The following is a 288,358-nucleotide window of genomic DNA, read 5'->3' as shown; positions in this document are numbered from 1 at the left end:
ATTATTTTTACTTTTTGAAGTAGGGTTTCACTCTAGCCCAGGCTGACCTGGAAGTCACTATGTAGTCTCAGGGTAGTCTTGAACTCACGGCAATCCTCCTACCTCTGCCTCCCGAGTGCCGGGATTAAAGGCATCTGCCACCACGCCTGGCCCTGAGTGTTATTTTTTAATAATAGACTTTTTAAATTTTTTATTTTGTTTTTATTTATTTATTTGAGAGAGAGAGAGAATGGGCATGCCAGGGCCTCTAGCTACTGCAAAGTAAGTCCAGACACATGTGCCACCTTGTGCATCTGGCTTCCATGGGAACTAAGGAATTGAACCTGGGTCCTTAGGCTTCGAAGGCAAGCACCTTAACCGCTAAGCCATCTCTCCAGCCCAAGACCTGAGTATTATTATGACCATTTCACAGGTAAGAAAACTGAAACTTGAATTGTAGATTGAATAATGATAGGAATATATTTATGGCCAATGGGCCTGAGACAATTCAACAAGTGGCAGTTAGAGCAACTGAATATCCACACACAAAAAATAATGAACTTGAGCCTGGTGTGGTGGTGCACACCTTGAATCTCAGCACCCAGGAGGCAGAGGTAGAAGGATCACCATGAGTTCAAGTTCAGCCTAGGCTACAGAGTGAGTTCTAGGTTAGCCTGGGATACAGTGGGATCCTGCCACAAAAAATAAAAGTGGGGTAGAGGGCTGGAGAAATGGCTTAGCGGTTAAGTGCTTGCCTGTGAAGCCTAAGGACCCTGGTTCGAGGCTCAATTCCCCAGGACCCACATTAGCCAGATGCACAAGGGGGCACATGCATCTGGAGTTTGTTTGCAGTGGTGGCTGGAGGCCCTGGCATGCCCATTCTCTCTCTCTCTCTGCCTCTTTCTCTGTCACTTTCAAATAAATAAATAAACATAAAAAACAAAAAAAAATTATTTTAAAAAGTGGGGGAGATAGCTCGGTGGTTAAAGACATTTGCTGGCAAGACCGGCTGGCCTAGATTCAATTCCCAGCACCCACATAGAGCCAGATACACAAAGTGGAGCATTGGAAGCTTGGGAGGTCATTTGTAGGGGCAAGAAGCACTAGCTCATCCACCTGCCCTCTCTCTCTCTGCTTTCAAACAAACCAAATAAATTTTTATTCTTTTTTTTTTTTTTTTTTTTTAACGGTAGGGTCTCGCTCTAGCCCGAGGTATGCTGGAATTCACTCTGTACCCTCAGGGTGGCCTCGAACTCATGGCAATCCTCATACCTTGGCCTTCCAAGGGCTGGAATTAAAGGCATGCACCACCACACCTGGCCTAAATAAAGAAAATTTTAAAGCTTTGGGGAACTAGAGAGATGGCTTGGTGGTTAAGACCTTTGTTTGCAAAGCCTGATGGCCTGGGTTCCATTCCCCAGTACCTATACAACGCCAGATACACAAAGTGGTACATGTGTCTGGTGTTCATTTGCAGTGGCAAGAGACCCTGGTGTGCCCATTCTCTCTCTCTCTCAAATAAAAAAAAAAAAAAAGCTGCCTCCAGCAGCTGCAAACTCCAGACACATGCACCACCTTCTGCATCTGGCTTACTTGGGTCCTGGGGAATTGAACCTGGGTCCTTTGACTTTGCAAGTGCCTTAATTACTAAGCCATCTCTCCAGGCCAAATAAATGTTTTGTTTTGTTTTTAAAGAGGGGAGCTGGAGAGATGGCTCAGTGGTTAAAGGCTTTCCTGCCAGCTAGCAACACCCCAAGGCAGTTTCCACAAGGTGTTCAGAATGTTAATGGATGAGAATGGCTTGCAGCCACATTTATTTCATATAAATCAACCTCTGGGAACTTTATTGCCTTGTTTACCTTGACTACCACCTGTTGTTTGGCAGAACCCGCACAGCCCAAGGGTTGGAAATGTTCCCCTGGCAGGATTACAGTCAGGTAGGAGTGGTTTGAGGAGGACAAAACAGCAACTTAAGTACCAGCAGCTTCCTAGCTCATTCACGCTGTCTTATCATTGGTCCTCCCTCCTGTCACTCTCCTAGCTCACGCACGCTGTCTTATCATTGGTCCTCCCTCCTGTCACTCTCCTAGCTCATGCACGCTGTCTTATCATTGGTCCTCCCTCCTGTCACTCTCCTAGCTCATGCACGCTGTCTTATCATTGATCCTCCCTCCTGTCACTCTCCTAGCTCACGCACGCTGTCTTATCATTGGTCCTCCCTCCTGTCACTCTCCTAGCTCACGCACGCTGTCTTATCATTGGTCCTCCCTCCTGTCACTCTCCTAGCTCATGCACGCTGTCTTATCATTGGTCCTCCCTCCTGTCACTCTCCTAGCTCATGCACGCTGTCTTATCATTGATCCTCCCTCCTGTCACTCTCCTAGCTCATGCACGCTGTCTTATCATTGGTCCTCCCTCCTGTCACTCTCCTAGCTCATGCACGCTGTCTTATCATTGGTCCTCCCTCCTGTCACTCTCCTAGGTCATTCACGCTGTCATCTCAGCGGGCCTCCCTCCTGTCACTTTCTCAACTCAACTGTGGTTGCCAAAGAGTTGGGAAACCCAAGGAGGGAGGTCAGTAACCCCCCACACACACTCGAGGTCTCCTGTGTGATTGTCCTCATCCAAGATGCTCTTTTCCTAACCACCACGCCCCCCGCCCCGCCCAGAGCTCTGACCCAATGCGCTACAACACCCCCCAGATCTGCTTCAACACAATACAGTAGAAAGCAAGTCACACATGTCACCTTCAATTCTCTAGTAGTCACATTTTTGTGGTGTTGTGAATCCAACCCAGGGCCTTACAGATGCTAGGCAAGGTGATCCACCACTAAGCCACATCCCTAGACCCGAGGAGTCACATTTTAAAAGGCAGAAATAGAGCTGAAGAAGATGGCTTAGCGGTTAAGGCATTTGCCTGCAAAGCCAAAGGACCCAGGTTCTATTCCCCAGGACCCATGTAAGCCAGATGCACAAGGAGGCGCATGTGTCTAGAGTTCATTTGCAGTGGCTGGAGGCCTGGGCATGCCCATTCTCTTTCTCTCTCTCTCTCTCTCTCTCTCTCTCTCTCTCTCTCTCTCTCTCTCTCTCTCTCTCCCTCCCTCCCGCCCTCCCTCCCTCCCTCTCTCTCTCTCTCTCTCTCTCTCTCCTTCTTTCTATCTATGTCTGTCCATCACTCTCAAATAAATACATAAAAATAAGCAATTGTTTTAAAAAGGTAGAAATAAGCAGGTTAAATCAATTTAGATAATCTATTTTACTCTGGCTGTGATGGCACATGCCTTTAATCCCAGCAATTGAGAGGAAGAGATAGAAGGAATGACAAGATTTGAAGAGAGCCCGGGACCTATAGAGTGAGTTCCAGGTCAGCCTGGGCTAGAGTAAGACCCTACCTCAAAAAAACTTTCATGGGTGGCACACTGGGGACTCGGTGGGAACCACAGCCTACAAGAATAAAGTTCTGACTGGGAAGAAAAAAAATAAAAAACTTTCATGGGAGCTGGGTGTGGTGGCTCACCCAGCACTCAGGAGGCAGAGGTAAGAAGATTGCTGTGAGTTCGAGGTCACCCTGAGACTACATACTGAATTCCAGGTCAGCCTAGGCTAGAATAAGACCCTACCTCAAAAAAAAAAAAAAAAAACTTTCATGGGACTTGAGAGATGGCTTACTGATTAAGGCACTTTCCAGCAAAGCCAAAGGACCCGGGTTCAATTCCCCAGTAGCCATATAAAACCAGATGCATGCATCTGGACCCATGTAAGCCAGATGCACAAGGTGGCTATGCATCTGGAGATTGTTTTCAGTGGCTGGAGACCCTGGCACACCTATTCTCTATTTCTCTCTCGCTCTCTTTTTCTCTGCCTCTTTTTTCTCTCAAATAAATAAATAAAATAAAAAACTTATGTATATATATTGTGCATATTTTATATGTAACCTGTATGATTGCTATTATGATTTTTTTTTTTTTGGTTTTTCAAGGTAGGGTATCATTCTAGCTCAGGCTAACCTGGAATTTACTACATAATCTCAGGGTGGCTTTGAACTCACAGCAATCTCCTACCTCTAAGTACTAGGATTAAAGGCATGCGCCACCGTGCCTGGCTTATGTTTTTTATTTAACCCAATATATCCAAAATACTAGCACTTTAACATGTAGTCAATACAAAAAAAAATGTATTGGAATGGAATGTCAAAGGGGAAAATGTAGGGGGGGAGAGAGGGTATTACCATGGGATTTTTTTTTTTATAATCATGGAAAATGTTAATAAAAATTAAATTTAAAAAATGTATTGCAGAGGTACTTGGTTCTTTTCCCCATGCTAAATCTTCAAACTCCAGTATGGATTTTGTTCCTGTGACACACCTCAGTTTAGACAGACCATGTGTCAAATACCCAAAGGCCATGAATGGCTAATAACTGCTATACTAAGACCATTTTTGGTTTTTTCTGGTGCTTCAAACAGAGGACCTAAACCAGTCTAGACCAGTATTCTTACCTGTGGTTCAGGCTCAGGCAGCCAGCTTCCTACTGGCCCCCTCCACTTACCTGCCTAACAGAAATTTCTCAAAACTACACCCTCAATCCCCTCGCTGAAACCACTCTCCCACAACCCACTTCGGATAAATCAATAGACACACACAGTCCACCCAGTTGCGGGAACTGACATTCACCGTCAGCTTCTGCTGATCCTTATCTCACATCCAAACCTTCATCAAATTCTACTGATTCCACCATAGATACACAGGTTGAATATCCCTTATCTGGAATGCTTAGGACTGGACGTGTTTCAGATTTTGGAGCTTTCTGTCTTTTTTTTTTTTACAACCTCACGGATGTATATAATGCATTTTTATTTTATTCACACGCCCCATTAGCCTCTCTCATCCCCTTCCCACTAAAATCCTTCCCAACTACTCCCCTTCCTACTTCCTTTTTATTTTTTATGTTATTTGTTTTGTTTTGTTTTATGATCCATTGAGTTAAATTAGGGTGCCTGGGGGCTGGAGAGATGCTCAGCGGTTAAGGCACTTCCCATAAAGCCTAATGACCCAGGTTCAATTTCCCAGTACCCGCATAAAGCCGGATGTACAAAGTGGCGCATGCATCTTGCAGTAGAAGAAGGGGTTATTGGGGGGTAGCAGGAGGTCCTGGAGTGCCCATTCTCTGTCTGTCTCTCTCTTTCTCTCTCTCTCTGCTTGCAAATGAATAAATTAAAATATTTTAAATTAAATAATTAAATAAACATTAACTATTAATTTAATTAATTTGCGAATATAATTTTAATTCAGTTAAACATTAATCATAAATAATAAAATGTTTAAAATTTTAAAATAAATAAAAATATTTTTCAAACGCTTGCGTAAGCATGGGTAGGAGGGTGTTGGCTGAAGTATAATCAACTTGTCCGTGGCTACACCACTGAAAACATGACTACCCCTCCCCCAGCAGCTACGAAGCACCAATAGCTACTCTGCCAGGACAGGGGTCTTGTGGGCCCCCCCCCATCCATGATAAAATGTCAACAATGCCCTACTTTTTATTTTTAATCTATTTATTTATTTGTGAGGGGCAGATAAAGAGAGAATGAGCACACCAGGGCCTTCAGCTGCTTCAAATGAGCTCCAGATGCATGCTCCACCCTGTGCATCTGGCTTATGTGGGTCCTGGGGAATTGAACCTGGGTCCTTAGGTTTCTCCAGACCAACACCCTGTTTTTTAAATATATTATTTTTATTTATTTATTTGGGAGAGAGGAAGAGAGAGAAACAGAGAAAGAGAGTGAGAGGATGGGCATGCCAGGACCTTTAGCCGCTGCAAACGAGCTCCAGATGCATGGGCCACCTTGTGCATCTGGCTTATGTGGGATCTGGAGGATCAAACCTGGCTCCTTAGGATCTACAGGCAAGCACCTTGACTGCCAAGCCATCTCTCCAGCCCAACACCCTATTTTTTTAAATTTATTTGAGAGCGACAGACAAAGAGAAAGAGGCAGATAGAGAGAAAGAGAGAATGGGCGCGCCAGGGCCTCCAGCCATTGCAAACGAACTCCAGATGCGCCCAACACCATATTTTTTAACATGAGTGCTGGGATTCAAATTCAGATCCTCATACCTGCGTGGCAAGTGCTTTACTGATTGAGTAACACCCCCAGTGTCTGGAACATTCTTTCTGCCACAGAGCCTGTTACTTCCCCTTCAGGTCTTAGGTTGAGCCATGTTCTCAGAAAACCCTCCCAGACAGTCCTGCTTTACCCTTTATCTCTCAGCATCGTCTTTGCCCATGCCACAGTCTTGACTTTGGATGACTACTTTCTTTATTTCAGTGTTTTATTTATTTATTGAGAGAAAAAGGCAGAGAGAGAGAGAGAAAGACAGAGAATGGGCACAGCACTGCAAACCAACTCCAGACACATGCGCCCCCTTGTGCATCTGGCTCACATGGGTCCTGGGGATCCAAACGTGGGTCCTTAGGCTTTGCAGGCAAGTGCCTTAACCACTAAGCCATCTCTCCAGCCCTTCTTTTTTTTTTTTTTTTTGGTCTTGTCCCATTGCCCTTATCACCACTTCTAGACTCTGTACTCCATAAACGGGGACAATGGTTGTGCACTCCAAAACCTGGCTTGTGATGGCTAACCAACAAACACTTGTTGAATGAATAACCAACTCTTCCTGGTCCCTCCCAGCCTTGCCCAGGTAAATGATCCACTGGGGTTGAAGGGACAGTAAGCTCCACCACTCCTTACAGGAGACCTGCCCTGTTCTAGTCTTCGTTGGCTTCTGGGATCTCCAGCTACAAGGTGCATGATGAACGAGAGCTGGGTAACTGACCTTAAGGAAAACAGCACGGAGCTCAGGAGATGGCTCCGAGGCTAAAGAAGCTGCCTACAAAGCCTGCCAGCCCGGGTTTCAATCCCCCAGTACCCACATAAAGTCAGATGCACAAGGTGGTGGGGGCATGCATCTGGAGTTTGCAGTGGCAAGATGCTCCAGTGCATCCATGCTCACTTAACGTTCTCTCTCTCTCCCTCTCTCTCTCAGATAAATTAATGTTTTTTTTTCGAGGTAGGGTCTCACTCTAGCTCAGGTTGAACTGGAATTCACTATGTAGTCTCAAGGTGGCCTCGAACTCATGGCGATCCTCCTACCTCTGCCTCCCTCCCGTGTACTGGGATTAAAGGTGTGTGCCACCACGCCTGGCTAAATAAAATTATTTTTGAAGGAAAGGCACAGGACCAGTGTAGAAAGTGCAAGAACTCTCATCCCCCAGGATAGCCTGAGGCTCCCCCATTTCCCTCCTTTTCTCCCTCAGGGTGACCAGGACCCTCTTCCCAATAAGGGTAGCAAGCTGGGCATCGCAGTGCACACCTTTAATCTTGGCACTCAGGAGGCAGAGGTAGGAGGATCACTGTGAGTCGTAGGCCAGCCTGCGACTACCTAGTGAATTCCAGATCAGCCTGGGCTAGAGCGAGACCCCTACCTCAATAAATAACTAAATAAATACGGGCACCAAGAGCCCACCCAAGCTGAGGGAGGATTTCTGATACCCTGAGACCCATATACCAACTTTCCCAGTACCCGGCATATACAAGCAGGCACTTCAACCAGCCCACTTACTAGCTCACAGAACAAGATGCTGCTTCCTGTTTCAAGATCCTTCCCTTCAGGAATTTTCTTTCACACAAGACTCAGGCCTTAGAAATCATGAGGCATGAGCTCCTCGGTGTCAATAGAAGGCCAGAGAGAAGCACGGACTGGCCCAGGGCCCCACAGCCAAGACCAGACTCCACGCTGGGGGGAGGGAACAGGCCATGGTCTCCCTTGGAACCCAGGAGTTCAGGCCCTCACTTCCTTTCCCTCCGTTCTCCCTACACCACCTAAGAAAAACCACAAAAAGCCCATCTATAACCTCGCCATGCCTGAGTCTTCACTTTTATGGTAACATTGAGGTCCAAGTCAGTTAAGTGAGTTGCACAAGCAATGTACATTGTAGGGCTGGAGAGATGGCTCAATGGTTATGGCACTTGCCTGCGAAGCCTAATGACCAGGGTTCAACTCCTAAGTACCCACCTAAAGCCAGATGCACAAAGTGGCACAGGCTTCTGGAATTTGTTTGCAGTGACTGAAGAGCCTAGTATGCCCATTCTCTGTTTCTCTGCCTCTCTGTTTGCAAATGAATTAAAAAAAAAAAAAAAAACTTTTTTTGTTGTTTTTTTGAGGTAGGGTCTCACTCTAGCTCAGAATGACCTGGAATTCACTATGGAGTCTCAGGGTGGCCTCAAACTAAAAATATTTTTTAAAGCTTATTTTATTATGGAAATTGTCAATAAAAAAAGTTTTTAAAAAACTTATTTTAGGACCGGATGTGGTGGTGCATGTCTTTAATCCCAGCACTCGGGAGGCTGAGGTAGGCGGATGGCTGTGAGTTCGAGACCACCCTGAGACTCCATAGTGAATTCCAGGTCAGCCTGGGCTAGAGTGAGACCCTACCTCAAGGAAAAAAAAAAAAAAAAAAAAAACTTATTTTAGGGCTGGAGAGATTGCTTAGCAGTTAAGGCGCTTGCCTGAGAACTCTAAGGACACAGGTTTGATTCCTTAGTGTCCACATAAGCCATGCGCGCAACCTCACACATGTGACTTGAGTTCATTGGCAGTGGCTGGAGGCCCTGGCTTATCCATTCTCTATCTATTATCTGCTTCTTTCTTTCTCTCTCTCTCTCTCGTAAACAAAATATTTATTTATTTATTTATTTATTTATTATTTATTTGAGAGCGACAGACACAGAGAGAAAGACAGATAGAGGGAGAGAGAGAGAATGGGCGCGCCAGGGCTTCCAGCCTCTGCAAACGAACTCCAGCCGCGTGCGCCCCCTTGTGCATCTGGCTAACGTGGGACCTGGGGAACCGAGCCTGGAACCGGGGTCCTTAGGCTTCACAGGCAAGCGCTTAACCGCTAAGCCATCTCTCCAGCCCTAAACAAAATATTTTTAAAAAATAATAATAAATATGCATTTCTCATCTGTCAGTCATGAAAACACAAAAAAAGGGTAAATTTTTTTGTTGTTGTTTTCGGTTTTTCGAGATAGGGTCTCACTCTAGTCCAGGCTGACCTGGAATTCACTATGTAGTCTCAGAGTGAGATTTATGGTGATCCTCCTACCTCTGCCTCCCGAGTGCTGGAATCAAAGGCATGCACCACCATGCCCAGCTAAAATTTACAAAAAAAAAAAAAAAAAAAGGTTATTTTAGGGCTGGAGAAATGGCTTAGTGGTTAAGGTGCTTGCCTGCAAAGCCAAATGACCTCAGTTCGATTCCCCAGTACCCACATAAGGTGGGGAATGCACGTGGAGTTCGTTGTCAGTGGCTGGAGACCTTGGCATGCCCATTCTTTCTCACTCTTCCATCTTCCTCTGCTTCGCTCTCTCTCTCAAATAAATAAATAAAAATAAATAAATATTTTTAAAACAACTTAGTTTTTAAAAGCATACGATTGAGCTGGGCATGGTGGTGCATACCTTTAATCCCAGGAGGCAGAGGTAGGAGGATCACCGTGAGTTCGAGGCCACCCTGAGACTACATGGTGAATTCCAGGTCAGCCTGAGTTAGAGTGAGACCTTACCTTAAAAAAATGAATAAATAAGAAAATAAATAAATAATTCAATAAAGCAGAAGCAATGTCAAGACCAAAGCGAGGGATTCTGTCTTCATTTTAGATCCAGGTCCCAATGGTCCTGAGCCTCCTAGAAAGGCCAGGACCTGGGCCACCACTATATTCACTCTGACGGTTCAAAGGCACACCTTCTCCAAGACCAGATTTCCACCTGCGGAGTGAAGGGTTGGGCTTGGAAGCATCGCTTGGATCAGAACTGTGGTCTCGTCCTTTCCGTTACAGCTCCGCAGATTCAACTGTCAGTTCAGCGCTGGGCGTGGCGGCACACGTGTTTAATCCCAGCACTCGGGAGGCAGAGGTAGGAGGATCACCGTGAGTTCGAGGCCACCCTAAGACTACATAGTCAATTCCAGGTCAGCCTGGGCTACAAGGAGACCCTACCTCAAAAAAAAAAAAAGAAAACTCAATTGTCAGTTCAGGATCTTGTCAGCGTCATCCTCTACTCTTGCCTGAGGGCCTGGAAGAACCTGGGGGAGGGGACAGAGTCTAGGCGTCACATATTCTTCCTGTCCACAGCCCCTGGACACTCTGCCCCCTCGCTTGTTTGCAAGGACAGCCACAACAGCATGCCTAAGGATAAGCTGAGCACCTAAGAAGAAACTCCACATCTGAGGGACCGCTCGAGAAGACAGGTGCCCAACGACGGAAGTGGTGACAGGGTGGCTGACCATGTGACAAGACTGGCTGCCAGGGCTGAGCGTGATGGTGCTTGCCTTTAATCCTAGCACTCGGGAGGCAGAGGGTAGGAGGATCGAGACTACATAGTGAATTCCAGGTCAGCTTTGGCTAGACACCCTATCTTGAAGAAAAAAAAAAAAAAGGCTGACGGGCTGGAAAGATGGCTCAGCAGTTAAGGTACTTGCCTGCAAAGCCTAAGGACCTAGGTTCGGTTCCCTAGTACCCACATAAGCCAGATGCACGAGGTGGTGCATGCGTCTGGAGTTCGTTTGCAGATGCTACAGGCCCTGGTGCATCCATACTCTCTCTCTCTTCCTCTCTCTCTCTCTCTCTTTCTCTCTCAAATCAAAAAATAAGTAAATACATTTTTGTCAAAAATGGCTGACAGGTTAACTGACAGGATGGGCTGAGTCGACTGAGGAGTGATGGACAGTCTGACTGGGTTATCTGGACTGACAGGGAGACTATAGGATTTTCTGGTTTCAGGTAGGCTCCTGGGAGTGTTGCAGTGACTGGCAGTTTCAGCTTTCCACCCACTTCAGACCAACTCACCAACAGGTCCTGGCTGGTGCCCGAGCCGCAGCTGGAAGGCACCACCTAGTGACCACATGGGGAAGGCCACCCACTTCAGACCAACTCACCACCAACAGGTCGTGGCTGGTGCCCGAGCCGCAGCTGGAAGGCACCACCTAGTGGCCACATCGGGAAGGAAGTCGCTGTTTGAGGGCAGGGCTGTGCGTGGATAAGGCGAAGGATGGCCTGTGGGCCCAGGCTGGAAGCCACAGGGTCGCTGCCCCATCTCCTTTGCTCAACCCACTCCTCTGCCTCCTCCACCTGTGCCTCCTCCTCCCCTAAGGGAGAGGGTGGGCCTCTGGGGAACCTGAGTCACACTACAGGCCTGTCTCTTTACCAGATAGGCTGAGAAGTTGTACTTTTCCTTAGAATCTCTAGCCAGCTGGGCATCTAGATGACTCCAAGGGCCTTCTGGGTTTGACAGGGTTCAAAACCTCATATCTGGGCTGGAGAAGAGGCTCAGCAGTTAAGGCTCTTGCCTGCAAAGCCTAGTGACCTGAATTTGATTCCCCAGATGCACAAAGCGGCGCATATATTCAGAGTTCATTAACAGTGGCTGGAGGCCCTGGTATGCCTATACTCACTCTCTCTCTCCTCCCTCTCTCTCCTTCTCTTTCTCTCTCTGGTGTGATGACACATGTCTTTAATCCCAGCACTCTGGAGACCGAGGTAGGAGGATTGCTGTGAGTTCAAGGCCAGCCTGAGACTAGATAGTGAATTCCAGGTCAGCTTGGGCTAGAGCAAGACCCTTCCTCAAAAAAAAAAAAAAAAAAAACCTACCTCTGGGGACTCCCAGGATTCTTTGAGGACCCCAAGGACTCTAAAAAATCCAGATTCTTAGCCCGGCGGGGTGATTCCAGCACTCAGGAGGCAGAGGTAGGAGGATTGCCATGAGTTGGAGGCCACCCTGAGACTGCATAGTGAATTCCAGGTCAGCCTGGGCTAGAGTGAGACCCTGCCTTGAAAAATCAAATAAATGGGTGTGCGCACTGGAAGGGGCGGGTGGGGAAGGATCTCGCAAGCGAGGTGCGCGCTCCACATTCAGCACCGCCCCCCCCACCTCCCCCCCCCCCGGCCTCCCCCGGCCCCAGCATGCCCAGCCGGGACCAAGGCGGTGCTCAACTTCAACATCCAAGGGAAGCCACGGCTGTCCAAGTTCTCCCAGCCTTACAGTGCAGATGCGCAGCAGCAAATCCTCAAGGAGACTTTCCATTTGGTATCTAAGAGATATGAAAATGTGATTTCCTAGAAGGAGAATTATTAATTGGAGGATCTGACAACAAACTGATTTATAGACATTATGCAGCCCTATATTTTGTCTTCTGTGTGGATTCCTCAGAGAGCACACTTGGCATTTTAGCTCTAACGAAAGTGTTTCTGGAAATGTTAGACAAATGTTTTGAAAATGTCTGTGAACTGGGTTTAATAGTCCATGTAGACAAGGTTGACAATATTCCTGCAGAAATAGTGATGGCAGGATGAATGAGATCCTTACACACAGGTTGATGTACAGAATAAGCTGGAGAAATCTGAGGCTGGCTTAGCAGGAGCGCCAGCCCGTGCTGTATCAGCTGTAAAGAATATGAATCTTGGGGCTGGAGAGATGGCTTAATGGTTAAGGCAATGCCTGTGAAGCCTAAGGACCCAGGTTCAATTCTCCAGATCCCACGTAAGCCAGTGGCACATGCATCTGCAGTTCGTTTGCAGTGGCTAGAGCCCTGGTATGCCCATTCTCCCTCTCTCCTCCTCTCTCTGTCTCTAATAAGTAAATAAAAATGAAAATAAAAGCTTTAAAAAAAAAAAAGAATATGAATCTTGGGCTGGAGAGATGGCTTAGCTGTTAAGTGCTTGCCTGTGAAGCCTAAGGACCATGGTTCAAGGCTCAATTCCCCAGGACCCATGTTAGCCAGATGCACAAGGGGGCACACACGTTTGGAGTTCGTTTGCAGTAGCTGGAGGCCCTGGTGTGCCTATTCTCTCTCTTTCTCTCTCTCTCTCCCTCTTTCCCTCTCTCAAATAAATAGATAAAAATAAAATATGTTCTGAAAAAACAAGTGTGTATTGCACAAAAACATTAAGTAAACTCCAAGGTAACTGGACTCTCAAGGAAAAAAAATCTAAAATAAAATATCTGGATTCCTAAGTCAACTTATGGTATTTGCATTGCTTCTATAACTGGGCCCAATTACTTCTCACCCTTCTCCCTATGCTCCTGGTCACCGGCAGTATACCTGCCAGCTCGCTTGCCCTCCTAACGGAAAATAGCGAATGCCAGCGAGCCCGCTGGGTGGCAGCAAATGCCTCAGAAAGTGGCGCCTTAAGTAACGGCACTACCCTCCCTAAGCCCAGACAGGCTGGGAAAGATGGAGCCATTTCACAGAGGTCCAGAGTGGCAGGAACTTCCTCACTTGTTTGTTTGTTTGCTCGTTTTGTTTCAATTTTTGTCTTTGTTTTTTCCAGATAGGGTCTCACCCTAGTCCAGGCTGACCTGGAATTCACTCTGTAGTCTCAGGGTGGCCTCGAACTCACAGCGATCTTCCTACCTCTGCCTCCTGAATGCTGGGACTCAAGGCATGCGTCACCACGCCCGGCTAACATCCTCACTTTTAAGGAGTGGATTGAACCTTGACTTCCTACTGGACGAGAAGAAGAGACAACACAGAGAGGAGAGGCAGACTCAGAGGGGCCATAGGATGTGAGTGTGTTCAAAGCATTCGTACCTGCCCTCCAGACCATGTAACTCGGGGCATCTGCTCACCTCTGAGGCTGCGTTTTCCTTAGTTGTAAAACTAGGGACAAAAATGTAAATAGCGACTGACCTCACAGGATGTTCTCAGTCTTAACTGAGACAGTACATGGAAATCTCTTACCGCAGGCCGGGTACGGGGGCACACGCCTTTGATCCCGGCACTCAGGAGGCTGAGGTAGGAGGATCGCCGTTGAGTTCGAGGCCAGCATGAGACTACAGAGTGAATTCCAGGTCAGCCTGGACTGGAGTGAGACCCTACCTCGAAGAAAAAAAGAAAGAAAGAAGGTGGGGGGAGGGAGGAAGGGAGGAAAGAAGGAAGGAAGAAAGGAAGGAAGGAAAGAAGGAAATCTTTCATGTAGTTATGAGTCGTAAACCACATTAATAAATTCCACAGGTCACCAAGACCATGACTGGCTGGTATCTGAGTGTGATGTCCCTTGCAAGGAATGGCAACTTGGCTAGGCTACAGGCTCAAATGCCTTCAGCGAAGGTATTATGCAGATGCAAATAGTGTCCGTTATCAGTTCTTTTTGGGGGGGGGGTTGGCTTTTTGGGGGGGGTTGGTTGTTTTTCAAGGTAGGGTCTCACTCTAGCCCAGGCTGACCTGGAATTCACTATGTAGTCTCAGGGTGGCCTCGAACTCACGGCGATCCTCCTACCTCTGCCTCCCGAGTGCTGGGATTAAAGGCGTGCGCCACCACGCCAGGCTTATCAGTTCATTTTTAAGTGAGACAGCACACCCCAGTTAGCCTTAAAACCAGAGATGAGCTTTCCCTGTATAGGGGGGTAAAAAAAAAAATATGCGTGCCAACAGCAGCTTAAGCCCTTTACAAGAGTTCCAGATGCCACTTACAGAGTCATACTCAGCCAGCCCACAAGCACTCAGACCAGCTCCTTGAAACAGCCCTGCATACACGGATTTCCTGCCAATACTGCTTCTCTCAGCGAACCCTAGTAATACACCGTAAGACATGTGTGCTCCAAGGGGTGTGTGCGCGCGTGTGTGTGTATGCACATGGGCATTCAGGTCTCAAAGCCTAAACTTTTCTTCCGTTTCCACATAGTAAGGGTGCATGTGTGTTTATATATTTTTTTTTCTTTTTACTTTTAATTTTATTTATTTGAGAGATAGAAAGAGACAGATAGAGAGAGAGAGAGAGAGAAAGAATGGGTGCACCAGGGCCTCCAGCCACTGTAAAGAACTCCAGATGCGTATGCTACCCTGTGCATCTGGCATACGTGGGTCCTGGGGAATTGAACCTGGATCCTTTGGATTCACAGGTAAATACCTTAACTGCTTGTGTCTATATGTTTTGTTTGTTTATATAGTTTGGTTTTTCAAGGTAGGGTCTTGCTCTAGCCCAGGCTGTCCAGGAATTCACTATGTAGTCTCAGAGTGGCCTTGAACTCACAGCGATCCTCCTACCTCAGCCTCCCAAGTGGTGGGATTAAAGGTGTGTGCCACCATGACCAGCATGTCTATATGTTTGTGGATCCAGGGGACATCAGGTATCATTCCTATCAGGCACCATCCACCTATTTTTTTTCACTTTTTAATTTTTACTTTAGAGAGAGCAAGAGACATACAGAGAGAATTGGTGCACCAGGGCCTCAGCCACTGAAATCACACACCAGATGCTTGCGCCTCCTAGTGGGCATAAGAGACCTTGCACTTACCTCACCTTTGTGCGTCTGGCTTACGTGGACTCTGGAGAGTCGAACCTGGGTCCTTAGGCTTCACAGGCTTGCCTTAACCTCTAAGCCATCTCTCCAGCCCTAATTTTTCACTTTTTAAATTTTTTATTTATTTGCTAACAAAGAGAAAGAATGCTAGCAAGGCATGCCAGGGTCTCTAGCCGCTGCAAACAAACTCCGGACGCATGCGCCACGTTTTGCATCTGGCTGTATGTGGGTACTGGGGAATCAAACCTGGGTCCTTTGGCTTTGCCAGCAAGCGCCTTAACCACTAATCCATCTCTCCAGCCCCTCAGGGCTTCATTTTTCATCATCCTTCTGCCCTTGCTGTATCTTCTGTGGGTGCTCCTCCCCCAAACAGCCTTGCTTCACCCGTTAGTGGCGTGCCTTCCTCCCCAAGCTGTTTACGATACCTTTTTTTAGACATGCCCCTGGAGCCAGATCCTTTCCCTTTTGAACACTCAACTCATACCATGTTTTGGGGTGACTGAGATTTCCCTCACCCCACCACACACCCACACGCACACACACGCATGCACACCTATGGGCCCTGTTAGAACAGGATTTGGCTGGTTTTGTTCATTGTGATATCCTAACTGTCCACACATGGAGAGAAATGAATCGATGCTTGTTTTGTTGGGTGGAGACAGAATAACGCCAGGCCTAATTACAAGTGGCGGGGGGGGGGGGGCGGGGGGCCGCATGCCCTGATTTGCTTGAGGAGATGGTGCCCCCGTTCGCTCTCAATTATCCCAAACTGGCAATATGCTATATAGTGTGCCAAGTATTGCAAAAAGAGAGGGGCTCGACCCAAAGATTCTGCTCTTTTCCAGACCCATGTTGATTCATTTTTCTTCTCCAAAAAGGCCAAGGTTTTCTCTTGTTCTGCGGATATTTCATCTTTAATATATTCTCCCTGCGTTTGTCCCAACCTCAGAAATACATGAGAATTCTGTTTGTTCATTTCACTGCAGGAAGTGTCCTCCTGGAAGGTTGCTATGGTGAGCTAGTGATGTCAGTACTCCGGAAGCAGTTGCCCAGGAGACGAGTAATGTCACTTCAGGGGATGATTACCATAGCAACCATTTTAGAGGGAGTGATGCATGGTGGGGAGTGGCAACAAAAATGAAGTGTGTGAAGGGCAGATGTAGACAGGATAAATAAAAAGCAGAAGGGGCTGGAGAGATGGCTTAGCTGTTAAGGTGCTGGTTTGCAAAGCCAAAGAACCCAGGTTCCATTCCCCAGGACTCATATAAGCCAGATGCCCAAGGGTGTGGAGTTTTTCTTTTTGGTTTTTTTTTTGTTGTTGTTGTTGTTGTTGTTGTTGTTGTTTTTTGCAGCAGCTGGAGGCCCTGGTGCACCCATTCATTCTCTCTCTCTCTCTCTCTCTCTCTCTCTCTCTCTCTCTCTCTCTCTCTCAAATAAATGCAAATAAAATATTTTTTTAAATATTTTATTTTATTTTATTTATTTATTTATTTATTTTTTATTTATTTGAGAGTGACAGACACAGAGAGAAAGACAGATAGAAGGAGAGAGAATGGGCGCGCCAGGGCTTCCAGCCACTGCAAACGAACTCCAGACGCGTGCGCCCCCTTGTGCATCTGGCTAACGTGGGACCTGGGGAACCAAGCCTCGAACCGGGGTCCTTAGGCTTCACAGACAAGCGCTTAACCGCTAAGCCATCTCTCCAGCCCATAAAATATTTTTTAATGAGATTGTTGATTTTGTTGGTTGGGAACTTTTCCAATTCTGAGAATGTATTTTCAGCTGCTCTGGGATAGCCCCCATCCGGTTCTTGTTGGTCCCCCCCCCACCATACTTTCCCTCCTCTCCTTCTGCTCTTTTAAAATATTTTTATTTGCCAGGCGTGGTGGCACACACCTTTAATTCCAGCACTCGGGAGGCAGAGGTAGGAGGATTGCCGTGAGTTCAAGGCCACCCTGAGACTCCATAGTAAATTCCAGGTCAGCCTGGGCTAGAGTGAGACCCTACCTCAAAAATAAAACAAAGTAAAACATATATTTTTATTTATTTATTTGACAGTGAAAGAGGGGGAGAAAGAATAGGTGTGCCAGGGGCTCCAGCCACTGCAAATGAACTCCAGACACGTGCACACCCTTGTGCATCTGGCTGACGTGGGTCCTGGGGACTTGAACCTGGGTCCTTTGGCTTTGCAGGCAAATGCCTTACCCACCCTGACTTCATTTTTACAGAGGCTGCTCTTGAAAGCCTAGGACTTGCTCCCAATCACACCGCCAGTTTATACGTGATGTTAGGGCCAATCTTCAGTCTTCTATGTGGTTCATCAGGAACTTGTAGTGAGTGAGGGGTGGATGGAAAAGATCCCTTTTGGCCACTTTTTTTAAAATTCTGACCTTAGGCCAATCATCACAAATTCAACAAATTGTGAGTTGTGTGCCAGGGGTGAAAAACCCGAGTGACATTTTCGTTCTCTTTTAATATTTTAAAATTTCATACATGTACATTGTAATCACCCCCATTCTCCTTATCACCCTTCCACTCCCACTGCACCCCTCCCCAATTAGTCCCCCTCCTACTTTCATGTCTTTACTTATTTTTATTTTTTGGTTTTTGAGGTAGGGTCTCTCTCTAGCCCAGGCTGACCTGAAATTCACTATACGTTATCAGGCTGGCCTGGAACTCAAGAGCCATCCTCCTGCCTCTGCCTCCCGAGTGCTGGATTAAAGGTGTGCACCATGTCTGGTTTTACATAGCACCTTTTTTTCTTAAAGATTTTATTTTTATTTATTTATTTGAGTCAGAAAGAGAGAGAGAATGGGCGCACCAGGGCCTCCAACCACTGCAAACGAACTCCAGATGCATGCGCCACCCTGTGCATCTGGCTTCCAAGGGATTTGGAGAATCGAATCCGAGCCCTTAGGTTTCACAGGCAAGCACTTCAACCGCTAAGCCATCTCTCCAGCCCTCACCTTTTCTTTCTGCTCTGTGCATATCTTCTTTCTTTCTCTTTCTCTCTCTCTCTCTTTCTGGTGACTGAGTTTAACGAGGGTCGCTTGCAGGAGCACAGGTAGGGGTCATTTACTACAGCATGGGCAATTTACCAGCGGCTGGCTACCTCACTGCAGAAATTAACTCCCCACCCCCAGCTGCCACGAGCTGTCGATAGTTCCTCAGAAGGGGTAGGGCTTCAGGAGCCCCTCCTCCAACCATGATGGAATAAAAGGGCCAATCCTGTGCAGGTCTTGTGCTGGTCACCACTGCTGCCATGACGTCGCGAGTGCAGCAGCCATGTCATGACCAGCAGAGTTCCAGAACACTCCTCTCCATCCTCTGGTATTCTCCACCCCCCCACCCCTCAGGAGGTAGGGTCTCACTCTAGCCCAGGCTGACCTGGAACTATGTAGTCTCAGGGTGGCCTCAAACTCACGGCGATCCTCCTACCTCTGCCTCCTGAGTGCTGGGATTAAAGGCGTGCGCCCCCATGCCCAGCTTTCCTCTGGCTTTCCTTCCACTCTTTCTCCCGTGTTCCCCAAGCTTGGAAGGGGATTGATATGCACGTCCCATTTAGGGCTGAGTACTCAATAGTAACTTAAACTCAGCACTCTGACCACTTGTGATGCTCTGCGGTCACCACCTTCTACTGCAAAAAGAAGCTTCTCTGAGGCTGGAGAGATGGCTTAGTGGTTAAGGCATTTGTCTGAAAAGCCAAAGGACCCAGGTTCGATTTCCCCGGGACCCACGCTAGCCAGATGCACAAGGTGGCGCAGGCATCTGGAGTTCATTTGCAGTGTCTGGAGGCCCTTGCATGCCCATGCTCCTCCCTCTCTCTATCTGCTTCTCTGTCCCTCATAAATAAATAAAAGACAAAATTTCTTTTAAAGATTTAATTTTCATTTATTTATTTATTAGTGACAGAGAGAGGGAGAGAGAATGGTCACACCAGGGCCTCTCTCCAGCCACTCACTGCAAACAAACTCCAGATGCATGTGCCACCATGTGCATCTGGCTTACGTGAGACCTGAAGAATCGAACCTAGGTCCTTAGGCTTGACAGGCATGCACCTTAACCGCTAAGCCATCTCTCCAGCCCGGACAACTTTTTTTAAAGATAATTGTCTTAACTTTTTTTTGTTTATTTTTTATTTATTTATTTGAGAGCAACAGACACAGAGAGAAAGACAGATATATATAGAGAGAATGGGCACACCAGGGCTTCCAGCCACTGCAAACGAACTCCAGACGCGTGCGCCCCCTTGTGCATCTGCCTAACGTGGGTCCTGGGGAATCAAACCTCGAACCGGGCTCCTTAGGCTTCACAGGCAAGCGCTTAACTGCTAAGCCATCTCTCCAGCCCAGACAGAATTTATTTTTAAAAGCTTCTCTGACCAAGGCTGACAGGAGCTACTTTATATATCAACTACAGATATATAAACACTTAAACAAATTTGACCGCATGTCCATTCAGCAAAACAACTGTACTACGGGCCTATGACCTCCCCAACCATGGGACTTTTGGCCAGGTTGATAGTACAGGCATGAATTCCCTCCTGTGGAGCGGGTCTCAGATTCAACCAGAAAACAGTTGGTGACTCCCATTAACAGTCATGCCACCGTTACGCCAGTGGGCACATGTGGCTTGGCGGGTCAGTATTGTGCAGAGCCCACAGCTGGGTAGGACTGCTGATTACTTTTCTGCATCAACACATTGTAGACTATGAATGCACAGAGCCCAGTTCCAGCTTGACTTCTCAGTCTTGCAACCACATCTTCAGTAGTAAGGTCTGACCATCGAGTTCTGGTGGGCAACCAAGATCAGTAATATAGCCTGTATTACTCTGGGGGTCTCTTAACTCGGAGGTATCACCCATGCCTAGCACTGGGGTTTTCATTCAATATATCATGGCTTCATTTTTTTTTTATTGATCCCTCCTCCACAAACACTATTGTTAGTCATAAAACAAGGCTCATGTCAGTTTCAACTGAAGAAAGTATCTCTAACCGTCCACCCAATGGGATGACTGAGTGAAGAGGAAATGATAAACGCTATGCCATTGTGTGGTACAGACCCACAGCACCAGGCCCTCTAAAAAGGCTCACATTAGATGACAGGGAGGAGGGAGGACATCACACACAGAATTTGGAGGCCAGGAGAGATGGCTTAGTGGTTAAGTCACTTTCCTGGAAAGCCAAAGGACCATGGTTCGATTCCACATAAGCCAGATGCACAAGGTGGTGCACGTGTCTGGTGTTCGTTTACAGTGGCTGGAAGCCCTGGTGCACCCATTTCTTCTCTCGGTCTGTCTCTTTCCCTCTCAAATAAATAAATAAAATAAAATAAAATAATAGAATTTGGACAGTTCAGAAGAACATTCCATTCCAGAAGGGAGAGTAAATGCTTAACCTAAATCAATCTTAAAAAAAAAAAAAAAGCCTGACCACTAACTGGCACTCAATCAATTTTAAAATCCAGTCAGTTTGGGGCTGGAGAGACTTTAGCAGTTAAGGTGATTGCCTGAAAAGCCTAAGGACCCAGGTTCAATCCCTCAGAACCCAAGTAAGCCAGATATACATGGTGGCACATGTGTTTGGAATTCTGCAGTAGCTAGAGGCCCTGGTGAGCCCATCCATTCTCTCTCTCTCATAAATGAATTAAAAAAAAAAAAAAAAAAAAAGCTCAGGGCTGGAGAGATGGCTTAGCGTTTAAGGCACTTGCCTGCACAGCAAAAAACCCAGGTTCGATTCCCCAGGACCCACGTAAACCAGATGGACAAGGTGACATATGCGTCTGGAGTTCGTTTACGGCAGCTTGAAGGCCCTGGCACACCCATTCTCTGATTCTTTCTCTCACTTCCTCAAATAAATAAATAAACTTAAAAAGTAAATCAGCTCGGCTGGGCATGGTGGCACATTCCTTTAATCTCAGCACTTGGGAGGCAGAGGTAGGAGGATCACTGTGAGTTCGAGGCCACCCTGAGACTACACAGTGAATTCCAGGTCTGCCTGGGCTAGAGTTAAACCCTATCTCTAAAAACCAAACTAAAAATTTAAAAAACCACATCAGCTTGAAAGCCTGGCATGGGGGCTGGAGAGACGGCTCAGCAGTTAAAGGTCCTTGCTTGCAAAGCCTGAGCACACAAGTTCAATTCCCTAGTACCCATGTAAAGCCAGGTGCACAAAGTGGTGCATGTGTCTGGAGTTCGTGTGCAGTGGCAGGAGGCCCTGGTGTGCCCATATTCTGTCTGCCTCTCTCTCTCTCTGGCATATCCCTGTAATCTTAAAGCTCAAGATCTTGTCTGATACTAGAGGGTCACTTTGAATTAGTTCAAGGCCAGCCCTTGAGCTACATTGGTTCTATCTCAAGCTAAAAAATGGCTAACTTACCCGGGCATGGTGGCGCACACCTTTAATCCTAGCAGTTAGGAAGCAGAGGTAGGGGGATCACTGTGAGTTCAAGGCCAGTCTGAGACTACGTAGTGAATTCCCGATCAGCCTGGGCTAGAGTGAGACCCTACCTCGGAGGGGAAAAAAAAAAAGGCTGACTGTGAAGCTCAGTGGAAGAATGCTTGCCTAGTAAGCCTAAGGCCCGAGTTCAACCCCCCAAAAGCATGCATGCACAAAAGCTAGGCATGCCAGGCATGGTGGCACACACTTTAAATCCCAGCACTCAGGAGGCTGAGGTAGGAGGATCTCTGTGACTTTGAGGCCAGCTTGAGACTACACAGTGAATTCTAGTTTAGCCTGGGCTAGAGGGAGACCCTACCTCAACTCCCCCCGCCACAAAAATCTTCAAAATTGTGGGTTTTTAAGAATACTTACAACTTTCTTAAATTTAATCATGACATCTAATTAGGGAACTACGAGGACATGTAGACACTCAGTATTTGCCTTCAGTGTTAAACATCAACCAACAGTGCAGAGTGGATTAAACACCAAGACACACACACACACGCACATACACGCACGCACGCCACATCCTCGCAGAGGCGCCTGCCATAGACGATGTGTTGTGTTCTGCTCGGCTCATTTAGAAGCGTCAGTTATCAGGAAGGGTGCGGACGGCTGCATCAACCGGGTTCTCAGAAAGTGATTTAAAACCCTTAAGTGTGTGTTGCAAAATAGTAATGGGAAAAATATATTAATGGAGTCATAGGACAGAAAATTCTGGATATCAAGTACTAACACAAAGTCTGAGAAACTCATACCAAAAGAACACTGTGGGAAGGGGGGAAAAAATCAATACCACACAGAGATAATATCCCCAAAGCAGCATTTATTTACCCTTTAAATTCTGAAACATTTATTCTTAGAAGTCTGGCATTTCATAGTCACCCATTTGATTGACAAGGATGATGCTGTCAGGATACACAAGAACAATAGCCAAAGTTACAAAAAATAAATCCATGATTCTTAAACAATCACAACCAAAAAAAAAAAAAAAAGTTACACGTATCAAAACTTTAGATGCATTGCATTGAAAAGAAGGCTTGTGCACGTCATAATTTAAAGAGGCAAAACAAGGTGCTACTGAAACCTCACATTAAACAGTTATTATAAAGCTGATGGAAAGGAGCAAGTTGTCTCTATACCAGCTTCCCTCAATAGTTTCCCATGAGCTGAAGAAAGAGGTGGGAGGATTGAATTCATTTTCGCATGCACAAGATGTACTGCTTAACAAAACACTATCAGCTTGTTTTAAGTATCAACTATAGCTTGTGTTGGCCAATTTTCCTTTCTAAACTCAATTACTGTCACCTACATTTGCCACAGATAGATCACCAGGCAGAGTGAAACGCCTCATTCAGAAAGCACTTCTCTGCACCTCTCAACAGGGAGCTCCCGTGGGCTCTAAGCAACCTTCAGTCCAGCAAGGCCCAAGAAGGTTTATCTGAAAGTGCTTCCTAAGGGACAGGAGAGCAGGTCTGAGTAGCTGTGATGCCAATACAGATAGGGTTAGCACTAGATACCGTGACTGTGGCAAGGAGGACTCGGTGGTGGCGGGGTGGGGGGTGGAGGAAGGGCCAGGAACCCGAAGGGTCTTCAGTTGCCGTCCCCTGCTTCTTCATCCTGCTGGTCGCTTGTCCAGAGGGTGAGGTTGTCTCGCAGCAGCTGCATGATGAGGGTGGAGTCCTTATAGGAATCCTCGTTTAAAGTGTCCAGCTCCGCTATGGCGTCATCGAAGGCTTGTTTGGCTAAGAGGCAGGCCTGCTCGGGCGCATTCTGGATCTCATAGTAGAACACGGAGAAGTTGAGGGCCAGGCCCAGCCGGATGGGGTGCGTCGGCTGCATTTGCTCTTTGCTGATTTCAAAGGCTTCCTTGTAGGCGGCCTCGGAAGCCTCAACCACACTGTTTTTCTTCTCCCCAGAAGCCACTTCTGCCAAGTAGCGGTAGTAATCTCCTTTCATTTTCAGGTAAAACACCTTGCTCTCAAACTGAAAATCGTTGCAGTTCTTGATGAGGAATTTGTCAAGCAGGGCCAGGACATCGTTGCAAACGGTCTCCAGCTCCTTCTCGATCTTCTCCCGGTAAGCCTTAACTTTCTCCAATTTCTTTTCATTTCCATCAGACATGGTTTTCTGCTCAATGCTGCTAATGACCCTCCAAGAAGATCGCCTTGCACCAACAACATTCTTATAGGCCACAGAGAGGAGATTGCGATCTTCATTGGTGAGGGGTTCATTCAGCTCTGTCACCTGTAAGACCCCAGATAGAGAGAGCAGCGGCTGAGTATACTGAAAAGTATCCCTTCAACAGTATCAATAGCCTTTTCAAGAACAGGATTATAGAGTGGTTGCACATCTTCTAATCTCTAATTGGACTGGAGGCCTGCTCCATAGGAAGGAATACATCCCTGATACCAAAAACCTACAACAGGGGTAGTCATGAGCCCTAGGGATGTAACATCTGCTGCTGTCTGGCTAAATGAATATACTATGCTCACCAAACTGCCCAGTAAGCACTTACCTTAATGTTCATATCCATATATTAAAGCTACTCTCACTTTCGGTTAGAGAAGCTTCTCTTCAGATGGCAGTGACCTTGGGGATGACTCAGGAGGCACCATGGTGCTAAGAAGTGACAGAGGAGTGCTCAGCACTGCAATATCTCTATCACATCTCACAAGGCTCAGGGTCTATCGTGGAAGAGGTAGCAGAAAGGATGTAAGAGCCAAAGGAAGGGTAGGACTCCGTACAACATGCTCCTCCAGACACAAAATGGCCTGGATATCCATGACCTCACAGTGCATGACACTACCTACTCAAGACCATCATAATAGGAAGAAAAGATCAAGACATCAAAATAAAAGAGAGACTGATTGAGAGGGGGAGGGGATATGATAGAGAATGAAGTTTCAAAGGGGAAAGTAGGAGAGGGAGGGAATTATCATGGGATATTGTTTACAATTATGGAAAATGTCAATAAAAAATAAATAATTTTTTAAAAAAAGAAGTAAATAAAAACAAGTGAAACAGGTGCTGGGGAAATGACTCAATGCTTAAAGGCATTTGCTTGCAAAGCCTGAGTGCCCAGGTTCAATTCCCCAGCAGCCCCATGGAAAGCGGAACATGTGTCTGTGATCCCAAAGTGCAACAACATGGGGGCAGGGCTGAGAAGCTGAGGCTCGCAGGACAGCGCAGCAGGAGACCCTGTCTCAAAGAAGGCACAGCACAGTTGCCGCAAAGTGACCTCTGGCTTCCATCTGTGCACCATGGCCATAAACAAAGGTTAACACACAAAAGAACAGGATTGTGGACCAGCCATGTTAGAGAATAAGAACTATTTATGGGCAAAACCAATACTAGGAGCTGAGGAGATAAACTGCCTGCCACGCAGCACAAGGACCCGGGTTCAGGCCCCAATACTCATGTAAGAACGCCAGGCGCCCAGCGCTGGGGAGGCCGAGACAGAAGGATCACTGGCCAGCGAGGCGAGTCTAATGGGTGAATTCCAGGCTAATGAGAGATCCTGTCTCCTTTGAGATGGACAGGGTTCCTGAGGATGACACCCAAAGTTGTCCTCCAGCCTGCACAGACTAGCATGCACGCACACACACGCATATTTAAACATGAATCCCACCTGTCTAAAGGAAGGCTGTAGTGTAAGATAAATTCCTGGAACTCAAAATAGGAAGTGACAGGGCTTTGGGAAAATTCTTAATTCAAGTCTGAAAGATGTGGCTCTTGTCTTGGGAAAGGAATAAGGACTCTCTGGAAAAGACAATGTGGCAGCTGCATGTGACATCAAGGCAGAGGTAGGAGGCCTTTAATCCCAGCAGAGGTAGGAGAATTGCTGTGAATTCCAGGCCAGCCTGAACTAGAGTGAGACACTACCTCAAAAAACAAAAGAGCAAAAAAAAAAAAGGAGGAGAAGCAAGCATGGAAATTCTGCCTGTGTGGTTATTTCTCACAGACGCTCAGCCTCCCCAAACCAAAGGGAGCTGTGCACCTAGCCTCTACTGAAGATTTTACTCCCGAACCCCATACAAAATTAAACACCAGCTCCAAAAATGGGGTGTGGTGGCTCATACTATGATGCCAATATCCAGCAGAGACCAGAGCTGGAGGATCGCCATGAATTCAACCAGCCTGGGCTAGAGCAAGCCTTCCTCAGAAAACCAAAACCTAGCTCCCCCGTCCCTGCTCGGAGCCCAGGACCCTGCTCTACAAGGCCCGCAGGATCGCGTCTCTCCTTCTTGCCCCACTGAGGGCGGCCACGCCCCACCCCCCTGCCTGGTGGTCTCAGCCACAAGCAACCTTGACCATTCCTAGAGCTGCTCCACCCTATTCAACGCACGCTCCTCATTCCCTCTCACATACAGTAGCAGTCTCCACACCCCTCACTGAGATCTGCTCCAAGTCTGTCCTACGGGTCCAAAGTCCCTGCTCCCCTCAAGTCTAGTTCAAAGCCTGTGACACCCCAGTGCAGTTTCTCCTCCAGCAGGTAACCTCTAGCATTCCCTAGCATTTGTTCTCTGAAAACACAGACTGTGGGGAACAGTTCTTCCCATCCCTCTCAAATAAACATTTTTATTTTTTATAGATTTTTTTATTATTTATTTATTAGATACAGAGGGACAGAAGGAAAGAGAAAGAAAAGAATGGGTGTGTCAGGGTCTCTAGCTACTGCCAATGAACTCCAGAGGCATGCACTCCGTTGTCCATCTGGCTTATGTGGGACTCGAATCTGGGTCCTTAGGCTTTGCAGGCAAATGCCTTAACTGCTAAGCCATCTCTCTAGCCCAAATAAATATTTTTAAAAACTGAAGGCAAGAACAGAATTTAAAGAGCTACTTAGATCTTCAATACTTAAATTCAACCAAGATCACTTGACATTAAAATGCAAACGATAGCCATAAGGAGTCACAGTATAAAGCCACCTCTGTTACAGAGACTGAGGCACTTCACAGAGTATGTGACAAAAACTTATGAGCATATCTATTATATCATACACTGTGTATGAGGGGCAGTACAATTTCTAAAAACCTAAGACACCTGAATTTAGTCTTACCTGGCTATATGATTTCAAAAAAAAAAAAAGAAAGAGCTGGGTATGATGATGTAGTATGCCTTTACTTAATCCCAGCACTCAGAAAACAGAGGTAGGAGGATCACCATGAGTTCAAGGCCAGCCTGGACTACATAGTGAATTGCAGGTCAACTTGAGCTATAGCAAGACCCTACCTTGAAAAACCAAAAAAGAGAGGGAGGGTATTACCACGGGATTTTTTTTATAATCATGGAAAATGTTAATAAAAATTGATTAAAAAAAAGAAAAACCAAAACAGAAAAAAAAATTAAAATACAAGGTGGCCCTTACACTGCTGCAGCCATGGCTAATGAGATGGGGTGTGCCACATCTTATTTGGCAACTGTCACTCTCACCACCTTGCCATACTTGCTGAAAGCAGCCCCAAAGATGCGTAATTAACCTTGGCATAGTAATGCTTCTTTCTTTCTTTCTTTGAGGCAAGCCTCTTTTTTTCAATGTGAGAGTGAGACAGCACAAAAGAACTGGTGCACCAGGGCCTCCAGCCACTGTAATCGAACCCCAGATGTGTGTGCCGCCTTGTGCACATGTGACCTTAAGCACTTGCGTCACCTTGTGCGTCTGGCTTACATGGGATCTGAAAGGTCGAACCTGGGTCCTGAGCTCCTCAGGCAAGCGTCGTAACTGCTAAGCCACCTCTCCAGCCCAGTAACGCCTACTTCTGAAGAACTACTGCTCAACCTGCGCTGCTAACCCCACCAGAAGGCACAAGGGCAGTGTATGCACCCTGTGGAAATAGTCCTGTGAAGAGAACTGAGCTTCAACACTGGCAAATGCCCACTGCACGTCTCTTCAGTAGGCAGTGCACCTCACAGAAGAAGGTGCTGGAACGATAAGAATTTTCATAGGCGTCAGATTAACGGCTGGCATCCAAGATGTTGCAAGGTGATTTCACACAAGCTGCATTTCTTGGGCAAGTGCTTACCTCTTAGGTTTGATCTGCCTTATCCAGGCTTGTTTATGGGGAACCATACGGGTCAATTATACAGAACCATTCTGCATGTGTGTACTTCTGATTCAGTGACACAGGTAAGAGGCCCTAGCAACTATTTATTTATGCATTTATTTAAAAGACAGAGAAGGGCAGATAGAGAGGGAGAATGGGTGCGCCAGGGCCTCTAGCCACTGCAAACCAACTCCAGGCGCATGTGCTACCGTGTGCCATCTGGCTAACATGGATACTGGGGAATTGAACCAGGGTCCTTAGGCTTTGCAGGCAAACACTTTAGCCACTAAGCTGTATCTCCAGCTCCCTAGCAGCTCTTGACAAGCTATTCTGGGTATCCTTAAAACATTTACCCTGGGCTCAGTGGCCTAAGCCCTTTCCACACAAGCCTCAGTACCTGAGTTCAGACCCCAAGACCCCACAGAGAAGCTGGCACCTGCGGCAAGCTGCTGTCATCCCAGCACACTAACCATGAGCTGAGGCAGAATTCCCGAGAAGCCCAGGCACCAGCCAGCCTGGCCACTGAAGCCGTGAACATGAGGCCTCACAAGAGACCGCCTGCCCCAAAGCAGGTGGACGACAAGGCCACCCGCTCAAAAGCTGCCCCATGTCCTTCATGCCCACCCCACGAGTGCACCTGCGCTCACACACCTGAGCATGCACACACATCCGCTGAAACACAGTAACAAACCTAAAACCGCTTTCTTTACATTTTTATAATAACCATCTTATTTACTTCCTTACTTAAATAAAAAGTTGGCCACCCTGAGACTATATAGTGAGTTCCAGGTCAGCCTGGACTAGTGTGAGACCCTACCTCAAAAAAATAATAATAATAATTAAAAAGTCATCCTAATGAATTCCATTCTTCTTGATAAGTAATAGTTACAAAACTCCCTGAATCTTTTCTGAACAAATGTTCACTGTACTACATTACTTTGCTGTTAGGTTTTTTTTTTGGGGGGGGGGAGTTGTACATTTTGCTGCTAGGTTTTCAAATGTGAAATCATAAAGCTGGCCAGGCATGGTGACACATGCCTTTAGTCCCAGTGCCTGGGAGGCAGAGGTAGGAGCATTTGGATTTGGCCAGAGTGGGTGCCACTCCACCCCGGGCTACAGTGAGTCCCTACCTCAGGAAAAGGGGAAGGAAAAAAGAAAGGTAAGATAGGGCCTGAAGTTAACCCTATTAATGTAAGTGAAGTTTAAATGTGTCCATGGGTTTCAGAAATTCATGCAAGCATATTATTAGCTCATCTGGAATAAATTGCCAAAAAAGGCTATGGGCAATGTTTCGAAGACACCTTCATAGGAAAAAAATCATTTACCAGGAGCGTTAGTGTTTATGGAACAATCAGCTGGTTGCCTGCCAGTCTGTGCGAGTCACTGTGGGCATCAGCTGAGGCTGACTAACAACTGAGCAAACACTGCCCTTAGATCCCCAGCCAGAGGCGAACTAGGAAATTATGCTTAAATATACTTTTAATACTCACACTTTGACTAACAAAAGGCAACTTGTAAAATTAAGACAGTTTACTACTTGTTCAAATAATTAAAGAAAATTGTAGTCGGGCGTGGGACACTGCACTTTCAAGGGCAGCCCTAGCGCTACAGAGTAAGTTCCAGGTCAGCCTGGGGTAAAGTGAGACCATGCCACTAAAAAACAAAAGAATTGTATGTCCCCCAGATTGGAAAAGCATTAAAAAAGAAAAAAAAAAAAGATTGTTTATTTAAAAAAAGATATGCCGCTAAGCCTGCCTGGTGACACTTGTCAAAACCTCTCAGCAGTTGCCAGCACTTCAGATAGCACACGGCAGAGGCCGCGGCGCATGCTCGGCAGAGCTGATACTGGGAGGCGGCGGAACGCAGCGGGCAGCATCACGACGCACAGCTAGTCCACCGTGCCACCTGCCAAAATCACCTGGGTGATGGGTCACAGCACTGACAGGGTGACCTTTCGCATCTCTGCAACCGCAGGCCTCCTAGTTTCTAACTAGGAGTACAATGTAAGAGAACTTTAAGCCGGGCGTGGTGGCGCATGCCTTTAACCCAGTACTCGGGAGGCAGAAGCAGGAGGATCGCCATGAGTTTGAGACCACCCTGAGACTACATAGAGAATTCCAGGTCAGCCTGGACCAGAGTGAGACCTTACCTCAAAAAAACAAAAAACATCAATAAATAACTAAGTCAAACTAAGAGAATTTTAGAAAGAAAAGACCTAGACCACCATTCCCAACCAGTTTCCTTTCCACTCCCCCCCAGTGCTCAGGACTCACTTCTGCCCCATGGCTGCTGCCACCATCACAGCCACTCTGGGCACCAGATCTACACATGGCTGGCAGACATGTCTAAGGGCTGCTCCCACTCTGTTCACAGACTCTTTGCCTTCTTACAATCTGCCCAACTCATTCAAGTTCTTAGACCCATCCTGAAAATGTATTTATCCACCCGTACCTACTTAAAAAGGCCATTGTCTCTGCATTACATTTAAGACTCCCATTGGGCGTGGTGGCGCACGCCTTTAATCTCAGCACTCGGGAGGCAGAGGTAGGAGAATCGCCCATGAGTTCAAGGCCACCCTGAGACTACCTAGTGAATTCCAGGTCAGTCTGAGCTAGAGTGAGACCCTGCCCCAAAAAAACAAAAAAGAAAAAAAAAGCCAAACGGACTAAGTGGTGGATGTATCTGGAGTTTGCAGGAGCAAAAAGTTCCTCACACATCCACACTTACCCCAACACACACTTGCAAATAAACAACCTTACCACACAGCCTTTGGCTACACTTGACTCCAGGACACATGCCTCACCCATTTTCTCTACTCTGGGATTATACCACATTACTAAAAGTCACAAATAACCCAGCCTGCTGGTAATTCATTCGTTTACTCAAAAAGCTCTAGAGGCTTCCTTCCACACTCATAAGGCAATAAACTATGTTTGTGAGTAAAAATAGACCCACTTCCAAAAATAGAACAGTGACTATTTAGGAAAATTTAAAAGTTTGTCAATCTGGGAGACATCCAATATCAAAATACTGAGCAAACAAAAATACCACACAAGAGCCGGGCGTGGTGGCTCGAGCCTGTAATCCCAGCCACTCAGAAGTCTGATGTAGGACAGCTCCACAGTCAAGCACTGCTTGCGCTACATGGCACGTTCAAAACCAACCCATACAACAAAGACTGCCTCCAAATCCCTTGAAAAAAACGGGGTGGGGGGGAGGGAATTACCATGGGATATTGTTTACAATCATGGAAGTTGTTAATTATAAAAAATTAAAAATTAAAAAAAGACCCCCACACCCATGTAAAAGCCAGGCAGGACAGCATACCCTTGGGATCCCAGTGCCAGGGATACAGGCAGGCGGACCCTCGGGCTTGCTGGCTAGCTAGTCTAGCCTAGGTTCCACACAAGACCCTTTCTCAAAAACGAAGGTGGACAGCAACTGCAGAAGACACCAGACTGTCAACTCCCGGTTCTCCACACATGCACCCAGACACACATGTCCACACACCGAACACACACACACACACACACACACACACACACACACACCCCAAAAGCAAGGGCTGACTGTTTAGCTCAGAGTGCTTGCCTAATATCCCTAAGGCCCCAGTGGGTTCAATTCCCAGAAGTCCAAGCACACACACACACACACACACACGCCAGGCATGGTAGCACACACCTTTAATCCCAACACTAAGGAGATGCTGTGAGTTCGAGACCAGCATGGGCTAACAGAGTTCCAGTCAGCCTAGACTCGAGTGAGACAACATGCCACAAAAAAAACAAAAAACAAAAACACAGAAACTACCTGAGCTGACATACTGCATCAGGGTAACAATTCTTGTTTGGCACAGCTCACCTACACGCACACTATCAACAGGTAGAGCGGCTTGAATGGAAACCACCCTCGTAGCCTCATGTGTCTGTAATCAGGCCTCATACTTAGTCTCCAGCCAATGGCTCATTTGAGAGGTAGGAGCTTGCTGGAGGGCCTGGGTCCCTGGGGGCAGACCCTGATGTTCATTAGTCAAGCCCCACTGGGTGCTTATACTGAGCTCACTCCTCCCCCCACCCCCGCTGATAAGACAAGATGTAACTCCCCCCCGCCCCATTTTCTGCCCATGCCATGCTTTCCCCACCATAAAGCTTCCACTCAAAACTGCAAGCTGGGGACTGGCGAGGAGGCACAGTGGCTAAGGCACCAGACTGCAAAGCCTAACAACCCACGTTAAAGTTCCCAGTACCCACATAAAGCCAGATACCCAAAGTGGCACATGCATCCGGAGTTCATTTGTTGTAGCAGCTAGAGGCCCTGGTACAGGCACACGCCCGTTCCCTCGCTCTCAACTCTTTTTCTTTGCCTCTTTTTGATTGCAAATAAATAAATATATTTTTAAAAGAAAAACACTGTATGCTAGGTGTGGTGGCACACACCTTTAATACCAGCAGTTGGAAAGCAGAGGTAGAAGATTGCTGTGCGTTTGAGGCCACCCTCAGACTACATAGTGAATTACAAGTCAGCCTGGGTAAGACTCTACCTCAAAAAAAAAAAGTAAAAAGCTGAAAAGCTGGGCATAATGCTACACACGCCCTAAATCCCAGCACTTGGGAGGCAGAAGTAGGAGGATCACTATGAGTTCAAGGGCAGCCTGAGAATGCATAGTAAATTCCAGGTCAGCCTGGGCTAGAGCAAGACCCTACCTCAAGACTATAAAGCTAAGATACACATCGTGGCACATGCATCTGGAGTTCATTTGCAGTGGCTAGAGGCTGGAGAGAAGGCTTAGCAGTTAAGGAACTCGCCTGCAAAGCCAACGGACTCAGGTTCGATTCCCCAGGACCCACATAAGCCAGATGCACAAGGGGCACATGTCTCTGGAGTTTATTTACAATGGCTAGATGCCCTGGCATGCCCATTCTCTGTCTGCCTCCCTCTCTCTCTCTCTCTCTCTCAAATAAATAAATAAATAAAATATAATAATAAAGCTGGGCATGGTGGCACACACCTTTAATTCCAGCACTTGGGAGGCAGAGGTAGGAGGATCACTGTGAGTTCAAGGCCACCCTGAGACTACATAGTGAATTCCAGGTCAGCCTGACCAAAAACTAAAAAAATAAAAATAATAAAGCTCGGGGTGGGGGGGAAGCTAGAGAGATTGTCAGCAATTAAGGCACTTTCCTGCAAAGCCTAACAACCCAGGTTTGAGTCCCCAGTATCCACATAAAGCCAGATGTGCAAAGTGGCACACACATCTGGAGTTCATTTGCAGTGGCTAGAAGCCCTGGCATGCCCATTCTCTCTCTCTATGCTTGCAAATAAATTTTTAAAAAAATTTAAAGCTGGGGCTGGCTTAGTGGTTAGTTAAGGCGCTTGCCTACAAAGCCTAATGACCAATGTTCAATTCCCCAAAGCCAGATGTAAAAGGTGGTCCATGCATCTGGAGTTTGTTTACAGCAGCTAGAGGCCCCTGCAGCACCCATTCTGTCTTCTAACTTTCTCTGCTTACAAAGAAGGAAGGAAGGAAGGAAGGAAGGAAGGAAGGGAGGGAGGGAGGGAGGGAGGGAGGGAGGGAGGGAGGGAGGGAGGGAGGGAAGAAGGAAGGAAGGAAGGAAGGAAGGAAGGGAGGGAGGGAGGGAGGGAGGGAGGGAGGGAGGGAGGGAGGGAGGGAAGAAGGAAGGAAGGAAGGAAGGAAGGAAGGAAGGAAGGAAGGAAGGAAGGAAGGAAGGAAGGAAGGAAGGAGGGAAGGAAGGAGGGAGGGAGCAGTCAGGTATGGTGGCACATCCCTTTAATCCCAGCACTCAGAAGGCAGAGGTAAGACGATCGCTGTGATTTCAAGACCAGCCTGAGACTAGAGAGTGAATTCCAGGTCAGCCTGAGCCGAAGACCCTACCTAAAAAAAAACAGAAAATACACACACACACAAAAAAAAGGCTGCACCAGGCATGGTGATGCATGACTTTAATCCCAGCACTGGGGAAGCAGAGGTAGGAGGACTGTCATGAGTTAGAGGCTACCTTGAGACCCTACCTCGAAAAACCAAAAAAAAAGCCTCCAGCTGAAATGAATCCCTTCTTTTCATAAACTACTTCTGGCCAGATGTTTTATCCAAGCACCAAGAAAGTAAGTGCTACCGGAAAATTGGTACCTGGAGTGCGACCACTGTGCTGACATACCTGACCATGTGGTTTTCATCTTTTGGAAATGGTTTACAGGACTATGGAAAGATATGGACCTTTGGACTAGGGAAGCTTTGCAATGTTATAAGCAGAGCTTAATGTACTGTGAGTGAGTGTGAAAGACCAAAATGTAGAGAGTGTGGGCTGTGGAGGTCCAGCTTGTGAAGTTTTTTAAGGTTTTTTTTGTTTTCTGTACTTTTTAAAATTTATTTTTATTTATTTATTAGAGACAAAGACGAGAGAGAGACAGAATGGGCACCCAGGGACTCCGGCCACTGCAAACGAATTCCAGATGCATGCGCCACTTTGTGCATCTGGCTTATGTGGAACCTGGAGAATCGAACCTGGATCTTTAGGCTTCGCAGGCAAGCGCCTTACCGCTAAGCCATCTCTCCAGCCTTTTTTTTTTTTTTTTTTTTTTGAGACAGGATCTCACACTGAACCTCAAAATCAGACATTTGGGTTTGGCCACAAGCCCCAGGGATCAGCCCGTCTCCACCTTGCCAGCACTGGGATTTTGGGGTGCAATTCTGTGCCAGCTTTCACGGAAGCGCTGGGGGTCTGAACTCAGGCCCTCCAGCTTATGTGACAAGCACTCCGCCAGCTGAGTCACCTCCCAACCTGTGTGCTGGCAGTGGGGGGGGGGGAGGGGAGTTGTACAAAGCAAGTTAGAGGGATAAAAGTTCTCTGAACTCTTTCCCAAGTTAATACCAAAGAAGTGAAGATCCTGACAGCTGCGGGCTACAAGACAACTCCCTTCAGGCCACTGTGCAAAACACTGACCACCAGGGCCTAGCTGAGCAATTTTTCCACTCCCACTGGGTGAAGCTGCGGTTGTTAGGCCATAAGGCAGGCTAAACTTCAAATTCAGAGCACACCAGTTCAGACAGTCAATGTCTACCCTAAGCTTAATGTTAGTGAAATTAAAAAAAAAAAAAAAAAAACAGCCACTCTCACATTGTTAAGAGATCATCTTTGCTTTGCTTTTGACAGCATTGAACATTTTCAGAGGGCTTGGCAGAAATAACCACCACCCCAAACACATGGCATGCTATTGTCCCTGGAGGCATCAGGGTCAGTGGCTTAGAAATCTTGCCAGGTGCTGATCATGGGAACTGCCAACACCCACCACAGCTGAAAAATCACTGGAGAAAGGAGTGGGAGGAGCATCAAAAAGCTGGCACCTTCGGGTGCATCCACAAGGACCCCAGGGAGACTACTTTCACCAGAGTATGACACTTTGAGGCTTACAGGCTTTCAAAATACACTTAAGTCAAGATGGAGGATAAACATAAAAAAAATTTTTTTCCCCCTTTGGGCTGGAAAGATAGCTTAGCAGTTAAGGTACTTGTCTGCAAAGTCTAAGAACCCAGGTTTAATTCCCCAAGACCCACATAAGGCAGATGCACAAGGTGGTGCATACGCCTGGAGTTCATGTGCAGTGGCTATAGGCCCTGGGGCACCCATTCTCTATCTGCCTCCTTCTCTCCCAAATAAACGAATAAAAATATTTTTAGGGCTGGCGAGATAGCTTAGTGGTTAAGGTGCTTGCCTGTGAAGCCTAAGGACCCATGTTCAATCTCTCTCTAGATCCCACATAAGCCAGATGCACTAATGGGATGCTAGCTCAAGGTCACAAAAACACACTAAGTGGAACATGTGTCTGGAGTTTGAGTGCAGCAGCTGAGGCCCTGGCATGCCAATTCTCTCTCTCTTTAAAAAAAAAAAAAAAAGCCAGATATAGTGGAGCACGCCTTTAATCCCAGCACTGGGGAGGCAGAGGTAGGAGGATTGCCGTGAGTTCAAGGCCACCCTGAGACTACATAGTAACTTCCAGGTCGGCCTGGGCTACTGAGGCACTACCTCCAAAAATAAAAATTAAAAAGAGAAAAATATATATATACATACATATGCACACACATACTCTTTTTTTCTTTTTTTAAAGTTCTTGCTGTGTGTGGTGGTACACACCTTTAATCCCAGCACTTGGGAGGCAGAGGTAGAAGAATTACTGTGAGTTCAAGACCACCCTGAAACAACATAGTAAATTTCAGATCAACCTGGGGTAGAGCAAGACCCCACCTCAAAACAAAGAAAACAGTAAAATTTAGCACAGTAATGCACTAAGTTCCTAGCAGGAGCTCAAATTCAACCAATTCTGACTGACTAAGCTGAAAAATACCCCACGTATTCCAGAGAATAAGTCAAATTCAGATCTGCGCATCCCTTTCATATACTTGTCTGTATAGGTACGAGAGAAACAGTAGGTTGCTTTTTTCTTTTCTTTAAATATTTTGTATTTATTTATTTATTTGACAGAGAAAGAGGGAGAGAGAGAGAATGGGCGCGGCAGGGCCTCCAGCCACTGCAAACGAACTCCAGATGCATGTGCCCCCTTGTGTATCTGGCTAATGTGGGTCCTGGGGAATCGAACCTGGATCCTTTGGCTTTGCAGGCAAACACCTTAACAGCTAAGCCACCCCTCTAGCATGCAGTAGATTGTTTTTGATCTAATTTAGTATATGACTGGGCGTGATGCCACATGCCTTTAATCCCAGCATTCCAGAGGCAGAGTTAGTAGGATCACTGTACATTTGAGGCCACTGAGACTACATAATGAATTCTAGGTGAGCCTGGGCTAGAGCGAGACCCTGCCTTGGGGGGAAAAAAACACATACACCTTGGTATATGGTTTATACTCAACAAGCACAATTGATTAGTAAGCCCACTTATGTAAAGTGACTGGAGTTTGGTTGTCAGTGATAATATAGCAGGATATACCCGAAACTACCCCATAGTCACATGAGATATTATCATACAATGGCTAAATAAAGAACTCTTAATTTGAGTTGAAATTTTGGCTTCACAACTTATTTGACCATAAAAAAATAATAATCTCATTTACAAATTAGAAAACCTGCAAATCTCATTTGTTAAATGGAGCCAGAGCCACAAACAGTACCTTCTGAGACCTGTTATAAAGATTACAAGAGGGCTGGGGAGATGGCTCAATGGTTAAAGGCGCTTGCTTGCAAAGTTTGCTGACTCAGGTTCGATTCCCCTGTGTCCACATAAAGCCAGATGCTCAAAACAGTGCAAGTGCCTGGAGTTCATTTGCAGTGAATCCATTGCAAATGAACCATACACATTCTAGGTATGAGCCACCCATGCACACTCTCTTTTTCTCAAATAAGTAATTTTTTTTTAAGTGACATGAGGGTTAAGGCGGCCAACTCAGTCATACAACATGTGCTTATCATTCACAATGAAGACACTGGGGCTTGATTTCCAGCACCATCTAAGTGAATGTAAATAGAAGCAAGAACATGTGCACGGATTAACAGCTTCCATCTAGGGAGTACCCAGTAAGAAAATTGAAAAACTCCATAAACTTGCTAGATGGAACATGGACAACACTGGGGTATCACCTTCCAAACATTTTTTTAGTTTCTTGAGAAAGTCTCACATTAAACTCGCAACAATCCTCCGATGTCAATTCCCCAGTGCCAGGATTACAGGCATAAGCCACCATACCCAGCCCTTAACACAGTTCTACAAAAGTCTAAAACTACCGTCTCCCTGTACATGAAGTACCAATTTTTTTCTGGTTTTTGTTTTGTTTTGTTTTTTTTTCCAAGGTAGGGACTCAATCTAGCCCGGGCTGACCTGGAAACCATGCTATAGTCCCAGATTGTCCTCGAATTCACAGCAAGCCTCCTACCTCTGCCTCCTAAGTAATGGGATTAAAGGCATGTCTCACCATGCCTGGCCATTTTTGGTTTCTTTAAGGAAGTAATGGAGTTTCTGATTGTGGGGATCCTTCTAGAGATTATTTATGAGCTCAAAGGCACATGGTGATCAAAATTCCCTTTGAAGGCAAAAAGCTATGTATCTGCCATCTAAAGTATTCTTTTTATTTTATAGAGTGCAAGCAAGTAAGACATAGACTCGAGACACTTGCACCACCTAGTGGGCATGTGCAACCCTGCACCTGCTTCACCATGTGCATCTGGCTTATGTGGGATCTGGAGAATTGAACATGGGTCCTTAGGTTTCACAGGCAAGTACCTTAACTGCTAAGCCATCTCTCCAGCCATACGGTATTTTTTTTTTGTTTTTGTTTTAAATGATTTATTTTGGTTCTTTGAAGTAAGGTCTCACTCTAGCTCAGGCTGACATGGAATTCACTATGTAGTCGCAGGGTGGCCTCGAACTCATGGCAATCCTCCTACCTCTGCCTCCCAGGTGCTGGGATCAAAGGCATGAGCCACCATGCCAGGCTCTTTATTTGGGAGGAAAGGGGGTTTGGAGGTCCTGGAACCAAACTTCCAGGATCTTTTTAAAAACTTTGATTTATTTGAAAGAGTGTATATGTATAGGCCTGCCAGTGCCTCTTGCCACTGCAAATGAACTCCAAAGGTTGCCTTTTCAAATGTCACTTTGTGTGCAGGTTCTGGGGTATCAAGCAGGAAGGTTTTGCAAGCAACTGCCTTTAACTCCTGAGCCACCTTCCCAGCCCTCTAAACCCAGGATCTTGAACAAGTGAGCAAGTGCTCTGCCTCATGAGAACTGTTTTTGCATGTGTATGTGCAGCGGGCACGCATGTGTGAATGGATGTGTTTGCATGTGTGTGAATGCAGAGGGCAGAGGTTTGAGCCTTCAGTTGCTCTCCACCTCTTTTTGAGATAGGGCTTCTTTAAACCTGGAGCTCAACAATTCAGCTAGACGAGCTAGCCCACAAATTCCAAGGATCCTCCTGTCTCCGCCTCCCCAGGTCTGGAAGCACAGGCACACACACCTGGCTTTTACGTGGGGGCTGGGCTTCTGAACTCAGGTCCTCATGCTTGCACGGCAAGCATGTCGTTAAACTCAGCTACCTCCCCAGCAGAAGTATTTTTGTTTTTCGAGGTAGGATCTTGCTCTAGCCAAGGCTGACCTAGAACTCTCCCAAACTAGTCTCAAACTCACAGCCATCCTCCTATCTCTGCCTCCCAAGCACTGGGATTAATGACATGAGCCACCATGCCCAGCTCCAGGAGTACTTTTTAAATGAAAATATGACAAAACTATTAGTCTTCTTCCTTCCTATATGACAAAGAGGGGTTCAGTCCTCAGCGTCAAAAAAGAAATGATAAGGGCTGGAGAGATGGCTTAGTGGTTAAGCGCTTGCCTGTGAAGCCTAAGGACCCCGGTTCGAGGCTCGGTTCCCCAGGTCCCATGTTAGCCAGATGCACAAGGGGGCGCACGCGTCTGGAGTTCGTTTGCAGAGGCTGGAAGCCCTGGCACGCCCATTCTCTCTCTTCCCCTCTATCTGTCTTTCTCTCTGTGTCTGTCACTCTCAAATAAATAAATAAATAATGGACAAAATACTTTAAAAAAAGAAATGATAAGATCAAAAACATAATAGCATATATGGCAAAGAGAAAATTACTTTTCAAATATTCAATTGAGAAACAAGTCTAGTTAGTTTTCACGTATTCCAAACAGTACGACATTGTCCTAAGACTTCATATTGACAACACTTTTGATACATCTCAAAATCACCCTTACAGTCCACAAGACTATGGCCCCCCAAGCCACTCAACGGTCCTCCGCTTTCACATACCACCTGCTCATTTCCCTGCTTCCCACAACCTCACAGCTGTTGGAATCAGAGCCCTCTGCCATGGCTTGGGCCTTGTGGCTCTCCCCCAGCTCTTATTTCCTTAAATGCAGTTTGCTTCCTGCACTTAAGATTTCTATAGATATGCAAGTCCTCCCAACATTTCTCCTTGTCCTCTGTCAAAGAGACGGTATAGCAGCTGGTTGTGGTGACACAAGCCTATTATAAATAATCCTAGTACTCAGGAAGCAGAGGCAAGAGGATCCCAAGTGTGAAGCCAGCCTGGGTTATAGTAAGACCCTGTCTCAAAAAAGCAATACCACACCCCACGCCATTGTTGCATCTTATAACTTTACATGACCATCTCTGCTTTAACATCAACAACTCAGGAAAATAAGACATGACGGCATAATGTCCATCCATGAATAGTCACTGGAATTTTTTTTTTTCCCTGATTTCATTTTTTTTTTTTTTCCATTTTTCAAGGTAGGGTCTCACTCTAGTTCAGGCTGACTTGGAATTTACTATTGTCTCACGGTGGCCTCGAACTCACGGAGATCCTCCTACCTCTGCCTCCCGAATGGTGTGATTAAAGGTGTGTGCCACCACACCCGGCTCACTTAATCTTATGCACTAAAACTGTAATCCCACTTTGCAAGTTTACTTCAAGTTATAAAACAGGAGAACCTTGCCCATTCTCAAAGACTGTGAACTGCATAAGGTCATTCAATACCTGATCTGGAAAGGGCTTGCATAAATCTTTCAGTGTTTCTGCACACCATTACACTCCAAGTCACTTACGAGGTGTGAGAATGAGGAAAGCTTGCAGACACTCCTTTGTTAAGCTTCTCTTCAGTAACAAATTTCAAATTATGAGCTGGGGCAGGGAACTGCAGTCTTCAGCTGAAGTAAAGTAACATCACTGTAAAGAAACTGTGTGTGTGTGTGTGTGTGTGTGTGTGTGTGTGTGTGTGTTTTTTGCTCAGGATCAAAACAAGGGCCTTACACATGTGAGGCAACTGCTGCATCACTGCACTACCATCCCAAGTTCACATGATTTTCCTTAAAGCTTACCGACACTGTCTTCCAGGTGATGCTGGTGGATTTAGAATAGCATTAGGCTGGGCGTGGTGGTGCACACCTTTCGTCCCAGCACTCCAGAGGCAGAGGTAGGAGGATCACCATGAGTTCGAGGCCACCCTGAGACTACAAAGTTAATTCCAGGTCAGCCTGGACCACACTGAGACCCTACCTTGAAAAGCAAAAAAAAAAAAAAAAAAAAAAAAGGAATAGCGTTAGAAGCAGGCCATATTAAATTAAAGCAGACTACTTAAATTTAAAAAGAAATAGATACAAGTTAGAGCAAAGGCAAAATATGACTTTTTAGAAACACCGCCATTTCTAGTTTTATATTTCAGAGAACCGGAAGCCAAGAGCTGTAAATTGCAAAGTCAGAGTGGAGGCAAGCGTGGTGATGTGCCCCTTTAATGCTAGCACCCAGAGGCACAGGTAGGACTGCTGTGAGTTTGAGGCTAGACTGGAGCTACAAAGTGAGTTCCAAGTCAGCCTGGGCTACAGTGAGTCTAGCATGGAAAAAAAATAAAGTCAGAGGGGTGGCATCAGGTCGTCCCAACACTTGGATGCCCTCCTTCACTCTTCCTAGTGTGTACTCACCTGGCTCTCCAATGCCCTGAAGAAGCTCATCTAAACCCACAGAGAAACTGTGTGAGATGTGGCATATGCCCCATGATCCCAGCACTTGGTAGGTAAAGGCAGGAGATCAGAAGTTCAAGATCAGCCTTGGCTATATGGTGAGTTTGAGGCCAGCCTGGGATACTTGAGACCCTAATGCAAAAACACAAGACATGATTGCTGGGCATGATGGCACACACCTTTAATCCCAGCACTTGGGAGGCAGAGGTGAGTTCGAGGCCACCCTCAGACTACATAGTAAATTCTGGTCAGCCTGGGCTACAGGGAGACCCTACCTTGAAAAACAAAATAAATAAATAAAACACAAGGCAGGGGCTGGAGAGGTTGCTCAGTGCCTGCAAAGTCCAACAACCTGGGTTCAATTCACTAGTACTTACTTACATACAGCCAGATGCACAAAGTTGAATATGCATCTTGAGTTCATCAACGGCAGCTAGAGGCCCTGGCATGTAATTTAACTGGTAAAATGAGGCTTTCCATTTGCCAATAAAATATATTCCATTAATTTAGACTGAAAAAAAATGTTAATATGAGAAGCAGGCACGAATCAGGCACCATGGTGTACGCCTTTAATCCCAGTACACAAGAGGCAGAGGAAGGAAGACTGTGGTGAGTTCAAGGCCACCCACAGACTGTAGTCATGGTGATTATAAATTCTCAACACACTGAAGGTTCACTACTTTTCAAATGTAACCTTAATGCTGCAGGAGAAAATTCTGAAGACAGCAATAGTAAATTGCAGAAAGCCATTTTTTTACTGTGCTCAACCTAGATTTTTTTTTAATTATTTATTTCTTTGCAAGGGAGGGCAGTAGGGAGAGTAGGAACCCCAGAAGCATGTGCCACTTTATGCATCTGGCTTTATGTGGTACACCGAACTGAAAGTGCCCTTAATCCCAGAGCCATCTCCCCAGCCCTGAACCTAGATTTTATTCTGATAAAATCTCTCCATTCTTTCCATATTTTCCAAGTTGCCTCAGGTTTCTGTTAACTCCAGAATGTACATTCTAGCTATTTTCCTTTAGTCCCTTCTTTTTTTCAATATCTTCATCTTCCAAGAGCTCCTATTTGTATAAACTCTATAAACTCTATAAACTTCCACTCACAGTGTGAGCAAAAGGCCTCACTAAATTGTCTCAACTTGCATAATCCCTGAACCATTCAGTTCCAGGGAGAAGATGGTCACACTGTGACCTGCTGTGTGGACAGAAGTGCTTTTTCACAAAGAAAATGAAGATTCAGGGTCCCCTCCAAGGAAATGCTTCAGCACCATCAGTGCTGTTTCCAGGAAATTTGCAAAATTAAATTTTAAATTCATGTTCTTAAGGACAGTCCTACCAGGCATGGTGGCACATGCCTTTAATCCCAGTCCTCGGGAGGCAGAGGTAGGAGGATAGCTGCTGTGAGTTCAAGGCCACCCTAAGACTACATAGTGAATTCCAGGTCAGCCTGGGCTAGAGCAAGACACTACCTTGGGGAGGAGGGGAGAATTATTAAAAAGAATCCTGGAGATGGCTTAGCGGTTAAGGTGCTTGCCTGCAAAGCCACAGGATCCCGGTTTGATTCTCCAGGACCCATGTAAGCCAGGTACACAAGGGGGCGTACGCATCTGCAGTTTGTTTGCAGTGACTGGAGGCCCTGGTGCACCCATTCTCTCTCTCACTCTCTACCACTTTCTCCCAAATAAATTAAATATATTAAAAAAAAAAAAAAAGAAGAAAAAGAAGAAGAAGAATCCTTAGAGTTTCTTTAAAAAGCTCAGACTCCAAACCGAACCTAGAGGATGCCCTGGTTTGGGTGAAGTGTCTATCAAACTGCAACAGCATGCTATAATGCTGAGATCAGAATCACTAATTCATCAAGGAATGGGCTTGGCTATTGCTGGTTTCCAGCATGTGAGAGAGATTAACACAATTATCTTTCTTACCTGGAAAACGTTAAATGGTCCCAATCTTGTAATTTTTTCTTAATATCCAAGTAAGTTTTTCGAGTGTAAAATTTTAGGAAGCCTTGATTTTAATTTTTCAATTTAAGAAATCCCTTCAGGAGACTAGTCAGGAAGAAGAGGTTCAATAGGGATGTGGTTAAAAGACATTATATATAGAAAGAGATGAGAGACGGACAGAAAGCCCTTGAAAAAGGCAGCCACCTAACATATGAGCAACATTTCAAGACAGTAATTCCCCAACCTGTGCCCTATAAAAACAGCCTAAGGGGCTAGTTAAAAATGCAGACTTCTGGTCTCTCCCACAAATCTTCGGATCTTTTAGTAGGACTAAGGTGGAGTCCAGGAGTATCCTCCCAGATCTCAGAAGGGTTGTCCCTAAAAGAACAGAGCATTTGGTGACTGCAGTTTTTACTCCTACCATTGTGTGACCTTGACACAGGGTGTGTGTGTGTGTGTGTGTGTGTGCAATATTCAATGAGAGAAAAGCTGAAGATATTGTGCAGAGGCAAGGAGCGATGAGCTAGATGGTGACCTGAACTCAAGGTCTCGGAAATGCAGGTAGTGTGTCATCTACCGGTACTTGCTAGGGTGTGGCTGGGCACGACTCTTCACCGGCAATCAAACTGCAGAATCCAATGAATGAAGGTCTCAGGAATACCAAGGAACCCACCTTCTCCTCCTTTTAATCTCCAGGCAGACAAGCAACAATGAACTTGTTAGATATATAATGTGGGGCCCATCACCCCCTCCTCCCCTAACCCTCTTCCACGCCTAAGACTGCGGGCACACAAAGCCAGACCCGAGGTATGGGAAGGTTTTGTTAAAGAGAACACGGGGCGGGGGGTGGGGGGTAGCAAAAGCCACACACCTCGGCACTACATGGGTTTCAGGACGTGGCAGACAGCAGGAGACGGGGCTCCACTCACTAGATGCTTCTTTTCGAGGTCTCACTACAAAGCCCAGGCTGACCTGGAACTCACTCACTGTGTAGTCCCCCAGGCTGGCCTCGAACTCAGCAACCATCCTCCTACCCCTGCGCCCCCCACCCCACCCCACCCCACCCCAGCGTTGGGATTCAAGGCGTGCCCACACCAACCACGCCCGGCTACTAAATGCTTCTTTATTTTATTTTTTTTCCTAAATGCTTCTTTATCACAAGTGGGTGCAATGGTGGGGAAAGCAAGTGAGACCCCTCTTCCCACCCACCCACACGCGCACACACACGCTCACGCACGCACACACACACTAGAACGATCTAGAAGCAGGAACAAGGCTTCCCCGGGCATCCCCATCCCCCTCTCCCTCCACCAGGGCTCTGGGACTTAAAAGAAGCCCGCGACCCCCGGCTCCCCGGAAAAGAACGGGAATGGATGAGCCTGGAACGAGGATCGCCATCCGGGGAGAGCCCCCCCATCCCCATCCTCCCCACCCGGGCCGGAGGAAATGGCGGGACATCCCCAAGGCGGGCGCGGGAAGCTCAGGCTTGCGGGTGGACCGCGCCCCAGCCCCGGGGTCGCCCTATCTCAGGCAGGCCAGGAAAGAAGAAGAAGAAAAAAAAAATTTTTTTTAAAAGAATAAGAAGACACGGCCTTGTCACCTAGCCATCTCCTAACAGCGGGATGGGGTCGTGGGTGGGTGCTGGGGGGGGGTGGATGGAGTAGGGGGGAAGGAAGGTCACCCCAACGCCCGGCCCCGGCCGCGCTCACCGCCTTCATGGCGGAGGCCATGTCGTCGTAGCGCTCCGCCTGCTCGGCCAGCCGCGCCCGCTGCAACAGCTGCTCACGGTCGCCCATGTCGCTCGCTCGCTCGCTCGCTCGCACGCCGCTCGGTCCTGCTCCTCCTCGGCTGCCTTCGCCGCCCGCCCGCGCCCGCTCGCTCGCTCGCTCGCCCGCGCCCGCCCGCGCGCTTCCCCGCCGCCGCCGCCGCCGCCGCCGCGCACGCGCACTGGCTCTCGGGCCGGCGGGAAGGAGGAGCTGGCAGCCCGGCAAGCGCCGCTCGCTGGTTTGCTCGCTCGCCCGCTGGCTCCGCGCGCTGTGGAGAGCGCCGTGGACGCCGGGGGTGGTGTGTGGGGGGGGGGGGGGGTGAAGAGAGAGAGAGAGAGAAAAGGAGGGAGGGAGGATGGGATGAGGCGACCCACGCCTGCGCGCTGGGAGCGGGGAGCGGCGGGCCGGGTCGCATACGGGTCCGTATTTTTTTTAGGGTGACGTCATCGGCTAGAAATAGCCGGCGCTCCCCGCCCCGACGGGCCGCGCAGGCGCAGTGCGAGTGCTGCATTTGTTACCGCCGCAGAGGTGGAGGTGGGAAGAGGACCCCCCCGACACACACACACACACACACACACACACACACACACACCCCACCACCACCCCCACACCAGGCTGGAGACCCGGCCGTGGCGCGCTGCACGAGCCCCGCATTGTCACTGCTTGAGTCATCCTGAACAGAGCCACTGAGGCCGCACGGCAGAGAGGTGGTTCGAGAAGGGGGCAAAAACAAATAAATAAATAGAATAATAAACCCCTCCTATGTGTAGAGAAGCCGAGGAGCTGTTGTCTTGCGTGGTGCTTAAATGGATGGTAGCTGCCCCGAGTGCACACACCCAGCCCTTGGGTCTGCACTGCAAGATTGAGGACAGCCCTTGGGGACAGCTCCTGATAGAGATACACACACACACACACACACACACACGCACACACACACTTCTGCACTGCAAGATAGGTTGGGGACGGCCCCTGATGGGCACACACTGGCACCTTCTTGACTGCAGAGTTGTGCCGTCACCCTGAGAAGTGGCCTTGAGCCAACTGGTGCCTTTCAGGAGAAAGGGCTGGGTGGCCTTGCACAGACGAGTAACCTCCACGGGAGACCTACCACGAGGCCGGGAAAGCAAAGGTTAGGTGACTGGCTCAAGGTTACACATCCTGCAAGCACAGGGGCGGAGATGTCAGTTCAAATCTCTGCACTTCCTGCGTGGAAACAGGAAGATGACCGGTCAGTGAGGCCCTTCCAGGTCTGGAATTCCGTGCTGAGGGGACACCCCGAGGTGGACTTCAGGACAAGCTAGGGAAACCACGGTGACAGAAACGCAGCCCCACTGAACAGCACCAGCATGAGGGCCACACGAAAGAGATCGTCTAAGGCCCACTGAGAAGTGTATTGAATAACTATTGCATGCTCTGCTCAGCACCGCAGTCGCTATAGTCCTGCCTCTCAGAAGATGAGATATAAATACAAAAGAACTGACCTGAAAGGAGATAAGAAGAAAATATTGGCCAGGTATGGTGGCACATGCCTTTAATCCCAGCACTGGAGAGTGCCAGGTAGGAGGATCTCTGTTGAGTTTGAGGCCAGCCTGGAACTACATAGTGAATTCCAGGTCAGTCTGGGCTAGAACGATACCTTACCTTGAAAAACCAAAATAAATAAATAAATAAAAATTAAAAAAAAAAAAAGGAGATTGTACTTTAACTACAAGGCTCAAGAAATAATGCTTGCTGAGCATGGTGGCACATATCTGTAATTCCAGCACTCCAGAAGCAGAGGCAGGAGGATCATGAGTTTGAGACCAGACTGGGCTACATAGTGACTTCCTGGCCAGCCTCAGCTACATGTGAGACCTTGTCTCAAAAAATAATAATGGTCAGCCTTCATCCCACAGAAAGTTTGCTGCTCCTTCTGTTTCTTTCAATAAACAGACTGTAGATATCAAATAATAATAATAATAATAATAATGGACTAAGCCAGGTGTGATGGAGCACGCCTTTAAATCCAGCACTCGTGAGGCAGAGGTAGGAGGATCACCATGAGTTTGAGCCCATCCTGAGACTACATAGTGAATTCCAGGTCAGCTCTGGGCTACAGTGAGACCCTACCTCAAAAACGCAAAAAAATAAAAAAATTAATAATAATAATAATAACAGTGGAGCCCAGCATGGTGGCACATGCCTTTGATTCCAGCACTCAGGAGGCAGGGTTAGGAAGATCACTGTGAGTTGGAGGCAAGCCTGGGACCACAGAGTGAGTTCCAAGTCAACCTGGGCTAAAGTGAGACTCTACCTCAAAAATAAAATTTAAAAAACTTTTAACCATAACATGAGGCAGGCTTTAAGTGAGGGCCTGGGATGAAACTCCATCTGGAATATTACACCGTGTATATTTAAGTGTTACCTTTGCTGGTGGAATCAAGATGACCAAACCAAGCTGATCTTCCCCTAGTGAATATCTATCTTTCTTTTTCTTTTTTTTTTTCTTTTTTTTTTAATTTGAGAGAGAGAGAGAAGAGGTAGGGAAAGAGAGAATGGACAAGCCAGGGCCTCTAGCCCCTACAAAAGAGCTCCAGAAACATGCATCACCTTGTACATCCAGCTTAGGTAGGTACTGGGGAATCAAACCTGGGTCCTTAGGCTTTGCAGGCAAGTGCCTTAGCCACTAAACCATCACTCCAGCCCCAGAATGCCTAATTCTAATCAGCTTCTCCAATAGAGTAGAGGACTCTCCAGCCCCCTAGTGAATATCTTTTCTAAATAATTTTGTTTCCCCCCCAAGGTAGGGTTTCACTCTAGCCCAAGCTGACCTGGAGTTCACTATGTAGTCTCAGGGTGGTCTTAAGCTCACAGCGATCCTCCTACCTCTGTGTGGCAATCAGGTTCGCATTGCTGGTAGAAATCACCCAACCAAGAACAGCTTGTGGGAAAAAGGTTTATTTTGGCTTACAGCTCACAGGAAGCTCCACGATGGCAAGGAAAACGATGGCATGAGCGGAGGGTGGACATCACCCCCTGGCCAACATAAGGTGCACCGTAGCAACAGGAGAGTGTGCCAAACACTGGCAAGGGGAGACTGGCTATAACACCCATAAGCCCACGCCCAACAATACACTCTGTCCAGGAGGCATTAATTCCCAAATTTCCATCAGCTGGGAACCCAGCATTCAGAACACCTAAGTTTATGGGGGACGTCTGAATCCAACCACCACTCTGCCTCCCATGTGCTGGGATTAAAGCGTGTGCCACCATGCCGGGCCCCTAGTGAATATCTTGAGTGTGATATACTTACTCATCCTCCCCACTCTCCAGGAGGATGGGGTCCCGGTGAGAAGGGGTCAGAAGCTCAGTTCTGCATGGGAGGAGATCACGGGTTCCTTTCAGCTCTTAGGGGCCTGCAACCCTTGACCTTTCCTCCTCATGTTGCACTGAGCCGGACAGTGAGAACCAGGTAGTGCTGGAGCTCTCTGCACAGTGACTGCGACGTGTACTTACTACAGTTTGAATGTATTCATCCTGAAAAGCATTGGCCTGAAGCTTCATTCCCAGTGCAACAGTGTTGGGAAATGCGGGCCTAATGGCAGGTGTTTATATCATGAAGGAGGGCTCCTCCTTAAACAGGTTGATGTTGCCGGGCGTGGTGGCACACTCCTTTAATCCCAGCACTCGGGAGGCAGAGGTAGGAGGATCGCCATGAGTATAAGGCCACCCTGATACTACAGAGTGAATTCCAAGTAAACCTGGGCTAGAATGAGACCCTACCTCGGAAAACCAAAAAAGAAGAAGAAGAAGATTGATGTTGTGATAAAAGGTCTGAAAGGGCTGGAGAGAGGACTCAGCGGTTAAGGCGCCTACAAAGCCCAAGACCTCATGTTCTAAGTTCCAGATCCCATGTATGCTAGACACATAGTGACGTAAGTGTGCAATGTCGCACATGTGCACAAGGAGGCACGCGTTTCTGGAGTTGTTTACAGCAGCTGAAGAGTCTGCCGCCCCCATTCTCCTGCTCTCTCTCTGCCTCTTTCTGTCTAATACTTTTTTTTTTTTTCAAGGTAGGGTCATGCTCTAGCCCAGGCTGACCTGGAATTTACTAGGTAGTCTCAGGGTGGCCTTTAACTCACAATGATCCTCACACCTCTGCCTCCCAAGTATTGGGATTAAAGGCGTGCACCACCACGCCTGGCTTCTAATACATAAAAAAAAATAAATAAATAAAATAAAAGGCCAGGGTAGGCTGGAAGACAGGCTGGAGAGATGGCTTAGCAGTTAAGGCACTTGCCCAAGAAGCCTAAGGACCTGTGTTCTATTCCCCAGTACCCACGTCAACCAGATGCACAAGGTGGCACATGCATCTGGAGTTAATTTGCAGTGGCTGGAGGCCTGGTGTGCCCATTCTCTCTGTCTCTGTCTCTCACTCTAATAAATAAATAAATAAATAAATAAATAAATAAATAAATAAATAAAATACATTTTTTAAAAAGGGCTAGAAGAAACTATCTTGAGCCTTTTTCATCATTCTTCTTCCACCTTCTGCCAGGAGGTGACAGTACAAGAAAGCACTCACCAGAGGTCAACTTGATGCCTATGGTGCTATGCCTACGGACCTCTCAGCCCCCAGAACTGTGGGGTCAATAAAGTTCATTATAAGTGACCCAGTCTGTGGCACTCTATAAACAAAATACAAGTAAGTGAACCTGGTGTGATGGCGCACACCTTTAATTTCAGTGCTCAGGAGGCAGAGGTAGGAGAATCATTGTGAGTTCAAGGTCAGCCTGAGACTACATAGTGAATTCCAGGCCAACTTGGGCTACAGCGAGATCCTACCTCAAAAAAAGAAAGAAGGAAAGAAAGAAAAACAGGAGGACTGGAGAGATGGCTTAGCAGTTAAGGCACTTGTCTGTGAAGCCCAAGGACCCAGAGCCCACGTAAACCAGATGCATATGGTGCATGCATCTGGAATCCATTTGCAGTTGCTTGAGGCTCTAGAGCGCCTATTCTTTCTCTCTCTCATAAATAAATAAATGAAAATTTTAAAGAATTAAAAAAATTAATGGCATGAATGACACTTTAGTTCTCCCTCAAAGCTTTCTGTCCTTGTTATCACAGTTCCCTAACTCTACCTCTAGTTTGTTGGTTGCAGGGGGCGGGGGCACATTCAAGGTCTCACTCTTGCCCAGGCTGACCTGGAACTCATTGTAGTGGCCTCGAACTCACAGAGAGCCTCCTACCTCTGCCTCCCGAGTGCCGGGATCAAAGGCACGCGCCACTACGCTGGCTCCTCTGAATCTACTGTTTTTTGGATAGTGCTGATTTAGAAGGTCAGCAGATAACATTGCCTTTCTTTAATTTTTTATTTATTTGAGAGCAACAGACAAAGAGGCAGATAGAGAGAGAGAGAATGGGCGCACCAAGACCTCCAGCCACTGCAAACAAACTCCGGACGTGTGCGTCCCCCTGTGCACCTGGCTAACGTGGGTCCTGAGGAATCGAGCCTTGAACCCGGGTCCTTAGGGTACACAGGCAAGCACTTAACCGCTCAGCCATCTCTCCAGCCCTGTTTCTACTTCTTTCTCTCCCCCTTCATTTCAGTGTACTTGGATTCTACCAGCACACCTACTTCCCCCCACCATGCCACAAACACACACACACATTCACCTACACAGTCCTCTGCATGGCTGCCAAAGGCCTCTTAGTTGTCAGGTCTGAAGATATACCCCTGAAAGAGAGGTACAATTCCCATTTCTATTTTGCAAGTAAAAAACTGGCTCAAAGCTATTCCATGGCTTGAACAAAGTCACAGAACTGGAAATTGGCAGAGCCACATCTCAAAACCTGTGATCCACCAGATGGGCTAGAGTGAGACCTTACCTCAAAAAAAAAAAAGGTTGGACTGAGAGATGGCTACTAATTCCTCAAAGCCTATAAAGACAGACCAGGTGACCATGGGACAGGACACCTAGGTCCCAGAACTCTATAAAGTTCATCATTAAACACGGCCTTTGAACAACTCTCAGAACAGCCAGCCCCTGAGCAAAAGGAGGGGACCAGTGATTCACTTAAGACACGTTTGTTGCCTAGAACTCAGAGCTCCCCAGCTACCAAGACAGGTCTGTGTGTCCACCTGGTACGAGGTGTCCTTCAGGGAATGGAGCAAAAACCCACCTGGGCTGGGCGTGGTGGTGTACTCCTTTAATCCCAGCATTTGGGAGGCTGAGATAGGAGGATTGCCTGTGAGTTTGAGGCCAGCCTGGAACTACAGAGTGAGTTCCATGTCAGCCTGGGCTAGAGGAAGACCCCACCTCAGGAAAAACAACAACAACCTGGGTTCCCTAGGATATGCGTGGGGGGGGGGGACATGATTCTAGACTTGGGTCCAAATCCTGCTCTGCCAGGTTACTAACCAGTAGAAAATAGATCTAACCACACCTGTTTCTTTTTCCTTTTTATTTATTTATTTAGTTATTTATTTATTTTAGATAGGGTCTCACTCTAGCTCAAGCTGACCTGGTGGCCCTCCTACCTCTGCTTCCCAAGTGCTGGGATTAAAGGTGTGTGCCACCACACCTGGCTTTTATTTATTTATTTATGTGTGTGTGAGAGATAGAGAAAATAGGTATGCCAGGACCTCTTGCCACTTCAAGTAAACTCCAGATGCATGATCCACTTGGTGCATCTGGTTTCACCTGGGTACTAGGAAATTGAACCCAAGCTGGCAGGCTTTGCAACCAAGTGTCTTTAACTGCTGATCCAGGCCCTCCAGCCACTGCAAACGAATTCCAGATACATGTACCACCTTGTGCATCTGGTTTACATGGATACTGGGGAACTGAACCTGGGTCCTTAGGTTTCCCAGGCAAGCGCCTTCATGACTAAGCCAACTCTCCAGCACTCTTATTTATTTTATTTATTTATTTTATGGTTTTTCGAGGCAGGGCCTTGCTGTAGCTCAGGCTGACCTGGTATTCAGTATGTATTCTCAGGGTGAACTCTTGGTGATCTTCACACCTCTGCCTCCCAAGTGCTGGAATTAAACGCATGTGACACCCACACCCAGCTCTTTTTTGTTGTTGTTGTTATTTGCTTTGTTTTGTTTGGGTTATTTTTTTTAATTAATTAATTTATTTATTTGAGAGCGACAGACACAGAGGGAAAGACAGATAGAGGGAGGGAGAGAGAATGGGCAGCCAGGGCTTCCAGCCTCTGCAAATGAACTCCAGACACGTGCGCCCCTTGTGCATCTGGCTAACGTGGGACCTGGGAAACCGAGCCTCGAACTGGGGTCCTTAGGCTTCACAGGCAAGCGCTTAACCACTAAGCCATCTCTCCAGCCCTGGGTTGTTTTTTAATTTTTGTTTTTGACAAGGGTCTCACTCTATCCCAGCCTGAATTGGACTCACTCTAACCCAACCTAGCCTTGAACACGCAGCAGTCCTTCTACCTCAGCCTTCCAAGTGCTGGGATTAAAGTGATGTACCACCACGCCTGGCTATTTTCTTATTTTTTTAATTATTTTGTTTTTTATGTTTTCAAGGTAGGGTCTCACTGTGACCCAGGGCAGACCATGGCCAAGCCTAAACTTGAACTCACAACAATCCTTCTACCTTAGTCTCACAAGTGCTGGGATTGAAGGCATGTGCAGTTTTATTTTTTATTTTTTCTTGTTTTTTTTTTTTCTTTTTTCGAAGTAGGGTCTCACTCACTCTAGCCCAGGCTGACCTGGAATTCACTGTTTAGTCTCAGTGTGACCTCTAACTTATAATAATCCTCCTACCTCTGCCTCCTGAGTGCTGGCACTAAAGGCATGTGCTACCATGCTCAGCTTATTTTTTAACCTTTTCTAAAATTTAATTTAATTTATTTATTTACTTACTAGGGGGAGAGAGAATGGGTGTGCCCGAGCCTCTAGCCACTACAAATGAGCTCCAGAAGCATGCACCACCATGTGCATCTGGCTTATGTGGGCACTGGGTAATCAAACCTGGGTCCTTTGTAGTCATAGGCAAGTGCCTTAGCCACTAAGCCATCTCTCCAGTCCTTTTGTTTGTTTGTTTTGTTTTTCAAGGTAGGTTTTGCTCTAGCTCAGGGTGATCCTCCTACCTCTGCCTCCCAAATGCTGGGATGAAAGGCGTGCGCCACCATGCCTAGCTCCAGTCCTATTTCTAGTTTAGTTTAGTTTTTTTTTTTTTTTTTTTTTTTAATTTTTGAAGCAAGGTCTCACTGCATAGTCCGGGCAAGCTTCAAACTTGTGGCAATCCTCCTGTCTCAGCTTCCTGCGTGCTAGGAATATATAGGCATGTACCCCCACACGTGTGTGTTGGGACTGTGATGGGCATCACGTGTGCAGTGCCCGTATGTGTCAGCATTGACTGTAGCAGTGATCACAGCTCTGTAGCCCTTTGCTTCATCCCTCCCTGAGCCACGGCTCATGATGGCTCCTTGGGCAGGAGGAGCTCCAACGCATTGCCGGAACAGCCCGCTGGAACCCAGTGACTAGGTGACCCAGAAAAGGCACGTCCTGTCCTGGTTTTTTGGTTCCCACTGCCCACCATCACCCCCCCCAGACACACACACCCTATATTCTGGAACATTCTGAGCTGCCTGAGAAGCCTGGATGCCAAAGGACATATGACAAAGATGACCTGGTATTGTTCCAGAGAGACACCATTCCCACTGTTGGCATGGTTACCATCTTGAGCTATGGGGGGCTGCTTGCACAACAATTAGTATCTATCCAGACAAGATTCCTGCTCCCCCCTCCGCCCCCTCCACCCATGCAAGTCACTTGCTGCCAAGGGGAACTTACTGGCCTTTCAGCCAAAGATAACGTTATCAATAATAGCGGCAACAGCAGCCCTTATTTAATAATCATTTGCTCTTGGGTTCAGGGTAATATTATCTCTCACAAAGTCCCTGCCTGGAGAAAGACTGTTGCCTCCATTCTATGAATAAGAAAATGGAGACTTGAATGGGTCAGATGTTTGCAGTCACCTAAGCCTCCCCAAATTGTCACACCTGCTTTCTGCAACTTGCTTTGGACTACCACCCCTGACCTCCCCCCCACAATGCCTTGCTGACAGCAAATCCTTCCCCCGGTATTAAATAAGGCTGGTTGGAGCCCACAGATCTCAGGACCATCCTAAGCCTCCATCGCTCTCTCAAGGCCTGCCTGGAAGGAGATCAGCACCCAAGGCAGCTTCTGGCATTTGGAAGTGCAAACATGTCCTGCTTGTACAATCTGTGAGCTGGTGGAGCCCAGGACCCGCACAACCCCCGCCTCCCCAGGCTGTTTTGGAGGAGCTGCCTGTGAAACCATAGTGAATATGCTGGAGGAAAAGGCTTTGAAGCTGGGCGTGGTAGGAGGATTGTCATGAGTTCGAGGCCACTCTGAGACTACATGGTGAAGTCTAGGTCAGCCTGGGCTAGAGCGAGACCCTATCTTGAAAAAACAAAACAAACAAAAATAAAAACAGTTTCATGCTTCAGTTCTGCAGGAAAATCCAGAAACTTGTCTTGTTCACCATACAGGCAGGCTTACCTCGAGCTCATGATCTTCCTGGCTCAGCTTTTCTTTTCTTTTCTTTTCTTTTCTTTTCTTTTCTTTTCTTTTCTTTTCTTTTCTTTTCTTTTCTTTTCTTTTCTTTTTAATATTTGTATTTATTTGCTGAGAGAGAGAGAGAGAATGGGCATGGCAGGACCTCTTGTCACTGTCAACCAATTCCACATGCATGCACCAGTATGTGTAACTGGCTTCATGTGGGTACTAGGGAACTGAACCTGGGCTCCCAGACTTTGTAAGCAAGCTCCTTTAACCACCAAGCAATGTCTCCAGCCCTCTCTTAGGTTTTTGTCGTTTTGTTTGTTTGAGGCAGAGTCTCGTGTAACCCAGGCCAGTGTCAAACACCTGACCCTCCTGTCTCCATTTCACAAGTGCTGAGATTATAGGCACGTGCCACCACACCCAGCAAACTTGGGTTTCCTAGTGAGAATTTTCTAGATCCTTTGGTTAGACTCACCTAGACAAACTTCCAGCAGCTTCAGTGTGATTCCTACTGGGTGGGCCCAGGTAAGAGAGGCTGTGCTGGACTTGAGGAAAAGCCAGGGGACAGGGCCTGAGAAAGCTGGTCCTTTGCCTCTGCAGAGGCTTAGCATTCTGTTCCTGCAACATGGAGGCTGTACCTATGCACAGCAAAGTTCCCTGTTTTTCCAGTTTTGGAGGGATGACAGTTCACCTTAGGAAGATCAACTAATAACAGCATAGCAACTCAAGAGATAAAAACGAAAGAGGGAGCTGGAGTGGTGGCTCAGTGGTTAAGGCACTTGCCTGCAAAGCCTAAGGACCCAGGTTTGATTCCCCAGGACCCACGTAAGGCCAGATGCATGGAGTGGTGCATGTGTCTGGAGTTCATTTGCAGTGGCTGGAAGCCCTGACGCTCCCATTCTCTCTCTGTCTCTCTCTACTTGCAAATAAATAAATAAATAGCAGGGACACTCATAAAGACAAATGTTGGGGCTAGCATTCTCTTAGTGGTAAAGCACTTGCCTCACATAAGCAAGACTCTGGGTCTGATTTCCAGCACTTGAAGACTATCTGAAAACCCAAACACTGTGTGTGGGGAAACCCCGTCAATGAATTGAAGAAAGCAGTTTGCTGGTTCACTCCCACTTAGGTAAGGAAATGCCAGTACTTTTCCCATTCTAAAGGTGAGACGACTAATGCCCAGGGAGGCTGTGTTTTGCCAACTGCGATGCAGTGAACAACATATAAGAACCTGGTCCAATGGCCGGGCACGGTGGCACATACCTTTAATTCCAGCACGGGAGGCAGAGGTAGGAGGATCGCCATGAGTTTGAGGCCACTCTGAGACTACATAGTGAATTCCAGGTCAGCCTGGATAGGAGACCTTACCTCAAAATAAAAGGGGGGCGCTGGAGGGATGGCTTAGCAGTTAAGGTGTTTGCCTACAAAGCCAAAGGATCCAGGTTCAATTCCCCAGGACCCACATTAGCCAGATGCACAAGGGGGTGCATGTGTCTGGAGTTCGTTTGCAGTGGCTGGAGGACCTGGCACGCCCATTCTCTTTTTCTCTCTCTGCCTCTCTCCCTCTTTCTCTGTCAAATAAATAAATAAATAAATAAAAATAAAACTTTTTTTTTTTTTTTAAAGCATTAGCCTGGTGTTGTGGCTCACACCTTTAATCTCAGAACTTGGGAAACAGAGGTAGGAGGATCACCATGAGTTTGAGGCCACCCTGAGACTACATAGTGAATTCCAAGTCAGCCTGGGCTAAAGTGAGAACCTACCTCACACACACACACACAAAAATAATAATAATAATAATAATTATTATTATTATTATAAAATAAAAACAACTCAACTGGTCCAGACCCGCTCTTCCTTGTTCTTTTCACCACTGCCCCTGACCTGAGAATCTCAGAGCATTCTTCTGAGCACTGAGCTGTGGTAATGACTGCCTCTTAACGGTACCCCAAGAGGTAAAGGAGAGGGTCACTGAGATTTCATGGAGGTTCCTTGCCAACAACTATGCTAAAAAACCTCATTCTCTCCCCAGGATGTTAGTGGGAGGCAAACAGATTGTTGCAGCTTTCTGGCTTCTTCCAGACAATGGGAGCAGGCTGGCCTTGACTCAGGAAACAAACTCAGCCTGGGAAAACCAAAGCCACCAGAAGAGGCTGAGTCCAGGGGAGGCCAAGCTCTGCTCCCTGGGGTATTAGGGAGGACCCTCACCCCTAAACGATAGCAGCTTCTCCAGCTGGCTCTTTACAACCTGACCCTGAAGCAGCTTTTTTTTTTTTTTTCTTTTTTGGTTTTTCAAGGTAGGGTCTCACTCTATCTAACCCAGGCTGACGTGGAATTCTCTATATAGTCTCAGGGTGACCTAGAACTCACAGTGACCCTCCTACCTCTGCCTCCCAAGTGCTGGGATTAAAGATGTGCACCACCACACCCAGGCCTGAAGCAGTTTATTTATTTATTTAAAATATTTTTTAAATTTATTTATTATTTAAAAGTATGTGTGAGAAACAAGCAGAGAAAGAGAGAGGAAGAAAATGGGTACACCAGGTCATCCAGCCACTGCAAACGAACTTCAGACACATGTGCCACCTTGTGCATCTGGCTTTTATGTGTGTACTAGGGAATCAAACCTGGGTCCTTAGGCTTCACAAGCAAGTGCCTTAACCACTAAGCTATCTCTCTAACCCCAGCTTTTTTGTTTTTTTTTTTTTGTTTGTTTGTTTGTTTTGTTTTGTTTTTAGAGGTAGGGTTTCACTCTAGTCCAGGCTGTCCTGGAATTCACTATGTAGTCTGAGGGTGGCCTCGAACTCATGGTGATCCTCATACCTCTATCTCCCAAGTGCTGGGATTAAAGGTATGCACCACCATGCTCAGATCCCAACCCCATCTGCCCACAAATTTCTACCAAATAACATGTCCTTTTCTATGCCTCCAACTTTCTTTTTTTTTTGGAGATAAGATCTCCCAATGTAACCTAAATTAACCTTGACCAGGAAATCATCCTGCTTCTGCCTCCCAAGTGCTGGGATTAAAAGCATGCCCCACTACAGCTAGCAAGTCATATCTTCTTGGAAGATGATGCCCAGTTTCTCCAGCAAGAAATACTACTGGGGGCTGGAGGGATGGTTCAGTGGTTAAGACGCTTGCCTGTAAAATCCTAAGGACTGGGGCTCAATTCCCCAGTACCCATGTAAAGCCAGATGCACAAAGTGGTACATGGGTCTATAGTTCCTTTGCAGTGGCTAGAGGCCCTGGGGCGTCCATTCTCTCCCTCTCTTTATCTTTCTCTATCTCTCATATAAAAAAAAATTTTTAAGTACTCTTGGGGTAGCCAGACATGGTGGTACACACTAGCATTCCTCAGAGGTAGAGGTCAGAGGATGGCAGAGAGTTCAAGACCACCCTGAGACTACATGGTGAATTCCAGGTCAGCCTGGGCTAGAATGAGACCCTACCTCACAAAAACAAAAACAAGGGCTGGGGAATGGCTTAGCGGTTAAGGTGCTTACCTGCAAAGCTTAAGGACCCCAGTTCAATTCCCCAGGACCAATGTAAGCCAGATGCATAAGGGGGCCCTAGGGTGCATATTCTCTCTCTCTCTCTTTCTCTCTCTCTTTCCCTCTCTTTCTCTCTCCTTGCTATCATAAATAAATAAAAATTAAATTAAAAAATTTTTAATGGGCTGAGCTGGGTGTGGTGGCACATGCCTTTAATCCCAGCACTCTGGAGACAGAGGTAGGAGGATCACCATGATTTTGAGACCACATAGTGAATTATAGGTCAACCTGGACTAGAGTGAGACCCTACTTCAAAAGACCAACAAAAAAGGATGGGCTGGCCAGATGGCTTAGTGGTTAAGGCACATTTGCCTGCAAAGCCAAAGAACCCAGGTTCAATTCCCCAAGACCCACATAAGCCAGATGCACAAGGTGGTGCATGCTTCTGGAATTACTTTTCAGTGGCTGGATACCCTGGCGAGCTCACTCTCTCTCTCTATCTGCCTCTTTCTCTCTCTGTCTCTCAAATAAATGAAATAAATTAAAATAAATAAAAACACTAAAAAAAAAGTTGATGTTTAATTGGCCAACTAGTAAGCACCAAGTATTGGGTTTCTTCATTTCATGTAGTATGTGATCTAGTTTCTTTCTCTTTTTTTTCTTCTTTTTTAATTTTTTGATTTTCTGAGGTAGGGTCTTGCTGTAGCCCAGGCTGACCTGGAATTCACTATGTAGTCTCAGGGTGGCCTCTAACTCACGGTGATCCTCCTATCTCTGCCTCCCAAGTGCTGAGATTAAAGGCGTGCGTCACCACGCCTGGCCCTGATCTAGTTTATTTCTTTCTACTGCTCCTCTTATGCCCACTAGTGAGAAGCTGAAACTCAGAGAGGCCTCTACCTACTTCATGTCCTGCAGCTCAGAGAGGAAGAGTTAATATTTGAACCCAGTCTTTCTGACCATAAAGTTCTAGTTTTTGTTGTTTTGTTTTGTTTGGTCACTTAAACTGTCTGCTTCTTACTTCTTGAGAAGTTGCCATTTTCCTTGTAAGATTTCCATGTGAGGATAAGGCTTGGGTTTTATCCATCATCACAGCCTTTGGGGTGCCTGGTTGAGAGTCCTGAACTCCATAAATGCTGGATTGAATCCAATTATACTGTCTGTGTGTTACAGAAATCCCACACTAGACCCTCTTGGCAAAGGCCAAAGCTACTCTTTTCTTCTTTTGCTTCTCCCCCATTCCCAACCAGGAACCAAAAATGCTTTCATTCTGCCAACAGCTGGTTGACAGTTAAAGGACCCAGGTTCAATTTCCCAGTACCCACATAAACCAGATGCACAACATGGCGCATGCCTCTGGAGTTTATTTGCCGTGGCTAGAGGCCCTGGTGTGCCCCTCTCTCTCTTCTTTCTTTCCTTTTTTCCTTCTTTCTTTCTTTCTTTCTTTCTTTCTTTCTTTCTTTCTTTCTTTCTTTCTTTCTTTCCTTCTTTCTTTCTTTCTTTCTTTCTTTCTTTCTTTCTTTCTTTCTTTCTCTCTCTCTCTCTCTCTCTCTCTCTCTCTTTGCCTCTTTCTCAAATAAATAAATAAATAAGAAAAAAAAAAAGGAGAGAATGGCAAGGTCACAGAAGCTAAGAGATTGCTGAAAGCCAGGAGCTGAGCTCTCAGAATGAATCTGACCAGCTTTCAGCGATGGGGTGGGGGAGGGGGCCTTACCAGACCTGGTATCTGTCTTCCACAGCAGCTGAGAAAACCTGGACAAGTCACTACACCTCTCTGAACTACAGTTTCCTCTTGCTGAAAATGAGCGTGTTATGGCTAGACTGTCCTTGCTGGACCTTCAAGGACCATAGCCAAGAAAAATGAGCTTGTGACTGTGGGAGTGAGTGGACCACCAACAGGACATTGCAACACTGTTACTCGCTCCTTGAAACAGAGATAGCGGGAGGAACGTGCCAACCTGAAACGCCGTGAGAGGACAAGGACCTACAGCCCGAAGGTCACAGGGAATCTGCAGAATTACAAAGCCATAAAGAAGATCTCGTAGACGGGCTGGAGGGATGGTTTAGCAGTTAAGGCATTTGCCTGCAAAGCCAGAGGACCCAGGTTTGACTCCCCAGAACCCACACAAGCCAGATGCACATGATGCACATGCATCTGGAGTTCGTTTGCAGTGGCTGCAGGCCCTGGCGTGCCCATTCTTTCTTTCTCTCTGCCTCTTTCTCTGTTAAATGGATAAATAAGTAAATAAAAATTTTGGAAAAATAGTTTAAAAAAAGATCTTGGAGACAATTGAGTTTGCTGTCTTATTCCAAGACGAAGCACAGTGTGGTAGAGTGACCACCACTTCTGCCAGCTAGGCATCGCGGCCCCTATCTGCTAACTACATGGCTTTGTAAATGTCACCTTTTGCCCCTCTCAGACTAGTTCCTCATTTTCTCCCATTGTATTTATGTTTATTTAAATTTATTGGTTTTTATTTTCTTTTTTCTTTCTCCTTTTCTTTTTTTTTTTTTTCCAAGATAGGGTCTCACTCTGGCCCAGGCTGACCTGGAACTCACTGTGTAGTCTCAGGGTGGCCTGAACTCAGTGTGATCCTCCTATCTCCACCTACCAAGCTCTGGGATTAAAAGCATGTGCCACTACATCTTGCTTATATTTTTTATATAACAGGTGACACTGTTTTTTAAACATTTTTTTAATGTTTATCTATTTATTTGAAAGAGAGAGAATAGATACACCAGGATCTCTAGCCACTACAAACGAACTCCAGACATATGTGCCACCATGTATCTGGCTTATGTGGGTACTGGGGAATCAAAGCTGGGTCCTTAAGCTTTGCAGACAAGTGCCTTAACTACTAAGCCATCTTTCCAGCCCAGGTTATACTCTCATCCCCTCACGCATGTTCCCATTTTCCTGGGGCCCTTCCTCCTTACTGGGGATATGATATTCTCTGTGGGGTCATGAAGGCCTCAGTAAGTCCCTGTGGAGTTGTGGGGAAACTGGCCAAGGGTGTTCCTACCCACTCTGTGGCTCTAACAATCTTCCCATCACCCTCTTCTACAATGTTCCCTGAGCCACAACAGGCCTGTTGGAAATCTGATTGAGTGTTGAGTTTCCTGTAGCCTCTGGGTTTCTGCTTTGATGAGTTTTATTTTATTTATATTTATTTATTTGAGAGAGATACAGACATAGGCAGGTAAAGAGAGAATGGGCGTGCCAGGGCCTACAACCACTGCAAACGAGCTCCAGATGTGTGCACCCCCTTATGCATCTGGCTTACATGAGTTCTCGGGAGTCAAACCTGGGTCCTTTGGCTTTTCAGGCAAGTACCTTAACTGCTAAGCCATCTCTCCAGCCCCTTTGATGGATTTTGATTGATCACTGTGTCTGTCACCATCACTTTGGAGCTGGTTGTCAGGCTAGCAGTAGGGTCAGTGTTCATGTTGCCGCTTCCTCTACAATTGCTCCTGAGTCCTGGCAGATGTGATAGAGGTGGGACATTTCATGGTGGACAATCGGTTATTTTTGTGTCACGTTGATTGATTTTGGTCCTCCTCTGTTTCTCTGCCCCCAGCACTCAGCCCTGGTTCACAACGGCACCCTGCCCTGCTTGTGGCTAAGCTTCCCCTGTGGTTCTTCATCTTTAATATGAAATCAAAAGTAGTTCCCTTGCCATAACATTATTGCAAGGAAAGAGACACAGACAATGACAGCTGGTCATTCCAGCTGGCACTGGGGAGAGAAAGTTATTACCTGTAGTCCTACAGCAGGTTAGCAGTTAGGCTAAGCCTGTGTTCAGGCCTCCCAAATCTCAGACCTGGGGCTATTTCAGATAGCCGTGGCCTTGGCTGTCCTTAGAAATGTAGCCCAGGAGCCCTTGATGGCATCACAGGTGAGTTTCCTTCTCTCAAGGAGCCAGAAACAACCGCCTGGGTAGCAATCCTGATAGATGCTCTACAGGCACTTGTAGAGCCTCCCTTTGGCTGTCAGACTATTGAAACAAGTGTCTCTAAGGAACTGGAATTTCACCTGTACTCTCATGCTGAGAGAAGGAAAAGGCTGGGGCCCTGCACCAGCCAGAAGAGGAACGTGTCTCCCAGGAAGAGATCTCACCCAGTTCTTACAACTTGTCAGGCCACCTTAAGGAGACACTAGAGCCAGGACAGTGGGGGGCAGAACCATACTTGACCAGGACTCCTTAGTTACACACACACCTGACATCTATTTAAATCAACATCTCAGGTCAGGACTCTGAAGATGGATTTGGGGAGATCACTGGACCCCTTAACTTGTTCTGTGTGGTGGCACATGCTTTTAATCCCAGCACTTGGGAGGCAGAGGTAGGAGGATCACCATGAGTTTGTGACCACCCTGAGACTACATAGTGAATTCCAGGCCAGCCTGGGCTAGAGTGAGACCCTACCTCGAAAAACAAAAACAAAAAACAATAACAAAAACCAAAGCTCTAGCCCAGGCTGTATTTCTGCTTTTCTATTTTATTATTTGTTTACTTATGAGAGAAAGAGACACAGAGAGAGACAGAAAAAGAAAATCGGTGTGCCAGGGCCTCTAACCCCTGCAAATGAACTCCAGACACATGTACCACCTTGTGCATCTGGCTTTTACATGGGCACTGGGGAATCAAACCTAGGTTCTTAGGCTTCACAGGTAAGCCCCTTTACCACTAACCCATCTCCCCAGCCCATGCTTTTTTGTTTTTGGTTTTTTTTTCATGCTTTTATATTCATTAAAAAAAAAATATTGTGGCTGGGCATGGTGGCACACGCCTTTAATCCCAGCACTTGGGAAGCAGAGATAGGAGGATTGCCATGAGTATGAAACCACCCTGAGACTACATAGTGAATTCCAGGTCATCCTGAGCTAGAGTGAGACCCTACTAGGAACAAAAAAAGAAAAAGAAAAAGGAAAACCCACACCTTGTTAAGCTTTCAGCTACATCCCCAGAGCCTAGCATTGTGCTTGGCAAATAACAGGTGCCCAACAAATACTTGCTGGGTGACCGACTGCATCACACCAGCGTAGGGATGCTACCTAAAGCCGGAGGCAGTTAAGGGGATCAGAGAAAGCTGTTGGAAGCCTGCCACGTTTTACATTAACAGCATCTTCTCCACGTCCCGCCAGCCAGCCTCCTGGGACACCATTGGAGCCAGCCGAATTCTGGTCACCGCTTCCCGAGAAGGCAGCCGCAGCCCTCACATAGCAGTAATTGACGTCACAGTGGTGCCAGGATCTGCGCTGTTAATATTTAATGCAGCCTTCTCTGCATCGGAGCTGCAGGCAGAAAGAAAGAACTGGAAAGGGGCCGGATGGCGTCTCCATGGGGTCGTGGGGCGGGCACAGATGCGGAAAGATGCAGCCCAGCAGATCCGAGCATTACATGACGCCAGGCCAAGCCCTTTCAGTCCCTGGGCTTAACTCAGAAAAAGCCAAGGCAGCATGTGGCCCGCAGTGGGACAAGAAGACTGCTGACTGGGCCCAAGCCCTAAATAAATGGGGGATTAGGGGCTCCTGGGGACATTTCCTGGAGACGGTGGGAGGGTAGAGAACTGGCGCCAGTCAGATCTGGACCCTATTCAGGTCTGCCCTGCACAGCTGTGTGATTGGGCGGCAGCTAGACACTGAACCTCAGTTTGCTATCCAAGAAATAGGGTTAACACCCGGGCTGATGCAATGGTTAGTTTGAGACCAGGGTTGTAAAGAGGACTTTTTAGCACAAGGAAATGCTGGATCCTTTCTCCCAAACTAGAAGTAGGACCTGACCTGGAGCAAGGAGATGTGGGGAGAAGGGACCTCCTTGGCCAGAGAAGTGGCAAAAGAAAAATGATCTTGGAGTCAAATGTCTTGGGTTTAGGCTTTTCACCATAGTGGGCCACACCAGAACAGGCATCAGAGAAAGGACAGGTGGAGAGCCCATGATGACAGCAACAGAAATGCCCTTGTGGGCTATCCCTCTGGTCACCTGACCCCTCTGTTTGACACTCAAGGGCTTTGAAAGTCTAGAAGGAAGCCGACCAGCCCAGTGGTTCGCACTGCAGAGCTGGGGCCTGGCGGGGCCAGCAGTCTCCTGGGACTTCACCAGCTGAGAGGCTGATCCAAAGCCACCAGCCCAGTGGGGAAGACAGATGAGTCGGTGGCATCCTCCCATTCCCTTGGGGACCTTTAGTATATTTCTCTCTGGACAGTAGCAGGAACCTCAACCCCATTTACTTCCTGGTCTCACTCCACCTAGCCTATCTTCCCCAAATCCTGGGGGCTTCTCAAACATAAATCCTGACCATGTCATGTCCCTGCTTAAACTCTTCTGTGATTCCCACACATGGACACAGGGTCCGCAGAGAAAATGCAGGAGGCCCAGTTAAACTGGATTTCCGAGAGCCTGATGTTTAGTATAGGAGTGACCTAGATCATTCTATGTACATAGTTATGCTAAGAATATTGTTATTTAATCTGAAATGTGAACAGGACAACCTGAATTCTTACTTGCTAAAATCTGGCAAAGCCCTCAGGATGAAGGCCACAGTCTTCAGTGAGCCAACAAGGTCTGTGTCGGCCCCAGGCTCATCCATCTCTCCCTTCTTCTCTTCCACATGGATTCACTGCTTCAGATAACTTGAACATCCCCAGCTCTCCTTTCTCTCTGGCCTTGGCAGATGTGGTACCTTCCATGGTGACCCTCTTGTGACCCATCCCATCCCTCTCTCCCTCTCACTGACTCATGGTGTTTGAGGGGACCCATCCTTTAGACCTCCGAAGTATTACTGGAAAGCTGTCTCTCCCCAGCTCTCCAGGTCAGGGTGGTGCCTCCTCTGGAAAATGCCTTTGGTTTCTCCTGTCTGTCTTGGTGAGGATTAGGAGGCCAAGAACTGTTTGTTGCTGGCACTTTCTTTAGCCAAATCTATGTGTCCCCTTGTCCCTGTTGAAATCTCTGGGCCCTCTATAGAACCCACATTTTTTTTCCAGCTTTTTTTTTTTGGTTTTTCTAAATAGGGTCTCACTCTAGCCCAGGCTGACCTGAAATTCACTATGTAGTCTGAGGGTGGCCTTGAACTCACGGCAATCCTCCTGCCTGTGCCTCCCAAATGCTGGGATTAAAGGCGTGCGCCACCATGCCGGGCTCCCAGCTCTTCCTTTTTTTTTTTTTTTTAAGTTATTTTATTTTTTGAGCGAGAGCGAGAGAGAATGGGCATGCCAAGGTCTCCAGTTGCTGCAAACAAAGACCAGATGCATGTGCCACCTTGATGCATCTGGCTTACATGGGTCTTGGGAAATAGAACCTGGGTCTTTTGGCCTTGTAGGCAAGCGCCTTAATCACTAAGCCATTTCTCCAGCCACTCCAGCTCTTTTCCTCTGAGACATACCTGGTCACAATTTGGGGCAGTGTACCATCTTTGTATCCGATAAACTCAGCAAGATGGTCTCCTACACGCCCCTCCTGGGCTCTGTGGCAGTGTGCACACAGTACCTTCATGCCAGATGGTCCTCAACAAACGCTGGTGAGTACAGGGCGTGCCAGACCAAGATCCTGTGTTTTGATTCTCTTCCCACCCTGGGGGTCAACAAGCAAATATCTTGAACTTGCCTTAAAGGTATCCTATATATATATGCCTTACAAAGGAGGCAGGGTGTTTTTAAAAATATTTTTATTACTTAATTTTATTTATTTATTTGTAAGCAGAGAGAGATGGAGAGACACAGATAGAGAATGGGCCTCCAGCTACTGCAAAGAACTCCAGACTCATGTGCCCCCTTGTGCATCTGGCGTTTATGTGGGTCCCGGGGAATTGAACCTGGGTCCTTTGGCTTCGCAGGCCAACATCTTAACTGCTAAGCCATCTCTCCAACCCCCCATTTTTTAAAATAATCCTGCATGCTTCCAAAGACTCTTGCATTCTGCATGCTTGCAAAGGAATCGGGGAGACATCCCACTTTGCAGAATAGGAATGGAGAAAGTCAGTCATCTCTCTGGATTCCACCCTCCCTCAGGCCCTTTGCACCCGCTATTTCTCTGCCTACAACACTCCCCAAAGGCCTCCACGCGGGTGGAGCAGCAGAATGAAGAGGGTCGCACACACTTCACTGCCCCCTCCCCACATCTAGGGGAAGCATCTGTCTTCCCTTCCCCCACCCCCTTGAATGCAGGTCGCCCCTGTGACTTGCTCTGACAGGAGAATGTAGCACCCACCATGTTCTGAGTTTGCTATAGTACCCCCCCCCACCACCTCCACAGGCCTTGAAAGATTCTGTTTTCACCCTCTTGGAATGCTGCATCTAGACCACCATAGAAGGCCGCCAGCCTGGGAAAGTGGAAGATGAGAAGCCGCATGACAGCCTTTGGGTCATGACAGACCCTTCGGCTCTGCTGCGCTTCCAATTGAAGGTAGCCACACGTGTGACCAAGCAAAATGGGCCGAGAACCCACCCGACCAGCCGCACACGCGGGAGCCATGAAGGATCAATGGCTGTTGTAAGCAGGAAGTCTAGGGGTTTGTTACATGGGCTTAGATAACTGATGCCATTACTTGCTCCGGTGTCTCCCCAATGCCACCCCCTCAGAGAGGCCTTTCCTGACCAGGCAGGCTACCATGGCACCCCACTCCTGCCTGTCCTGCCTTCAACCCACATCCCTCACAAATCTCTCTCTCTCTTTCTCTCTGGTCCATTATCCTGCCCAAAGCTTTTATGGCAGCCTGAGTTCATGTTTGATTCGTTCATGGACTCCGGTCCATCTCTTGCAGTTTGTACAGAGCAAGGTTCATCGTCGCTCTTCCCTACCATTTCCCCAGGGTGTTGGAGGGGTACCTTGGTGTCTGGTGCAGGGAAGACGCCTCCAAATGCTGGTGGTGACGAAACTGTGTATCTAGCCCTCACTGGTGTGGCATTTAGGGGAGCAGAGTGGCAGGTGTCGGCTCTCGGCCTGTCTGTTCATGTCCCCCAAAAGCAATGCTCTGGGGATGGGGGGCAGGAGGGTAAGCCAGGGGCCTGATCTCTGATTCTGAAGTCAAAGCTGCAGGAAGCTCAAGTTAAGCAAGCAAGGAAGAAATTTTCCAGAATATTCACTTTTAGATCAGATTCAGACCAAGGAATCACTAAGGTTTCTTTCTCCCACTTGGGCTGCCGCCAACCACTTATTTTATTTTATGTTAATTTTGCAACTTCCCAAAGCTGGATAGTGGGAGAGTGTTGGAGAAACGCTGAGTCACTCCCTAAGGACCAACTATTTCCAAGTCTCCCCTGCCAAGCTAGGGTTCAGAGCAGAAATTGATCCATAGTCACGGCCTTGGTTGAGGGAGAAAAAAAAAAAATGCAAAAGAATTAGCTCTCTGCTTTTGGAGCTGCCCTTGTACTATTTATTTATTTATTATTTATTTATTGTTTTTTCAAGGTAGGGTCTTACTGTAGCCCAGGCTGGACCTGGAATCAACTGTGTAATTTTAGGCTGGCCACGAACTCATGGTGATCCTCCTACCTCTGCTTCCCAAGTGCTGGGATTAAATGCATGCACCACCATGCCTGGCTTCATTGTGCTTTTGTAGTTTGTTTGTTTTTGGAGGTTGAATCTTGCTCTGACCCAGGCAGACCTAGAATTTGCTATGCAGTCCCAAGGTGGCCTCAAATTCAAGGGGATCCTTCTGCGTCTGCCTCCTGAGTGTCACCACACCCTAGTTCACCATTGTGCTTTTTAATTTAATTTTTTTTTTTTTTTTTTTTTTTTTTTTACCACTGTGTATGGTTCAACTCAGGTGGCCTCATACTAGAACTTCACTATATGACCTTGGGCATGCTGTTTAACCTTCCCAGGCACCAGTTTCTATAGCTATAAACAGACAATGGAGCCCCAACATCTAATATTTTAGATGAGAATTTAGTGAGCTCATGCACACTCCTTAGCATAGCTTTCGGCCCAAAGAAACAAACTGCCTGCAGGGAAATTTAGGAATATTTCTTCACTGGCTGGTGTGTGAGGGAGGGACAGAGCAGTTTCCTTCTCCATGGAGAGCAGAGCTACACATTTAAGTGCCTAATCTCACACATGCTAAGACTGAGCAATTCCCCTGCCCAAGTACCCAGTTTCTTTTGTTCATTTATTTATTTGTTTATTTTGTGGGTTTTTTTTTTTGTTTGTTTTTGTTTTGTTTTGTTTTCCCCAGGCAGGGTCTCACTCTAGCCCAGGCTGACCTGGAATTCACTATGGAGTCTCAAGGTGGCCTCGAACTCACAGTGATCCTCCTACCTCTGCCTCCCCAGTGCTGGGATTAAAGGCGTGCCATTAAGGCCTTTGCTTGCAAGGCCAAAAGATCCTAGTTCGATTCTCCAAGACCCACAGAAGCCAGTTGCACAAGGGGGTGCACGCATCTGGAGTCGTTTGCAGTGGCTGGAGGCTCAGGTGCGCCCATTCTCTCTCTTTCTATCTATCTGCCTCTGTCTCTCACTTGCTCTCTCAAAATGGATAAGTAGCCGGGCATGGTGGCGCACGCCTTTAATCCCAGCACTCGGGAGGCAGAGGTAGGAGGATTGCTGTGAGTTGGAGGCCACCCTAAGACTCCATAGTGAATTCCAGGTCAGCCTGAGCTAGAGTGAGACCCTATCTCGAAAAACAAAAACAAAAATGGGTAAATAAAAAAAGAATGCCTAATTCTTATTTGTTTATTCATTTATTATTTATGAGAGAGATAATGGGCATGCCAGGGCCTCTAGCCACTGTAAAGGAACTCCAGATGCATGTGCCACCTTGTGCATCTGGCTTATGTGGGTCCTGCGGGGGGGGGGGGGCGGAGATCAAACCTGGTTCCTTAGACTTCACAGGCAAGAGCCTTAACCGCTGAGCCATCTCTCCAACCCCAGAATGCCAGAATTCTAATAGGCTTCTCCACCAGTCTAGAGGACTCCTGAGATCATCCCTCCCGGAGTCCAGGGATGAATAAAGCCATGATTTGGATGTAAGGATTCAGAAGGGTACAACACCCAATTCTGGCACTTCATGACTCAGAACAAATCTTTTGCCCTCTCTGAACTTGATATTGTCACGTATAAAGTGAGTCACTCGTCAGGCTTTTAAAACTCCTAGAATTTTTGAAATGATCTGATAATTTAGATGAAACAGAATTTTTGAAAAAACATTGTTTGATGAACAAAGTTGGGGGGGGAGCAGTAATTAAAACTGGAAGGACGCTTGGATTTCCTAGCAATAACCCTTTAAAGCCTTCAAGTTAGGCAATACAATATGGGCTCATATCCGGGTTTGCAGTTTGGGTGACTGGGCAAATGAGTTAACGTCTGGCATCAGCAGAGGTTTGGTTTTTCTTGTACAGGATACAGGAGTCCTGGGGATAAAGAGGGGCTGGTCAGGTCTGCAAGAGAGACCATGCTACATAGGAAGGAGAAACGTACAGCATCCTAAAGCCCTGGACAGCCACAGAGGAGGGTCCCCTATCTTACGGATCTGTGATCTTATGCAGGGACAACCTGTCCCGCCTTCCACCTCCTCCCAAGCAGCCCTCTGAGTCTTAGCCCACCCCAGGTAGATGGTGATTCAAGTCTTTCTGCAGAGACTGGTCCTTCAGCCTCTGTTGCTATGGCACTGCAGCTCAGGCTGGCCAATCAGGAAGGAGACCCATATGTGAGCCTCTGTGGTTAAAGCCAGGGCAGGATGTCTTAGCCAATGGGAAGGGTGGCAGAGTGGAGCCACCATAGAAACCTCAGCCGCAGGTTCAAACCATGTTTTTGTCTCCATGTCTCATTTGCAGAGGCGGCAGGGCCGGGGGCGGGGGGGGGGGGGGGGGGGGGGAGCGGGGAATTAACTGGATTTTTTTTTCATCCTCCCTCCTTTATTTCCCAAAGAGCATCTTACAGGCCCAGGAAGACATTCAGAAGTCACAGCAGGGGTATATGACAAGAGCCATCTTCAAAGAATCAGAAAGGGCTCTGGCTTAGCAGGGCCAGGCGTCAGATGTTTCCCCACCATCCCTCCGCACCAGATGCTCAGTCTCCCCTGTGTCTGTGATCTCAGCCTGTCCTCACAGCTCTACTTGGCCCCATTTGTCCTAAGAAAAAGCTGGAGGCTGCAGAAAAATCCCTACCTCCCCCCCACCCGCATCCAAGTAAACAAAGGAACAGAGGACTCACTCCAAAACTGGCGTTTCTCTGTCCTATGGCCTTTGTGGCTTTGGGCAAAGTCCTTCATGTCTCCTGCTAATGGGCCGGAAAGGACAGGAGAATGGAGACGGGGTGAGGGTCAGACCCAGATGCTAACCCCATTCTGAAATTAGAAGGTGACCAAAGGGTTCTATAGTTCCTTTCACTCTGTGCATCTAGCTGCACACTGGGGAATCGAACCTGGTCCTTCAAGCTTTGTAAGCAAGTGCCTTAACCGCTGAGCCATCTCTCCAGTTCTGTGGTTCCTTTCATATCACATTCTAGACTTAATAATCATTTTTCACCTTTCCAGCTTCTGGTCAAAGTGGATCTGCAAAAAACAGCTTTCTAAGTGGAGCCCCATAGATAGTGTCAGCGGGCACAAGTAAGATTAGGGGTTCTCTAAGTTGCCAGGCTAGGGGGGACATTATTTCTCGAGCTCAGGCCTGGGAGAGGTGAAACTGCCTCTTGGAAGTCACACAGTTGACTTGAATGGAAGCACAAGGGTCAGGCCTAGCTCCCTTTTAGCCGGTAGCCTTTCACCCTCGGGCAAGCAATCACATTCCCAATACCTTTTATTTTGCAAATGTGGGCATACTAAGAACTGTAAAGTAATTCACACTCCACCCTTCCTCCACTCCCTTCTGGCTGTCACTCTGTTGCCTAGCAACAGTTCTATCCAGCAGCCTTGGAGTCTTCATAGACAACCCCCGTCCTTATCTTTACTGGAGACTCCTGGCCCAATCTTGTCCATTTTATCTCCCCCGTGGTGCTCAACTCCAGCCATTTCTCTCCTCCCCTAAGCTTACCCAACCAAAGTTTCATTGTGAATTTTCTGTCTTTTAAATATATTTTATGTATTTATTTATTTGTGAGAGAGAAAGAGCGAGAGAGAGAATGGGTGCCCCAGGGCCTCCAGCCACTGCAAATGAACTCCAGATGCATGCACCTCCTTGTGCATCTGGCTTATGTGGGCCCTGGGGAACTGAACCGGGGTCCTTTGGCTTTGCAAGCAAAATGCCTTAACCACTAAGCCATCTTCTCCAGCCCATTATTATGAATTTTCTATACAACTAAATCAGCTTTCCTTGGGCCTTGGCTTTTCATACTTGCTCATTCCATACCCCAATACCATCTACCATTAGCACAACCTGAAACATATATATATATACATATATATATATATATATATATTTATTTATTTTTTTTTTTTCCCGAGATAGGGTCTCTTTCTAGCCCAGGCTGACCTGGAATTCACTCTGTAGTCTGAAGTTGGCCTCAGACTCACAGCAATCCTCCTACCTCTGCCTCCCAAATGCTGGGATTAAAGGTGTGCGCCACCATGCCAACCAAATGAACTTCAGATGCATGGACCATCTTGTGCATCTGGATGCACGTAAGTACTGGGGAATCAAACCCAGGTTGTTAGGCATGGCAGGCAAGTGCCTTAGAGAATGGTTGCACTAAGGCCACTTGCTGCTGCACATGAACTCCAAATGCATGGACCACTTTGTGCATCTGGCTTTACGTGAGTACTGAAGAGTTGAACCCAGGCCAATGGGTTTTGCAAATGTGTTGGTTTAACTAAAGCGCCTCCCCCCCCCATAAACTTATGTGTTCTGAATGCTTGACCCCCAGCTGATGGAAACTTGGGAATTGGAACCTTGTTTAAGATGTGTTGTTGGAGGCAAGCTAATGTGTGTTATAGCCAACTTCCCCTTGCTAGTTTTTGGCACACTTTCCTGTTGCTGTTGTCCATCTGATGTTGGCCAGGAGGTGATGTCCACCCTCTGCTCATGACATGTTTTCCCTGCCATCATGGAGCTTCCCCTCGCATCTGTAAGCAACAATAAACCCTTTCCTCCCACAAGCTGCTCTTGGTCAGGTATTTGTCCAGCAATGTGAAGCTGACTGAAATCATAAGCAAGCACTTGTAACCACTGAGCCATCTCCCCAGCCCCAGCACAATTTTAAAAACACAAATGTGACCAAAACAAAACCATAGGCAGGTGTGGTGGTGCACCCCTTTGAACTCAACACCTGGGGGAGGCAGAGGTTGGAGGATCACTGGGAGTTCGTCAGCCTGGGACTCCAGAATGAGTTCCAGGTCAGCCTGGGCTAGAGTGAGACTACCTTGAAAAAATAGTGAAAAACCAAAATATTAAAATAACATCAAAATCCTCAGTATGCCCACAAAACAGTTCATTATGAGGCTTACTCCTTCCCCCCAATCCATCCTGTCTTCCTTCCTTCCTTCCTTCCTTCCTTCCTTCCTTCCTTCCTTCCTTCCTTTCTTTCTTTCTTTCTTTCTTTCTTTCTTTCTTTCTTTCTTGTAGAGCGTTCTACTCTTCTCTCACTTCATTTAGTTCATCTTGCTTGGCCCTTCAGCTTTCAGTTCAATGGTCCATCTTTAAACCCTGTCCTATTTGATGAGGGCAATGACTTTGTCTTGTTCCCTGCCTGAAGCAATATGGATGGATGGGTGGACAGATAGGTGTGTGGATAGGTGGGATCTGGATGGATGGGTTACGGGTAGACAAATGATGGTTGGTTGGGAGAATGGACAGACGCAGAAGCAGATAGATGAGTATAGCAATATGAAGGGTGGATAAATGGAGAGGTGGGTATTTGGATGGGCATAAGGATGGGTGGCTGTATGATAGGTTGCTCTAATTTTTCTTGCCTTCCTTAGATCTAATCTAATCACATCTCCTTCTGCTCTGTGGCTAGCCAATCTTCCCCTTGTTCATTCATTATGCACCAAGCATCTCTGATGTGCCAGGAATAGTCCCACAATGCTTTGGGAGTCCACGGAGAAAAGATTTCCATGCTCTCGATAATCACAATAGCTGTTTCCAGCTAACATTGAGCGCTATGTGCCTGAGACAAGACCACCACTGTGGGCCCTCCTAACACTCTTTCCCTCTGCTTCCCTCTCTTTCTCTCTCTCTCATAATACAATAGTCAAATCTAGAAACCTAGCAATGTCTCAAGGATCAATTGAGGGGTTGCCTGCCCCAGGAACTCCTCCCTGATCATTTGGCCCATAACTGACTGTCCGTGCTCAGAACTACCCCAGTGCTGACCACTGGGGCACTCTTGCTGTTTCTTTCTTTTTCTTTTTCTCTTTTTTCAAGGTATAGGGTCTCACTCTAGCCCAGGCTGACCTGGAATTCACTATGCAGTCTCAGGGTGGCCTCCCGAGTATTGGAATTAAAGGTGTGTGCCACCACACCCGGTTTCTTTCTTTCTTTTTAATATTTATTTTTATTGATATATTTATGGGAAAGACAGAGTGACTTTGTTCTAAACCAGTTCATTTGCTTTTGGTGGGGTTTTTATTTGTTTGCTTAGTTGCTTTTGGCTTTTTGTTTAGCCTCCCTCTTCTTCTTCCTCCCCCTTTTCCTGTTTTGTTCTTTTTTTAAGTATTTGTTTTATTTTATTATTTATTTATTTCTTTGAGACACAGAGATACAGAAATAGGCAGGTAGAGAAAGAATGGGTACTCCAGGGCCTTCAGCCACTACAAACAATCTCTAGATGAGTGTGCTCCCTTGTGCACGTAAACCATTACGTGAGTCCTGGGGAGTTGAACCTTGGTCCTTTGGCTTTGCAGGCAAGCACCTTAACCACTAAGCCATCTCTCCAGCCCTGTTTTGTTTTTTTTTTTTTTTTGAGGCAAGTCCTCATTCTATCTAGCCCAGGCTGACCTAGAATTCACCTGTAGTCCCAGACTGGCCTCAAACTCAGCAATCCTCCTACCTCTGCCTCCTGAGTGCTGGGATTAAAAGTGTGTACCCCCACATTCAGCTTTGTTTAGTTTCTTTTAAAAAATATTTGTTTGTTTATGAGAGAAAGAGAAACCGTACAGGTGTTCCAGGGCTTCCTTCACTGCAAACGCATTGGACCCAGGCTCCACTTGTGCATTCCGGCTTTACCTGGGCACTGGGGAATCAAACCCAGGCCATAGGCTTTGCAAGCAAGTGTCTTCAACCACTGAGCCATCTCTACAATTCCCCCTACACTCCTTTTTCTTGAAACAAGGTCTACTATGTAGCCCTGACTGACCCCAGAACTTGCTATGTAAACCAACCTGGCTTTGAATTCATATAGACCCACCTATTTCAACGTCCCTAATGCTGGAACTAGAGGCGTGAGCCACCATGCCTAACTTAAACCAGTTGAAATGTGTTCTTCTGAAACCACTACCTAGAGATCTTGATTCCGCCCCACTCCCACCCCGATTATAACCAGAACAAGCAAACCCCTTCTTCCACATGGTGGCTTGTCAATAATTCACAGCCACTTCTCATGTCTCTCCTACATCTCATCCTCTCCAGAGAATCAGGTAACCAGAAACTAGCAAACCTGCCTTCTCCCCAGCCCAGGCACTGTCCCTCGCCAGTAAATTTCAAAAGAAAATTAAGTAGGTGATTTTGACGAGAAAGGACACGGAAATCATCAACTATCACCCTGGTTTCATAAAAGAAAGGGCAGGTTGACACAGAAAAATGTAGGGCAGACAATCTCAGAATTAATTTAGCTTTATGGAAACTCTCCACCCGTCCCCCGCTGTTCTCGTTTCACTGTGTCCCAGCCTTGGCTCTGTGGGGACCGGCCCAGGTCTGCGGCGCCTCGGCTCTAACCCAGTAAAAGAAAGCGCCGTCAGCCAGGAGAACCAGCAGCGCACAGCACGCCAGGATCAGGACTTAACACTGTTTCAAGACGGAAGGACCAGCTGAAAGCCTCCTGCGCTGTGCCCTGAGCCAGGAAGCAAGGAGGCTCAGGAAGCAGACAGACTTGACTGTATTGTGGCTTCATGTCCAGTTGCTCTCTCTACTTAGCAGGGCAAAGTCTCTGTCTACCTTTATGACTCCCCTGGTGCCTGTGATCACCCAAGACCATGTCTCCAGCAAGTGCAACTACTGGAAGTCAGGAGGCATTTTCCAGATTTATGATCAGGGGCCAGTGAGAAAGGCTAGCTGGGCCTGATAGGGCGACGTACGCCTTTAATCCCAGCACTCCGGAGGCAGAGGTAGGAAGATCTCCGTGAGTTTGCTGCCAGTCTGAGATAACATACTGAATTCCAGGTCAGCCTGGTCTAAAGCGAGACCCTACCCTTTTGCTCGTCCTTTTCTTTCTTTTTAAAAAGTATTTTGGAGCCAGGCGTGGTGGCCCAAGTCTTTAATCCCAGCACTCGGAAGGCAGAGGTAGGAGGATTGCCATGAGTTTGAGGCCACCCTGAGACTACAGAGTGAATTCTAGGTCAGCCTAGGCTAGTGTGAGACCCTACCTCAAAAAACCAAAAATAATAATAATAATATTTGTTTCTATTTATTTAAGAGATAGAGAGAGAGAAAAAGGCAGATAGATAGAGAGAGAGAAAGAATGGGTGCACCAGGGCCTCCAGCCACTGCAAATGAACTCCAGATGCATGCATCTCCTTGTGCATCTGGCTTATGTGGGCCCTGGAGAACTGAACCGGGGTCCTTTGGCTTTGCAAGCAAAATGCCTTAACCACTAAGCCATCACTCCAGTCCTCCTTTCCTTTCTTTTTGAAATGTTATTTGCAAGCAGAGAATGCGAGAGAGAAAGAAAGAGAGAGAATGGGCACTCTAGAGCCTCTAAACAAACTCCAGATGCATGCGCCACTTTGTGCATCTGGCTTTACATGGGTACTGGGAAATCAAACCCAGGTTGTTAGGCTTTGCAGGCAAATGTCCTAACCACTGAGAACCTTCTCTAGTCCTCATCCTCCCCCCACCCCCCCCTTTTCTTTTTTCTTCGAGGTAGAGTCTCACTCTAGCTCAGGCTGACCTGGAATTTAGTATATAGTCTCAGGGTGGCCTCAAACTCTTGGCAATCCTCCTACCTCTGCCTCCTGAGTGCTGAGATTAAAGGTGTGTGTCACCACATCTGGCTCTTTTCCCTTTAAAAAATTTTTTATTATTTATTTGGAAGCAGAGAAGGAAAGAGAGAGAGAAAGGAAGAGAGAGAGTGTGTGAAGGCATGCCAGGACCTCTTGCCACTGCAAGCCAACTCATGATTTATGTGCCACTTTCTGCAACTTGTTTTCTATGGGTGCCAGGGAATCCATTGAGGGCCATCAGGCTTTGCAGAAGTGCCTTTAACCACTGAGCCATATCTTCAGCCCCTAAAGACATATTTTGAAGCCGGGCATGGTGGCGCACACCTTTAATCCCAGCACTCAGGAGGCTGAGGTAGGAGGATTGCCGTGAGTTCAAGGCCACCCTGAGATTACGTAGTGAATTCCAGGTCTACCTGGGCTAGGGTGAAACTCTATCTGGAAAAACAGAAACAAACAAACAAACAAAAAACAGAGAGAATGAACACAGGTGTGCCAGGGCTTCTTGACACTGCAAACAAACTCCACCTAAGTCACCAAAGGATTCTCAAAGAGAGGAATAGGCCAGGCATGGTGGCGCACACCTTTAATCCCAGCACTCGGGAGGCAGAGGTAGGAGGATCGCTGTGAGTTCAAGGCCACTCTGAGACTACATAGTGAATTCCAGGTCAGCCTGGGCTAGAGTGAGACCCTGACTCAAAAAAAAAAAAAAAAAAAAAAGGTGGGGTGAGGAATGGCACATGATATCTGGGTTTTGTGCTCTTTTGGGCATTATTTTTGTTTTTTTTCAGTGCTGAGGATTGAACCCATGTCCTTGTGCAGCTAAGCCTATTTTCTGCCTCAGAGTTACATGCCAGCCATGTTCTATGATTTTTTTTTTTTTTTTTGAGATAGGGTCTCACTCTAGCTCAGGCTGACCTCAAACTCACAGCAATCCTCCTACCCCTGCCTCCCAAGTGCTGGGATTAAAGCCGTGTGCCACCAAGCCCAGCTGTTTTGTTTTGCTTTTCAAGGTAGGGTTTCACTCTAGCCCAGGCTAACCTGGAATTCGCTATGTAGTCTCAGGGTGGCCTCAAACTCTTGTCACTCCTCCTACCTCTGCCTCCTGAGTGCTGGGACTAAAGGCGTGTGCCACCACGCCTGGCTCTTGTTCTATATTTTCTAAAAAAAAAATATTTTTATATACTTATTTGCGAGCAGAGAGAGAGAGAGAGAGACAGACAGACAGAGAATGGGCATGTCAGTGCAATCAAACTCCAGATGCATGTGCCACTTCGTGCATCTGGCTTTACATGGGCACTGGGGAATTGAACAGAGGTCATTAGGTTTTTGCAGGCAAGCACGTTTAACTGCTGAGCTAGCTCTCCTGCCTTGTTCTATATTTAAAGAGAAGGAACTGGTTGCTATGCCTGGAGAGGATGCAGGAGAACAGCTCTGGTTCTGTTGCACCGGTGAGGGAGGAGATGCTGAGATAGGTCGATTACAATATGTTTTTGCTAATAGATCATGTGGGGGTTGAGGAAAAGGGAAACATAGGATGATTCCAAGGCTTTCTGCCTCCATAACTGGGTAGATGATGGTACAGTTACTAAATCGGGGAAGACTGTGGGAGAAACCGGTTTCAAGGGAGCTGGGGGTGGGGTGCACAGCTAAATCGGGAGCTGTGCTATACACATATGGGGTTTATTAATCCTCTTAGATCTCTAAAGTGAGGCCACCAAGGCAACTGAGCAGACGGGTTGGAGTCCAGAAATGTGGGGTAGGCTGGGGCTGAAGATCTCAACTTGGAAATCACGTGAGTAGGTATAGTCACAGGGTTGAATCACCAGAGGGGATGAGATACAGAAAAGAGATCCTTTATAGCTACGGTTTTGGGTTTCCCAATGTGTAAAGACCAGACAGAGAGCTGGAGAGATGGCTTAGTGTTTAAGGTGCTTGCCTGTGAAATGTAAGAACCCAAGTTCAATTCCCTAGTACCCACATAAGACAGATGCACAAGACACATGTATCTGGAGTTTGTTTGCAGTGGCTGAAGGTTCTGGTGTGCCCTTTTCTCTCCCCCCTCTCTATCTGTCTCTCTCTCTCTCTCTCTCTCTGCCTCTTTCTCTCTCATAAATAAATAAATAATAATATATATATATTTTTTAAAAGACCAGATTCACAGAGTTGTCAGGAGAATGAGGAGAAAAATCCAGTGAAGAAGCTGGGCATGGTGGCACACACCTTTAATCTCAGCACTCAGGAGACAGAGACAAGAGGATCGCCATGAGTTCAAGGCCACCCTGAGACTACATAGTAAGTTACAGGTCAGTCTGTACTAGAGCAAGACCCTACCTCAAAAAAAGGTGGGGGGTTACATCATGAACCCCAGTCTGGCCTGGCTCTGCTGACCGACCATTCACAGTTGTTTTCCTTCTTGGTGCCTCAGTGTCTTCTCTGTAAACAAATGGATGGCTTATTGTCTATAATTATAGAAGTTCATAATAATAAAAAATTAAAAAATTTGTGTGTGTGAGAGAGAGAGAATGAGCAGGCAGCCTGGGTTCACAACCTACCTCTGTTACAAACTATTTAGGTACCTTTAACATGGCAGCCCTGGGCTAGAAGCTCCTGCTTCTTTACCCAACACAGCTCTTCAGTAATGCAGCAAAAAGGGCAAGTAAACTCCTATTGAAAAGACGATGAAGTCAGGGGCGTGCGCCACCACACCAGGCTCTTCAGATTTATGATATACATACCATCAGTTTGCCTTCTGTCAACGTATTGCTCCCTCAAGAAATACAGTGATGGAGGGCCAGGTGGCACATGCCTTTAATCCCAGCACTTGGGAGGCAGAGGTAGGAGGATCGCCGTGAGTTCGAGGCCACCCTGAGACTACAGAGTGAATTCCAGGTCAGCCTGGGCTAGAGTGAGACTCTACCTCGAAAAACCAAAACAAAACAACAAAAACAAAAACCCAGAAATCATGACTGGGGCCACCTAAGTGGGTAGTCACCTAGCCACCATAGGGAACTGAGGACATCTTTCTCTTTCACTTTCAGGACATTAAGGTCTCTGGACACTGAAAGTTCCTCTCCTAAGTTACAATGGGAGTCAAGAACAAAGTCACATGGGCTCCTCTCTGTCTAGTGTAGAAAGCTGCTTTAAAACGTGTATTTATGTTGATGGGAGAATGACCATGAAGCATGTGAACAATGAATGAGCCAGTAAGCCACTAATAGGTCTCCCTCTCGCAGACATAAGCTGGACTGCTGTTCCGCTAGGAAACAAGGACTCCTATAAAGGGCCATTTCCCTTAGAGTCCAAAACAACCCTGATTTAAACGCTTATGTTTTTTAAAGGAGGCTGGCTCAAAGCAAACCCAAGATATGTGTGAGGAAGGTGGACACCAGCCCCCAACAGGCTGGCTTCTTTTTGCCATCCTGCTAGTGTGGCTCCCAGCAAGCAGAGCCTACAGCAGACAGACGTCCAGGAAGTTATCAGACTCACTTCTCGTCTGGCAAGGAGAATCATTTCCCCTTTCACTTCTGCTTCGAGGTGAGACACATCCTATGTGTCAGACCACCCAGGCGCACTCCTGCCTCCCAGTGTCAGTCACCCAACCACAGCCAGGGTGGCGACCAAAGAACAGGAGGGACTGGAGATGTGGCTCTCACAACGCAGCAATCCACCATGCCTGGCTCTCCCAGGGGTGTGTGTATCTATCTATCTATCTATCTATCTATCTATCTATCTATCTATCTATCTATCTATCTATCTCTATCTCTATCTATCTATTTATATATATATAATTATTTACTTATTTGTGAGAAAGAGGCAGAGAGAGAGAGAATGGGCATGCCAGGACCTCAGCCACTGCAAACGAACTCCAGGTGCATGCACCCCCTTGTGCATCTGGCTTATGTGCGTCCTGGAGAGTGGAGCTGGTATACTTTGGCTTTGCAGGCAAACGCCTTCACCGCTAAGCCATCTCTCCAGCCATCCCCCAGGCTCTTGTCTCATTCTAAGTGGGAGAACCCTGGGGTTGAAGAATGTAGCTGGGTTCAAGCCCTCTTTCCTCATGTGTGAACTCAGTTTCAATTTCTCCTCTGAGAAATAAGGGCCCCCATCACCCACCTGCCTCCTCCCATAGTAACGTCTTCTGGCTTTAGCAGGACGATAGGATCGCACTTGATCGGAGTTGAATACACAGCTCTTGTTGCTGTTTCTTCTGCTTGCTTTTTTTTTTTTTGTCCCTTCCCAAGCTTCAGGCTGGCTGGTGGCATATGAAGTTATTTGTGTGCTTGCCAGGCTCATCCAAAATGGACCATTCAGCCTCCACGTGGGGAATATGCCATAGCACTGCCCTAAAATTACAGGGGCTGGAGAGACAGCTTAGCAGTTAAGGTGCTTGCTTAGGTTCAACTCCCCAGAAACCACGTAAGCCAGATGCACATGGTGGCACAAGCCCGGCTCTCATTTGCACTGTCAGGAGGCTACAGCACTCCCATTTTCTCTCTTTCTGTAATGATAAATAAATAAAATACATATATTTAAATTACTGGGTTTGGGAACTGGAGAAATGGCTTAGCAGTTAAGATGCTTGTCTACAAAGCCAAAGAGCCCAGGTTCAATTCCCCAGGACCCACGTAACCAGATGCACAAGGCAGCGCATGTGTCTGGAGTTCATTTGCAGTGGCTGAAGGCCCTGTCATGCCCATTCTCATTCTCTCTCGTTCTATTTGCCTCTTTCTCATATACATAAAATAAAATTTCTTAATGTTTTATTAAGAAAAAGACTAGGCTTGAAGCTGGCCATGGTGGCACACACCTTTAATCCCGGCCCTCGGGAGGCAGAGGTAGGAGGATCGCCGTGAGTTCGAGACCACCCTTAGAGTACATAGTGAATTCCTGGACAGCCTGAGCTCGAGTGAGACCCTACCTTGAAAAACAAAAACAAAAAAAGGCTGGGCTTGGGCTGAGGGTGTAACTCAGTGGTAAGAGTGCTAGCTTAGCAGGTGTGAGGCTCTGGGTTCAATCCTCTGCACCACAAAAAATGAAATCACTAAGCAACACCTAGAGATCTATTTCTTGGCTCTTCATCATGACCCCTTGCAGGGGGCCTTTGAAACACTGTCAGCCCAACCCCAAACTTGAAGTCCATCCAGAGGTGTGAACGGACTTGTGTGCGACAGCACAGGTAAGTGGCACTAACGTCAGTGGGAACAACAGTGACCTGGGTGATAGTTCAGTGGTTAAAGGTGCTTGCTTGTAAAGCCTACAGGCTCAGGTATAACTCCCCAGCACCCACATAGAGACAGACACAAAGTGGCATCTGTATCTGATGTTCATTTGAAGTGGCAACAAACCCTGGCACAGCCATGCACACATATATGCAAAAAAAAAAAATCATTTTTAGTTGGGCATGGCAGTGCACGCCTTTTATCCCAGCACTTGGGAGGCAGAGGTAGGAGGATTGCTGTGAGTTTAAAGCCAGCCTGAGACTACATAGTGAATTCGAGGTCAGGTAGAGCAAGACCATACCTTGAAAAACAAACAAACAAAAAAATCATGTTCTAAAAAGTTTTTTATTTGCAAGGAAATAGAGAGAGAGAGAGAGAATTGGCATGCCAGTGCCTCCAGCTACTGCAAATGAATTCCAGATACATGTGCAATCCTGTGCCTCTGGCTTTACATGGGTACTGAGGAATCTAATCCAGGTTGTTAGGCTCTGCAGTAAAGCACCTCAATGGTCAAGCCATCTCTTCAGCCCCAAAGAAATTTTTTTTTTTTTGAGGTAGGGTCTCACTCTATCTAGCCCAAGGTGACCTGACACTCTGTAGTAACAGGCTAGCCTTGAACATAGAAGCCATTCTCCTACCTCTGCCTCCCAAGTATTGGCATTAAAGGTGTGCACCACCATGCCTGGCTTAAGAAATGATTTTTTAAAGACAAGAGTAACAGTGATTTGGGCAGGAGGTGATATATCACAGCTATAGCTCTATCACTTCAGAGGCAAAAAGAAGATGGTAAATTTGAGGCCAGCCTGAGCTAATAAGACCCTGATTAAAAACAAAGAGTGCTGGGCGTGGTGGCGCCTTTAATCCTAGCACTTGGGAGGCAGAGGTAAGAGGATCACTGTGAGTTCAAGGCCACCCTGAGAATACATAGCGAATTCCAGGTCAGCCTGGACTAGAGTGAAACCCTACCTCAAAAATCCAGAAAAACAATAAATAAAGAGTAACAGTGATTCTACCTCAGACTGTATAGTGACTCCATTCGAAAACGTTTCACAGCAGGGCATGGTGATGCACACCTTTAAACCCAGCATTTAGGAAGCAGAGGTACGAGGTTGTGTTCAAGGCCAGCCTGAGTCTAATTCCAGGTTAGCCTGGGATAGAATGAGACCCTACCTCAAAACAACAACAAAACAAAAGAAAAGTTAATTGTAGGGGTTTAAGCAATGGCATAGTGGTTAAGGAGCTTGCCTGCTAAGCCTAGGGACCCAGATTAGATTCCCCAGGACCCACGTAAGCTAGGTACACAAGGTGGAGCATGACTGGACTTCGTTTGTGTGTTTATTCTCTCTCTCTTTCAAATAAGTAAATGAATTTTCTTTAAGGCAGGTGTGGTGGCGCACACCTTTAATCTCAGCACTCAGGAGGCAGAGATTGGAGGATCGCTGTGAGTTTGAGGCTACCCTGAGACTACACAGTGAATTCCAGGTCAGCCTGGGCTAGAGTGAGACCCTACCTCAAAAAAAGGGGGGTCTGGAGAGATGGCTTAGTGGTTAAGCGCTTGCCTGTGGAGCCTAAGGACCCTGGTTCGGGGCTCAATTCCCCAGGACCCACGTAAGCCAGATATGCAAGGTGGCACATGTATCTGGAGTTCCTTTGCAGTGGCTGGAGGCCCTGGTGTACCCATTCTGTCTGTCTGTTCTCAAATAAATAAAAATTTTTTAAAGAAAGACTATGGTATGGGAGGTCAAGAGCCCTAGGGGTGTAACACCTGCTCTTGTCTGGCTAAATGCATATACTATGCTCACCAAACTGACTTGTAAGCACTTTTCTTAACTTTCATATCCACATGTTAATGCTACTCTCACTTTTGTGTTAGAGAAGCTTCTTCTCTTTATAGATGGCAGTGACCTCTGGGATGACCCAAAGACACCATAGTGCTGAGAAGTGACAGAGGAGTGCTCAGCACTGAAATATCTCTATTACACCTTCCAAGGCTCAGGGTCTATTGCAAAAGAGGTGGCAGATAGCCAGGCATGGTGGCACAAGCCTTTAATCCCACACTCTGGAGGCAGAGGCATGAGGATCGCTGTGAGTTCAAGCCGCCCTGAGACTACATAGTGAATTCCAGGTCAGCCTGGTCTAGAGGGAAACCCTACCTCAAAAAAAAAAAAAAAAAAAAAAAAAAAGACTCCTTACATGTTCCTCCAGACACAAAATGACCTGGATCTCCATGACCTCACAGTGCCTGACACTACCTATACAAGACCGTAATAGGAGGAAAAGATGATGACATCAAGATAAAAGAGAGACTGAGTAAGAGGGGGAGGGGATATGATGGAGAATGGAGTTGTTAAGGGGAGGTGGGGGAGGGAATTATCATGGTTTATTGTCTATAATTATGGACATTGTCAATAAAAAAAGCTTTTAAAAAATATGATTGGGGGCTGGAGAGATGGCTTAGCGGTTAAGCGCTTGCCTGTGAAGCCTAAGGACCCAGGTTCGAGGCTCGGTTCCCCAGGTCCCACGTTAGCCAGATGCACAAGGGGGCGCACGCGTCTGGAGTTCGTTTGCAGTGGCTGGAAGCCCTGGCTCGCCCATTCTCTCTCTCTCCCTCTATCTGTCTTTCTCTCTGTCACTCTCAAATAAATAAATTTTAAAAAATATGATTGGAGGCTGCAGAGATGGCTTAGCAGTTAAGCGCTTGCCTGTGAAGCCTAAGGACTCCAGTTAGAGGCTCGATTCCCCAGGACCTATGTTAGCCAGATGCACAAGGGGGCGCACGCATCTGGAGTTCATTTGCAGTGGCTGGAGGCCCTGGCAAGCCCATTCTCTCTCTCTGTCGCTCTCAAATAAATAATAAACAAATAAAAAAACAAAAAATAAACAACAAAAAAACCATGATTAGACCCATTAACTTTATGTCACAGATGGGCAGAGGGAGTCATGAGCCCCTCCCCTCCCCAAGGAATGATTGACAGTGAATGGTTGCTAGGAGAGAGGTGCTCACAAAGCCCCACCCCCTCCAGGGATTTGCTAGTTAACTGTTACTAGGAGAGGGGCTCATGAAACCACAACCCTCCCCAGGATCTACACACAGTGAATGGTTGCTAGTCTCACAAGGCTCCAACCCTCCTCAAGGATATCTAGACAGTTAAAAGTTGTTGTGTAAAGACATTTTCTTTTATTTATTTATTTATTTATTATTTTTTGTTTTTTCGAGGTAGGGTCTCACTCTGGCCCACGCTGACCTAGAATTTACTATGTAGTCTCAGGCTGGCCTCGAACTCATGGCGAGCCTCCTACCTCTGCCTCCATGACCCTGTAACGCCTTATCTGTAACCTTAATTAAACTCACTGGTTTACCAAGCTACACTTGGGTGGCATTGTTTGTTTGTGTCGTTGTGCCTAATCTGAGAGGTGAATAGATGGCTGTTGATGTGTCCTCAGAAAAAGTTCACACCAGCAGGGAGTCTTTAATCCTGAGAGAGGAAATCAAAGGTGGGCTGGACCTGGAGAGGTGGCACAGAGCCCGGGAGAAGTGGATGGGTTCACAAGGCACCGAGAGCATGTACTTAACACTAGGTGGACAAGCCTGGACAGCTGACTGCCTGGGGCTGAGTCTTAACCTATTAAACAGTGGGGTTTAAGACAAAGTGCTAATAGAAGCTTTCCTCAGACATTTGTCAAAATGCCATCATGTCTGCATCCCAGAGCTGGGCTCATCCGCCCAGCAAGGCTCATCTCTGATGGCACCAGCCCACAGTTGCCTGCTGTGTATGATCTACTCCCTGGCCCTGTCCAGAGGTATCCATCCTTGCTTGTGCACAAGGGCCTGTGAAAATTAATGGATGATCAACTTGTAGCCAAGCTCTAGGACAGTAACTCCTGAAGATCTCTTGCCACTGGGGGCTACATCACCAACCTGGCATGCCTGTCCAGCCAGAGTAAGACTGCTGTCAGGAACAAGACCGGACACAGACATGCTGCACGTAGAGCTCTATTTGCGTCTCATCTGTACAGATATATACAGTTGGTACGAGTCTATGGTACATTATTTCACAGGATTATCTTACACACTGCACATTGCTGGGTGGGAAGCCGCAGGTTCTGTTCCGATTCGTTCTTGGCTGACGGAGGAAAAGGACACTAATGGGAGCTGCCTGCTCCATCCCCAGAGACTGATGCCCTCCCACGGACAATCTGTGTCTCCCACCTGCTCTGGGTACTTGCTGGCACAATCTGGATGGTGGCAGCTGCTTCTAGTCTCAACAAGGCCAAAACGAAGTATGGCAAACTGATACCCAACACCTAGAGCCACCCAAAGCCTTGTCCTCAGTGCGTGTGGGCAGCTTGGTTTCACGGGGCACTGGCATGCATCTTCTCCAGGCAGCTTGTCCAGAACATGACCAGCCGGTTGTCACGGTTGATACAGAAGTCCGTGAAGTCCTTCAGCAGCCGATCAGCAAACTTCTCATCCCCTGTGGCACTGGAACGCCATGTCTTCGTCAGCATGGTGTTGTAGGCCCAGTTATAGCCAACCCGCTCCTCGCAGAACATGTTCTGGTTGGTGGAACTGGTGGAGTTCCGCCGCCGTCTCTGCTGCCCTGAGAATTTGCGCTTGGAGTAGGGCAGCTGCAGAAACACTGTTCCTGGGAAGAGAGCAAAGGGCAGGCCTGTGTGGCAGCCGCTGGGAGGCTGGGGAATGGGATGAGGTGGTCTTGTCGCCACAGGCTCAGAGCAGGGGTGGGGGCCTCCTCAGTGCCTGTCCCAGGGACCCATGCACCCGCTCAGTGTTTTGCCCCTCGCCGCTCACCTGTAACATGGATGTACTGAGGCTTGTTCTCAGCAGGGAAGTTAAAAGCAGAAGCAGAGTATTTATCTTGTACGAACCCAAACCTGTGGGGAAGTAGAAACACACTGGTTTGGGTCGTAATAGCTAAAGAAACAAGGGGACAATATGGCTAAGACGACTCCTGACAGCTGGAGAGGCAGCGGTATGGGCGAGGCTTCCTTCCGAGGGGACCATGCCACTCGTTTCCGTCCTCCCTGTCTCAACGATTCCCTTGCCGCTCTGGCCCCCTAGCTCTCCTGCTCCCTGCCCCACCAGGTAACTGCAGTGAGTGGAAGCCTCCTCATCCAGCTTCCCTGCTCCACACATGCCCACCTAGCCTTCCTGGCGGCCCTGCCCATCTCCACCCTCACGCTGCCTTTCGCTGGAGTGAGGGTCCTAGCTGGCCGCTTGTCCCTCCACACATCCCCCTGATCATGCTTCTTTTCTCCCCACTGCTATCGCGATAACCGCTCAGAAGGGCCTCGAGAAAGGCCTGTACTGAAATGGAATGAAGTGTCTTCATGCAGACTCTTCCCTTAAAAATGAAGATCAGCAAGCTGGGACTCTCTGCGTTGCTGTTCTCTGGAAATGGGCAGAAGAAAGCCATTTCTCATCTGTGACTGTTCTGTTCCGTTCTACTTCTCATCTATATAGCTTGTTCTATTCCTGGTTTTTCTATTTCCAAAAGCACATTTATTACAGTCCTACCTACTAAGAGATGTAAAGGATGTGCTAACAGATGTGGCTTGTGCCCTCTAAGTGGGGTGGTGGTGGTTATGTAATGACAGCAGTGACATAGGAGGTAAAGTGCCCTGTTCTTCTTCTTCTTTTTTTTTTTTTTTTTTGAGGTAGGGTCTCGCTCTAGCCCAGGCTGACCTGGAATTCACTCTGTAGTCTCAGGGCGGCCTTGAACTCACAGTGATCCTCCTCCCTCTGCCTCCCGAGTGCTGTGATTAAAGGCGTGCGCCACCATGCCTGGCTGGGCCCTGGTCTTTCCTGAACTGAGCTCTCTGGGGAAGTGTTGTGCGTATCCTCTAACTGCCAAGTCCACACTGGCATTCACGAAGTATGTACCACAGAACACATGGAATGAAGTGTGTAAAATGTGTGAATGGGTTAATGTACCCTGACATCTTCCTTATCTGTTGGCTCCTTCCCCTCTCTCTTTCATTTATTTTCTTTTTGTTTTCTTGAGGTAGGGTCATGCTCTAGCCCACTGGCCTTAAATTCACTATGTAGTCTTCTCAGGCTGGCCTTGAACTCACGGCACTCCTCCTACCTCTGCTTCCCAAGTGCTGAGCATGTGCTACCATGCCCAGCAAATGATTATTTAAAAAAAAAAAAAAACAACAACACAATTTAAGCCAGGTGTGGTAATGCATGCCTTTAATCCCAGCACTTGGGAGGCAGAGCTAGGAGGATCACCGTGAGTTTGAGGCTACCCTGAGACTACATAGTGAATTCCAGGTCAGTCTGGGCTAGAGCAAGACCCTACCTCAAACAACAACAAAAAATTAGCCAGCTGTGGCGGCACACACCTTTAATCCTAGCACTTGGGAGGCAGAGGTAGAAGAATCAATGTACGTTTGAGACCACCAAGATTACATAATGAATTCCAGTGAGACCCTACCTCAAAACATTCCCCCCCCCAAAAAAAAAAATCACACAATTTAGCCAAACAATCTCTGGGTATTTCACTGTCCACCTGGGGCAAGCCAGAGCCACAGTGAAGGTGAGGGGCACTCATCCCAGACAAGGGGGTGTACTAATCTCACCCTGACTACCCAGATAAAGTTTGAAGGAGCAACTGGGAACCACTGCAGGGGGGATCCTGGGAAGATGGGCTTCTTCTGAAATGGACACTCTAGGTGGGCTAATGGATCATTTCAGAGTCACATTCCCACTTGGAGTTCTGGCCTGTGCACAAGCTAAAAGTAGAGCTGGGGATGCAGCTTAGCAGTGGAGTGCTTGTCTAACGACCAACCAGAGGACCTGGGTGCAATGCCAGCACTGCAAACAAGCAGAAGCAATGAGTAAAAAGCTCTGCTCTGGACGGGACGGTGCCAGGTACAGCGTCCCTGTGCCCTGGTGGAAGGAGATGCTGACGGGCGCAGAGGAGGGAGGGCTCGGGTTACAAGAGAGAGGGTGACGGGGCAGAGGCAGCTGGGGAACTGCTTGGAAGGACCACGAGGAAATCAGAGGGTCAAAAGCAGGCTGAAGAGCATAGGCCAGCAACTTAAAGACAGCATGGGCAGCATCTTAGCCAAGCAGGGTCAGGAAAATAAGACACGGTAAGGAGAGAAAGCAGACTCGGCAGTAAAGGTCATATCCCAAGTGACACCAGCCAGTCGAGTGCAGTGACTGCCCGAGGAGGCGGAAGACAAGCAATGTGAGAGCTGCTTGCCAGCTTGTCAACAAGCTGGGGTCTTCCCAATGACTACTGAGCCCACTACCACTACGAGAGTGAGAAAGGAAGGCTTAGCTCCAGAAGTTGCCGTGGACTTCCAAGCTCCCTCAGCAATGCTCATGGAGACAGGCCTGTCTGCTTCCTGCAGCAGGGCCCTTTTTTTCGAGATAGGATTTCACTTTGGTCCAGGCTGACTTGGAATTCACTATGTAATCTCAGGGTGGCCTCGAACTCACAACAATCCTCCCACCTCGGCCTCCCGAGTGCTGGGATTAAAGGTGTGTGCCACCACACCCGGCCTAGCAGGGCCCTTTTCCAATGACCACTGTGCTCTCTCCCGCATGGCCCAAACCTGCACTCTTTTACTAGGAGGAGGAAATTACCTGCCTGTGCCTTTGCTGAGCGCCTGGGTGAGAGGCAGAGTGGGTATGGTCTACAGTACGGAACCGGCTTTGGGGAGAAGGTCAGACTGGGCTTCGCCCTGTGGCTGTGCTAAGGTGTACAGGGGGTGCGGGCACACGTGGTAGCAGTTGAAGACGCCCTGGACGACGTGAAGAGCACAGGGTCACTGCAGCAAGACGAGGAGGTTCGCCCGCACCACGAGTAACGCGTAGCAGCGACTGGACCCCGACCTAGCCACATGTGGAGGCCGCATGGTTTGCTGGGGAGGGAGCTGAGCCCAGGAAAAGCTTTCCCAGCTTACACCTCAGATGCCAAGAGTATCTACTGTCTCATTCATTTGTTTTAACCATCCATTGTTTTCCAACACACGGGCAGGGTCTCTTGAAAACTGTTACGTTTCACTTCACCTTATGTCCTGCTCACCGTGGTTTAGGCTCTTGTGGGAGGCTTTGGAGAGAGCTTTAAGCTCTCCCCTTAACTAGAAGAAAAGGCAACGAGGCCTGGAAAACCACCACCACACAACTGGCACGGTCATGTTTATCCGTGACATCAAGGCCAAGTCCTGATGGAGGTACGCAGTGAACTTCTCGTTGGAAGGTCAGACCCCTTCTCCCAGGAACAAAACACACTGACTGGGTTTCACTTCTGTTACTTCTATTGGAAATAGAGACTGCTCTGTTCCTACTACTCCCTCTTGATAAGGGACAAACCTGTGTGCAATGGCTTCTTGGAAAAGGTGCATTCGATCCCAGTACGTTTCTGGTTCAAAGCCTGAACGGAATAAGGAATAAGTGTTAAGTTGTGATCACAAGGTTTGTAATTCCCCCCGTCCCTATACTCTTCACTACTCTTAGATATTTTTGTCCCTTGCACCTATGCTCTGCTCCATTTCAAGGTCACAGAAAGGACAGCTGTGTGCTCCCCTAAGTTATAGCAGAGTCTAGAAAGGCAGCAAATTCTCAGGAGCCAATGTGAACTACTGTAACTCAATATAAGACTTATTCTAGGTGGCGCACGCCTTTAATCCCAGCACTCGGGAGGCAGAGGTTGGGGGATCGCCGTGAGTTCGAGGCCACCCTGAGACTACATAGTGAATTCCAGGTCAGCCTGGGCTAGAGTGAGACCCTACCTCAAAAAAACAAACAAACAAACAAACAAACAAAAAAAGACTTATTCTAGGGCTGGAGGGATGGCTTAGCAGTTAAGGCGTTTGCCTGCAAAGTCAAAGGACCCAGGTTCAATTCCCAGGACCCACGTTAGCCAGATGTACAAGGGGGTGCACACGTCTAGCATTCATTTGCAGTGGTTGGGTGCCCTGGTGCTCCCATTCTCTCTCTCTCCCCCTCTGTCAAATAAATAAATAAATAAATAAATAAATAAATAAATAAATAAATAAATAAAAAATATATATTTTTTTTTTTAAAAAAGGCTTATCCTAGGGCTGAAGAGATGGCTCAGTGGTTGGGGTACTTGCCTCCCAAGCATAAGGACCCTGGATCAATTCCCCAGGACCTATATAAGCCAGATGTACAAGGTGGTGCATGTGTCCAGAGTTTGTTTGCAGTAGCTAGAGGTCCTGCCAGGCCTATTCTCTACATATCTGCCTCTTCCCTTCCCTTCCTTCTCTTTCTCTCTCTCTCCCTTCCCTCTCTCAAATAGATAAATAAACTATATATATATATGTGTGTGTGTGTGTATGTGTATATATAATACACACACACACACACACACACACACACACACACATATATTTTTTTTTTGGTTTTTCAAGGTAGGGTCTCACTGTAGCTCAGGCTGACCTGAAATTCACTGTGTACTATCAGGGTGGCCTTGAACTCATGGCAATCCTCCCACCTCTGCCTCCCAAGTGCTGGGACTAAAGGCGTGTGCCACCACATCTGGCACTGGTCCTATTTTAAAAAATATTTTTTTTTGTTTATTTTTATTTATATTTATTTGAGAGTGACAGAGAGATTAAGAGGCAGAGAGAGAGAGAGGGGGAGAATGGGCGTGCCAGGGCCTCCAGCCACTGCAAACGAACTCCAGATGTGTGCGGCCCCTTGTGCATCTGGCTATCGTGGGTCCTGGGGAATCGAGTCTTGAACCAGGGTCGTTAGGCTTCACAGGCAAGTGCTTAACCACTAAACCATCTCTCCAGCCCCTATTTTTTCTTTTTAAGAATTATTCTAATGACATTCCTCACCAGAAGCTGAAGGAAGTACACTGATACATATACTTGTGTAGCCCAGGGTGGTCCCAGCACTCAGGAGGCTGATGTAGGAGGATCACTGTGAGTTTGAGGACACCCTGAGACTACAGAGTGAATTCCAGGTCAGTCTGGGCTCGAGTGAAACCCTACCTCAAAAAACCACAAACCACAAAAAAAGAAAAGAAAAAAAAACCAACAACAGTTTTTGAGAAGGGATCAGCTGTGGAAGAGAAAGAGCAGACGGGTCCCCTCCTCCATCACCCACTACTTTGCGGCAGTCTCACTCCGACGGGGTGGCAGAGGAGAGCAGGAGTGAGCGTGGTGGAGGGTGAGCGGGCTGTGTCACACGGCGCGGGCAGTGGAGGCCGGGTGCTCTCCGGACAAGGGGCTGAGGGCTAGAGCAGCCACTGCGTCAACAGCCCAAAGACGAGGGATGCCTGAAGCAGCCTTGTTACTCTGTCCTTATTTAGGATTTTCTATTTAAAGGAAGATGAGAGGATTCTAGACAAGACACAAACACCATATATTTGTCAGATTTTTAAGATTCTGAACTCATTATTACAAGAAGTGGAGAAGACAGGAAGAGAAGAGGCATGGAGGTTAGAAAATAGAATTTTGGATTTGAGTCCTTATTCCTTTAAGCTAGGACTCCTTTCCTCCAGCTGTAACCATGGCAACCAACTGAAGATGCTGGTTCAGAAGACTGGGTAACAACCGGCAGGGTGAACCTTCAGCAGTATGCCTACCCTATGGGGAATCCTGCGCTGTCACCATGAAGACAGCAGCTCTAGACAGTGTGAGGCAGCCCTGGGCGGCCCCAACGTGTTCCCACTGCTACCATGAGCAGCAGCCTGCTCTCAGCTGCCTGACAGGACCGTGACGTTCAACACTGCAGGACTGCATGACCGTACTCTCAGCCGCATATGCCGTGAGGCTAAACGACAATGCTTGTGCCATTAAAGGACTTTGCACACTCCACACACCCCAAAATCTATGAACTCTGGTGCAGGGGGGACCTGGGGACTCAGCTGGAACCCAAGTTGTCACTTAAAACATTGCGTCTAACCTCACAGTGCCTGGTACTACCTACACAAGACCATAATGAAAGAAGGAAAAAATGATGACATCAAAATAAGAGAGAGACTGATTGGGGCTTGCCTGTGAAGCCTAAGGACCCTGGTTCAAGGCTTGATTCCCCAGGAGTTCATTTGCAGTGGCTGGAGGCCCGGGTGTGCCCATTCTCTCTCTCTCTCTATCATATAAATAAATAAAAATAAACAAACAACTAAGAGAGAGAGAGAGAGAGACTGATGGAGAGGGGGAGGGGATATAATGGAGAATGGCATTTCAAAGGGGAAAGTGAGGGGAGGGAGGAATTACCCATGGTAATGGGTTCTTGTCTACAATTACGGAAGTTGTCAATAAAAAAAAATAATAAATTATTCAGGTGTGGTAGCACACTCCTTTAATCCCAGCACTTGGGAGGCAGAGGTAGGAGGATTGCCATGAGTTCGAGAACACCTTGAGATGACAGAGTAAATTCCAGGTCAGCCTGGGCTAGAGTGAGACCCTACCTTGAACCCTCCCCACCAGTTATATATATATATATTTTTATTTTTTATTTTTGTGTCTAGGATGTGAGGCAATCTGGCCATGACATTTGTCACCCAGCTGACTGCCAGGACTGATTTGGCTGATCTGGCTGGCTAGGAGATGGTGCCCTTTCTCCTTCACCGCTCCATGCGTGCCCCCGCCCCCAGTGCTATGTGTCTGGTTGAAGAGGACAACCTTCTCTCATAGAGGACGACCATTTTGCAGTCAAGGGCATATGAGCAGCTGCACTCCCCTGCTAGCATCTCCAGACAAGCTCTCAAAGACATTGTGTCTACACAAATAAGTCTTGTAAGTCATGAACAAAGAATACACAGGAAGCCTTCGGAACCACTAGGGCAGTGTAAGTTAATCTCTAGATGTCAACTTGATGGGATTTGGTATCACCATGGAGGTAGATCTCTGGGAACGTCCGTCAGGAAGTTTTCAGATTAGGTCAACTGAGGTGGGAGGACCCACCCTAATTGTGGGCAGCATCGTTCCATGGACTGGGGGTCTTTTGAATAAAAAGAAGAAAGCAACTGGGCGTGGTAACGTACATCTTTAATCCTAGCACTTGGGAGGCAGAGGTAGGAGGATTGCTGTGAGTTCATGGCCACCCTGAGAATACAGAGTGAATTCCAGGTCAGCCTGGGCTAGAGTAAGACCCTACCTCGAAAGACCCCCCCCCAAAAAATAAAATAAAATAAATAAATAAAAAAGAGAGATTGAGAGAGAGCGAGTGAGCAAGCTGAAGAGCAGCATCCATTACTCTCTACTTCCTCACTGTTGACTGAATGTGACCAGTTGCCTCCAGCTCCTGCCACCATACCCTCCCCCCCATGACACGATAGCCTCAAACTGTAAGCCAAACTCAACCCTTCTTTCCTGCCTTAAGTATTTGGTTATGATAACTGAAAGTTACTAACATGGCAGCCTGTCACATGAAAAGCACTGGAACACTAACCTTGCCCTGCCTTAACTGGCAGGCAATCCTCATCCTCTGGGTTGGTTTTCTGGGTTGACCATAACACAGTCTTACAAGGATGTGGGAAGAAAACATTTCCTTACACAAAAATTTTTTCAGATTTATAATCTTCACACCTATGAGCTCCTAACTGATTGACATTTCTAGGTTTTTGCTTTCAAAGGTATTGGTGAATTTCAAGAAAGATCTTTAGGAACTATTTATGTGTTTGCCTAAAATGAATGCTTGTAACCAAGACCAATGTGCTCTGTGAAGGAGAGCCCTTCTTTTCATCTGCCCTGCTTGGTGCACTGGGGTTGAGGGACCTATCAGGATGACCCCCTGTGCTCCCACTAAGACTAACGGCCCTGTTTTAGAGGGAAGGGGTCTAAGTGACAACCCAGTGTCAGGGGGAAGGGCTCTGAGTGACAACCCTGTGTCAGGGGGAAGGCTCTGAGTGACAACCCTGTGTCAGGGGGAAGGGCTCTGAGTGACAACCCTGTGTCAGGGGGAAGGCTCTGAGTGACAACCCTGTGTCAGGGGGAAGGGCTCTGAGTGACAACCCTGTGTCAGGGGGAAGGGCTCTGAGTGACAACCCTGTGTCAGGGGGAAGGGCTCTGAGTGACAACCCTGTGTCAGGGGGAAGGGCCTTGAGTGACAACCCTGTGTCAGGGGGAAGGGCTCTGAGTGACAACCCTGTGTCAGGGGGAAGGGCTCTGAGTGACAACCCTGTGTCAGGGGGAAGGGCCTTGAGTGACAACCCTGTGTCAGGGGGAAGGGCTCTGAGTGACAACCCTGTGTCAGGGGGAAGGGCTCTGAGTGACAACCCTGTGTCAGGGGGAAGGCTCTGAGTGACAACCCTGTGTCAGGGGGAAGGGCTCTGAGTGACAACCCTGTGTCAGGGGGAAGGCTCTGAGTGACAACCCTGTGTCAGGGGGAAGGCTCTGAGTGACAACCCTGTGTCAGGGGGAAGGGCTCTGAGTGACAACCCTGTGTCAGGGGGAAGGGCTCTGAGTGACAACCCTGTGTCAGGGGGAAGGGCTCTGAGTGACAACCCTGTGTCAGGGGGAAGGGCTCTGAGTGACAACCCTGTGTCAGGGGGAAGGGCCTTGAGTGACAACCCTGTGTCAGGGGGAAGGGCTCTGAGTGACGACCCTGTGTCAGGGGGAAGGGCTCTGAGTGACGACCCTGTGTCAGGGGGAAGGGCTCTGAGTGACAACCCTGTGTCAGGGGGAAGGGCTCTGAGTGACAACCCTGTGTCAGGGGGAAGGGCCTTGAGTGACAACCCTGTGTCAGGGGGAAGGGCTCTGAGTGACAACCCTGTGTCAGGGGGAAGGGCTCTGAGTGACAACCCTGTGTCAGGGGGAAGGGCTCTGAGTGACAACCCTGTGTCAGGGGGAAGGGCTCTGAGTGACAACCCTGTGTCAGGGGGAAGGGCTCTGAGTGACAACCCTGTGTCAGGGGGAAGGCTCTGAGTGACAACCCTGTGTCAGGGGGAAGGGCCTTGAGTGACAACCCTGTGTCAGGGGGAAGGGCCTTGAGTGACAACCCTGTGTCAGGGGGAAGGGCTCTGAGTGACAACCCTGTGTCAGGGGGAAGGGCTCTGAGTGACAACCCTGTGTCAGGGGGAAGGCTCTGAGTGACAACCCTGTGTCAGGGGGAAGGGCTCTGAGTGACAACCCTGTGTCAGGGGGAAGGGCTCTGAGTGACAACCCTGTGTCAGGGGGAAGGGCTCTGAGTGACAACCCTGTGTCAGGGGGAAGGCTCTGAGTGACAACCCTGTGTCAGGGGGAAGGCTCTGAGTGACAACCCTGTGTCAGGGGGAAGGGCTCTGAGTGACAACCCTGTGTCAGGGGGAAGGGCCTTGAGTGACAACCCTGTGTCAGGGGGAAGGGCTCTGAGTGACAACCCTGTGTCAGGGGGAAGGGCTCTGAGTGACAACCCTGTGTCAGGGGGAAGGGCCTTGAGTGACAACCCTGTGTCAGGGGGAAGGGCTCTGAGTGACAACCCTGTGTCAGGGGGAAGGGCTCTGAGTGAGTCCTGCTGAGTCTCTTCCTGCTCTGCCTGCCTTCCTTGAGATTAAGGGAGCCGAGGGCTGACACACTGCAGGTTTTCACAATAGGGTACTGCTTCCTTTCCTCTGCTTGCAACGCCTTCTTTCAGGGCCTTTTTGTATGAAGTAGCATGTGAACACCTCCCTTAACGGCCACATCCCTGCTGCCATATCAAATAGGCTGGGGCACAGAAGAGGGGGCACGCAGAGCAGTGTTGCTAGAGATGACAGTACATGACACCGTCTCCCACTCACAGGTCTACTCTGGTCTTCCGGCGCTGTCACAGAAGCAGCTCTTGTCATGCCACTTAAGGAGAAGGGAATTCAAGGCTCAGAACCACTAAGTGATTTGTTTGGGAGTATCCAGCCACTAAGTGAAAACGCGACATCCAGATCCTGTCAGCCCCATGGCTTTCTTAACTAGCCTGTGGTCTTACTGCGTTTTTTTTTTTTATTACGGTATCAGTTCACTGTACATGATGATGGGTTTCATTATGACATTTCACGCAAGCACTCTGACTGTACTCTACCTCAGTGCCCTCTCTTGTGCCCTGCTTCCATTAGTCCTCTTCCTCTTCCCAAAGAGTCCTTCTTTCTACTCACGTCATAGATCTATATGAGTATATATGTAATCATTTTTTTTTAAAACCTAGATTCTACATATGAGAGAAAACAGACAGACCCTCTAGATGGGGGAAGCTCTTACTATCGAACAGGTGCTCGCTGCCTTCCTTGAGCAAGCAGCTGATGTTGAGTGGGATGAAGAGCTGGGCTCGCAGGGGATCGCCGTACAGGTAACTGGGCAGCGCAAAAGGACCCTCCAAAACCGGGACTAACAAAAAGCCACAGGAGGTAGCTTTTCGATGCCAACCTTGGACCTGGTGAAAGGCAGAGACAGTGTCATCCTCAAGTTCTCACAGACAAGAGAAAAAACTTATGGTCCCAAAGAGCAAACCTGCCAGTGGCAACATACGTATGGACCGGCATGTTCACTGTTTCGGTTCACAGCGTTGCTTTTCTTTCTGACGAATGCTCGGCAACTCAGGGGAGCGCACAGCTCCTCTTTGTGGCCTGAGCTTCTCAACGTCAGAGTTTCTTTTACAATGAAAACTGACTTGAGACTGCTGAGTCCCTTCTTGTTCTGTGGTTGTTGGAGGAAGGTCACAGGACAAAGGTTGCATCTTTCTCATTCTGTCATGGACTAAGAGATCAGTAAAGAGAGCATCAACTAACGAAACAATCATCCGCGGAGCGGGAGATGACTATCAGCCTCTGGCCAAGTGATCAGTCATCACGTAGAGGCCAGATTACTCTCTGGGAAATGCCCAAATCCATCTGCCCAAAAGCCAAACTTCTCTTTAATACTTTTCATAATCGATTTCTTAGGGAGCAGTGTGATATCTAGTTGTTGAGAAATCTTTAAAAAAAATTATACAATAGAGCTGGGCATGGTGGCGCACGCCTCTAATCCCAGCACTCGGGAGGCACAGGTAGGAGGATCACCATGAGTTCGAGGCCACCCTGAGACTACCTAGTGAATTCCAGGTCAGCCTGGACCAGAGTGAAACTATACCTTGGGAAAAAAAAAAAAAAAAAACAACAACAAAACCCAGAAACAAGCTCATGAATGTAGTTCTGGCATACAGATAAAATCTGCATTTATTTTTTTGAGGTGGTGGTCCTAGGCTAAGGTCAACTATTACTTTTAAGAAATGTAAGCGGAGGGTGGAGGCCAACATCTGTAGTCTCAGCTATCTGGGAGGCTAAGGCAGGAGGATCACTTGAGCCCAGAGCTCCAGGCCACCTTGGATAATATAGCAAGATCCCATCTCAAACAAATGAAAAATTAAAAAAAAAAAAAAAAAAAAGAGGACTGGAAAGATGGCTTAGTGGTTAAGGCACTTGCTTGTGAAGTCTAAGGACCCAGGTTTGATTCTCCAGATCCCATGTAAGCCAAGATGCACATGGTGGCACATGCATCTGGAGTTTGTATGCAGTGGCTAGAGGCCTGGCATGTCCATTCTCTCCCTCTCTCTAATAAATAAAATTTTAAAAATAAAACATTTAAAAAAACTTTTTAAAAAAGATACTCTTTGGGCCTTATCTTGACTTAAAAATAAAGTAAAAATGATTCTGGGGCTGGAGAGCTGCCTTACAGTAAAGATGCTTGCCTGCAAAACCCAAGGACAGGTTCAATTCCCCAGTACCCACACGAGCCAGATGCATATGGTGGGACATGCTTTTGGAGTTCATCTGCAGTGGCTGGAGGCCCTGGAGTGCCCATCAAAACAATAAATTTAAAAAAATGATTCTGCAAAAAAAAAATTGAAGGGAATTGCACTTATTTCCCCCAGGAACATTCATAACAATGTAACACTACCACCGAGACCTCTACTTTGACCGACTGAATTCCTAAGGTTTCACAAGCACCGCTGGTTGTTGCTGTTGCTGTTTTTGAGGTAGGGTCTCCCCTAGCCAGGCTGGCCTGGAGCTCATGTACCTGACGCTGGTCTTGAACTTGCAGTAATCTTTTTGCCTCGGTATCCCAAGTACTCGTACCGTGGTGACGAGCCGCATACTGGCCTAGCATGAGTCTGCGCACGCAGGATCTCGTCTCTGCGAGCCCCGTAAATTAAGTGGCAGTGGTGGCTGCTTGTAAATGGAAGTCCCAGGACGTGAGGAAGAGGAGAGACTTTCTTTTCAGTCTGGATCAGTGAGCCTCAACTAGGGGAGGTAACCGCTCTTCCCTGGAACATGTGCCCATTTCTGGAGACAGTTTAGGTTACAGCACTGGGGGGGGGAGGGTATGCTACTAGCACTTAGCGGATAGGGGCCAGGATATTGCTCAGCAACCTAAAATGCACACAACACTCTCCCGTAACAGATGACCACGTAGCCAGTGAGGTCAGGAACGCTATGGTTGACAGACCTTAATCTATACGTTAATTTATTTTTACTATATTTAATTTTTAAACGACTACGTGAAAGGTAACAGGAACTGACAGATAAATGGCAGTGACAGGAATCTCTACAGAGCATCCCCAGCACCACGAAGGGATGGGAGCCAGGTCTGGCCCGCGAGGCCTTACCATCTCGAAGAGCACGGCGGCGGTCGCGGCCATCCAGTGCAGCTTGATCTCGAAGGCGGCACTCAGCGAGAAGTTGCCGTGGTAGTAGCAGCTGCACCACTCCAGCCGGTCAGTGCGGTTGTTCACGTCCACATCCAGGGTCACAGTCCTCTGCTCGGGGACCGTGGCAGCTGTGCCAGCACACAGGAAGGGCCAAGGAGAGAGGGAAGAGTGGCATAAGGCAGAGGAGCAATCAACCAAGTGTGCAGATATGGAACTGCTGGGTCTACGAGGCCTCCAGCCTCGGCTGCTTGTGCAGAAGGTTACCTCTCCTAATCTAGCCCACCTTTGTGTGCCCTGGGGAAGGTGGGGGCGGGGGAGCAGTCAGAACCCCAGCTGGGCGGAGCCCCGGAACTTATTTCAGTGACCCACAAACAGACCCAAGGAGAAACAGCTCAGCAGTCAGGAGGAAGTATTACCTTCCTGGTTCCCACCCAGGAAGGCATCAGTTCTACAATCTGCTCTCAAGAAAGGAAACTTAGCTGGACGTGGTGGTTCACCCTTTTAATCCTAGCACTCGGGAAGCAGAGGTAGGAGGATCGCCGTGAGTTTGAGGCCACCCTGAGAATGCAGAGTAAATTCCAGGTCAGCCTGAGCTAGAGTGAGACCCTACCTCAAAAAACCAAAAATAAAAAAAATAAAAAAATAAAAAAGAAAGGAAACCTCATAAAAAAAAAAAAAGAAAGGAAACCTCATAACGAAGAGTGGTACCCTACTCTATACCTGCTGAGGTCCTGCTCCGCCTTTCTGGACACTGTCATACGCTGAGGCTTTCTGTAAATTAGTGCCTGCTCTTGTTCTCCACCACGCTTTTTCTTTACCTGAAGGAGTCCGCTCCATTCTGGGTTCTGCAGGCAGGAGCCCTGAGTGCTTTTAGCGCCGACAAGATAGAATGGCTCCTAACTCGGCGGTTTTAATGAGCATCTGCCATGGGCACAGGAGGGCGTTAGCTAGGACACTTAACGGCATCCAGGCAAACTGACAATTCTCCCAACAAGAGAATGTGCAAAAAGGAGGAAGTCTGGAATGTGGAGTGGGAAGATCTAGGCTCCTGTCATACTCGTTTGGTGTGTGTGGGAATGATGTTCCCCCACCTGGTTCAATTCCTTACTTACAGACTGAGGTGTGCCCAGGTGTGGTGGGGCACACCAACAGGAAATTCCTTTAGAGGCAGATGGCAGGAGGATCGGGTGTTTGAGGCCAGCCTGGGCTACTAACCGAGATGTGGCAGCCCAGGTATTTCATAGAGGAGAGGTGAGGATCAAGTGGTATATGGCTGAGAACGGTTTAAAATTTCTCTCTTACGCTGGGTGTGGTAGTACATGCCTTTAATCCCAGCACTCGGGAGGCAGAGGTAGGACGACTGCCGTGAGTTCGAGGCCACCCTGAGATTCCATAGTGAATTCCAGGTCAGCCTGGGCTACAGTGAGACCCTACCTCAAAATACCAAAAATAAATAAATAAATAAATAAATAAAATTTCTCTCTTGTTTTTCCTCTAGCCACCTTGTGTCCTCCTTCTTTCCTCTGTTCCTGCCTCCCAGCTTCAGTCACGAACCTCACTAATGCTCACAGCGAGGCCCCTGCGCTCCGAGAACACTTAGGGCACACTTCGACCTTCACTTGGTTGTTCTGACTAAAAGACTCATCAAAGCTAGATTCTGTCTGTGCTTCATGACACTGTCTGTAGCCACTTACTTCACAGCCTAAATCAAAGAAAGGTTTGTTCTCTGGTCTTGAACACCATGTTCTCCTCCCCAGGTAGAAAAGTCCCAGACACTTGACAAACACCAGCAGTGAACTCGCACATCTCTTTCTGCCTTCTGGCATGTTACCAGAACAGGCTGACCTAGTGGACACCCAAGGAAGTGTACTGCTCATATGTGGTCATAAGCTTCAGATCTCGCTGGCTGCGTACGTACTCCACGGGTAAGATTTGACAGTGCAAATGCTTCTAGTAGGCTGACAATGTTGATAAAGATGTGGATTCAACTAAGACGAACCTTTCAGCAAGTTCACTGACCTACTATGCCACGAATAAATCTAGAGAGAGGACAAGTTTCATCAAGGACAAAGAGCACAGTCCCAGGAAGGGCATTTAAGCTCAGTTTAATAACCAGACCTGGGCTGGAGAGATGGCTCAGCGGTTAAGCGCTTGCCTGTGAAGCCTAAGGACCCTGGTTCGAGGCTCGGTTCCCCAGGTCCCACGTTAGCCAGATGCACAAGGGGGCGCACGCGTCTGGAGTTCGTTTGCAGAGGCTGGAAGCCCTGGCACACCCATTCTCTCTCTCCCCCTCTATCTGTCTTTCTCTCTGTGTCTGTTGCTCTCAAATAAATAAATAAAAAATTAAAAATAATAATAATAATAAAAAATAACCAGACCTGACCCAGAATGGAGCAAGTAGTCTAGTAGTGAGTGCCAAGGTGAAGGGGCAAGTAGTCTAGCGTAAGTGCCAGGCTGAAGGGGAGGTGCAAAGTGGCATTGCAAAGTCATGAGAACCAGGAGAAAAGTTCAGATGTCAGAGTATGGGCAGAGAGATGCTTCAGTCCCTCCTGACCCCGAGATCCAACAGACTGTCATGAAGAGACTGCAAAGAAGGCCTGTGTAGAGGCTTGAGGTCTGTGGTGCTGTTTCCTCCAGACTCTCGGATGTCCCTGGATTTCCAGCTCATTGGCACAGGATCACAGGCACAGGGATGGGAGAGCCACCATAGTCTAAGCTAGAGAGGATCATGAACCGACATTAGGCTTCCTAAATAGCTTTCAACTACCATTTCCAAGTGAGACTCAGAAATATTTAACCAGGAATTAGTAAACACACAAAAAGCCAAAACCACAACAACAAACAAGGAACAAGTCAAGATTGAGGATACATTGATATTTCTCTCTTGTAAGTCATGTTTGCATTAAAAAATATTTTATTCATTTACTTATTTGCAAGGAGAGAGAAGGAAGAAGGGAGGGAGAAAATGGGCACACCAGGGCCTCTAGCTTCTGTAAATGAACTCCAGATGCATGTGCCGCTTAGTGCATCTGGCTTTATGTGGTTACTAGGGAATCAAACCTGGGTCCTTAGGCTTTGCAGGCAAGTGCCTTAACTACTAAGCCATCTCTCCAGCCTCTATGTTGGCTTTTTTATAAAGAAAAATCCAAGTGTTAAAATTAGGCCTCATTTAGTTCTTTTATTGTTATTTTATTTTTTTATTTGAGAAAGAAAAGGTGTGCCCGGGCCTCCAACAAGCACAAACGAAGTGCAGATGCATATGCCACTTTGTGCATCTAGCTTACGTGGGTACTAGGGAACTGAACCTGGGTCCTTAGGCTTTGCAGGCAAGAGCCTTAACTACTAAGCCATCTCTCCAGCCCTAGTGTTATGTTGTTGTTGGCTTTTTGAGGTAGTGTCTTGCTCTAGTCCAGGCTGACCAGGACTTCACAATGTAGTCTCAGGGTGGCCATAAACTCACAGCCATCCTCCTACCTCTGCCTTCCAAGTGCTAGAATTAAAGGTGTGTGCCACCACGCCTGGCTAGTTTTGTTTTTTGAATCAAGGCTTCACTATGTAGCCCAGCCTGGTCTCAAACTCATGATCTACCCTGCTTTTGCCCATTGAGAGCTAGATTACAGGTGTGTGTCAACTTGGCCGGGAAGAAATAAACAAATTTACTCTTTTAATGAGAGAGAGAGAGAGAGGGCGGGGAGAGAAAGAGAAGAACTGGTATACCAGGGCCTCCAGCCATTGCAATCAAACTCCAGATGCGTGCACCACTGTGTATGTATGTGTGACCTTGAGTGCTCGTGTGACCTTGTGCATCTGGCTTATATGGGATCTGGAGAGTCAAACCTGGATCCTTAGGTTTCTCAGCAAGTGCTTTAACTGCTAAGTCACCTCTGCAGCCCAAATGTACTTTTTTCTTTTCAGGGTAGGGTTTCACTCTAGTCTCAGGGTGGCCTTGAACTCACAGTGATCCTCCTATTTCTGCCTCCCAAGTGCTGGCTGGGATTAAAGGCATGCACCACCATGCCCAGCAGAAATTTACTCTTAAATATTTTTATTTATTTATTTATTAGAGATAGAGAGGGGGAGAAAGAGAGAGAGAATGGGTGCACCAGGGCCACTAGCCAGTGCAAACGAACTCCAGGCGCATGTGCCACCATGTGCATCTGGCTTATGTGGGACCTGGAGAATTGAACCTGGGTCCTTAGGCTTCGCAGGCAAGTGCCTTAACCACTAAGCCATCTCTCCGGCCCTGAAATTTACTCTTAATTCCAGCACTGGGGAGGTTGAAACAGAAGGGTTGGTAGGATTTTGATGCTCTGGACATAAATCTCTTCCTCCCTACTTTCTTTGGGAGCCATGCCTCCCCCCCCCCCCCCCCCGCTGCTACTCTTCTTTAAGTGCTAAGAACCAAAACTGAACTGAGAAGACAAGAACTGCTCACCTTGGGCAGAAGACTATGGCTGCCAACAGAGGGCTGACCAGCTATGAGAGAAGATGCCATTGGAAAAGAGGATATTTGTACAGACATTGTCAGGACAGCCTACAGGACACCTAAATGGTGACGGAGAGGTGACAATACACGAGACACTTTCCCGAAGCAATAACTAAGGAGGAAGCAGGTTGGGAACACACACTTCTCAGACAAGTGCTTCGTCTGTTTCCAGGCCAGTGGTATTTTCACAGAAGGAAGGTGGGTGGAACTACTCCCTTGCTGAGAATCACCCAGTTAACTTCCTGGAGTGAACTGACTCCTTGTTCTTCAATGTGTAGCCACTGTTAAGTTGCCCATGCATGGTTCAGTACATGAGTCCCTACCCATTCTCATGCAAGCAACTCTGGCAAGTAACCCTAGTCAAACTCTGTGTGTGTGTGTGTGTGTGTGTGTGTGTGTGTGGAGGAAGGGGACTAGATGGGAAGAAGGGGTTTAGTGGTGGTGAAAGGAGGATAAGAGAGGGCAATAGGGATGGATATGATCAAAATCCATCATATACATGTATATTACATAAGGATAATAAAAATTAATTTTGTTTTGTTTCTTGAGGTAGGGACTCACTCTAGCCCAGGCTGACCTGGAATTCACTATGCAGTCTCAGGGTGACCTTGAGCTCACAGTGATCCTCCTACCTCTGTCTCCTGAGTGCTGGGAATAAAAGCGTGGGACAACATTATGCCCAGTTCACAATTAACTTTTAAAATATAGCCGGGCATGGTGGCGTACACCTTTAATCTCAACACTCTAGAGGCAGAGATAGGAGGATCACTGTGAGTTCAAGGCCAGCCTGAGACTCCATAGTGAATTCCAGGTCAGCCTGGACTAGAGTGAGACCCTACCTCAAAAAAACAAAAAATAAAATATATAATTATTTATTTGCAAGTAGAGAGAGATAGAGAGAAGACAGAGAGAATGGGCTTGCCAGGGCCTCCAGCCACTGCTAATGAACTCTAGATGCATGTGCCACCATGTACATCTGGCTTTATGTGGGTCCTGGGGAATCAAATCTTGGTTGTTAGACTTTGCAGGCAAGTACCTTAACCACTGAGACATCTCTCCAGCCCTCAAAATTTATTATTATTATTAGTTTGTTTATTTTTCAAAGTAAGGTCTCACTCTAGTCCAGGCTGACCTGGAATTTACTATGTAGTCTCAGGGTGGTCTTGAACTCAACGCAATCCTACCACCTCTGCCTCCCAAGTGCTAGGATTAAAAGTGTGTGCCACTATGCCCAACAAAATTAATTTAAAAATATTTTATTTTATTTATTTGAGAGAGAAAGAAGCAGATTTTGAGAGCGAAAGAAAGAGGCAGATACAAAAAGAGAGAGGATGGGTGTGCCACTGCAATCAAACTCCAGATGCATATACTACTTTGTGTATCTGGCTTATGTGGATCCTAGGGAATTGAATCTGGATCCTTTTGCTCTGCAGGCAAGTGCCTTATCTGCTGAGTCATCTCTCTAGCCTTCAAAATTCATTAACTTTTTTTTTTTTTAGGTTTTTCAAGGTAAGGTTTCACTCTAGTCCAGGCTGACCTGGAATTCACTCAGGGTGGCCTTGAACTCATGGTGATCCTCCTACCTCTGCCTCCCGAGTGCTGGGATTTTTAAAAAGGAAAGTGTACTGACTCTAGGTACAATGTTCCACATTGAATGTCCCAATTCTGCCAAATTATATTCATTCCTATTTTTTCATACACTCAACAAACATTTACTGTAGCTATGTCAGGTACTAGGCTAGGGTGGGGTGAGCCAGTGAATAAAGCAAAGTTCATCACCTAGATCACATCCTGCGGAAGTGGAAAAACATGGAGGTTGTGCAAACACAATATCAGGCAGAGCAAAGGAGAACTGGAGGCTGGGCGTCAGGGACCCAGGAAGTGCAGCGGAGGACAGGGAAGCCTCAGTCTCACTCACACATGACCTGACAGAGAGACTTGAAGAGGGAGGGATACCTGAGGGCATTGGAGGACTGGCACAAGGAAAGGGCTGAAGGCAGGCACATGCTTGGCATGTTGGCAATTATGCACAGAAGCCAGTGTTACAAGAGCAGAAGTGCTGGAGACAGACAAGACGGGATGGACAGTGAGTGGCCCACACCAGGGGCTGAGGCATCACTGACGGACCCTGGCTTTTGTTCACAGTTGCCTGGGAGCCAGAAGACGGCATTGCCCAGAGGAACAGATGCAGCTTACACTTGAAAGAGTCCTGCCAGCTCCTGAGTGGAAAGCTTATTATGAGGAAGGCTTGGAACAGGGCTCAGGGGACAAGAGGAAGCCAGAAGTTAGTGCTGGACTACATGTAGAACTGGAGAGAAAAAGGAGCACATGGGGTAGAGAGATGGCTTAGAGGTTAGGGCACTTTCCTGCGAAGCCTAAGGACCCAAGTCTGATCCCCCAGGACCCATGTAAGCCAGATGCACAAGGTGGCCCATGCATCTGGAGTTCGTTTGCAGTGGCTGAAGGCCCTGGTGTGCCCATTATCTATCTTCCTCTTCCACTCTATCTCTCTCCCTCTCTCAAATAAATAAATTAACACACACACACACACATTTTAAAGGAGTATAGAGGGAAAATGTTTTTTTGGCCTAAGTGACCAGAATGAAAAGGGACAGGGAAGCAGGCTAACGAAGACCCAGGCTGTGTGGAGGGACAGCAAAGCTCAGCATGAATAGTGTCTATCTAGTCAACCCAGTGACGATGTCAAGTAAATAGGTGCATAAAGAACTAGAGGACATGGCTTGTGATGGGTGGACATTTGTGAGTGACTAGGTCTTAGAGTAATGAGAGCCAGTGGTCTGGATTAGATGTTTTAGGATTTAAGAGATGAGGGCCCAGGCTGAAGCCTAGTGGTGGCAATACTGAAAGACTGGGCTGCTAAGGGGAACCAGCAAAGGAGATGGAGGAAAAGGAAAGCTAAGAGGGAGAACATGTTCAGAGCCAAGTAAGGAGGCACTCTAGCAGGTGTGGACTACTGTCTTTCTGAGGCCAAGGGTTAGGATAGCTAAAGCTTGGGTTTCAGTGCCAGGTAGTCCTGAGAATAAACTTCAGTTCTTTGCACTCAGTGGGTACCAATCTTGAGTAAGTGGCTTTGCCTACCTGAGCCCCAGTTTTCTGAATTCTAAACCACAGGCAAGTACCTGTCACAGGAGGATGAAGATAAAAATCATCATTTTCTGTATAGCACAGCGCCTGACATATGAATAGTCTGGAAATTATGGTATCAACACTTTTGATACTATCCTGACATCAGACAGGAATAGAGCATCAGGAAACAGCAACACTGAAAGCCAATAGGAGCCCAGGGCCAGGACGGATTAGAGAACAATGCTGCTTTTACCATTTCAGTTCTGGCTCTGACCATTCACTTATCTCCAGGTTCTGAAAACACCTTCCTACTACATGGTGACCTCACATCTGCTTAGGGAGCCTCAAAGCTTCCCAGGTGTCCTGAGTGATCCAATTAGACCTCCTTCCTGGAATCCTTCAGGTCCCCCGGGGCACTGGTTCTCAACTGGAGGCAATTTTGCCTTCCTAGGGGACTTTGTGGCAACGTTAGGAGACAATTTATCACACTGGGTAGCAGTACAGGGTGCTACTGATATCTAGTGGGTAGAGACCAAGGATGCTGCTAAACATTGATAAGGCAGAGGACATCCTCCTGCAACAAAGAATTATCTGCCCCCAAATGTCCACAGCACCAAGTCTCAGAAACACTGCTCTGTCTGAGGTTTTATACAACTTGCCAGAGAAGATTCACAGTACAAGAATTCTTTTTTTCTTTTTCTGAGGTAGAGTCTCACTCTAGTCCAGGCTGGCCTTGAACTCACATTGATCCTCCTACCTATGCCTCCCCAGTACTGGGATTAAAGTCATGTGCCACCATGCCTGGCTCTTTATTTTGAGATGGGTCTCACACTGTAGCCCAAGGCTATCTTTGAATTCATGGAGATCCTCCTGTCTCAGCCTCTCAAATTCTGGGATTATAGGCATCAGCCACCATACTGGGCTAAAACTTGTTCTTTTTTAAATTTTTAAAAAAATATTTATTTATTAGAGAGAGAGAGGGAATATATGGCCACGCCAGGGCCTCTGCCATAGCAAAAGAACTTCAGATGCATGTGCCACTTTGTACATCTGTACGTGGGTCCCAGAGAATTGAACCACAGGCTGACAGGCTTTGCAAGCAAGTGCCTTTAACCACTGAGCCACTTCTCCAGCCCCTAAAGAAGCTTTTCAGTGCTGTGAGTGAATGGCAGATGCTGAACTTGACATATTTATAACAAGTTTTACTACCTCTGCCTTTATTATTGGGTGTGTAAGTTCTGCTTCCTGCTGGCATTGGGGCCCCTGCCCTTCCACTTGCTGGCATCGGGGGCCCCCGCCCTTCCACTGGCTGCTTCTATTCGCTCTTGTGCGCCATCAATGGCAAGAGCCTGGAGACTGCTGCTCTGAAAGCTCCTAGGTCTTTGCTCTCGAACCGGTGGGTGCTCCACATGGCTTAGGTTGCTGGAGGGGAGCAGCCAGGAGAGCAGTGACATGTGATTCCATGTTAACTTCAAGGACGTGGAAAGTCAGAGATACCAGGAAGGGGAGGGGAGAAGGGTGAGCCACACCTGCCCGAGTGGAGGAGGGAGAAGCTGTGCCATTCACGGCTCTGCCCTGACTTCTCACACCAATGTTGGGCAACTGTGCATGTGGCTGAGAGGTGAGTGCACAGCCACACCTGGCTCCCAGTGGATCTGAGGCTCTGGAAATAGGTAGCACGTAAAGGCTGTCACTCTACCTGCCAAATAAGAACTGCAATTAGCTGTGTCTTTACAAGCAAACAAGGCAGGAGGTGGCATGTCACCAGAGTTCAGTCTATCTTTTATGGCCTCTTCCTTTCCTCTGTGTTTTCAGGAGCTCTGGAAAATAACCCACAGATCAAGCCTGTAGTGTCCCCAGGACATGTGAGGCCCTCAGGTCTTAAGTCACTGGACATTCTTCCAGAGCAGAGGCTCCCTTTCCTACATGACCCCGTGACAAGCAAGTACTGGCCCCTATCTAGAGTAACAGGAACTATGGGAAGGGAAAAGCTTTCTGGTTTACAACCCTGGACCCGGTAAGCACGCCTGGGGAAGACAAGAGGGCAGAATAGATTATCTTTTAGGTTCTTTCCTCTTGGGACAGCCTAGGATGTTCAGGCTTCTAGTCTGACAGGAATTAAATCTTCACCAGTGAATACCAGCTTCTACCCCTATATCCTGAAGTCTTCTTGGGAAAAGTCTTAGTTTTCTATTCCTTCCTGCTCATGAAGGTTTGACACTATACTGTCAGTTGACTGGGGCGATAGTGAAGTTTGGCCCACTTAGCAGATGAAAGACAGCACTGGAGCCCACGGTGCCAACAGACACAGTAGTCCGCGCTGACAGTTACAGGGACGTAACTCAGGCTCATGTGGTGCCATCCCCTTGGCTGGAGGACACTCTCTCCCAGCCACCTGCCAGTGCATCCCCAGATCCCAAATGGGTCAAGCATTTACCTAAAAGTGCAGCTGCCTGGCTCCGTCCTCCAAAGCTGCGGCTGAAGGAGCTGTGCCTGCTTGCGTAGGAGGCTGGCCGGCTGGGCAGCCAGGGCAGCAGGAAGGCAGGGATCTCAGAGTGCAAGTGCTCTTCTGCCACGAAGGCCACCTCGAACCACTTGCGCTGGAAGCTGGCAAAGTCATCCACCCCTGTCGTGTGCCAGGTGGGCTGCTGCATGGCCACTGGGAAGAAAGGCAAGTGAAGGATCCCTCATCACTAATGCTTGGTTTTTCACTGATGTAGGATCCAGATGGTCCTCCAAACCATGGGCATGCTAAGTAAAAGATGCCAGATACCAAGACCCACAAGTGACAGTATTACAGCTCAGACCAGAGCCTGCCACATTCTTGTCACAACCGCTTGCACTGGCTGGAGGTGCAGTTGTATCTATGTTTAAAACCAACTATCAAAAATTATCTACAGAAAATTCGGTCATATCCCTTGACCTCTTTTGGGTTCACCTTCCACTCACATTAGCCTCAGCAGGGACACACTGTAGTATGAGAAGCCACTTCCAGGGGCTGGAGAGACGGCTGAGCAATTGAAGACCCTTGCTTGCAAAGCCTGACAGCTGGGGTTTGATTTCCCAGTACCCATATAAGCCAGATGCATAAAGTGGTGCATGCATTTGGAGTTCATTTGCAGTGGCAGGAGGCTCTGGAGCACCCATACTCACTCTTACTCTCTCTCTCTGTATCTCAAATAAATCCATAAATAGAAACCATTGTCACTGTGGTTATGGTTAAATTAAGTACAAATGCTGAAGGGAGTCCACAGATCTGTCTGCTTACAACACAAAGTCACATGTGGAACTCAAGAAGCACTGGCATGTGAATGTACTGCCCATGATAAACGCATGCCTTGGCTCTGACCTCGGTCGGGCTCTTTATCCATGACTATCTTGTAGAAATAGAAGCCGTAGATGAAGGTCCGCCAGGCTTCCCCAGACGCATGTGCGATGAGCTGCTCTTCTAGCATTTTCTAGGAGAGACAAGGAAGTCCTGAAGTTCCTACAGAATGACATCTCTGGGGACAGCCCTCACTTGTGCACAGCAGCCAAAGGAGAGAGAAAGGAATGTTGAGGAGATCACAGCACCCATCTCCCCATTACACACGCTAAATATTGTGCTTGGTATAAATTAAATCATGAAATGTGTATATTATAACATCAAATATTAAAAATCTAACCATCAAATATTTCAACATATAAGAAGTATAGAGAAAATCCAGAAGATCACGATTCAACTTTAGTAAACCTAACATTTTGCTATACACAGTAAGTCCCTCTTTACCCAGGAAGGACATGTTCCAAAAGCACTAAAAGGCAGGTAGGTGTGGTGGTGCATGCCTGTAATCTCAGAAGCAAGAGTACCAGTCAGTGTCATCCTTGGCGACAGAGCAAATTTGAGGCCAGCCTGGGATACATGAGACCCTGAGAGAGAAGAGAGAGTGAGAGGAGGAAGACGGAGGGACCTAAAAGTTCTAAAACCCACAGATAGTATCAAACCATATATATATATATATATATATATATATATATATATATATATATATATATATATATATATTTATCTTCTGTATCTGTAGATTTAACCAACCATACACCAAAAATATTCAGAACAAAAATGTTGCATGTGTCACAAGTCCCAGGGAAAAACACGAGACAGAAAAATCAGGCAATATGACTATCTTAAAAATTACTGATCCCTGGGCTGGAAAGATGGCTTAGCGGTTAAGCGCTTGCCCGTGAAGCCTGAGGACCCTGGCTCAAGGCTTGATTCCCCAGGACCCATGTAAGCCAGTTACACAAGGTGGCACATGCATCTGGAGTTAGTTTACAGTGGCTGGAGGCCCTGGTGCACCCATTATCTCTCTCTCTCTCTCTGCCTCTTTCTCTATCACTCTCAAATAAATAAATAATTTTTTTTTTTAATTACTGATCCCTTGGGCTGGAGAGATGGCTTAGCAGTTAAGAGTTTGCCTGTGTAGCCTAAGGACCCTGGTTAGAGGCTCAATTCCCCAGGACCCATGTTAGCCAGATGCACAAGTGGGTGCAAGCGTCAGGAGTTCATTTGCAGTGGCTAGAAGCCCTGGTGTGCCCATTCTCTCTATCTGCCTCTTTCTCTGTCTGTTGCTGTCAAATAAATGAATAAAAATAAATAAATAAATATTTAAAAAATTAATGATCCTGAGCCTGGCATGGTAGCTCACATCTTTAATCCCAGTACTTGGGAGGCACAGGGAGGATGATTGCCGTGAGTTCAAGGCCACCCTGAAACTACACAGTGAATTCCAAGTCAACCTGGGCTAGGAGACCCTACCTTGAACTCCCCTCTCCCCCAAAATAAATAAATAAATTACCGATCTTATAGTAATGGCCTTCAATGAGAATGAAACAGAAGAAATCCTAAGCAAAGAATTTTAAATGACTGTAAGAGATTAAAGAGAATGAGGCTAATGAGATTGCTTAGCAGTTAAGGTGCATTTGCTTCGTTAAGTCTGTCAGAGTCCAAGTCTCCAGGGAATTGCTTATTATATTCTTTTTTTGTACGAGGTAGGCTATATAGCCCAGGCTGACACAGTGATCCAACTACCTCAGCCTCCCATGTGGGATTATAAGCATGAATTGCTATAGCTGGCTCTAAAGTGTATCTCATCAGTTCCCGATGCCTCACACTTATTTAAAAACAACAATAACAACAACAAAAACCAGATTCTCACACCAATCTGCAAATCTCATCACTGGAAAAGGTGACTGCTTCCAAGACCAAACCCGCTTTAATGGGATCTGAGTAGATGGCTCTGCAGCCCTGCCATGCTGGCTCACCTGCATGATGTCGATGGCCATTGCCTGCGTCTGCACCCCTTCCACGTGGTTCATGAGCCAGTGCACTACCTCAGCACTGATGAAGCAGCATGGTGAGAGGCCTTTCTGTTCAGAGAGCAGCTGGACTCCTGTCCTGGGTTCCAATGCAGGCAGCAGGATGCGTGAGGCCAGCGATAATACGCAGAAAGAAAAGGTGAGAAAGAAGGCACTCCCACAAAAGCGTTTACGGACTGAACTGAGGACCCCTAGAGAGCCTTCTCTATGCAATTCCTATACCAAGAGGCATCCCCATGACAAAATACAAGAAGGTGTTATGAAAAGCCTTAAATCCCAGCACTCGGGAGGCAGAGGTAGGAGGATTGCCATGAGTTGGAGGCCATCATAAGAATACATAGTGAATTCCAGGCCAGCTAAGGTACTTCACATAAGAACTTAATTGTTTATTCACCATGTGCTTAAGTGCTTTTAAAAAAATTTCATGGTTAAAAAAAAAAAAAAAAAACCACCCAAAATCCCAATGGACAAACAAGGAAGCAGAGGTTCAGAGGGTTCAAGTTAGTTGGGCACAGTCTTCCAGCTAGAGAGCACAGTGGGCGGTAAGGAGTAATTCTGCCCAAGCATACCACCATGGCAAAGGCCTTCACGACCCTCCCGCCCCACACCACGAATGTGATGGGTCACTTACGAGGGGTGTTTCATTGCATCCAGAATCTCCTCCAAGGTAGAGGATGACGCCAATGAGCTTGCCACCTGCTGCTGAGAGCTGTAACACAGTGTCAAAGGCAACTCAGCACACACGTGCTTGAAAACACAAATGTATAATCTGTTTTAGGGCTGGAGAAATGGTTTAATGGTAAAGACGCTTAGCTGTAAAGCCCAAGGATCCAGGATCAAAAGCCCAGGACCCACGTTAAGGCAGATGCACAAGGGGACACAAGTGTCTGGGGTTTGTTTGCAGTGGCTGGAGACCCTGGCACACCCATTCTATTTGCCTCTCTCTCTCTCTCTTTTCTCAAATAAATAAAATGTTTTATGTGGGGAGGGGGCATGTGGAGATCAAGCCCAAAGCCTCATGTGTGCTAAACAGGTACTCTTCCTCTAAATTACAACCCCAGCCCACATAATGTCCACTTCTTTTTTATTTTTATTTTTTGATTTCTCGAGGTAAGGTCTCACTCCAGCTCAGGCTGACCTGGAATTCACTATGTAGTCTCAGGGTGGCCTTGAACTCTCAGCAATCCTTCTACCTCTGCCTCCCGAGTTCTAGGATTAAAGGCGTGTGCCAGCACGCCCGGCTTAATGTCCACTTCTTATGGAGACAGAAACAAGAGCAATATCGACACTAAAGGTGTCCAAGCAGGCTATCGCACAGGGTTTTCCTCTATCCAAAGCATGTGTACATGTTAAACAAACACAAAGGTTTGGGGCCTAAACACACCTGCCCTTAATAAGCATTTCCCATTTTAGTATTATATTTCGGGTCCAACTGCTTCTAAGAACTCTCCTTAGACTGCCCTGATTGTTGCCCCAGTGGCCCCTCAAGTGTCACTGACTCAACTTGGACCAACCCCAGGAGTGCTGGGTATTCATATGAAGTCAGTGCATTGGGGAGAGGAATCCTGCAATCTTCACTACCTAGCCCTAGCAGCCTTGGATCTTCTTGGCCTTCGTTTTGTCATCTGAAAACCAGGAATGACGCCATTCCTGTTCCAGGGTAATTGTGGGGCTGATGCCTGGAAAACTGAGAAAAGTGAATCATAGCACTGACACACAGATCCCAGGACGGTGAGCAATACTCAACATTACAGTACCTTCAACCTTCTAAAACTGGGATTGGTGAAGGGGGAAGAGTCAGGGAGCACCAAAGTCTATATGGATTTGTTTTGCCTTCTTTTTTGGGGGTGTGTGTGTGGGGATTTTGAGGTAGGGTCTCACTCTTGCCCAGGCTGGGCTGACCTGGAATTCACTCTGTAGTCCTAGGCTGCCCTTGAACTCACAGAGATCTTCCTACCTCAGCCTCCTGGGTGCTGTGATTAAAGGGGTGAACTCAGGCCAGACACATTCCAAGTTGCCATCTTTCTCCTATGCATGTTTTTTTTTTTTTTTTCTTCTTGAAGGTATAAAAGTACTTTAAAACATGCTTAAGCCAGGTATGGTAGGCCAGCACGCCTATGATCTCAGCACTCTGAAGGACTGTGAGTTGAGGCTAACCTGAGCTACATATAAGACTAGTCTTGGAGAGGGGGGAGGGAGAGAGTCAGGAAAGCAATCTCCAAGGGGGGGGAAAAAAGCTTAGCATTCAAGCAGGAGGTGGCCACCCACAACACTAAACTGAGCCAGTTCTGGGACGAAAGCAGAAGCCCCTTAAACTTCTCCCTCGCCTCCATCTCACATTCTTTTGTCTGCTGATTTAGAGGGCCACGGGCTTGCTGCAGCATTTCAGACTCTCAAGGTTGGGCTGGGCATGTAGCTCAGTGGCAGAGCATGAGCCTTTCGTTCATGAGGTACTGGACTGATACTTAGCACGTTACCAAAAAATAAAAACCAGAATCTCAGGGTTAGAAAAAGCTTTTAAAGCTGGGCATGGTGGTGAACGCCTTTAATCCCAGCATTTGGGAGGCAGAGGCAGGAGGATCACCATGAGTTCGAGGCCACCCTGAGACTACATAGTGAATTCCAGGTCAGCCTGGGATAGAGCAAGACCCTACCTCAGAAAACCAAAAATGAAAAAATGAAAAAAAAGCAAAAACAAAAACAAACCAAACCAGGAAAGAGACAGGAGGGAAATAAAATAGAAGTTTCTCAAAACTGACAGTGATATTAAAAGCCAGGGTTGCCAGGCATGGTGGTGCACACCTTTAATCCCAGCACCCAGGAGACAGAGATTGGAGATCACTGTGAGTTCAAGGCCACCCTGAGACTATATAGTGGATTCCAGGTCACCCTGGGCGAGACCCTACCTCAACAAAACAAAACAGGACTTATTATTCCATAAACATATACAATTTTTGTGGGCTTAATCTTTATTTTTTGATACAAGATATCATGTATCCCAGGCTAGCCTCAAACTTACTTATTAGCCAAGGACCAGTACTGGGATACCATCCCATCTAGTTTATGAAGTGCTTGAGCTAGACCCAAGTCTTCATGCATGTTCTGCAAGCACATTACCAAAATGAGCTATATCTCTAGCTCCTGATTAAAATTTTTAAAAATATTTTTATTTTTGTTTTATTATTTGTTTTGTTTTGTTTTTTGAGGTAGGGTCTCACTCTAGCCCAGGCTGACCTGGAATTCACTATGTAGTCTCAGGATGGCCTCAAACTCACAGTGATCCTCCTACCTCTGCCTCCCGAGTGCTGGGATTAAAGGCGTGTGCCACCACACCTGGCTTCCCACTTTTGTTTTTCTAATCTTATTTATTTGAGAGAGCAAGAGAAGGAAAGAGGCAGGGAGACAGAAGGAGAGAGAGAGAGAGAGAATGGGCACACCAGGGCCTTCAGCCACTGCAAATGAACTCCAGATGCATGTGCCACCTTGTATATCTGGCTTATGTGGGTACTGGGGAATCAAACCCAGGTCCTTTGGCTTTGCAGGCAAAAGCCTTAAACACTAAACATCCAGCCCCAGCCCTATTTTTTTATTTTTTTGTAAGAGAGAGAGAAGAGGGAGAATGAATTGGCACACCAGGGCCTCTGGCCACTGCAACTGAACTCCAGATACAGTGTGTCACCTTGTGCATCTGGCTTACATGGGTTCTGAGGAGTTGAACCTAGGTCCTTAGGCTTCACAGGAAAGCACCTTAACCGCTAAGCCATCTCTCCAGCCCCAACTGTGCTTTTGTTTTTTTAAAAGATTTATTTTCATTTATTTATTAGAGAGAAAGAAAGAGAGAAAGAGAGAGAGAGAGACAGTGAGACAGAGACAGAATGGGCATGGCAGGGCCTCCAGCCACTGCAAACAAACTACAGACACATGTGTCACCATGTGAATCTGGCTTACATGGGTCCTGGAGAATTGAATCTGTGTCCTTAGGCTTCGCAGGCATATGCCTTAACCGCTAAGCCATGTCTCCAGCCCCCATGCTTTTTTTTTTTTGAAGCAGGGTCTCACTCCAGTCCAGGCTGATCTGGAACTCACTCTGTAGCCTAGGCTGGCCTCAAACTAATAGCATTCCTCCAATGTCAGCTTCATTTAGCCTCAGTGAGTGACCCATTCTTACTCCATTTGCTTACTGATTGCATGCTATTTTATGTCAGGCACCATGCCATAGGCACTGCTGTGACCAAGAGAGATCAACTGAGTCCTTTTGTGATGTCTTATACTTTAGCATGTGCCTGACACTTTCCTATGTGTCTAAGAGAAACTTGACTGAGTCTGTGAGGAAGGCCGAGCTGAGATCTTTAGCTCCACTGTATAGGTGTGGAAAAGGACTGACTTGCCCATGGTCCCACTCAAGATCTGTGGCAGTCAGAACTTGGCCCAGAGCTTTGGACTCCTGGCTGCCGCACCCTTGTGACTGAAATCTCCCCACCTTGCAGGAGCATGAGTTTGGCCATTTTGTTATCTCACCTGCTGTCACTGGAGTTTGCAGAGGGCAAGGCTTGTTCTCCTATGTTCTGGGAGTTCCCAAAGTTCTGGCTGCTGCCTCTATCCATCGACTGGCTTGTGCTTACCCCTAAGCTGGTACCATCCAACACCGGAGCAAATGTTTGGTCCACAGATGCCTATAAATATAGGAGTGAAAAGTAGTACCCGAATCCAAGAATAACCAGCAAGGATCAGTAAATAAGCTGCCCTGATCTATTAATTCAACAGGCATTTGTTTTATGAGGCAGGGTCTCAAATTCTAGCCCAAGCTGACCAGGAACTCATTTTGTAGCTCAAAGTGGCCTTGAACTCACAGTCATCCTCCTACCTCAGCCTACTGAGTTCTCGGATTAAATGTATATGATAAGTCATCATGCCCAGTTTTATTAACTAACACACACACACACACACACACACACACACACACACACCCGAGATTGCATAGTAAATTCCAGGTCAGCCTGGACTAGGATGAGACCCTACCTCAACAACAACAACAAAAATATATATACAAAACATAGAAATGTTGAATGCATTTTACTTATTTATTTATTTTTGGTTTTTCAAGGTAGGATTTCACTCTAGCCCAGGTTGACCTGGAATTCACTATGTAGTCTCAGGGTGGTCTCAAACTCATGGCGATCCTCCTACCTCTGCCTCCCAAGTGCTGGATTAAAGGCGTGCACCACAATGCCCAACTATTTTATTTTTGAGGTAGGGTCTCACAGTAGCCCAGGCTGATCTACAATTTACTCTGTGTCCCAGGCTGGCCTTGAACTCACAGTGATCCTCCTACCTCTGCCTTCTAAGTGCTGGGATTAAAAGTGTGTGCCACCATGCCTGGATTATGAGTGTATGACTAGATTAGACTAGAGTGGGGATCCTTCAGGTGAACTACCTGGTCCTGGCAGAAACCTTGCAGGGTAAGAGCCTGGTGATGGTGGAGACAAAGTTAGTTAGTAAGTGACTGGCGGTCCTTGGAAGGGGCTGAGCACTTAGAGAAATTAACCTTTTATTCATTCATTTCATGTCTTTAAAGGGGGAAAAAAAGAATAAAGGGCAAAAAGTCTATGGTTTTTCTTGTGTTTTTTTCATTGGTTTTGTTTGAAATGGGAGCTCATATATGTTTGTCCACGCTAGTCTGAACTACCTGGCTCTAGCAATTTTCCCATCTCAGCTTTTCTAAGAGCTGGGAATTATAGGCATGTACCACCATGCCCTGACAGATGTGGCATCAAAGTGCATTCCGTAGACCTCAGCATCTCTGGGGAAATTATCTAAGCCTATGAGTCTTCTCCAGATATGCCTTCTACATATTCAATCTAAGTTTAGGGGCTGAAGAGATGTCTCAGTGGTTAAGGCGCTTGCCTGGAAAGCCAAATGACCTGGGTTTGATTCCCCAGTACCCATGTGAAACCAGATGCACAAAGTGGCGCATCCATCGGGAGTTCATTCGCAGTGAGTGGAAGCCATGAAGCACCCATATTCTCTCTCTCCCTTTCTGTGTCCCTTCTGTCACTCTCTGCTTGCAAATAAATAAACAAGTAAACAAAAAACTAGATGTAGTGCAAATTATCAGTGAGAGAAAGTAAGGATCCCAATGCTCGTGTCTGTGTGTGTGTGCACGCGCGCGCGTACATGCATCTGGGTGTGCACTATATGCGCTGCACGCGTGTTCATGTGAGCATGGTTGCGCCACGGCACGTGTATGTCGTCCCAGTTCAGCCTTGGGTCAGTCCTTGCCTTCTACCTTGTTTGAGGCCTGCTGCTCACCGCTGCGAACGTGGGGCGAGCTGCCTGTGACCTTCCGCGGATGCTGGCTCCACCTCCCACCTTGCTGCAGGAACCCTGCGATAACAGACACTCCCACTACACCACTGGGCTTTCCCTGGGTTCTGGTGACCCAAAATCAGGTTGTCACGCCTGCAGCTGCACACAGCCAGCACTTTTACCCAATATTCCACCTCGCCAGGCCCGACTGCTTTTGAGTCTGTTTTCCTGTTTGTTTCCTTGTCTGTTTGCTGAGCACCTATATGCCGGAGGCCATGCGAGGTGCTAAAGCATCAACAATGCACAAAACACACCCAGCCAGCACGCTCTGGGAGCTAAGGCCCACGGAAAGGCTAAGTGGGCCTATGAGAGCTGAAAAAGAGAAGCCACATAGCTATGCAAGCCCAGGACTCCGTATCTGACTGGATGAGTAGACCTAAATCAGGCATGGTCAGGGGACAACGCAGGCCAGAGTGCTGGCAGCAGGAGGAAACCTGGTGCCCAGGTTTAAGTGTCAGGAAGATGAGGATGAGGCTGGAGAGGAAGTACAGCCTCAACCACACAGGACCTTGAAAAACATAAGACGTTGAGCCTTTATACCGAGGGAAAGAGACCCTAACGCTGACTCAGGTCTCATGTGCCAGGCTTAAGCACCATGTCTCTGCAGGCTCCAAGTCACGGACAGAATACACCATGAAGATGCCTTCTGAGCAAAGCTTCATTACCAAGTGCTTCCTGTGCTCCCCAAAGTCTTACTTACATTCGTGATAAACGCACACCTTTAATCCCAGCACTCCAGAGGCAGAGGTAGGAGGAATACCGTGAGTTCAGGGGCCACCTTGAGACTACATAGTGAATTCTAGGTCAGCTTGGGCTAGAGTGAGACCCTACCTTGAAAAAAATATATATATACATACACACACACACACACACACACACACATATAATTTATTTATTTCAGAGAGAGGGAGAATGGGCATGCCAGCGCCTCTAGCCATTGTAAAGGGACTCCAGACACATGTGCTACCTTATGCATATGGCTTTACATGGGTACTAGGGAACTGAACCTGGGTCCTTTGACTTTACCAGCAAGCTCCTTAACTGCTAAGCCATCTTTCTAACCCTATTTATTTATTTTTTAATTAATTTATTTGAGAGAGAGGTGGGGGGAGAAAAGCAGATATATAGAGAGAATGGGCACACTAGGGCCTCCAGCCACTGCAAACAAACTCCATCTGGCTTACATGGGTCCTGGGGAGTAGAACCTGGATTCTTAAGCTTCACAGGCAAAAGCCTTATCTGCTAAGCCACTCAAGCCCCTTATTTGCTCTTCCTCCTCCTCTTCTTTTTTTTTTTTTAAGTTTTTATTAACATTTTCCATGATTATAAAATATATCCCATGGTAATTCCCTCCCTCCCCACTCCCACACTTTCCCCTTTGAAATTCCATTCTCCATCATATTACCTCCCCATTACAATCATTGTAATTACATATATACAATATCAACCTATTAAGTACCCTCCTCCCTTCCTTTCTCTACCCTTTATGTCTCCTTTTTAACTTACTGGCCTCTGCTACTAAGTATTTTCCTTCTCACGCAGAAGCCCAATCATCTGTAGCTAGGATCCACATATGAGGGAGAACATGTGGCGCTTGGCTTTCTGGGCCTGGGTTACCTCACTTAGTATAATACTTTCCAGGTCCATCCATTTTTCTGCAAATTTCATAACTTCATTTTTCTTTACCGCTGAGTAGAACTCCATTGTATAAATGTGCAACATCTTCATTATCCACTCATCAGTTGAGGGACAACTAGGCTGGTTCCATTTCCCGGCTATTATAGATTGAGCAGCAATAAACATGGTTGAGCACATACTTCTAAGGAAATGAGATGAGTCCTTTGGATATATGCCTAGGAGTGCTATAGCTGGGACTCTTTTTGGTTTTTTGAAGTAGTTTCACTCTAGTCCAGGCTGACCTGGAATTCACTATGTAGTCTCAGGGTGGCCTTACACTCATGGTAATTCTCCTACCTCTGCCTCCCAAGTGATGCTGTTCTTAATTGTAGAAATTCATGGGCCTTGGTTTTATAGTTAAGTTCAATCACATAAGTGAATTATAGTGATTGTTAAATGGAACTCCCAAGTTTGTTGACTCTTTTTTTTTATCTCACCTAAAGCTGAGAACGTGGCTTATAACTCGGGTTCTGGGGGACTTGCACAGGGCCACAGCTCCCGGGTAAGAGGCAAGTGCCACCACCTGAAGACCTCAAACAGGAGAAGCAACTTCTGGTCTAAGAACAGCAACACTCTGGGGCTGGGCGAGTGCTCAGCGAATAAAGCCCTCGCCATGCAAAGGTGAGTACTGACTCAGACCCCGCACCGCCCAGAACAAGCAAGAAGCTATGGCAGACTTCTGCCGTCCCAGCATGCCCATGGGAGGACAGGAGGCAGAGACTTCTGCCGTCCCAGCACGCCCATGGGAGGACGGGAGGCAGAGACAGGAGACTCCCAGAAGCTCACTGGCCAGCAGTCTGGCAAACACAGGAATGAACAACGAGAAACCCTGCCTCAGACAAGATGGAAGGCAAAGACATCTGGAGCTGTCCTCTGGCTTCCACACACGTGCCATGGCACGCAAGCTCCTGCACGCACACACGAGCGCACAGAAAGCGCACACCCACTGAAGGTGAAATAAATACAAGCAGCACTACAATGTTAACGAAGCTCCTGCCCTCCAAGCACTGTGGGGAGGACGGTATAGAGACTCAGCCTTTGACTGGCCGACGTTCTCTCACCTGGGAAACGTGGCATAATCCCCACACTTCATAGGTTGTACGAAGCACTGACGGAGTGGGAACTCAACAAATGCTGGTGTCCTGACTTCCACCACGTAAGGACTCCTTTAACTTTTGCTCTTGAGCCCCCTTAGCCTGCCCCACCCTACATAAACCTCACTCACTCTTTCAGACCTTTTTTTTTTTTCTTTTTTCTTTTTGGTTTTTTGAGTAGGGTCTCACTGTAGCCAGGCTGACCCGGAATTCACTATGTCATCTCAGGGTGGCCTTGAACTCACGATGCTCCTCCCACCTCTGCCTCCCCAGGGCTGGGACTAAAGGCATGCCCCACCACACCTGGCTTCTTTCTGACCTTTTAAAAGCAGTTTGCTTAGAGGCCTCCATGAAGGGCAGGAAGCCCTGTTTATCTTTACCAAGGACAAGTCAAAACAGTAATCACTAATGCTAATTACAGAGCGGGTCTTGAGTCAAATCTGTGGCCCTGGATTTAACCCCAACCCTACTCTGGACAGGGTGATTCAAGTTCTTTATGTGTCAATTTCTTTAGAACATGGATAAAGTTTTTACTTACAGGTTGTGAGGTGAAATGAGATAACATATGTGCTTGGCAATGTAATAAGTGATGAATTTTAAGGTGTGGAAGTCCCTTGGAGATCAGTCAAGCCTTTCATTAGACGAGTTAAGTGAAACACAAAGCGGGCCAACTGCCCAGGGCCACACGCCATTAGCCTATGACCTAGCGTAAGTCTATTTATAAATGTGGATTGTTTTTTCACCACTTCCTGCCAGAGTTATAAATTGACCTAGCTGTACAGGGAGGAGAAAAGTTAAGTATTCAGTCCTTAAATATCCACATTTTATGTTGTTTACAAAACTTAAAAGGAAGATGCTCCAATGTGGCTGCAATGAGAATCAGGTCCACCATGTGAAACAAACAGGCAGCAACGAGAAACTCCACTCAACACTGGTGTGACTCTTCAAAAACTACCCATGCATCGTATCCATTCCCCTTTGCTGCTGTAAACACCATCAGAGGGAAAACCCACCTCAACGGCTAAATTCAATTTCACCTGCCCCTCCAACTCAGATTCAGCCCAAGCCCATCTACCCAGAGGTGAACAGAAGGCCAGCCTGTGGCTTCCACCAACGAGATGAGCATGCACGGCCGCAGAGCCTGAGAGTTGGACTGACCTGAGGGTGGAAGGCAGATGATGCTGTGCGCGGGCTGCGCACGAACTCCATAAAGAAGGCCCCGTCCTGATGTCAGAGGAGGCAGCGGCAGCAGCAGCAGTGGCAGCAGGTGCAAGGCAGTGAAGAAATGGATTGAGTACCCGTGGGAAGCCACAGGGAGGAGAGGGGATCAAAAAAAATAAATAAATAAGACACGAAGAGGAAGGAGAGGAACAAGGACACATGAGGGAAAGGGGGAGAGAATAAGAAGCAGGATTCACCCAGATTCACACAGGCAAAGCATGAGCAGGGCCGCACACCTTATGGAACAGAACACCCCACCTCCGTGGAGAAAGCATCTGGGGCACAGGGTGTGCCCAAGCCCCTCTCATCTCCTGGCAGCCTGGCTTGGGTGCTTTTGCTTTCTGCACATAGCTCTGAAATTCTTTCAGACCCATGGAAAGAAAGAGGGAGGGCCCCAGAGCAGCATGGAGGAGACGGCAGGGTAAAAGCTGCACCGACGCCTTGTCATCCTGCCTGGCTTGACCTGGAACTCACTCTGTAGTCTCAGGGTGACCCTGAACTCACGGCGCTCCTCCTAGCTTTGCCTCCCGAGTGCTGGGATGAAAGGCGTGCACCACCATGCCAGGCTCAAATAATTATTAAAAGGAACTTCATTTAACATCATTTGTAACTGTGATATACTATAGATTAGACTTTATAGAATAAGTGCCAGATTAATTTTAAAAATGAGAAAACAGTGGCCAGGCGTGGTGGTGCACGCCTTTCATCCCAGCACTCGGGAGGCAGAGGTAGGAGGATCGCCATGAGTTCAAGGCCACCCTGAGACTACATAGTGAATTCTAGGTCAGCCTGAGCTAGAGTGAAACCCTACCACTGAAAAAATAAAATAAAGAAAAAAAAAAAAAAGAGAACATCTATATTTTTTTTGAAGTACAATACCCTAGGATTTTACTCTTTCTTTACATTCAATTGGGAGCTTCCAAAAAACAGCTACATTTTTAACAAGCTCTACATGACAGCATATCCATATGATAAAATTTTACATTTTTCTGCTTTTGTGTATGGTATTGAGGATTAAAATTGAAGGCCTTTACCATGTTAAGTACACACTCCAACTTTCAGCTATACCTCTAAGCCCATAGCTACTTTTTAGAATCATGCTTTGGGGGTCAGAGAGTTAGCTCAGTGGTATAGCACTTGCCTAGCATGCATAAGGTCCTGGATTGAATCCCTAAAGCCAATGAACTAGATTTTTTTTTATTATTATTATTCTTTTGAGGGCTGGAGAAGATGGCTTAGCAGTTAAGGCATTTGCCTGCAAAGACAAAGAACGACAGTTTGATTCCCCAGTACCCACGTAAGCCAAATGCACAAGGTGGCGCATGCATCTGGAGTTCATTTGCAGTGGCTGGAGGCCCAGGTGCATCCATTCTTTCTCTCCCTCTCTTAAATAAATATATAAAATATATCTTAAAAATTCTTTTGAAAGATGTTTAATGACATGGAAAACTTCTTTTTTGGCTTTTCAAAGTAGGTTTCACACTAGCCCAGGCTGACCTGGAATTCACTCTGTAGTCTCAGGTTGACCTCGAACTCACAGCAATCTTCCTACCTCTACCTCCTGAGTGCTGTGTGCCACTACACCTGGCTTCATGGCAAACTTTTATGACATATGAATAAAATGAGCCAGTGCAAGTTTAGATATAAAACTTGGTCACAATTACGAAAAGTAAAATACACGTCCTCAATCTCTTTAATCTTCCAGAAACTAGGTAGAGAATGGAGTCAGCACAGCCTACCACAGCAGAATGATCAGTCTGACTTCCCCAGAGAAGCCAACGGAAGCAGGCCTACTGGTCTCAAAAGACACAAATGCCCGACCTCTGGTGTTCTACACTTTAGTCTACTGGCTATGCCTTATAAAGGACTAAAGTCTCAGAGTTTATTTTCATTTTTCCTACCCAAGGATACTCCTGTATGATGGTTTTTCTCATAGGAATGCCATTATCAAAAGAGTGGGGCTGGGCTAGAAGATGGTTTAGCGGTTAAGCACTTGCCTGTGAAGCCTAAGGACCCGAGTTCGAGGCCCAATTCCCCAGGATCCACGTTAGCAAAATGCACAAGGGGGCACATGCATCTGGAGTTCGTTTGCAGTGGCTGGAGGCCCTGTTGCATCCATTCTCTCTCTCTCTCTCTATCCGCCTCTTTCTCTCTCTGTTGCTCTCAAAGAAATAAATTTAAAAAATGAACAACAACAACAAAAAAAAAGAGGGGGGCTCCCGGCTTGGCTCTGGGAAAGTGAACAGTGACATTGAAGGAAAGGCAGATGGCCAATTTCAGGGCTCAAGGCAGATCATGGGCCTGGACCAATACTGCTGAGCTTGACTGTTTCATATGGTGTGCTTACACGGAAATCAGCTTACCACTGTGAACAAGAAAGTTCCTTTCAGAATAGCAGAATTTAAGAGGGTTGGAAGTAGAATTTATCCACCCTTCAGGACATCCTATCCCGGATTTACATGGCTCTCTCACTCTCTCTTCCTTGTCCTTGCACACTGGGTTCCTGAAAGCACAAGCAGCGCCCCTGAGGGAGTGAGTGCCACTTTTACCTTTCGTGGGCTGTCCACGTAGGTGGGAGTCATAGCAACACTGCTGCTGTCTGCTGGCTGGGCAGAGCTCTTCCCCCCATGTGCAGCTGCCTGCTGTTCTCCGAGGCACCTGAAGGGAGAAGAAAAAAACCGCGTAACTTGCTGGGAGAAGCTCCCGAGAGAAGGATTTAAGTTAGCCAACATGAAGATAGCTCTGCTGTTGGCATCTCTGAAGCACACATTGCTGCCCTGCTTATTATTCTTCACATCCTGCAGGATACCCTAAATTCCATCAAATGGTCCTGAAGAGTCGCCAGTCCTCCGCAATAAATCACAAAACAGTCCAAGTCAAAAAGCATTTTGAAGTGGGCATGGTGGCACACACCTTTAATCCCAGCAGCATAGAAGGCAAAGATAGGAAGACTGCTGGAAATTTGAGGCTAGCTTGAGACTACATAGTAAATTCCAGGTCACCATGGACCATAGCGAGACCCTACCTCATCAAAAAAAAAAAAAGGGCTGGAGAGATGGTGTAGCGGTTAAGCGCTTGCCTGTGAAGCCTAAGGACCCCGGTTCGAGGCTCGGTTCCCAAGGTCCCACGTTAGCCAGATGCACAAGGGGGCGCACGCGTCTGGAGTTCGTTTGCAGAGGCTGGAAGCCCTGGCGTGCCCATTCTCTCCCTCTCCCTCTACCTGTCTTTCTCTCTGTGTCTGTCGCTCTCAAATAAATAAATAAATAAACAAATAAATAAATAAATAATTATTAAAAAAAAAAAGCGAGATGTGGTTGCACACATCTTTAGTCACAGCACTTGGAAGTTCAAGGCCACCCTGAGACTACTTAAAGAATTCCAGGTTAGCCTGGGCTCGAGTGAAATCCTACCTCAAAAAAAAAGAAAAGAAAAAGGGCTGCAGAGATGGCTTAGTGGTTAAGGCGTTTGCCTGCAAAGTCAAAGGACCCAGGCTCAATTCCCCAGGACCCATATAAGCCAGATGCACAAAGTGGCACATGCATTTGGAGTTTGTCTGCAGTGGCTAGAGGCCCTAGCATGCCTATTCTCTATTTCTTTCTGTGTCTACCACTCTCTCAAATAAATAATTTTTTTTTTTTTTTGATTTTTGAGGTAGGGTTTCACTCTAGCCCAGGCTGACCTGAAATTCACTATGGAGTCTCAGGGTGGCCTTGAACTCATTGCGATCCTCCTACCTCTGCCTTCTGAGTGCTGGGATTAAAGGCGTGTGTCACCACGCCCAGCTGTTTTTAATACCTTAATTTATTTATTTTTAGTTTTTTATTGACAGCTTCCATGATTGTAAACAATATCCCATGGTAGTTCCTTCCCTTCTCCCACTTTCCCCATTGAAACCCCACTCACCATCATATCCCATCCCCCTCTCAATCAGTCTTTCATTGATTTGCTGACAAGCACAGAGAGACAGAGAGAGAGAGAAAGGATGTGCCAGGGCCTCTAGCCACTGCAAACAAGCTCCAGATGCATTCATCACTTTGCGTATCTGGCTTTACATGGGTACTGAGGAATCGAACCAGGGCTGTCAGGCTTTGCAGGCAAGTGCCTTAACCACTGAGCCATCTCTCCAGCCCTGGACTTGAGCCCTTGTTCCTGAGTTTAGGAACAGATTAGATTCTTGGTGAAGCAGCAGACTAAGACAAGACAGAGCATGAAAACTGTTGATTAAGGAGAGTCCCTGGGCTCAACACCTGTGGAAGGGAGTAAGAAGAAAGAGGATTGGGAATTTGGAGAAGCTGTGCTGGGACACAGGCCCAGTGACAGCCTCAGGGACCCCGCAAATGAGTACTGGAGCTGGCACAGCTTTCAGAGCTGAGCTGGGTGGGTCAGCCTGGTCGGGCTTTCCTTTATAAACATTCATATGCACACAGAATTTTGAGGAAGAACTCTTCCTCAATAATGTTTCTATCTGCAAGCCCATGAGGACTGCTTGCCTGTGACAATGTTCGCTGCAACTGATGATCTTTGGTAGACCCACTAACTGTTTTTTTTTTTTTGTTGTTGTTGTTTGTTTTTTGAGGTAGGGTCTCACTCTAGCTTAGTCTAACCTGGAATTCACTATGTAGTATCAGGGTGGACTCAAACTCACGGTGATCCTCCTACCTCTGCCTCCCGAGTGCTGGGATTAAAGGCGTGCGCCACCACGCCCAGCCCCACTAGCTCTTTTGAACGTCTGTGCTTGCATGTGCACATGTGTGGAGACCAGGTGTCATCCCATGGGTACCATCCACCTCTTGTCAGCAGGGTCTCTCACTAGCCTGGAATACACCAATTAGCTTAGGGAGGGATCGTGGAGCCCCAAGGGTCCCCATTTCCTCCTCTCCAGTACTAGAATTTTAAGTGAACACCACCATGCCCTGCTTTTTTTTTTTTTAATGTGGGCTCTGGGGAGCAAACTCAGGTTCTCACGTTTTGCAAGGCAAGCACTCTCCCTATTAAGCTATATCACCAGGCTAGATCCATTAAATTTTATTGACTACATAGAGTGATAGTCTATCATTTCCTTCTGTATTGATCAGCTGGAATGTTCTTTGAAAACTTCTCCATACTCATTACTTGGTTACTCTGAGGCATAATTTACAGAGAGAAGCAGAAGGCAACTTTCGATTCTTTCCTATGTGTAAAGATTTGAAAGTGGCTGCAGCTCTCAATACCACATTGTGATGCATTCTCCACTCGGTTTTCCTGTGTCATATTGACCGACACACTGTGACTTTCTCTGGACGTTCTGAAAGCTGCAGCAGTAGGCTATGACAGGAATAAGAGTGGCCGTAAGCTTTGGTTATCGCCTAGTCCCCCTGCAAGGGCACTGATGGGACACTCCACATTTCCTGAACCATCTATTACATGGCCGGACAGAAAGATGAGAGGCAGGGCTTCAAACCTGTCCTTGACCCTGACAGCTCAGGGAGAGACAGCCGTAGGACAAGCAGACACAGTGCACATGCAGAGATGAGAGAACATCCAGAGGGGGCAGGAAGCACCAACCCTGAGCACAGCCTGTGCCAGATGAGCAGGGTGGCCTTACAGGACGGGCGGAGGAAGACACAGCCGCACGGAAGCAGGAAGGAAAGTAGGCAGACATCCTTCAACACCTGCAGGGGACAGGGCTCCATGTCCCACTGCTGGCATGCTTTCGCATAGAACCCCAAGCACCAAACACACACAGAGCCATCCTGGATGGGACAGGAACATCTTTGTGTCTGTCTGTCCCTCCCCGCAGCTTGGATGTGCTGGGTTATCCTCATCTAAGGGAAGCAGAGAAGCCTGTTGGCCAACACCTGTGCACAGTTGGGCCCATTGTGGTTGATCAGCACAACACTGAGACTCCAGAGCCTCTATCTTACATAAGAGCCTGACCAAAGGTCTGGGCCTACAGACAGATTGTAAGGGAGCTGGAAGAAACAAACTGTTCTGGTAAGGTGGTAAAAATGTACATAAAAACTTTAGAGCTGGAGAGATAGCTCAGTGGTTAAGGCATTCATCTTCAAAATCTAACAACCTGGGGCTGGAGGGATGGCGTAGCAGTTAAGGCACTTGCCTGCAAAGCCAATGGACCCAGGTTTGATTCCCCAAGACCCACGTAAGCCAGATGCACAGGGGGTGCATGCATCTGGAGTTCGTTTGTAGTGGCTGGAGACCCTGGCATACCCATTCTCTCTCTCTCTCTCTACCTGCCTATTTCTCACTCTCCCAAATAAATAAATTAGTAATAGAAAAAAAAAAATCTAACAATCTGAATTTGATTCCCCACTACCCATGTAAAGCCAGGTACAGAGAGTGGTGCATACATCTGGAGTTCATTTGCAGCAGCCAGAGGCCCTGGCGCACCCATTCTATCTTTTGCTCTGTCTCTCTCTGCTTACAAATAAAAAAAAATTTTTTTAAAGACATTCTGGTTGATATCACAGTTTTTACAATTGAATCTGCTTGGTATAGAGGAAGAAAGAGAAAAGCATGCTAATAAATAAACACTGTGTGGACAGACTTTATACATTAGGTCTGGCTCCCTCTGCCTTCATATCGGCCAGGGGCCGTCCTCTGAGGCAAGGAGGAAGCTCAGGTCTGTCTGTCCTGCCTCTGGCCATGAGGTTAGCAGGGGGTTTCATCCTTCACATTGGAGGTTGCTGACCCCAAGATTCCCTTCCTTCCCCGGTCAGAGCAGAAAGAGGCTGTCTGGTAAATGCTGACAGTGACTACTCACTGGCAGAATGAGACCCTTCACCTTCTTCAAGCCTCTCCCAGCAACATGTGTTCCTCCTCCTTTTTTCTACTTAGGTCAGTCTGTGATGAGTCATGGAGAACCTGCCAGGCTGAGCTCTGGGGTCTTTCCTGGCTCTGGTAAAGATGTTTTCAGAAGAGGATCCAGTGCCCTCAGTAAAGAGTCCAACTGCTTTTTCCTTCTCCCATTCACAGACCCCCCCCACGATACCCTGGTGTGTATATATATATATTTTTTTGGTTTTTCAAGGTAGGGTCTCACTCTAGCCCAGGCTGACCTGGAATTCACCATGTAGTCTCAGGGTGGCCTCGAACTCACGGTGATAATCCTACCTCTGCCTCCTGAGTGCTGGGATTAAAGGCAATGCGCCACCACGCCTGGCTCCCTGGTATATTCTTAATGTCTCCCTTCTTTTCCATTTCATAATAACCCACCATCTAGACTCTGGAATCTGCCCACCAAGCTGCCTTAGACATGGTGCTCATCCCAGACAAACTTAATTTTTTTTTTTTTTTTTTTTTTTTTTGGTTTTTTCAAGGCAAGGTCTCACTTTAGTCCAGGCTGACCTGGAATTAACTATGTAGTCTCAGGGTGGCCTCGAACTCATGGTGATCCTCCTACCTCTGCCTCCCGAGTGCTAGGATTAAAGGCGTGCGCCACCACGCCCGGCCAAACTCACTTTTGCCAATAACATATTTAACAATATTAAGGAACTGTGGCAATTTTTTAGGTAAATTACAGTATTATGGCTTGGTGTGGCTGGGTGTGATGGCACACACCTCTAGCCCCAGCACCTGGGAGACAGAGGTAGGAGGACTGCAGTGGGTTTGAAGGCACCTGAGACTCCATAGTGAATTCAAGATTCAAGGTCAGCCTAGATGAAAGCAAGACACTGCCTCAACAAACAAACAAACAAACAAACAAACAAAACACCACCTTTATTTTCAGAGATACATTCTGAAACATTACAGATGAAGGGGTATATATGATATGATATCTGGGGTTTGAGATTTTTAAAAAACTTTCAAGGCATTTGCCCGCTATGAGACCCTGTAAAATGTAAAATGGCCTGACATACAGCTTTTCCACTTTCCAACTGCACCTTCCACCACACTACATGCTTTCCTGCTCCCCCAAAACTGCTATCTGAAACTCTAATGCATTTAGGTTCCTGCTAGAAACAGACTCTCACACCAGACAGTGTCTAGTCTCTAGTGACACACTTGCCTAACAAAGAGACCCTCAGCATTCCATCTTCCAGCCCTCCATAAAGATCCACCGCACACTATTACGTGCCAGGAGAACCGACAGTCTTACAGTCAGGACAGAAGGAAGACAAGTAAACCCACACTTGAGGCCCTCAGTGATCTGACAGATGGGGCCCTTGAAACAGACAAGCACAAGGGGAACCAGATTTGACGGAGGGGGGTTGCAAGAAAGGCAGGGCTCAACTGCTCACAGTAACATCACTTTTCAATGAATCCCACCTCCCCTGAGGCACCCCACCCCGTCACCCTCACAACTGGACCCAAATGTGGACTGAGCCTCTGTTATCAAAAGCCAAGTTAGATTTTATATACTTTTATATACTATCTATAGTTTTATATTGCCTGGAGAACATAATTTTATATTATATAATACAATAATCATACATCTGCATGCTATATTATTTTTCATATAAACACTCATATGAAATATCCACATTAGAAAAATTTGGCTCAAGTGTCTAAAAATGTTTTGTGAGCTAGTGTAATGGCAAGTACCTGTAGTCCCAATACTTGAAAAATTGAGGCAGGAGGATCATTTGAGCCCAGAAGTTCAAGACTAGCCTCCACAACATAGCAAGCTAACCCTAGCCATAACCCCGCCTCAAATAAAGACAGGGGTAGTGACACACACCTATAATCCTAGCATTTAGGAGGCTGAGGCAGAAAGATCATGAGTTCAAGGTAACCTTAAATTACAAAGTCAGTTTGAAGCTAGCCTGGACTACAATGCCAGACTTTGTATCCCCCCCCCAAAACAAACCACGAACATATACATAAACAAATAAAATACTTTGAGGACCAAACTAAATCTACTTATAGTTCAAATAAAGCCCCAGACTGCCAGTTTATAATTGCTGGACTATTTTGTTATTTGACACTTCTTGTCCTTATTTTGACCTTACATTCTTGTTACTATCTCAATTACACTCTTCTTACAGATAAGAATTTCACCCTGCTCAGAGGAGTAGGGCACCAACCCCTTGGGGCCTACAGGACAGAGAGAGGAGGTCCCTTCTCACCAGGCACTTACTTCTGACTGGCTTCCATCTCCAGCAGTGCAGACAACGCCGAGGTTCCCTTCTTCCCGACTGGGGGGGCTGTAGACTCAAGGGGGTGCGCAGAAATGGGCCCCGTCATCTGCAAGCCTTTCATGGCAGTCCCTTTCTAAAGCACAGGAGAGATGAGGCCATCAGCTGGTGCTCTCGCAGGACAGGTCACTCACACCCCTGCTCTGCTCAGCTCAAGCTTCTGCTCCTCCAGCCCTGAGAACCCAGTTCACACGGGAGAGGAACACAGACAGGTTCTTGGCGGTTAGTAAAAGGCAAAATAGACTAAGGCTCAGTAAGGTTAAACAAGTGGCTCCCCTGGAGCTGGAGCTCAAACTCCCACTTGGTTCACTGCAAAGTCCGAGCTCTAATCCTATATGATGTCATGTACACAGGCAATGGGGGGGGGGGAATTATTTGAGGTTAAAAATAGAGATGATGGGCTAGAGAGATGGAACAATTGAGGTGCTTATCTGTAAAGCCTGACGACCAGAGCTCAGTTCCCCAGTATCCACGTAAAGCCTGATGCACAAAGTGGTGCATGCACCTACAGCTCGTTTGCAGAGCCTAGAGGCCCTGGTGCACCTATTCTCTCTCTCTCTGTCTCTCTCTTTCTGCTGGGCACAGTGGTGCACACCTTTAATCCCAGCACTCGGGAGGCAGAGATAGGAGATCGCTGTGAGTTTGAGGCCAGCCTGAGATTACACAGTGAATTCCAGGTCAGCCTGGGCTAGAGCGAGCAAACAAATAGTAACAACAACAAGAAAATACAGAGAGGATGGGCTGTGAAGTAGCTCGTTAGGAAAAGTACTCGCCATGTAAGCATGAGGACCTGAGTTTGGTTTCCAGGACGTGCTGGCTGGCTACAGTCTAGACAAATAGGTGAGCTGTAGGTTCAGCAAGAACCCCATCTCAGGGCTGAAGAGGTGGCTCAGTGGTTAAAGGCACTTGCTTACAAAGCTTGCCAGCCTGGATTCAGCTCCCCAGCATCCACATAAAGCTGGACACAAAAAGTGGTGCACATGTCTGGTGCTCATTTGCAGCAACAAGAGACCCTCAACTTACACACACATATACACATACACAAATAAATTAACTAAAAGGGGGATAAAGGTAGAGAGCAACTGAGGAAGATATCCAACATCAACCAGTGGCCTACACACACAAACACACACACACTCACACACACATCCACACATATAACACGCATACATGCATGCGCAACACACACATATACATTAAAAAAAAAAAAGGAAGGTTGAAGAGATAGCTTAGCAGTTAAGGCATTTGCCTGAAAAGCCAAAGGATCCCAAATGGACTCTCCAGGACCCACGTAAGCCAGAGGCACAAGGGGCCGCATGCATCTGGAGTTCGTTTGCAGTGGCTGGAGGCCCTGGTGCGCCCATTCTCACTTTCTCTGCCTCTTCCTCTGTCTCTCTCAAATAAAACATTTTTTAAAAAATGACTAAGAACTTTTTCTTTTTCCTGAGGTAGGGTTTCACTCTAACCCAGGCTAACCTGGAATTCACTCTGTAGTCTCATGCTGGCCTCAAACTCACAGTAATCCTCCCACCTCTGCCTCCTGAGTGCTGGGATTAAAGGTGTGTCCCACCATGCCCAGTTTAATAACTTGTTAAAAAAAAAAAGAAAGAAAGAAAGATAAAAGGAGCTGGGGAGATGGCTCAGTGGTTAAAGTGCTTGCTTGCAAAGGCTGCCAGTGTGGATTCAATTCCCCAGTACCCACATAAAAACAGATGCACAAAATGGTGCATGCATCTGAAGTTCACTGACAGTAGCAAGAAGCCCTGATACATCCATTTTCTCTCCTCGTCTCACAAATAAATGTATTTTAAAATACATACTTAAAAAAAAAAAAACACACCAGGCTGGGGAGATGGCTTAGCGGTTAAGCGCTTGCCTGTGAAGCCTAAGGACCCTGATTCAAGGCTCGATTCCCCAGGACCCAAGTAGCCAGATGCATAAGGGGGCGCACGCGTCTGGAGTTCGTTTGCAGAGGCTGGAAGCCCTGGCGCACCCTCTCTTCTCTTTTCTCTCTCTACCTCTTTCTCTCTCTGTCTGTCACTCTCAAATAAATAAATAAAAAATAAACAACAACAACAAAAACACCAGGGTTGATGAAGGAACAATAGGAGATTAAAGAGGAGGAACCACCTGAATGGAGCCCAAAGCAGGATGCTATTTGAAAGAAACCAGCCTCAAAAGGTTTATATTACAAAACAGCATTTTTGTGAAAGACAAAAGTATCATGATGGTCAAAATGCCAGTGACTGGGGCTGGAGAGGTGGCTCAGTGGTTAAAGGCACTTGCTTGGAAGGTCTCATAGGCTGGGTTTGGTTCCCCAGTACTCATGTAAAGCCATACACACACAAAGTAGCATATGCGGCTGGTGTTCATTTGCAGTGGCAAGAGACCCTGGTGCCCTATCCTATGCACACAAACACACAGACAAACAAATTAAATTTTTTAAGAAGTTAAAGAGGCTGGGTGTGGTGGTGCACACCTTTAATCCCAACACTCAGGAGGCTGAGGTAAAAGGATCACCATGAGTTCTAGGCTACCCTGAGACTACATAGTGAATTTCAGGTCAGTCTGACTAGAGTGAGACCCTACCTGGAAAAACAAAAACAAACAAACTAAAAGTTAAAGAGCTGGGCACGCTGAGTCACAACTTTAGCCCCAGGACTCAGGAGCTGCAGATAGGATGATCACTGTGTGTTAGAAGCTAGCCTGGACTACAGACTGAGTTCCAGATTAGTCTGGGCCAGGACAATCTCCTGCCTCAAAACAAACAAACAAACAAACAAAACAAAACAAAACAAACAAACAAAAAACAGGACCAGAGAGATGGCTCAGCAGTTAAGGCACTTGCTTGCAAAGCCCTGGGGTCACTGCCCAGGACCCACATAAAGCAAAATGCACAAACTGATGCATGCATCTGGAGTTGGTTTGCAGGGGTTGGTAAGAGGCCCTGGTGAGCCCATTTTCTCTCTTTCCTTACAATAAATATATATTTTTTTTAAATTTTTATTTATTTATTTGAGAGCGACAGACACAGAGAGAAAGACAGATAGAGGGAGAGAGAGAGAATGGGCGCGCCAGGGCTTCCAGCCTCTGCAAACGAACTCCAGACGCGTGCGCCCCCTTGTGCATCTGGCTAACGTGGGACCTGGGGAACCGAGCCTCGAACCGGAGTCCTTAGGCTTCACAGGCAAGCGCTTAACCGCTAAGCCATCTCTCCAGCCCCCAATAAATATTTTTTAAAAAACAAAGCAAACAGCCGAACGTGGTGGCGTATGCCTTTAATCCCAGCACTTGGGAGGCAGAGGTAGCAGGATCACCATGAGTTCTAGGCCACCCTGAGACTACATAGTGAATTCCAGGTCAGCCTGAGCCAGAGTGAAATCCTACCTCCTAAAAAAAAAAAGTTTTTAAAATGTACAGACCAGTATGCAAATACACACATATATACACATAAACACACACATGCATGCACATACATACCAGTCATACAATATGTTAATCTAAATGAAACAAAGCTGGCTCTTAGATGGGCCTCTTATTGGCAGAGTGATCTCACACACGTCCAGGAGCCTTTCTGAGCCCGTTTCCTCACTGAGCAGCACTGCGTGATTAAAATGAAGAGCCAAAGGTGGTGGAGACTCCACAAGTAACACAAGAGAACAAGCAGAGAGAGCTGCCATTTAGCTGCCTTTTTTTGTTTGTGTTTTTGGTTTTTGGCTGACCTGGAACTCACTCGGAAGCCTCAGGGTGGCCTTGAACTCACAGTGGTCCTCCTACCTCCTACCTTCACCTCCCAAGTGCGCCTCACTTAGCTTTGTGACAGCTTCTTCTCAGCAATTCATGGCCACACAGCACAAGCAGCTGTGCTTGGCACCAGGTGCGCCTGGGGAGCACACCTCCGCTCGGAAGAGCAGCTCAAGCCACGAGACCCTGTCCACTCACCGTCTGCAGCCTATCCCCTCTCCTTCACCCCGCAAGGGGAGAACATACTGTCTGGGATTTCAGATGTATGTTGGGCAGTCATGGGATGAATCATCTGACTAATAAGATGACCCTGGGGCAGGACGAAGTAAAGCATAGTCCCCAGGAGCTCACTCGCATCATGCGGTCTGAGCGATGGCGCCTGCGGATCCGGTTCAAACCCTCCACAAAGCGGATAAAACCATCCAGGAGCTGCCACTCATCCTCATCCGCTCGGGGTCTGTCCCCATAGATGTCACAGTGCACTTCCCCTTCCGTGATGCGTTTGGTGGCAGTGACGCAGGCCGGCAGTAGCAGGAAGCGGGTCCTCCAGAACTTCAAAGACTCAATTAGGCTATGAAAGCCAAAGGGGGGGAAAACCAAACAGGTGGTAGTGAGAAAAAGTAGGTAATAAGAACTCTCCCAGTGCCGGGCGTGGTGGCGCACGCCTTTAATCCCAGCACTCGGGAGGCAGAGGTAGGAGGATCACCGTGAGTTCGAGGCCACCCTGAGATGACAGAGTTAATTCCAGGTCAGCCTGGACCAGAGTGAGACCCTACCTCGTAAAACAAACAAACAAACAAACAAAAAAAAAAAAAGAACTCTCCCAGTGAAGCTGATGTGCACATTCATCTCCCTAGGGTGCATATTCATCTTATGCGTGCAAATTGGCTTTGTTTAGACACAGGATGGAAAGGAAAGCCTCCAAGATCACTTCTGCTCGAGTCTCAGCAAAGCAGACCTCCTGTACAGCCAGATCCAGTGAAGATGTGGCTTTGAATTATCACAACCAAAAGTCATACAAGGGGCTGGGAGTGGCAGCGTACACCTTTAATCCCAGCACTCGGAAGGCAGAGGCAAGAGAATCACCGTGAGTTCAAGGCCACCCTGTGACTACACAGTGAATTCCAGTTCAGCCTGGCCTAGAGTGAGACCCTACCTCAAAAACAAAACAAAACAAAAAATGTAATACAAAAGGGCTGGTGAGAGGGCTCAATGGTTAAGGCACTTGCCTACAAAGCCTGATGACCCAGGTTCAATTCCCCAGTACCCACATAAAGCAAGATGTGCAGTGGCCCATGCATCTAGAGTTCATTTGCAGTAGCAAGAAGCCCTGGTGCACCCATTCTCTCTCCCTCTCTGCTTGCAAATAAGTAAAAAATTTTTTAAAGGGTCATACAAGGGACTGGAGACTGAGACACTGCTCAGTGGTTAAAGGCACATGTTTGTAAGGCCTGACAGCCTGGGTTCAATTCTCCAGTACTCACATAAAGTCTTATGCACAAAGTGGTGCATGCATCTGGAGTTCATTGGTAGTGGTAAAAGGCCCTGGTGTGCCCATTCTCTCTCTCTCTCTGCTTGCAAATAAAATAAGTAAATTACCAAGAAAAAAAATTCTGTTGTTGTTTTTTTGAGGTATGGTCTCCCTCAAGTCCATGCTGACTTGGAATTTATTATGTAGTCTTAGGGTGGCCTTGAACTCACAGTGATCTTCCTACCTGACTCCCAAGTGCTGGGATTAAAGGCATGCACCTTCCACACCCTGCCAAATACAAACTTTAAAAGTCATATAAAAAAAATAAGAAACTGGAGTGGTAGGAAAAAATAAATAAATAAAAATTTTAAAAATTGTAAATGTGTTACCACAGAGCTACCAGACAGGTAGTGAAGAAAAGTTAAGAACATAATCTGTGCCAACACTTGCACCCAAGGACACATCAGTACTGAACTCTGCTTGGTTATTTTTGTTTGTTGTTTTTCAAGATAGGGTTTCACTGCAGCTCAAGGTGTCCTGGAATTCACTTTGTAGTCTCAGGGTGGCCTTGAACTCACGGTGCTCCTCCTACCTCTGCCCCCCCTCCCCCCCCAGTGCTGGGATTAAAGGCGTGCGCCACCATACCTGGTCCTCTATGTAGATTTTTAGCTCAAAAGTGCTTTCATTTTTCCACTTTTTTTTTTTTTTTAGGAATTTAAAAGATATGTTATTTTACATCAGAAAGAACACAAGTGCTAAAAAGAGACACATATGCAAGGCAGCAAAGATGGCCGGCTCAAGCCGCTCTCTGACCTGAAGTCTTCGGAGCCCGCAGAGCAAATGTACTGGTCTAAGTAGTTCCACTTGTACTCCTCCAGCCGCTCGTGGGAGAACTCCACCCAGCAGGCCACGAACTCTGAGTCCGAGTGCGACGGGCACAGGCTGTAGCTGTAGTGGATCTGGGCAGACTCATAAGGGTACCTGAGAAACAAAGCGCAACCCACGTATTCCAAAGAAGCACTCCTGCCCCCAACTTCACCTCTGTCTCCAGGCTTGGTGCACTTGGCCCATGACATTCCAGAGCCCAGCCCCAACTACAGTAGCCAGCTCGTCCCAGAGAACTGCAACGGACATTTCCTATTCTTCTCTTGTTCCCGTCTTTATGTATAATTGGCTTGATATGAGTTTATGCTAAACATTATATAAGTTCAATCAAATACCTTTTGGAAGTAGGTAAACCCAATGTCTAGGGTTATTTTAAAACAAAATAAAATTTCCAAAGGACTGGGCGTGGTGGCGCACGCCTTTAATCCCAGCACTCAGGAGGCAGAGGTAGGAGGACTGTCGTGAGTTTGAGGCCACCCTGAGACTACACAGTTAATTCCAGGTCAGCCTGGACCAGAGTCCAGAGGAAAATTTTTTCCAGAGGAAAATCCAACCATTTAACTTGCTCTGCACATCATTACACATGTTTGGTTTAGTATACAGACGTAATTCAAGATGGTGCTGAAGACTGTAACTACCCAAGGACTCACTTGGGAAGGTACCGGGTAACTGTGATCATCTTGTCCTTCAGGGTCACTTTGTGGAAAGTTCTGCCCATACTCAGCCAATACTGGTCTTCCTCCTCAGGGCGGTTTCGGGACACGAGACCTAATACAGTGGGCATTACCGAAAAATATGCTTGAGGCTTATTCTCACAACAGGCAATTGCCTTTTATTCACGTAGATGCAAAAAAGGAGGAACAAAAGAGGCATTTTAAGGGAGTTATCCTTGATTAAGAAATTAAAAACAGGAAGTTGGAGATGGCTCAGCAGTTAAGGCGCTTGCCTGCAAAGCCCAAGGACCCGGGTTTGATTCTCCAGTATCCACGAAATACCAGATGCACAAGGTGGCACATGCAGCTGGAGTTTGTTTGCAGTGGCTAGAGTCCCTGGCACACCCATGTTTTTTTTCTCTCTCACTCTTGTCTGTCTGCCTCTCTCCCTGTGTGGAAACACACCAGCTTTAGCTCACCCCGTCATCTACCACGCCAGCTTTAGCTGCATATACCGACCCTCTGCCTGACACGATGCTCCCTCTCCTCCCAACATGCTTCTCCTAATGAACCCACATATATTTTAGGTCTAAGCTTAAACAGCACCTCCAAGAAGCCATACCTGGCCCTCCAGACTAGAGTCGAGAGAGAGCCAGGCATGGTAATGGGCACCTGTAATCCCAGCACCTGGGAAATTGAGGCGGGAGATCAGGAGTTCAAGGCCAGCCTTAGCTATATAAGAAGTTTGGGGGCTGAGGAGATGACTCAGCATTAAAGGTACATGTTTGCAAACCTTGCTGGCATAGGTTCAGTTCTCCAGCCACACATGTAAAGCTAGATGTACAAAGTGGCACATGTACCTGCAGTTTATTTGCAATGGCAAGAGGCACTGAACCCACTCTTCTGCTTGAAAATAAATAAATAAATTTGGAAAAAAAAAAAAAAGCAGCAGCAGCAGCTTGAGTGGCTGGAAAGATGGCTCAGTGGTTAAAGTGCCTACCTGCAAAAGACCCAGGTTCGATATCCAAGTAGCCATGTAAAGCCAGATGCACAAGGAGGCACATGCATCTGGAGTTCATCTGCAGTGGCTAGAAGCCCCGGAGTGCCTATCTTTTCTCTTTCCCTTTGCCTCTCTCACAAATATATAAATTACAAAAGAAGAAGAAGACAGGCTTAGTGGTGCACGCCTTTAACCCCAGGACTCGGGAGGCAGAGGTAGGAGGACTGCTGTGAGTTCAAGGCCACCCTGAGACTACATAGTGAATTCCAGGTCAGCCTGAGCTAGAGTGAGAGCCTACCTCAGAAAACCAAAGAGAGAGAGAGAGAGAGAGAGAGAGAGAGAGCGCGCGCGAGTGCGCGTGCGTGCACGCGAGCTGAAGAAAGATATGGCTTAGCGATAAAGGCACTTGCCTGCAAAGCCTAAGGACCCAGGTTTGATTCCCCAGTACTCACATAAGCCAGATGTACAAGGTGGTGAATGTGTATGGATTTCATTTGTAGTGCCTAGAGGCCCCTGCAAGCTCATTCTCTCTTTCTCTCTCTCTATCTGCCTCTTTTCCTCCTTCTCAAAATGAATAAGTTTTCAAAAAACTAATTATTAAAAAAAAAGACGCTTGAGGGCTGAAAAGATTGCACTTGCCTACAAAATCCTAACAACCTGGGTTCAATTCCCCAGTATCCACATAAAGTCAGATGCACATTGTTGCATGCATCTGGTCTTCATTTGTACCAGCTGGAGACCTTGGTGTGCCCATTCTCTCCCTCCCTTCTTCCCTCTCTTTCTTTCTCTCCCTCCCTTCCTCCTCTCTATCTCTGCTTGCAAATAAATAATTTTTTTTTTTTTAAAGAACAAGCTTGAAGCCAATATGGGCTTCATGAGGCTCTGTCTTAAAAATAGTACAATCTACAGAAAAGTAGGCAATAGCCAGTAAATGTCATAAGGAGTTTTTAAAGAAAATCCAGAGTGGACCCAAAGCTTCACCTGTAAACAATGAAGCCTGAACCTCACTTCCCTGAGCCTCTGGCCAAAGAAACTGTGTTAGACCTGAAGATGACCTCTGAGTCTTGCACTGGATGACCAGTGGAGGCCTCATGAGCAAGAAGGAAACAAGAGACCAGGACAGCTCATCGACTGTTCCCAGAAGTGGCCGCTACTTTCCCACTCCAGGCACTTGCGCTTCATTCCCGGCATTACACTTATTTTAGAAGAGAGCTCCACAGCCCAGGCCTTATTCAATTACTGTCACTTACTAACCTCTGCCACTTGTGGGTGACTCATTCTTGCTTTAGGTCACTAAGATGCAGCAATCAAGAAGAAAAAGATGAAACCAGATTAGGGGGAAAGAACAAATGTAGGGAGTAGCTCAGTGGTAGATCACTGGCCTAGAATTGTGAGGTTTAAAAAAAATATTTTTTTTGGTTCATTTTTATTTATTTATTTGAGAGCGACAGACAGAGAAAGAGGCAGATGAGAGAGAGAGAGAGAATGGGCATGCCAGGGCCTTCATCCACTGCAAGCAAACTCCAGATGTGTGCGCCCCCTTGTGCATCTGGCTAACGTGGGTCCTGGGGAATCAAGCCTCAAACCGGGGACCTTAGGCTTCACAGGCAAGCGCTTAACCACTAAGCCATTTCTCCAGCCCTAGAATTAGCAAGGTTTTGAATTTGATTTTCTGTACCACCAAAAGAAAAAAGAGAGCTGGAGAAATAAGTGGCTTAGCAGTTAAGGCACTTGCCTGTGAAAGCCAAGGACCCAGGTTCAATTCCCCTGTACCCATATAAGCCAGATGCACAAGGTAGCACATGCACCTGGAGTTCACTTGCAGTGGGTAGAGACCCTAACACACCCATTCTCACTCTCTCTCTCTCTCTTTCTGATAAGTAAATAAATGAATATTTAAGAAAAAAAGAAAGTAAACTTAGGCTAAGGTACCATCTGAGAACCTCTATTATAGTGGCTATTATAGCAGAAACAATTAACTATCCATTTACAGGGTTAGAATATTCACTATATTCCTAACAGCTATGTATTGGCTTGGATGCTTGCTATCTGTAGTTGTTGTCCAAGCCGGGCTATACTGAACTTGGTTATACCATCCTCCTTAAAACGAGAATTGTAAATTAAAAGGAATGGTTTTTGTTGTTATTGTTGTTGTTGTTTTCAAGATAGGGTCTTCTCTCTCTAGTCCAGGCTGATCTGGAATTCCCTATATAGTTTCAGGATGGCCATGAACTCACAGTGATCCTTCTACCTCTGCCTCCCAAGTGCTGGGATTAAAGGTGTGTGCCACCACACCTGGCAAAAGGAATGGTTTGATGTGTGCATGTGCTGCTGATTGCACCCTAGGCCTCATGAATTTTAGGAGAGCATTCTGTCATCAAATTGCACCCTCAGTAAATAGTGCTTAAGATAAATTTGTACCTAATGAAAACATTTTATTCTTGGGCTGGAGACATTGCTTAGTGGTTAAGGTGCTTGTCTGCAAAGCCAAAGGACCTAGGTTCAAGTCCCCAGGACCCACATAAGCATGCACAAGGTGGTGCATGCATATGGAGTTCGTTTGCAGAGGCTGGAGGCCCAGGCACACCCATTTTCTCTCTCTCCCCCCCCATATGTATATATGTACATACACACAGACACACACACATACAAACATACATATATATGTATATACCTGCCCCCCTCCAAATAAATAAATAAATAAATTTTAAAAAATTGCCAGGCTGGAGAGATGGCTTAGAGGTTAAGCGCTTGCCTGTGAAGCCTAAGGATCCCAGTTTGCGGATCGATTCCTCAGGACCCACGTTAGCCAGATACACAAGGGGGCGCACATGTCTGGAGTTCGTTTGCAGTGACTGGAGGCCCTGGCGCGCCCATTCTCTCTATCTGCCCCTTTCTCTCTGTCTGTAGCTCTCAAATAAGTAAATAAAACTAAACAAAAAAAATGTTTTTAAAAAAATTGCCGGGCGTGGTGGCGCATACTTTAATCCCAGCACTTAGGAGGCAGAGGTAGGAGGATCACTGTGAGTTCGAGGCCACTCTGAGACTACATAGTTAATTCCAGGTCAGCCTGAGCCAGAGTGAGACCCTACCTCAAAGAACCAAAAAAAAAAAAAAAAAAAAAAGGAATTCTTCACATAAACTAAAATTGTAAAACATACCCCTACAAATTTAGTAGAAAAGGAAAAAAAAAAACACTCACCTCGGCTATACAGTGGGCTGCTGCTCAGAGGGGGCGGAACAGTGGGGTTGGGTTTCTGGGCCTTGGGCTGCACTATGATTTGGTAGCCTTGCATGAGACGCTGGCAAATGAACTCTTCAAACACCTGCTGGGCCGTCATCTGGACACCCTCCTCATCCCTCCTGGAAAAGCAAGAGGCCTGAGCACTTTACAGTCCATTGTGCCTCTTCTCCTTTGCTCCACCATACATTGTGATTGTACAATGGCTGGCTCGTAAAATGTGGCAGCTGTAATACAGCCTTGAGAGAAATGATCAGTTCAAAGTGGTCCAAAAAGAAGGCAGGGCCGGGCATGGTGGCACATGCTTTTAATCCTAGCACTCAGGAGGCAGAGGTAGGAGTTCAAAGCCACCCTGAGACTACATAGCGAATTCTAGGTCAGCCTAGAGTGAAACCCTACCTGGAAAAAAAAAAACAAAAAAAACCAAACAGAGCCGGGTGTGGTGGCGCACGCCTTTAATCCCAGCACTCGGGAGGCAGAGGTAGGAGGATTGCCATGAGTTCAAGGTCACCCTGAGATGACAGAGTTTATTCAAGGTCAGCCTGGACCAGAGTGATACCCTACCTCGAAAAAAAAACAAACAAACAAAAAAACAACAACACACACAAAAAAAGGAGAAGGAGGAGGAGCAGGTGGCAGGTAATAGCTGGGCATGATAGCACATGCCTTTGATCCCAGTACTCGTAAGTTCGAGGCCAGCCTGAGACTACATAGTGGACTCCAGGACAGCCTGAGCTAGACCTTACCTGGAAAAAACAAAAAAGAAGGCAAGTAATAACTGAATGTCCAAATAAGTAATTTTAGGAAAGAAGAACAGCCTTAGAGTGCCCAATTATAAAATATGAGAATAATTTGGGGAAACAATGTATGTCAAAAGAACTTGAAAGAAAAAACCAGTTCTGGCATCATAAAATTTCCTCAATAAAAAAGGAGGACAGACTGTTTGCAAGTTTGGTGTTCTGGTGTGAACGTTCGAGAATACCTAGAACCCTAGAGAACAAAGCTTACACGTTTTTTTCCTGACACCGACCTGTCCATGTCTGCTTCAGGAAGGAGATCATAGCAGCCCTCCGTGTAGTCATTCTGCAGGCCCTGGCGGTCAGGGAAGTAGTCGGTGGTGAGGGGGAGGCACGCAGGAGTGGTAAGAGACTTCCAGTCGACGCCAACTGTGCAACAGAAGCCTGGCACTACAGGGGGAGCAGACAGTGTCAGAACTGCCTCACAAATGGGGAAAAGGCACATGTGGCCAACAAGGCCAGTTTGGGATGTAGGGGAGGGAGGAAGGGTAGGACAAAAAGTTCAAGGTAAAAGAGGAAAAAATCGGCAGGATAGGGAGGGAGCAGAGGATAGGGGGTGGGGGAGGAGAAAGAGAAAGAGAAACAGAGTTTGTTAGACAACACGACACATGCTTATCCAATCCCATCATGCAAATGGGATTCACAGCCGCTAATTTTCATTTTATGCTGATCATGAGCTACAGCCGCAATGCCAGGGAGGTTACTGCAGGGCAGGCAGGGTTACATATCAAAGCAAATTAACATTCTGAGAGCAGACAAGAGGCTCAGGCCAATACCTCTCTGAGGGCTGCAGAGTGGCTGGGTGGGGCATGGAAGAAAGCTTAGCCTAATTTGAAAGCAAAATAGCATACAGTAGCAGAAATAAGAAATACTTTCAGAATTGTAAAAATAAGTAACGTCCAAAAGGGTAGGAGGAAAAACCCAGAGGATGCTGGGGAGAGTTACAAGGCTGGGACTTATGGACACACGAGTGTGCCTTGACCACATGGGTCTGTCTGGGATGGTCTGCTCTTCGGTCAAAGCAGGTTTTCCGATCTTGGGAACTATGGACACTTACAACAGCCCCTGCTGCAGGGTGCTGTGCAGCATCACAAGGGCCAGTGGCACGCCTTAGTTGTGAATACCAGATGTTGCCCCGAGTTCCCTCAGAAGTTCAAGGTTCCCCAGCTGAGAATCACTGAGCTAAAGCACTAAGGCAGTGCCTTGGTGTGGATGAGGTTTGTCCCTCAAGGATCCATGATTTGGGGAACTGACTGGTCCCCAGTGCAGAGATATGAAAACAAACCTCTTTTCTTTTCCCCATCCTCTCTCCCTTCCTTCCTTCTTTAAGACAGGGTCATGCTATAAAGCCTAGGTTGGCTTCAAATATATGACTTAATTCTCACAAACTATAAACTAAACAAACCTCTTATTCCTGCCCCTCCCCTGCCCCCATTCCTTCAAATGGGATCTTGCCATGCAGCCTGGGTTGGCCTTGAATGTGAACCTATAATCCCACTGCCTTAGCCTACTGAGGGCTGGGATTATAGACAGGCACCATCACATAGAGCTTATTCCACCTAGGGCATCTCCTTAAGTAAAAGTAAGTTTAATCCTTAAGGTCTCTCTCTTGTGTTTTTTGAGGCAAGCCCAACAGACTGGCCTTTTTCTTTTCTTTCTTTCTTTCTTTTTTTTTTTTTTTGGAGGTAGGGTCTCACTATAGCCCAGGCTGACCTGGAATTCACTATGTAGTCTCAGGATGGCCTCAAACTCACAGCAGTGAATATACAGAGAGAATGGTATACCCATTCTCTCTATATATTTGTCTCCTTCTCTCTCAAATAAATAAAATTTAAAAGGGCATTAAAAAAAAAACCTCAAATATTTAAAATTCATAGAAATACATCATTCATGATTTTTTGTGGAGACCATATATATCCTAGAAACCAGGCAGGAGAGATGTCTCAGTAGTTAAAACACTTGCCTGCAAAGCGTAAGGACCTAGATTTGATTCCCCAGTCCCCATGTAAAGCCAGATACACAAAGTAGCACATGAGTTGAGACCATTTGCAACAGCCGGAGGCCCTGGTGTGCACATTCTCTCTCTCTATTTGCCTCTTTCTCCCCTCCCTCTCTTAAATAAATATTTTTTTTAAAAAATGACTAATAGGGACCTACAGAATAGTGAAAAGATTATATTAATCACAAATGAATACAAAATGATTCACAAGTGACATATACTCAAATTCCACATAAAATAGTTTGAGGAAGTATGATTTTTTTCCCTCTGGGAGTTCCTTACTATAAATATTAGGACATTTGAGCCGGGTGTGGTGGTGTACACCTTTAATCCCAGCACTTGGGAGGCAAACGTAGGAGGATCGCTGTGAGTTTGAGGCCACCCTGAGACTACAGAGTGAATTCCAGGTCAGCCTGAGCTAGAATGAGACCCTACCTTGAGAAACCAAAAAAAAAAAAAAAAAGGACATTCTTTAGCTGTGCAGCTATTTAAGGAGAAAAGGGTGATCTAGTCATATTTCCAACTACAAGTGTGTGAGGGTTCTTTCTGATATTTTTGGGTTTTGGTTTTTCAAGGTAGGGTCTTGCTCTAGTCCAGGCTGACCTGGAATTCACTCTGTAGTCTCAGGGTGGCCCTGAACTCACTGCGATCCTCCTACCTCAGCCTCTCAAAGTGCTGGGGGCGCACGCCTCTTTCTGATCTTTTTTTCCAGGGCTGTTATTGGCATTTAAGAGCTAAGTCTAGCTCCAGACTGGCATGAGGACCTTACCCATGTGCCCTGAATCGCACTCGTCATTCATTCAGTTATACCCTTTTCCCTTTGCATCCGAGTCTGAAGCTTCCTCACACGTCCCACCGCCTTCCTGGAGCCTAGCACGTGTACTCATGGACTTAGGACCACTCTTCCCACAATGCTTCCTCTTTCTCTGAGCACCCCGTGTCCCCAGTGCCTGTCTTCTACTGGCCAGTTGCCCCTTCTTACTTGGGTCTGGAGAGGTAGAAACATTGTCTTCTAGAGAATCCTTATTCTGGGTCCTAGGATTCATGCCTATGGAAAGATAAACACAGCTTGTCTGAATGAGGTTCAATTTGTAGATAAGTTCTCACAGTTATGGTTGTAAAGCTAAAAAAATAAAGCCAAAGATAAGAGCACAAAGTCAATGCAAGTTCTGAGCTAAGTGTTTCAATCTCCTCCCTACTCTCATAGCCCCCAAACAAATCAAAGAAAAAATAAGCAATCTAAAATTTGAGAATGAGGAAGAACTTAAAGGCTATCAGGACTGCTTTTCCAAAGAAGCTTTTTTATTCTGTTTTCTTGCCTCCTGAGTACTGGGATTAAATATGTGTGCCACCACACTTGGCCCTAATACAAAGCAAACTGTGAGTTATTTTTTAAAAAATGTACACTTTGTAAACTCATTTCAACTAATCTGAGCAATCTCTTGTTGTTGTTTTTGCTTTTTGAGGTTTGGTCTCACTCTAGCTCAGGCTGACCTGGAATTTACTATATTATGTAGTCATAGAGTGGCCTAGAACTCATGGCAATCCACTTACCTCTGCCTTCTAAGTGCTGGAATTATAATCTGAGCAATCTTTACCAAACAAAACTATGTCTTTAAATTTAGTACACTCATTATTTATCCTTACCTTCTAGTATTCTTCCCCAAATCATAGCTTTTTAGAATATAAAACATCAAAACTTACTACTTTTTAAAAAATATTTTATTCATTTTTATTTATTTATTTGAGAACGACAAAGAGAGAAAGAGGCAGAGAGAGAGAGAGAGAGAGAGAGAGAGAGAGAGAAAGAGAATGGGCATGCCAGGGCCTCCAGCCACTGCAAATGAACTCCAGACACGTGCGCCCCCTTGTTCATCTGGCTAACATGGGTCCTGGAGACTCAAGCCTTGAACCAGGGTCCTTAGGCTTCAAAGGCAAGCGCTTAACCACTAAGCCGTCTCTCCAGCCCAAAACTTACTACTTTTTAAAAGTAATATTTTTGAGGACTGGAGAGACGGCTTAGTGGTTAAGGCACTTCTCTGAAAAGATTACCTATGGACCCAAGTTCAATTCCCCAGGAGGATACACATAAGCCAGACGCATAAGGTGGCACATGCATCTGAAGTTTGTTTGTCGTGGCTGGCAGCCCTGGTGTGCCCATTCTTTCTCACACATAAATAAATAAATTCTCTCTCTCTCTTTCTCTCTCTCATAAGCAAATAAATAAAAACTCAAGAGAACCTGGGCATTGTGGCACATGCCTTTCAGGAGGCTGAGGTAGGAGGACCACTGTGAGTTTAAAGCTAGCATGGACTACTGAATGAGCTTCATGTCAGCCTTGGATAGAGTAAAACGCTGCCTCAAAAACAAAACAAGCCAGGTGTGGTGGTACACACCTTTAATCCCAGCACTTGGGAGGCAGAGGGAGGAGGATCGCCGTGAGTTCGAGGCCACCCTGAGACTACATAGTGAATTCCAGGCCAGCCTGAGCTAGAGTAAGACTCTACCTTGAAAAACCAAAAACAACTACAAAACCCCTCAATGGCCAAGCATGGTGGCACATGCCTTTAATCCCAGCACTTGGGAGGTAGAGGTAGGAGGATCGCATGAGTTCAAGGCCAGCCTGATGAGTTCCAGGTCAGCCTGTTCAAGAGTGAAACCCGCTGGGCGTGGTGGTGCAAAGCTTTAATCACAGCACTCAGGAGGCAGAGGTAGGAGGATCGCAGTGCGTTCAAGGCCACCCTGAGACTCCATAGTGAATTCCAGGTCAGCGCTGGCTAGAGTGAAACTCCACCTTGAACCCTGTCCACCCTCCCTAGCTGTTCAGTCCACACGGCACCAAAGCCGTCACTCCCTCACCTGACATGTCGCCGTCAGAGATGTTCAGTCCACACGGCACCAAAGCCATTCACTGCCCATCTCCCCACGAGAGGGCTTTCCTTTCACTTGGGTTTTTCCACACCAACTGCCTCAGATAGAATACCAATGGGCTGACAAGCCAGAAGCCCCGGAGGTTAAGAAAGCTGATGTCTTCATTATTTTTGTTTCTTCTCAAGCCTATACATAGTGCCCTCCAGTTCAATAAATCTATCTGGAAGGGACAGCAATTTAGTGAACTCTGAAAACAAAACCACAGTCCACAAAGACTGAGGCAGACTTGAAAAGAAAGCCAGGTGGAGGAAAAAGTGCAGCTAATGCAGCCCTGCCCTGGTGAGCATGAAGCTCGGGTTCAGCATCCAGCAATGTGTGACCAAGGTGTGGAGGCGCACACCCACAATCCATGCACCCAGGGGGCGGGGTGGTGGTGGTGGTAGAGGCAGGAGGGCCAGAGGTCCAAGGTCATCCTTGGCTATATAGTGGGTTTAATTCCAGCCTGGAATATGTGAAACACTGTCTTATTTTTTTTTTAAAAAAAGGCTAGGTGTGGTGGCACCTTTAATCCCAGTACTCAGGAGGCAGAGGTAGGGCTAGAGTAAGACTACCTCAAAAAAACAAAACAAAACAAAACAAAATTTAAAAAGAAAAGGAGAGAAAAAGAATAAACCAAGGTAGGAAAAGAACTGCTCTAGTCTTTCAGTAAATATAGTTGATTGTTCAATAAGGTTGTAAGAAAATGAAGAAAAGCATTAGAAGAAAAATTAAATTATTCACCAATGACAGAAAGCTTACTTCTCTAAGAAGGCATTTAGCAGGCTGGAGAAATGGCTTAGCAGTTAAGGCACTTGCCTATAAAACCTAAGGATCCAGGTTCAATTCCCCAGTGCCCATGTAAGCCAGATGCCCAAGATGGTACATGCATCTGGAGTTCATTTAAAGTGGCTAGAAGCAGTGATGTGCCCATTTTCTCTCTCTCTACTTCTTTCTCACTCTCTTAAATAAATAAATAAAATATTAAAAAAAAATTAAACTGAAGGCATTTTAGCACTCATTTAACTATCAAAGGGCTACAGATGTAGTTCAGTTGTACAGATTAATTGGTTATTCTATATGGTAATAAAAATTAGGCTGATTTCTTCTAATTCCCTTGTGGCCTCATTAACATAATTCATCAGGAAGCCCAGGGCCAAAGATGGGAACTCAATTCCCATGTGACTATAGATCACCTTCTAATGATCCTTGGCTCCTTTGAAAATACATGCTGAAAAAAAAAGAAAGGAAAAGAAAAAGAAAGAAAATACATGCTGCAGCTTATAAGAGTACTAGAAAGGGTAAAGGTGACCCCATAAAACTAGGTCACCCAGGGCTGGAGAGATGGCTCAGAGGTTAAAGACGCTTGCTTACAAAGCCTGACAGCCTGGGTTCCATTCCCCAGTGCCCACATGAAGCCAGATGCGCAATGTGGTGCATGTGTCCGGAGTTTGTTTATAGTGGCAAGAGGCCCTGGCGCACCCATTCATTCTCTTTCCTTGCAAATAAATAAAAAATATTTTTTAAAACTATGTCTCCCTGACTAGAAAACAACTCAAAGAGCCCATAGCTTCTAAGAAGCCTAGCTTTCTAAGGTGAATATGTATGTGAGTATATGTGTGTAATCAAACCTAAATATCAATTCAACAATTTTGTGGGTTATTCAAAAGCGAAATATATGACACCTTAAAACTAAAAAATTCATTGTCAATACGTGTGGTAAAGTACAGAGAGGAATACAGCTGTTTCAGTAAAGTGGAGAGAAAGACACGGAGAAACCAGCAGCAGGATCGTACGTACTATGCTGTACCACCGGGTTATGCATACGGACCCGTATGGAAGCAAGCCCAACGGCTCCTTGGAAGCATGAGGTAGACAAGGAGCCTCAGGGAAGGCTTTAAAAAAGAGACAATGAGCCAGGTGTGGTGGCGCACGCCTTTAATCCCAGTACTCGGGAGGCAGAGATAGAAGAATCTCTGTGAGTTCAAGGCCACCCTGAGACTACAGAGTGAATTCCAGGACAGCCTGAAGTAGTGTGAGACCCTACCTCAAAAAAAAAAAAAAAATAAAATAAAATAATATAAAGAAGACAATGAAGCCAGGCATGGGGGCTTACGCCTTTAATCCCAGCACTCGGGAGGCAGAGGTAGGAGGACTGCCATGAGTTTGAGGCCACCCTGAGACTACAGAGTGAATTCCAGGTCAGCCTGGGCTAGAGTGAGACCCTACCTGGGGGGGGGGGGGAGGAGAAAAAAGGAGACAATGAGACGATGAAGACTAGGGAGATGGCTCAGCTGTTAAGCGCACTTGCTTGTAAAGCCTGCTGGCCTGGGGCTCAGTTCCTCAGCCACCCACGTAAAGCCAGATGGGCATTTATGGGCGGCAGCAAGAGACCCTGGCATGCCCATACACACACGTGCACTCACTCGTGCACACTTCAAGGAGGTATGATAAGGGCTGAACTATAAAGAAAACATGGATGTTTTTCAAGCAGAAAGGTAAAGAGGACACTTTCTACAGAGGGATAATATTACACAAAAGAGAAGCTGCAAGCAATGGACACAATATAAAAACAAGAGGAGGAGGCTGGAGAGATGGCTCAGCGGTTAAGGCACTTGCCTGTGAAGCCCAAGGACCCAGGTTTGATTCCCCAGGACCCACAAAAGCCAGAGGTACAAAGTGGTGCATGCATCTAGAGATTGTTTGCAGTGGCTAGCGGCCCTGATGTGCCCATTCTGTCTGCGCCAATCTCTCTCCCCCCCTCCAATAAATAAATAAAATACTTAAAAAAATAAGTTCAGGACTGGACGGATGGCTTAGCAGTTAAAGCAGTTGCCTGCAAAACCAAAGGACCCAGGTTCGATTCTCCAGGACCCATGTTAGCCAGATGCACAAGGTGACGCACACTTCTGGAGTTCCTCTGCAGTGGCTGGAGGTCCTGGCACACCCATTCTCTCCCTCCTTTTCCCTCCCTCTCTCTCTCTCTCTCTCTCTCTTTCTCTCTCTCTCTCTCTTTCTTCCCTTCTTTTTCTGTCAAATAAGTAAATAAATAAAAATAAAGTATATTAAAAAAGTAAGTTCATGTATTAGTAACAACAAAAGATCCTACTTGTCACCTATTCCCCCAGCACGTCTGCCACTGTTCTAGGCCTTTCTATGGGTTGTCACACTTATTCTTAGTTTTTGGTTATCACATTTTATTATTTTTTTTGTATTTTTTTAATGAGAGAGAGAATTAGCATACTACAGCCTCTAACTTTGCAACTGAACTTCAGATGTGTGCGCCATCTTGTGTGCAAGTGTGACCTTGCATGGTTGAGTCACCTTACCTTGTGCATCTGGCTTATGTGGGATCTGGAGGGTCAAACATGGGTGCATGGGCTTCACAGGTAAGTACCTTAACCACTAAGCCTTCTCTCCAGCTCCTACTTGATAGTCATAAGTTTCCTGTTCACAAGAAACTGAGGTACATAGAGGTTAGGTAACTAGCCCAGGGAGCTCACTGCTCATTAGAAATGTGAGTGGACTATGTGCAAGATTTAAGGGCCTATACTTTTTCCAGACCCGAAGCCAAGTAGAAGTGGAGACAGGTGAACATAGGCACAGGTGATGGCTAGCATCAAAAGCTATGAGGGGGATGGGGAGGTGGCTCAGCGGTTAAAGGTGCTTGCTTGTAAAGCCTGACAGCCAGAGTCCAATTCCCCAAACACCCATGTAAAACCAGATGGACAGGAGCGGGGCATGGTGGTGCACACCTTCAATCCCAGCACTCGAAGCAGAGGTAGGAGGATCACTGTGAGTTCGAGGCCACCCTGAGACTACTGAGTGAATTCCAGGTCAGCCTGGACTAGAGTGAGACCCTATCTCAAAAAACGAAAACAACACCACCACCACAACCAGATGGACATTAGTTTGCAGTAGCAAGAGACGCTGGCATGCCCTACATACACACACACACATTCTCTCTCTCTCTCTTTCGTAAGCAAATAAATTAAAAAAAAAATTTAAGCCATGAAGAACCAGTTTAGGATTTCTACGTGATTTCTCTGGTCAGGTTTACATTTGGAAATATCCTGACCAGAGACAGGAGAGGCCTACACAAAGGTGGTGAGAGTGGGGGTGCTGAACTGGAGCCAACACCAGGAGGAAAGGAGAGCAGGGAAGGAGGACAGCGAGCTCAGATGGCAGGTGACACATTAAGGGTGTCATCCCAGCACAGCAGTCCATCAGGTAGGCACATCGACAGCTCAGTAGCCCAAGACAGAAAAGGGGAAGCCAGAGATCCAGGCTGCAGCAAATGCTTTCCCAATGTCAGATGGCTATCTGTCTGTCTGTCTGTCTATACCTGGATACCAAGAAACCCTCAGCAAAGCAGACACAATGGTGTCACCTAGGATCTTATACAACCATCCCCAAATAATGACTCTGAAAGATAACTCCTTTCCCCAGAGGAAATTTCAAAATTCCAAGACTTATCAGGGGAATGATCTGGCCTCCCTGGGCTACTGTAGGCCTAGAATGTTCTAAGTAGATTCTAGTGCTGTTATTATCTGGATTCATAATTAACTCTCTGTGTTTTGGGTCACTAGTGGAGACCCAGGAGCCTCAGAACAGCCTTCTTCAATGCACTTCTATTCCTCAAACCAAGAGATCAAGCTCTGATTCCTACCTAAAACAGGACTCCTTAGTTTAGCAAAGTAATAGAAACACTGCCTTCAGAACATAAAATTCCATAAGCACTTGAAGTCTGCCTATTAAGTAACATTTTTAGCATACAAGTGCATGGTATAAAGGGCCTCTGTATCCTCAGACTTTGACTTCACTGTTTTTCCTACTTGTTTAATCATTTTGGGATTATCTTGCTGCCAACCTACTTCCCAAGCCTCAGTCACAACCCTCTAGGAATAGAACTGGATGGATTTAACAATGAATGAAGGACTATCATTAACTTCCCTTAAGCCAACTTCTAGAAATACAGGTTAATTTAGTGAACATAAGGTATGATGTAGTAACCCCATCTTGTTGTCTTAAGACTTCCACACTCATCTTTGATACTTGGCCCCTGACACTTTCTAGAAACTGCTTCTACCTATCTGAATTCAAGTTCCCCTATGCCCAGAAGGCACCCTGAGCCGCATGTGATGTCACATGCTTTTATTACCAGCACTCAGGGAAGCTGAGGTAAGAGCATCACTGTGAGTTTGAGGCCAGCCTGGGCTAGAGTGAGACCCAGCCTCAAAAAAACTAAAACAACAATGACGAAAACCCAAAGATCCTCTGAGTCAGCCAGTCAACTGAGGACAGCACCTCCGTCAGGACACCTGGCTTCCAGTGCGAGGTTAGTTTAATATCTCTACATCTCTAGACAGTAGGTTGCCTATGCAAATTATATATAGTAAGTTATGTCTTACTAGGATTATTGGATGAGATAATAAAAGTACTTCCAAAAATAGTGAAAACCAAATTCCTACTCCACCCACTTACCACCTGCACTTGGAATCCTTACCTTCTAATTCTCTACCCAGCCAAATTCTGCCCCTTCAAACCTGAGATGTACTTTTCCTTCTCTGTGTAACCACAGCAGCCTTCTCTTTTTTGAGGTTATATCTGAAACTACACTATTCCCCCCCAGGCCTCTCTGGACAGTTTTCATGAGGGAGGGTTTGCTGACTCTGGGCCACCGAAAGCTCCCCTGAAACAGAACACTCCGACTCTGTTCCCGGTGCTGCTCCCCACACGTGCTCCCCACGGCCCCCAGAACAATGATAAATGCGGCATGGCCAACGTGTTCTCAGCTACAAATGCAATGTGCAGCCCATTTGTAATTCCATGCATTATACAGCACTCTTTCTAAATAGGTCACCTAAAACTGGCTGAAATGAGCCCAGAATAGACATGGCCCTGCTTTTCTGGCCCTTGTGACACTTCTAGATGTAAGCCTGCTCCGAGCATCCCACCTCTGTTCCCTCTTGGATGAATTACCTGCACCACTGTTGCTAAGCAGGCTGACAGAAAGCTCTTCCGTTCCACTGAAGTTCAAGAAGGACATGCTGTCACCAGGTTGGCGTGAAGTGCTGTGCCTGCAGAGAGCAAAGCCAGGCCACCCGGCTTAATGCAGATCTTCACCTCCTTTTCTGTTCACCCTGTATCCTAATGGGGGAGGGGGGCAGCTCCCAGAAAACAAGCCTAAATATTCAGCCACACATGGTGGCAACCTTTAGGATCCATACCAAGCCACCACTTGGTGGCACTTCATGTGTGTGTCAGGACTGGCCTCCTGCCTTGGCACCCTGGCTGCTCTCTTACTGCTAAACGAGACCACCTGCCCTTTCTGCACCATGACCCCCATTCTACACAAAGGATGTGAGGTACTCGAAAAGATGTACCAGAATTAATTTGGTGAAGACGGCCGCATCCTGCCCAGAACCCTCACCCATCTGGCCCATACTTTCCCTCCAGAGGCTGTCAAAGTGTCTGAAGGAGACTGCCAAAGACTGCTCTCTGCAGAGATTCCTAAAGCAATGCACAAGCAGGGTATAACCCAGGCTTCAATGACTGCACTGACTCTTGAGCTGTTCTGTAACACTGTTGGAGCTTGGGTTCAACAACCATGGAGATCCTCACGACCTAAACTGGGCGTCACAGGGAGCCGGCCAAGACAGCTGCGTCAATCACCTGGGCCAGCTAGCTAAATCCGGTTTTCCCTCTCATTTTCATTTTGATTGAGGTTTGGAAGAAATCTCTGTTTTCAGATTTATAAGGGCTAACATTAACAGAAACCTACAGCAGGGCCTAGGTCAATTCACAAGCAAAAATGTCAGGCCATTTCCTTTGCCCTTTGCTCAGGACGGGGTGTTACAGGCTGACAAAGCAAGGCTCCGGTCGCATGTTCTCGTTTTAGGTTGTAAGTGTGACACTGCTGCTGCCGGCAGTCTTTTCTGCGTGCTGTGCGGGGTCACCCTGCAGAGCCCTCTGCGCACCCTCACCTCCCCGCAGCTTCGTGGTATGCCAGCTCCAACAGCTCTGCCGAGGAGCGAGCGGGCTCCCTCTGCCTGGTGCCCTGCAGCTCCGCCATGTTCTGCCGGGTCTGATGGTGGATCTGGATGGCCTCTCCGGACGGTCCTACACACACAAAGAGCACTCAACGTCATGCCTACCTGGCAGGTTGAGCTGCAGGCTTACCTGCAATCTTTCTCCTTCCCGCTGGGAGTACTGGACAAAGCACACTCCGAGGAACTCACAAGGGGCCCACTCCCTCCCGCAGAGGACAGCTCCTCAGCAAGCAGGACCCACCCCACTGCAGGCCTCCTGTTTACCATCTCTTCCTTCCACTCTGTTAAAAATCGTTTTGGGGGCTGGAGAGATGGCTTAGTGGTTAAGCGCTTGCCTGGCAAGCCTAAGGACCCCGATTCAAAGCACGATTCCCCAGGACCCACGTTAGCCAGATGCACATGGGGTGCACGCCTCTGGAGTTCCTTTGCAGTGGCTAGAGGCCCTGGTGTGCCCATTTTCTTTCTTTCTATCTATCTATCTATCTATCTATCTATCTATCTATCTATCTATCTATCTATCTGCCTCTTTCTCTCTCAAATGAAAAAATTTAAAAAAAATATTTTTTGGAGGCCAGGCGTGGTGGCACATACCTTTAATCCCAGCACTTGAGAGGCAGAGGTATGTATATGTATTTATATGTATGTGTATATATATATATATATATATATATATATATATATATATATATATATATATATATGTATTTTGGGGGGGGGTCCTGGAGAGATGGCTTGGCAGTTAAGGCGCTTGCCTGCAAAGCCCAAGGACCTTGGTTTGATTCCCCAGGACCTACGTAAGCCAGATGTACAAGGTGGCATGTCTGGAGTTTGTTTGGAATGGCTGGAGGCCCTGATGTGCCCATTCTCTCTCTCTACCCTTCTCTCCCTCTCAAATAAATTTAAAAAAAAAAAAGAATACATTTAAAAAAATAATATTAAAAAAATAGTCTTTTGAAGCCAGATATGGTGGTACATGTCTTTAATCCCAGCACTTGGGAAGCAGAGGTGGTAGGATCACTGTGAGTTCGAGGCTACCCTGAGACTACACAGTGAGTTTCAAGTCAGCTTGGGTTAGAGTGAGACCCTACCTTGAAAAACCAAAATAAATAAATAATAATCTTTTGAGAACCTCTGTGTCATTTATGCTAATGTAGAGGCCATAGAGAAATAGACAAAGCCGGGCGTGGGGCGCACGCCTTTAATCCCAGCACCCGGGAGGCAGAGGTAGGAGGATTGTTGTGAGTTTGAGGCCACCCTGAGACTACATAGTGAATTCCCGGTCAGCCTGGGCTACAGTGAGACTGTACCTTGAGAAAAAAAAAAAAAAAAAGAGAGAGAGAGAGAAACAGACAAGTAGAGGAGGGTTAACAGCAACTAAAAGAGAAAGAAGAATTTATGATGAAGGTATGAAACGGTTCTGCTCCTACTTAACACGTGTGACTCTTAAGCAGGAGTTGCCAGTTGTGGTGGCGCACACCTTTAATCTCAGCACTCAGGACAGATTACCTAGGTAGAAAAAAATATCTGTGAAGTCCCAAATGTAAATCAAGAAAACATGTGCAGGAGACCAGGAGATTAGGTGGGAAAGAAAAGGGAGGCTGAATGCAGATGAAGACATAGGAAGCTGAATTGCCTGGCAAAGGGCCACAGTCACTAGAGGGCGAGGTGGGCAAGCAGATGAACAATCAACAGTGTTTGGAGACTGATGTTTTTAGTAATGTGTACATTCTGGAAGGAAGAAAAGCACACAGAGCTGAAAGCCACAGAAGAAAGTTGTTTTAAGACATCTTAGTCAGAGGCTGCAGAGAAGGCTCAATGTAAAGGCACTTGCTTGCAAAGCCTGATGGCCTTAGTTTGATTCCCCAATACCCACGTAAAGCCAGATGCAGCAGTCGCAAGAGGCCCTGGCATGGCTTTACACACGTGTGCACTCCTCCTCTAATAAATAAAATAAAAAAGAAAGGGCTGGAGGGGTAGCTTAGCAGTTAAGGTGTTTGCCTGCAAAGCCAAAGGACCCAGGTTCCATTCCCTAGGACCCACATTAGCCAGATGCTCAAGGGGGCACATGCATCTGGAGTTCGTTTGCAGTGGCTAGAGGCCCTGGCATGCCCATTCTCTCTCTGTCTTCCCTTCTTTGTCAAATAAATAAGTAAAAATAAAAATAAATAAATAAATAAAAAGAAAGCTGGGTGTGGTGGTGCATGCCTTTAATCCCAGCACTTGGGAGGCAGAGGTAGGAGGTTCACAGTGAATTGGAGACCACACTAAGACTACATAGTGAATTCCAAGTAAGCCTGGCCTAAAGTGAGACCCTACCTTGGGGAAAAAAAAAAAAGAATAAGAGGAAAAAAAAAGAGCTAGAGAGATGTCTTAGAGCTTAAGCTGTTTGCCTATAAAGCCTAAGGATCCTGGTTCAATTACCCAGTACCCATATAAGCCAGATGCAGAAAGTGATACATGTGTCTGGAGTTTGTTTGCAGTGGCCAGAGGCCCTGGCATGCCCATTCTCTATTTACCTCTCTCTCTCAAAATAAATAAATAAATTTAAAAAGAAAAGAAAAAACAAAGATCTTAGACAGCTAATTATTATGCATATATGAATGTTGCTGCAGAAATTTAGAAAAAGCTGGCAATAGTGATGCCGTTTTATGAGCCTTAAGGACAGCTGAGGTCATTGAGGTCCCTAAAAATGGCTACAGTATGATACTAAAGCGTTTTCACAAGACTTAATTAAAATTTTACTATACCTTGTTCTAACTTAATAAAACTTGAGAAAGCTAATAAATCACATAAAAAATAATAAAGAAATATAAAAAAAAACACAGAACAAAACAAGAAAACAGGCACAGTGGCACACACACGTAAGATCCTATTAAGCAGAAGTTTGGCTTTAGCTACAGCTTGATAAAAGCCTTACCATCATCTTCTTGAGGACAGGATAGATCAAAAAAGACAGGATGGGGGGCTTGGGAGATGGCTTAGTGGTTTAAGCACTTGCCTGTGAAGCCTAAGGACACAGGTTCGAGGCTCGATTCCCCAGGATCCATGTAAGCCAGATGCACAAGGTGGCGCATGCATCTGGAGTTTATTTGCAGTGGCTAGAGTCTGGCGCGCCCATTTTCTCTATCTGCCTCTTTCTCTCTCTGTCACTCTCAAATAAATAAATAAAAATAAACAAAAAAAAATTTTTTTAAAGGACAGGACGGGGAAAACAATAAAGTAGACCCTCAAAAGAAGACTAAGTGACATACATAAGTGTCACCTCAGAGAAGGAAGGAACAAGAATGAGGAGCTGGGCGTGGTGGTGCACGCCTTTAATCCCAGCACTCGGGAGGCAAAGGTAGGAGGATTGCCATTCGTTCAAGGCCACCCTGAGATGACAGAGTTTATTCAAGGTCAGCCTGGACCAGAGTGAGACCCTACCTTGAAAAACCAAAAAAAAAAAAAAAAAAAAAAAGAATGAGGAACACTGAGTCTTAGGAAAGCTGATGGTAAACAACAGTCACTGGAGAGATGACTTAGTGGTTAAGGTGCTTGCCTGGGAAGCCTAAGGGCCTAGGTTCAACTACCCAGTACACACAAGCCAGATGCACAAGATGGCAAACACATCTGAAGCTTGTTTCAGTGGCTGGAGGCCCTGGTGCACTCTATCTGCCTCTTTCTCTTTCTCAAATACATAAATAAAATATTTTTTAAAAAAGAATAGGAGGTTATTACCATGGGAAATTTTTTTTATAATCATGGAAAATGTTAATAAAAATTGAGAAAAAAAAAAGAATAGTCACTTTGAAACTGAAAAAAGTAAAGCTCTTGGACTAGAGATGGCTCAATAGGTAAGGCGCTTTCTTGCAAGCCTGACAGCCTGGGTTTGATTCCCTAGTACCTATGTGTGATGATTACGTTGTTGTCAACTTCCTTTTGGGTGGGTCTCTGAGATTGCTTTTAGGAAGGATTAACTGAAGGAGGAAGTCCCTCCCTTCAGGGTCAGCCCTAACCCCAGAGTGGGCGGCCCCTCACAGAGGGGGACTTTATATATAAAGAAGCTCTGGGTGAGAAGATTCCCCTTCCTTCCACTTGACCTCCAGAGCCACTGACTGCCTTCCAGTATGGCCTGAAGACCACTGTGAACTAAAGACCAGCGGCTCCTCAGGAAGCCTCTAGGCCTTCAGCGCCGGATCGGGACTGCTGAGGCATCTGGCCGCGTGGACTGAACAGCTACCAGGTTCCTTGCTTCTTGGGCCTCCAACTGCTATTGGACTGCCACAAGCTAATCCAGTAAGTTCCCTCTTAATGAAATTCATTCTGTCAGTTCTGTTCCCCTAGAGAACCCTGACTAACACACCATGTACAGCCACATGCACAAAGTGAAGCATGCATCTGGAGTTCATGTGCAGTGGTGAGAAGCATGTGTGCGTGCATACTCTCTCTCCTCGCAAATAAGTTAAAAAAATTTTTTTAAAAGCTCTTAAGTTAAAAAGAGCTACCCAATTACAAACCTATATTCTCAGGGTGTCTTCAAGAATCTCCCCAAGAACCCCTGTGATAAATGTGGTTACCCCCATCTTACTGGTGAAGCCAGGAGGTTCATAGGAGGTAAGGTATTTGACCAAAGACACATGGTAAATGCTGAGGACTAGGACTAGGATTGCAAAGTCCACTTACCCACAGGAAAAGTGTGCATCCAGCGTCTTCTATTGGACGTGAGCTTCATGGGCATTCGAGAGGGGGCAAAGGGGTTAATCAGTGCTCTCTGCGGCGTGTATCCACCGGGCCGAACATGTAGCATGGACTCTGCACTGCCTACGTGGAACCTTCCTGGTGCGCTGGAGTCTCGCTGTGGTGGCTCTGCCATGTTTTCCAGGACATCTGCTGGTGTAATCATGGAGTTGGGGACAAAGACAAAATAAAGTAAGATTAGAAGTGGGAGGATTGATGAGTCAAGATGGACAGGAATCTTAGACATAAAAACACCAGGAACTCAGAGTGTTGGGGTGTGCTGACTCTTCAAATACTAGGGAGACCTGGCTCAATGACAACCTGCACAAACCTAATGTGTCCTCGCGTTTTAGGTGGGGACCTTGGTCACTGAGATATATGCAATGTAGCACCGTTATCCTCCTTGGAGGCATGGGAAGAACATGAGAAATACATGTGGGGGCGAATCCCAGCACTGGGGAGGTAGAGGTAGGAGGATCAATGTGAGTTCGAGGCCAGCCTGAGACTACATAGTGAATTCCAGGTTAGCCTGGGCTGGAGTGAGACTCTACCTCAAAAAAAAAAAAAAAAAAAAAAGAAAAAAGAAAAGAAAAACCCAAAAAGATGGCTTGAAGGTTAAGGCATTTGCCTGCAAAACCAAAGGACCCAGGTTCCATTCCCCAGGACCCACATTAGCTAGATGCACAAGGGGGAGCATGTGTGTAGAGTCCATTTGCAGTGGCTGGAGGCCCTAGCGCTCCCATTCATTCTCTCTCTCTTTCCCTATCTTTCTCGGTCAAATAAATATTTTTAAAAAAATATTTTTTAAAACCCAAAAAGATAAAAAATCTTAAAACATGTTTTTTCATAGCATTGCATCGACAGTGCCTCATTAATAAAAGCATCCTTCCTGTTGCCAAGTGCTCAGGTCCTGTCTTCTCCGACCAGCGTGCTTGGCCATGGAAAAACCTCCCTGCCCTCGCGAGTCCTTTCAGGGGAAAGGGAGGCAGTTAGTGTGTGCAGACACAACCCTCCCGACGTGTGAAGGCACGTGCTCCTGACTGCACATTTCCAAGTCAGGCAGGTGACAACAGAGGACAATGATTAGTGGAGGGTTTCACTCCAAGGGGTAGCAATGGGAGGCTGATGATGGAACTGTCTGTAATCTTTTTTTAAATTAAAAAAAAATGTCTTTATTTATTTGCAAGCAGAGAGAGAGAGACACAGACAGACACAGAGAATGGGCGCGCCAGGTCCTCTAGCCACGGCAAACAAACTCCAGAAGCATGTACCACTTTGTGCATCTGGCTTATACAGGTAAAGTGGAATCGAACTTGGATCCTTAGGCTTCACAAGCAAGTGTCTTAGCCACTAGGCCATCTCTCCAGCCCATTTTGTGATGCTGATATTACACTATGGTGACTTTACCTCCCTGTGTGGCTTTTGCAATTTCCTAAGAATCCATACATGTGCCAACAAGGGTTGTTTGCATTCCTTTGTTTTAATGTCAGGAGGGTCTGTGGACGTGAGCTACAGGAGGAACAGCACCTGTGCTGCTTACTGTGAAGCAGAGCAGCAAGTGACTGGGAAGAAGGAAGTGTGGAGAGGCTGGGGACGTCACTCAGTGGCACAGCACTTGACAAGCATGCAAGAGGCCTGGAGACCAATCCCCCAGCACCCCCCAAAAAAAAGAGGAGGAGGAGGAGAAACAGAACAAGAACAACAGGAAGAATGGCCGTGCCTCAGAATCTATAAGACATTGATTCCAGGCCCCCACTCTACCCCATGAACTTCAAACTCCTTTCCTCAGATTGGTGCAAAATTTGTTTATACAAAATATATATATATATATATGCATATATATGTTTCAAATCATCTGTAGGTTACTTTAATATGTAATACAAAGTTGCTATTTGGGGAACAATGACAAGAATTTTAAAAAATCTGTACACATTCAGTACAGATACTTTTTTATTCTTCTTCTTTCTTTTCTTTCTTTTTTTGTCTTTTGTTTGTTTGTTTGTTTTGTTTTGTTTTTTTGAGGTAGGGTCCCAATCTAGCCCAGGCTGATCTGGAATTCACTATGGAGTCTCAGGGTGGCCTTGAACTCAAGGTGATTCTCCTACCTCTGCCTCCCGAGTGCTGGGATTAAAGGCGTGCACCACCATGCCCGGTCAGACACTTTTTAAAAACATTTTCAATCCATAATTGGTTAAATCTACAGTTAGAGAAATCTATGAAAGTGAACATGAGCTGAGTCTGGTGTCTATAATCCTAGTTACTCTGGAAACTCAGTCAGGAGGATGAAAATTCAAAAACTGCCTAGTCCACAGAGAGTCCAAGTCCACCCTGAGCTATATAAGACCCTGTCTCAACATAAAAAAATACAAAAAGAGCTGAAATGCAGCTCTGTGGTAGGACTCGGTTCAATCTTGACTACTGTAAAAGAAAAGAAACCACAAATGTGACGAGCCAATATGGAGGACCTAAGACTATTTTAAGTCTGGCTCACATAGAGAGGATGTGAAGATAAGAAAAGCCCTCTCAGGGCTGGAGAGATGGCTTAGCGGTTAAGCGCTTGCCTGTGAAGCCTAATGACCCCGGTTCGAGGCTCGGTTCCCCAGGTCCCACGTTACCCAGATGCACAAGGGGGCGCACACGTCTGGAGTTCGTTTGCAGAGGCTGGAAGCCCTGGCGTGCCCATTCTCTCTCTCTCCCTCTACCTGTCTTTCTCTCTGTGTCCGTCTCTCTCAAATAAATAAATAAAATAAAATAAAATATTTAAAAAAAAAAAAAAGAAAAGCCCTCTGACCATAGGATATTTTTTACAGTCATGGAAGTTGTTAATAAAAATTTGAAATAAAAAACTAAAAGCCCTCTGACCTACAAAAGCTCTATGGTATCATATGGAAAGGTATACACATAATGGGGTACAAAAGGCTAGCAACAAAAGTAGTAAAATGCATGGCTGCCATCTAACACGATCTGCACCCATACCAATGGCACGGAGACAATTAAGACACAGGACTTACATCCCGCCCCAGTGACTCCCTGCCACTTCATCCCCACTACCGCAAACTGTCCCCGAATCTCCTCAGCTCACGGTGCTGCAGCATGCTGACCTCGGGTGCTGGTGTAGCCCAAGGAGCTGCTGACTTCATACTGGTGCAGGTGGGGGTGGGGGATCATCAAGATGTTGGCACTCTTGCCCAGGGAGCTGTCGTCAGAAGCTTGGCTCCTCACTTCCTCGGCGGGCAGCGCACGGCTGGGCAGGGAAGGGCTGGAGGAGACGTCACAGGAGCTGGCACTTCGGCGGCTGTGGTTCTCCCGCTCTCGCATGGACCTGCCAGACAGAAGACAGGTCATCACCATGCAAGGGACATTTCCCACTTGCGGTGTAAATGCCAAAGACTATCACCTGACATATCCACTCAAAAAAAAAAAAAAAAAAAATCAGTGAAGTAACACAGGAGATATTTTGCCACAATCAACTTGAAATATGTTACAAAAAGGGACATGGCTGCCAGTTCTCAAGCTGAGCAAGTTCTGGGATGAAAGCTGTCCAGAGTGATTGCTCCAACCAGTCTGATTCCACTCATCAATCTCACATCAATCAATGAGGCAACACAGTAAACTCAAGAAGTCTTGTTGATCTGAAAATCAAACTAGATGGCTGGAGAGATGGCTCAGCAGTTAAGGCGTTTGCTTGCAAAGTCAAAGGACCCAGGTTTGCATCCCAGGTAACCACGTAAAGCCAGATGCACAAGGTGGAGAATTCATCTGGAGTTTGTTTGCAGTGGCTAGAGGTCCTGATGTGCCCATTCTCTCTCTCTCTCTCTCTCATAGATAAATATTTTTAGAGAAAAAAATCAAATTTAATCAAGCCTCTGAAGATAATTGCCAGTTTATAAGAAATTCATGGACTAAATCAAAGTTAAACATTGTAAGAAAAAAGTAAAATAAATAAAGAGCAAAATACTGTCATCAAAAAAGAAAAGAAAATACAGGGGCTGGAGAGATGGCTTAGCAGTTAAGGCGCATGCCTGTGAAGCCTAAGGACCCCAGTTCAGTTCTCCAGGCCCTGTGTAAGCCAGACATACATGGTGGCACATATATCTGGAGCTCATGTGCAGTGGCTGGAGGCCCTAGCATGCCCATTCTCACTCTCTCTCTCTCTCTCTCTCCCCATCTCTGTCTCTAATAAAAAGTAAATAAATAAGCTGGGTGTGGTGGCGCACACCTTTAATCCCAGTACTCGGGAGGCAGAAGTAGGAGGGTCACCATGAGTTTGATGCTACCCTGAGACTACATAGTGAATTCCAGGTCAGCCTGGTCTAGAGTGAAAGCCTACATTGAAAAACCAAAATAAAGAAAGAAAGATAAATAAATAAATAGGGCTGGAGAGATGGCTTAGCTGTTAAGTGCTAGCCTGTAAAGCGTAAGAACCCTGGTTCCAGGCTTGATTCCCCCAGGACCCACATTAGCCAAATGCACGAGATGGTGCATGCATCTGGAGTTCATTTGCAGTGGCTGGTGGCCCTGGCGCGCCCATTCGCTCTTTCTCTATCTGTTTCTTTCTCTGTCTGTCTGTCACTCTCAAATAAATAAATAAATAAATAAATAAAAATAAACAAAAAAACTTTGAGAATAACAATTTTCATTAAAAAATAAACAAATAAATAAAACAAAAGAAGAGAAAAAATACATTATAACCCAATATAATGTGTGGATTTTGTTTAGATACCAATTCATACAAGTCTATTGCAAAAAATATATATATTTTTAAATATATTTTTAAAAAAATACTTCTTTTCTTTCTTTGAGACAGAAAGAGGCAAAGGGAAGGAGAGAGGGAGGAAAGAGGAAACAGGGAAGAAGGGAAGGAAGGAAGGAAGGAAGGAAGGAAGGAAGGAAGGAAGGAAGGAAGGGAGGGACGGAGGAAACAGAGAGAGAGAATGGGCTCATCAGGGCCTCCAGCCACTGCAAATAAACTCCAGATGCAAGCACCCCCCTGTGCATCTGGCTTATGTGGGTACTGGGGAATCAAGCTTGGGTCTCTAGGCTCCACAGGTAAACACCTTAACCACTAAGCCATCTCTCAGCCCCCAAAACGTATTTTTGAGGCAAGAGGGAAATCTGGATATAGACTGAGGACATAAAGACAATTAGTATAAATTATACTTTGATGATAAATAAAATAAAAGTCAAGTATGGTAGCTTATGTGTAATCGCTCATGAAACAGACGGGCACAGCCACACATGCCTGTAACACGAGTCCTGCCGGGAACAAAGACCAGACAATCATCAGTGTCCACAAACTCCAGAATCAGAGATAAAAAAGACAAAGGACAAAAGAAAAGAGGAGGGCTGGTGAGATGGCTTAGCAGTTAAGGTACTTGCCTATAAAACCAAAGGACCCGATATGTGTGTGTGTGTGTGTGTATATATATATATATATATATATATATATATATATATATATATGTATGTATATGTATAAATAATTATAATAATATATAATAACTATACACACACATATGTATGTATGTATGTATAAATTCTAAGCCAGGTGTGATGGTGCATACCTTTAATCCCAGCACTTGGGAGGCCTGCCTCCCAAGGTTCACAATGAATTTGAGGCTACCCTGAGACTACATAGTGAATTCCAGGTCAGCCTGGGCTGGAGCAAGACCCTACCTTAAAAAACTAAGGGTGGTGGCGGGGAGCCTAAGGCTAGAGAGATGGCTTAGTGGTTTGAGGGAAAAGCAAAATGACCCAGGTTCAATTCCCCAGTACCCACATATAGCCAGAAGCACAAGGTGGCATGAGTCTGGAGTTTGCAGTAGTTAGAGGCCCTGGTGTACCCTCTCTCTCAAATAAATAAATAAATAAAGAGTAAAAATATTGTAAAAGAATAGGTGAACCAAAGAGGCTGAAAACAGAATCTTTAATGACAGGCTTTCCCTTGGCTAATTAGAAACATTTTCAGAATTGCTCTCATAAAGGTCCCTGTGGATATCAGGTCTTCGTAAACATTTTTTTGGTTTGGTTTTTGGGGGGTAAGGTCTCGCTCTAGCCCAGGCTGACCTGGAATTCACTATGTAGTCTCAGGGTGGCCTTGAACTCATGGTGATCCTCCTGAGTGCTGGGATTAAAGGCGTGCACCACCACTCCTGGCTTTTTTTTTTTTTTTTTTTAACCCTGAGACAGAATCTCACTATATAGGCAAAGCTGGTTTTGAATTTGAAACCCTCTACCTCTACCTCTTCACTGTGGGATCGATCACAGGCACTTGACACCTTGCCTGGCCCCTAATTAATTTCGCATGCAGCCTCCTCCCACCGCCCCCTTAGGGAGTCTAGCACACAACCTGCATGTGATGAGGCGCGGGGCCCTTGACGGGCCAGGCAGCCTGAACACTTGAGCGTCGTAAGCATCGTAATCGACTTGGATGGGAAGGGCGCTCTCCGATTCTTTGGGAGTCCCGAGAGCTGCAACACACAGACACAACTTGTCACTGAAATGCACATTAAACAGACGTTCAGAAAGTCTTCATCAAAATATTCAAGGTATGGGTTATCATCTACCAAAGAAAGAATGGGATAATAACCAATTCATCAGGTTGTTGAGATTATATGACATGATGATGATAAACATGACATAAAAATATAGCAGTGAGAAAAGGCAAAGTTTGGGTAGTGTTTTCTTCTTCTGTGATCCTCCTCAAAAAATATCATCTTAGGGGTTTGGAGAGATGGTGCAGTGCTTAAGGAGCTTGCTTGCAAAGCCAGATGGCCTGGGTTTGATTCCCCAGTATCCACATAAAGTCAGATGCACAAAGTGGTACATGTATCTGCAGTTAGTTTTCAGGGGTGGGGCAAGAGGCCCTTGTACACTTATTTTTGCCCTCTCTCTGCAAATAAATAATAAAAAAAATTTTTTTGACTAGTCTTAGTATGTTCAGTACATGGACCCAGGAACTGACAAGAACACGGTTTTGTTGCCATTCTTCATGGAGTTGACAAGGCGAAACTGCAAGGTAACTAGGGAGCCTTTCAAAGGGAACTAGGTCTCCTGACTTTTCTGTGAACCTTTTTATGTGACTTGGCAAATTTTCTTGCCATAAGATAACTGACTTTTCCTAAAGGTGAGGGGAAAGAGTCTCAAAAAATACTCACATGCATCACGGCCATTTTTTGCTCTCTCCGAGTCAGGCTATAAAATTGAATAGATAGCTTATCACAACTCTGCTACAAGAAAACTGAACCCAACCCACAGGACCTATGCAGCTACTCCCCCAGGCAGACAGCACGTCCTGGTAACGGATGGAAAAGCAGGGGCACATCCCCGACACCCCTATGCCCAGTGTCAAGCCCTGCTGGGTCTCTGACTTTCCACGTTCCATCATATTTATTCTCATATCCCCATCTGATAGATGAGGATATCCAACTATACAGACAATAAGAGGGGGTTTTTCCCCCTAAAGTAATACAATTAGCAAAACTCAAACCCATTATTCTCAGACTCTTAGTCAAGCTACTACTGTTACATGTATCAAAATGGTACGTGCATTTGGAGTTTGTTTACAGTGACTAGAAGCCCTGATGTACTCATTCTCATTCTCTATCTCTCTCTCTCTCTCTCTCTCACACACACACACACACACACACACACACACACCACACACAAATATTTTTTTAAAATTTTGTGTGTGCATATGCATATGTACGGGCACGCAAAGAAGTCCTCTTGCCACTGCAAATGAACATCAGATGTTTGTTCATGTTTATTTGTTTGTTTTTGGAGGTAGGGTCTCACTATAGCCCAGGCTAGCCTGGAATTCACTCTGTAGTTCCAGATTAGCATCAAACTCACAGTGATCCTCCTCCTACCTCTGCCTCCCAAGTACTGGGATTAATGACATGTGTTGGGCTGGGAAGATGGCTTAGTGGTTAAGGCACTTGCCTGCAAAGCCAAAGGACCTCGGTTCAATTCCCCATGACCCACGTAAGCCAGATGCACAAGGTGGTGCATGTGTCTGGAGTTCGTTTGCCACAGCTAGACGCCCTGGTGTGCCCATTCACTTTCTTTCTCTCTGCTTCTCTTTCTCTTTCAAATAAATAAATTATAAATAAATAAAAAGATGTGTGCCACCATGCTTGGCTGCTTGTGCCACTTATTTTTGTTGTTGTCTTTGCTTTTGTTTTGTTTCTCGAGGTAGGGTCTTGCTCTAGCCGAGGCTGACCTGGAATTTACTATGTAGTCTCAGGCTAGTCTCAGGCTGGCCTTGAACACACAGTGATCCTATCTTAGCCTCCTGAGTGCTAGGAATAAAGGCATGAGCCCCCACGGCTGGCCACTTTTATGTTTTGTGTCTGGCTTACGTGGTTGGCTTGGGAATTTAATCCAAACTGGCAGACTTTGCAAGCAAGTGGTTTAACCATTGAGCCATCTTCCCAGCCCTTCACACACAGGATCTAACTATTTCCTTCCTCCACAAGCCCCTAAATGGAATTACCTCACATTGGCATGCATATTTGTTTTATACTTGATTCACATGGCTGGAATGCTTGGCAAAAGTATATATAACAATAAGAAACTCAAGTACTAATTTCACCACTTTTTCCAGTGTCTGGCATAACTGCTAATATATTTTAAATCTTGTGATAAGAAAACAACAACAAAACATCTATACTTACTTGAATTTGCATTTCTTTACTACTAAAAGTGATGGGGGTTCATTTTATTTTTTGTTGTGTGTACAATGTCTGTCTGTGTGTCTGTGCATGTGTCAGGCATGTTTGTGTAGGTCACAGGACAACTTTCTGGGGTTTGTCCATGACTTCCAGCTTATGTGAGGCAGGATCTCTCACTGTTGTTCACCACTGGGCTGGTTTGTGAGCTCCAGGAAATTCTCCTGTTTCTGACTCTCTTCTCACCATCCATTAGAGTCCATCACTGTGCTGGGGTTACAGAAGCCAGCTATGGCTTCCAGTTTTTATAAGGACTTTGGGGATACAAACTCAAGGTTGCACAACAAGCGCTTCATCCAGTGAGCCATCTCCTCAGCTGCCCCCCATTCTCCCGCCCCCAGTTTTTGAGGCAGTCTCATTCTAGCTAAGGCTGACCTAGAATTCACTCTGTAACTCACGCTGGCCTTGAACTCACAGCAATCCTTTTTCTTTTTCTTTTTGGTTTTTCAAGGCAAAAAGTCTTACTCTAGCCCAGGCTGACCTGGAATTCACTATGTATTCTCAAGCTGGCCTTGAACTCACAGCAATCCTTTTTTTGTTTTTTGTGTTTTCAAGGTAGGGTTTCACTCTAGCCCAGGCTAACCTGGAATTCACTATGGAGTCTCAGGGTGGCCTCGAACTCAGACATCCTCCCCTACCTCTGCCTCCCGAGTGCCGGGATTAAATAGGCGTGTGCCACCATGCCCAGCTTAATCCTTCTATTTTAGCCTCCCAACTGCTAAAATGATAGGCGTGAGCCACTGTGCCTGGCTAATGTGACTGTTGGGGGAAGAAAAAAAAAAAAAACAACTCCTTTGCTACAATGTGTATCTCTGTCATTGTCTCCAATAGAGTTGCTTTGGTACTTGAATAAACCAGTCACATCAAAATAAAATGATTTATCATTATTTTGCAAAACCAATGGTGAGATCACAGCACCCAACACAGCGTCTGGTTTTAAATGCGTTCTGAGGATCCAAACTCAAGTACTCCTGCTTGTATAGCAGTACTTTTCTCCTAGCTCCCTAAGACAAAGTTTCTTAAACCTTAACCGTGACCCTGTAGGGAGGAGGTGGGGAGCCCCCGAAGGTTCTCCAAACTGGTGAAACCTACCTTCTTTCCTGCTAGTTTTATTCGTGGGGTGAAACTATTACAAAAGAGCTGACTTTTGGATGTGTAGAAGCTGTAAAAAAAAAAAAGAAAGAAAGAAAGAAAGAAAGAGAGAGAGAGAGAGAGAGTCATTAATCTAAACCTTAAGACAGCTACAGTGCCAGGTAGGATCACCCTTCTGTGCCCGGCTTGATTTCTTTTCTTTTCCTTTCTTTTCTTGTTTTGGTTGGGTTTCGTTTTTTGAGGTAGGGTCTCACTCTATCTCAGGCTGACCTGGAATTCTCTATGCAGTCTCAGGATGGCCTTGAACTCATGGCAATCCTCCTACCTCTGTCTCCCAGGTGCTGGGATTAAAGGCATGCGCCACCACGCCTGGATCCAATTCTTTTTGTTCTTTTTGATTGTGGGTGCGTGTGAACGTTGGTAACAGTGTGCCAGGTGCACGTGGAGGTCAGAGGACAACTTTCTGTGTCTGTCGTCACCTGTACGTTGTTTAGGACGGGGTCTTCTCTGGTTCACTGCTGCACTGGCCAGGCTAGCTGGCCCGTGAGCTTTGCAATTCCCCCATCTCTGTCTCCCTTCTCACCACAGGTATGCTGGGATTCCAGACACGCCACACTTCTGGCTCGGATGTGTTTTGGCTATCTGAATTTGGATTGTTTAGCTTCCAAGTAAGACTCCTGGCATGCCCTAGGCTCAATCCTCAGGAATAAATAAGCAAGCCAGGTATGGTGGTGCACACATGTAATCCCAGGACTCAAGAGGCCAAAGCAGGAGGATTGTCATGAATCTGAGGCCAGCCTCAGTTAGACAGTGAATACTAGGCCTGTCAGAGATACACACAAGTCTATATCTCAAAAGAAAGCAGAAACACACATACACACACACACAAGCTCATGGTAACTGGTGACTCTGCCACTCAAGGGACATGTGACAATAACTATAGACATTTTTGGTTGCTGCAATTAGGTCTATGTGCCACTGGCAGCTAGTAATTAGAGGCCATGAACATTACTCAATGCCCTATAATGCACAGGGCAAAACCCCATGCCAAAGAATGATCTAGACCAAAATGTCTGTACTATTTAGATTGAGAAAGCTGTTCTGGAGGAAAGACTGAACAAAGGAGACGCTACAAATAGACATGCTGGGCCAGGGAGATGCCTCAGGCACTTGCTTGTAAATAGGCATGCCAGCAATAAGACAAGAGCAGTAGTTTAAAAAACAACCCAAAAAACAGGATGAGAGCTGGAGAGATGGCTTAGTGGTTAAGGTGTTCAAAGCCAAAGGACCAAGGTTCGATTCCCCAGGACCCATGTAAGCCAGATGCATAATGTGGCACATGCGTCTTAAATTCATATGCAGTGGCTACAGGCTCTGCCACACCCACTGCCTCTATCTGCCCCCAACATTTAAAAAAAAAAAAAAAAGAGACCGTGGTAACAGAGGATGGAAGAAGCCACTGAACTAGAATGAGCCAGAATACTGAAATTGTGTCCCAAATAGAGAAATGGGGACTTCGCTATAGAAGGATGGGGACAGACACATGGATGATTTGCTACAGTCTATGGAATTTGAGGATCAAACCAAAGCCCCTGTACATGCTAGGAAAGTGCTTTACCACTGAGCTATAATTTCAACCCCACAGTCTCTTGGAAGAAAAAGAAAAAAGCAATCAGTACTCATAGAAAGAATGTCACAGCCTGTTATGGAGGTGCACACCTGTAATCCCAACACCAGGGAGGCTGGGGTGGGAGGATCATGAGTTTGAAGCCATTTTGGGCTATGTAGGGAGATCATCTCAAAACAAAACAAAGAAAAATTTAACAAACTTAAAAATACATATATCTTTTAATGTTATTATTTCTTTACTTGAGAAAGAGAGAAAGAGGCGAATACAGAAATAGAGAGTGGGCACACCAGGGCCTCCAGCCACTGCAAACTAACTTGATGCGTGCGCCCTCTTGTGCATCTGGCTTACGTAGGTCCTAGGGAATCGAACCTAGGTGCTCTGGCTTTGCAGGCAAATGTTTTAACTGCTAAGCCATCTCTCCAGCCCTAAAAATATTTTATTTGCAAGCACAGAGAGAGACACAGAGAGAGAATGAATGAGAATGTGCCAGGGCCTCCAGCCACTGCAACAAACTCTACATACATACACCACTGTGTGCATCTGGCTTCATGCAGGTACTGAGGAATCAATCCTGGGTTGATGAGCTTTGCAGGCAAGCATCTTATCATCTCTGCAGTGACCTCCCCCCGCCCGGCCCATTTTTTGTAATTTTTTTTTCAAGATAGGGTCTCCTTCTAGTCCAGGCTGACCTGGAATGCACTCTGTAGTCTCAGGGTGGCCTTGAACTCACAGCAATCTTCCTATATCTGCCTTCCGAGTGCTGGGGTTAAAGGCATGTGACACCACATCTGGCAATTTTTTTTTTTGTTTTTGCTTTTTTGAGGTAGGGTCTCACTCTATCCCAGGCTGACTATGTAGTCTCAGGTTGGCCTTGTACTCATGGTGATCCTTCTATCTCTGCCTCCCAAGTGCTGGGATTAAAGGTGTGTGCCACCATGCCCGGCTATGTCTGGAAAATTTAAGAACCAAAACCAAGGAAACTATTGAAAACCCTGGGTACCAATGAAGATCACACCCACCTGTGGTTTATCCAGTGAGGAATATTATAGTCATCACCCAGCCGAGAATCCCGAGGAGCACTGCGGTTGTGTAGCTGCGAAAGAAAAGGCCAGGACACAGATGGGCCGGAGAACAAGCAGGATGGGTAAGGGCTCCAACACTGGCGGGTTAGTTCACCGTACAATGCCCGCCACGCACTCATGCACTTGACACCCAATCCCCAGCTGGTGCTGCTGTTCCGAAGAGCTGTGGAACCTTTAGTTAGGCTGCTGAAGGAACCTCTCACTGGGGTGGGCCTGCAAGTGCCAAGGCCGGCAGGCCCCACACACAGTCACCTCTAGTTGGTGCTGGCAGATATGATAGTGTGCTTCGCCTGCCTATCCCTGCCATGCTAGGCTTCCCTTGAAACTGTCGGCCCCAAACAAACCTTTTCCCTCCTTGAGCTGCTTCTGGTTATTTAGTCCAGCAATGAAAAGTAACTCATATACCAATTCTTCTATTTCTTTTTTTAAAAATTTTTAATTTATTTATTTGCAAGCAGACAGAGACAGAGAGAAGATAGACACAGAGAGAATGGGAATGCCAGGGCCTCTAGCCAATGCAAATGAACTCCAGATGCATGTATCCCTTGTACATCTGGCTTACATGGGTCCTGGGGGATCGAACCTGGGTCCTTTGGCTTCACAGACAAATACCTTAACTGCTAAGCCATATCTCCAGCCCCAATTCTTCTATTTTTAACTATTCTTCAACTGCACTTTCAGAAAGAAACCTAAAACCTATTACCTTGAATAATGGCACAGCATGTAATGGCTGCTCTCCCATGCACACCAAGTCCACACCAATCCCTAAAAAAAGAGGAAAGGACAAAATGAGGTGGAAGAAGGAGAACAGCTGCAAAGGTAAGTACATTATTATTTTTAATTTTTATTTTATCTTTTTGTTTTGTTTTGTTTTTTGAGGTAGGGTCTCACTCTAGCCCAGGCTGACCTGGAATTCACTCTGCATTCTCAGGGTAGCCTCAAATTCACAGAAATTCTCCTACCGCCGCCTCCCGAGTACTGGGATTAAAGGTGTGCGCCACCATGCCCGGCTTTATTTATTTGGTCTTTTGAGGTAGGGTGTCACTCTAGATCAGGCTGACCTGGAATTCACCATGTAGTCTTAGGGTGGCCTCGACTTGCCATGATCTTCCTACCTCTGCCTCCATGTGCTAGGACTAAAGGCATGCATCACGATGCCTGGTCTGACTTTTATTTTCATTTATTTATTTGCAAGCAAAGAGAGGAGGCAGAGAGGAGAGATGCACAAGGGCATCCAGCTGCTGCAAATAACTCCATATGCATGCACCATTTTGTGCATCTGGCTTTACATGTGTAGTGGGCAATTGAACCCACATTGTTAGGCTTTGCAGACAAGCGCCTTAAGTGCTGAGCCATCTCTCCAGCCCACCATCGTTATTATTATTAATGATGATGTTATTTGCCTTTGTATGGAGCCAAAAACAATTTGCCATCCAACAAGTTATAAACTCATCAGTGCTGTCTATACAACAATGAAATTAATGCACTTTTTTGGTTTCCTGTCTAATGAGTTTCATCATTCCGGCCACTGTTCTCAACACTCAGTGCTTAGCAATCAGTCTTCGAATGCTCAGCAAATTTGTAAAAACAAAACAAAACAAAACAAAAAAAAACACCCAACTATGCCTGTTATTCAATTTTTTTAAGGTCAAGAAGTAAAAGGAACCTTGCACGTTCAGCAAAAAAACAAAATAGTTTGGGCTGGGGAGAAATCTCAGTGCTACAACAACCATGTGACTAGTGTGTGTAAGGCTGTGAGTCTGATCCCAGCACTGCAAAAACAGAAAGTAATCCAAAGAATCTCTTGATTGGCAAATGGGATTTACTTTCTCAACGCCAAGATAAAAAATGGATATTTGAGAGCGAAAATGGGCACATCCCGGCCTCTTGCCACTACAAACAAACTCTATGCACGCACAACTTTGTGCCTCTGGCTTTACATAGGTACAGGGGAATTGAACCCGGGCTTTTAGGCCTTTAACCACTAAGCAATCTCTCCAGCCCTCAAATCCATCTTGCTGGTGAAGCCTAAGTCGAACTAGGAGGTTTGGAGACAAGCTGGGGACTCAGGGCACATCACAGAGAGGACTGACTAGACGACCTCACCCATCCCAATGTGGGCTGATGGCATAGTCGTCCCTCGAAACTATCTCCCCAGAAGCAAGTGGGAAATAGTTTGGAAACTCAAGAGTACCAGAAACTTCCATTAGACATAAAGATACAAATCTCAATATTAAAACCTTGAGGAAGATCACAGTCATGGAACAATGAGTGATCTATCATTTATCAAACCAATTTAACCATGACACCTCTCCTGTCACCTGATTTCTACTGACCTCCCCCATCCTGTGACACACTCACCACCTTGTAGAGCTCCTTATAATCTAAGACACCAGCGAAAGCTGACAGTGCTCAGGGCAGGTCAGGCTATGAGCACAAGGAGACAGAGCAGAAGCCAGTGACCGTTACCGTTATCTATCATCCGCTGCTTGGTCAGGATCATGAGTAGGCGATCCACTTCAAAGACACCCACCCCGGGTGTGATCACCACAGACATCTGCCCCGTTCGGTCAAAGTTGCGATTGATGTAGTGCTTGTCGAACACTTGAAACAAAACAAAGATTTTTCCAGTGATGATGTCATAGCTTGTCAGAAACAAGCCACAAGCAAGCACCCCTGGCTTCCAGAGCATTTTGTACACACTTTGATCATGGCTGGCCACCTGTGACTTGACCTTCGGCTAGCTGTGCTCACATCTCACATCTGCCTGTTTCCTTCTAATTGAGCAATGTCTTAAATACAGGGCAGAGTCACCTCACCCGTGTCAGTCTCCGATGACACCGATGCTCAGTAGGTGCCTTGCACGGCTTTAAATGTTCAATTTCATTACCTTAATTTAAATCATCCTTCAATGAGTAAAAACTGAAATTTCTAAGAATCAAATATTAACTTAAGACAATGTTCAAGAGAAGAGGCCAGAAGCTGGGAATAACTACAATTATGTATTGATTGGTGTGCATGTGTCTGTGTGCGCTGTGGGGCACACAAAGGCCTCTTGCCACTGCAAACAAAGTACGAGACACTTGTGCCACTTTTGGGGTCTAGTTTTATTTGGGTGGCTGACTTTTTTATTTTATTTTATTTTTGGTTTTCTGAGGTAGGGTCTCACTCTAGCCTAGGTAGACCTGGAACTTAGTAGTACCAGGCTGGCCTTGAACTCACAGGGATCCTCTTACCTCTGCCTCCCAAGTGCCTGGATTAAAGACATGCACCACTATGCCCAGCTGACAGGCAAGTTTCTGATAGAAAGCAACATAAACCACTGAGTTATCTCTTCAACCCCCTAACTTTGTAAATTTAACAAACTAAAAATTTGTTCTAGGTTAATTCTTATTTTGTAAAATTAGTAAAAGGCAAATAAGACAAAAAGACAGTAATAAACTGCGTCATGTTCTAGAATTCCCCATCACCCTGATACAGATGAACAGGAAAAGGATGGACAAACATGTGAAAACACATCATCATTTTCACTATTATTAAGCAGTGGGCTGACAGCCATGCAAGCATGCAATGTCGCACACGCACATAAGGGGTACACACATCTGGACTTTGTTCACAGCAGCTGAAAGGCCCTGGTGTGTCCATTCTTTCTTTCTTTATTAAAAAAAAAAAATGACAAACCTTAAGAAGAAATCACCATATAGGTTAACAAATGGCTTCTCCTAAAAGACTGACAGGAGAATAGGAGAGCCTTTTTTTTTTTTCTTTCTTTCTTTTTTTTTTCAGAACAGGGTTTCACTCTAGTCCAGGCTGACTTGGAACTCACTCTGTAATCCCAGGCTGGCCTCAAACTCACAGTGATCCTTTTACCACTGCCTCCCCAGTGCTAGGATTAAAGGCTTGCACCACAAAGCCAGGTTCTTGTTTGTTTGTAAACAATAAACAATCTAGGACCTGTAGCCACTGCAAGGGAATTCTAGATGCACCTGGCTTTACATGAGTACTGAGGAATCAAACCTGGGTCCTCAGGCTTCGCAGGCAAGCACCTTAACCATTAAGCCATCTCTCCAGCCCATTATTTGTATTTTTTTTCTAATTTTTTTTGTTTATTTTTTTTGAGAGCGACAGACAGACACAGAGAGAAAGAGAGAGAGAGAGAGAAAGAGAGAACGGGCATGCCATGGCCTCCAGCCATGTAAACAAATTCCAGATGTATGCACCTCTTTGTGCATTTGGTTTATGTGGGTCCTGGGGAATCGAGCCTTGAAGCAGGATCCTTAGGCTTCACAGGCAAGCACTTAACCACTAAACCATCGTTCCAGCCTCACTATTTTTAATTTTTTTAAAAATTATTTTTATTAGCCAGGTGTGGTGGCGCACACAGGTTCATTTCCCCAGGACTCACATAAGCCAAATGCACAAGGTGATGCATGCATCTGGAGTTCATTAAAAAAAAAAAAAGAGAGAGAGAGAGAGAGAGCTAGAGGGATGGCTTAGCAGTGAAGCTCTTGCCTGTGAAGTGTAAAGATTCCGGTTTGAGGCTCGATTCTCCAGGACCCACATTAGCCAGATGCACAAGGGGGCACACATGTCTGGAGTTCGTTTACAGTGGCTGGAGGCCCTGGCATGCCCATTCTCTCTCTCTTTCTTTCTCTGTCGCTTTCAAAAAAATAAAATAAAATAAACCAAATAAAATATTTTTTTAAAAACATATTTTATTTATTTATTTGAGAAAAAGAGGCAGAGACAGAGAGAGTGCACGCACAAGTGACCAAGTGGCCTCAAGCCACTGCAGACGAACTCCAGATGCATGCACCCCCTTGTGCATCTCGCTTACGTGGGGCCTGGAGAATCGAACCAGGATCCTTTGGCTTTCCAGTCAAAAGCCTTAACCTCTCAGCTATCTCTCCAGCCCGAAAATATTTTTTTTAAGAAAAAAGAAAAAAAGAACATAAGCAAGATGCCCTGTGGTGACTTAGGTAAGAACGCTAATCTGATTTCCCGGAAAACCCATGGGCCAAAGGTTGGTCACTAACACCATCCCGAGCTGGAGACATGATTTAGTGGTTAAGGTTCTTGCCTGCAAAGCCAAGGACCCAGGTTTGATTTCCCAGGACCTGTGTAAGCCAGATGCAAAGTGGCACATGTGTTTGGATCTTATTTGCCACAGCTGATGTCCCTGGTGTGCCCATTCTCTCTCTCTCTACCCATTTTCTACTCTCTCTCTCTCTCTCTCAAATAAATAAAGAAAAAGAAAAAGAAATGCTGGGTGTGGTGGCACGCATTTTTAATCCCAGCACTCGGGAGGCAGAGGTAGGAGGATTGCCATGAGTTCGAGACCACCCTGAGACTACATAGTGAATTCCATGTCAGCCTGGGCCAGAGTGAGACCCTATCTTGAAAAACAACAGCAAAATAATATAATAAAAAATTTAATTAAAAAGAAAAAGAAATGAGTAAAACCATCCAGTCCAAAGTTACTGCTGTGAACAAGTGGGAGGGGAGCTGGAAAAAGCATCACTAGCTGCATCTGGGTCTTTGGGCATCAACACGACGCAGTCCATGCACTAAGCAAGAAGCTGGCTCTCTGTGGTGAGAGCTCCCACTCACCATTGAATGACAAGTTGATGGCCTCTAGGTAGTTTCCTTGTGCTGAGGTAGAATTGTCTCCTTGAGGAAAGCCCTCTGATGCAAAAACACAAGAGAAGGAAAAACATATAAAACATGAACACTTTTCTATAATTCTTTTGCATGCGTGCGTGTGTGAGTTGGATAAGTGCATACCATGCCGTCTGTGTGGAGGTCAGAGGACAACTTTTGAGTCCTGGTCCTCACTTTCCACCTTGAAGTAGGGTCTTTTGCTTACCACTGTGTACAGCGGGCTTGCTGGCCCATGAGTTTGTGGAAGACACCTGTTTCTGCCTCCCATGCAGCCATACACATGCTGGGATGAGACACATAGCATCTGGCTTGGCTGTATGTGGGTGTTTGGGGACAGAAACTTGGCTACTCATGACTGTGTAACAAGTGCTTCATCCACTGAGACATCTCCCCAGCCCCGAAAGATGAACTCTTAAAGACTAAGGGGAAGACATCTGGTTTCATCGGGCCCCCTAACCCTGTGGTCGGAGCATTGTTGAACTTACTGTGTGTGTAATGAATGACTGAATCCAAGTGGAAATGAATGCCTGACCAGAAGCAGAAAGTATGCACAGCCACAGAAGGGAATGAAGCCGGGATCTCTTCTGTCCGTAGCCTCCATCCTATCCACCCTTGCCCCACAGCACGCCTGCTACATGGATGCAGTACCTGCCTGTTCCAGTCGCACCAACACTGGGTACTGGATGAAGAGCTTTTTAATGGTCACCAGGAGTGAAGTCCACTCTTCCCTTCTCTCATTCTGCACCACCACTCTGAAAAGAGTATCGCCATAAAACAGACAACAAGAAGCTATGACACCGATTATTGGGCCTGTTACAAAGTTTCAGACTTCTCAACACAAGCACTATCTGACTCAAAAAGCCAAAAAAGTAAAATAAAATAAAATGTTATATCTATAGTTTAATTTTTTTTATTATTTATTTTGAGAAGGGGGAGAGGGAAAGAGTGGGTGTGCCAGGGCCTTCAGCCACTGTGAATGAACTCCAGACATGTGTGACCCCTTGTGCACATGTGTGATATTCCATGCTTGCATCAATGTGCATCTGGCTTACGTGGGGCCTGGAGAATCAAACATGAGTGGTTAGGCTTAGCAAGCAAGTGCCTTAACTACTAAGCCATCTCTCCAGCCCACATAATTTTCTCCAAAATAAAATGTAACCAAAAGCGGTAAGTAAATATGGTAAAATAATAATAGCTAAAACCAAATGTTGCATATATGGGAGGACTACGTTATTTATTCAATAACTTCTTTTTTAAAATATTTATTTATTTGCATGTATGTATGAGAGAGAAGGCAAGCAAAGGTCTTTTACCACAGAAAACAAGCACCAGATACTTCACATTTATTTTGCTTATTTGTTTTTTGTTTTTTTTTTTTAAGGTAGGATCGTATTCTAGCCGAGGCTCACCTGGAACTCACTCTGTACTTCCAGAATGGCCTCGAACGCAGAGCGATCCTCCTACCTCTGCCTCCCGAATGCTGGGATTAAAGGCGTGTGCCACCATGCCTGGCTCCATGTGTCACTTTTTGTGTCTGGCTTTATGTGGGTGTTGAGGATTCAAGCCTAGGCTGGCAGGCAGGGAGAACAAGTACCTTTAACCCTAAGCAACCTCCCCAGACCTATGTATTCAATATTTTCTGGATGTTGAAAAATTTTACAAGAAAGAGAGTTTGGAAGACAGACAAAGAGATTCACATCTATAATGCCAGCACCCGTAGGGGGAGGGGGCAGAGACTGGAGGATTATCACACGTTTAAAGCCAGTCTGGTGTATACAGTGAACTTTAGGCCAGTCAAGAATATATAGTGATGGCGCCCGGCTAAAATTAAGAATTTTAATATAGAAAACTTGCACAAGTTTATGTGGAACAAAGCCTAAAAATATGAAAACTGTAGGTCAAGTAGTAATCTAAGTGTGATAGAGGAGGGAAAATTTTGGTACCATAATTTCTCTCTTAAATGGTGTTGGACTTTAATCTGTTGAAATGTATTTCTGTACCACAATGTAAGCTTCAGTAAAAATTTGCTTAATTAATAAAAAAAAAAAAAAAAGAATATATAGTGATGGGCTGGAGAGATGGCTTAGCGGTTAAGCGCTTGCCTGTGAAGCCTAAGGACCCCGGTTCAAGGCTCGGTTCCCCAGGTCCCACGTTAGCCAGATGCACAAGGGGGCACACGTGTCTGGAGTTCGTTTGCAGAGGCTGGAAGCCCTGGCGCGCCCATTCTCTCTCTCTCCCTCTATCTGTCTTTCTCTCTGTGTCTGTCGCTCTCAAATAAATAAATAAATAATTTAAAAAAAAGAATATATAGTGAGGCCCTATCGCAAAAAACAAAAACAAAACAAAACAAAACAAAAAAAACCCTGGACGTTCTAAAACACAATCTGATATCCTAGATTGGATTCTAAGGGGGAAAAAAGTACATCAATGGAAAAATTGGTGAAATCTGAAAGTTGTTTTATGTTCAGAAGAAACAACCAGTAAATAAATTAGTTAGATATGAGGAAGAAGCCAGGTGAGGTGGCCCACACCTTTAATCCCAGCATTTGAGTGGTAGAGGTAGGAGGATCTCTGTGAGTTTAATTCCAGGTCAGCCTGGGTTAGAGTGAGACCCTACTTCGAAAAACCAAACTAACTAAATAAATAGATATGAGGAAGAATATGTTCATCATACAATATACACAGGTATGAACAACTTTAGATAATTAAACTGCTGGGTATCATGCCTCATGTCTATAACCCCTTCATTTGGAAAGCTGAGATAAAAGGATCACCATGACATTAAGACGGTCTGGACTACAGTGAGACCCTGCCTCAAAATAAACAAATACATAAATAAATTTTAAAAAAGGAAAGGGCCAGGTGTGATAGTGCACACCTTTAAACCCAGCACTTGGAAGGCAGAGGTAGGAGGATCTGTAAATTTGAGGTCAGCCCGGGGCAGAGCAAAACCTTACCTCAAAAAACAACACAAAGCTGCGCGTGGTGGTGCACACCAAAAATCCCAGCACTTGGGAGGCAGAGGTAGGAGGATCACCGTGAGTTTGAGGCCACCCTGAAACTACACAATGAATTCCAGGTCAGCCTGGGTGAGAGACCCTACCTCAAAAAAAACAAAAGGAAGAAATGAGTTAAAGGCTTATCAAACTACCAAAACATACTTGTAAAAGTCCTCATAGAATCTCCCTTTGTGATCCTGTTGAATTGAGGCCCGATTTATTTCAGGAAATTCATCTGAAATATAGAAAATAAAGTATGTAGATCAGATTCAAGAGATAATTTTATAATACTTTTGGCTTCTTGAAGGTTTATCACATGCACACACGCACGCACGCACGTACCTCCCATCCCCCTGTTAAATGAGCTTTAGCTTGAATCATAGCCCCTAGATGGTGCACACCCACTGACATGTGCTATTTTCTCTCTCACTCTGGGTCCCATAAGGAAGACGGGAAAGACAAACAGCAAAGGCAATAGGAACTCAGGTGGGGGACACAACAAAAAATAACTATAGAGCCAGGTGTGGTGGCACACACCTTTAATCCCAGCACTCAGGGGGCAGAGGTAAAGAGGATTGCCAGGAGTTTGAGGCCACCCTGAGAATAAAGAGTGAATTCTAGATCAGCCTAAGCTACTGTGAGACCCCACCTCGAATAAAACACAAGAAGAAAACTGAAGGAAGCTGGGAATAGTGGCGCGTGCTGGCAGTCCCCACTGTGGGTAGCTATGACAGGAGGGCTGAGTCCAAGAGCTCAGGGCCAGCCTGAAAAGCAGAAGGACACATCACCTATTAAAAAACAGTAACATGGCCAGGAATGGTGGTCACTCCTTTAATCCCAGTAACGTGTTGGGCATGGTGGCACATGCCTTTAACACCGGCACTTGGGAAGCAGAGGTAGGAAGATCACTGTGAGTTTGGGGCCAGCCTGGGACTATAAGAGTAAGTACTAGGTCAGCCTGGGCTAAAGTGAGACCCTACCTCAAAAAAAAAAAAAAAAAAAAAAGGAGCTGAAGAGATGGCAGATCAGTTATGGAGCTTGCCTACAAAACCTAAGGACCCAGGTTTGATTCCCCAGTACCCAAGTAATCCAGATGCACAAGGTGGCACATGTGTTCTTTTGTAGTGGCTAGAGGCCCTAGTGTGCCCATCCTCTCTCTCTCTCTCATCTACTTTCGCTCTCTCAAATAAATAAATAAATAACATATATTTGATGTTGGACTGGAGAGATGGCTCAGTTGTCAAAGCACTTGCTTGCAAAGCCTACCAACCAGGATTCAAGTACCCAGTATCCCCATAAATCCAGATGCAAAAAGTGGGACATATTGAAGTTCATTTTTGGTGACTAGAGGCCTTGGCATGCCCAATTTCTGTCTCCTTTTCTTAAATAAATAAAAATTTAAAAATAATAATGTAGGGTCTGGGAGTTGGTTCAGTGATTATAAAGGTGCTCGCTTACAAAGTCTGCTGGCCCAGGTTTGATTCCCCTACATAAAACCAGATGCACAAAGTGGCATGCACATTTGGAGTTCATTTGTATCAGCGAGAGACCCTGGTGTGCCCATTCATGTTCTTTCTCTCTCTCAAACAAATACAAATATTTAAAATGATAACAATGTTAACTATGGGGAAAAAAAGGTTACTCACCAATAGATTTTGCATCATAGAAAGTCCTAGAAAACAGGACCACAGTTACTTCATGACTACAGTTCTTCTCCTAGACCATGAACAGAGAAAAAGGTGGCTTAGGTGATCACAGGCACATCTACATACTAAATCCCAAGAGTCACAGTGGCAGCAGTGTCACAGAACAGAAGCAGGACTTAATGGTAAGTGCTGATCTCAGCCACTGGGAGGCAGAGGCAGGAGGATCAGCATTGAAGATCATCCTTACCTATAAAGGGAGTTTGAAGCAAGCCCAGGCTACATGAGACCTGCCTAAAAATCAAATCAATAAAATAATTTAAAATTAAAAATCTGAGCTAGAAGTGGTGGCACATGTATTTTTAAAAAAATATTTATTTAGCCGGGCGTGTGGCGCACACCTTTAATCCCAGCACTCAGGAGGCAGAGGTAGGAGGATTGCCATGAGTTCAAGGCCACCCTGAGATGACAGAGTTAATTCCAGGTCAGCCTGGACCAGAGTGAGACACTACCTCGAAAAACCAAATAAATAAATAAACAAACAAATAAATAAATATTTATTTATTTATTTGGGGGGGGAGGGAGAGGGACAGAAAGAGGCAAAGAGAGAATGGACACTCCAGATACTGCAAACGAACTCCAGACCCATGTGCCCCCTTGTGCATCTGGCTTACGTGGGTCCTGGGGAATCGAGCCTGGAACCTGTGGCTTTCCAGGCAAGAACCTTAACCACTAAACCATCTTTCTAGCCCTGGTACATGTCTTTTAATCCCAGTACTCAGAAAGCTGAAATAGGAGGATCACCATGAATTTGAAGCCATCTTGGGCTGGAGTGTGTTCCAGGTCAGCTTGCTTCCAAACAAAGGTGGGGAGGGGGCACAATAAATGGGTCAGAGGTTAAAGGTACTCCCTTGAAAAGCCTGTTGGCCCAGGTACAATTTCCCAGTACCCACATAAAGCCAGAATGCACAAAGGGGGACATGTGTCTGGAGGCTGTTTGCAGCACCAGGAGGCCCAGGAGTGCCCCTATGTCCTCTATCTCTCTCAAATAGACAAACAGACAAACTACAAATAGGGCTGGAGAGATGGCTTAGCAGTTAAGGCGCTTGCCTGCAAAGCCTAAGAAAGCTTGTTTGAATCTCCACGTTCCATGTATAGCCAAACACAAAAGTGATATAAGTAGGGCTGGAGGGCTTAGCAGTTAAGGTGTTTGCCTGCAAAGCCAAAGGACCCAAGTTGAATTTCCCAGGACCCACGTTAGCCAGACCCACAAGGGGGCATATGCATCTGGAGTTCATTTGCAGTGGCTAGAGGCCCCGGAGTGCCCATTCTCTCTCCCCCTCTTTCTCTGTCAAAAAAAAGGGGGGTGGGAGAGATGGCTTAGCAGTTAAGTGCTTGCCTGTGAAGCCTAAGGACCCTGGTTCGAGGCTCCATTCCCCTGGAGCCACATTAGCCAGATGCACAAAGGGGCGCACGTGTCTGGAATTTCCAGTGGCTGGAGTCCCTGGCGCACCTATTCTCGCTCTCTCTCTCCGTCTATCTGTCACTCTCAAATAAATAAAAATTTAAAATAATAAAATATTTTTTTAAAAAAGTGATACAAGCATGCAACATTGCACATCTGCACAAGGGGACACAAGCACGTGGAGTTCCCTCACAGGGGCTTAAAGGACCCAGTGCGCCCATTCGCTATCTTTCTGGCTCCTTCTCCCACTCTCTCTCTCAAAAATAAAAATAAATAAATTAATTTAAAAAAAAAAAACTAAAAATATGCACTGAGGATGGGAGAGATGGCTTAGCAGTTAAGGCACTTGCCTGAGAAGCCTAAGGACCCAGGTTTGATACCCCATTTCCCATATAAGCCAGATGCACAAGATGGCACATACATCTGGCGTTCTTTTGCTGTGGCTATAAAAGCCTTGGTGCGCCCATCTTCTCCCCCCCCTTTCACTTCTGTCAAATAAATTAAAAATAAAAAAAAATAAAATATGCATTAAGCAACATTTACCCAATGAGACTAGTGTGTAAGAAGAATCATACCTTCCACTTAGTAAACAGATCGGCAAGGAAACCATTCACAGCTTTCTCAAAATACAGATCCCCTGAGGAGAAACAATGAGAAGAAAGTAAGGACTAAATTTTCTCACTTGCAAGTTCTCCACTGAATTAAAGAATAGGAATGAGACAAGGGAAAATGTGTTCTCCCTTTAAAAAAAAAAAAAAAGATCATAAAAGGCAAACATACAAAGCAGTTTCACTCTAGACTTAATTTCTGAAAACAAAGAAAAGAAAAATTGTTGTTTTATGGTAATAGGAACTGAACCTAGGGCCTTGTACATGCTAGGCAAGAATTTGAGCTTCATCTCCAGCCCTATCAATTCAATTCAAATTTAATTTATGAAGGCAATGGCTTCAAGGTAAAAATCTAAAATGTTTAAAAGCCAGGACAAGGGGCTGGAGAGATGGCTTAGAGGTTAAGACACTTGTTTGCAAAGCCAAAGGACCCAGGTTCAATTCCCTAGAACCCATGTAAGCCAAATACACAAGGAGGCACACAAATCTGGAGTTCATCTGCAGTGGCAGAAGCCCTTGGCATGCCAATTCTCTTTCTCTCTCCCTGCCTATTTCTGTATCTCTCAAATAAATAAATAAAAATATTTTAAAAGCCAGGATGAGGTTGGAGGGATGGCTAAGTGGTAAAGGCACTTGCCTGCAAAGCCAAAGAACGTAGGTTCAATTCACCAGAACCCACATAAGCCAGATGCACAAGGTGGTACATGCTTCTGGAGTTCATTTGCAGCAGCTGAAGGTCCTGGTGTGCCCATTCTCTCTACTTTTCTCTTTCTCATAAATAAATTTAAAAAAAATTTTAAGGGCTAGAGAGATGGCTTAGCAGTTAAGCACTTGCCTGTGAAGCATAAGGACCCCGGTTTCAGGCTTAATTTCCCACGACCCACATAAGCCAGATGCATAAGGTGGCACATGCATCTGGAGTTCGTTTGCTATGGCTAGAGGCCCTGGTGCAGCCATTCTCTTCCTCTCTCTCTCTCTCTGCCTCTTTCTCTCTCTGTCTGTCTGTTGCTCTCAAATAAATAAATAGATAAAAATAAACAAAAAAAAAAAATTAAGCCAGGATAACTGATTAATAAAATGTATCTTCGAGATGAGAGAATAATCTCAACTCCAAATATGATTATTCTCATAGTCATGCTTAAAGTTTATTAGACAGTGATGAGACTAGGAGATAAATGAATTCCAAGAAAGAAAAAAAAATGGGCTGCAACAATGGCTCAGTGGTTAAGGCACTTGCCTGAGAAGCCTAAGGACCCAGGTTCAATTCTTCAGTACCCACATAAGCCAGATGCACAAGGTGGTGTATGCGTCTGGAGTTTGTTCACAATCGCTAAAGACCCTAGTGTGCCCATTCTCTCTCTCTCTCTCAAATAAATAAAAATAAAAATGAGCTGGGCATGGTGGCACATGCCTTTAATCCCAGCACTTGGGAGGCAGAGAGGTAGGAGGATCACAGTGAGTTCTAGGCTGCCCTGAGATTTCATAGTGAATTCCAGGTCAGCCTGGACTAGAGTGAAACCCTAACTTAAAAAACCAAAAAATAAATAAATAAAAAATAAAAATAGAGCTGAACATGGTGGCCGCATGCCTTTATTCCCAGCACTCGGGAGACAGAGGTAGGAGGATTGTCACGAGTTCGAGGCCACCCTGAGACCACATAGTCAATTCCAGGGCAGCCTGGGATACAGCAAGACCCTACCTCAATAAATAAATAAATAAATAAAATTTTCAAATATAAGAAAAAAAATGAGCTGCAAGCATGAAGGACCCACATAAAAATGGTGGGTAGGTGTGGTAGCCTGCACTTGTAATTCCACTGCTGGGAAAGCAGAGGAAGGAAAATGCCTGAGGCTCCATAACTAGCCTGTCTGGCCTAATTGGAGCTCTCCAGGCCAATGAGAGACTATTACATAAAAGGTATAAAAGGTGGACTGGGCTGAGCATGACAATATATGAAAGGTCGTAGTAGGAGAATCCTCATGAGTTTGAGGCCAGCCTGGGCCTCAGAGTGAGTTCTAGATCAGCCTAAGCTACAGTGAAACCCTGCTTCAAAAACCAAAAAGAAAAACCACACCAGGTCCGGAGAGATGGCTTAGCAGTTAAGGCACTTACCAGCAAAGCCAAAGGACCCAGGTTCAATTCCCCGATATCCATGTAAGCCAAATACACAAGGTGGCACATGCGTCTGGAGTTCATTTGCAGTGGCTGGGGGCCTTGGTGCACCCAGGCTGTCTTTCTCTAACTGCCACTTTATCTCTCTCAATAAACAAATAAATAAATAATATTTTTTAAAATAGCAAAAGCACACAAAAAAAAAGGTGGATAGAGTTCCTGAGGAATGACATCCATCACTTTCTTCTGGCCTCTACACGCACACACTCACATGTGCAAACACACACATTAGAAAAAACAGATGATTTGGTAGGCCCTAGACATTGGCTAATTATCATTTGTGGTTCCTCCTGTCGCTAAGAGACCTTGTTAACACACAGTAAAAAATTTAAATATCTGTACCTTATAGCAGTTTTATTAGTGTATTAGAGAGAGCAAACACTAAACAGGTTTGACAAAAAAGGAAGACATGACGTTAGATAATACCAAGAGCGTACTACAAAATGACATGAACTTGGGGAAACCTGAAAATTCTCCCCAGTGGTAGTTACAACCAGTAGTTAGTTAGACAGTACCATAAATATCAAAATCCCACATTTCACAGCTCATCTGAATAAATATGTAAACCATAGCCGACGTAGAACGGAACACCACCTGCAATAAACAAAAACATAATGGCATTGAAAAGCAAATGATGCCTGTACAGAGTTTCAGTTCTAGAAGATGAGTAACTTCTAATGAACTGTTTCACAACAATGGAAATACACTTAACATACCTAACAATATACTTTAAAATACCACAATGCTTGCCTAGTATACACAAACCTGAGATTTATTTCTCAGCACTCTCCACAAAGAGAGAAAGAATTTTAACTGTGGTGTGGTGGCCCATGCCTGTAACACAAGTACTTGGGAGAGTAAAACAGGACTATACTGAGTTTAAAGCCATCACAGGAAAATCCTGTGTCAAAAAAAAAAAAAAAAAAAAATTTGGGCTGGAGAGGAAATGGCTTAGGGGTTAAGGCATTTGCCTGTAAAGCCAAAGGACCCAGGATCAATTCCCCAGGACCCACATCAGCCAGATGCACAAGGGGGCGCATGTGTCTGGAGTTCATTTGCAGTGACTGGAGTCCCTAGCACAACCATTCTCTCTCTCCCTCTCTCAGCCTCTTTCTCTCTCATAAATAAATGAATTAATTTAATTAAATTAAAAACAAACAAAAGAACAGCCAGGTGTGGTGGCACACACCTTTAATCCCAGCACTCGGGAGGAAGAGGTAGGAGGATCACTGTAAATTTGAGGCCTGCCTGAGACTACAGAGTGAATTTCAGGTCAGCCAAGGCTAGAGGGAGACCCTATCTCAAAAGAAACAAAAAACACACAGAGCTGGGCATGGTGCCACATGCCTTTAATTCCAGCACTTGGGAGGAAGAGGTAGGAGGACTGCCATGAGTTCGAGGCCACCATGAGACTACATAGTGATTCCCGGTCAGCCTGGGCCAGAGTGAGACCCTACCTCGAAAAACCAAAATAAATAAATAAATGAATAGCCAGGCATGGTGGCACACACCTTTAATTCCAGTACTCAGGAGGCAGAGGTAGAAGGATCGCTATGAGTTCAACACAGTGAATGCCAGGTCAGCCTGGGCTAAATAAGTCCCTACCTCAAAAAACCAATAAATAAAAAAATAAATAAAACAAAAGGAGCTAATTGATAAAGTAATAGAAACCTCATTATGGATACAGACCTTGGGCAGAGACTTGCCGAATGTCAAGTTAGCAGTGTAATGATTTCTAATTCATGTCATGCTGCCCTTTTATTCAGCGTGTTTCAAGGCACACCATACGTGGTATTCTGGCTGTGTGTGCTACACCACTGACCCATTATCCAGCTCTCTTTTCTTCCAGCTCTAAAAATGCTTAGTTAAAAAGCAGACTGCAGGGCTGGAGAGATGGCTTGGTGGTTAAACTCTTGCCTATGAAGCCTAGGGACGCCGGTTCAAGGCTTGATTCCCCAGGACCCATGTTAAGCCAGATGCACAAGGGGGCACATGCATCTGAAGTTTGTTTGCAGTGGCTGGAGGCCCTGGCGCGCCCATTCTCTCTCTCTCTCTCATCTGCCTCTTTCTCTCTCTGTTGCTCTCAAATAAATAAACAACAAAAAGAAAAGAAAAATACAGACTGCAGATCTCTGACACTCCTTTGGTTCTTCAGAGATTCGTCCCTTAAAGACTATTCATTCTGGAGGCTTCCTATAGTCCCTGGGGCATAAAAGGCCCTTGACAAATTCATACAGAATACAAAGTCTAGGGAGAAATACACCTTTGAAAACATGATGTTTTAAGCTGGTAAGACCTTATTGCTGAAGACTCCACACACATGGGCTGCAGGCCACTGAGAAATCAAGCTGGAAACAACCTCCTTGTGGACTAGCTATCACAATGCTGGAAAGAGCTATGCCACATGCAGCCCTTGGGAACAGAAAAGGAGTCAACAGTGTTAAAGCAGCATTCAAGAGCTGGAGAGATGACCCAGCGATTAAGGATCACAAAAATAAAAACAAAAACAAAAAACAGCAGTGGACCTGCAAGCCTTAAGACTGGCCAGTCAGGCCAAATGTTCCAACTGGTAAAATAGTAGCATGTCTGTTATGGAGGAAACCAAATGTTCTCTAAGCGAACTGTTGGTCTGCTCCACAGAGGGGAATTTATGCCTGGTACTAAAAACCCAGTCGAAAGCATATGGTGGGGAAGGGCACAGCCCTAGGAGTGTGATGCCTGCTGTTGTCTGACTAAATACACATACTATGTTCACCAAATTGCCCCGTAAGCACTTTTCTCAATGTTTGTACTCATGTGTTAATACTATTCTCACTTTTGGTTTAAGAAACTTCTTTTCAGATAGCAGTGACCACTGGGATGACCCAAAAGGCACCATAGTGCTGAGAAGTGACAGAGGCTGGGCATGCTGTCACACACCTTTAATCCAGGCACTCGGAGGTCAGAGGTAGAAGGACTGCCGTGAGTTTGAGGACACACTGAGACTACATAGTGAATTCCAGGTCAGCCTGGGCTAGACTGAAACACCAAAAAAAAAAAAAAAAGTCTTTTGAGCCAGGGAGATGGCTCAACAGTTAAAGGCACTTGCTGCCAGGCGTGGCGGCACATGCCTTTAATCCCAGCACTTGGGAGGCAGAAGTAGGAGGATAGCCATGAGTTTGAGGCCATCCTGAGACTCCATAGTGAATTCCAGGTCAGCCTGGGCTAGAGTGAGACCCTACCTCAAAAAAACAAAATAAATAAATAAAGGCACTTGCTTGTAAATGCCTGATGACCAGGGCTCGATTACGTAGTACCCACATAAAGCCAGATATACAAAGTGCTATATATGTTTAGAGTTCTTTTACAGTAGCAGGAGGCCCTAGTGTGCCCATTAATTTTGTCTCTCAAACAGACAATTTTTGAAAAGCCTGAGGGCTATAGAGATAGCTTAGTGGTTAAAACACTTGCTTGCAAAGCATTAGGATTTATGTCCGACTCTCCAAGTTCCACGTAAGCCAGACACACAACAACACAAGTGCACAAGGTTGCCCATGCACACAAGGGGGTGCACCCGTCTCGGGTACAACTGCAGTGGCTATAGGCTATGGCGCGCCAAGGGCCTACAAAGCCAGCACGGACCACATGGGATTCTGTCTCAAAATAATGACCTTAACTCTTCATTCTGGAACCTGTGCGGTCCTGACACTTCCAACATATGTAACGAGTGGTGTCTCTGATGAGTGCCAATGGCACCGCTCCTCAGCTGTGACAACCAAAATGAAGACAACACTCACTGACAGTCGCTGCTCTAACGAGTGGCATGGAGACGGCAACATGAAAAAGCAGGAAAGTCCCCTGAGCACTGGTCTCGTGTGTTATGACATAGTGTCTATGTGTGGATTTTGCATTCTTATACCGAGAGACAGGGTCTCACTCTAACCCAAACCAGCCTGGAACTATGTAGCCCAGGCTGCCTTGAACTCATAGCAATCCTCCTGCCTCAGACATCTGAGTGCAGGGATTATAGGTGAGTAAAGCCATGCCCACTTCTGTGCTTAATATTAAAAAGAGCCATTTTATGCTGGGTGTGGTGGCGCACACCTTTAATCCCAGCACTCGGGAGGCAGAGGTAGGAGAATCACCATGAGTTCGAGGCCACCCTGAGACTCCAGGTCAGCCTGGCTAGAGTGAGATCCTACCTTGAAACACCAAAAAATAAAAATAAAAAGACCCATTTTGAAGAAGACAATGAGGGTGAGGCAAAACTATAAAGACCCACTGCATGATATGGAAGCTGTAGAGGCCTCTGGTTCCAGATTCACCAGGGCAAATGACAACCCTGAAATTGTTGTTTGTTCCTTCACTTGAAACTAAAACATAACGGCATAGGGAAACAAAACAAACAAAAAAAACTTTATCATAAATCTTACCCTGGTATCTTCACTGATATAACCACACATGACCTTCTCATTCTTCACCCACAACTCACCAGCCTGTGCCCTGAAAGGAGATACGCATGCAAGTTACCAAAGGTATCACAAAGACCAAGCGAAATAGGAGCAACTTCAAGTGGCTCATTCATTTTGTTTTGATTTGTGTTGTTTTTGTTTTTTGAGACAGGATCTTGCTATGTAACCACAAACTCATGATCTTCTTGCCTTTGATTCCTTATTTATATGAAAATGACTACATAGTGAATTCCAGGTCAGCCTGGTCTAGAGGAAGACCCTACCTCAAAAATAATAATAATGATAAAGAATCCACCTTGGGGCTGGAGAGATGGCTCTGTAGTCAGAGGCACTTGCTTGCAAAGCCTGATGACCTGGGTTTGATTCCCCAGGGCCCACGAAAAGACAGATGCAGAGTGGTGCATGCACCTGGATTTTGTTGCCATGGCAGGAGGCCCTGGAATAGTCATATTTTCTTTCTTCCTCCCTCCCTCCTTCCCTCCCTCCCCCCTCTCTCTGCCTTTTGCTCAAATAAATAAATAATATTTTTTTCAATAGTAAAACTATTTTTTCAACAGAGTGGTCTCCCTTCACTTCTCCTGACTGCTTGTGTTATGGCCCTAAGGTTAAGACTGATTATTTATTTACTTATTTATTTGCAAGCAGAGAGAGAGAAGTGAGACAGTCAGAGAATGGACACACCACTTAATGGCAACTTGGTAATTTTTTTTTTTTTTTTTTTGAGGTAGGGTTTCACTCTAGCTCAGGCTGACCTGGGATTCACTATGTAGTCTCAGGTTGGCCTTGAACTCACGGTGATCCTCCTACCTATGCCTCCTAAGTGCTGGCATTAGAGGTATGTGCCACCATACCCAGCTTGGTAAAATTTTTTAGCTTAGTGTTTTTCTCTCTGAAGCTCTTTTGTAATTGTCTTTCTGTTTTGTTCATTTGCTTTATTGTTTTGTTTCTGGAGACAGAGACTCTCTATGTAGCCCAGGCAGAACTTGAACTCTATGCAGCTCAAACTATTCCTGAGCCCCTAATCCCACTGCCTCAGTTTACTGAGTGCTGGATTACATGTGTGTATGACCATGAATATCTCTCCACTGAAACTCTTTGAAGGGATAAAATGACTATTAGAGAATAATGAGCGAAGGCCTGGAGAGATGGCTCACTGGTTAGGGCATTTCCCTGCGAAGCCTAAGGACCCAAGTTCAATTCCCCTGTACCCATGTAAGCCAGACACACAATGTGGCACATGCATCTGGAGTTTGTTGGCACTGAATAGAGGCCGTGGTGCACTCCCTCTCTCTGTCACTGTCTCTCAAATAAAAGATGTAGAATAGAGCCAGGCGTGGTGGTGCACGCCTTTAATCCCAGCACTTGGGAGGGCAGAGGTAGGAGGATCACCATGAGTTCAAGGCCACCCTGAGACTACAGAATTAATTCCAGGTCACCCTGGACCAGAGTGATACCCTACCTCGAAAAATAAAAACAAACAAACAAACAAACAAACAAAAAAACCATAACACAGGGCTGGAGAGAAGGCTTAGCAATTAAGGTACTAGCTGGCAAAGACAAAGGACCCAGGTTCAAATCCCAAGTACCCACATAAGCCAGATGCACACGGTGGCACATACATCTGGAGTTCGTTTGCAATGGCTACAGGCCTTGGTGTGCCCGTTCTCTCTATCTGCTTCTCTCTCTCCTCTTGTATAAATAAATAAATAAAATATTTAACAAAATAATAACACAAATTGGACATGGTGGCACACACCATAAGTTAGGAGGTTAGCAGTGAGTTCAAGACCAGCCTGGGACTACAAAGTGAGTTGCAGGTCAGGTCAGTCTAGGTTAGAGAAAGACCCTACCTCAACACAAAACAAACAAATGGACTAAAGACCTTAACATCAGACCAGAAACTCTAGAACTGCTAGAGGAAAAAGCAGGGAAACCCTTCAACATATTGGTCTTGGCAAAGACTTTCTGAATACAACCCCAATTGCTCAGGCAATAAAACCATAGATTAATCACTGGGACCTCATAAAATTACAAAGATTTTGCACTGCAAAAGACACTGTGAATAAAGCAAAGAGGCAACCTACAGAATGGGAAAAAAATCTTTGCCAGCTATATATCTGATAGAGGATTAATATCTAGGACATACAAAGAATTTAAAAAGTAACTAATAAGGAATCAAACAAGCCAATCAAAAAATGGGCTATGGAGCTAAATAGAGAGTTCTCAAAGGAAGAAATATGAATGGCATATAAGGATCTAAAAAAATGTTCTACGTCACTAGTCATCAGGGAAATGCAGATTAAAACTACATTGAGATTCCATCTCAATCCTGTCAGATTGGCTACCATCATGAAAACAAATGATCATAAATGCTGGCAGGGATGTGGAAAAAGAGGAACCCTTCTACACTGTTGGTGGGAATGCAATCTGGTCCAGCCATTGTGGAAATCAGTGTGGAGGTTCCTAAAACAGCTAAAGATTGATCTACCATATGACCCAGCTATAGCACTCCTAGGCATATATCCTAAGGACTTATCTCATTTCCTTAGAAGCATGTGCTCAACCATGTTTATTGCTGCTCAATTTATAATAGCTGGGAAATGGAACCAGCCTAGATGTCCCTCAACTGACGAGTGGATAATGAAGATGTGGCACATTTATACAATGGAGTTCTACTCAGCGATAAAGAAAAATGAAGTTATGAAATTTGCAGAAAAATGGATGGATCTGGAAAGGATTATACTAAGTGAGGTAACCCAGGCCCAGAAAGCCAAGCGCCACATGTTCTCCCTCATATGTGGATCCTAGTTACAGATGATTGGGCTTCTGCGTGAGAAGGAAAAAACTCAGTAACTGAGGCCAGTAAGTTAAAAAGGAGATATAAAGGGAAGAGAAAGGAAGGGAGGAGGGTAATTAATAGGTTGGTATTGCATATATGTAAGTAGAATTATTGAGATGGAGAGGGGATATGATAGAGAATGGAATTTCAAAGGGGAAAGTGGGGGGGGGGATTACCATGGGGTATTTTTTATAATCATGGAAAATGTTAATAAAAATTAAGAAAAAAAAATAAAACATTCTAGAAAAAAAAAATAAAAACAAACATAAAAACACAACTCTGGGACTGGTGGCACATACCCATGACCCTTCAACTAAAAATTCAAGGCAGCCTGAGATACATAGCAAGATGTCTCAAAAACACACAAAAAAGAAGGGACAGGGATGCTGGAGAGATGGGTTAGCAGTTAAATCATCTTGCCTGTAAAGCCTAAATATCCAGGTTCAATTCCCCAGTACCCACATAAGCCAGATGCACAAAGTGGCACATGCATCGAGAGTTTGTTTGCAGTGGCGAGAGTCCCTGGCGTGCCCATTCTCTCTCTCTCGGCCTCTTTCTCCCTCTCAAGTAAATCTTTAAAAAAGAGAAAGAGGGCTGGATGGCTCAGCAGTTAAGGCACTTGTCTGTGACTGAACCAAGTTTAAATTCCCAGAACTCATGCAAGCTGGATGTTCAAGGTGGCACAAGCATCTGGAGTACGTTTGCAGTGGCTAGAGGCGCTGGAGGCTCTGGCACCCCCATTCTCTGTCTGTCTCTCTCCTATCTCTCTCTGCTTGCAAATAAAATTTTAGCCAGTCATGGTGGCACACCCCTTTAATCCCAGCACTTGGGCGGCAGAGGTAAGAGGATTGTCGTGAGTTCCAGACCACCTTGAGACTACTGAGTAAATTCCAGGTCAGCCTGTGCTAGTGCAAGACCCTACCTGAAAAACCAAAAATAAATAAATAAATAAACTCTTAAAGGAAGAGAGAACAGAACTTGGGATACAGCTCAGCAACTGAGTTATACAGCAGATGCCTTCCATGCATGAGGCCTTGGTTTCCATCCCCAGTACCAAGAAAGAAGACAGGAGGAGAGAGACAGTGACAGAGAGAGAGAAAAGCAGTGACACCTTCCTTGAGGAGCTATTTTCAGATATAAATCATGGCTAGAGTGAGAGCCTACCTCAAAAAAAAAAAAAAAAAAAAGTGCTTGTTGGCAGCATATTTATTAAAATTGGAATGATACAGAGATTACCATGACCCCTGCATAAGGATGACACACAAATTTGTGAAGTGTTTCATATTAAAAAAAAAAATAGGAAGTGGTGGTACACGCCTTTAATCCCATCAAGGGAGGCAGAGGTAGGAGGATCATCATGAGTTCAAGCCCACCCTGAGACTACATAGTGAATTCCAGGTCAGCCTGAGCTAGAGTGAAACCTTACCTTGGAAAACAAAGAAAAGGGGGGGGGGAGTGCTGGAGAGATGGCTAAGCGGTTAAGGTGCATGCTTGCAAAACCTTTGATTTTCAAGTCACACGTAAGCCAGATGCACAATGTTAGCACATGCATCTGGAGTTCATTTGCAGTGGTTAGAGGCCCTGGCATGCCCATTCTCACTCTCTCTCTATCTCCCTCTCTCTGTCTCTAATAAATAAATAAAAATAAAATCTTAAAAAAAAAAAAGCCTGAGATTACACAGTGAACTCAAGGCCAGCTTGGCCTAGAGTAAGACCATACCTTGAAAAAACACACAAAAAAAGGAAAAAATGAAAAAAAGAAAAGAAAAAAAAGAGGTCATGCATGGTAGTACATACCTTTAATTCTAGCACTTTGAGGCCAGCCTGGACTATACAGTGAGTTCCAGGTTAGCCTTGGCTAGATAAAGTGAAAACATACCTCAAAAAAATAAAGTAAAAAAAGGATGCTGGGTATGATGGCACGTATCTTTAATCTCAGCACTTGGTAGAGAGCAGAGGTAGGAGGATCACTCAAGTTTGAGGCCAGCCTGAGACTCCATAGTGAACTCAAGGCTAGCCTGGGCTAGAGTGAAACCCTACCTCAAAATAAAAGCAAATAAAAGGGGAGGGAGGGAGAGAAGAAGGGACAATCCAGTTAAAAGGCATCAAAAATTAATAAATAAAAGACAACAAATCAGGAACTACTGTGTCAGTCATTTCACGTCTCTAAGCCAGTTTCCTAATCAGTAAAATCAGAAGGTATTATTTAACATGTTAACCTAAGGGATTTTTTCAGTTCTAAAATATGTAACGCAGATTAGCTTCCACAGTCCTTGCATTAATCCTAAACTAGCCAGGTGTGGTGGGCAGGCCTCTAATCCCAGCCCTTGGGAGGAGACACAGGAGATCAGGAGTTCTAGGCACATGAGACACTATCGCAACAAAACAATCCTAAAACCACTACCATGCACTTTGTTACTTCTCTGCTTGTGTTACAAGAGATGCACTTGTATGTTTTAGTCTGTGGAAAGTCATATGCCTCAAGCATCTTATGCAGCCAAGGTCTAGGACTGGATCCTACTTATGCATACGGGTAACGTAACACCTACCTGATGCCAGCAAACTCAACCTTCTGGGTGATATAGGCACAGGTGCTCACCTAAGGGGAGAGAGAGAAAGGACTCAACCCACTAAAACCATGAAGTCTCACACAGGTAGGTCTCCTGGCGTTTTGTTGTGCTTGCGTGTTGTATTCATGCCATGTCCTGGCAGTACCCCAGGCTCCTCCTGTGCTGGCCTGTGGCAGGGTGCGCTCACCCATGTTATGCCACCCCATGCTTCTGGCCCTTCTCGTTTGGGCCAGAATCTAACTGATCAGAGCACACAGTTTTCTCGGAGCTTGTTTCTGGGGTCTCTGCTCCCCTACAGAACACACGCCAGCGTTTAAACATGGACCTGGACAGTGGAGCTCCCAGGCCCCCTCAGGCCTTCATGCTGAATGATTTCTCCAGCCCTCTCCTGGCCTTTTGTTTTTATCTGTTCTACCAACAAAGTTTAATCAGCGGGAGAGAAGTAAGTTTACCCTACAGGAAACCTGCTGGGGCAAGTATAATAGATACTTAACATTTTAAGATTTTTGGCAAGTAAAGACAACAGCAAAGACCAAGATGATAATTAAGTGGCAACCTGACAAACATGTCTTTACATATGCTTATAAATATCTGCATATCACACCAAGTATAGTAAGTCTATTTTTATATTTATGCATTCACACTTTTAATTTCAGTGCCTGGGGTCAAGCTCAAGGCCTCGCGCATGCCAGGCAAGCAAGTGATCTACCACTAAGAGAAACTCTCAGCCCCATTTCTCACTTACTCTTCAATTTTAGAGAAGGAGACTGTCCTCATCCACTGAAAAGAAAACCACAGCAGCTGGGTGTGGGGGCCACGCCTTGAGTCCCAGCACTCGGGAGCTGAGGTAGGAGGACTGCTGTGAAATTGAGGCCGGCCTAGGCTACAAAGTAAGGTTCAGGGCCTGGAGTACAGTGAGACCCTCCTGCCTCAAACCCCTCACCCACAAAATAATGCAGTGTTGTTTTGGTTTTCTTTTGCTTTGTTTCACTTTGTGGCAGTAATGGGAATTGAACCTAGGGTCTCTCTCACATGCTACGCAAGCACTCTATCACTGAACTATACTTCTATATAGCCTCCCCCACAATTTTTTTTTTGAGGTAGGGTTTCACTCTAGCTCAGGCTGACCTAGAACGCACTATGTAGTCTCAGGGTGCATGTGTCTGGAGTTCGTTTGAAGCGGCTAGAGGCCCTGGTGTGCCCATTCTCTCTCTCTCTCTCTCTCTCAAATAAATAATAAATTTAAAAAAGAGAACTTCCTCTGCAGCATGAGGGGTGAGGAAGCCTTAGAGACTGCTCAAGTTTGATTCCCAGGATCTTTTGAACAGTTGGGTGTGGCAACACACATCAGTAACCTCAGTATAGTGGGGAGCAAAGACCAGAGAATCGCCAGGGCTTGTGAAAAAACAGTAAGCTCCAGGATCACTAAGAGACTTAGGCTCAAGTAAGAATGGAGAAAAGGGGCTGGAGAGATGGCTTAGCAGTTAGGGCATTTGCCTGCAAAGCCAAAGGACCCAGGTTCAATTCCCCAGGACTCATGTTAGCCAGATGTACAAGGGGGAGCAAGCGTCTAGAGTTCATTTGCAGTGGCTGGAGGCCCTGGCATGCCCATTCACACATACTCTCTTCAAATAAATAAATAAAAATGAAATATATTTTTTTAAAAAGGGTAAAGAAAGCATTTTTTACAAAGAAAGAAAGAAAGAAAGGGACTGGACAAAAGGGCTGGAGAGATGGCTTAGCAGTTATAGTGATTTGATTCAGGTATTCTGAATGCTAGTCTCCCCACCAGAGTTGGGGGTGGGCTTATGGATGTTATAGCCAGTTTCCCCTTGTCAGTGTCTGGCACACTCTCCTGCTGCTATTGTCCACTTTATATTGGCCAGGAGGTGATGTCCAACTTTTGTTCATGCCATCGTTTTCCCCTACTATCATGGAGCTTCCCCTCAAGTCTATAAGCCAAAATTAACTCTTTTTCCCAAAAACTGCTTTTGGTCAGGTGATTTCTGTCAGCAATTTGAACCTGACTGCAACAGCAGTTGAGGAACTTGCCTTGGACCCTGGTTCAACTCCCCAGATCCCAAATAAACCAGATGCACATCATGCATCTGGAGTTCATTTGCAGTGGCTAGAGGCCCTGGAGCACCCATTCTCTCTCTTACTCTCGTAAATAAATAAAAATAAAATATTTTAAAGAGAAGAAAAAAGTTGATAAAAACACTGTCTTGAATATTTTCAAAGGCCAGGTATGGTGGTGCACACCTTTAATCACAGCACTCGTGAGGCAGAGGTAGGAGGATCACTGTGAGATTGAGGCCATCCTAAGACTATATAGTGAATTCCAGGTCAGCCTGAGCTAGAGTGAGACCCTACCTCAGGATAAATAAATAAATAAATAAGTAAATATGTATATACACACACACACATTTAAAAAGAAAAAAAAGAATGGACAGAATGGTGATGAAGAGGGACATAGACAGTTTCCTTTGGCCACTGCAAGGGCATGTGCATTTCCCACATACATGTGTACATGCACACATAACAGGCACACACACGTGCATGCACACAGACTTTATGGTCTTCTCACTACTTTATCTTCTAGATCACTGTGGTAAACAAGGAGGACTATTCATTTATATAATATTTAAAAAGCAGCATTAAAAAAAAAAAAGATATTATCTTACCAAACTTTTCTTTAGTCGCCACATATCCCCACGGCCAATATATTGATCCTTGAAAGTCAACTCCACTAGGTCAAGGGTCACATCCTAGAAGAGATAACCACACATATCTCTCTGCATTACTTCACCACAATTTATAGTTATGTAATAATGTCCACTCACCATCAGAAAAAAAGAACATCTCTGGAATGCAATTCAATAGCCAAATCAGGTCAAACAGAATTGTATATAGCAAATGCAACCTTCCCATACGGATGAAAAAACTACAACAGGGCTGGAGAGATGGCTCAGCAGCTAAAGGTACATGCCTGCCTGCAAAGCATGACAACCTGGGTTCAATTCCCCAGTATCCACGTAAAGCCAGATGCACAAAGTGGCACATGCATCTGGTGTTCATTTGCTGAGGCAGGAGGACTGCTATAAGTTCCAGGCCAGCCTGAGCCACAAAGCAAGATTTTTCTCCAACAAAACAAAATAAATGAAAAAAACAAATAATTTCTACAAACAGCAGTAATTGAAATAAAAAATACATATTCATCTTCACAAGCAGACTCTAAAACAAGCTTCAGAAAGTACGGGTTTAAGTAAAACCAACATACGCAAGCATTTAATAGCCTAATAGTATACTAAAGTAACTCATTATTTCCATATGACTGAACCTTTGAGGAAGAGTACTGATCATTCTAAAAAGGTATTTAAATCCAGAGAAAGGACGCACCTTGGGGTCTACAACATTCACGTAGACATCCTGATAAGGTCTTAGCCGGAATACCTGAGTAACAGTCTGGTCCACACTGATAGTTTCTGAAATTAAAAAAAAAAATATATATATATATATATATATCTAGCTCAGATTTGTGCGGGTACTTGGGATCTGAACTCAGGCCCCCAGGCTTACAGAGAACACATTTTGCTGACTAAGCTATCAGCAACCCATCTTCCTATTTTTATTATTTATCTATTAATTAATTAATTAATTTTTTTGTTTGTTTTTTGAGGCAGGGTCTAGTTCTAGCTCAGGAAGACATGTAATTCACTATGTATCTCAGTGTGGTCTCGAGCTCATAAAGACTCTCCTACCTCAGTCTCCCGAGTGCTGTGATTAAAGGTGTGTGCCACCATGCCCAGTGAATGACCCTATTTTTATTTATTTATTTTTTTAAAAAGGAAACAACAGGTAACAGGAGATGAGCTCGGGATAGAAAGGTAATGAGAACACTTAGAATTTGAGTTTTACACAGTGTTTCCCACAAAACTGAAAACAGCTGAGGGGTTAAACATGAGCAGTTTCCATCAAAGACTTTTGAACATCCTAGAAGTTTTTTGGTTTTGTTTTCTTTTACTTATGTTTTATGTGATTTTTTTAAAATTTTTTTAATTTGCAAGCAGAGAAAGATAGAGCAAAGAAAAAGAATGGGCCCACCAGGGCCTCTAGCCACTACAAAAGAAATCCAGACACATATTCCACCTTATGCATCTGACTTACGTGGGTACTGGGGAATTGAACACAGGTCCTCAGGCTTCACAGGCAAGTACCCTAAACACTAAGTCACTGCTCCAGCCTTTTTTTTTTTTTTTTTTTGAGGCAAGGTCTCATTGTAGCCAATGCTGACCTGAGACTTGCGGCAATTGCAGCAATCCCCCACACTTCAACCTCCTCAGTGTGGGTTTATCAGCGTGAGCCACTGTACGGCTCTATTTTCTTTTTACTCTTGCTCTCTTAAGTATTATGGAAGGAATTACCTTGTTTACTATTAATTTGGATTAGAATCAAGGTAGCTTTTTAAAATTTTTTGTTTGTTTGTATTTTGAGGTAGGGTTTCACTCTAGCTCAGGCTCTCCTGGAATTCACTATGTAGTCTCAGGGTGGCCTCGAGCTCATGGCAATCCTCCTACCTCTGCCTCCCGAGTGCTGGGATTTAAGGCGTGCGCCACCACACCCAGCTTGCTTTTTTAAAAATTTTATTTATTTATTTGAGAAACAGAAACAGGAGGAGGGAAGGAGGGAGGGGAAGAGAGGGAGAGAAAGTGTGCACCAGGGCCTCCAGCCACTGCAAATGAACTTCAGACGCGTGCGCCCCCTTGTGCATCTGGCTAACGTGGGTCCTGGAGAAATGAGCCAGGATCCTTTGGCTTTGCAGGCAAACACCTTAACTGCTAAGCCATCTCTCCAGCCCCTCAAGGTAGCTTTTTGCTGATAGTTAGTTAGCTAGGGACTGGCTCGCAGAAACATGAATGCCACCTTGCCTGCCCTGACGGGACTAGAATCCACATCTAATCCAGTCTCATCTAAGATGACTGCAAGGAATACACTGAGTCTTTCAGTAGCATGGTAGAGGCATTAAGGGAAAAAAGGGTTTAGATCCATGAATCCAGAACAAGTAAGTCCAGGGCTGCAGATGCAGCTAAGTGGTACAGTGTTTGGCTGGCATGCATGAGGTTCTATATATTGGCAGTAACAATATATATGCATAAGTAAAACAAAAAAGAAAGAGGGGCTAGAGAGATGGCTTAGTGGTTAAGTGCTTGCCTATGAAGCCAAAGGACCCAGGTTTGAGGCTCGATTCCCCAGTAAGCCACATAAGCCAGATGCACATGGTAGCACATGAATCTGAAATTTGTTTGCAGTGGCTGGTGGCCCTGGTGCACCCATTCTCTCTTTCTCTGCCTGTTACTCTCAAATAAATAAAAAGAAAGGAAGGAAGGAAGAAAGAAAGAAAGTAACAAACAAACAAACCAGGCGTGAGGCACACACCTTCAATCCCAGCATTCGGGAGGCAGAGGTAGGAGGATCACTGTGAGTTTGAGGTTACCCTGAGACTACATAGTTGAGTTCCAGGTCAGCATGGGCTAGAGCAAGACACTACTTGAAAAAGTTAAAAAAAAAAAAAAAAAAAAAAAAAGCAAGTAGCCAGGCACTGTACATATGCTGGTATTTCTAGCTACTAAAGATGCCAAGGGAGGATCACTTGAACCTGAGCCCAGCAAAGTCTGAGTCCACGATAGTAAGAGCCCCACTCAAAAACAAAAACCGGGATGGGTAAATAGAATCAGCACTTCTGACTGAGGCTGCAGCTCAGCTGGAAGAGTGTGTGCCTAACATGCATGAAGCCCTGGGACCAATCCCTAGTGCTGCATCGACTGGGCATGGCGATTCATTCTTATAATCCCAGTACACGGGCAGAGGCAAGAGAATCAAAAATTCAAGGCCATTCTTCACTACACAGCAAATTCAAAGCTAGCCTGGGCTATGAGAACTTGTCTCACATTAAAAAAAATAAAAGGCAGGTATGGTGCACACACCTTTAATCCCAGCATGTAGAAGGATTGCTGTGATGTGAGGCCACCCTGAGAATACACAGTGAATTCCAGGTCAGCCAGGGCTAGAGCAAAACCCTACGTTGAAAAAAAAAACAAAAAAAACACCACAAAGGGGGGTGGGAAATCTGGGTGTGGTAGCACACACCTTTGATCCCAGAACTTGGGAGTCACAGATGGGAGTAAAGGGGGTAGAGTTAGGGTGACTGCACCCCTGAAGGTAGAAAGGGCAGGAACATTTATCTTAATCTCTTGCCTAGTTCCAAAGAACTGTTTTTCCACAGTCAGGACCGCTCCTGGGAGGGAGGTCTTTCATGGGATTTAAACACAGTGGTTGGTGTGGTTAAGCGAACCTCTTCCTGAGACAGCCCCTTGTCCTAACCAGCCAGCGGGCCCTCTGGTTCACCTGGGCCAAAAGATACCACCCTAAGGTTATAAATACCTTTGCAAGGGGAGGGCAGGCTCTCTGGTCACTTGGGAACTTCCAGCTGTGGGTTGGCTTTTCCCTCAGCTGGGCCTGAGCTGGCCTAGCAGGAAGGGACCCCCTAACCCTTACTTTCCACATGGGTTCTTTATCCCCTCCACCTCCCCACTTGGCAGGAGCTCCTTGAACTTTCTTTATTCTTTCCACACTTTCTTCCCCAGTGTCTGGTCACGTGGATTCCTGAACTACACATAGCCCACATGGGCTTTTGGGCTCCACGTGGTGTACTTCTCTTTTCCCCACTTTATCTCACCTTACCTCCCAGCCCTCCCCTTTCCTCACTCCTTTGTGAAATATGAATAAAATGTGGTATTTTAAAAATCATTCTCTTGAATCTGGAATTGCCAATTCATGATTAGTTTGCAGATACGAACTCAGGGCCTGGGGTTCCAGGAAGCACCCCAGAATCCCAATTTTCCCACTACATGAGTACCCTGAGACTACATAGTAAATTCCAGGTCAGCCTGAGCTAGAGTGATATCCTACCTTGAAACCCCTCCCATAAAGTGGGTGGGAGGGCTGGAGGGATGGCTTAGCAGTTAAGATGCTTGCCTGTAAAACCAAAGGATCCAGGTTCGATTACCCAGTACTCATATAAAGCCAGATACACAAAGTGGTACATGTGTGTAGAGTTTGTATGCAGTGGCTATAGGCCCTGGCATGCCCATTCTATCTTTGTTTTTCTTTCTCTCAAATAACAAACAAATTATATTTTATATATATAAATAAAACCTTGGGCTAGAAAGATGACTTAGTGGCTAAAGGTTCCTGCTTGGAAAACTTGAAAACCTCTTTTGGCCCAGGTTCAACTTTCCAGCAACCATGTAAATCCAGAAGCACACAGTGGCACATGCATCTGGAGTTTTTTTTGGAGCAGCAAAAACCCTGGTATGCTCATTCATTCTCTCCCTCCTTCCCTCTCTCTCTTTTTCTCTCACAAATAATTTTTTAAATTAATTTTTTTCTTGACTCTAAACAAATATAGTTTCTTCAGTGCCTTCAAAAGGCACTGAAGGCTGAGAAATAAGATTCTTTGGTAGGGTTTTTTGTTGTTGTCGTCGTTGTTTGTTATTTTTAAATATCTGACTTCTTTTTTCTTAGCGGAAACACGGTTTGATAAATATTTGCCTCTCAATTCCTGGGGTCATAAAGAGAGGTTTCTTGTAGTTTCTGACATGGTGTGATGGTTTGACTCAGGTGTCCCCCATAAACTTAGGGGTTCTGAATGCTAGGTTCCCAGCTGATGGCAATTGGAAATTAAAAGCCTCCTGGAAGTGGTGTATTGTTGGGGGCAGGCTTATGGGTGTTATAGTCAGTTTCCCCATGCCAGTCTTTGGTATACTCTCTTGCTATTGTCCACCTAATGTTGGCCAGGGGGTGATGCCCACCCTCTGCTTATGCCATCGTTTTCCCTGCCATCATGGAGCATCCCCTTTTCCCCCACGAGCTGCTCTTGGTCAGATGATTTCTGCCAGCAATTTGAACCTGACTGCAACAGTAATGTTGATACTGAGAGTGGTGCTGCTGCGAGACAGCTGACTGCGTGGCTTTGGCCTTTTGGAGCTGACTTTCAAGAGGAATGTGGAAGGATTTGAAACCTTGGCCTAAGAGAGGCCTTGCAGTGCTGTAAGAACAGCTTGTTGGACTGTTCTGGTCAGAGCTGCAAGACCTGAATGCAGTAAGAACTATGGACTGTGAGGTTTTGCTCATGAGGGTGAAAAGAAGCTTTGTCTGGACTGAGCTAGAAGCAGTTTGTGAGAGGCTCGCTGCTATGCTCGTACCCTGAGAATCGTGCAGGGTTGCAGAGCATAGAAACAGACTGCGGTGTTCACAGGGATATGGCACAGAAATGACAACCTTTGAGATTGCGTCAGCTGACCTGCACTGGGGCAACAGGAAGAATGTAGACTCTCTTGAAGGGGCCTGAGTGCTCAAGGACTGTTCTGTTCTTCAAAGTCTGCTTTATCACCCCCTGGATTAACAAACTGGCACCCTACGTGGTATTGTAGAGTGTAAGAAATGCAGGAAAAGAGAGGGTCATTGAGTTTGCAACACGGTCTTGTGCTTTGGAAATGGCCATGGGCAGTGTGAAGCAGGTTTGCTAGATGCCTACATGGAGACCCCATGGAGCTATGAGGATGAACTGTGGATTGCAGTGGAGACCCAGTGGAGATGCTGGGACCACGAGATGGCTGCCAAGGAGAGCTGCCGGCCCCAGTGAAGTTTTCCAGGACTGTGAGTAGGCTAGCTGGCGGGGCGGAAATTTGAATACCAGAGACTTATTCCTGATTAGAATTATCAGACATGCAGATTTGTCATTGACTAGAGTTGTTGGACTTGGAGCTACAGAGTCTGATGTTTGCCCTGTTTAAATCTTGTATTGGTTGAATGTTTCTTTGCTATGTCCAACACCATCTTTTGCAGTGTGAATGCATATTCTGTGCCATTATGTTTTGTTTTTTTTTTTTTTGGTATTATGACTCAGTTAAAAGACTTTGGATTATGGGGATGTTTAAGCATTATTAAGATTGATTAAAAAAAAAACAACTATGGGGGCTCTGAAAGTCATACTGAATTCACTGCATTTTACATCATTGATGATTATCAGTTTGTGGAGGCCAGGGACGGAATGTGGTAGTTTGATTCAGGTGTCCCCCATAAGTTTAGGTGTTCTGAATGCTAGGTTCCAAGCTAAGGGCAATTGGAAATTAAAAGTCTCCTGGAGGTGGTGTATTGTTGGGGCAGGCTTACGGGTGTTATATCCAGTTTCCCCTTGCCAGTCTTTGGCACAATCTCTTGCTGTTGTCCATTTTATGTGGGCCAGGGGTGATGTCCACCCTCTGCTCATGCCATCATTTCCCCCTGCCAGCATGGAGCTTCCCCTCAAGCCTATAGCCAAAATAAACCCTTTTTTCCCCACAAGCTGCTCTTGGTCGGGTGATTTCTGCCAACAGTGTGAACCTAACTGCAACGTGTGGTAAATATAAAAATCTCAAAGACTGAGGCAGTGCTTACCTTTCTGTAAATCTTCCTTAAGAGACTTGACTTGCAAAAGCAGAGGGCTGGAAAAGAAAGCAACAAACATGTGGGAGGCTATGAGCAGTAATTCACCAGCTCTTTCCACACCTCCCATCAAAAGGAAAACAACTAACTTGAACATGTTGTAACAGCCAGAGAACACTCCCTTTGAAACAAACTCTCCACTTGAACTGAAAGGAAATGGATAAATGTAACAGAGTTTTACAGTTGTTACTAGGTTTAAAATAGAAAGAAAGGAGCACTTAAAAAAGGAAAAAAAGCATTGTGGGCTGCAGATATGGCTTAAGTGGCTTAGGCACTTGCCTTCAAAGCCCAAGGACAGAGGTTCAAGTCCCCAGGACACACATAAGCCAGATACACAAGGTGGTGTGTGAATCTGGAGTTTGTTTACAGTGGCTGGAGGCCCTGGAGGGCCCATTCTCTCTCTCTTCCTCTGCCTTGTTCGCTCTCTCAAATAAATAAATAAGAATAAAACTTTTTCTTTTTTCTGGTTTTTCAAGGTAGGGTCTCACTTTGGTCCAGGCTGACCTGGAATTAACTCTGTAGTCTCAGGGTGGCCTTGAACTCCCGGAGATCCTCCTACCTCTGCCTCCCGAGTGCTGGGATTAAAGGCATGCGCCACCACGGCCTGGCAAAACTTTTATTTTTTTTTTTAAAGCATTGTTTTAGTAAATCTTAAGAGGACATGAACATTCTTCCCTGGCTGTTGGGAGCAGCAGACTGACTAGCAGTCTAGTCCCTTAATCCTAGCAAGCTGCTCACCTGTACTCATCGTTGGGGTGAGCAATCTCCACAATGTCTCCAAGTTTGATGTGAGGAAATACTTTGGGGTTCACGACTAGTTCATCATCTAAAAGAAAATGCAATGATGTCAAGTAGAAACAAAGAATGATGTGCGTAGCATGGGTAAAGGTGCCCAGCATACTCTCTCCAAAAAGTGAAAGTAAGTAGGGAATATGTTCGTGTAGGTGACAGGTACACAGGGCATGCCATGACCTTGATATTACTACCCTATCTTAGGGCATGGTCTTCTGTTCCTTCCCCTTTTATAAATATTTATTTATGGGGCTGAAGAGATGGCTTAGTGGTTAAGGCTCTCAGCTGCAAAGCCCAAGGACCCATGTCCGACTCTCCAGATCCCACATAAGCCAGACGCATAAAGGTGAAGCAAGAACAAGGTCATACATGCCCACTGGTGGTGCAAGTTTGATTACAGTAGCTCAGGCTATGTATTTAATTTATTCATTTGCAAGCAGAGACCAATAGAGAAGAAAGAAAGAGGCAGGCAGAGAAAATGGAGCCAGAGCCTCCAGCTACCACAAACAAGTTCCACAATTTCGTGCCATTTTGTTGTGCATCTAGTCTTACAAGGGTCCTGGGTAACTGAACTGGGTCCTTAGGCTTTGCAGGCAAGTACCTTAAATGCTGAGTCAACACTCAAGTACTTGAATCTACCATTAAAAAGGCAAAAGAGCCTGGCGTGGTGGTGCACACCTTTAATACCAGCACTATGGAAGCAGAGGTAGGAGGATTGCTGTGAGTTCAAGGCCACCCTGAGAATACAGAGTGAATTCCAGGTCAGCTTGGGCTAGAGTGAGACCCTACCATGGAGGGGGCGGGGAGACGGTAAAAGAGATGGGTGTGGTGGCATATACCTTTGATCCTAGCACGCAAGAGGCAGAGTTAGGAGAATTGCTGAGAGTTCAAGGCCACCCTGAGACTACATAGTGGATTCCAGGTCAGCCCGGGCTCTAGGCCAGGCTGATCTGGAACACATTCTATAGGCCCAAGCTGGCCTAGAACTCACTGCAATCCTCCTATTTCTGCCTCCCTAGTGCTGGGACTAAAGGCGTGCGCCACCTCACCTGGCTAGGTAGGGTGTCTTGTTCACTGTGGTCTATGCTAGGTAGCTGCCCCAAGAGCTCTCTGCCTTTCACCTCAGCAGAGATGCACTAGGTATACAGAAGGCCACCACTGCATGCAGCTTTACATAATCCTGGGAATCCAAGCTCAGGTCACCCATGTGCAGCAAGTACTTCTAACCCACCGAGTCATTTCTCCAGCACAATTTAGTGTTTTATTTGTTTGTTTGTTTTTCGAGGTAGGGTCTCGCTCTAGCCCAGGATGGCCTGAAATTTACTATGTAGTCTTACGGTGGTCTCGAACTCATGGTGATCCTCCTACCTCTGCCTCCCAAGTGCTGGGACTAAAGGTGTGCGCCACCACACCTGGCTACAATTTAGTTCTTGATGTAGAATGCATCCATCTCACTAGTATGCAAAGTTTCTTTTGTCTTTAATGAGTGGCAAAGCTATATGCACACCAAAAAAAAAAAAGTTTGGTATTTCTTTTCTTTTTCTTTTTTTTAAGTTTGGTATTTCTATATGATTTATAAAAGCCCTGGAATAGAAAATATATAAAATATTACATATATAATGTATGTGTAACATATAATGTTAATGGTAAAATGTACATCTGCTGCCACTGCATCTAAAAATATAGTCACTTGCCAGTCACGCTTGGTACATCTTTTATTTAAAAAATATTTTGGGGCTGGAGAAATGGCTTAGTGGTTAAGGCACTTGCCTGTGAAGCGTAAGTACCCAGGTTCACTTACCCAGTACTCAAGTAAAACCAGATGCAGTAAAGTGACACATGCATTTGGAGTTCATGTGCAATGGCAGGAAACCCTGCTGTACCCATTCTCTCTCTGCCTGTCTCCATTTGCAAATAAATAAAAACACTGAAAAAGGGCACACACATCTGGAGTTCACAGTGCTGAAGGCCCTAGCACACCCATTGTCTCTCTGCCTTTCTCTCAAAACAAACAAAAAAAGATTTAAAAAGAAAAAAACTAAGCAGGCCATGGTGACACATGCCTTTAATTGCCACACTTGGGAGGCAGAGGTAAGAGGATCCCCCAGAGGGCACTCTGAGACCACAAAGTGAATGCTAGGTCAGCCTCGGCCACAATGAGAATTTGTCAATAAATAAATACAATTAAAAAACTTTTTTTTGTTTATTTTTATTTATTTATTTGAGAGCAACAGACAGAGAAAGAGGCAGAGAGACAGAGAATGGGTGCACCAGAGCCTCCAGCCACTGAAAATGAACTCCAGACACGTATGACCTCTTGTGCATCTGGCTAATGTGGGTCCTGGGGAAACAAGCCTCGAACCAGGGTCCCTAGGCTCTACAGGCAAGCACTTAACCGCTAAGCCATCTCTCCAGCCCAATAAATACCTTTTTTTTTTAACAATGTATTTTATTACCAGGCATGGTGGTGCATGCCTTTAATCCCAGTACTCAGGAGGCAGAAGTATGAAGATCGCCATGAGTATAAGGCCACCCTGAGACTACATAGTGAATTCCAGGCCAACCTGGGCTAGAGCGAGACCCTACCTCAAAAAAAAAAAGTCAGAAGGGAAAATTTAGCCAGGTGTGGGTGAGCATCCCTGCAAGCAGGAGGCATATTATGATCTGAGTTTAAGGCCAGCCTGGACTACAGAATGAGTTCCAGATGGGCCTCAGACACATGGCAATCAAAATGCTGTCTCAAAGAAGTGACAGAGCACGCTCAGTACTGAAATATCTCTATCACACCTTCCATGGCTCAGGGTCCATTGAAGAAGAGGTGGCAGAAAGAATGTAAGAGGCAAACGAAGGGAAGGACTCCTTATAACATGCTCCTCCAGACACAAAATGGCCTGGATATCCATGACCTCACAGTGCCTGACACTACCTACACAAGACCATAATAGGAGGAAAAGATCATGATATCAAAATGAAAGAGAGACTTATGGAGAGGAGGAAGGGGTATGAGGGAGAGTGGAGTTGCAAAGGGGAAAGTGGGGGGAGGGAGAGAATTACCATGGGATATTGTCTACGATTATGAAAGTTGTTAATAAAAAAATAAATTAATAAGGGACTGGAGAGAAGGCTTAGTGGTTAAGGCGTTTGCTTGCAAATCCAAAGGACCTTGGTTTGACTCCCCAGGACCCACATAAGCCAGATGCACAAGGTGGTACGTGCATCTGGAATTCATTTGCAGTGGCTGGAGGTCCTGGTGCACCCATTCTCTTTCTCTCTCTCTCTCTCTCAAATAAATAAAGTTTTAAATAAAATAAAATAAATTAATAGAAAATAGGCTGTCTCAAACAATAAAACAAGGTCTGAATGCAAATGCTTTTAGAAAAAGGCCTGTGCCGTGAGTTTGAGGCCACCCTAAGACTACATAGTGAATTCCAATTCCAGGTCAGCCTGAGCTAGACTCTACCTCAAAAAAAAAAAATTAAGAAAGAAAGCAAAAAGCCTGTGCTCTCAGATCCAACACCCTCAATGCTGTGTGATGTTGCTGCAGGTTCACTCATTTGCTTGCCACACCTCCCTTGGCACATGTGTAATTTTTTTCAAGTCACTGAGCACACCAGATTCTCAGCAAATACACACAATCTCCAAAGACCAATCGATACTGACCACTGCCCCCAAATCCCTTCTTGTGGATGACCAGTTTGTAGACCTTTGTAGTTCTCATCTTGCCCTGGGGGTTTTTCTTCAGCTGTTCCAATCTCGGGGCAGAGAAGTCATCTTGCCTCCCTGCCATCAAAACACAAACAAAACAACCAGAATGTCAGAGTTCCTGAAATCGCTCTTTTAATTTTAGGCCTCAAAGATACTGGTTGGTTGGCTCAGCTGAGAGGTGGCGCCCAAGCCTTGGATGAAATCACTGCTTCAATTACAAGAGAGAAAAAAATTAATTAATTAATTAAAGGGGCAGAATTTAGGAATGAAAGGGGAATTTGGGGCCCCTGGGTCTAGTCACACTTCCGAAGAGAATTTTTCTCTGTCGCATCTCGAAAAGGAAGAGTTACAATGGAGAGGTCACTTAATCATCCTGTTTCCACCTGCATCAACGAAGACCCAAACGTCACAGGGATCTTTGCGCTGAGGAAGAAAAGTAAGATCCGAACACCAAGGGACTTGCCCAAGGTCACTGAGACACTAGGATGGACTCGCCACCGTGCACATTCCATCAGACAATGTCGTGGACAAGACCAGCGCAAAAGAGATGACAAGAGGCTTGGGGTTCCCTTCCTGGAACTCCATCTGTACCAACTCTCCGCGGACCGTCCTGCCTCCATTTCAGCGGCTGAGCAGACAGCGAGAGAAAGACTGGCCCAAGGTCACGCGGCGGGTTGCAGGCAGAGTGCAGCCTCGAACCTGGGTCGGAGGCCGCCCCCCCACCCCCCGCCCACAACATCCTCAAGGCTCAGCCCGGAGGCGGCCAGCTCCATTCACCCACAGCCTCTTCCCGCCTCAGGCCGGACCCCACGGGCCAGACCCTGGTCAGGTCCTCCCATCCTGCACACACACGCACACGCACACACACACCTCCTCCGGACAAGCCACCCCAGTGGAGTGCCCACGGGCTCGCGGAGCTTCCGCCCCGGAGAGCAGGCCCGCCCGCGGCGGCCAACCAGGAGCTCACCTGAGAACGCGCGCCGCTCCCGACGCCCCGCCCCTCTGCCCCGCCCCCCGCCGGCCCTCGCCCCGCCCCCGCCGCGCCGCGCCGCTCTAGCCCAGCGTCAGGCTCGTCTCGTTGACCGCGCCACTTCCTCATCCGGGGCTTTCGACGTTGGGGGGACTGGGCGGGGGAGGGGGAGCGCGTCGCGACGGGCTTCTCTCTCCGCCCACCTCCATGCGGTTTTCTGGCTCCGGCCAGAGACGAAATTTGAAAATAAACCACTTAGCCTTTCTACGTCTCCTTGTGTCTAAAGGAGGTTAATGGCTGTCACCCGTACCCAGACACCACGGAGAAAGGGCGCACGCCTTTAATCTCAGCACTTGGGAGGCAGAGGTAGGAAGGACGGTGGCCGCGAGTTCGAGGTCACCCTGAGAAGCCTGGCTAGGGTGAGACCCTACCACGGGAAAAAAAAAAAAAAAAAAAAGTAATTAATAAGACAGGCGTGGTGGCGCACGCCTTTAATCCCAGCATTCGGGACGCAGAGGTAGGAGGATCACCATGAGTTCAAGGCCACCCACTTTGAGACTACAAACATAGTAGCCAGGTGAGATGGCACATACCTTTAAACTCAGCACTCAGGAGCCAGAGATGGGAGGATCGCTGTGAGTTCGAGGCCAACCTGACACTACATTGTGACTCCCTGGTTGGCCTTGGCTACAGTGAGACCCTGCCTCGAAAAATCAAAATTTAGAGCCGGCGTGGTGGCGCTCATCTGTAATCCCTGTACTCGGGAGGCAAAGGTAGGAGGATTGCCGTGAGTTTGAGGCCACCCTGAGACTGTATAGTGAATTCCAGGTCAGTCTACATAGTAAATTGCAGGTCTGCGTGGACTAGAGCAGGATCCTACCTTGAAAAAACAAAAACAAACAAAATGAAAAAAGAAAGGGCTAATGATGTTTATGATTGATATTATCAACTAACAAAAAGCATGGGATCCATCAGAAAGTTGGCACTGTGTTTTTGGAGATCCCATGATACCTATATTAATATAGTTTTTTGGACTCCACTGTGCCTAGTGTACAGCCAAAAGCAGGTTGGGAGTAGGATCTAGGATGAGGCAAGTAAGACACTCCTTTTTTTTTTTCTTTTTTTTTTTTTGGTTTTTCGAGGTAGGGTTCATTCTAGTCCAGGCCAACCTGGACTATGTAGTCTCAGGATGGCCTCAAACTCTCAGTGATCCCACCTCTGCCTCCCAAGTGCTGAGATTAAAGCATGTGCCACTACACCTGGCACATTCTATACCTGGCTGGGTATAGAATGTTTTTCTTTTCTTTTTTTCTTTCTTTCTTTTTTTTTTGGGGGGGGGGTTTCCGGGCAGGTATTCACTCTAGCTCACTATGTAGTTTCAGGGTGGCCTTGAACTCATGGTGATCCTCCTACCTCTGTCTACCAAGTGCTGGGATTAAAGGTGTGTGCCACCATGCCCAGCTTTTTTTTTTTTTTTGTAATACATTATTTTTATTTATTTATTTGAGAGAGGGATAGAAAGAGAGAGGTAAAGGAAGGGAGAGAGACAGACAGACAGAGAATGGACACTCCAGGGCCTCCAGCCACTGTGAACAAACTCCAGATGCATGTGCTACCTTGTGCATCTCGCTTATGTGGGTTCTGGGGAGTTGAACCTGGGTCCTTTGGCTTTGCAGGCAAGTGCCTTAACTGCTAAGCCATCTCTTCAGTCCCAGAATGTTGTGGTTTTCTTAAAATATTTTTTGGTTCATTTTTATTTATTTATTTGAGAGTTACAGAGACAGAGAGAAAGAGGCAGATAGATAGAGAATGGGTGCGCCAGGGCCTCCAGCTACTGCAAACGAACTCCAGACACGTGCGGCCCCTTGTGCATCTGGCTAATGTGGATCCTGGGGAATCAGTCCTTGAACTGAAGTCCTTAGCCCTCACAGGCAAGCGCTTAACTGCTAAGCCATCTCTCCAGCCCCCGAGAATGTTTTTAAGTAGACTTAATTAAGTTAATGAATTTTAGCAGCATCCATCCATTCATCTATTTATCACCTATCTGTTACTCATTTGTTTACTTCAAATAGAATCTCTAGCCTAGGCTGACCTGGAACTCACTCTGTAGCTCTAGGCTTGTCTCGAACTCACAGGGATCCTCCTATCCCTGCCTCCTGAGTGCTGAGATTAAGGGCATGCACCATCGTTCCCAGCCCTATGCTACCCATCTATACACACACATACATAACTAGTGGCCTGTATACAAACTATTCATAAACATGAACTGCATGTAGTCTCACGTAGCCTTTAGAGTTGACATATGAATTTCAGAGGAAAGGGAATTTTCCTCTTAAACCTTCGAACCTCAACACCAGGGTGACAGACTTTAAGAAACAAGAGATTTTTATCTTTTGTTGTTGTTGTTCATTTTTATTTATTTATTTGAGAGCAACAGGCAGAGAAAGGGGCAGAGAGAGAATGGGTGCACCAGGGGCTCCAGCTACTGCAAACGAACTCCAGACGCATGTGCCCCCTTGTGCATCTGGCTAATGTGGGTCTTGGGAGTCAAACCTTGAACCAGGATCCTTAGGCTTCACAGATAAGCATTTAACCACTAAGCCATCTCTCCAGCCCTATTTTTTAAATTTTTTTTTGTTCATTATTTATTTATTTATTTGAGAGCGACAGACACAGAGAGAAAGACAGATAGAGGGAGAGAGAGAGAATGGGCGTGCCAGGGCTTTCCAGCCTCTGCTAACAAAATCCAGACGCGTGCACCCCCTTGTGCATCTGGCTAACGTGGGACCTGGGGAACCGAGCCTCGAACTGGGGTCCTTAGGCTTCACAGGCAAGCACTTAACCGCTAAGCCATCTCTCCAGCCCTATTTTGTTAATGTTTTAAAAAATATTTTTATTTATTTATTTGAGAGAAAGGGAGAATGGGCACGCCAGGGCCTCCAGCCACTGCAAACGAACTCCAGATGCATGCACCCCCTTGTGCATCTGGCTAACGTGGGTTCTGGGGAATGGAGCTGAGGTCCTTTGGCTTTGCAGCCAAGTGCCTTAACCGCTAAGCCATGCTGAAGCCCCTTAATGTTTTATTATTATCATTTCAGAGACACAGAGAGAAGGAAGAGAGAGAATTGGCACACCAGAGCCTCAGCCATTGTAGTCGAACTCCAGGCACTTGTGCCACCTTAGTGGGCATGTGCAACCTTGCACTTGCCTCCTGTTTCTTTATCTGTCTAACTTGGGATCTAGAAAGTCTAACACAGATCTTTAGAATTGGCAGGCAAATGCCTTAACTGCTAAGCCATCTCTCCAGCCCTCTTTTGTTAGTTATTTTTTGGCAAGCAGAGATACAGAACATAAATGAGAGAACGGACATGCCAAGGCCTCCAGCCCACTGCAAACCAACTCCAGATTCACATGCCACTTTGTGCATCTGGCTGAATTTGGGAAATGGGAAATCAAACCCTGGTCATTATGCTTTGCAAACAAGCATGTTAACCACTGAGCCATCTCTCCAGCCAGAGATTTCCTTTTTTTCTTTTTAATTTCTTTTTATTTATATGAGAGAGACAGAGAGAGAGAGAGAGAGGCAGAGAGAGAAAGAGAGAGAAAGAGAGATGGGTGCACCAGGGCCTCCAACCACTGAAAATGAACTCCAGATGCATGTGCCACCTTGTGCATCTGGCTTACGTGGGTACTGGGTACAGTTCGAACCTCGAACTGGGGTCCTTAGGCTTCACAGGCAAGCACTTAGCTGCTAAGCCATCTCTCCACCCCAGAGATTTCTTATTTTTAATTTATATCTGTATTTGATTATGTCCTATAGACATACTTGTTTTTCTTAACTATATAAATACTTAATTCCCTATTTTTTTTCCTTTCAAATGTCTTCCATACATTGCTTTAGGTGCTGTGAAATTAGCACTGAATAAAATAGAGATGAGAAGAGGCAGACAACAAATAATTAAGAAATGAGGGCTGGAGAGATGACTTAGCGGTTAAGGTGCTTGCCTGTGAAGCCTAAGGACCCAGGTTCGATTCTCCAGGTCCCATGAAAGCCAGACAGCCAGATACACAGTGGTGGCACATGCTTCTGCCTGGAGTTCGTTTGCAGTGGCTAGAGGCCCTGGTGTGCCCATTTTCTGTCTGTCCCTCTGTGTGTCTCAAATAAATAAATAAGTAAAATAAAATCTTAAAAAGGAACAAGAAATGAAACCCACTTTCCGCCGTAAGGAATGAATACTTAATTCACTTCACGGATATCACCTTTTTAAATTTACTTTTTTATTGACAATTTCCATAATTGTAGATAATAACCCATGGTAAATCCCTCGCTTCCTCCCCCCCCCCCCCACTTTCCCCTTTGAAACTCCACACTCCATCATGTCCCCTTCCCCTCTCACGGATGTCATTTTTATTGACCAGTGTTCTTAGAAGGTGCAGGGGAGTGGTGTGACCTAAGACATTGATTCCAGTTATTAATAATGGACACTAGATGAGGAGGGTCCCTGGAGTTGGCGCCATGCAAGTCAGACGAGTGCACTGTGTGAACCGCGGCACGTAGCCTTTGCAGGGTCGTTTCCCTTTAAGAGTCAGCGGGGCGGGGGAGGGGACTGTGCGCGCCAGGAGCAGGAGGCGGGGCGGCGCGGCGTGCGCGCGCCGTGCGTGGGGAGGGGGAGGGGGAGGGGGAGGGGGCGGGACGTGGGTGAGGTCGCATGGCTGGCTCTGGCCCCGGATGAGGAAGTGCAGTGGGGAGGGAGGGGAAGACCATAGAGACAGCGAAGCGCTAGCGGCCCGAGCGCCCCCCCCCCTCCACCACCACCCCGGGGGCCTCGGAGTTGGAATCGGCGGGGGCTGCGTATGCCGGGCCCGGCTTGGCAGGACGGTACGGGCCGCGGAGCAGGCCGCAGGGTAAGAGGGCCGGCGGAGGGGCGGAAGCCTTGGGGTGCGGGGGAGGGAGTGGATCGGTGGGCCGTCCCACCAGGGCCTCGGCTGGGGCACCCACCGTCGGACTGAGCCGGTCTCTCCCAGGCTCTGGGCCTGCAGAATGATCCAGAAAAGGGGAGGAGGAGACCAGGACCCAGGACTCCTGGAGCAAACGGCTTCTTGGAGTCATAGCTTCGTGGGGGGGGGGGGAAGACTTCCACCTCCCATCTGCAGGGAGGGGGAGCCCCCCCAAACTTCTCTCCTCCGGGGTGGACGACGCCCCTGCTCGTGTGTTTGTCGGCGTAGGTGGACCCCATTCGCAGGGTGCCAGAGGGAATTCTCAAATTGTTCCTAAGGAGGGATTATTAAGCGGTAACCCTCAAACAAGACCTCACTGCACCCCCCTCCCACTCTCTACACACACACTTTGGTCCGTACCCTCCAGATGAAAAAGAGATTCTCAACTTCCCTTAAAGTGACGGAGGTGATCTTTTCTGCAAGCGACTTGTCTTCCCTCCTTCGTTGTACACCTTGAATTTAAAGCAGCTCTTCTTCCTCTCTTCCCCCCCCCCCCCCATCGTGACCACGGAGGGAGCCTTGCTTTCTCTAGTCTCCCAGTTCACCGAGCTCCTTTCCCTTACACTATTAACAGTATGATGGCTTTAGGGATGGCTCAGCACTTAAAGAGGTACTTCACTGCAGAGCCTGCAGATCTGAATTCAGTTCCCCAGTATCCATGTAAAACCTTATGCACAAAGTAGCGCATGCATCTGGAGTTCCATTGCACTGGCAAGAAGCCCGGGCTTGCCCATTTTCTCTCCCTCCGCCTCCATCCCTCCCCCTCTCTTAAATTTTATTTTTTCAAATTTTTCCTTTTTCTTTCTTTCTTTTTTTTTTTGAGGTAGGGTCTCACTGTAGCTCAGGCTGACCTGGGATTCACGATGTAGTCTCAGGGTGGCTTTGAACTCATGGCGATCTGATCCTCATGCCTTTGCCTCCGAAGTGCTGGGATTAAAGGCGTGCGCCACCACCACGCTGGACTTTATTTTTTTTTAATGAGAGAATGAATTGGTGTACCTGGGTCTCCTGCCACTGCAGTTGAACTCCAGAAGCATGCGCCATCTTGTGCATGCTTATATCACCTTATGTATCTGGCTTTCGTGGGCTCCGGAGAGTCGACGAACCTGGGTCCTTAGGCTTTGCAGATAAGCGCCTTAACCGCTAAGCCATCTCTCCAGCCCAGTATTTTTATTTATGTGCAAGCAGAGAAAGAGAGAATGGGTGCACCAGGACCTCTTGCCACTGCAGATGAACTCCAGATATGAATGCACCACTTTGTGCATCTGTCTTTACATGGGTACTAGGGAATCGAGCCCCCGCCATCATTATTGATAAGCAGTCTTTCTAGCCCTGTATCCACAGATTGTTAACTAGATGTTCTCTCCTACTGGCCCTGCCTGCTGTAGTGACAAAAAGGCTTCCTCTTATCTGCACTCTAGAGGATTCCAACCTCTTTCTTGCTGTCTCAAGAAAACACTGCTCCTTTGAGGAGACTTTCCTCCTATCTGTCTAGAGTGGTACAAATGGTTTCTTCTTTTCTCTTTTTCCCCTATGATTTTTTTTTTTTTTTTCGAGGTAGGGTCTCACTCTAGCTCAGGCTGACCTGGAATTCACTCTGTAGTCTCAGGGTGGCCTCGAACTCTCGGCGATCCTCCTACTTCTGCCTCCCAAGTGCTGGGATTAAAGGCGTGCGCCACCACGCCCAGCTTGTTTTCGTTTTTTTGAGGTAGAGTCTCACTCTAGCCCAGGATGACCTGGAATTCACTATGTATTCTCGGGGTGGCCTCAAACTCAGTGATCTTCCTACCTCTGCCTCCCCAGTGCTGGGATTAAGGCTCCCTATGAATTTTTTTTATTTTGTTTATTTTTATTTAGTTATTTGAGAACGACAGATAGAAAGAGAAAGAGGCAGAGAGAGAGAATGGGGTGCACCAGGGGCTCCAGCCACTGCAAACGTACTCCAGATGCAGGCACCCCCTTTTGCATCTGGCTAACGTGGGTCCTGGGGAATCGAGCCCTGAACCAGTGTCCTAAGACTTCACAGGCAAGTGCTTAACTGCTAAGCCATCTCTCCAGCCCTCCCTATGAATTTTTTTTTTTTTTTATCAAGATGGTCTTTCTCAGAGAAATGGAGAGTATTTTCAATTTTACTCCCCTTGTCTTTTTTCTGCATGCTGATAAAAGGGGGAAAAGATTTGATGCCTTTAAGATTTCCTATATACTCCATGTTAAAGCTGTGTGGTGTATGTAGTATATGTGTGACCTTGCCTTGCTTTCAGATTCTTTTGTCTCTAGTGTGACCCCTCCCCCCCAGGCAGGGTAGCACTGTAGCTCAGGCTGACCTTGAATTTACTATGTAGTCTCAGGGTGACCTCAACCTCATGGCGTTCTCCTACCTCTGCCTCCCAAATGCTAGGATTAAAGGCATGTGCCACCATGCCCATCTTTACTATTTATTTATTTATTTGAGGTTGGTTCTCACTGTAGTCCAGGCTGACCTGGAAGTCATTTTGTAGCCTAGGCTGGCCTCTAACTCAAGGCAATTCTCCTTCCTCAGCCTCCTGAGTGCTGGGATTCAAGGTATGAGCCAGTACCCTGGGCATTACTGACAGAACATTGTTTTAGGAAAGTTGAATGACAAAATGTTGCCATTATGTCAGGTTTCACAGCATTATAAAATATTCTAATAAGATGGAGAGCTGCATTGTTAATCCTTCACTGGTAAATTTGTTTTGGTTTGGTTCTTTTCCCCTGTGTTTTTGATTTTTGGTAGTGGACAAATTAATTCATCCAAATTTCCTGAAGGCAAGGTGAGGAAAACTTTTCCTTGTTTTTCTTCCCTCCTTCCTTCCTTCTTTCTTTTTTGTTCTTATTTACTTATTTATTTGACAGAGAAAGAGGGAGAGCGAGAATGGGCCTGCCAGGGCCTCCAGCCACTACAAACGAACTCCAGATGTGTGTGCTCCCTTGTGCATGTGGCTGATGTGGGTCCTTTGGCTTTGCAGGCAAAGGCCTTAACCGCTAAGCTGTCCCTCCAGCCCTTTCCCTCTTTCAATCTAACGTGTCCTTAAATTACCTCACATACCCTTGAGTACTTTTGCTGAGGGGATGCCCTTAAGCTCTGTACCACTTTTATTGATGTCTGTGTTTTTCTGAAACAAAGAGAAATAGAAGTTAATCTTTTAGAGTCATGTGATTTTCATGTAATTATTTTAACTTTTTCCTAATTATATGGGAAAAACAAACCCAGGAAAATACTGGAGGCTATACAACTAGTAAGTGGAGTCAGAATTAGGACCCCCATCCTCCTGGCCTGGAGACCAGGCCTTGAACTGTTCATTTGTGCATTTGAAACCCTGCATGGTGGCATACACCTTTAATCCCAGCACTTGGGAGGCATACTTAGGAGGATCTCCATGAGTTTAAGGCCACCCTGGGACTACATATTGAATTCCAAGTAAGCTTGGGCTAGGACAAAATCCTACCTCGAAAAACAAAAAATAAAATTAAATTAAAGAAAATAATTATTTTCAGCTCAAAAGGCTCTTGGCATGGTGGCTCACCTATAGTCCCAGCACTGAGGCTGAGGTAGGAGGATAGCTGTGACTTCACGACCAACCTGGGCTAGATTGACACCCTGACTCAAAAAGAAGTATCTTTCCCTGTTCCCTCACTTTTCTTCCCTCCTTCCAGTTTTTCATGGTATGGTTTTGCTCAGGCTGATCTAGAATTCACTATGTACTATCATATACAGTGATGCAACCACCTCTGTCTCTCAGGTGTCCTCCCTGTTTTTATGTGTATGTCTGTGGGATACAGGATCCATTAAGGACAACTTAAAGGTGTCTGTGTCCCCACCTTCTTTGAGACAAGGTCTCATGCCACTGCAAATGGACTACAGATTTCAAACTCCCTGACCCTAGAAGCTCCAATCTTCAGATTTTCTGGTTCTTCTTCCCATTGTCATTAGGCACCTGGGGAGCTCAGGTCCATGTGCCACTTGTACCCATCTTTATTTTGGGGGCTGGGTTATCAAACCCAGACTGGCAGTCTTTTCAACCAAGGGCCTTTAACCACTGACCCATCTTCCCAGCCCTCATCTTTGAGGTAGTGTCTTGCTCTTCCCCATGTTCACCTGAAACTCTTTCTGTAGCCCATGTTGCCCTTGAGTTCACAGTAATCCTGCCTCTTCTTCCCCAGTGCTGGGATTAAAGGTGTGTGTCACCATGCCCAACTCTCATGTGCCACTTTTAAAGTCTGACTTTACATGGGTACTGGTTAAATTGAGCCTGAGCCAGCACATTTTTGTAAGTAAGCACCCTTAACCTCATCTCCTTTTTTTTTTTTTTTTTTTGAGGTAAGGTCTCACTCTGACCCAGGCTGACCTGGAATTCACTATGTAGTATCAGGGTGGCCTTGAACTCATGGGGATTCTCCTACCTCTTCCTCCTGAGTGCTGGTATTAAAGGTGTGCACCACCACACTGGCTCTCTCTTTTTAAAGATTTATTTGTTTTTATTTACCTACTGGGGGGAGAGAGAGAATGGTCGCATCAGGCCCTCCAGCCACTACAAATGAACTCCAGACGCATGCACCACCATGTGCATTTGGCTTACATGGGACCTGGAGAGTAGAACCTGGGTCCTTAGACTTTGCAGTCATGCGCCTTAACCACTACGTCGTCTCTCCACCTTTTCATCTCTTTTCCAATACTAGCTTTATTATGATACAGTTCATTCAAAATATATTATATAAGGGGCTGGAGAAATAGCTTAGTAGTTAAGGCACTTGCCTATGAAGCCTAAGGACTCAGGTTTGATTCCCCAGTACCCATGTAGGTCAGATGCACAAGGTAGTGCATATGTCTGGAATTTATTTGCAGTGACTGGAGGCCCTGGCACACCCATTCTGTCTGCCTGCCTCTCTTTCTCTTAAATAAATATTTTAAAAATACATTATATAAAAGTGTGAAAACATAATGAGCTTATGTATAATTAATATATGCTAATGAAAATATGTAAAAAATGTTGCTCAGAGGTAGAACAACCTTGCTGGCATTCACGAAGCTTTGAGTTTGAGCCCCAGCACAAAAGAATGCCCTCCATGTTTGTGCAGAGGGCACACAGGCAAAAACAACAACCTGAGAATTATTCACAAGGCAATATATTAATTGTAATTATATACATACCTATTAAAGGTTAAGAGGCAGTTTTGCACATATTCATACTCATGAAAAATTTCTGGTATCAGATACTGCTGGCATTTGTAGTAAAGCCTATTAAAATTATTTGTGCATACGCGCGCGCGCGCGCGCGCGTGTGTGTGTGTGTGTGTGTGTGTCTGTGTGTTTGTATGTATGTGTGTGAATAGATGGGCCAAGATCTCTAGCTGCTGCAGTCTCATGTATGTCTAGCTGTGTAGCAATTTTCCCTGAATTGTAACATTTCCTTCAGAGGAAAGAAGGAAAGTCAGGGGGCTCCCACCAACCCAGCGAGCTCCGGATTTGCAGCCTTGCTTAGTCGTCACCTGTGCTGGGGTGGGCTTCTCAGCCATGTAGCTGCCTTATAGTCACCTTTAGGCAACCCCTCCCCTCCTCTGCAAGTAACCCCAATAACTTGATTCACCAAAACTGGTCTTGGTGCAGTCATGCTTTGGTGTATAGCGTTGGCTGTCTGAGGTGAATAGATGTGTTTTGCGTCTCCCCAGGTAGGAAGTTTCGTTGGGCAGTGGGAAGTTGAACCTGGGCCGAAAGGCTTTGCAAGCAAGTGCCTTGAACCGCTGAACTGTCTCCATCACCTCAGGCCCTGAAGTAGAATTTGTTTCCATATATATATTTTGGTTTTATTAGGTAGAGTCTCCCTCTAGCCCAGGCTGGCCTGGAATTCACTGTGTAGTCCCAGGCTGGCCTCGAACTCACAACAGTCCTCCAACCTCTGCCTCCTGAGTGCTGGGATTAAAGGTGTGTGCCATCACCGTGGGTCTGTTTTCCATATTTTAACCCAGGCGAACTAAAACAGCTTTCTTTACCCTGCCAAGGCTTGAAATTTGTGACCCTTCCTTTCATTTGTGTCAGTGTGAAGCGGTCGATGTGAAGGACTCCGCTCCGCAATCTCATCTGCCCTCATGCTGTCATCTGGAATAGAGACTCAGCCAGTCCCGCTTGATTCCTCCATGTCTGCCGCGGTGCAGGAAATATACTCCGAGCTTCCAATAAGTGTCTCCAAAGAGCTTCATGTGGACCCTGAGCCCAGTGTGATTCCGGATGTCAAACCTGGACTGGCCAGATCTCTTACAAGTGAGAGGAGGGCATTGCCCTTGGAGCTGCAGAGGACTCATGCAGAAACTTGTAGTGAAGAAACCTCTGAGACTTTGGATCATGGGGACAAGACTGGGCAGCATGGGCTAGTGGACCCCACAGCAAGAGAATCTGTGTCCTCTGGGATCTTGGATGGGGAAAAAAGAACCAAGAGCATGGAGCTAAAGGTCTTCAGAGATCAAAAGGACCAGGCGGAGGTTATCAGAGATCTCTGTGAGAGAGCAAAGGAAGAGCCATGCCAACATGCCTTGGCCACTAGAGCAAAGATCAGCCCAAAGCAGGTAAGGAGCGAGATCTCAACTCCGCCAAGTTGAAGGTGTGTAGTAGTTTGGCAGTGATGCTTCTCACGATAAAATACAGGTGACTTGAGCTGTATGTGATGACACAGGCCTTTAATCCTAGCACTCTGGAGGCACAGATAGAGGATTGTTGGGAGTTCGAGGCCAGCCTGAGACTACATAGTAAATTCCAGGCTAGAGCTAGATCCTACCTCAAGACACAAAACAAATAATACAGATAACTTAAATCCTGAAATATTTTCAAAAATGTTGATTGTATATAGTTTTGTTTTTTTTTTTTGAGTTGTATTTATTTATTTGAAAGCAGAGGGAATGTGACAGAGAGAGTATGAGAGAACATGAAACAGAGGGAATGGGCACACCAGGGCCTTTTGCAAGTGCAAATGAACTCCAGCTGTATGCGCCACTTAGTGCATCTGTCTTTATGTGGTTACTGGGGATTTGAGCCCAGATGTCAGGTTTTGCAAGCAAACATCTTGAATTACTAAGCCATCTCTCCAGTCCCCAAATAAAATAAATACATATTTAAAAAAAAAAACATAATATGAGGGATGCTTGTCTGCAAAGCCAAAGGACCCAGATTTGATTCCCCAGGACCCATGTAAGCCAGATGCACAAGGTGGCACATGCATCTCAGTTCCTTGGCAGTGGATGAAGGCCCTGGCATGCCCATTCTCTCACTTTTTCTCTTTATCTGCCTCTCCCCCTCTCTCAAATAAAACTCCAGATGAGTCCTTTGGGTCCTTAGGCTTTACAGGCAAGCACCTTAATCACTAAGTCGTCTCTCCAGCTGTTTTTTTTTTTTTTTCTCAATTTTTATTAACATTTTTCCATGATTATAAAAAATATCCCATGGTAATACCCTCCCTCCACCCCCCACTTTCCCCTTTGAAATTCCATTTTTTTTAAGAGTGTGTGTGTCTCACACAGCACCTGAAGGAAATGCTTATCTACTTTAAAAAAAGGGTACACCTGTGCTATAGCTATTGTGTGAATTGCTGAGATGCTGAAAATCATACTTTTGTGCATTTGATGCTTAAAAATGTGTGTGCTAAGTCCTTAATTTTGGTAATGTCATGACTAGAGTAGAATGTCACAGAGAAATCTCTGGGGGAGGCTGTTGCCACATGTAGGGCTTCATAGGGTGAGTACGTTAGAGACTGTTCCTTAGTTTTGCATGTTAAGAAATTTAATTTTGTTTGTTTGTTTATTTTTGATGTAGGGTCTCAGTTTAGTCATGCTTACCTAGAACTCACTTTGTAGTCCCAGGCTGACCTCAAACACCCACAGCAGTCCTCTCTCTGCCTCCTGAGTGCTGGGATTAAAGAGGTGTGCCACCATGCCTGGCCTATTTATTTTTCATGTGTTGGTGGTGTGTACAAATGCGTATGTCCCATGTGCACATGTGCAGAAGCCAGAGGAACATGGGGGAAGATGTCAGGTGTTTTCTTCCATCCTTCATCAGCATGTTTCCTTATGACAAGATTCTCACTGAAGCCCTCTCTTTCTCACAACATTCTGCTGCCTTTTTTTTTTTTTTTTTTTTTTTTTTGGCCAGATTGGCTGACCAGTGAGTCCCCGAATTCACCTGTCTCTGCTCACCGTAGGACTGGGGTTACAGATACGCATAGCCACACCCAGCTGTCCACGCGTGTGCTGAGATGGAACTTGGTTCTACTGTGGTCCTCATGCTTGTACAGGCACTCTTACCCATGGAGCCATGCCCCAGCCTCTTGTGGTTTTTTTTTTTTTAATCCTTTGCATGTGTTTGTGTGTGACTTTTTTTAAAATGTGTCCATTGTTTTTGTTTATTTATTTGAGAGAGAGAGAAAGAGAGAGAATGGGCACACCAGGGCCTGCATACATTCCCTTGTGCATCTGGCTTATGTGGGTCCTGGAGAGTTGAACCTGGATCCTTTGGCTTTGCAGGCAAACGCCTCAACTGCTAAGCCATCTCCAGCCCCCCCTTTTTTTTTTTTTTTTTTGGTTTGGTTTTGTTTTGTTTTCCAAGGTAGGGTCTCTCCCTAGCTCTGGCTGGCTGACCTGGAACTCACTATGCAGTCTCAGGGTGGCCTTGAACTCATGGCAATCCTCCTACCTCTGTCTCCCAAGTACTAAAGTGCTGCGATTAAAGGTGTGCGCTGCCATACCTGGCTTTGTTTTTGGTTTTTGAGGTAGGGTCCTGCTCTAGCCCAGGCTGGCCTGGAATTCACTCCATAGTCTCACTAACCAGTGAGTCCCAAGGAGTCTGTTGTCCGTCTCCCCAGGACTGGCACCTTCCAGGCACACCGTACCACACCTGGCATTTTTACCTTGGTTCTGGGGACACATTACACACTGAGCCATCTCTCCAGCCCTTATTTATATTTTTCTTTCCCCTATAGTTCTGAGGATCAAACTCATGGTCTTGTGCATGCTAGACAAAACAGTCTATATCTGAGCCACATTCCCTGCCAGTTTTTATTTATTTATTTTTTGTTCTGGGTTTTTTTTTTTTTCAAGGTAGGGTCTCACCCTAGCCCAGGCTGACCTGGAATTCACTATGTAGTCTCAGGGTATCCTTGAATTCATGGTGATCCTCCTACCAATGCCTCCTAAGTGCTAGAATTATAGGCATGCACTACCACCCCTGGCTTTTATTTATTTCTTAAAAAATATATTTTTTATTTATTTGAGAGAGAGAGAGAGAGAGAATGGTGCTCCAGGGCCTCTAGCTATTGCAAAGGCACTCCAGACACATGTGCGACCTTGTGCATCCGGGTTATGTGGGCTCTGGGGAATAGAACCTGGGTCCTTAAGCTTTGCACGCAAGTGCCTTAACTGTTAGCTGTTTCTCCAGCCCTCTTCCTATTTTTCTGATTATTGATATTTCATATATGTAGAATCATACAGTATTCTTTTGTTTTGGGCCCTTTTCTGAGGTTTTTCAAGATAGGGTCTCACTGTAGCCCAAGCTGTCCTGGAACTCACTATGTAGTCTCAGACGATCCTCCTACCTCTGCCTCTCGAGTGCTGGGATTAAAGGCATACACCACGATGCCTGCTTAGATTCTTTTTGCTGTGCATGGTATGTGCATTTGGTTTTTGTTCTAAGCATAATACTTACATCTGTCTGGTTTGATCATTTTGTAAAAACTGGTTGCGTGATACAATACCTCTGCTTAAGATGGATACAGAAAAACTTACTGTCTTTTAGCCATGACATGGTAGAACATTTTGGGACATAATATATTTGAAGGTAAATGGAGCATTAAGTAAGGAAACAAAATTAAGGGTTGATCATTTGAAGTACCCGATGCTGTTTGGGAAACTGGTTTTATCATGCTATATTCACAAGAATTCCACTTTTGTGTGATTTGTGTGAATTTATTTATTATTTATGAGAAAATGTGTGAGAGAGACTGGGTACTCCAGGCCTCTTGCAGCTGCAAATTAACTCTAGACTCATGTGCCACTTTGTGTATCTGGATTTTCCTGGGCCAGCAGCAGGCTTAGGGAAAATTTTACATATTCTATCTAGACTGCTTAGAGACTGAGATAGGTCTCAGTGAATTCAATATTGCTTAAAGACTTAGGTACATTCCTTGTGTTTTTCTTCAAACAAAATTATATTGCCACAATTTATTGTGTGTACATATGTGCACACACGTGTGCATGTGCACTGCCTGCATGTGCAGGTACATCTGGAGGATGACTTAAATGTCATGCTCAGGATCTCCGCCCCCTGCTTTTTTTTAATTTGAGAGAAAGAAGCATATGGTGAGAAAGAGAGAATGTGCCTCTAGCCACTGCAAATGAATTCCAGACACATGTATCACCTTGTGTATTGGCTTACATGGACCCTGGGGAATTGAACTTGGGTCCTTTGCAGGCAAGCACCTTAACCACTAAGCCATCTCTATAGCCAACACCATCCTTCTTAGGCCCGAAGCTCACCAGTTAGACTAGTCTGGTTAACAGTGAGTCACGGGGATCCTTCCTGTCTCTATCTTTCCAGCACTGGTATTACAGGCTGATCCACCACACCCAGAACTTTTGTAAGGGTCTTGATTCCTTTTTTTTTTTTCCCCCTTCAAGATAGTGTTCTACTCTTGTCCAGGCTGACCTGGAATTCACTATGTAGTCTCGGCAGCCTAGAACTCATGGCAATCCTCCTACCTCTACCGCCAAGTGCTGGGATAAAAGGTGTGTGCCACCATAGCCATCAATCACTATATTTATTAATTTTTTATTAATTTTTTAAATTTGCAATCAGAGAAAGTGTGCATGGGTGCACCAGAACCTCTTGCCATTGTAGACAAACTCCTAATGTATGCACTACTTTATGCGTCTGGCTTTACATGGGTGCTGGGGAGTTGAACCTAAGCAGTCAGACTTTGCAAAAAGTCTGAGCCATCTCTCCAGCCCATATTTTTAATTTTTTTTGTTTTATTTTTCAAATTTTGGTCTTCCTCTAGCCCAGGTCATCCTGGAGTTCACTATGTAGTCTCAGGGCAGCCTCAAACTCACAGTGATCTCCTTCCTCTGCCTCCAGGGTGCTGGGATTAAAGGTGTGCATCACCATGTCTGGCCAAGTTTTTTAAGTTTATTGATTTGCATGAGAGAATTGGTGCCCCAGAGCCTCTTGCCTCTCCACTTTGTAAACCTGGCTTTAAGTGGGTACGGGGAATCAAATCCAGAATGACAAGACTTTTTTTTACAAAAATAAATGTTGCAAATTTTATTTTATATTATCTTATTAGTTTTTTGAGGTAGGGTCTCACTCTAGCCCAGGCTGACCTGGAACTTAGGCTGGCCTTGAACTCAAAGTGATCCTTCTTTCTCTGCCTCCTAAGTGCTGGGATTATAGGCATGCGCACCACACCTGGCTGCCTTTTTTTTTTTTTTTAATTTAAAATTTTTTAAACATTTTTTTATTCGTTTGTTGGGGGGCAGGTAGATAGAATGGGTGTACCAGCTCCTCTAGCCACTGCAAACGAAATCCAGACACTTGTGCCACCTTGTACATCTGGCTTTATGTAACCACTGGACACTTGAACCTGGGTCGTTAGGCTTTATAGGCATATGCCTTAACCACTAAGCATCTCTCCAGCCTTTTTTATTCTCTCACAAGAAGAGAAACAGAGAGAGAATAGATGCACCAGGACCTCTAGCCACTGTAAAGGAACTCCAGATGCATGTGCCACTTTGTGCATCTGGTTTTATATGAGTACTGGGGAATTGAACTTAGGTCATTAGTATTTGTAGTCAAGTGCCTTAACTTCTACCCATCTTTCCAGCCCTCTTATTTTTTTAAAAATATTTTTATTTTATTTTATTTACTTGAGAGAGAGTGAGTATGGGTGCTCCAGGGAATCCCACCACTGCAAAGGAGCCACAGACACAAGGCCACATTGTGCATCTCTCTTTACGTGGGTACTGTGGGATCAAACCTGGCCAGTCAGGCTTTCAGGCTTGGAAAGTAAGCAAGTGCCTTTAACTGCTGAACCATCTCTCCAGCCCTAGCTCTTTTATTTATTTATTTTTTTAATATTTATTTCAGAGAGTGAGAGAAAGAGGCAGATAGACAGAATGGGCATGCCAGTGCCTCCAGCCACTGCAAATGAACTCCAGATGCATGTACCACCTTGTGCATCTGGCTTACATGGGTACTGGGGAATAGAACCTGGGTCCTTTGGCTTTGCAGGCAAATACTTAACCACTAAGCCATTTCTCCAGCCCTATCTTTTTAAAAAAAATATTTTATTATTTATTTATTTGACAGAGCAAGAGGCACAGAGAGAAAGGGAATGGGCATGCCAGGGTCTCCAGCTGTGCAAACAAATGAACTCCAGATGCATGCGCCACCTTGTGCATCTGGTTTATGTGGGTCCTGGGGAATCAAACCTTGGTCCTTTTGCTTTGCAGGGAAGCGCCTTAACTGCTAAGCCATTCCTCCAGCCCCCACCTCTTTTTTATTTTTTAGTGTTAAGATTTTTCTTTAATTATTTATTTACATATTTATTACAGAGGGGGGCATGCCAGGGTCTCCTGCCGCAGCAAATGAACTCCAGATGCATATACCACTTTGTGCATCTGGCTCTAAATGAGCACTGGGGAATCAAACTTGTGCCAACAAGCTTTGCAAGCAAGCACCTTTAACCGCTGAGCCATCTCTCTAACCCTAATTTTAAGATTTTATTTAGCTGGGTTTGGTGGCGCACGCCTTTAATCCGAGCACTCAGGAGGCAGAGGTAGGAGGATCACAGTGAGTTCAAGGCCACCCTGAGACTACATAGTGAATTCCAGGTCAGCCTGGACCAGAGTGAGACCCTACCTCAGAAAACCAAAAAAAAAAATTTTTTTTTATATTAAAAAGTAAAGACGTTATTATGGTGATGTAACTAAGTAGGCCATGAATGATTGACTCATCAGACAGCTATCTGCACTATAACAGGAATCTTACACAAAAGCCTAACAATGTTTACAATTTTGTTGGGGCAAAGTCCTCAAATAATTTACAAGAGGGTCTAGAGAAAAGTGGAATGTCATAGGAAGTTATTATTTGGCATTTGGGTAATTGGTAATTCAGTGGTTTATATTACAACTACTTTGCTCATAAAAAAAAAAAAGTTAATTAAATTCATGATCCAGTAAATACTAAATAGTTGTTTTCGAAGGTGGTTTGGGAACTCCTCAAGTAATTGTCTTCACCTTCATCATCGCATCTCGTTTCACCTTTCATGCTTCCTTCCTCTTCATTTTCATCTCAACCCTTGTCAGTTTCTCAGATTGCTTTGTCATTTCCCCCCCTTTTATCCTCTTCTTCTTCCTCTACTTTCCTCTTTTTCTTTTGTTTGTTTTTGTTTTTGGAGGTAGGGTCTCACTCTAGTCTAGACCTGGAATTCACTCTGTACTCTCAGGGTGGCCTCGAACTCTTGGCGATCCTCCCACCTCTGCCTCCTGAGTGCTGGGATTAATCTTTTCTTGCTTTTTTCTGATTTCTGAGACAGGATCTCACTAGGTGGCAACTCAAGCTGCGCTCACACTCACCACCTTCCTGCCTCAGCCTCTGAAAGTGTTTGCAATACCCAGCTCATACAGCCTTCTGAAATCACAGTGGAACCGTGGTTTAAGTGCAGGGCAGGGCAGTGACCAGGGCTGGCAGCCATGAGGTCCATGTCATGCTCCAGTCCCCTTTTCCCTTCAACGTGTCTAGTCTTCCTGGAGGTAACTTGGCCCCAAGCCATGACCGGCCAGCACCTGCACCTGCACAGTACACTTCACCTGGGTCAAGGTTACCCACTGTCACCTATATACTCCTTCAGTGGCCTTTGGCAAGCAAGTTAGGATGCCTCGCTTTCACCCCCATCAGAGAAGGTTTTGTTTGAAGAGGGGAGTAAGATGCACCCAGCTCAGGACAGGTCCCCAGTTGTTGTGAACTGCTCTAGTAGGCATTCAAATCAAATGATGGAAAACTTGAAGGGCTGGCAGCTGATTTTGTAAATTTAAGGGTTTCTGAGTTTAATAAAAGGAGGCTTACCCCAAGGGTGCTGGCACACACCTTTAATCCTGCCTTGAAAAATAAAACAAAAAAATCAGAAGAAGCAGGCATTAAAAACAAATGTTTGGGGCTGAAGAGCGGCTGGAGGCCCTGGCACACCCATTCTTCCTCCCTCCCTCCCTCTCTCTCCCTTTTTCTCTCTTTGTCTGTTGCTCTCAAATAGATAAATAAATAAATAAACAAAAATTTTTTAAAAATCTAATGTTTGTGTTAACATCTGCTTCAGGTTCAAGTTCTGAAGAAGTTAAATTTGAGCATTGATTCAGTCCTGATCCTTGTGACTATTCGTACATTCTCTGGAGTCGTAATGAAGTCTCTAAAATAATAATTGGTATTTGGGAGGTTAGGTATTTCTGCATCTTCATTGACAGCCTTTCTTTTCTTTTCTTTTTTTACTGTAGGAGAATCTCCTGATGCAATCCAGTAAAGAAATTTTATGTACAGACCTCCCTGAAGATTTTCTAAGGAACAGAGGTATGGTGCTTATTCACTCTCTTTTCTAACAACTAAGTGCTGCTGTTTTTTGTTTTTTAATTTTTTGGTGTTTCAAGGTAGGGTCTTGCTCTAGCCCAGGCTGACCTGGTATTCACTATGTATTCTCAGGGTGGCCTCGAACTCATGGCGATACTCCTACCTCTGCCTCCCGAGTGCTGGGACTAAAGGCGTGATCCACCACGCCCGGCTCTACATACTGTTTCAGTTCACTGTTCCCAGTTTGTATTCAGAAGAATTATAATAAAGTCCCTTTTTTTTTGCAAGATGGACTTGAGTGTAGAGATTTCTTTTTAAAAAAAATACTATTTATTTATTAAGGAGAGAATGGGTGTGCCAGGCTGCTAGCCATTGTAAATGAACCCCAGATGCATGTATCACCATGTGCATCTGGTTTACGAGGGTTTTAGGGAATTGAACCTGGGTCCTTACTTTTTGCAGGAAGTACCTTAACTACTAAGTCATCTTTCTAGCCAGAAATTTCTTTTCTTTATTTTCAAGGTAGGGTCTTGATCTAGTCCAGGCTGACCTGGAATAAAGTCTCAGGCTGGCCTCAAACTCAAAGTGATCCTCCTACCTCAGCCTCCTGAGTGCTTGGATTAAAGGTGTGCACCACCTTTTCCCTGCAGAGACACAGAGAGAGAATGGACGTATCAGGGCCTCTAGCCATTGCAAATGAGCTTCAGACACATGTGCTACTTTGTGCATCTGGTGGTAGTGGGTATTGGAGAATTGAACTCCAATCCTTAGGCTATATGGGCAAGCATCTTAACAGCTGAACCATCCTGGCCCCCGAGAGTATTTCTTTCTTTGTTTGTTTTTTTGTTATTGTTGTTGTTGTTGAGGTAGGGTCTCACTCTAGCTCAGGCTGAATTCACTATGGAGTCTCAGGGCGGACTTGAACTCATGGTGATCCTCCTACCTTTGCCTCCCGAGTGCTGGGATTAAAGGCGTGCACTACCAAGCCCAGCTCCAAGAGTCTTTCTTTCTGTTTTTTTTTTTGTTTTTTTTTTTTTTTTTTTTGAGGTAGGGTCTCACTCTGGCCCAGGCTGACCTGGAATTCACTGTGTGGTCTCAGGGTGGCCTCAAACTCACGGCAATCTTCCTAACTCTGCCTCCTCAGTGCTGGGATTAAACGTGTGCGCCACCACACCCGGCTCCAAGAGTATTTCTTTATTTTTTTTCATTTATTTTTATTTATTTACTTGAGAGCAACAGACAGAGAGACAAAGAGGTAGATAAGAGAGAGAGAGAATGGGCATGCCAGGGCTTCCAGCCACTGCAAACGAACTCCAGACGTGTATGCATCTGGCTAACGTGAAACCTGGGGAATCCAGCCTCGAACCGGGATCCTTAGCCTTCACAGGCAAGCACCTAACCACTAAGCCATCTCTCCAACCCACCAAGAGTATTTCTGGATGCTGTCTGTTAATATACTTAAACACACCTATTGGGATCAGGCCAGGGCATATATATATGTTGTTTTTTTTTTCCAAGGTAGGGTCTCACTCTACCCCAGGCTCACCTGGAACTTACTCTAGTCCCAGGCTGGTCTTAAACACTCAGCTATCCTTTTGCCTCAATCCTCCTCCTACCTCTTCCTCTCGAGTGCTGGGATTAAAGGTGTGTGCCGCCACACCCAGCAGGCTATATCTACTTTATATAGTTGCACATAGATGTAAATGTATTTCCCTTTCCACCTGAGACTGTGCTCCAAGTAAGCCAGCAGCGCTCTATGATTGTCTAAGTAAATGGAGGAAAAGAAAACTAACAGGTCACACCTACCATCAAGGCCTACATTTTTTTTTTTTTAATCCTTGTCATACATATTTTTTTTATTAACAACTTCCATGATTATAATGCCCTCCCTCCCCCACTTTCCACTTTGAAACTCCACTCTCTACCATATCCCCTCCCCCTCTCAATCAGTCTCTCTTTTATTTTGATGTCATGATCTTTTCCTCCTTATGATGGTCTTGTGTAGGGAGTATCAGGCACTGTGAGGTCCTGGATAGCCAGGCCATTTTGTGTCTGGGGAGGAGCATGTTGTGAGGAGTCCTAACCTTCCTTTGGCTCTTATACGCTTTCCACCACCTCTTCTGCAATGGACCCTGAGCCTTGGAAGGCATGGTAGAGATATTTCAGTTCCGAGCACTCCTCTGTCACTTCTTCTCAGCACCATGGTGCCTTCTGAATCATCCCAAGGTCACTGCCATCTGAAAAGAGAAGGTTCTCTAACAAAAGTGATAGTAGCATTAATATAAGGGTATGAACATTAAGAGAAGTGCTTACTGGGCAGTTTGATAAGCATAGTATATACATTTAGCCAGACAGCAATAGACGTTACACCCCTAAGGGCTCATGACTACTTGTGTTTTAAGTTTTCAGTATCAGGGATGTACTCCCTCCCATGGAGTGGGCCTCCAGTCCAATTAGAGGGCATTTGGTTTCTACCATGACAGACGTGCCACTATTGCACCTGTTGGCTCATTTGGCGTCTTTTTCTTTCTTAAAATCTTTTTTTAAAATATTTATATATTTGAGAGAGAGAGAGAGAGAGAGACAGAGAAAGAGGCCAATAGAGAGAATGGGCATGCCAGGCCCTCTAGCCACTGCAAACAAACTCCAGACTCATGCACCACCATGTGCATCTGGCTTACTTGCATACTGGGGAATTGAACCTGGGTCCTTAGGCTTCCCAGGCATGTGCTTTAACCACTAAGCCATAGTTATCTTTCCAGCTCCCTTTTGATATTATATTTCTTATTTTAAGCTTTCTTTTGTTTTTTTGGGTTTTTTAAATTTACTTTTTATTTTTTTGAGATAGGGTTTCACTCTGGCCCAGGCTCACCTAGAATTCACTATGTAGTCTCAGATTGGGCTGGAACTCATGGAGATCCTCCTTCCTCTGCCTCACAAGTGCTGGGATTAAAGGCGTGCACCACTATGGTAGGCATTCAATCATTCTTATCAGAAGTGATCACTTGTAAACTTTGCACAGCTCAAAATGGAAACTGAAAATCTCCATCAGAATGCTTTGTAAATACTACAGTGGTAAAATTGATCTGGCTCTATTGAACAATTCCGGAAGTATATCTTAGAGCATAAACACAAAATTATTGATGATATATAAATAACTCATCTGTTAAATGTGAAAACTCATCCTCAATATTTTCATATATTTCTTCCAACTTAATTATTACATCTTTTACTTGTAATTATGCAATGTAAATATAAGGCTACCTCTGAAACGGTTTACCTTGCATGCTAAAGTCTTTACTGTGTCTGTTGATTACGTTTGCTTTTATCATTTCTGATTATTCCTGTCAGCAGCAGTGCAGCCTGAGGAGCTCTTTCATAGACTCAGGTGAAGCCATGATTCTTGACTTACAGCACAGGAAAGAATTTCAGTACAAGTCAGAATGAAACAAAATTGGGGATTGAGATAAGGTTCAGTTACCTTCTTTAGGGTGGCTGCCAGCATCACTTTCTGGGGATAATTCCTTCTTTTGTTTTTGGTATTTTGAGGTAGGATCTCACTGTAGCCCAGGCTGACATGGAATTCACTCTGTAGTCTCAGGCTGGCCACGAACTCAAGATCATCCTCCTACCTCTGCCTCCCAAGTGCTGGAATTAAAGGTGTGAGCCACCACACCTGGCGTGATAATTTCTTTTTTAGTTATCATTTTCACATAGTGAATACAGGTTAGCCTGGACTAGAGTGAGACCCTACCTCAAAAAAAAAAAAAAAAAAAAAAATCATTCAGCTGGTGGAGTAGTTATATTCGCACTGCTGGTAGAAATCACCTGACCAAGAGCAGCTTGTGGGAAAAAGATTTATTTTGGCTTATAGGCTCAAGGGGAAGCTCCAAGATGGCAGGGGAAAACAATGGCATGAGCAGAGGGTGGACATCACCCCCTGGGTAACATAAGGTGGATCATAGCAATAGGAGAGTGTGCCGAACACCAGCAAGGGGAAACTGGCTGTAGCACCCATAATCCCGCCCCCAACAATACACTGCGTTGGTGTTAATTCCCAAATCTCTTATCAGCTGGGGAACCCAGCATCCAGAACACCTAAGTTTATGGGGGCCACCTGATTCAAACCACCACAGCTGGGCATGATGATGCATGCCTTTAATCCCAGTCCTTGTGAAGTGGAGGTAGGAGGATCACTGGTGAGGTCAAGGCTACCCCGAGATTACATAGTAAATTCCAGGTTAGCCTGGACTAGAGTAAAACCCTACCTTGGGGGAAAATAATCATTTATTGGGCTGGAAGGTGGCTAGACGGTTTAAAGCACTTAATTCCAAAGCCTAATGGCCTGGGTTCAAATCCCCAGCTCCCACGTAAAGCTAGTTGCACAGATTGGTGCATGTATCTGAAGTTTGCTAGCAGTGGCAGGATACCCTGACACATCCATCCCCTCTCTCTCCCTCTCTCTCTGCTTGCAAATAAGGAAATAAAAATATTTTAAAAGGGCTGGAGGGATGGCTTAGATGTTAAGGTGCTTGCATGGGAAGCCTAAGGACCCAGGTTCAATTCCCCAGTATCTGAAAACATGATGTACAAGGTGGTGCCTGCATCTGGAGTTTGCAGTGGCTAGAGGCCCTGGCATGCCCATTTTCTCTAGCTGCTCCCTTCCAATAAATAAATAAAACTTAAAAATACTTATTTAGGGCTGGAGGGATGACTTAGCAGTTAAGGCGTTTGCCTGCAAAGCCTAAGGACTCAGGTTCAATTCTCTAGTTCCCATGGTAGCCAAATGCACATTGTGGTGCATGCATCTGGAGTTCGTTTGCAGTGGCTAGAGGCCCTGGTGGGCCCATTCTCTCTCTGCCTCTCCCTCCTTTCCTCTGTCTCTAATAAATAAATAAGTAAAAACAATAAAAATATTTTTAAAATATTTATTGTAGGGCACGCACAAGAGAATCAGAAGGAGACAGACAGAGAGGGAGAGAGGCACACCAGGGCCTCCTGCCACTGCGAGTAAACTCCGGGCATACGCATCACTTGTGCCTTTAGCTTTACATGGATGCTGTGGAATCACACCTGGGCTATCAGGCTTTGCAAGCAATGCTTTTAATCACTGAACCATCTCCCCAACTCTTCCTCTATTGTAAACTAGGGTTGATGGGTTTTCTTCCTTAGGAGTACACTTTGGGCTGCTTGCCCTTCAAATGAGTGAGCTCTTGTTCCCGAGAGCAGCAGGCACTTTTAGGGTACCTTCCGGACACCTTGAGAGAATCAGGACATGCTGAATGCCATCTCTCCCTATTTATAGTACACTGAAACCTGGCTACTGACATGAGTTTTTATTTTATATAATCAAATGATCCCTGGAACCCATGGAAACATTGGATGTGGTGGTACCTACCTATAATCCCAGTGCTGGGGGCGCTAGTTTAATTGAGTCAGAAAGACATTCTGCCTCAAAGAATAAGGTGGAGGGCTGGAGAGATGACTGAGCAGCTAAGGTGCTTGCCTAAGAAGCCCCAGGATCCAGATTCAATTCTCCAGGTCCCACGTAAGCCGGATGCACAAGGTGGCGCATGCGTTGGCTTGCAGTGGTAGAGGCCCACCCATTCTCTGTCTCAAATAAACAAACAAAAATAAATCTTAAAAAAAAAAAGAATGAGGTAGGGAGTGATAATATAAGACACTTGATGTTGACTTCTGGCCTCCACACACATGTACCCACACACATGAACACATATGCACATGTAAATATATATGCACACATATATACATACATGTGTGTGCATATGCGTGTGCTTGGAAGGAGTGAGATAGAAGAGGAATCCTCGGAGTGCTGTTTAGGTTATGGTGGTTAGGAGATAAAAATGTTCATTCTAGGTTACCTTAAGATGTTATCAAGTCAGTTTTATTTTTGTTTCTGTATTTTCTTCAAAGCAATGACTGGGTGTTGGCATCTGAAATAATACTTTTAATAATGATTGAACTATTAAGGAGGAAATTGAGGTGCAACAAAGTTTTGAGCTGCAATTTTCTTTTTAGCCTAATTCCCATGCTAAAAATAATCACAGGTAACTTTATTTTTATTTACTTACTTATCTTGGCAATCAAGAAAGTTTTTGTTTTTTGTTTTTTGTTTTTTTTTTTGAAGTAGGGTCTTGCTGTAGCCCAGGCTGACCTGGAATTTATTCTGTATTCTCAGGGTGGCCTTGAACTCATGGAGATCCTCCTACCTCTGCCCCCAAGTGCTGGGATTAAAGGTGTGCACCACCACACCTGGCTTTTCTTTTCTTTCTTGAGGCATGGTCACACACTAGGTGACCTCAAACTCATGGAGTGCTGAGGTTAAAGGCATGTACTGCCTGGCCCACCTAAGCAGTTTTATTGAGAAGTAAAAGTAAACTTTGCAATCACAAAAGGTCCCCAGGGGTTGCCCTCTTCTGTTTTTGTGGCAGGGTCTCATAGGCGCAGGCTGTCTTCCAAGTCAGTCTGTAGCTGAGGATGGTCTTGAGCTTCTGACCCTCCCACCGCCCCTTCGAAGTCCTGCCATTACAGGTGTGCGTCACTGCCCCTGGGTCTGCAGTGCTGGGGGTTGAACTCAGGGCTTTATGCACACTAGTGGGCACTTTACCCACTGCGCCACAACCCTACTCTTAGGGTAATTGTAGATGAACTGTTATGCAAGTAGGTTTCTCAGTGTGGGGTAATCATAACCTCAGAGAAGGGAAGATGGTGAAAGTGTGTTAAGTGATGAGAACGTTTGGTTCCTGTGAGCGGGAGATCTGACTCTCAGCTTCTTGCCTGCTTTCTGCTGCAGGTTTTCTCTGTAAAGTTAAAGAGGGGGAGTCTATTTCAGGAAGTCATTCCCTAGAGGCAAGAAACATTCTATGCTATGTGATCACAAAGATACTTAGAAACAAAGAGGTACAGGATGGTCTTGGTGCATTGCACAGAGGAGGTCCCCCCATTTCTTAAATAACAGAAAACACCTATGATAAGGATTCTTGGAACCTCTCCTTTATCTGTCAGGAGATCAACTTGGGTGGTGGCCTCCACTATTTCTAATGGCAAGGGCTGCACTGGAGGATGTTTAACCTGGTGTATTGTGTCCCTTCACATTCCATTTTCCATTTCCTCCTCTGATGTGACAGAGTCAAATCCTTGACTCAAGAAGAACAGTGTTGAGGATGTTTTCATCTAAGGGGTATATTGCATCTGTAATACCATGAGTTTAACAAAACTTATTTTATTCTTTATATATCTACTTAGAGCATTAATAATACAGGGTCCTATGGTCACTGGGCATGGTGGTGCACGCCTTTAATCCCAGCACTCGGGAGGCAGAGGTAGGAGGATCGCCATGAGTTTGAGGCCACCCTGAGACTACATAGTGAATTCCAGGTCAGCCTGGGCTAGAGTGAGACTCTGCCTCGGAAAACCAAAACACAAAACCAAAATGATGATGCAAGGTCCTATGGTAAGGCAGTAGTATCAGGAGCCTGCAATAGAAGAAACAAGGGAAGTTAGCCATGGAGACCAGTTAAACATAGACTGAACCAATTATTAGTTGCTTATCTCTGAAGTTCTCTTTCTTTGAGATTTTCTCTAAGTAAAGCCAGTGTATTTTGGATTATTCCTGACTGATTGGCATAAAAGCAACAAGTTTTACCTAAAGCCATACATAGACTCCCTTGTTTCACAAAAAGTATGTCTAATCCTCTTCCGTTTTGTCCCCTCCACTTTCACGGCCGTTGGAATGGTTAGGAAGACCTGGTGGGGACCCTTCCAACAATATGGTGTCTCTTGATCTGAACTCTGTCCCAGGGCTGAAAGGGAAGAAGGCAAACAGGGTGTGTCAGGACTCTTTGTGGGACTTGGAAGGAAAGAAGCCTTTCATTAGTACAGTCAGTTATCTGTTCAAGACCCATCAGGCGGTAGGGGGGGGTTCCATACATAATTTTAAATGGGGTAATTCCTTTTACATAAGGGGTACACCTGGCCCTTAATAGGGCAAAGGAAAGGAGTCCAAGCCATCCTTCGCTGGTCTCTAGGGTTAATTTAGTTAAAGTCTCCTTCAAGGTTGAGTTATCCTTTCTACCTGTCCTGAACTTGGGGATGATAGACTCAGTGTAATTTCCAGTTAATCCCCAGTGATCCCTAGTGGTTTTGACACAAAGGCAGGCCCGTTATCTGGTCTTACAACCCATATTATCTCCTCTAACTATTGCTCAGCCACTATTTGGGCTGTCTCAGACTTGGCTGGGAAAGCTGCCACCCATCCTAACAAGTAAATACCTATATCCATACTGATCTGGCTTTACCTCTGTGAAATCAACTTCCCATTATCTCCCTGGCTGTGTTCCCGCTCTCTCTCCTCCACTGGTGGTACCTTACCAGCCTGACAGCGGGTGGTGGTGTCCTTGATGACCGAGTCCACACCTGGGAAGAAACGCTCTTCCCTCAGTAGCTCGGCTAGCCTGTTGTATCCTGAGTGAGTTTCTTCATGCAGTTGCTTAGCCAGTCTCCGCCCTAGGGCTTGGGCAGCAGCCGTCCTCCCCTCTCCAGGCGATGCCATCTTCGTGGGGTCTGCTCCTCTAGCAGATGAGAGGAGAGCTGTAGGTCCTGGTCCGTGATGTCGGTGGCTCAGGAAAAGTGGAAGAGCGGGTGCCGGAGGCCAGACGCTGGCGGATGCCGAGACGCAGCCTCTGCTGCTGGGCCTGCCCGTGTGCCCTCTAGCTCCTGGGCTCGCCCCTTTCTGATGACCCAGACAGTGGATATGGCTACTTTAGTAGACGCCCAAATGGCAGCCAATAAGTCCAGAACTTCATTTTTTCTTAAATGTTATTTATTTATTTATTTATATATTTGAGAGAAAAAGAGGCAGAGTGAGAGGGAATGGGCGTGCCAGGCCCCCAGCCATTGCAGATGAACTCCAGATGCATGCGCCCCCTTGTGCATCTGGCTTACATGGGTCCTGGAGAATTGAACTGAGATCCTTTGGCTCTGTAGGCAAACTCCCTAACTGCTGAGCCATCTCTCCAGCCCCAGAATTTCATTATTATTTATTTATTTATTTATTTGTGAGGTAGGGTATCACTATAGCTCAGGCTGACCTGGAATTCACTATGCAGTCTCAGGGTGGCCTCGAACTCATGACTACCTCTGCCTCACAAGTGCTGGGATTAAAGGCATATGCCACCACACCCAGCTCTCATTTTTTATTTTTAATGTCTTTACCTTTTGTTGCTAGTAGCTCACACTCTCAGTTGTGTTATTTTCTTGTTAAAATGTTTATTTTACTTATTTATGAGAGGGAGGCAGAGACGGACAGAGTATGTGTGCACCAGGGCCTCCTGTCACTACAAACACTCTAGACACTTTGGCCACGTTTTGCTTCTAGCTTATATGGGTGGCCTGAGGATTGAACCTGGGCAGGCAAACTTTTTAAGCAAGTGCCATTCATTACCTGCTGCTGAACCCTTTTGCCAACCATGGGAGCTGTGTTTTCTTTTCTGCTTTTGAGTCTTGTTATGTATGTAACTCTGGCTGCCCTGAACTTGTAGCACTCTTCCTGTTCCTGCTTCCCAACTGCTAGGATTACAGGTGTGTGCCACCATGTTCTTTAGAGAGCTTCTTCATTAAAATTATATATATATATATATATATATGTGTGTGTGTGTGTGTGTATGTATGTATATTTACAAGCATAAAAATACAGAGGGGTTCTACCCAGCACAAACCAACCCCAGATGTATGTACCACCTTGTGTGTCTGGCTTATGTGGATACTGGGGAGTCAAGCCCAGGTCATTAGGCTTAAGGCAGTGGCCTTAACAGCTGGGTTTTTTTTTTTGTTTGTTTAATTTTTTTCTTTTTTTTTAAATATTTTATTTATTTATTGGAGAGCGACAGAGACAGAGAGAAAGACAGATAGACGGAGAGAGAGAGAGAGAATGGGCGCGCCAGGGCTTCCAGCCTCTGCAAACGAACTCCAGACGCGTGCGCCCCCTTGTGCATCTGGCTAACGTGGGACCTGGGGAACCGAGCCTCGAACCGGGGTCCTTAGGCTTCACAGACGAGCACTTAACCGCTAAGCCATCTCTCTCCAGCCCAACAGCTGGGTTTTTGAGGTAGGGCCTCACTCTAGCCCAGGCTGACCTGGAACTCACTATATAGTCTCAGAGTGGCCTCGAACTCACAGCAGTTCTCCTACCTCTGCCTTCCAAGATTAAAGTTGAACCACACCATCCCCAGCTCCAGAATTTTCTTTTAATGATTTTTTTTTTTTATTTGTGAAAAAGAAGCAGAAACAGAGAGAATGGGCATACCAGTGTCTCCAGCTGTTGCAAACAAATTCTAGATGCATATGCCACTGTACATTCGGTTTTACATGGGTGCTGGGGTTCAAATCAAGGTCGAGGCTTTGCTGGGAAGTGCCTTCACCACTGAGCACCTCTCCAGCCCAAGGAGCACTTCTTTATATTGGCCTTATTCCTTGGACTGCGGAGGGCTCTGGAAAAGCTGCAGTTACGTTGCACACACAAAGGCTCGTTTTTGTTTTCTTCTTCTAATGTTCCATAATGGCAGTCATCAAACTTACTCAGAAGTACAGAGTAAGGCTCTGGACATGATTTAGTGGTTAAAGGCATGCATTTGCTTATAAAGCTTGATGTCTCCGGTTCGACTCCCCAGTACCCACGTAAAGCCAGATGTACAAAGTGGTGGCTATGTGGAGTTTGTTTGCATTGGCTGTAAGTCCTGGAGCACCCATACACAGCACACACTTTCTCTCTCTCAAGTAAATAAAATGAATATGTGTGTATGTGTTTAGCACAATGAATGGCCTTTATTTTGGTATGCATCCACATTTCAGCATTTAGTGGACACACAGCAATGTGGCAGGAGACCACTGACTCTGAGCTCCGTGTCCCCACCAGGGTCTGAGCAGCAGCAGCACTGAAACTAGAATCCTCTGGTCAAGGTCCTCTTGTTCCAGTTGTCAGGTTCCACACGAGACCCGCTGGGTGGCCAGGGTGACCTCTGAGCCCTTCCTCAAACCTTCTTCAACAATGTGTAAAACAAATCAATTACTGGACATGGGCGGGGCTCAGTGAAGCCATGTGGCTACAAGTGTCACCATGGGCCATTCTCCAGGTGTAACCACGGGCTCTCGGTGCTGGCAGGTCTGAGTCACCCTCATCAAACCTGAGCTGACGGCGCATCAGCTGAGGGTGACCGCAGGCTGGTGGTGAGTAAGGAACGGTTCCAGAACCAAGCGAGGGAGGCCGGGCGCTTCCGGCCTTATCTTATGGTCTGGCCACAGCAAGGAAGTGTCGTGAAAGTGTTGGGTGGTGACGGGCAACAGGGAGTGGAGGAGAGAGAAAGCAGCCCCCTCAGTAAAGGTGGGGGGAGGAGATGGGGAAGCCCTGACCTCCTCACCCGGGGCCATTTCAGAGGGACAGTGGGTTACAATTGATGCCTTGGCCAAGGGCGGGAGTGGAGGAGGGTGGAGACAGGATGATGGCTTGGAAGAGGGTGTCACTTAAGACTTAAGAAAGCAGGGGTACAGGTCCAGCATCCCCAAACCCAGCAGTAGTGCTACAGGCTACTGCCTGAAACCTTCCTGTGTCCTCTAAGAGGCCGCCACACAGGAGGCTGTGGCAGGAGGGCAGGGCAGGGGAGAAGGCAGCCCCAGGCCATGTGACCAGCAGCCCTATGGATAATTTTTTTTTAAATACTTATTTAAACCAGGCATGGTATTGTACGCCTTTAATCCGAGCACTCGGGGAGGCAGAGGTAGGAGGATCGCTGTGAGTTCTTGTTCACTCTGAGACTACATAGTGAATTCCAGGACAGAGTGAGATCCTGCCTTGAAAACTCAAAATATATATGTATATATATTTGAGAGAGGGGGGCAAATAGAAAGGCAGAAAGAGAGAGAATGGGTGCGCCAGGAACTCTAGCCAGTGCAAATGAATTCCAGACGCATGTGGCACCATGTGCATCTGACTTATGTGGGTTCTGGGTCCTTAGCCTTTGCAGGCAAGCAAGTGCCTTAGCTGTTAACCCATCTCTCCAGCCCTTGTTTTGATTTTTTTGAGGTAGGGTCTCACTCTAGCCCAGGCTGGCTTTGAACTCACAGTGATCCTCCTACCTCTCTCTCCTGAATGGTGGGATTAAAGGCATGCACCACTATGCCTGGCAAGGATTTTTTTTTTTCCAGGTAGGGTCTCACTCTAGCGCAGACTGACCTGGATGGAATTCACTATGTAGTCTCAGGGTGGCCTCAAACTCATGGCCATCTTCGTACCCCTGCCTCCTGAGTGTTGCGATTAAAGGTGTGCGCCACTGCGCCCAGCAAGGATTTTTTTAAACAATTTTTATGTTTGTTTATTTGTCAGAGAGAGAGATAGAGAGAGAGAGGATGGGTGCTCCAGGGCTTCCAGCCACTGTAAACGAACTCCAAATGCTTGTGACCCCTTGTGTATCTGGCTATGTGGGTCCTGGGGAATCGAACCTGGGTCCTTTGGCTTTACAGGCAAATGCCTTAACTGCTAAGCCATCCCTCCAGCCTGGATTTTTTAAAAAATTATTTATTATTTGACAGAGAGAAAGATGCAGGGGGAAAAAGAGAGAGAGAGAATGGGCGTGCCAGGGCCTCCAGCCACTGCAGACGAACTCCGGACTTAGGTGCCACCTTGTGCATCTGGCTTATGTGGGTCCTGGGGAATCGAACCTGGGTCCTTTAGCTTTGCAGGCAAGTGCCTTAACCGCTAAGCCATCCCTCCAGCCCTGAATTTTTTTTTTTAACTTACTGAAAACTTCCATAATTACTGACAATAAACCATGATAATCCCACCCCACCCCCCGCATTCCCCTTTACAACTCCACTCTCCATCACGTCTCCTCCCCCTCTCTATTAGTCTGTCTTTTTTATTTTGATGTCCTCATCTCTTCCTATTGTGAGGGTTCTGTGTAGGTAGTACCAGTAAGGTCATGGATGGATATCCAGGCCATTTTGTGTCTGGAAGACTGCATTATAAGCAGTCCTACCCTTTCTTTGGCTCTTAACATTCTTTCTGCCACCTCTTCTACACTGGACTCTCAGCCTTGGAGGGTGTGATAGAGATGTTTCAGTGCTGAGCACTCATCTGTTACTTCTTTTCAGCAGTATGGTGCCTTTTTCTTTTTGTCTTTTGGAAGTAAGGTCTCGCTCTAGCTCAGACTGACCTGGAATTCACTATGTAGTCTCAGGGTAGCCTTGAACCCATAGCAAACCTCTCACCTCTGCCTCCTGAGTGCTGGGATTAAAGGCATGCTCCACCACGCCCGGCCTAAAGTATGGTGCCTTTTGAGTCATCCTGGAGGTCACTGCCATCTGAAAACAAGAAGCTTCTCTAACCAAAAGTGAGAAAATCATTAATATGTGGATATGAACCTTAAGAGAAGTGCTTACCGGGCAATTGGGTGAGCAAAATATATGCATTTAGCCCTATACCAGCAAGCATTACACCCCTAGGACTCATGACCTCCCCTGACATAAATTTTCAGTACCAAGCATGTATTCCCTCCCATGGAGTGGCCCTCCAGTCCCATTAGTGGGTGGTTGGTTTCCCCCATTACAGACATGCCACTGTTGCACCTGTTGGCTTGTTTGGCCTGGCTGGCCCAAACTTAAGGCTTACAATGTCCACTGTTGTTTATCTCCACTGATGACTTCTCTCTCTCCCTTGGAGCTGCATGCGGTGTAGCTTGCTCCAGCTTGATTTCTCAGTGACCGTGCAACACAAGCATGTAGAGTCTTCAGCAATACTTTACTTTTTATTTTAAGAAAAGGTCTCATTATGTTGCCCAGGCTGGCATAGAACATGCAGTCTTCTTGCTTCATCCTCTTTTGTAGCTGGGATTATAGGCCTCTGTCTCCAGGTCCAGCTAGTGGTACTTTGAAATGAAAGCTTTAAAACAAATTTTCAAAACAGAACAGAAAGAGACAGAGATCGAGTATCGGCATGTCAGGGCTACTGCAAACGACCTCCAAACTCATGCACCACTTTATACATCTGGCCTTATATCGGTATTGGGGACTAGAACCCAGGCTATTATGCTTTGCAAGCTGGCACCTTTAACTGCTGAGCCATCCCCCCAGCCTGAAAAAGGTTTTATTTATTTTTATTGATTTATTTGCGAGAATGAGAATGGGCACACCAGGGTTTTCTTCCACTGCATACAAAATCCAGATACATAGCACCACTTTCTGTATTTGTCTTTTCATGCCTACTAGAGGATCAAACCCAAATCAGCAGGCTTTGCAAGAAAGTGCCTTGATGTTGTTGCCATTGGTTACATGATGAAATTCACAAGGGCAATATTCTTATATATACATATATATATATATAATTGTATACTGACTTGGATTTATTTCTCTTATGTAGAAGGAAATGTACAGATTACAACAGAAACTCTGCCAAAATCTCCTGGAGATGGACAAGGTATGACGGTCAGTGGGACTGAGATGGATAGCGATGGACACAAGAACAGCTATGTGAATAAAGGTCTCTCTACAGGGTGCAGCGAATACCCAGAAGCAGATAAAATCATGACCAGTGGTGCAGTTTCAGAAGCCAAAACTTTAGTTTCTATAGAACCTTTAATCTGTGCGGACCCTCAATTTATAGAAGCTCCAGGGCGTGGGGCCGTTTCCCGAATGGGCCGTGGGAAGGAGGAGCTGTGTAGTCTCAGCCAGATCTGCAGAGCAGATGACAGGCACCAGCAAGTTCTTGGCCACCATAAGGAAAAAAGCAGATGTGCACATGATAGCGCCATGGCCATGGGAAATGGAGATGCCAGAAAGCCCTTGGAAGAAGTTTCATATTTCACACCATATTTGTCTGGCCCAGAATCCAGAACAAAACCTTTTGAAAAATGTGATCTTGAAGGGAGTGGTTTGACCAAGGAGTGTGCTGAACAGCCATGCCAAGAAGATCAGAGCAGGAGCTCAGCTTGTGAAAGACAAAGGGAAGACCAGCTTGGGGACAGGAGCAGTAGAGGGGAGCTCCTTGTCTGTAGTGTCAGGCAGCAAGAAAAGGACGGGGCCAGTGGTGGTTCTGATGAAAAAGAGACTGCTGATTTTCCAAAAGAACAGGTACCTAGTAACTGTTGCCTTCAACATAAAGGGAGCTCCAGTTCTTTTACTGACGCCACAGAAATAATGTTTAAAAAAGGTGATCTGAAAATTACTTTAGACGTTGAAGATAATTTGACAAACTCTGAGGACCATAGGAAAACTGTTACTTTTGTGAGCCATCCAGGCACACATTCTCAGAAAAGCAGCTTTGAAGAGCCAGCACAGCCAGCCATGATGTTAAATGAAAAGATTTGCGGCAAAGACTGTACCTCTTTAGTTGGCTGCCAGAGAAATCTGCAAAGTGACACTCAACCAAATGAGTCATCATGTAATGATTTTCTGTCTGAAAGAAGACACCATGTGAATTTAATGTCAGAAGATCAGATAAATTCTGTACCTAATGAGTCATCCAAACCCCAGAAAGATCCTGTTCAGTTACCACTGTCTCCAAATGTGGCTGATAGACTCACACCAGAAGCTGTACAGACCTCACAGGACAGTGTCTCACCTTCAGATGAACAGATCATTGCCTGTGAGATGAGAGAACGTTCTTGCACCAGTGAGCTGGTTATATACAAAGTCGAAGATGAATGTGGTTTAAATCAACAAGTGTCCCTTAATTCTCAAGACCATGTGACATTGTCAACTGACTCTCTACTAAGTATAAAGAGAGAAATGCCTTTAGCGACAAAGAAGGATGCTCTGCAGGGCCATCCTCCGCCCATAGAGAATGGAGCAGATGTCATCACTGGCACCCAGACCATTCTCACAAGGACCAAAATGGAAGACATTTGTCTGCAAGGGGACAAAATGTGTGACACCTCTTCACATGTAAACTCCAAACCAGGAAGCCCAAAAGGGCGTAAAGAAATGGCTGATTCAGGAACAGAGGGTCTGCTTCCTAGGTTCCTCTTAAATGCAAAAGAAGCTGCTAGCCTTCCCCAAGAAGTCTTTGTCGCCGAATGTCAAAATGTTCAATCTCAGGATCTCTCCAGCTGTCTCTGTGTAAGAAGAAATGCACCTGGGGAGAATGTGTGTTCTGCGCCTTCTGTTTTTGAACACAGCAAAGTCATCCTGAATGTCAACAACTTCAAAACATTAAAATGTGAAAATGCAATTCAGTGTCATGATCCCCACTGTCAGGGGTCAGAAGACTCTGTGGGCAGTGGCTCCCAGAGAGTAAGCAATATGCTAGAGGAGAGGGAACCTGCTAGAAGAGAGGTTGAAAGCAGTGTTCTGCAAGGTAACGTTAGAAGTGAAATGGCAGTGTGTGTGTCAGAGAGTACAGCTTTGAACACAAGCACTCACGCCAGCAGTGGCACAGAACGCAGTGGGGAACAGCCAGGTACGAAGGAACAGTGCCCACATAAAGAAACTGTGTTCTGCAAATGCAGCATTCCTGTTTGTGCTACACAAGGATTAAACCAGTCTACAGACATTCCAAGGCCAGAAACATTACCAGACCAATCTCCACCTATTTTCTCCCATTTTGAAACTATGAACCAAGGAGTTCAAACACTTGATCAGAAAGCAGATGATGTCCCTGTCTGCCAGACTAACCAAAAGAGACCAGATAAACACAGAAGTGAAATTAAAGGTAGGCCCACTACAAAGACACTAGTTGGTAACCACAGAGAGTCCCTCAAAGAGCCTAACAGAGAGAGAAGCCACAGTGGAAAGAATAGGATAGTAAATTCAGGTAGTAGGAACGTGCTGTCTCATGGTGGTTCAAAGAAAGGGGATGGCAAAGGAGCCTTTGAAAATATTCCTGGTTCTAAAAAGCTCATGAATCTGCTAGGTACTACCTGTGCAGACTATAGAGAGAAGCCTGCACGAAGTGTGCCAGATATGAAAGTATCTAGTACACTTGGTTGTTGTACAAGGCAAGATGGACCAGCATTCCAGGAAACCTCCAGCAGTGCCTCGTCCCAGAGAGGACTCAACACTACGTTTTTGGGAACAACTGACCAAGACGCAGGTCTCCCAAGTGCTGCTGCTCCTACCGTAGAGCCTCTTAAAGTGAAAGAATCACGTGCAGAGAAAGTGTGCAGATTTCCTAAAGACTGTGCAGCTGAAGGGTGTCCAAATTCTACCCTTGCCCACGAGGTGGACTCTGTTACAAATCATGAACCAGATAAGAGGGTGCTAGATAGAAGTGTGTCTGTAAGTTGTATTCATCATGAAGACCAAGCTAGAGGAGGATCTCTGAGAGGAACCAGAATGACTGAAAGATCAAGACTGGAAGTAAATTCTGAGTGTGGCAACAAAACAGCCTTTGGAATATCCTCAAAAGAGCTGGTGTCACCCAGGTGCCAAGAAGACAGCTTAGCTCCCCCACAGAACCTAGAACCCATGGAAGGAAGGCATTCCTGTCTGTCTGCTCAAGAAAATTCAGCAACTGATACTCATGGTGAAGAACTAGACCTGAAAAATATTTTTAAACCAAAAGATGATGAACTACCTTGTGAAAACATAAAGGGTGACACACCACTGGCTGAGGTTAAGGAAGTACTACCAAGGGCTACATGTTCTCTTACTGAAAGAGCTAGCGTGCACATGAGTGTGGAAAAGAACTTTTGCAAAGCTGCCCCCCCTCTTGAGAATTCCACCGATAATCAGTTGCCTTTGACAATGGAAACAGCAACCAAAGTGAGTAGAGAAGAGCACGGGGGACATCAAAGGGGTTCACCTCACCACTTAACTGTTGAAGAACTGGAGGAGGCCGCAACCAGAGAAGGTAGGGTTGATAACTCGCCTGCGATTTCTCGGACTCACCTGCAATGCCGGCGGGTCCGTGGTGCTGCTGCTGCTGTGGACCAGGCGTGCTCGCAGGCCGGGGAGCCCGCGCGTGTTAAAGGACCCCCACGTAACGCATTGCCAGGTGAGAGGCAAATCAAGAGCCAACCTGTGGCTGCCGAAGACGAGTCTATCGAGATGAAAGAAAGCACCCTGGCAAAGCCGGAGAAAGGCACCGTAGCTGAACAGCGTCCGAGGCTGAAAGACCCAAAGGAGGAGCCCTTCTGTCACCCACTGCGGGACCCTGAGCTGAGCACAGGGCTCCATCTGCCTGATGCCTCCTGGAAAGAGCCAGCCCCCTGCCCTGCCGAGTGTGATGAGGCCCCCGGTGTCTTTGGGAGCGCCTCCTCTCGGAAGAGAGCGCTTCCCTTAAAGAAGCAGCCCCATCGCACTTGTAAGAGAGTTCCCTGTCAAGAGCCGGGCCGGGTGGGAAGAAAAAGAAGTAACAGCAGAGGTTCTGCCTTTGGAAATAGTTCTGCTAATCCCATCCCCACTAAAGCATACAGACTTCTCAGCCCCGGTGCTGCGCCCGCGCCATTGGAGCCTGAAGCAGCGTCTGTTAGGAGCTTGCTTAGCCACATACCAAAGCAGAGGGCTACTCTGTGCCGTTCCTTACGGAGCCTGAGTTGTAGGAAGCCTACCAAAGAATCCGCCTTACTGACCAGGCTGTCCATCCTTGCCTCCAAACTAGTCCCGGCCCCCAAGCCCCAGAAACTCCGATGTCGGCGGTATTCCTCCGCGCTTGTTCCCGCGGCGAAAAGTTACAAGCACCTCAGATACAAAAGACTCCTGGATGGACTTTCATGCAACGCGGCGCAGCTGGGTCCGTATGTGGCAGCTGGCGGCTGGGACAGGAGGCCTAACAGTAAGCTCGTCGTACCTTACTCTCCCAAAGCCGTCAGGATGGGCCTCATAGATCTGAGCAACAAGTTGCCGTCGCTGCTGTTGGGCTCCGACGCCTTTCCGTTCTCCTTTCACGTGAAACCGGCCTCGAGCTGCGTGACCGTGACCGAGTCCTCGAGGACTTTCCCTGAGCACTGTGCTCCAGCGAGGCTTGCCTTAGGAGAGGCCTTCCAGTGCCAAGCGCGGCCCCCCAGGTGGGCCTTTTCTCTCTTCTTGTCCCACGGTTGCTCCGGGATGGCCACATTCAGGGAAGAGCCTGGCCTCCGCAGTCAGGCCCACACTCAGGCTCCTCCACAGACTGCAGCTCCTCTCCTCGACTATGGAGACGCTGCCATAGTCCAGCCCAGAGCAGAGCGCTCTGTCCTTGGCCTTCACACACTTCTAGCACTTTGTTCCCCAGGATGTTACCGAATCTGGACAAAAAAACGGAGCTTTTCTAATCACATGCCCACCATGCAGAGACTCTTCTTGACCCAATTTACACAGGGCTTGAAAGGACTAAGGTCTCCAGCCTCCATAGCAGACAGAGTCTTCTGTTCTCTGCCCTACTCCGTGGGTAGAGTGCTGTCTGTCTGGAGCCAGCACGGACCGTCCTCCTGCGCCTTCGAGTTGCCTGCTCTTCATTCCACTTACAATAGACAGCAAAGTCTGGGAACCACATGCAGGTAACATGTCTCCTGATCTTGCATGGGCCTCATATTTGCTGCTTGCCACTGGGGAAAGGAGACTATTTGGAGGCCTGTGTCTGAATTTTCTGATTATGTTTGTTGCAAGGTCTCTGCAGAGAAAACGGAGCAATAATTCTTGAGCGTAGATGCCCCTAATTTTCTTACAGATCTTACCTCTGTATTTCATGTGATTCTGCTTTTCTTGTATATCTGTATGTGTGTGTGGATGTGTGTGGGTGGGCGTGTGCTGTGACACACATGTGGAGGTCTGAGGATGACCTTGGAATGTTAGCCCCTGCCTCCCTGCTTGAGACAGCCTAGGTCTCCCTTGTGAATTTGTTTGCACTGCTTCGCTTTGTGCGCACGCACGCACGGGCTAGCTGGCCTGCGGTCTCTGGGGTTTCCTGGCTCTGCCTTCCATGGCCACAGGTTTGTTGGCATCACTTTGCTTTGCCAAGCGAGTACCTTTAACTGCTGAGTTACCTCTCCGGCCCCATGCCATTTTCCATTTTCCTTTTCATATACTCTTTGTTTTTTTTTGTTGTTGTTTGTTTGTTTATTTTTATTTTCTTATGAGTGAGAGAGAGAGAATTGATGCCCCAGGGCCTCTAGCCACTGCAGTCAAACTCCAGCCATGAGTGCCACCTTGTGGCATGCGTGACCTTGTTCTCATGACCTGGTGTATCTGTCTGGCTTACATAGGTTCTGGGGAGTCAAACCTGGGCCCTTAGGCTTCACAAGCAAGCACCTTATCCATTAAGTGATGTCTGCAGGCCTGTTATTATTTTTTTTAACATTTATTTTGCAAGTAGAGAGATATAGAGATAGAGAAAGAGTGAGTATGTGTGGAGAGAAAAGAGTGAAATAGAATGGGCATGCAGAGGCTCTAGCTACTATAAATGAACTCTAGCTGCATGCGCCACTTTGTGCATCTGGCTTATGTGAGTGCTGGGGAATTGAACCCTGGTCCTTGAGCTTTACAGGCAAGTGCTTTTTTAACAGCTGAACCATCTCTCCAGCCCTGTTGCTTTAGTTTTGAGACAGGATTTCATTCAGGCTGGACCATAACGTACCACCCTCTTGATTTCAAGCTTTCTGAGTGCAGGGACTATAGGTGTGAGCCACTGTGCCCAGCTATTTCTGCATTTCTTTCTTGACTATAGGGTTCAAGGGTTGGCATTTGCTTACTCTGTAGTAATTATTTTAGGATTTAGTGAATTGGGCAGAATTGTATCTTACTGAAAATAGTTGAAAATGATTTGTATCATACTGTCTAATTGAAAATAGAAAAGAGCGCTGGTGGCGCACGCCTTTAATCCCAGCACTCAGGAGGCAGAGGTAGAAAGGTCAAGGCCACCCTGAGATGACATAGTGAATTCTAGGTCAGCCTGAGCTAGAGTGAGACCCTACCTCGAAAAGCTGAAAATAGAAAAGAAGACCGAGGTCAGTGGACGAGTGCCTGCCTAAAATAGGAAGACCCTGGGTTCCCTCAGCTGCGTCACAGTGGGACAGGGTGGAGGAGGGAGAGGATTGCAGGTTAAAGCACCATTTTAATTAAGCCAGGCACGCCTGTAATCCCAGCACTCAGGAGGCAGAGGTGGGAGGATCACCTTGAGTTCAAGGCCACCCTGAGACTACATTGTGAATTCAAGGTTAACCTGAGCTAGAGTGAGAGCCTACCTCAAGGGTGGGGGTGGGGGGAACCTACCTCATGGGTTGGAGGGAAGGGTTAGTGGTTAAGGCGTTTGCCTACAAAGCCAAAGGACCCTGGTTCGATTCCCCAGGACCTACGTTAGCCAGAAGCACAAGGAGGCACACATGTCTAGAGTTCATTTGCAGTGGCTGGAGGCCCTGGTGTGCCCATTTTCTCTCTCTCTCCCCCCTTCCCTCTTTCTCTGTCAAGTAAAGAAAAATAAATAAATAAATAAGAAAGAAAGAAAGACAGGCAGGCCGACCTACCCATTTTAAGAGTGAAGACAGCCAGGCATGCATGGTGGTACATGGTGGTAGGAAGATTGCCACGCATTTGAAGCCAATCTGGGACTACAGAGTGAGTGCCATGTCAGCATGGGTTGGTGTGAAACCCTACCTCAAAGAAAATCAAAACAAACAAGAAAGGGCTAGGAAGAAAACTCAGTAGCAAAGGCCAGTAAGCTAGAAAAGAGAAATAAAGGGAAGAGAAAGGAAGGGAGGGGATTACTTAATAGGATGGTATTGTATATATGTAAGTAGAATAGATTAATGGGGATAAAAAGGCCCAAAATGAGGTCAGGGGAAGAGATTAAATAAAGTAAAGGTGGAAGGAAGGCTAATCAAAATCTAAGAGGACATAAATAAATCACATGGAAACCTACTTTTTTGGACAATGGAACAATCAGGAGCTATAGATTATTGCTAGAAATTTTTCAGTGCCAGGGATGGGATACCTTCCAGTGAGTTGTTGGCCAGGGAGGTCCCTGACGTGCCCAAAACATCACAGGCCATTGCTGAGGCCCTTGGTTTCCCACCAGGAATAGATACTAAGACCCTATTGCTGAAGACTCCACATACTTGGGCTGCAAGGCCATGGTGGTTAAGGCTCTTGCCTGCGAAGCCTAAGGACCCAGGCTTGATTCCCCAGGAGCCACATAAGTTGGATGTACAAGGTGGTACATGTGTCTGGAGTTTGGTTGTAGTGACTGGTGCTCCCGTTCTCTCTCTGCCCCCTTCTCTTGGTAAAATAAACAGAAAGTAAAGATGCAGCATAGTTGTGGTAGAGAGCTTAAGGTCCTGCGTTCAATTCAGCAACCCAGGGCAGGAAAGGTTTCTCAGTGGTTAAGGTGCTTGCCTGCAAAGCCTAACAACCTGGGTTCAATTCCCCAGTACTCAGAGAAAGTCAGATGCACAAGTGACCCATGCATCAGGAATTTGTTTGCAGAAGCAAGAGGCCCTGGTGGACCCATTCTGTATCTTGTCTATCTGTCTCTCTCTCTCTCGAGATTTCTGCTTGCAAATAAGTAAATAAATTTTACAATTTTTAAAAAGGTAGCCAATTGTGGTGGCACACACTTTTAATCCCAGCATTTGGTAGGATTGCTATGAGCTCAAGGCCACCTTAAAACTACATAGTGAACTCCAGGTCACCCTGGGCTAGCTTGAGAGCCTACTTTGAAAAATAAATAAATAGGGGTTGGAGGGATGGGTCAGCCTTTAAGGCACTTGCCTGTAAAGCCTAATGGACTGGGTTCGATTTCCCCAGTTCCCACATTAAGCCAGATGCATAAAGAGGTGTATGCGTCTGAAGTTTGTTTGCAGTAGCTAGAGGCACTCATGTGGTTCAATTCCCCAATACCCATAAATTAAAGCCAGATGCACAAAGTGGTACATGTGTCTGGAAGTTTAGTTTTGTTTTTTTTCTCCAGTGGCAGAAGGACCTGGTGTGCCTATACTCACTCACTTTCTGTCTGCCTCTTTCTGTATGTCTTTCTCCCTAAACAAATAAAAATAATGTTTAAAAAAAAGACTCCTCATGGATAGAGAAATGGCTAAAAATTTTTTTTAAAAAAAGAATCCTTTGCCAATTGTGGTGCACAACTGTAATCCCAGCACTTGGGAGGCAGAGGTGGATTGACAGTTGAGTTCAAGGCCACCTTGAGACTACATAGTGAATTCCAGGTCAGCCTAGGCTAGAGCAAAACCCTACTTCAAAAAATCAAAACAAAGCTGGGCATGGTGGCGCACGCCTTTAATCCCAGCACTTGGGAGATAGAGGTAGGATTGCCGGGAGTTCGAGGCCACCCTGAGACTACATAGTGAATTCCAGGTCAGCTTGGGCTAGATTGAGACCCTACCACAAAAAACAAAAAAAAAAAAACAAAAAAAAAAAAAAAAAAATTCAAAACAAGCCGGGCGTGGTGTTGCACGCCTTTAATCCCAGTGCTCGGGAGGCAGAGGTAGGAAGATTGCTGTGAGTTTGAGGCCATGTTGAGACTCCATAGTGAATTCCAAGTCAGCCTGGGCTAGAGTGAGACCCTACCTTGAAAAATTAAAAAACTTACATCAAAACAAAAAAGAATCCCTAAAGAATTGCTTTGGAAGCCTAAATGTTTTTTTTTTTAAATTTTTACTTATTTATTTGAGAGCATCCGAGAGAGAGGAAGAGGGAGAATGAGCATTTCAGGGACTCTATGCCCCCTTGTGCATCTGGCTAACATGGGTCCTGGGGAATCTAGCCTCGAACCAGGGTCCTTAGGTTTTACAGGCAAGCACTTAACCACTAAGCCATCTCTCCAGCCTGATAAGTGTATTTTTATTGATTTATTTTATACATGCATGTAATGTATTTTGATCATAATCACTTCCTATTAACTTCTTTTCCCCTTCCATTCCTGACTGAACCCTGTTGCACTTTGAAGTGTGGTGTGTGTCCCACCTAGTGTAATTAGGGTTGCATGAGTGAGGGATTTTTGTTGTTGTTACTGTTTTGTTTTCTGAGGTGGGGTCTTATGCTAGCTCAGGCTGACCTGGAATTCACTGTGTAGTCTCAGGGTGGCCTTGAACTCTGCGTTTCTCCTACCTCTGCCTCCCTAGCGCTGGGATTAAAGGCATGCACCTCCATGCCCAGCTCTGGGAGAGGGATTATATATCAGAGCACAAAGACCTTGCCAGTGTCTGTACCAATTAAATCTTCCTATCTTACATAAACAGTGCCTTTTTTTTGTTTATTTCGATGTAGGGTCTCTCTCCAGCTCAGGCTGACCTGGAATTCACTGTGTAGTCTCAGGATGGCCTTGCACTCTCGGTGATCCTCCTTCCACTGCCTTTAAAGGTGTGTGCCACCATGGCCGGCTTATAAACAGTAACTTTTGTTAATTTTCAGCTTGCTTTTACCATTGCTACAGTTGAAAATTTGAGAGTAGTGTTTTGAAAAAAAAATTCCCCAAATTTAATATTCCAAAGCAGGGTGTGGGAGCTGTTGCTTACAATACCGGCACTTGCGCAGCAGAGGCAGGAGGAGTGCCCCAAGTTCAAAGTCAGCATGAGCTCCAGAATGAGACCCTGTTTCAAAACCATAAAAACAAATCTTGGGGGAGGCTTTGTTCTTTTATGCGTAATTCCTTCATTAAAAAGCTATTGGTTGGGCTGGAGAGATGGCTTAGCGGTTAAGCACTTGCCTATGAAGCCTAAGGACCCCGGTTCGAGGCTCGGTTCCCCAGGTCCCATGTTAGCCAGATGCACAAGGGGGCGCATGCGTCTGGAGTTCGTTTGCAGAGGCTGGAAGCCCTGGCGCGCCCATTCTCTCTCTCCCTCTATCTGTCTTTCTCTGTGTGTCTGTCGCTTTCAAATAAATAAATAAATAAAAATATTTAAAAAGCTATTGGTGGGCTGGAAAAATGGCTTGGTGGTGAAGGCACTTGCCTGCAAAGTCAAAGGACCCAGGTTTGATTCTCCAGTATCCATGTAAGACGGATGTACAGGAGTTGTACATGCATCTGGGGTTCATTTGCAGTGGCTAGAGGCCCTGGCACGCATGCTCTCTCCCTCACACTCTCTCTCTCCCTCCTTCTCCCTCTCTCCCTCTCTCTCTCTTTCTCTGCCTCTTTCTCAAATAAATAAAAAATATTTTAAAGCTATTGGCTGGGTTGGAGAGATGGCTTAGCAGTTTAAGGTGCTTGCCTACAAAGCCTGATGAATCAGATTCAATTCCCCAGTATCTTGTAAGCCAGATGTACAAAGTAATGCATGTTTCTGGAGTTTGTTTGCAGTGGCTAGGGACCCTGGCATGCCCAGTCTCTCTTTCTCTCTCTCTAAACAAATAAATAAAATATCTTTTCAAAAAAAGAAAAAAATGCCAGGTGTGTTGGCATATGCCTTTAGTCCCGGCACTCAGGACAGGGAGGCAGAGGTAGGAGCATCATGAGTTCAAGGCCACCATGAATCTACATAGTGAATTCCAGGTCAGTCTAAGCTAGAGTGAGACTCTACCATGAACCCCTGTCCCCCCCCTCCAAAAAAAAGAAAAAGCTTTTGGTGGGTTTGGACCGATGGCTCAGTGGTTAAAGGTCTTACTTGCAAATCCCAATAGCCTTGGGTTCAGTTCCCCAGTACCCACCTAAAGCCAGATGTACTAAGTGGCATATGCACCTCAAGTACTATCTTGCTGTCTCTGGCTTGCCTCTTTTTCTATGTCACAAATAAATAAATAAATGAAAAAATATATTTTAAAAAATAAAAAGCTATTGGCCCTCAGCGGAATGGTGGTAAGGGGAAGAGAGAATATAATAAGCAGAGCCGGGCGTGGTGGCACACACCTTTAATCCCAGTGCTCAGGAGGTAGGGGTAGAGGATCTCTGTGAGTTCGAGGCCACCCTGAGACTACAGAGTGGGTTCTAGGTCAGCCTGAGTAGAGTGAGACCCTACCTCGAAAAACCAAATAAATAACTAAATATTGATTGGTAGCTGGGCATGGCTGCACCCACCTTTAATTCCAAGGCCAAGGTAGGAGTATCACTGAATTCAAAGCCAGCCTGGCAGAGAGTGAGACCCTACCTCAGAAGGGGGGGGGGCACTGGCAGGCTGGAAAGGTGGCTTAGCCAAAGATGGCTGGTTTACAAAGGCTCTCGGCCCACATTCAGGCCCATAGCTCCACTCAGAGTGGCACCTGCATCTGTGGTGGTGCCAGGGTGCCCGAGTCAGTGGGAGGCAGAGCCAGGGTGGGGCCAGTCTGATACTCGTCGCTCATCATGTGGCAGCTCTTGTGCAGCAACTACAGACCCTTTCTCAAAGCAGGTGGATCTCAACGTTGTTGTCCACCACGTGCGTATGGCAGCACACATCCCCCTCGTCAAACACAGGTTTTCAAGTCTTTGTTGTCCTAGGAGAGCTAGTACCCTCCTATAATTCCCAGCACAGCACTAGTGAGGCTGAGGCCGGCAGGTACGAGCTTGAGACAAGCCTACCACCTTCAATCCCAGCCCTCGGGGGGGGGGGGGCAGAGGTGGGAGGATCGCTGTGAGTTCGAGGCCAGCCTGGGCTAGGGTGAGACCCTGCCTCCCTAAAAATACAAGCTTGGGATATAGAATTGTTTTTTTTTCAAGGTAGGGTCTCACTAGCTCAGACTGGCATGCTCCCACTTCTTTTTTTAATTTTTATTGACAACTTCCATAGTTGTAAGCAATATCCCCTTGTAATGCCCTCCCTCCTCCCCCCTTCCCTTGAAACTCCACTGTCCATCATATCCCCTCCCCCTCAGTCAGTCTCTCTTTTATTTTGATGTCATGATCTTTTCCTCCTATTATGATGGTCTTGTGCAGTGTCAGGCACTGTGAGGTCATGGATATCCAGGCCATTTTGTGTCTGGAGGAGCACGTTGTAAGGAGTCCTGCCCTTCCTTTGGCTCTTACTTACATTCTTTCTGCCACCTCTTCTGCAATGGACCCTGAGCTATGGAAGGTGTGATAGAGATGTTTCAATGCTGAGATGTTCCTCCTTCTGCTTCCCAAGTGCTGGGATTCTCTGCATGTGGTAGAGTCTCACTCAACCTGGAACTCACTCTGTAGTTCTGGCTGGCCATGAACTCACTGTGATCTTTCTACAACATAGTCTTAAGTACTGGGATTGAAACAGACAGCCACCATATCTGGTTTTCTAATTGTTGTAAGGGCTTTTGTTTGTTTTGTTTTTATTTGAGAGAGAATAACAATGGGCCTCCCAGGGCCTCTAGCCACTGTAAATGAACTCCAGATGTTTGTACCACCTTATGCATCTGGCTTACATGGGTACTAGGGAATCATACCTGGGTCCTGAGGCTTCGCAGGCCAGTGCCTTAACTGCTAAACCATCTCTCCAGCCCAATTATTTTTGTTGTTTGTTTTGATTTTGTTTTTGAGAACAGCTCTTACTAAGTGGCAGAGACTGACCTTGAACTTTCAGCCCTCTTAGTTTGCCTTTCTGGAGTGGCAGGTATGCCACTTCATATGGTGTCTTTTTTTATTATTATTTAATTTTGTTTTGGACTATATCAAAATCTCAGCTCTGTGTGTCCTCCTGTCTCAGTCTTTCAAGTAGTTGGAACTAAAGGTGTATGCCACAGGGACCCACACATGAATGTTTCCTTCAAAACTCGTGTCTCAGCAGGTCAGGGACTCCTGGTTCCTCATGTGGCCACTCTTTTTTTCCAGTATTATGTGCTACTTAATTTGTCAAGTGAATCCTTAATTGGTAACATTATTCTAGAAACCTGAATTAGCTGTTTTTCTAGCTGTTAAATAAGTTTTAAAGAGAAGATGGATTTGTATGATCGTTACACAGATGCCATGTTAGTGAAGTGTGTGCTGTGTTCTAAAATCAGTAGAATCGGATGCCAGTTTTACTTTGAGTGGCACAAAAATGTCCAGCATTGCATATGAATGCATCTGTAACGTACGAGTACCATTGTTTCATATATGAATGTAAAAATTCTAACTACTTAGGAATTAATTTTGTTTTCTTCTACATTATTATGTTTTATGTATAAGTTGATATTAAAGAAAATCATACATTTCTGCAGAATATATTTTAACATTGGACAAATTGGAAATCTTTGTTTGTTTGAGGTAGGGTCTTACTGTGGCCTAGGCTGACCTGGAATTCACTAGGTAGTCTCAAGCTGGCCTCAAATCCACAACAGTCCTCCTACCTTAGCCTCCCTAGTGCTAGGATTGAAAGTGTGTGCACCATGCCTAGCTGATTTTGAAAGGCATCTTTAATATATGTGCTCAACAAATGAAATAAAAGGCATAAGACCCAAAATTAACTCTTGTTCCCCACATTTCTTTTACTGTCCTGTTTTTGTTCTGTTCCTTTTTTCCACTTAAGCTAGGAAACATTCTTCTATCCATGCATCTCTCCATGCCAGGGACGAGCACGCAAGTGCATTTGTACAGGTGGGATGGTTTGCCTCTTTCTTGTGACATGACCGTAGCGTCAGAGCTCTCCTGTCCTGCCTTCCTAACCTGCTGCTGTTGTACTTTTGCTTCACATCAGTCACACCATGTTACCAAACGTGCCTCTTCCTGGCGTGGAAGTTCCATGTAACGCCAGCAGCGGCCAGGCGAGGTAAGTCTGTGGTGCGCCAGCGCTTGAGGGGTGGGGGGTGTGTGAGCGAGGCTGGAAGAGGACGTCAACACACGTGTTCACGGTTAGCTTGGGTCACGTGTGCAGAACTCCAGTCTCCTGTCCCTGTGAACCCCAGATCTTTGTCTCTGAGATGGAAATGAATGAAGAGGTAGAATGTATTCCTGCTACCATTTACTTTGTAAAGAAAAAAAGAAAAACAAATTAGGCTGGTGATATGGTTTAGTGGTTAAGGGTGCTTTTATGTATCCTGTTGGCCTGGGATATAGTCACCCTGTGTCCATGTAAAGCCAGCACAAAATGTGCATGTATCTGGAGTCTGCATGCAGTGACTGCCTGGTGTGCTCATTCTCCCTCTGTGTGTGTCTCATACAAGTTTTTTTTTTTTTTGGGGGGGGGGCAGGGTTTGAGGTAGAATCTCACTCTAGTCCAGGCTCTTGGAACTCACTATGTAGTCTCAGACTGGCCTCGAACTCACTGTGATCCTCCTACCTCTGCCTCCCGAGTGCCGCCATTAAAGGCATGCACCACCACGCCTGGCTCATACAATTTTTTTTTAAAGTTAGTTATTTGAAAAGAAAAGCAAAAATCATTAACCATGTTCAGTCCTGAATGGAATTGATCTCATCTGAGCATGATTCCACTTTTTCAGTCCACTAAATATTACCTTCTCCCCCAAAGTCTACACTTCAATGTCTGTCTTTCTTTAATACTTTTAAATGTATTTACCTGAGAGAAAGAATGAGACAGAGAAAGACACTGAAAGTATGGGTGCTCCAGGGCTTCTGGCTGCTACAAACTCCAGTTCCAGTTCCCTGCGCCTCTTTGTGCAACTGGCTTTTCATAGGCACTGGGAAATCAAACCCAGGCCAGCGGGCTCTGAGGGCAAGTGTCTTCAACTGCTCAGCCATCTCCCCGGGTTTCTTCTTCTTTTTTCATAAAAAACTATTTATTACATAAATAAATAATAAAATATTTTTTTAAAAAGAAAAAGAATATTCAGGCTCAGGGAGCTGCTCTGAGCAAGCTAGAAGGAGAAAGCAAAAATGAGAATCCTGGGCTAGAGAGATGACTTAGCAATTAAGATGCTTGCCTGTGAAGCCTAATGTTCCAGGTTCAATTCCCCAGTACCCACACAAGCCAGTTGCACATGGTGGCGCATGCATCTGGAGTTCATTTGCAATGGCTAGAGGCCCTGGTGTGCCCATTCTCTCTCTCTCTCCCTCCCACCCCTGTCTGTAATAGCTAATTTTTTAAGTAAAAAAAAAAACAACTATTTATTTGGCCGGGCATGGTGGCACACACCTTTAATCCCAGCACTTGGGAGACAGAAGTAGGAGGATCACTGAGTTCAAGGCCATCCTGAGACTACACAGTGAATTCCAGGTCAGCTTGGGCCAGAGTGAGACCCCATCTCAAAAAAACAAAAAAAAAAAAAAATTGCCAGGAGAGAGAGAGTGGATGCCACAGGATGTCCTGCCTATGTAAACAAGCTCCAAACCAATCTGCCACTTTGTGCATCAGGCTTTATGTGGGTACTGGGGAATTGAACCTGGGCCAGCAGGCTTTGCAAGCAAGTGCCTTTAACTGCTGAGCCATCTCACCATCCCTACCCTTCCCTTTCTCTATAAAAGTGTGCTATAGCACTGAGTGCTTTTCTTACATAATTCACATATTCACACAGTGGCATTCACTAGAGAACCCTTCCCTTCTTTATAAAAGTGTGCTATAGCACTGAGCGTTTTTCTTACATAATTCACATATTCAGACAGTAGCTGTCACTAGAGAATAGTTCATGGAGAAGAAGCTGAAGCTCCAGCCTGTAGGTTGAAGCAGTGAATGTTCTGGAAGTGAAAGCAAAGCTCACACAGACAGGTCTTCCCTTTCCTCCTCTCTCTGTTCCAGGCTCGAGCCACCCGTCCCTGCCTTGGTACCAGCGTCTTGCCTGGTAAAAGACCCTGCTGTCAGTAAGCGCCTGCTCTCCGCCTCCGAGTTCCCGGTGCCTGGCTTTGATGAGCTGGATGGCGTGACAGCAGCGCGTCCCCGGCCACAGAGCAGCCCTCCGGAGCAGAAAGAGGTGAACGGAAGGGCCACTGGGGTCCAGTGAAGAGGGCATTGGGTTTTCATTGTTGACATGCATCGCAAGATAAGTGTGTACAAGCTGATTCCTGAGTGTCTTTACTCCCTCCCTTTAGCTTCGTTCAGCTCAGAGTTCAGCTGAGAGTACAAAATTAGGGGTTTTTCTGCCAGACCAGTAAAAGACTTAGTGCTGTTTGTTTTTTAGAAACAGGGTTTCTAGATTCCTGCTGGCTTCAAGCTTCTGGGTTCATGCCATCCTTCTGCTCCAGCCTCCCAAGTAGCTGTGACCACAGACATATTGCCACATGCTGGCCTCAGACTTCTTAGTCTGTACTGTTTTTCTGGATCCATTTTTCTAGATGACATCATTTAAGAGTGTTTTTGGAGACCTAGACCCAAGAGCCACTGTATGTGTTGAAAAGCTCAGTGAATGATGGTTTCTTCAGTTTTGCAATATCACCTGTCTCCACCAACTTCAGACTTTCATGTTGATCATCTCAGTATCTGAACTGTTCAACTTTGATTTACTAGATGAAGAGGCAGTTGCTGGAAATACCATGGCATTGTCTGTAATCCGAGGAAGCAACACCTTGAGGATCAGGAAAAAAGACTTCTAAAATGTCTTATACTTTGTCCTCCTTTCTTCTTCACGTTTAAAAACAGGTTGAGCCAGAGAAGAGACCAAAGAAAGTCTCGCAGATTCGCATCCGGAAAACCATTCCTAAGCCAGATCCTAACCTTACCCCAATGGGCCTGCCTCGACCCAAAAGGTGAGCTCCTGCCATCAAGCAAGCTGGGTTCTTTTTTTTTTTTTTGGAAAATAGTTAGGCAAAATAGAATTATCCTTAAAATGGTTATATACTCTGACTTTATACTTGTTGGAAGTTATCCTAAAGAACTTACTGGTCATGTCGCTAGGTATTTATGTACTTGGATTTGTTATAAAATCTTAATAACTTTTATTGCACTTACTATGCTAGGTATTGTGCGTACATAATCTCAGTTCATCCTCCAACAGTGGAAGGTGAGTACTGTTGTCATTCCCAGCCGTAGGTGCAGTCACCGAGACGCAGTAGTTTAGAGCCCGTGTTAGATTCTAGATAGCAGGCACAGCTACCTAGGTTTGTCCAAACCCCACCCCAGAGCCCCCGTTCCCAGGACTCTAGATAATGAAGGTGAATAGGCCCATGACAGTGTCTCATGTAGTCCAGGCTGGCCCCGAACTCACTATGTAGCCCAAGAACGTGGACTCCTGATCTTGCTACTGTAACGTGAGTATTGGGATGAGAGCTGTGTGACACCATGCCCCGTTTCTGCAGTACTGGGGATAAAACCCAGGAGCTTGGGCATGCGCCTAGAGCCACCCTCCTCGAGCTGAGTTCAACTTCGTATTGAATGTTCTCTGGATAGATATTTTCTTCTGATGGATTTCCCTCTTTCTCTCTCTCCAGTGAAAGGAAACCTAACACTATTCCCTAAGTAGCTCAAGCAAGTTACTTTCTTGAGCTTTAAGAATTTATCTTAAAAGGCCAGGGGTTACCAAAAAAAAAAGGCCAGGGGTGGTGGCATTCACCTTTAATCCTAGCATTCGTAAAGTTGAGGTAGGAGTCTGAGTTCAAGACCAGTCTGGGCTACAAAGTGAGTTCCATGTCAGCCCTAGGCTGCAGTGACACCCTGCCTCAAGAGAACCAAGCCCTCCCTCTCTCCTCCCCACTAAAAAAAAAAAAATTCAGCTGGGCTTGATGGCATACTTTTAATCCCAGTTCTTGAGGCAGAGGTAAGAGGATCGCCAGGAATTTGGGGCCACCCTGAGGCTACATAGTGAATTTCAGGTGAGCCTAGGTTATAGTGAGACTCTACCTCAAAAAAAAAAAAAAATGTTTTTGAGCCCAGCATGGTGGCACATGCCTTTAATCCCAGCCCTGGGGGGTAGGGGTGGACAGAGGTAGGACGATCACCACGAGTTTAAGGCCACCCTGAGACTACATAGTGAATTCCAGGTCAGCCTGGGCTAGAGTGGGATCCTACCTCAAAAATTAATTAATTATTTAGTGAAAGTTATATATAAAGAAACATGAGTAAGAATTCCTAGCAGTTAAGATTGTCCTACTGAAGGGAAAAAGCTCTACTGCATCTTCTGCCGCCTGTCACACAATCTCGACATCGCTGTTCACAAGTGTTAGTAGTCATGATTGGCACTTTACTTTTCTCACCCATCTTTAATATATTGGTGTTTTGTGTGTGTGTGTGTGTGTGTGTGTGTGTGTGTGTGTTAGATGGGTTTTTATTTCACGTGTGGGTGCTTATATTTATTTTTGTGCCATAATTTACTAGGTAACCAAGACCAGCCCCAAACTCTTCAATCCTCTTGCCTCAGGCTGCTGAGGGCTGGGATTAGATTACAAGCTGTATAAATGGCCACCACCATGCCCTGGCTGGTTTCACTGTGAAGCCCCGGCAGGTCTCAAACCTGTGATCCTTCTGCCTGAGCCTCTGAGTGCTGAGATTATAAGCAAACTTTGCATTTAGCTCTTGTCTTCTTTTCTCCTCTGTCTCCTTTCTTTTTAGTTTGCTAAAAAATAGGCCAGGTGTGGTGGTGCACGCCTTTAATCACAGCACTTGGGGCCGAGGTAGGAAGATGTGAGTTTGATGTGAATTTGAATTTGAGGTCAGTCTGGGCTATAGTGAGACCCTACCTCAAAAAACAAGAGATTCAGTGTTATAGTTTCATTTTGTATATCTGATATGAACACTTTTTTATATAAATAAGTAAGACTGGAAGGATGGCTTAGCAGTTAAGGCACTTGCCTGCAAAGCCAAAGAACCCTGGTTCAAATCCCCAGGACCCACGAAAGCCAGATATACAAGGTAGCACATGCATCTGGAGTTCGTTTGCAATGGCTGGAGGCCCTGGTATGCCCATGCTCGCTCGCTCGCTTGCGCTCTCTCTCTCTCTCTCTCTTTCTTTCTGACTCTCAGGTGAGAGAGAGAAGTAGTTGGGAACCAAGTAGTGGGTTTTTGTGGGTGTTTTGGTGGTTTTTATTCATGATATGAAATCCTGCTGCTCTGGGGTATTTAATTAACATGTTATTATACAGTCATGGATTTCATCAGGGTGTCTTTGAATATATATGTATGTATGTATGTATACTTTGCTGCCATTTTTTCTCCCTCAGTGCCTTCCCTCCCCCACATCTCCACTGCTCCAGCTCATTCCCTTTCCTCTCCCAGTTGTTACCCTTCTGCTGTTAGTCCACATACTCTACCTGCACTGTTTCCCACCTTCCTCAAGGGCTCTTCTCTTATTATCCCCTTTGTGTTTTGATGAAGTTTTACACACACACACACACACACACACACACACACACACACCCCTTAAATCTTGGTATGCATGTAAGAGAGATCATGCACTATTAGTCTTTCTGATCTGGCTTCTTTCACTTAACATGATGAATTCCTTCAGATGTCATGATTTCCTTTTTGTTGTACAGCTGAACGAAGTTCCGTGGTGTGTGTGGGCCGTGGCTGCTTGATCCATTCATCTGTTGATAGACATCTAGATTAGTTCCTAGTCTGCTTCTGTTACCTGGCTCTTGAACAGTGGGCCACAGGAAGTGTGGATTCCCATGATTCTCTGTGGTATGTGGACTTTGGGTCTTCTTGTTGTATGCCCACGGGTGTAGCTAGGCTGTACACTAGTTATGATTTTTAAATTAATTTTTATATTACTTTTTGCTCTTAGTATTGTTTTGTTTTTTGAAGTAGAGTCTCATGTAGCCCAGGCTGACCTGGAATTCACTATGTAGTCTTAGACTGGCCTCCAATTCAACTCACAGCAATCCTCCTACCTCTGCCATCCATGTGCTGGGATTAAAGTCTTATTACGCCTCTATACTCAGCTGCCATTGGGATTTTGAGGTGAATTTCAGTGAATAGATTGCATTCAGTAATACAGCCACTTTCACAAAACTCTGCATATCCATGAACATAGGGATTCTTTCCATCTTTTAATGTCTTCAGTTTCTTCAGTGCGTTGAAGTTTTTTTTGTTATGTTTTAGTTTGGTTTTTCAAGGTAGAGTTTCACTCTAGTCCAGGCTGACCTGGAATTCACTATGTAGTCTCAGGGTAGCCTCAAACTCACGGTGATCCTCCTGCCTCTGCCTCCTGAATGCTGGGATTAAAGGTGTGCCCCACCACACCCAGCTTGCTGTAAGTTTTTATTGTCAAAGTCTTGTACCATCTTGGTTAGGCTTATTCTTACGTATTTTATTTTTTAAAACCTATTGTACAGCTGGGCATGGTGGCGCACGCCTTTAATCCCAGCACTCGGGAGGCAGAGGTAGGAGGATCGCCATGAGTTCAAGGCCACCCTGAGAGAGTGAATTCCAGGTCAGCCTGGACTATTATGAGACCCTACCTCAAAAACCAAAAATAAATAAATTTAAAAAAAAAAACCTATTGTAAATGCCCCCACTCCCTATTTCTTTCCTAACAAATTGGTATATAGAAAAGCTACTACTTTTTCATTTGTTTATTTATCTTGTTGGTTTTTTGAGGTAGGGTCTCACTCTAGCCCAGGCTGACCTGGAATTTACTGTGTAGTCTCAGGCTGGCCTCAGATTCACAGCGATCCTCCTACCTCTGCCTCCCGTGTGCTGGAGTTAATGATGCTGCCACACTAGGAGAGAGAGAGAGAGAGAGAGAGAGAGAGAGAGAGAGAGAGAGAGACAGTGCATCGGGGCCTCCAGGTGCTACAGCTCCAGATGCATGCGCCATCTTGCTCTGCGTGGGTACTGTGGAACTGAACTCGGGTCATTAGGCTTTTCAGGAAAGCGTCTTAACTGCTGAGCCATCCTTCCAGCCCCCTTTCATTGTTTTCTCTTGTCTCTTTTTGCAGAGTTTGGAGGAAATGGTCTGTCTCCTCATATACTGTTGACCTAGATTTGTTGTTTGTAGCCTCTAATGTAGTGAAGAATATTTTTTGTTTCTGTGGACCTCTTTTCATGAAGCGATGTTGAACTTTGTTGACCTGTTATGCATCTACTGTGAAGATCGTGTAACTTCTGTCCTTGAGTCTGTTCATGTGCTATATTATACTTAGTGATTTGACTGTATTGAACCAGCTTGCATCCCTATAACTGAAACCAACTTGGTCATGATCCATGATGTTATTTTGTTTTTGAGTTTTATTTGAAGGAACTTACTGGGTACTTTGGGGTCTACATCCATCAGGGAAATTGAATTTTTTTTCTTTGTTATGCTCTTAGCTGATCTTGGTTCTGGGTGACTAGCTTAGTAGAAGGAGTTGGTTAGTGGTCCTTCCCATTTCATTGTATAGAACAACTTGAGAAGCATTCGTGTTCGCTCTTCACTGATTTTAGTAGAATTCAGCCCTGAATCCTAATTGTGGGCTTTGTTGGGAGAGTTTTTGTCATGGCTTCCGATTTGCTGGTGGTTATGGATCTGCTTCTTTATATTGTCATCAGATTGAAAATGACAAAACAGCTCTCCAGTGTGCTGTGAAGTTAACAATTATTCAAGATAAGGGTGGAAATAGTTAATGAAGGAGATAAATGAAAAAGGGATAGAGGAGATGCAAGCTTAAATAAACAGAAGGGAAAATGGATTGGAACTATTATGGAGGGGAAGAGAAAAGAGCAAGAAATTAGAAAAAAAGCAAAAGAAAGAACTAATGGGGATACTTTTTGCTTCAAAATGGAAGAAAAATACACAAATGAAGTTGGATAAATGTATAAGGAGGAATAATGAATAATAACAAATTTAATACAATAAAGTAAAAGTTCTGTTCAACATGTATTTTAAAAAGAAAATTGAGGGCTGGGGAGATGGCTTAGTGGTTAAGGCACTTGTCTGTGAGCCCTAAGGACTCAGGTTCAAATCCCCAGTACCCACATGAGCCAGATGCACAAAGTGGCACATGCTTCTGGAGTTTGTTTGCACTGGCCAGAGGCTCTGGCATGCCCATTCTCTCTATCTGTCTCTCTTCTCTGTATTTCTCCCTCTCTTTTTGCTTGTAAACAAATAAATATTAAAAATAAAAATTTAAAGAAAGAAAGTTGAATGCTGAGCAGCTTTCTTCTGGGTCCTCAGAATCCAAGGCTTTCAGTTATTTGAATGCAGGGCTCAGTCACTTGAGCTGTGGGCTCTTCTCTTTGCTGTGGTTTCTGCTGTTGCGGAGTCTGTGGGGACAAGTGTCTGGTGTCTGCCACAGCTCTCTTCACAGTCGTTGTTTCCCTTCTTTGTATGCAGGGTCTCTGCTGGCCACAGTTAGCTTTGCATTCTATGTGCTAGGCAGATTCTCTCACACCCCCAAGACGTCCTATATTATACTACCTGGGGTGGCTAATGTTTTACCTGGGCTGTCTTTCCCAAGTGTGTTGGGAACATGGGAAATCACCACCTTATCCTGGTGTGGTCACCCATGCATCCATTCCCAGCACCCAGGATGCTGATGTAGGAGGATCACTGTGAGTTCGAAGCCAGCCTGAGACTACATAGTGAATTCTAGATCACCCTGGGCTAATGTGAGACCCTACCTGGAAAAACAGACACACAAAGAAATCTGATCTTCATACTTTCCAGACTGGATAAGTACCCACCGTGCTTGGAGGGACGCAGCTATGGGTATCACGTACACCCCTAGAACTTGAGAGTTCTCAGGCTCTATTGGTTTGAATATCAGGTGACTCCAGAATTTGACCAACTCCTGGCCTCAGGAGCAGAGCTACCAAAATCCAGGATTATTCTCAGTTGATGTGACCTATTTCTGGCCACCAGTGTCAAGACTACGGCTCCTTGTACACTTTCCAGCCTGGGCGGGTCTGCCTCTTCCTGCACCTTTGTTGTGCATGGCTGGTCCTCCTGCTCTTCACTCTCTCTCTCTGGACTTCTCACCGAGGCCTGTGGGAAGCCACTTTAAGTCTTGTCCTGTGGTTATTCTCTGATCTTAGCTCCCCCCCATGGCTTCCTTTGTTTGTTTGTTTGCTTGTTTGTTTGTTTGTTTGTTTGTTTGTTTGTAGGTAGGTAGGTAGGTTCTCACTCTGCTGAGCTGGACTTACTCTGTAGTCCCAGACTGGCCTTGAACTCAGAGTGATCCTCCTACCTCTGTCTCTCATGTGCCACCATGACTGGCTGTTGATAGCTTACATTTTAAGAAAACAGTCTCTTGGGAGATGTAGAAATGGCTTAGTGGTTAAGGCGCTTGCCTGCAAAGGTAAAGGTCTTAGGTCTGATTCCCCAGTACCCATATACGTCAGATGCACAAGGTGGCACATGCATCTGGAGTTCGTTTGCAGAGGCCAGAGGCCCTGGTGTTCCCATTATCTCTCCCTCTCTCAAATAAATAAATAAATAAATAAATAAATGAAATGCAAAGATTCTCTTCATCTTGAGCCAGGCATGGTTGCATACAACCTTTAATCCCAGCACTTGGGAGGCAGAGAGAGGAGGATTGCTATGAGTTCCAGGCCATCATGAGACTACATAGTGAATTCAGGTCAGCCTGGACTAGAGTGAGACCCCACCTCGAAAAACTTAAAAAAAAAAAGAAAAGAAAGAAAATTCTCTTCCAAAATGGCACTTCTCTGCTTTCCTTCTACTCAGGTAACATGACAAAAAGATTTTGCTTCACTGCTAGCCTTTCTGCCAGAGGAACAATTGTTTCACCAAAACCGCACAACTGTATTTGAGGCTTATGAGGGCCAGGGGCTTGTCCTGGGGTAGGCCTACCCAGCATTCATCTGGCTTACCTTTTGGAAGCTGCTTTTGTTTTTCCTTCTTTTCTAAACATTTCAAAACACACTATGTGCGTGTATGCTATAGTCACCCTGCTGTGCAGTAGGACACCAGACTTTGCAGTGGCAAAGCAAAAAGATCCTATATTTATTCATTCATTCATTTACTTAAAAGAGAGAACGGGCACGCCAGGGCCTCCAGCCGCTGCAAACCAACTCCAGATACATGTGCCCACGTGTGCATCTGACTTATGTGGGTCCTGGGGAATTGAACCTGGATCCTCTGGCTTTGCAGGCAAGCACCTTGACTGCTAAGCCATCTCTCCAGCCCAAAGATCCTGTTTTAAAAAAGAAGGTGGGGGGCTGGAGAGATGGCTTAGCAGTTAAGCGCTTGCCTGTGAAGCCTAAGAACCCCAGTTTGAGGCTCCACTCCCCAGGACCCACGTTAGCCAGATGCACAAGGGGGCACACACATCTGAAGTTCGTTTGCAGTGGCTGGAGACCCTGGCATGCCCATTCTCGCTGTCTCACTCTCTCTGCCTCTTTCTCTCTCTATCTGTCGCTCTCAAATAAATAATTAAAAATAAACAAAATTAAAAAAAATAAAAAGAAGGTGGGGAGCTGACTTGTATGCATCAGGATCACAGATGTGTGCACCACTTTCTGTCTGACTTTACATGAATGCTGGGGAATTGAATTTGGGTTGTTAGGCTTCTAACCACGCACCTTTAACCAGTGGCTTAGCAGTGTGTGTGTGTTTGTGTTTGTGTGTTATTAGTCTCACTCAAAATGAATTGAAAACTACAGGCTGGGCGTGTACCCTTTAGAATTGATTTTCATATATAATGAAAGACTAGGTTTATTCTTACATATGGGTATCCAGTTTTCTTGGTATCCTGTTTTGAAAATTAATATCCATTCTTCAGTGTATCTCTGTCATCTGTCTTGAAAATTATTTGACTATAGGTCAAATCTGGATTTATTTATCTATTTTTGTTTATTGGGTTTTTAGAAATATTTTATTAATAGAGAGAATGGGTGCACCAGAACATCTAACCACTGTAAACAAACTCCAGACACTATGCCACCAAACTTTTAAATTTATTTATTTTCATTTGAGACAGAGAAAGAGAATGGGTGCACCAGAACCTCTAGCTACTGCAAAGAAACTCCAGATGCATGGGTCACCTTGTGCATCTGGCTTACGTGGGACCTGGAGAAGCAAACCTGAGTCCATAAGCTTTGCAGGAAAACACCTTAACTGCTGAGCTATATCTCTAGCCATGTTCTGTATCTTGTATCAGTTTTTATGTCAGTACTGTGCTGCTTGGGTTACTATAGATTTGTATTTTGTTTTGTGTGAGACAGGTTTTCCTGAACTAACCATGTAGCCCAGACTGGCTTTGAACTCATGCCAATCCTCCTGACTCCCAAATGCTGAGATTATAGATTATAGATTATAGGCATGTACTGCCAGGCCTAGCTGAGGTACTGTGTTTTTGTCAGGTGTTGTGATGCCTTCAGCTTTACCTCTGTTCTTGGCTCCCTCCCTCCCTCCCTTTCTTCCTTTTCTATTTACTTATTTTGCTTCATATGTGCTAGGATTAAGTGTTCTGACACAGAGCTAAACTTAAACTTCCAAGTTTTTTCTTTTTGCTCGTGATTGATTTGTAAAGCTACATTTCTTTTTTGATGACCTGTGTAAGAAAAGGAGTGACAAGTGCATGATATGATAATGGTGACTTCATCGCTGACGAGGGCCTTGCCATTTGCCACATCAATAATTTGATAATACATTAGAGTAGAATTAGGATGGATGTTAAAGTGCTAATCTGAAAGAATTTGTGGATATGAGAAACCATCAAGAGCTTTTAGGACACTTCTCAGATGCATCCATTGTAGAAATTAATGATTGAAAGGTCAATTCCCCTAAAGGTGACGTCTTGTGTACTCCCTACGAAGTTGCTGGACACTAATGGAAAGACCGTTCTACCATGTTCAGTAGCAACTTGATTTAGCACTTAGGGTTTTGCATTAATATCATGCGTGTCATTTTGTGTCCAGTCGGGGGGCACAGAGTACACACTTGTTTTACCAGGAGAGGGATGCTGGAGAGATGCTCAGTGGCACTTGCCTGAAGAGTCTAAGGACCCAGGTTTGATTACCCAGCAGCCATGTAAAGCCAATGCAACGTGTCTGGAGTTTGTGTGCAATGCCAAGAGGTCCTGGTGCTCCCATTCTCCTTCATATTCTCTCTCTCTCTCTGTCTCCCTCCTGCCCTCCCTCCCTCCCTCCTTAAAAACAAATAAAACTATTTTTAAATACTGTTTTTTTAAACAGTCGTGTTGCACTCCTTTAATCCCAGCACTGGGAAGGCTCAGGTGGAATCACTGAGTTTGAGGTGAGCCTGAGTTAGAGTGAGACCCTGCCTCAAAAAAAATAGAACAATTCTGAAGTATAACCTGGCACTCAAGAGCAATACCAAAGGAAGGGCAAACTTGGAAGGGGCATTACCTCCCCCAGGTTGGCGCCGAGACTGCAGGAAAAGCTGTGACTGTGGCTCATTCAGTAACTGGATTGCAAAGGCCAGAACCGGAGAAATAAACAACCACCTTTTGCAGCACGTGCGTGAGCGTGACAGATAGACGCACCGTGGGTCCTGAGGCGCTGCTTCCGCGCACGCTCTGGGGCCTGTGGTGTTGACCTCAACCAGTCAGGGTGCCTCTGAGGCACCCCCACATATATCACAGACGGAGCACATGAAGACTGAAGAGAAAAGCTCTGGGGCTAGGGAGAAGGCTCAGAAGTTAGATGCACTTGTTTGCCAAGCCTGCTTAACCTAGGATTGATTCCTAATACTAAATAAAGCCAAACACACAGCGGCAAATGCGTCTGGAGTTCATCCCTGCAGTAGGAGAGAAAAGCCCGGGAGAACCTAGAAGAGAGACTCCCTGAGCTGACCGCACTGTTCCTGGGGCGCCTTCTTCTGCCAGACCGAGCGGCGCACTTAGTGTGCAGAACTGCTTCAGGGCCCATGGTTTCATTGTCACAGCACAGGAAGGCACTCTGGATTTTGAGCTAAGAAGCAATAATTTCATAATTAGTATATTCTAGTCACTAGTAAAAACTTATCACATTATTTACTTGCCCAAGATCTGTTCTTTTTTAGGGGGTATTTTTTGTTTTGTTTTGATGTACGTTTTTCCAAGGCAAGGTCTCACTTTTGCCCATATTGACCTGGAACTCACTATTTGCATTACCAGGCTAACCACAAACTCCCGGCAATCTTTCCACCTCTGCCTCCCGAGTGCTGGAATTAAAGGCGTGCGCTACCACTTCCAGCTGTTCATTTTTACAAAAGATGTGAGGGCTAGGGAGATGGCTCAGTTGGTAAAGTACTTGCCTCACAAACTAAGGACCTGATTTTGATGCCCAGGAGCCACATAAAAATGCTAGGGATGTTGGCACACACTTGGAATCCCAACACAATGAAAGGAAAGAATGGAGGATCCCTGGTGTTCACTCTAGCCTAATTGGTGAGTTCCAGGCCAATTGAACACACTGAAAAAGAACAGAAGGTAGATGGCAGAGCCAGGCATGGTGGTACATATCCTTAATCCCAGCACTTGGTTGGCTGAGGTAGGAGGGTTGCTATGAGTCTGAGGCCAGCCTGGGACTACAGCATGAGTTCCAGGTCAGCCTGGGCCAGAGTGAGACCCTGCCTCAAAAAACAAATAAATAAATAAATAAAGGTGGGTGGGTGGCATCCTAAGAAACAACACCCACAGTTGTCTTCTGACCTCTACTCACATGCCCACATGCACATGCCCCTGCACTCCCACAGAATACACAAGTGTGCATTTAAAAATCTACATAAGCTGGGGGTGGTGGGCACACCTTTAATCCCAGCACTCAGGAGGCAGAGGCAGGACAATCACCATGAGTTCCAGGCCACCCTGAGACTACATAGTGAATTCCGGGTCAGCATGGCCTAGATCGAGACCCTACCTTGGAAAACAAACAAAAAGAAGGTGGGGGGGGGGATGTTGTAAAGAAAGATTTGGGGCTGGATTGATGGCTCCATAATTAAAAAGATTGCTTTAAAAACCTGACAGCATGGGTTCAATTCCCCAGATACACAAAGTGGCGCATGCATATGGAGTTCGATTGCAGTGGTAAGAGGCCCTAGTATGTCCATACTCTCTATCGGCCTCTTTCTCACTTTCTGTGTCTCAAAATCAATGAATAAAAAATATTTATAACAGCCAGGCATGGTGGTGCACACCTTTAATCCCAGCACTGGGGAGGCAGAGGTGAGAGGATCACTGAGTTCGAGGCCACCCTGAGACTAACATGGTGAGTTCCAGGTCAGCCTGGGCTAGAGTGAGACCCTACCTCAAAAATCCACACACAACAAAGGCACTTTCCATGCAAGCATAAGTACATAAGTGTACATCCCCCAGAACTCGGGGAAAGCTGCACACAGTAGTGTGGGCCGGTAATTTCAGTGAACCTGCAGTGAGAGAGGTGGTAGACACAGGAGGATCTCTGGGAGCTCACAGGCCAGCGCTGTGTACACAGCAGAGAACAAGACACTTTGTCAGAACAGAGCAACCAGGCATGGTGGCTACATCGTGAGTTCAAGGCTACCCTAAGACTACATAGTGAATTCCGGTCAGCCTGAGCTAAAGTGAAACCCTACCTCAAAAAAGAAAGAAAAAGAGAGAGAGAAAGAGATACTAAAACAGTCTGAGTAATTAGCCAGAGCATAAACGTTAACAAGAGCTGGAAAGCTGGCGTAGCAGTTAAGAGCACTCCTTGTGCAAGCATGAGGGCCTGAGGAGGCCCATGAAGCGAGTGAAATTTGATTCCCAAGACCCACATGATCAGCTGGCCTGGGCTAGTGTGTCTGTCACCCCAGTTCCATAGGGGCGCCGAAAGCAAGAATCACTGGAGCATGTGAGGAAATGGCAAGCTCTGGGATCAGTGGGAGACTGTCAAGGAATTCTATGCAGAGCTTAGAGCTGCACCCCGACACTGCTCAAGCTACCACAGGATAGCAAGTGTTTGCACCACCACACAGGGACATACATGTGTAGGCACCACAGCATGTTATTCACCCAAAAGCAAAAACAAAGTTGTTTTGAAAGTGAAAATATGCATCGAGAAATTTGATATGTGACAAGATGTCCTTTTAGATCACTGGTGGAAAATTGGACTCAAGGAAGTTGCCATTGAGATGATAGCCATTTTAAGAGAATAAAGTAGCTATATACCTTTTTCCAAAATGAATTCTGTGGGTCAGACATTACAGGAATACTTGAAGATATGATAGGAAATTTCTAGCTGGCAGAGACTAGCATTCAGAAGAGACCTGGAAGTCATCAAGTTAAAGACCAGAAATTATACTACACAAAAATAAAGAAGCCGGGCTGGAGAGATGGCTTAGCGGTTAAGCGCTTGCCTGTGAAGCCTAAGGACCCCAGTTCGAGGCTCAGTTCCCCAGGTCCCACGTTAGCCAGATGCACAAGGGGGCGCACGCGTCTGGAGTTCGTTTGCAGAGGCTGGAAGCCCTGGCGCGCCCATTCTTTCTCTCCCTCTATCTGTCTTTCTCTCTGTGTCTGTCGCTTGCAAATAAAGAAAGAAAGAAACCTAGTGTGGCGCACGCCTTTAATCCCAGCGCTCTGGAAGCAGAGGTAAGATTACCATGAGTTCAAGGCCAGCCTGAGACTACATAGTTCCAGGTCAGCCTGGCCTACATTGAGACCCTAGCTCAAAAAAACAAACAAAAAAATAATGTACTGTTGATTTTTCTTGAGTATGTGTGCGTGTGCACGTAGGTGCACAACACCATGGCTCACGTGTAGATTAGAGGACAACTTTCAAATATCTATCCTCACCTTGCACCTCATTTGAGGTGGAGTCTCCCTTGTCAGGCTAGCTGGTCTATAAGCTTCTGGGACATTCTCCTGTTTCTGCCCCCTCCATGCTGCTGGCACGCTGATGCTGCCGAAGCCTGCTGTGGCTTCCAGCTTTGCTCTGTGCAGCCTGGCGATGTGAACAAAGATTCTCACACTGGTACAGCCACTGAACCGGATCCTCAGCCCCCAGCAAAGGAAAGTTTTAAATTGGTTATGGTGGTGCTGGCTTGTCATCCTAGGACTCAGGAAGCCTGAGGCAAAAGGATTGTGGCAGCTTGAGCCACACAGTGAAGCTGTCTCAAAAAGCAAAGCATAGCTGGGCATGGTGGCATATGCCTTTGATGCCAGCATCTGTCTCTCTGCTTGCAAATAAAGTTAACAGAAAATTAGAGTAACAGCTGGCAGTGCAGCTCGGTTGGTAGAGTGTTTGCCTATCATATGTGAGGCCCTGGGTCAGTCCTCAGGACCGTGTAAAACAGCGCGGTGCCACACATGTATAACTAGCACTTGAGAGGCACCAGTAGAAGTGATGTTTGTGGTTATCCTTGGCTACATAAGGAGTTCAAGGCCAGTCTGCAGCGTTTAAGATGTTGTCTCAAAAAAGTAAAATCCAGTGCTCCATTGAGTTGAGGCTACATGGATGCAGATCAAAGACAAAAGTCTATGCCTGGCTGGATGTGGTGGTGCACCCAGCCAGCAGTTGGAACGCAAGGTAGAAGGATCGCTGAGTTCAAGGCCATCCTGGCACTACATAGTGAATTCCAGGTTAGCTTCAGCTAAAACAAGACCTTACTTCAGGGAAAACAAAAACAAAACAGAACAAAAATCCCTAAAACACACTGCCCTTACCACGGTGAAAGTCTGGCATAACATGAACACAACCTCAAGTACTTATAATCTCAATATAAAGGTGAACACATCCTGTCTGGGTGGCATAGGCCTATAATCTCAGCTACTTCAGAGGAGAATCAAAAGTTAACAGAGGGCTGGAGACATGGCTTAGCAGTTAAGGCACTTGCCTGCATAGCCAGGTTCAACTCCCTAGGACCCATGTAAGCCAGATGCACAAGATGATGTGTGTGTCTGGAGTTCATTTGTAGCTTCTAGAGGCTTTGATGTACTCATTCTCTCCCTCCCTCCCCCCCCTTCTCTCTCTTTCTCAAATAAAAATAAAATTCTGAAAAAGAGTTCAAGGCAACAGAAAAGTTTGAGGCCAGCCTGGTTAATGTAATTGGACCTTTCTTTAAAAAAAAAAAGGAAAGGAGAAAAAGAATGAAGTCAGCTGGAGAGATGGCTCGGTGTTTGTAGGTGCATGCTTGCAAAGTCTGAAGGCTCGGGGTTCACTTCCCCGGTACCCATGTAGAACTAGTGCGTGCATCTGGAGTGATCTCAAGAAGCAGGAGGCCCTGCCCAGTCCCCTTCCACCTGTCTCTTTCTCCCTCAAATGCGTTGTTGTTTTCAAGGCAGTGTCTCGCTGTAGCTCAGGGTGGCCTCAAACTCTTAGCAATCCTCCTACTTCTGCCTCCCAAATGCTGGAGGTAAAAAGTCAAATACATATTTTTTTAAAAAAGGAAAAAAAGAGGTCCATGCATGGTGGAACATGCCTTTAATCCCAGCACTCCGGAGGTAGAGGTGGGAAGATCAGTGTGAGTTCGAGGCTAGCCTGAGACTACATAGTGACTTCCAGGTCAGCCTGGGCTAGAGTGAGACCCTACCTCGTAAAACAAAAGGAAAAAAAAAAAAGGCAAAGGTCCTAAAGAAATTTGTAAAATTGTTCCACTAATTATTTGACCCAGGAAAGCCCACAAAGCCATAGTCATATAATTCTAGAGGAATGAGATCTTTGTTTTTTGTTTTAAGGACACCCATAAAAGCCTTGACATTCAGTGTTAGGTGTACTTAAAATCCCACTGAGTATTTGAAAGTTCCCGCTTTAAAGAAGCAAATCTAGGGTTGATGAGATGGCAGAGCAGCAGGAATGCTTATCGCACAAGTGTGAGGGTTTGGTTTGCCCACATGAACCGCTGGATGTGGCAGTGCTGTCTGTAACTCCAGTCTTGTGGGAAGAGACCAGAGAGGCCCTGGGACTTCTGCGAATGGCGATTCCAGGGTCAGAGCAACTCCACTTGAAAGGAACACAGATGAGCGAGAGAAGACCCCACACCTTCTCCTCTGGCCTCTGCTTGCCCATATCTGTGCACACACGTTCATGCACCATGCACACACCATAATGCATACTACAAACATATATGCAAAAGGAAATAGTATCTAATGCTGGCACAATAAGATATGGCTGTAATTCAGGAGGCTAAGATTGCTTGAGTCTGAGATCTGACGGCCAGTTTGGGAAAAGAGTTTGTAGGTTGCCTGGATTAAAAAGCTGGGAATAGACACAGTGTTGAAGGTCCAGAAGGAATACACATGCTTACAAATGCAGAGAGCGATGCTGAAATTGAAGAGTTTAAATGTAAGTTCTCTGGTTATTGAACTTATCCAGGTGAACAGAGCACCCAATAGCATACAATGGCATACAGAGCTATCCATCAGACCACTCCATACCTGAGTTTCCCATGCCTTGTAGACAGAACTTACCGAAAGAGTGCAATTTAATAACATTTTAGAAGCAGGAGTAGTTGCCCAGAAGAAATTAAGGAAACAGAAACTTAGTTGCGAGATCACACTTGGCATAAAGTTAATGCTGAAAAAGTATATAGTAGATAAACCACCAATAAGAAAAAGTGTAAATTAACGTTTCCAAATCGTGGCACTGGGTAAAGGGAAAGGTTTGCAATGAACCCCAGGACCCATGTTTAAAAACAAAAAAGCCTGGCAGAAAAGATGGCTAGAGGCCCCAGTGTGCCCATTCTCTTCCCCACCTCGCTCAAATTGAGTTTGAGGTCATCCTGGACTACAGAGTGAGTTCCAGGTCAGCCTAGGCTAGAGTGAGACCCTACCCTACCTCAAAACCAAACAAAAAACCAGAAACGAAAAATAGCTCACTGGGAAAATAAGAGGCTGGGACACGATTCAGCGGTCAGAGGCGCTCATTTGCAAAGCTCCCAGTAGTTTGGGTTCACTTTCCCAGCACCCAGGTGCCAGCCAGGTGCTCACCATGGTGCATGAGTCGAGTTCGTTCCCAGTGCACAGAGACCTTGGTGTGCCCATCTTCTCTGTCTCGAATGACTAGATAGATGAAAGTGCTGTGGGTGGAGAGTGCTTGCCTAGCATAGATTGCCAGCACCATAAAAGCCCTCCCCCCCAAAAAAATAAAAAACCCCAAAATTCATAAAATTAGCCAATGCAGTGACGTGTATCTGTTGTCCCAGCTTCTCCAAAGACTGAGGCAAAAGGATTGATTGAGCTTAGGAAACCAGCCTGAAAATCATAGCAAGACCCTGTCTCAATAGGGGAAAAGAAATTACATATATATATATTAGTTTTTCAAGGCAGGGTCTCCAGTTAGCCCAAGCTGACCTGGAATTCACTCTAGTCTCATGGTGGCTTTGAACTCAAGGCAATCCTCTTGCCTCTGCCTCCTGAGTGCTGGGATTAAAAGTGTGTGCCACTACAGCAGTTGGAAAAATACAATTTTTTTTTTTTTTTTTTTTTTTAGGTAGGGTCTCACTCTAGCCCAGGCTGACCTGGACTGTGTCATCTCAGGGTAGCTTCAAACTCATGGTGATCCTTCTACCTCTGCCTCCCTATTGCTGGGATTAAAGGTATGTGCCACCACTCCCAGCTGGAAAAATACAATTTTTAAAAAGCCTTTGGGAGAGTGGCTGGAGAGATGGTTCAGCAGTTAAAGGTGCTTGCTTGCAAAGCATGATAACCCTGATTCGATGCCCAATATTCATGTAAAGCCAGATGCACAAAGTGGTGTATGTATTTGGACTTTCTTTGCAGTGGCAAGAGCCTCTGTTGTTCCCATTTATTCTCTTTCTCCCTTTCTTTCTCCTTGCAAATAATTACATACAATATTTAAAATCAAAAGCTGGGGCTGAAGGGATGGTTTAGCAGTTAAAAGCATTTGCCTGCAATGCCAAAGGACCCAGGTTCGATTTCCCAGGACGCACATTAGCCAGATGCACAAGGGGGCGCACACGTCTGGAGTTCGTTTGCTGCAGTGGCTGGAAGCCCTGGCGCACCCATTCACTCTCTCTTTCTCTCTCTCCCCCCTCCCTCTTTCTCTGTCAAATAAGTACATAAATAAAATACTAAAATCAAAAGCTACTGGGTGGTGGGAAGATGGTTCAGTGGTTAAGTGTGCTTGTGACACGTGGCATGAGTAGGTGTGCCTGGCTTCAGTTCCTAGCTCACACCGAGCTGCCTGTGAGGTGGTGCGTGCATCTGTGATCTCATTCCTACAGGACAACGGGAGCAGGAGCCAGGAGAATCGGATGCTAGCAGGCCAGATCGTTTGCAGAAGCAAGAGACCTTTTGGGTTTTTGTTTTGTTTTGTTTTGTTTTGTTTTGTTTTGTTTTCCCTAAGGTAGAGTCTCACTGTAGCATAGGCTGACCTGGAACTCACAGTGATCTTCCTACCTCTGCTCCCAAGTGCTGGGATTAAAGACATACGCCACCATGTCCACCTAAGAGACCTTTAAAATTTTTATTTTATTATTTTTATTTTTAGGCAGGATCTTACTCTTGTCTATGCTGGCTTTGAATTCACATCAATCCTTCTAGCTCAGTCTCCCAAGTATTTGGATTAAAGCCAGGTGCCACACCACACCCAGCCCAAGAGATGGTCTCAAGGTGGAGCATCGACATCGCCTCTCATCTCCACATTTGCACTGTGGTACAGTTACTTGTAAACGTCCATACAGACATGCAAATAAAATCTTAAACCATTGTCATTTCTATAGGGACTGTATAAAAGAATTTTGGTTTTTTTTGTTTGTTTGCTTTCTTGTTTTGAGGTAGCATTTTACTCTTGCCCAGACTGACCTGGAGTTTACTCTGTAGTCTCAGGCTGACCTTGAACTCACAGCAATCCTCCTACCTCTGCCTCCTCAGTGCTGGGATTAAAGGCATTAGATGCCAATGCATGCTTTCAAGTAGGGGCAGAGGATGTCCCTGAGTTTGAGGTCAACCTGGCTTAGAGTGAGTCCCTTCCTTGATAAAAGAAAATAATAAAAAGATTTCTATGTAATAGGTCAAAGAATGATAGACTGTCACCATTTCTAGGCCTAAGGAAATAATACATCAGTGGAATATATACCCTTCCTGCAAGCATCCTAAACATCAACAAAAGAGAAAAGATACCTAAGTCTGATCCTGCCTCTGTGTGCATGTGACATGTATTTTCTCTTTTCAAGTTAAAGAAGAAATGTAGAAGAAACACCTGAAAAAGAGCACACTCGTGAAGGTTTTGTTTTTCTCTTTCAGGCTAAAGAAGAAAGAGTTTAGCTTAGAAGAAATATATACAAACAAGAATTACAAGTCTCCTCCTGCCAACAGGTAAGCACATATGGCAAGCGTAAAAGAGGAAGGAATTCTGAAACAACATAAATCTCATTTTTGCACTTGAGAAAGGGATTCTGTTCAGTTCTACTATTACGGGTTTGGGAAATAATTAGAATTGGGCTGAAGAGCTGGCTTAGCAGTTCAGGTACTTGCCTGCAAAACCTAAGGACCCAGGTTCTATTTCCCAGAGCCCACAAAAGCCAGATGCACATGGTGGCACATTATTAAAATAAGAGAAGGTGGGCAGGGAATATGACTCAGCAGTTAAAGATGCTATCTTGCCAAGCTTGCTGGCCTGGGTTTGATTTCCCGCTGCCCACACAAAACCAGACCTACAAAGTGGTGTGTGCATCTAGTGTTTGAAGCAGCACGAGGCCTTGGGTCCACCTATACTAGCACCACTCTCTCTCAAAAGGATAAAGTTTCTTAAATTAAAGAAAATTAATAAGGCAGCTGTGTACCAGGCTGCAGTGAACTTAAAGGTCTTTGGTGGGTAGGAGAAGCCCAATATAGAGGATGGCATATGTACTTTGCTACTTTTTTGTTGTTGTTGTTTGTTTGTTTTGCTTTTGTTTCCCAAGGTAGGGTCTTGCTGTAGCTCAGGCTGACCTGGAATCCACTATGAAGTCTCAGGGCGGCCTCGAACTCACAGCGATCCTCCTACCTCTGCCTCCCAAGTGCTGGGATTAAAGGCGTGTGCTACCATGCCTGGCTACTTGGCTATTTAATATTATTTATTTATTTATTTATTTATTTATTTATGGGAGAGAGAAGAGAGGAAGGGGCAGATAGAGAAAGAGTATGGGTGCATCAGGACTTCTAGCTACTGCAAACAAACTCCAGACACATGAGCCACCTTGTGGATCTGGCTTATGTGGGTACTGAGGAATCAAACCTGGGTCTTTAGGTTTTACATGCAAGTGCCTTAACTGCTACGCCATCCCTCCAACCCTACTTTGCTACTTTTTGGGATATATGCCACAGGTCAGCAAATTACAGACTTGTTCCAGGCTTACCCCATATGTCTGGGCTCAAGTCCCTCATAGTTGGGACTACAGGTTTGTGCCACTGTATCTGGTACATACTAAACAAGGGCTATCCCACTTAGCCATAGCCTCAGCCCCAGTTGCCTTTAAAAAAGGAAATGACTTGTAAGCTAGTAATGTTCTTATACTTGTAGTTCAGAAAAGGATAAAAAGCAAATGAATTTGCAATAGAAGTCAATATAGATCACAAAGTTTAAATGACTTGCTGTCTGATACCATGGGGTGGTGGCACATACATGTAATCCCAGCAATTGGGAGATGGAAGCATTTCAAGCGTTCAAGGTCATTCTCAGCTATATAGTGAGTTCAAGGCTAATTTAGGATACTTGAGATGCTATCTTAAAACAAAACAAGGCAGGCATGGTAGTACACACCTTTAATCCCAGCACTGGGGAGGCCAATTGTCGTGAGTTTAAGGCCAGCCTGAGACTACATAGCGAATTCCAGGTAAGCCTGGGCTATAGGGATACCCTCCCTTGGAGGGGGGGGTCGCAGTCTCTACTAAATGTTGCTTACTTATGCCTGTCTTTAAGTGATTTGGGTGTAACTTACAAAACATATGATTAGTATAATATGTGGTTGAGGTAGGGAGCCAATTTCAATTTCATTGTATGGCATTTATCCAGTGTGAATTTTTTTAACTTTGTACACCTATCCATAAGTACATGTCAGTGTTTTCCCCATACATAAAGATAGTTACTGGACATAGAAATATGTTGAGTCAAGAGCTTTAGTGGGCCTGGCATGGTGGCACACACCTTTAACCACAGCACTTGGGAGGCAGAGGTAGGAGGATCACTGTGAGTTCAAGGCCACCCTGAGATTACATAGTGATTCCAGGTCAGCCTGAGCTAGAGTGAAACCCTATCTTGAAAAACCAAAAAAAAAAAAAAAAAAAAAGCGAGAGTTGTTAGTGCAAATTGTTTTCAATCATAGGACTTGGAGCGTTGATGACCCCACTCCATGAGCCATGTGAGTCCATTGTTTGGTGATTTTGTTCTGTGCTCTGTTCTCAGGTGTTTAGAGACCATCTTTGAGGAACCCAAAGAACGAAATGGTACACTAATCTCAGTCAGCCAGCAGAAGAGGAAGCGAGTTCTAGAGTTTCAGGACTTTACAGTCCCCCGGAAGAGGAGAGCTCGGGGTAAAGTCAAGCTGGCAGGCAGTTTCACCAGGGCCCAGAAGGCAGCTCTGCAGGGCCAAGAGCTGGATGCGCTTTTGATTCAGAAGCTGATGGAACTGGAGACCTTCTTTGCCAAGGAAGAGGAGGAGCAAGAGCAGTCAGCAGGCTGTTGAGAAGCAAATCTGCTTCTCAGTTTCAGATCTTTTCAAACCTCTGTAGAAGAGGTTCTCCAGTTCTGCCCTATGTCCAAACCACTCATGATGCCCAGTCCGTGAATTTTTACCTGTTTCATGGGGCAACCTTTTAAGAAACTGGTGAAGAAGGGTCCTCTACTTCTACTGCTGAGTATAGAACCTCAGGAATGTTCCCTTTCTCCTGGGAATGGTCCCAGATGACATCTGACCACCTCCTTCTAGTCTCTGCCATCCATAGGAGGAAGAAGCCGCGCATCTTAAGCAACACTAGGATTGCAGGGACTTGATATTTGCACATCCACATGAAAGTTCCACTTCGTATATGGTGGTGCTAGACCAAGATTACTTAGAAACGTGGCCTAGGGGAGGGGACCTGGCCTCCCGTCCTGTGTTTCTCACTGGCTCATTTCAGAAAAGATGACTGGTGTGTTTTCTGATCTTTTGACTTCCCAGAATCTGTTACTCTGGGCGTGCTTGTATGTGTGCGTGTGTGTGTGCGTATGCGTGGCTTTTACTCCTGTCTGTAACTGTGGGTCACTAGTGCCAGAGGAGACCGTCCAGGCCCCAATGTAAGTTGCACTTTTTAATGCTGTAGTATTGACGATTTTCACTTTTATTCTTTTTTTTTGTTTTTCTATTATTGCTGCATGTTTGGGGCCTTTAAATGTGATTTTAAACCATATTTTTTAAAAACATTAAGGAGAAAGATCATACATGTCTTAAGAGACTATATAGCAGGCATTTGACTAGATGACCAGGGCGTGGAGGGACATTTTCCCAACTCAAGTGTTTCAGGTCCCTCCCCATCTCCAACTTCTAGTATAGCTCATTAGAGGGAGCACTTTTTTCTTCTGTATTTTTAGTCCTGCCCACTGAGTTACATGTATTTGTTTTAGTGACATAAGTAAAGGCACATTTCTTCCCCCGGTTATTAAAAGAAAAAAGGTTGAATGTGGTTTTATCAGAACTGTTGGTGTTTGGTGGAGTTGGGAGTAGTGGCTCAGGTAGTAACAGAGGCTCAGCCGGAGCGTTTGTTGCTGTCAGTGTGGCCTGCTATAGGAGTGGAGCGTAGGCTAGACCTGGCGATGCGTTCTTGCAGCATGATCCTAGAACTCTACAACCAGCGCTGCCTGAGAATGCCTCACGTACTCTGCTCCTGTTTCGAGTCTATGGGAAATGTCGGTCCACCTCCCGAAGTAACTCAGTTCTGGGGTGGGCCTGCAGGAATCTAGGCAGCAAGATGCTGCTGTATCTGGCCGCAGGCCACAGGTCTCATTCTTTCCCAGAGACTCTCATCTGCCTTTGCCCTGCTCGCTCCTCCCCTTTCCCTCTGGTTTCTCTCTTCTCAGTGTTGCCCTTCCAGTAAGAGTTCTGAGGTGTCACTCCTTCACCAGTAAGTAAGATGCTTAAGCCAGTCTTAGGACATGGCTCGGCTGCCTCGTCCCCTCCTCCGAGCCGCAGCTGCAGAGGGCGCTGTCAGCTGCAGGCACGATCCCCGGCTGCCTTGGAGAAGGGTGAGTGGTGTGTCCCAGAGTGTTGGCTGGCTTCCTAGGTTTCTGTGGTGCCTGCTTTGTTCATGGGTGGCGATGAGAGGTGTGGCTTGGAGGTCTCCATGTGCCTTTCCTTTGTAGGTTGCCAGTCTGTGCCACACTGGAACTCAAATTGACATGAGCAGGGAGAAGAAAAAGTGCCATGTCTGTTTTCAGACCCCCTGCCTCAGGTGTTTCAACAAGTGAGAGAAACACCTGGACCCATGGTGGCTTCAAAGGCCCAGTAAAATTAGAACAGAGCAGATTCCCACACTGGTTCTGAATGGTGGGGCCAGCGTCTCCTGTTTTGTGTACATCCACTTTGCCCAGACCGTAAGGATGCACTTGGGCTTCCCCCAGCACCCTCCCTCTCCTCCCCCGGGCTTCTCGCTGTCATTGTCTGCAGGGAGTGGGATGAGTGGTGGTGCACAGTGCCCTCGTACAAACATGTCTAGGGAGCTCCTATTGGGCATCTTGCAAACTAGCAAGGGGTTGACAGAGCTGTTTACTGGTCCCACTGGCAGTTTGGCACGGGCAGCGTGGTCACCCAGCGCACCAAAGGTGCTGCCCGTCCCTCTGTGGTTATCACCAGCATGACAGACCATTCAGATCTGCCCGTTAGCAGTGTGGCTTAAAGGGGAAAGGATCCGGGCCATTGGCATCTCGGAACAGAGGAATAGAAGAACAGAGGCCCAGCTTCTGCCTTGTCAGGGAATGTGGGAGGGAAGCTGCTATGAGGTTCACCCTACCTTGTTCTTGCAATTCTTGGCCTACTCTTGGGCAAAGGCCCTTCCCCAGCTTCAGGGTTAAGAGAACTGGGCCCCCATCGCAAACTTATTCAGCTGAAGTTGATCCACTGGTTCTAGCTGAGCTCAGCCACACCTGGCTTAGCATTCAGTTCACACTGACCAGCCAGCCTTATGGCCATCACTGTCCTTGGGACGTGTGGTACATGACCACAGTGGGAGATGTAAGCTGGTGGCATGGCACCTGCCACAGTTACAGGAGGTATGTTCTGTGATGGCATTTGGTATAGTTTTGAGGATGGAGTTCCACCCCAGGCGGTGAGAAGTGTTCATTAAGTACGACTTACTCCACTATAGCTCACGTCCAGAAGTTGAATGTTTTAGTGAAAATAGAGAGAGAGAGAGGAGAAATCTCAGGTCCAATCAGGGTTCTGCCCATTTTCTTTTCCATCTTTCTAATTACACTAACCTTCCTCAAATTCATGTTGGTACCTCTTTTCTATTTGTTTTTCTTAACTCTACAGTCTCATGTCTCCATCAGTTTGGATGTACCTCATCACCTGTGAAAGCAGCTTGTGTCTACTTTCCCTTATTGTCCTTACCTTAAGAGCTAGGCTGAGGGAGATGAGTGAAAAGATATGTAGCGTTTGCCTTACTTGGAGCCTGAAGAGCTCAGAAACTCATGCTGTGAATCCTAAAACTGTGCTCCTCCAAGAGCTGTGAAAATCATGACTTTTTTTTTTTTCCACGATTTTGCCTGAAAGGGTCTTTTGTGTGGGCTCCAGAGCCAATCTAAGGTCAATTCCGGATCCCATTCTGGACACCCTTCCCCTGCCCGCCAGGCCCAGAGCCGCAGCGAGTGTGCGGGACGGTGGCAGCAGGTCCGGGGCTGCGGCGCAGCCACGTGGACACAGCCCTCGCTCGCTCGCTAGGCCGGGGCTCCGTCGCAGCTGTGCCATGCGCATTAAGATCGCAGAAGACCAACTTTTAGGCAGTGATACTTTTCTCCCATTACTTGGGATGGGGGAGGAGAGTATGCAGTTGGTGCTTTCTTGAATACCCTTGTCTTGTTTCTTAGGTTTTCCCCTGGTATCATGGAAAGGACCTTTCAAATGACCATATTGTAGGTGGCTGTATCCAAAGTAGAAATGATTGGCCCGATGTGCAGAGTGTGCTTGCCCTGATTATCAGGAGAGGACTCCTTGCCTGAACTGTACTTCTGTATAGAACTTGCCAGCAAAAGAGATGTCGTTTGTTAAAATCAAACCTTAATACTACCATCTAGCCACACATGGAGCAGCAAAAGCTACTTTGATGGTGACGTGAGGGGTCCTTGTGCAGCTGTCATCCAGTACAGCATGCTCAGATTCCATACTTGCTAATAATGGTCTTCACAAGCCCCTGTCTGGTGCTGAATTGGGTTTGAATTCCCAACAAGAGGCCTCCACATCTCCTTCCGCTGAGGTCTGGACCAGTAAATAGCTGCCTCAAGTGTTCCTCTACCATCATGGTCAACAGTAGAATGAAATTTGTACATCTTTGGTAACATTAGCATACATGATGCCCCTGCAGTTCCTTTTCTGTTTGGTAGTTTGTGACTAAAATGCCCACTGTTATGTGTATTAATTTATGAAAATAAATTTTTTTTGAAAACCTTTCAGATAACTCTTAAGGCTCTTATTTTTGTTGTTCATTGTCGATGAGAATTTATTTTTATTTTATTTTTGTTCTTTTGTAGTAGGGTTCACTCTAACCCAGGCTGACCTGGAATTCACTATGTAGTCTCAGGGTCGCCTCGAATTCAGTGATCCCCCTGCCTCTGCCTCTCAAGGGATTAAAGGTGTGTGCCACCATGCCAGCCTAGATTTTTTTTTTAATCCCTTCCTCTGTCATCAACAGATGGGCCCAGTGCTGTGTAGGTAATGACAGTTGCCGTGAGGTCATGAATGTAACAGCCACTTCACAATAGTAAATTCCAAGTCAGCCTGGGCTACAGCCAGAGCCTACCTCCCAAAAACAAACAAAGCCAGGCACGGTGGTGCATGCCTTTAATCCTCGAACTTCTGGCTCCTACCTCTGCCTCCCGAGTACTGGGATCAAAGGTGTGAGCCACCAAACCCAGCTCTTCTTTTTTTCTTGCAGTGGTAGAGATGGGGGAAAAAAAAACTCACATATGCTATGCAAGCTCTTCCACCAAGTTTCTTCATGTTCAGCCTCAAGAACTGGGTATTGGCTCAGTGAGTAAGAGTGCTTGCCATGCAAGAATAAGGACCTATGCCAGGTGTGGGGTCGCAGGCCTTCAATCCCAGCACTCTGGAGACAGAGGTAGGAGGATCGCAGTGAATTTGAGGCCACCCTTAGACTACAGAGTGAATTGCAGGTCAGCCTGGGCTAAAGTGAGACCCTACCTCAAAATAAATAAATAAACAAACTCCAGATGCATGAACCACTTTGTGCATGTGCCTTATGTGAGTACTGGGGAATCAAACCTGAATCCTTAGGCTTCGCAGGCAAGTGTCAAACCACTAAGCCAACTCTGCATCCCTCACATTTTGCACCCAGTTTCTAGGCAGACGGCTTAA

The 288,358-nt window shown here is 46.0% G+C and overlaps 3 protein-coding genes, 2 non-coding genes and 1 pseudogene across 8 annotated transcripts; 4 read left to right on the top strand and 2 right to left on the bottom strand.

Annotated features, from left to right (window-relative positions):
• The first annotated feature begins 11,079 nt into the window (after positions 1-11,079).
• Positions 11,080-13,163, top strand: LOC101597813 (annotated as a pseudogene).
• A 9,413-nt stretch (positions 13,164-22,576) lies between these two features.
• On the bottom strand, positions 22,577-45,119 carry Ywhah (tyrosine 3-monooxygenase/tryptophan 5-monooxygenase activation protein eta). The gene is made up of 2 exons (XM_045132522.1): positions 44,966-45,119; positions 22,577-24,017 (listed from the first exon to the last, which is right to left on the bottom strand). The coding sequence occupies exons 1-2, from the start codon at positions 45,050-45,052 to the stop codon at positions 23,364-23,366; spliced, it is 741 nt and encodes a 246-aa protein (XP_044988457.1). The 5' UTR covers positions 45,053-45,119; the 3' UTR covers positions 22,577-23,363.
• A 40,155-nt stretch (positions 45,120-85,274) lies between these two features.
• On the bottom strand, positions 85,275-211,749 carry Depdc5 (DEP domain containing 5, GATOR1 subcomplex subunit). Its single transcript, XM_045132446.1, has 43 exons — positions 211,726-211,749; positions 210,714-210,833; positions 207,000-207,087; positions 206,214-206,260; positions 200,115-200,200; positions 199,400-199,483; positions 196,695-196,744; positions 191,268-191,337; positions 187,371-187,449; positions 184,651-184,712; positions 182,614-182,683; positions 181,130-181,202; positions 178,617-178,720; positions 177,918-177,992; positions 174,777-174,911; positions 173,011-173,072; positions 172,245-172,318; positions 169,596-169,665; positions 166,929-166,965; positions 166,121-166,241; positions 162,873-163,093; positions 159,718-159,921; positions 154,990-155,125; positions 153,986-154,083; positions 146,079-146,144; positions 143,331-143,487; positions 142,262-142,422; positions 138,057-138,174; positions 137,335-137,502; positions 135,402-135,621; positions 131,249-131,382; positions 124,722-124,830; positions 122,110-122,175; positions 116,333-116,487; positions 112,446-112,523; positions 111,761-111,893; positions 109,806-109,914; positions 108,894-109,115; positions 98,842-99,011; positions 96,459-96,630; positions 89,644-89,704; positions 86,107-86,189; positions 85,275-85,942 (listed from the first exon to the last, which is right to left on the bottom strand). Exons 2-43 carry the CDS (start codon positions 210,769-210,771, stop codon positions 85,650-85,652), a joined length of 4,779 nt encoding a protein of 1,592 aa, XP_044988381.1. The 5' UTR covers positions 210,772-210,833; positions 211,726-211,749; the 3' UTR covers positions 85,275-85,649.
• On the top strand, positions 157,628-157,756 carry LOC123454381. The gene has a single exon (XR_006633347.1). It is a non-coding gene; the product is annotated as a small nucleolar RNA SNORA33 (small nucleolar RNA).
• On the top strand, positions 195,333-195,434 carry LOC123454305. The gene has a single exon (XR_006633290.1). It is a non-coding gene; the product is annotated as a U6 spliceosomal RNA (small nuclear RNA).
• A 4,695-nt stretch (positions 211,750-216,444) lies between the features above and the next one.
• Prr14l (proline rich 14 like) lies at positions 216,445-287,436 on the top strand. Of its 4 annotated transcripts, none has more exons than XR_006633237.1 (10): positions 216,445-216,633; positions 222,782-223,305; positions 231,268-231,340; positions 245,766-250,821; positions 259,828-259,899; positions 261,823-261,994; positions 262,660-262,766; positions 262,977-263,020; positions 281,061-281,132; positions 283,201-283,217. XR_006633237.1 is itself a non-coding variant. In XM_045133079.1 (10 exons), exons 2-10 carry the CDS (start codon positions 222,832-222,834, stop codon positions 283,478-283,480), a joined length of 6,231 nt encoding a protein of 2,076 aa, XP_044989014.1. In that variant the 5' UTR covers positions 216,446-216,633; positions 222,782-222,831; the 3' UTR covers positions 283,481-287,436. The 4 variants fall into 4 exon arrangements, 3 of the variants coding, with proteins under 3 accessions (XP_044989015.1, XP_044989014.1, XP_044989013.1); XM_045133079.1 differs by lacking the exon at positions 262,977-263,020 and having other exon boundaries at positions 216,446-216,633; positions 245,766-245,822; positions 245,898-250,821; positions 283,201-287,436; XM_045133080.1 differs by lacking the exons at positions 281,061-281,132; positions 283,201-283,217 and adding an exon at positions 266,895-266,993.
• Positions 287,437-288,358: the final 922 nt, after the last annotated feature.

Source organism: Jaculus jaculus, chromosome 13 (genome assembly GCF_020740685.1).
Source record: "Jaculus jaculus isolate mJacJac1 chromosome 13, mJacJac1.mat.Y.cur, whole genome shotgun sequence".
In the NCBI taxonomy this organism is placed as follows: Eukaryota; Metazoa; Chordata; class Mammalia; order Rodentia; family Dipodidae; genus Jaculus; species Jaculus jaculus.
Note: the sequence above shows the minus strand (reverse complement) of the source record. Positions and strands in the feature narration are given on the sequence as shown.

Excerpts from the sequence above, each read along its gene's own strand:
- Ywhah (XM_045132522.1), bottom strand. The coding sequence starts at position 45,052 with ATGGGCGACCGTGAGCAGCTGTTGCAGCGGGCGCGGCTGGCCGAGCAG. Across the intron at positions 24,018-44,965 it reads TGGCCTCCGCCATGAAGGCG|GTGACAGAGCTGAATGAACC; the intron begins GTGAGCGCGGCC and ends GGGGTCTTACAG.
- Depdc5 (XM_045132446.1), bottom strand. The coding sequence starts at position 210,771 with ATGAGAACTACAAAGGTCTACAAACTGGTCATCCACAAGAAGGGATTT. Across the intron at positions 173,073-174,776 it reads GCAGCGGATGATAGATAACG|GGATTGGTGTGGACTTGGTG; the intron begins GTAACGGTCACT and ends CTCTTTTTTTAG. Across the intron at positions 86,190-89,643 it reads CAAGAAGCCATTGCACACAG|GTTTGGGTTCGTACAAGATA; the intron begins GTTTGTCCCTTA and ends ACTTCCCCACAG.
- Prr14l (XM_045133078.1), top strand. The coding sequence starts at position 222,832 with ATGCTGTCATCTGGAATAGAGACTCAGCCAGTCCCGCTTGATTCCTCC. Across the intron at positions 261,995-262,659 it reads GCCCTCCGGAGCAGAAAGAG|GTTGAGCCAGAGAAGAGACC; the intron begins GTGAACGGAAGG and ends GTTTAAAAACAG. Across the intron at positions 262,767-281,060 it reads GGCCTGCCTCGACCCAAAAG|GCTAAAGAAGAAAGAGTTTA; the intron begins GTGAGCTCCTGC and ends TTTCTCTTTCAG.